We start from the raw sequence: 288,358 nt of genomic DNA, 5'->3' as shown, positions 1-288,358 counted from the left end.
AAATAAGTTTAAATTATTGTACACTATATTTTTTGCAGAAAAAAATGTTTTGATGTATTGGAGGCTCTGGGTAACTGATGTAGTTAGAAACTTGTTTTAAACTTCTTTGACCACAAAAACATTTTCACACATACACAACTATTAAAATTCCCAGGAATGAGTACTTCATTGATCCCATTTTGGGAAACACTGCTCTAAGAATATAAAAGCCAAATTGATGACCTTTCCAATGGGGAAAAAGGGAAAAACACACCTTATCAATGAATCAGTAAGGCTATTATTAAAAGGCTATGATTAAACTGATTATTCTGCTTTAGTTGGAGTCACATGAAGTTATTTAATAAGGTATTGCAATAAATTTTCAAGAATAATTAAGCTACTCTTAATCCACACTCACAGACCACTCTGTTTTGTTTTCCACTACCTGTTTTTTTTGTTTATTTATATGCTTGTTATGTCTATTTATTCCCACTACAATGTAAGCTCCATAAGAATTGGGATACTGTCTGTCTTACTCAATGCTGTATCTCCAGTACTTTGAAAAGCATTTGTACTAGTTTCTCAACAAATGTTGATAGAATACTTGAATAAATCTAGTACTTTTCTCTTTGTTACCTCAAGTCAAAAGAATACCTGTCACTTTTTCTCCTAAGACATGAGCAGTTAAAGGAATTTCTGTACTGATTTACTAGCTGTGTCACCTTGAGGAGGTTACTGCACTGCTCTATGCCTCCGTATCCCTGGCAATAACCAAATTGTTGAGGCAATGAGTTAGTATATACAAAGTACTTAGCACAGTATCTAGTGTATGGTAAGCACTTCGTGTTAGCTGTGATGATGATGATGATGATGATGATGATGATGGTGGTGGTGGTGGTGGTGGTGGTGGTGGTGGAAAAAAGTCTTAAATATAAATGAATTTGAGAAATGCCTGACTTATAAAATTAAACAGATATTTTACTGCATTTTTAAGAGCTTTTAATATGCCTCTGTGAATCTTCAAGTAAACACAGAACAATTCCAAAAACTGACCCTTAGACTGTCTTTCACAGAATGCACATTAATGTCTCCTAGAATACCAACATTTCCAGAAACACAGTTTGGAAAGAACTCAATTAGAAGGTTTTGCATAAAGCAAATAGGTACAGAAGACCTCACTCCACCCACCCCAGAAAACATAGAAATCCCCATGATTAATAAATTAGAAAGTGAGTGGATTCAAAAGGCACTTAGGTCTATGGTCCAGTTTATTATTAATTTCTCTTTTACCTTAAGCTCTGGAGGTCAAGCATGCTTTGGCTGTGAATGTTGTCTTTCCTTGAGGTTCCCTAATATTATTCCCCTATCACTTTAGCAGTTGGCTGGATGGTTTCACTGAAGCCTAATACTTGGGCTCCCATCTTCTGACTTCTGTACACTGGCACTAGCTTGGGACTGTTGCCATTCTTGTCTTCCAGCTACCTTATTTTGCAAAAGATCTAAGTTAACATTCTTTACCACAGTCTTTTCAGTCAATGAGACTTCAAAGGATAAAAAAGAATTTTACCATGATCAAAAGACTAAAGCTGTAGTAAAAGAAAGAAAATCTGAAGGTCTTTCACCTAACAAGCCACTACGTAAATGAAAAGGATTAACAGTTGAATTTTTAATGCCTCTTAAAGGAAAAGAATTTTTATTTAAACATAGATCAAGACAAAATTCGAATCCCAGGGGCCAATAATGGCACCTCCTGACAGGAAGGATGGGAGAGCAATGGTGATGAATCAAAGCATAGTAGTGTGGTGTAGTGAAAACATGGGCTCTGGAGCATAATAAACCTGAACTGGAATAACACCACCACCTTCTCCGAGCTGTGAGCCCTCTCTGAGTTTCCATATCACTGTCTACAGAATTATAAAACACTATATAGAAAACATTCATTGAACAATTACTTGGTACCAGGCACTATTTTAAGTCTTTTACATGGATTAACTCATTTATTCCTCATGTCAATGCCCTCTATCCCAGGACCACCAGGAACACACCTTTGGTCAAACAAGGTTGGGTTTATTGACTTGTTACAATAAGGGAGACCATATATTGGGGAGAACTGTAGGGCACCTTAGCAAGTGGGTGTTAGAAAGGACTAGGATTCCAGCTTGTGTCAGTAATTTAGGGAGAGTTCAAAGAACTAGAACATTGCTTTGTATTTGATATGGTCAGAAAGTGAAAGTAATTCTATAATTGGTGTCTTAATAATTCTTATCTAGAAGGCATGAAGAATAAAGCTAGATTTGTTATTGGTAAAGAAGTTATAGTCATTCATTTTAGCCAGGAAAGGGGGATACTTGGTTATTTTTATGGTTTGGGCAATGTGCTTGTTTTTGTCTGTATTCAGACATGATTATAGAGTAGTCTTGTTTTTCTCTTGGTTCATCACAATCACAGAGTGGCCTTGTCTGCCGTTGATGGTCTATGAACTTGTTTATGTTCAGCAAACGCCACAGCCTAGCTGCAGTATCAAGCCAGCTACTAGATCACCAAGCCCTAGCTGATAGAAATGGGCCAGCTCCTGGCTCTCAGGTGTTGCTCGCCTCTTTCTCACTTACAGCAACACTATGGGATAGGTACTACTTATCTAGATCGTAAAGATGAAGAAATGGAGGTCGCTCAGCCATTAAGCAAAAGTGTGCAACTCGAATCCAGACAGGTACCAGACACTATTCTATGTGACGGAGAACCAGTGCTCTTAACCTCTGTGCTATTCTATCTCTCAATGTTAGCTATCACCACCTTATAGGGTGGCTGTAAATACTGCAGTCGATCCATGTAAACACCTGGCTCATGACAGGACTTTGATGAAAAGTGGTACCTGTTATTACTAAACAGAGAAACTAAAACATTTTAAATTTAGGTTTATTTTCAGTTCCTCAGGAGGCCCTGCTTTGTGAATTGAGTATCTCAAGAGGAGGAGTAGGGACTTCCCTGGTGGCGCAGTGGTTAAGAATCCACCTGTCAATGCAGGGGACACGGGTTTGATTCTGCAACCTACAACGAACAGTAGCCCCGCTCGCCACAACTAGAGAAAGCCCGCACACAGCAACGAAGACCCAATGCAGCCTAAATAAATACATAAATAAATGTACTTTAAAAAAAGAGAGAGAAGCAGGAAACCTGACTCTAGGCCAGAGTTTTGTCACTAATGAACCATGCAAGTATGAGCCGCAAGATTCTATAAAACCCTGCAATGGTCTGTTCCCAAGGAGTTCTAAGTGTTTTGGTTTTTTTTTAATCGTTGCCATTGAAGAGTTCTAAATGTTTTTAGTCAAATTATTTAATTCTGTTTCTAAAGATGGCCTTGTCTAAATATTCTCTGAATGCAAATATAAAATACAAATATTATGAGTTTTTTCATGTATAAGACTGGAGTAGTTTTTAAATTGTTTATCTTTAAATATATGTATAATTTTCATTTTACTCTAGTGATGACTGCATATTAATAGCAAGGTCTAGCAGTGAGGGTCCCTATGCTAGATTAGTATCAAAAACAGGTTACAAAAATACGGCATTTTCAAATATGTTCTTAAAAGCTTGATTTTCCTCCAAACATGAATTCTCTGTATATTACTAATTTAAAATTATGAATAAGACAAAATTCATTTATTCTTTGATTTCAACTCTGGCTGTCATTGCCTGTCACTTGAGCATTCTAAGTTCCATTGTCCTTCATCTTACCACTCTTCCAAATTTCCAAATTTTCTCATCCCTATTCTCTGTTGGTTAACAAAATAGTTCATGTTAACTTGGTTATGCTGACAATAAATTATTGTCTTAACCCTCCAAGATGACATTTTTGCATATTTTGATTTAAAAAAAAAAGGTTGATATGGGACTTCTAGGCATCATGGTAGCGAATGGCAAGAGATAGCTTTGGCTATATATATGGAGGGAAAGAAAGAGCTAGAGATAGTTCCACTCAGTTCCATGAGTGGGAGGTATAGGTAACCTATACTTTGGTGTTTCAGGAGTACTCAAAATACTCTTCATTCTCACTTCTTGAAAACCATACGTGTGATACATGTTTATGCGCAGGAGTGGGAAGGCTGGTCTGCAATCAGCAAATACAAACACAAACACACACACGCAAGCGCAGTGTTACTATTTGCCTTCTATGGAGTCAGAATTTAAAGATTTTCTATTTTGCAAAGTTAGTATCTAATAAATTTTAAGTAATGAAATGACAGTCACATCAACAGGCTGCTAAAACAAAATAATCTCTCAACTCTTATTCTTAAAGGATTCCAAAAAGAAAACGACAGTAAAGGACAATATCTTGGAACTTATATTCCAGGAAATATCCAGAATTTAGTTCCTTAAATCTGCTACCTGAGATGCCCCCTAAACTTAGATTTGTTCAGTTTAAGTGTCATCTAAGAAAAAACAAAAAACAGAGAAAAAAATCACCAAACCCAAGTTTCTAGATTCACTTTTTTGTGAGAAGTATAAACTTTACTGCATCCATTACCATAAACTCCTAAAGAAGAGGGAACACCCAATATCGTAGATAGAGCACCGCAGTTGTATCAGCATAACTCTAAACAAATGATTGAGTTACTTCTCTGTAAACTGAGAGAGGCAGGGAAAAGAAATAGTTCCCCAGGGTCCACTAGAGTCCTGGAGCTATCTTCAAAATCTCAAAACTATAATAGAATTAGTGTATTTTCTCACAGTAAGTCTGCATTAAATACTAGAATTTTTATATGGTAGAAATTCATCATCTCAGGATGGTGTCATTGCTGAACTCATGCTGAAGAGATCAGCAGTTGTATGTGTTCAGATTAATTTAAAATGAAAAACCTAATTATCATTTAAGGAGTGCTTTTGGTGAGGAAAAATAGACAAAATATTTCAAAATGTTGAATCACTGGAGAAAAATTAATTAAAGGAGCCTTTGGCAGTAAAAAGGTCGAGAACCACTTGTACCAGACAAGCCTATGATATCTTCCTGCTTTAAAAATCAATATAACTATGCATCATTTTTAATAAGATTTTTGAATTCTTTGTATAAATTAGATGAAAAAGCAGATCAGATTTTATTTAAAGCAGATTTAAAGTTGTTTGAAATTTTTAAATGTCTATATTCTACATTCTTCCATGTCTACTCACAAGAGGTGGTTTTCAAAAAATGTTTGTAGTGTAATAACTATAAAACAGCTTCCTCAGACTTATCTACCTATTAAACTCTTTCATAAACTTATAAAGTTCAAGCAGCAATAACTTCCACTTTAAAATAAGGTCACAAATAAATTTAAAAGAAATTTGAAAATAAAAAATTATTTGTAATCCTACAGTGATAGTTAAGGAAATGAACATTTTGACAATGTGTTTATAATTATCTAGTACTTCAGAATTCAAAAATATAAGCTCTGATTAGAAAAGTCTAAAATATCCTGAAGATCCTTTAGTCATCCTAACTCTAACTCAAAGTGTCAACAACTAAAGAGTTTGAACTGCAAGAGTGAGTTTTTGTGCATTCTTTTAGTTTTTTTTGTTTTTCTGGGTTTTTTTTTAAAGATTTCCCAAAGGCACACACCAGTGTATTTAAAACAGGATCATCAAATTCTGGGAAACCTTGTTCCTTCTTCCTCTTACATGAGTACACAGTATGAAACATCAAGTAGTCTGGCTTCTGTTTTTTGCAGAAGTACAAATAAGAAATGGTGGGATTGTTAACACTCTCTGGCTAGCTACATGAAGACAGTTTGTAGAGACTAAGGAAAGATGGATGCTGGACTGCTATCTCACTCTACCTGCACAGTGTAACTGTGTGATAGTTTTGATGACTAATCACCAATCAATTCACTCCTAGAATTTCAGATATCTTAGGTATCTTAGAATTCATCCAGTCCAACCCCCCAATTTGTCCATGATAAACCAGAAGCCCAAGAAATCTAAATCACTTGTTCACAGTCATATAACTAGTTAGTGGATAGACTTTAAATCCAGCTCTCAGGACTCCTGCCCAATGTTCTTTCTACTACCATAAGTTAGAAACCGTTTTACTAAAATGTTACCTCTTTCTATAGCTTCCAAACCTCCCAAGGTTCTTATGCCTTAACATTTGCTCAGTTGCTGCCCTCTCAAGTGGGCTCTTCTATGGAGGGTCTGCTCAGATGATGTCATGTTGTCATAGCCCTCTGACATCACCAGTTCTGTACAGACATCTTGCTTTCCTGATACACTCACTTCAAATCTTACCACAGCTTTAACACTACCCTCTCCATCGAATGAATAACCTGGTAACCCATGGCTTTTGGCTTAAACTTGGTGATTCTTGTTAGTCTCCATTTGTTTGTTTCAATCCTCCAAAAGGTTTAAGGTAAGTGTCTGATAAGTACCTAACCCTTTTAACACTCTTGTTATTCCTTTATTTTGTTGCCTTCTCAAGTAACTGAAAAGACCTTATTGCAGACTCCTTGAACCCAATCTTCTGTCTCAACCCTGAACAGATGGTTCCCCAGAGGGAACCTGGGCCTCTTCAGCCTATTCATGCTATTGCTTTTCCTGCCAGTTCCTGGCTTCTGCTGCCCTCTAGTAGCCATTAGTAGCATGGCAGGATTTGAAACAAGAATGTCATACTTCTGTTGAATTTAATTACTCAGTAGGTTTCAGCATCATGTAAACACAACCTGAAAAAAAAATTGTGACATGTAATTGGTGCCACTATTCTGTGACTCCTCCACCTCCAGGCCTGAGTCAGAACATGATTTTAAAGTTAGGGCTATAATGGGGCTAATGATCATGTCTATACATGCAACGGATTCTTTTACACCTCAGTTCATTTGCCCAACTCTGACGCCCATCAATGGTTCCTTTCAAGAGTCCAATTCTTTAATCCCTTCACCTGCTCAACTGAAATCCCAGCATAGGAACAGATCAAAAGGAAAAAGTGACAAAAATGACCTCAATGTCCAACAATCAGGGTTTATTTGAATAAATTTTGGTAACATGTAATTACAATGGTATATTTTGTGATTATTAAAAATTATGTTTTAAAAAAACCCAAAAGTTTAGAAAAATAATATAATATTAAGGTGCAATAGCTGAACATTAAAAAAAGAAGAATTACAGTAAGATCCCAATAATACAGAAAGAAAAGAAATGGTCTGAAATGTTAGTTGGCTGTTAGTTTTTGTATTATCTATAAGCATGTGTAACATTTTATAATATATAAATTATAACAATTTATATTTTAATAATTTAATTATATAAAAGCTACATCTGTGGGTACTAAATAGTGGGTCACTGATGCCTGACCGTAAGACTAAGTAAGAGAGCAAGATCTCCAAACGGAACTACTGTGGCCTGTGCCGGTTATCATAGTGATAATGCCATTATCATAGCCAAGGACATGGATAGTATTAGTGTGGGCGGAATAAAATGTTACAGTGGCAAGATAAACCAGAGGGTTAGTCACATTCTTATGTTGTCTTTCTGCCTAGAGAATCCCTGGGAAAGACAATCCCTTTTGGCCAATTAAACCTACTAAATTTTTCAACAATTTATATGCAAGCAACTTCAAAAGTGAGTGACCAGATGTTCTACTGCATTGAGCATGCAGAGGTGTGAGAAATTTACGTGAATTATGTAAATTTTTTAAACTAAATGTGACATTTTGTGTAACCAGGCTGGTGAAGTAGGCCAATCCATGTACATAAACAACCCTAAGGGGGATACGGAGTGGGAATCGTGGTATCAACTATCACAAATATGTTTAAGATTTCCAATATATATACTGTCAATATCCTTCTAGAAACTTTGTACCAATTAACACTATGGGTGTGGGATAAATGAGATAGACTGCAGGCCATGTACATTTTCTAGCATACTTGCTGCAAATCTGCTTCTTTTAGTTCAAAAAAAGGGAGACCCTGTATTAATAAAAATAATCACATTTGCTCGTATTTAATTCTTTTAAGCAAAATCCTACTCAAATTTTGGTTCTTCCTCCTTGTAGGTAGTAAATTTCTTACCACTCACACGTATGCACAAGAATTCACATAAGCAGAGCAAGTGAGTACCGATACCCTAAAGTGAAGAACCACTGAACATATTCATAACCTTTCAGTATTCCTTGTTTTGGTAACAGTAAATATTTAAAAGTATATTTTTATTGGCCTTCTTGAGTCCTTTTCATTGTACTCACCTCACATTTTATCAGTTGACTAAATATAGGTTTCCTAATATTTTTCAGCGGTAATTTCTACACCTGCCATTAAAGGAAAAGATGTAAATTCCCCATAAAGTACAAAAACTCAGATTCCTCTCTACTTTTTTTTTTCCCTCTCTACTTTTTACTTTTTTCATTCAACTATTCAACAACTGCTTGTTAAATATTTGATACATGCCAGGTATTGTTCTAGGAATTGGGGATACAACAGTGAGCAAAACTGACCAAAAAAAAAAAAAAATCCCTGACTTCCTTAAGCTTACATTACAGTACTTAAGTATTTGTTATCTATATATCTTTCATACTAAGCTCTATATCTAACCCATCGCAAATCCCATCAGCTCTGCCTTCAAATCTGGCCACTTATCACCACCTCCACAGCTAATTTCTCTTCTGATCATTCTAGGAGTATTTTAGTTGTTCTCCTTGCTTTCAACTTCCCTCTCCCTCCACCCCTCATCACCACACACATACATACAGTCTATTCTCAACATAGGAACCGATGTCATCTTTTAACGCCAAAGTCAAATTACATCACTCCATTGCTCAAAATCCTCCTATGGCACTCCAGCTCACTTAGAGAAAAACCAAGGCTGTACAATGGTCTACAAGGCCCTACAGAGTCTGGCCCCCTGATACTTCTCTGACCTGATCTACTATTCTCTCCTTTGCTCACTGTGCTCCAGTGATGGTGGCCTCCTTGCCTTGAATTCACAGGGCACCTTTGTGCCTCGGGGCCTTTGCACGTGTTACTACTTCTGCCTGGAAAACTCTTGTCCAAAAACCCACAGGACCCACTCCCTCACCAACTTCATACCTTCCCTCAAATCTGATCTTCTTAGCAAGGTGTTTCCTGACCACTCTATTGAAAATGGCAACCTTGTATTCTTCCTGCCTTCCTAACAATTTACTCCAAAGCCCAGAAAGGTAAACATTCATGCAGAGTGGGGTTGAGGGGCAGCAAACCTGTGCACTGTGTACGAATCCATGAGGTGAGGAGGTCATCAGTGCAGGGGCCACTGGCAGAGGAAGCTTGAAGTCAGATGTCAAAGTCTTAAAAGGAAAAGATGGGTGGAGAGTGAAAAGTTCAGCCATGAGGAAGGAGGTTGGTAGCAGCATCCGGAGATTGGTTCTACTCAGAGAGGATTGATCTAACACATAAATATGTTAAAGGTAAGGCAGCCAAGTTTCTCCCAGGGGAAGAAGGGGGTTACAAATATGGAAAGGGATAAAACTAAAATGAACTGTGGTGTTGGATTGGAGCTGGAGGCAAATGTTAACTCATGCTTTCAGTATATACAGATATAGAAATAAATGTGTATGTAAATATGTGTGTATAAGTATTATGTATACATGTGTATAATCATACATATAACCCCAGCTCTGTCCACTAAAAAGATCTGGGAGCAGCAATACCTTACTAGCCATAAGCATACCTAGTACTCAGATCTTAGTTTCCAAATATCCAGTGTCATTATCCACTTATGGGGTCCAGGGATCTTTGAAAGTTGCTGATTACAGAGCTGGGCAGAGAAATTACAAGATAAGGGGTTTTGTCAATATGACACAGGTGCCAGCTTGAAAGGGTCCCCCACTGGCCAAATCTGGGAAAATCTGAGTAAGAATTTAATAATAATGCTAAAAATTATAATTTGCCGAATAAAACAAAATTCATGAATTCATCCTGATATAAAGTTTTAAAATAATAAATAAATGCAGAGAAGAAAAAGATTTTCTCTATAGTATCAATAGAATAACCAATAAATATAATGAAAGTCATGGACCATCATAGTAATAATCAACCAAGAAATATCAACAGATGCTAAATCTATTGGATGAAAATTGGTGCAAAATGGGATATTTACATACTCTCAAAATACCTCCCCATAAAATGCTTTTTTAATTACAAAAGGAAAAACAGTAACTTTACAGTGGAGATTGCCTCACAGATGTCTTCTTAATGAAGTGATCAAAGTTAACATTACCAATTATGAGACAAATTGAAATCACCTATCACTTGACAGGATGAAATAAGAACACAACTTTACTTATGTGGCATTCTTACATGTATAATTGGCATCTAACCATGAGGAACCATTAGATATACCCATACACAGGGACATTCTACAAACTGGCCAGTAATCTTCACAAGTGACAAGAATGAAAGTCAAAGAAACACTGAAAAACTAGGTTTTCCCCCCAGCTTTACTGAAGTATAATTGACAAATAAAATTCTAAGATATTTAACACGTGCAATGTGATGATTTGATATACATATATATTGTGAAAGAATACCCCCACTGATGAAAAACTGTTTTTGATTGAAGGACATTAAAAAGACATGACAGGGGCTTCCCTGGTGGCGCACTGGTTGAGAGTCCGCCTGCCGATGCAGGGGACACGGGTTCGTGACCCGGTCTGGGAGGACCCCACACGCCCCGCAGAGGCTGGGCCCGTCAGCCATCGCCACTGAGCCCGCGCGTCCGGAGCCTGTGCTCCGCAACTGGAGAGGCCACAACAGTGAGAGGCCCGCGTACTGCAAAAAAAAAAAAAAAAAAAAAAAAGACATGACAACTAAATGTAATATGTGATCCTGGATAGGGTCCTATTGTATAAAGAACATTACTGGGACAACTGATGAAACGGGGTGAGATGGCAGTAAAGGATCAGTGCTAATACCCTGATTCTGATGGCTGTATTATGGTTGTATAGCAGAACATCTTTGTTTGTAGTAAAGTAGTCAGGAGTGATAGCCACTTACTCTGAAATAGTTTGCAACAACAGTAGTTTGTTGTAGTATTTTTGTTTTTTTCTGTGAGTTTAAAGTAATTTCTAAATAAATATATAAACATTGTGAATCCGTTCAACACATTCCCCACTCCCTGCTCCACTTTATTTTTCTCCAGAGCACTTATCAACATCGGATATACAATACATTTTTACTTATTGTTGTTATCTGCCTTCTTCTACTAGAATATAGACTATATGGATTTTTGTATTACTTTTCCTTCTGTATTCTAGCATCTTCCACAGTGTCTGATCCATAGATGATGTTCTATAGGTATTTGTCCAATGAATTGACTTTTCCTGTCCGCAGGTGCAGATTGCCTGTGAGCTGGGGCTAAAGCAAGTACACAATCTCAGCAAGCCAGTTAGAGGGCACAGCTGTGCTTAATGACATACATAGAGAAAGAATCTCTTCCCGAAAGGAAACACTTTCTTCAGAAATGCAGACATGCCTACTCCTAGAAAAACATTGATTCCCTATAAGGATAGTTTAGCCCCTTAGAGCCAGAGATTCCCAAACTCCTCAAATTTCCTTGGTAGTTTTGTGTAACAAAATGGCCCACAGCAGTTTTTTTTCCAGAACAAAGCAACAGTATGCTTCTGACTCACAGATATAGAAATCAAACTAGTGGACATCAGTGGGAGAGGAAACGGGGCATGGACAAGATAAGGGTAGGGGATAAAGAGGTACAAACTAGTATGAATAAAAATAAGCTACAGGGATATATTGTACAGTGCAGGGAATATAGCAAATATTTTATAATAAATTTAAATGGAGTATAACCTACAAAAATATTGAATCACTATGTTGTACACCTGAAACTAATATAATATTGTAAATCAACTATACTTCCATAAAATAAAGAAATAATAAATTAATTTTAAAAAAGAAACAGTCTTAAGTTTGCTCCTAAATCAATTCAAGTTACCTCTCTTTCAAGCCAGATTTAAAAAAACAAATAAAAGCTTCTGGGCTTGAATGGACAGTTAATTGTTTTCTCTTCTTCTACTAATCTTATCAAACTTTTCAACATTCTTAGAGAAAATCTAAGTACAGACATCTTGTTCAATCATCTATTGAGATTTTTAAATGTACACTGGAAAAAGCCATATAAAATTTCCATTTGAAAAAGCAGTATTAATCTGAAATGTTTTTACTTTATTTGTATTTTCTTTATTAGTCATACAGCTCTCCAGAATTTAGTTAAATTAATATGAAAATATTATGGGAGGCAGCAGGAGTATTATAGCATAAGTCTTATAACGTAAGAATATGAGTCTTATAGTCAGAAAGACAAGGATTCATTCCAGCCTCACCATTTATTAGCAGTATAATCACGGGCAGGTTATTTAAACTTTCTGAGTGTCTGTTTCTTTATTATAAAACTGGTATGATAATGATAGTGTCTACCTTATGGGCTAATTGTAAAGATAAAAAAATACATAAAACACTTAGCACAAGGTCAGCACATGGTGAGGAACATATAAATATAAGCTTTTATTTTTTGTAAGTGTAATTTAAATGTAAAATCCGTATGTTAAATATAAATATGCAATAAACCTAATTGAAGGAAAATATATAACTTGTATTTCTTTCCTTCTAAGTTTCATTCTGGTAAATTTTATACATGGAGTCTCATTTTCTGTAACTCACATTAGCATATCCTTGAAAAATATCAAAGTGTGATATAAAGGTAAAGATGTAGCTTTGACTTTGCATTGTTAATATTTATGGGAAGCTCAAATTGTATGTAGAAATTATATTATTTCAGCTCGAAATTGATTTGTAAGATATGACATTTCATTTTCATTTGCACACATTTTGTCTCTAACTGATTAAATAACTTCCCAAATCAGCTTGAATTTGTCATATCTGTTTCTAGCTAAAGATAACAAACTAATTGTTTGGGGGCTAATTTACATAGTTAAGTATAGTGGAATTTTTTTTCTATATGAAGTATCAGATATAAACATTATTTTAATAAAATGCTAAAGAAGTTAACAATGTAACTTAATTATATGATATGTGTATATTTGTATTCAAATCTCGTTAAAATGTTAAAAACAAAAAGTGTTACATGGGCTGCTCTTTTCTCTTTTTCAGTTGACATGGTTAACAAGTCTCATATTAAATCTGGTTTTGTAAAACTAGAACCAGTTGCTCCTAACTCATTTAACTCTAAAGTTGGAGGAAGCAAACCATCTCCAATTCTCAGACCTAGTCTTGAGTTTCAAGTCTTCTGGCTTATGCCAAACTCAGCTAATGACAGGAAAGCTTACACTGATTGATGATGTGTTGATGGTAGGTAGATACCTCAGCAGCTACAGCCCACAGGTTCAATGCAATGTTATTTCAACTGTGCCTTAATTATCTACTACAGGTTAGCCCATTGTTGGAGGAGCAGTTAAGCTTGTGGTAAAGATTCGATCAACCTACTTTATATATTCAGATTTTCAAAAAAAGTTTCCATGAACTGCCAAACCAATGGCTTTTGTACAGTCAGGACAGGATAAGTTGTCCAGCAATAACAAAAATACTCTCATATAGTCTATTGCAGATCAGCTGGTGGGACAGGGGTGGGGGTAAGGGTGTCAGCTGGGGTTGTCATCACACAGGGGCACAGGCTTTTACAGCTTCTACCTAGAAGTGACTTGGATCACTTCTGTTCACATTTCATTATTCAGTGCAAGTCACCTCCAGGTACAGGAAAGTGCAATCCTAACTGTATCTGGAAACACTTAATGACTAGAACTAATCACTCTCTTACCTATTACAATTAATTCAATTTACATGGAAAAATTAATTCACTTTACATGGCTATATTGTTTGGACATCTCCCGCTTCATCAGTACCTCATCACCCAGGGCTAATTCTGTCTAACAGGAGGATTTTTCTCTATCATAGATATGTACTTCCTTTTTACAGCTGTCACTCTCTTGAAGAGGAAGATTTATAGGATAGAAGCAAACCCTTCCTTAGTCTATAATAGCTATGTTCTTCTACATGGATCTCAGCCCACTTTTACGATTCCAATATAATCTCCAAAACATATTAGCTACTTAGCCAAAACAATTCTGGAAAAGAAGAAAAAGTAGAAAGACTCACACTCTCCAATTTCCAAATGTAATACAAAGCAATGGAAATCAAGACAGTGTGGTACCAGGAAAAAATAGACTTATAAATCAATGGAATAGAATTGAGAATTAAACATATACATCTATGGGTCAACTGATTTTTGACAAGGGTGCCAACATCATTCAATGGGAAAGGAATAATCTTTTCAACAAACGGTGCTGGTTGGTAACAACTGGATGGTTACATACAAAAAACTGAAGTTGTTTTCTTTGTATTATAAGTCTAACATTTCCTGTGCTGCATTGACTTCTTTGAGCCTCACAGGGCCCCAAAGTCCTAAGCATGAGATTCCTTGCTCTTGTGAGGTATGCCCCCCACCCAGCAGGAAAGGCTTCCCATCTGACTAGTTCCTCTATCAGCTGCACCAGCTGCAACCCACTCAGTCCTCAGTCTAATGGGTTTTATCTCTCTGCCAGACCTTGAAATTGAAACAAGCCAATCACAAACAAGCCAATGACCTCCCATGGGAAACAGGGATCACCTCATCCTCTGGATGCTATGAAGTCGGACTTCCACAGCCTCTACTTATTCCTACTATTCTAAAGCGCAACCCCCATGTGACCCTGTATGATATGCTGTGTCCCTCCCTGGGGCTGCAAGTATGATTGATTAATAAACATCTATTTGATTTCATCTGTCTAGTGCTGGATATCATGTGTTCAGCCATCTCATACTATCTATGATAGGTGATACCTCCCTCACCAACTGGGTAAATAGGAAGTGATCAAAACATCCTTACCTAACGACAGATACCAAACTTAATTCAAAATGGATCAAAGACCTAAATGTAAAAGCTAAAACTATAAAACTCATAGAAAACATAGAATTTGGCAAAGAATTCTTAGATATGACACTAAATCATGAGCAACAAAAGAAAAAATAGATAAATTTGACTTCATTAAAATTAAAAACGTCTGTGCTTCAAAAGACACCGTCAAAAAAGTAAGAAGAACACACACAATGAGAGAAAATACTTGTAAATCATATATCGGATAAGGAACTTACATCTTGGTTATATAAAGAATTCTTACAACTCATTTTAAAAAAGACAAATAACCCAATTTTTTAAATGGGCAAAGAATTTTTTTAACATCTTTATTGGAGTATAATTGCTTTACAATGTTGTGTTAGTTTCTGCTGCATAACAAAGTGAATCAGCTATACGTATATCCCCATATCTCCTCCCTCTTGCGCCTCCCTCCCAACCTCCCTATCCATTCCCATCCCACCCCTCTAGGTGGTCACAAAGTACTGAGCTGATCTCCCTGTGCTATGCAGCAGCTTCCCACTAGCAATCTATTTGACATTTAGTAGTGTATATATGTCAATGCTACTCTACAAATAACTCAATTTCATTTCTTTTTATGGCCAAGTAATATTCCATTGTATATATGTGCCACATCTTCTTTATCCATTTATCTGTCCATGGACACTTAGGTTGCTTCCATGTCCTGGCTATTTTAAACAGTGCTGCAATGGACATTGTGGTACATGTCTCTCTCTTTTTTTTTTAACGTCTTTATTGGAGTATAATTGCTTTACAACGCTGTGTTAGTTTCTGCTGTACAACAAAGTGAATCAGCTATACGTAAACAAATATCCGCATATCCCCTCCCTCTTGCGTCTCCCTCCACCCTCTCTATCCCACCCCACTAGGTGGTAAAAAAGCACCTAGCTGATCTCCCTGTGCTATGCAGCTGCTTTTACATTTGGTAGTATATATATGCCTATGCCACTCTCTCACTTCATTCCAGCTTACCTTCCCCCTCCCCATGTCCTCAAGTCCATTCTCTACATCTGCGTCTTTATTCCCGTCCTGCCCCTAGGATCTTCAGAACGATTTTTTTTTTAGATTCCATATATATGTGTTAGCGTACAGTATTTTTCTCTTTCTGACTTATTTCTCTCTCTATGACAGATTCTAGGTCCATCCACATCCCTACAAATAATTCAGTTTCGTTTCTTTTTATGGCTGAGTAATATTCCATTGTATATATGTGCCACATCTTCTTTATCTATTCATCTGTCGATGGATAATTAGGTTGCTTCCATGTCCTGGCTATTGTAAATAGTGCTGCAATGAACATTGTGTAAATGACTTTTTGAATTATGGTTTTCTCAGGGTATATGCCCAGTAGTGGGATTGCTAGGTCATATGGTAGTTCTATTTTTAGTTTTTTAGGGAACCCCCATACTGTTCTCCATAGTGGCTGTATCAATTTACATTCCCACCAACAGTGCAAGAGGCTTCCCTTTTCTCCACACTCTCTCCAGCATTTATTGTTTGTAGATTTTTTGAATGATGGCCATTCTGACTGGTGTGAGGTGATACCTCATTGTAGTTTTGATTTGCATTTCTCTAATGATTAGTGACGTTGAGTATTCTTTCATGTGTTTGTTGGCAATCTGTATATCTTCTTTGGAGAAATGTCTGTTTAGGTCTTCTGCCCATTTTTGGATTGGGTTGTTTGTTTTTTTTGATATTGAGCTGCATGAGCTGCTTGTATATTTTGGAGATTAAACCTTTGTCAGTTGCTTCATTTGTAAATGTTTTCTCCCATTACGAAGGTTGTCTTTTCATCTTGTTTACGGTTTCCTTTGCTGTGCAAAAGCTTTTAAGTTTCATTAGGCCCCATTTGTTTGTTTTTATTTCCATTTCTCTAGGAGGTGGGTCAAAAAGGATCTTGCTGTGATTTATGTCATAGAGTGTTTTGCCTATGTTTTCCTCTAAGAGTTTTATAGTGTCTGGCCTTACATTTAGGTCTTTAGTCCATTTTGAGTTTATTTTTGTGTATGGTGTTAGGAAGTGTTCTAATTTCATTCTTTTACATGTAGCTGTCCAGTTTTCCCAGCTCCACTTATTGAAGAGGCTGTCTTTTCTCCACTGTATATTCTTGCCTCCTTTGTCAAAGATAAGGTGACCATATGTGCATGGGTTTATCTCTGGGCTTTCTATCCTGTTCCATTGATCTATATTTCTGTTTCTGTGTCAGTACCATATTGTTTTGATTACTGTAGCTTTGTAGTATAGTATTATAGTCTGAAGTCAAGGGAGCCTGATTCCTCCAGCTCCATTTTTCTTTCTCAAGATTGCTTTGGCTATTTGGGGTCTTTGTTTTTCCATACAAATTTTAAATTTTTTTGTTCTAATTCTGTGAAAAATGTCATTGATAGCTTCACAGGGATTGTACTGAATCTGTAGATTGCTTTGGGTAGTAGAGTCATTTTCACAATGTTGATTCTTCCAATCCAAGAACATGGTATATCTCTCCGTCTGTTTGTATAGTCTTTAATTTCTTTCATCAGTGTCTTCTAGTTTTCTGCATACAGGTCTTTTGTCCCCTTAGGAAGGTTTATTCCTAGGTATTTTATTCCTTTTATTGAAATGATAAATGGGATTGTTTCCTTAATTTCTCTTTCAGATTTTTCGTCGTTAGTGTATAAGAATGCAAGAGATTTCTGTGCATTAATTTTGTATCCTGCCACTTTACCAAATGCATTGAATAGCTCTAGTAGTTTTCTGGTAGCATCTTCAGGATTCTCTATGTATAGTATCATGTCATCTGCAAACAGTGACAGTTTTACTTCTTCTTTTCTGATTTGGATTCCTTTTATTTCTTTTTCTTCTCTGATTGCTGTCACTAAAACTTCCAAAACTATGTTGAATAATAGCAGTGAGAGTGGGCAACCTTGTCTTGCTCCTATCTTAGAGGAAATGGTTTCATTTTTTCACCATTGAGAATGATGTTGGCTGTGGGTTTTTCATACTTCCCTTTATTATGTTGAGGTAGGTTCCCTCTATGCCCACTTTCTGGAGAGTGGGCAAAGAATTTTTTAAATGGGGCTTTCTTTAAGGAAGATATACAAGTAGCCAGTAAGCACATGAAAAGACTCTAAATATCATTAGTCAACAGGGAGGAGCAAATCAAAACCACAATGAGATCCCACTTCACACCCATTACGATGGCTAGAATTAATGGGTCAGATAATAACAGGAGCTGATGATGATGTAATCAGAGCACTCATACACTTTTGATGAGAGTATAAAATGATGTAGCCACTTTGGAAAACATTCTGGTAGTCCCTCAAACAATTAAACATAGAGTTACCACATGACCCAGCAATTCCACTTCTAGATATACACTCAAGAGACATGAAAATACATACCCATGCAAAAACTTGTATAAGAATATTTATAGCAGCATTATTCATAATAGCCAAAATATGGGGGGGAAAAACCCAAATATCAATCAGTGGACAAATGGAGAAACAAAGTATGGTATATTCATACAATGAAATATTACTTGGCCATAAAAAGAAATGAAGTACTGATATATACTACAGTTTAAATGAATCTTAAAAATCATTATGTTAAGTGAAAGAAGTCAGTCACAAAAGTCTCCATATCAAATGATTCCATTCATACAAAAGACCAGAACAGGCAATCTATAGAGGCAGAAAGTAGATCAGTGGTTGCTTAGGGCTAGGAAAGTTATGTGGGAATAGGATGGTAATAGCTAAAGTTTACAGAGTTTCTTTTTGAGGTGAAGAAAATGTTCTAAAATTGAATGTGGTGATAGTTGCACATATCTGTGAGCCTATGAAAAATCATGAAATTGTACACTTTTACAGGGGTGAATTACATGGTATGTGAATCATATCTCAATAAAGCTGTTTAAAAATACTAGAAGAGTATTGTAGTATATTCAAAAAGATTGACACAAATTCACAGATGACTTATCTATAATAGGTTGTTAAGAAAAGTAAGCAAATTTGGTTTTATTCCTTGTTTGAATAGAATTATGTTTTCCTATAAAATATTTCTTGGTGCTAGTATTCGAAAAGGATAGAGTTGGATAATCCACTGCTCTAAATAAATATGGCATGTTGTGTTTTTATATGATAGACAAAATGGGGGGAAAAAAGAAAATGGATAGGGTTTTCAGAATTTAAGCTCTGTGTAAAAGATCCTGCTCTTTTTCCTTATTACAACTTCTCCTAGTTCCTTGAAACCATCATCCCTCTTCTGATTTGAGTCACCTCTTTACAAAACTTAAACAGAGTTCCCTGAAATGATGTCCTCTTTAACCTTGGGGAGGCACGGTGGGGCCTGGATCAACTACAGCACCACTTGGTAACCTCTGGCAGATAGCATCCTCCTCTGGGGCTCCTCAGGGAGCAACCCAAGTGCTGCCCACAAAAAATGATGAGTAACCCTTTGTGCCTCCCGTTTTGTCATACAGTGATGAGCGTGGACAAGGATGTGTTTTTTCTATCACTTGGACATCCTCAAAATCTGCTTCAGCACTCAGTCACTGGCCATTCCCCACAAGTGAACCAGGAAGCTGTTGAAGGAGTTTGTGTTCCAGGCAACCAAGTAATACAGTCCATGCTCCAGAATGTTGGGGTGAGGAGGTCAGGCAGAACACAGGGCAGGCACAGCTGCAGACTACATCTCCAAATCTGTCATCATAAACAAGTCATGGTTAATTTGTCCTTTCAGCAGCCACCAAGCTAGCTACATGATGATTCTTCTAACAATGCATATGCACTTAAATGCTTGGTCTGGAAAAGCTTAATTGGATTTGAAATCTCTTTCCACTATCTTAGAAAAAGTCCATTACATTTGTCAATGAAAAAAGACAGAAAAAAGCTTTTTTTAAGTGATTTTTGGAACTGATTTCAATTCCTATAAAATTTTGTCCTAAAATTTTGTTTTAATTTTTTATTATATACTTATTTGTTCCATCAATAATGATTATTAGGAATTTAAATGGATGATCACTTACAAGTCTTGATCAGTAATTGCTCATGGCTATTCTAGGGGGAAAATCCTGCTATTAAAAATTATATGCTCTGTAGACTTTTGAGTCTGGCATCTTTCACTTTGCGAAATAGTGAGATTTATCTATGTTGTTCCATGTATCAACAGTTTGTTCCTTTTTATTGCTGAGTGATGTTTCATTGTATAGATGTTCCACAATTGCTTTATTCACCAATTGATGGACATTTGGATTGCTTCCATCTTTGGTGATTATAAAGTTGTCATAAACATTGCACATAGTTTTTTATGTGGGCATAACTTTTCATGTCTCTTGCATGACACCTAGGAACAAAATTACTGGTCATATGCTAAGTGTGTGTTTAACTTTATGATAAACTGCCGTAACTGGTTAAAAAAAAAAAGGTGATAAGCTCAGAAAACAATATAAGATATGCTCAGAAAACAAACTGAAGTTTTCCATTAAAACATTTTAAAGGATTTTATTTAAAATTGCAGACAAATGCAACAGTAATATCTTCTGTAGTATTTGCTATTCATTATTCTCATTAAGTGTATGTTACTAAAAGGTAAAACTGATAGTACAAAATTTTTTCCAAGACCTATAAAGATGCCTCCAAATGCCACACAAATTGTCATTTCTATGTCATTTTCCTGCCATGACATGAAAAGAGTTAGGAAAGCATTAGTTTAAATCCAATGGCCCGCCATTTTGAGGATGCCATCATTAACAATATTTTCTCCTCCCCACATCTACCCCCACTCTCTCAGACATTCTTGTTTATGTCTACTAATGCAATTTCCAATCCTGTTTAACCTCTGGCATATATACGAATTTCCAATCCCAGGCTGCTATGTCTTGCTTTAGAATGGAATCAAACTGTAGTGTGGGTACACAATCTTTCCATTTTTATTACATAAAGTCAATAGGAAATGCATCCTCCTTTTCTGAGAAAAGCAAAACCATCTGTTATGAACTGAATAGTCTTCCCCTCAAATTCATATGTTGAAGCCCCAACTCCCAAAGTGACTGTATTTGAAGACAGGGCCTTTAGGTAATGAAGGTTAAATGAGGTCATAAGGGTGGGACCCTAATCGGATAGGACTGGTGTTCTTATAAGAAGGGGAAAAGACATCAGAAATCTCTGTGCGCGTGTGCACACATATACACACACACAAGAAAGGTCATGTGAGGACACATGGAAAAGGCAGTCTGCAAGCCAGGAAAAGAGGTGTCACCAGAAACTGAATTTGTCGGCACCTTGATCTTGGATTTCCAACCTCCAGAAGTGTGATAAAATATATTTCTGTTGTCTAAGCCATCCAGTCTGTTGTACCCTGTTATGGCAGCCCAAGCTCCACACTTGGTCCATTACTACATATCTTGCTGTGTCTGATTGCATCCTATCGTCTTTACTTGTTTCTTAGGAAAAGACAAAAACCGAAAACTGTCATCTCCAAAATGAATCCTTCCATCCATTCAGCCTTCCATCAAAACTCCTCTCTTTTTTTTCCCCTTCTCTCTGGTATCAGTTACTTTGGAACACAGAACTATTAGTGAGAAGGTTGTTTGGGAGGCAGAAATCAAAGTGAAGAGAGATAAACAGTCTTGGAGAAATTTTTGATCAGACAATAGTGAAATATGAAGAATTGCTTTTCACCTTGCTTTTCACCAAAGCCATCTCTATAGTGATGAAAGCAATTCTCTCCCGGTTCATCATCACTCTCCCTCTGAGCCTATTGGACTAACTGGTAGATTCCTGGACTTTGGCCTCCCTTTTCTAGGTTCTACACTCACTATCACCTTCTGTTAATTAATTTCCACCTAGAGATAAGTAATATAATTATGAACTGGTAAATGTTTTATTTACTGGAGTATATTAAGTTGCAATTTAATTATATTACAGCTGTTTATATTTGATATGATTAGTTTAGGCCTGGAGATTTTATCTGCACTCACTGTCTCCATTTCCTCATTTTATACTTATTCCTCAACCTGTTCCATAGAGATTGCTCTTGCAGTCTGCATGTTGCCAAATTTGATGGTTATTTTGGTTTTTTCTTATTGAACATTTCAGCAGCACTAGCACAATTCACCACCACCACTACTCCTTCTTAAAACAGCATCCTCCATCGGTGTCCACTATACTACACTATGTCTCACCGAGCTGCATCTTCTCAATCTCCTTTCCTGTTCCTCTGTCTCCACAGAATCTCTAAATGCTGGAGTACTTCCAGATTGGCAAAGGACTTCTTCTCTTCTGTATCTTCACATTCTCCCTATTTTTTCTTAACTACTACCTGACCTTATAATACCATCAATATGTTGATGTCTCATAAATGTGTATCTCTCCAGGTCTCCAGAAACACATATCCAAGTGCTTACTTGACACACCCACTTGGATGTCCAACAAGTAAATCAAATTATCTGTCCAAGCAGAATTCTTGATTTTTCCACAGATACTGTTTCTTTCCAAGTTTTTCATAGGTCACTAAAGGGTATATCCACACATTAGGTTGCTCAAGCCAAAAACTAAAGAGTCATCCTTGATCCTTCTCTTTCTTTCCCCCCTTACATCCATCATCAAGTCCCACTGCTGCTAGTTCCACATTATATCTAAAATTCATCCTCTTCTCTCCACCCCCATTGCCACCACCCTTATCAAAAGTCCACTACGTCTCACCAAGATTGTTAAAAGTGTCTTCTAACTAGTCTCCTTGCCTTTGCTCTTGCCCTCTTCCATCCATCATCCAAATGGTAATCAGATTATTCTTTGTAAAACAAAAAGCAGATCATATCACTTACTGAATAAAAATCTTTCTATTATCAGAATAAAGTCCAAACGCCTTACCCTGGCCTGGCTCTTGCCTCCTCTTCCACCTCTTTTTGTACCAATTTTCCCATGGCTACATTCTGGCCATGTGGGCTTTATTTGGTTCCTCTTTGAAGCCTCAGTGTCTTTGCACTTGCTAACACTTGCGGCTGTAAAGCTATTCCAGCTCTTCCCTTAGCAGCTCATTCCTACCCTTTAGGTTTCAGCTATATGACTTCCTCACAGAGAAACTCCATTATGATCTAATTCAAAATTCTTCCTACCTCTTCTTTGCCCTCTCTTTTTGTTCTCTATCTTGTCATCCTGTTTATTCCCCTCATTGTACTTATCACAATCTATAACTGACATATTTACCTGTTCATCTATCTCTTCCAATAAGAAGAGGGGCATTTATGTCTACCTCCTTAGTCTCTATCAAAGCTTTTGTCCCTCAGTAAATACTGAATAAATTGATAGATGAATAAATGATTGAATACTATTCTGAACTTATACTCTAGTAACTGATAGCTTTGGAAATCCTTAGTTCATTCTCACATTTGCAGAGCTCAGAAAGACCAATTTTCACAGGTGGCTGATTTGCATTCATTGCCTGTATATTCTCCAAAATTTCACTCTCAGAGAGTAACTGACCTTAAAATTATACGTGTATTATTTCCACCACCACATGCATATGTATATATACTAACTTGAACCAAGACGGTACTTGTTGCTAAATTTATAGTTCAGCAGCAGATCTGTTATCTTTTGGATCTGATTTATTTTCTGGGTTTCCTTCTAAACATCTCCTTTTATCATTTCTAAATTGATTTTATTTGTACAACTTTTCATGTTTTAATATCTTAAACCACCACAATCTCTTTTATATGCTATGACCTGACCAGATGCTTATCAATACATTTTGTCTTCTTCCTGGGCACAGAACTAGTGTCGTAGTTCTTTGTGCTGTTCACTGAATATTTCTGACTCTGCCTTACAGACACATGGTCAGTTGCTCTTCTTTGCCCACCTTGATTTTAGGCAATGTCATCCGACTGACTTAACACTAACCAGTGAGAGGAAGGAGAAGTTGCAGGTGTCATTATTAGGTGGATGGCTTAAGCATAACATTTCCTTCCCACTACTGTAATGATTGTGTTGAGCAACCAACCACCCCAATTTTCCCAGAACTGAGGGATTTCCTGGGACACAGGACTTCAAGATTCAAGATCACAACAATACCAGACAAACTGCTCTGGTTTGACTGGGTTCATGGGAAGCAGGGTTTTCAGTGCTAAGTCTGGGAAAGATCCAGACAAATGAGAATGGCTTGGTCACCCTATGATTTTGGAAGAAAGTTTTTACATGAAACCTCCACTAGCCTTGATTCCTTAGTGATTATTATGAACAAAACCTGTTACCCAACCCACACTAAGCATGTAGCATGAAAGAAAAATAAATTCAGTTTAGTAAGCCTGAGATTTGGGAGTTTTTGTTTATATATCATAATCTGGCCTACCCTGAAAAATGCAGAAATTAGTACCTACCAGTGAGATGCTGCCATAACAATAAAACCTAACAAATGTGGCACTGGGTTCAGGCAACAGGTAATGAGGAAACTCTTTTCAAAGGCTGAAAATATGGTTGTCCAGTACTATGCCATGGCAAAACATCTGACAGACCTGCCACCTGAAATAACTTAGATGGAAGATTATATAGCTGATGAACTTGTGATCCTAAAGGGAAAGTTAGAAAGAAGTTTAGCAACATGTTCTAGTTGGTGTTGCCTGCATTCAATGAGGTATCATAAGAAAATGAGAAGCTCATGAAAAGAACTGGTTGGTAATAAGCAGAAATATACGATTTAGAAAGAATGTACAAATTCGGTGATTTATAGGGTTGACAGAGGTAACTCTCCTCAAACCTAAATAGTAAAAGATAAAGCAGAGAATTAAAACTGATTAAAACTGAGTCTCTGGCAAAGATGAAAGCTAAGGTTTGTGAATAAATTGACTTGACACCCAGTATATGCTTTCAGTTGGTCAAAATGACCCAAGGGAAAAAATTAAGGGTATGCTTCTGCCACCAAAGTCTGGTAAGTCCAAGGTACTCCAATTAAGGTGAAACACCAAGAGATCATAATAAGATGAGAGTGAGAGTAACAGAGAAGAATCAGATGATAAGAAGGAAAAGATATACAGAAAATATAAGTATGTCTAGAAAAGAACTAGTGTGTGATAGGCAAATAAAAGTACCTGGAATCAGATTAAATGCCTATTAAGTTTACAAGAACATTATTCTGTCAAATAAATCACGAGCCTAGACTAGAAATATCTGAGACTTTCTGAGTTTTAGAACAACTCCTGGCCTCCAAGCTTCCTCAGACATAAAGCAGGGTAGAAAAAAAGCTACTCGGCCTGTAGGGAGGGCATATTCTCCAACGTTCATTTTAGGTGAGACCAAGAGGAATATTGGAAAGGAATACTCTTCAAAAGGGAAGACCTGAGAGACACAGAGAACAATGGACTGAGCAGCACCTTCCAGAAAGCAGAATTACCCAATTAAGGGACATTCCCTATCCCTAGGGTAGGGGACCCTTATAACATGGAGAGATTTCAGAATTTTAATGGACCACAGACTGCTATGTGTTCCCATTCATCTTCTTTCTGAATGGGCATGTTTATTGGGGTTATCCTATATCTTACACGATTATATATTATATATTGAGTATGCAGACAGTTCATCTTGTAATTCTTAAGACTCTAGATCAAGAGGAGCTATATTCAGAGCTAGCTTAGAAATAACTACACATCACTCCCTGATGTAGAAACTACTATGTATCACGCAGGGATCAATCGCAACTTTGTACATGACCCATATTGAAAACTTCCTGCCAAGGAACACAGGTTGGACTTCACTAAATTCTATTGTGTTAAGCCATGAACATTTGGGGTATTATGGACTGAATGTTTATGTTCCCCCAAAATGTATATGTTGAAGCTCTGAACTCCAGTGGCAATTTGTGTTCTGTGTAACCATAACTTACTTAACTTCACTACTCCAGTTTCTTCATCTGTTAACATCGGAATTAAAAATACCCAAAGGCAATGAAAAGAGCAAGCTACAGTTAAGGCAAATTTAAGCCATTCCCACCAGGTTGTGGACTTGTAATGCCAGATCATTTTGTCAGTGGCGTCAAGACTCAAAATTATTGGCACCCTCTGATAAGCATAGCTGAAAATAAAGAGAAGTCTTGCCACAGACGAGGCACGATGCAAAGAGAATGGACTTTAGAGCTATGTAGATCTAGATTCGAATGCCTGCTCTTATAAGGTAGTAGTGTGACTTTGAATCACTTATTCAACCAGCCTCCCTGAACTTTATTTTTTTCTATATGGAAATGAGTATAATAATGCCAGCCCAATTGGACTGATGTGAGAGTAAAAAGTGAGATAACCCATGTAAACAGCCTTGCACATTTAAGCAAGAGCTCCCTTCTCTCCCCTCCCTATCCATTACAGAAAGCAAGAGAAAAATTAATCCTCCTAATTCCTTAAGCTTTACTTTTTATCCCTAGCAATCTGATTATTCAATGTTTCTCCATGTTCTTTGCTTTCTAAGCATTTCTTTCCTAACACAGCATTATATTAGGTTTGTGCTTTTAAGAAGCAGTATATATTAGCTAAAATGTCTTTCTGTTTTCTTTCCAGCGAACTAATTCTCACTGCAATCTAAAATATAAATAGCACTGTATTTCTTGCAATTGTTTGTGATCTGTGATCATGTTTACAAATTGATATGCCAGCAAATACCAAACTCATTTTCTTCTCCTGGCAACATTTAGCTGAACTCAAAAATTATACTTATTTGAAAATCAAGTTCAAAACTAGAATTAAAATTATATTTTGTACCAATATTGACCAGTAATATGATCTATTTTGTTTCCTTGTTTATGCACCTAAAAATTAATAATAGGCATCTAGTGCTTATTTCTCCATGGAGTAATTTATTCTCACTATCCATTAGGTCCTTTGTTTCATTGGCCTGCTGTAAGGAAACTAAAAGAAATGGGCATTTCATGTTCATAGTCATTTTGCTTCAATATGGAAAACAAGTCTATAAATTTATTCATGATTGTTAGGCACTGTGGGATTCTAGTAAAATAGAGGGGGAGTATCACCATATTATAATGATAAACTAAAAATGCCTCTACACATTATTTTTCTAGAGTAATTCAAATTAGTAGCTTCCATCTAGAAACATCATATAAGGTGTCTACATGGTAAACTGTCAGTAATTAGGGCTTTTCAATAGCTATTTTATTGCTGTTTCATATATGAAAGCTTGCGTGTTTATAAAAAACATTTTACTGCATTTTATTTTCATTTTAATAACCTATAAACACTTGAGTTTTCACTTCTAAACATTCATTCAAAATTCAGCTATCATCTACAAATTAAGTTACACTATCACTCAGAAAATGTCTATAAATCAAAAGCCTCTGCAATCACATTATGTTCTATATATTCAATCAACAAATACTTGCAAGTCTATTAAGTGCAGACACTGTCAGGCCCTGGAGATACAATGATAAGCAAAACACAGACTCTGTTCTCATGGATACAAAGAAAACCTCAGTGCAGCACTCAAGATGTGTGGAATGCGGAAGCAGATTAACTCATCAAGTTTTTGTAGCCGTCATAAATATAAAGTCCATGGCCATGTGTTATGAGAGGTGCAAAGGGGAAAAGAATTGCAGATTGGCTGAAAGTCACTGTCTGGAATTTTTTAACCTTCCTTTCTTTTCTTCTCTTCATTTTAATTAAGATTTTATTTTTTTAAGAGCAGATTTAGGTTCAAAGAAAAACTGAGGGGAAGATGTAGAGATTTCCCATATAGCCCCTGCCCCCAAACATGCATAAACCCACACGCCTGTTATCAACATCCCCCACCAAAATGGTACATCTGTTACAGTTGATGAACCTAAACTGACACATCACAATCATCCAAATTCCATAGTTTACATTATGGCTCATGCTTGGTATTCATTCTGTGGGTGTGGACAAATGTGTAATGACATGTATCCATCGTTATGGTACCAAGCAGAGTATTTTCAGTACCTTAAAAATCCTCTGTATTCCACTTCCTTATCCCTTCCCCACCCCCTACCCTAATCCCTGGGAACTACTGAACTTTTTACTGTCTCCATAGCTTTGCCTTTTCCAGAGTGTCATATAGTTGGACTCATACAGTATGGAGTATTTTAGATTGGCTTCTTTCACTTAGTAATATGTATTTAAGATTCCTCCGTGTCTTTTCATGGCTTGATAGCTCATATCTTTTTAGTGCTGAATAATATTCAGTTGTTGGATGTACCACACTTTATTTATCCATTCACCTACTGAAGGGCATCTTGGTTTCTTCCAAGTTTTGACAATTAATAATACAGCTGCTATAAATATCCATGTACAGTTTTTCTGTGGGCACAAATTTACAATTCTTCTGGGTAAATATTAAGGAGAGAAGTTACTGGCTCCTATAGTAACAGTATGTTTAGGTATATAAGAACCTCATGAAGCTGTTTCCCAAAGTGGCTGTACCATTTTTTATGGATTCTCTATTCTATTTCATTAATCTATTTGTCTATTCTTTTCCAGTAACACACTTGATTACTGTGGTTTTCTATCAATAGTAAGCCTTGAGGCTGGGTACTGTCAGTTTTCCAACCTTGTTCTTCTCCTTCGACATTGCGCTGACTATTCTGACTCTTTTGCGTCTCCATGAAAACTTTAGAGTCAGTTTGTTCATATCCACAAAATAACCAAGATTTTGATTGTGACTGCATTGAATCCATAGCATATAATGAAATACATAACATTGTTATTATTATTTTGAACAAACTGTTATCTATTAGATAAATTATGAAGAAAAATTAAAATTTTTATTTTACCTTCACTTATTCCTTCTTCCACATTCTCCCTTTCCTTTAAGTAAATCTGAGTTTCTGACCTACATTATTTCCCTTATCTTAAAGAACTTCTTTTTAACATTTCTTGCAAGGCAGATCTACTGGCAACAAATTCCATCAATTTTTGTTTGAGAAAGTCATTATAACTCCTTTGCTTTTGAATGATAATTTTGCAGGGCACAGAATTCTAGGGTGGTACATTTTTTTTTCTCAAAACATTAAAAATATTTCACTCCACTCTCTTCTTGCTTGTGTGGTTTCCAAGGGGAAGACAAATGTAATTCTTACCTCTGTTCCTCTATAAGTAATTGTTTTTTCTCTGGCTTCTTTAAGGATTTTTTTATCTTTTAACTTTCTGTAGTTTGAAAATGATATGCCTAGAGGTAGTTTTTTGTTTGTTTGTTTTTGCGGTATGCAGGCCTCTCACCTCTGTGGCCTCTCCCGTTGCGGACGCGCAGGCTCAGCGGCCATAGCTCACGGGCCCAGCCGCTCCGCGGCACGTGGGATCTTCTCGGACCGGGGCACGAACCCGTGTCCCCTGCATCGGCAGGTGGACTCTCAACCACTGCGCCACCAGGGAAGCCCGCCTAGGGGTAGTTTTTTGGCATTTATCTGCTCAGTGTCCTCAAGCTTTTGAATCTGTGAACTAGTTTATGACATTAATTTTGGAATATTCTCAGTCACTACTATTCAAGTATTTCTTCTGCTCCTTTCTATCTTCTCCTATTTCCATCACATGTATGTGTGTAGCTGTCCCACAGTCCTTGGATATTCTGTTTTTTTCAGTCTTCGTTCTTTTTGCTTTCCAGTTTCCAATGATTCTACTGACATATCCTCTAGCTCAGAGATTTTTTTCCTCAGCTCTGTCCAGTCTACATAGAGCCCACCAAAGGCATTCTTCATTTCTGTTATGGTGTTTTTGATCTCTTGAATTTCTTTTTGGTTCTTTGGCTGGACAGTGACTAAGACCAAGTTCTACATGATTCAAACCCCATTCTCTTTTTTCTACATGATCCTGATTTTTGACTTAGTTTCTAGTGAACAATTTAAAAGAAACACTGTATAAAAGAGCAGCAGTTTTCATATTTGTGTAAAAACCTAAAACTATGTTGAGGACTTAATGTTGTTCAACTAAATGGGACATCATTTGTACTGTAGTCCCCCTCAGGAGTTGTTCAACATGATGACCTCATCTCATTTTCTTTCCCCTCCCTAGTTGCTTCCCACTTCCTACCTTCCAGCTGCCTTAGGTCCTAAGAGGAAAAAACAACAACAAAACACAAGAAAAGTAAATACTAGGGAATAGCTTAATGATAGTACAAGGTTTTCAATTAGTCATTTTTTGTTGCATTTATTATTCTACTATGAAATATAAGGAGAAAATGAACAAAACTTTTCTTATTTGAGTCTACTCAGTGATGTGCTGAAGTCAGTTCATATCAGCTCTCAAGAGCTAATTCTTTTCATCTTTTTCCAACCTTTGATCAATAAAAACAAGATGGTACCTTAAACTCTGCCGCAGTGGATGTATTAGTTTTCCCATTGCTGCTATAACAAATCACCGTGAATTTAGTGGTTTAAAACAACACAAATTTCTATCTTACAGTTATATAGAAGTCTGTCACAGGTCTCATTGGGCTGAATTCCTTTCTGGAACCTCTAATAGAATCCACATCTATAGATTTTCCAGCTTCTAGAGGCTTCCCACATTCCTTGGCTCATGGCCTCCTTTCTCCATCTTTAAAGCCAGTAACAGTGCATTTCTTTGGCCATTCTTTTATAGTCATACCTCCCTTTGACTTTCCTCTTCAGGCTCCCTCTTCCACTTTTAAGAATTCTTCTGATTACACTGGACCCTGAATAATCCAGGATAATGTCCCTATTTTAAGGTCAGTTGATTAGCAACATTAATTTCATGTGCAACCTTCTTTCTCCTTTGAATATATTCTCCTTTGAATATACAAAGCCTGGCTCCACTACTTCCTAGTTAAGTTTGACCTTGGGCATATTTTTATGCCTTGGTTTCCTCATTTGTCTAAAAAAGTGGCGGGGGGGTGGTGGTCCAGTAATAAGTGTGCCTTACAATGTTGTAATTAGTAGTAAATGAAGTAATACATATCATGCCTGGCTCAATAATGTTATCCATTATAGTTAGTTTCATCCTGATATGAGGTGCCTTCTTATAACCCTTTCTCTTGTCTTTTTTCTTTACCTTCTACCTAACCAAGAAAGGTGGAGATTTCCTCCAAAGATGAATTCTACCAACCACCTTAGAGGAAAGGAACAAACTGCTACAGTGGGAAATACCAAAGAGTAATAAATGTATATATAATTTCTATGTACACTTTTACTGGACTTGAAATTTAAATTTCAAATTTAGAGGTTCTGTTTTTCTATGCAGCAACTGCTCTTTGTTAAGATAACAAGGTTCCTGCATGCCATATTTAAGCATTTTTGAATAAGGGATTACAAAGTAGCATTCTAACATATCCTCTTATACCACTAAAAGTAAGCCTTGGATATATAAAAATGTTTCCTGTGAATTATTTTAATTACACTGAGCATGCACTGCTTTTACAATTGGAAACAAAAGAAAAAATGCGAAAAAAGAAAATGGATATTTTTTGGCAATGGTGACTCACGTGTTAATAAAAGGAGGACATATCTGGTTTTATTTGTGCTTGTACCTGATTTTTCCTTCATTCAGATTCATCCTGACTGAAATGTTGTGAAATAAGAGAACAGGCTTCAAATACCCGGATAGATGTTGTTTTAGTACCAACATAATGCTCTAGTTGGAAATTTAAAAGACCTATTGAAAAATTATCCACTGGGGGGGTGGTGAAGTAAAGCTCAGAGCCCTTTTGCTAAAGGCGTTCCATAATCTCCAATTCTGATTCTCTGCCTCCATCAAGCCACTCGTAACCACTTATGATTAGCCACTCTAGACACTCGAACTCGTCTTTTATAAGGATCTCTTGAACACCAACTATGTACCTGGTCCCATTCTAGGTGTTGAGGATACATCAAACAAAACAAAACGGCAAAAATTCTTGTCATCATAGAGCTTACATTTTAGTGGAGGGAGATATATAAAACAAAATAAGCTAATTATGTAACATATTAGACAGTAATAAGTACTGAGATGAAAACAAAGAAGGGAAAGGAGATAAAAAGTGATGAGGATGCAGTAGGTGTGAAATTTTGGACAGGGAAAGCCTCATTAAAAAGGCACTGGAGCAAAGACAAGAAAAAAGTGAGAGCAAGCCATGCCAATATTTGGGGAAGAGAATCCCAAGCCAGGAAAGAGCAAATGCAAAGCCCTGAGGCATGTAGAGGATCTAGGATATCCACTTGCTGGTGTGGGAGCAAAACGGAAAACAGTCAAAAGTCAGAACGTTTTCTTTTTTTAAAGTATCTAGCTTTTTATTTGAGTAAAATAGGGAAATGTTGGGGGGTTTGAACAAAGGAATAAAGATCACTTTGAGTTTTGTATTAAAGATCAGTTTGACTGCTGTGCTGAGAACAGACTGTAGACAGGGAGACCAGCTGAGAGGTTATTTTAATATTCCAAGTTAGATGACAATGGCTTAGGACCAAGGTGACAGTAGGGGAATTGTGTGTTGAAAATAGTGAGATTCTGGGCATTATTCTTAAAGTAGAGCAAACGTGATCAATATATGGATATGGGGTGTTAAAGAGTTAATGAAGACTCCGAGGATTTCGGCCTGAACTACAGGAAGGATGGTGTGCCTATAAACTGACATAATTGAAAACAGCAGGAATGAAGATTGTGGATATGGGAACTGAGAAGTTCACAAGTTCAAATTGGACACGTTAATCTGAAAAATTACTTTGGACAGCCAAAGCATAGTATTTGAAGACATGAGACTGGATAAAGAGTTCAAATAATGAAAAGGTCCAAAGTGTTTTTCCTTTGGGGCACTCCAACACTAAGTGAAGGTGTATCACCAAGAGACTGAGTAGAAAAGCCAACGATGTAAAAAAGAAAACACAGACAGCATGCTGTTCTAGAGAGTGAAGGAAGAAAATACATCAAGGAGCTGGGTCAACTGTTACTATTAGGTCAAAGTGAGCAATGATAATTACCTTTTGAATTTAGAAACATAGCGGTCATTGATGTCCTAAACAGAAGCATTTTTAGTTGAGTAGAAAGGGTAAAACCTGATCAGGGTGGGTTAATAAACTTGAAAGCAGCAAAAGTCAGTATAATTTTTGCTTGGCTCGTTTCACGTACCTACTGGGAAGCATTTGTCAATTCCCAAAAATGCAATTTTTCAAATATACATAAATGTTACCCAAGGCACGATCTGTATTTAAATGTAGCTCTGCCTAGTGACCTCATTAAGCTGAGGAACTGACAAAGCAGTCTGCTGTATATTTAAATAAGCAGCACAGTAAAAGCATAATTTTAAACAAATTCATTTAAGGAAAAAAAAAAAGAGCACGTTATCTTTCCTGGCAGCATTGATATTTGATGCAGTCCTAAGTGACAGTCAACTTCCACTGCCATTGCAGCTTCCTGAATAGCAGTAATTGGATGTAATAGTTTCTTCAAGACATATTGTATCTCATGCCAAATTTTACATTGTTTTATGTGGGAAAGTCCAGGAATACTGAACACAAAGAGTTTACTTAAAGTTTAAGAATCTTAAAAGATCCATACAATTGTCTTCAATAGTAGAAAATGCTATTACTAATTTCTTAATGCATTTATTCAAGACTGCTTAATCAAATGTTTGTCTTTCAATTACTTAGCTATTTGTAACTAATGTGTATTCTTTTTACACATTTTTAAACTTTGAGGTGATCTGTGCCAAAGCATCCAGTGGTTCCCAACATGGGTGGAAATGAGACAATTTTGCCCACTAGGAAACATCTGGCAATGTCTACATGCATTTTTGGTTTTCACAACCTGGAGAGGGGAAGAGTGCCACTGGCATATAATGGCAGAGGACAAGGATGCTGCTAACTATGCTAAAATAAAAATGCACAGGACAGGCCACTACAACAAATGGTCTGACTCAGAAAGTTAGCAGTGGCGAGGCTGAGAAACTCTGCTCTGGAGATTGAAATTACCCAAGACACAGGAGCTTAAAAGTATGGACAGTCAAGTAACTGAAATGCACTCTACATTCATTTCAAGACTACCTGGGTTCAAATACAGTTGGCCCTCCACATCCATGGGTTCTGCATTCATGGATACAGACGGCCGACTACACTATGCCATTTTATATAAGGAACTTGAGCCATCTGTGGATTTTGGTGTCTGCGGGGGTAGGAGGGGGGTGGGTGGCCTGGAACAAATCCCCCATATACCAAGGGACGACTATATCCACATCTGACTAAGAGAATGAACTTGAATAATTTAATCCCAAGTCTTGGTTTCCTTACTGTTTCTGAAAAAAATTTAAGTATCTGATATAATCCATATACCATTTAATTCAGTTCCTGACATGTAAAATGTGCTATTACTTTGTAAACACAAAGATTTATTATGCCTACATATTAAAATCCAAAATTGTCTCACTAAATTCCTCAAGTTTCTATGATGTCATGATTTACATATACCTATGTGGAAACTTGATATATGACATGGTTAATTCTTGATTAGCCACCACTGAACCATTGAAATGTTCTGCTCATCTGATCATTTGAGATCCAGCTAAAAGGTCAGAGCTATGTAACAGGTAACATCAATATACACCCAAACATTTTCTCTTACCAAATTCCAATTCCACAGCCCATTCTTAAAAAGTTAACTCTCACTCAAAATTGCTACTAACATACTTTCTAGCCTTTAAAAACCTGCCAAGGCTCAGCAGAAGTTCTCAAGAGCTCTTCCTGGCCACTAGTTCCATGGTTAGTAGTGATGGACTCAGATCCAACTACAATCCCCAGCCAGACCACGGCGACTAACAACCTTAAAAATCTTCAGCAAAGAGAATGCCATGGTAAAAACCAGCATTAACAACTGCACATACTTCGACATCAGCCAGTAACAGAAATCTAGAGGTTTTCATTTTGCCCATGCCAAAGAGGCTTGAGTAATCTTGCCAATCTACATTTGATTTCCAGTTCTAGTTCTTAAATATGCCCTAGTGTTACCAATGGCCTACACACAAAATAAAAGTGTTTTATTAGAGCAGCTTAAAGTCTTATTTTCAAATTACACGAATACACAGAAATTCAAGAAACTCCTTAAATTCTAATAGTTTATTTCCTATAACCTAAGTTATAAAATTCAGAGTAGAGTTTCAGCATTAAATAGTGACACACATCAAGTTTCAAACTATTTATTAATCAGTGTAAACCCCATCACAATACACCAACATGATTTTGTGCATTTAGAGGGGAAATATTTCCTGGTTAAGTGGAAAATTGTGCGGATGGCTTCTGGAAGACCTTCATTCTAAGCAGCTTTATAGTGAAACATTTCATTTAGAAGTCTGGACCTTCTTTCTTCAGTTTGCTGTAATCTACATTCACTGAGTAGAACTTGGAAAAGAAAAAAGATATTTTAGATAATCAATCAAATACACAAAGATGGTATAGAAGTTTAAGATTATTTTTATTCAGCTTTCTATAGTAACAATTACAGACATTAATTTTGTATTAGGAATATTTAACAATATAAAAGTCATTCAAACAAAGACATTAAAATTCCAGTTCTTTAATAATGGTTTTGGTAAGGTAAAAACATTCAATCTTCCTCAGAAAAGCAGTGGTAGTATAATCTGGTAGAACCTATAAAAAAATTCTTCTATTTCAAGGTGAATAACTATGAATTTCTTCTGATATATACTTCCAATTCTTATGTTTTTACTTCCATCTCCACTACGTACACAGGTCACTCTCCAACAGAATAGAGAAATACCAGTTATCATCCCTATTTGGTTAGGAAAGGGCTATAATTTAGATGGGAAAGATTTATAGCAATAAAGATTGGCTAGTAATATAAAGTAATACTTTGTTGTGTGTTTGTATCCATAATTTTTAGATACAAATTGGCCTGCTTTGATGGCTTTTCTGTCCATTTTCTCTCTCTCACTTAGACATTTCCTTAATTTCCTAACCCAGAATGCATCAAAATCAAATTCACACCTGACCACCTTTGGTACAAAAGCTTTTAAACAGTACAGTATTTCTGCTTTTAAATAATACTGTATTTTGCAAACTTTGTAATTTCCATAAATTTCCTTATATTCAACTTAAATTAATTTTAGAAATATATCTTACTATCATTACTTAAAAAAACTGCCTCTAACTCTCAGCAACTTTAAAAAAAATGATTTATACTTGATACTGCTCTAGAATTCCTACTGAGGAAACATTAGGATTTATACATAAGCTAGGATTTATGCATAAGCTATAATCTTGAGTTTACTCATTCTTGTGCCAAAGAAAACTGAAATGTGCTGTAATTACTTGGAGACTACATTATTTAACTCCAAAAGAACCAAAACTGCAGAATTATCATCATTTTCTTCAGTTTTTAAGGAAGAAGCTCATAAATCTGTGTCCATTATTTCTTCAAACCCTTTTCTTTATTTCTCCAAACACACCCTAACTTCTTTATCTCTAATTTTAAAAATCTTATTTTATTTGACTTTAAAAAAAAGAAAAATTCCCAGGTTGTGAAGCTTATCCTTGAGATACGTACACAGACTTTTATAAAGTTTATAAACATAAAAGTATGAATCAGTCATAAAGCAGTATTTTTTGTTCTGACAGTGTTCTCCTATGAAGCAACTGAACTAGACAATGAGACTTAAAAAGAAACTAACTGTATCATCTCTAACATATTAACAAAATATTAAAGGGAATATTTATAAAAGGAACTGCAGGTTATATTTTAAGAAATAAATATTTGTTGGGCTCTTCTAATAGATCCCAGGCACTGTAGGCAGAATGCTTTATGTTTATCTTAATTATCACAACCTTACTCATTCTTACTTTATAAAAGAAGACACTGAAGATCAAGTTATATGACTTGCCAGAAGCAGGATCAAGCCCCTACATCGAAGCAGAGTCGAAAGGTCACAGAACCTTTGCTAATTTTCTCAACACTAAGCAGGTTTCTGATGTATTTGCTTTTATTCGGTTCCATGTGCCAGTATCAAAATACTCCGTTGAAGTAATTTTCAAATCTGATTTATTTTTCAGCTTCCATGTCCACATTCCTTTTCTCAATTTAATGGTGGATACCTTTAAGTTTTTTGTAACAATAGCTGGGAAGGCACAACATATTCTGATCTTGGCTTTGGGGCATTTTATTCAGATGATAAGTGTTGCTAGGTCTTTAATGCTTAAATCCTATTTTAGTCACCTCTCTTGTTTGTATTAGTTAGCTTCTGCTAGATTGTGAAGTAGCAAAAAATAACCACCAAATCTTAGCGGCTTATAAGAAAGGTCTATTTTTCATTCACATTATATGCCATTTATAAGCTGACTGCCCTGTGTTCTTTTCATTCTAATCCTGGGCTGAATGAGTAGCCCTTAACTGTCAATGTGGTCTCATGACAGATGGAAAAGAACAATGGGGGAACTACACACTGGCTCAGAAGTGGCAGATAGCACTTCCCCTCACTTGATTTGCCAGAGCAAGTCACATGGCCAAATCTGATGTTAATGGGTCAGAAAAACAATTATCTTAGGTGAGGGGAAGTGAATGATAGAGAAAGAATAACCTACTCGACTAGTCTTCTAGTCTAGAAGCAGTAGTAGGCATCATCCACTCCAGGCTCACAAGCTTCTGGACTTGGTTTCCTTTTATTTCTGCTTGCAAATGTCCCAATTCTTCTAAACTCATCTCTTGGCAAGTAGAGCCAGCAACAGTCCACAAACATCCTGTTTTCCAAAAATCTTTTCTATAACAAACTCTTTAGGCACATGGTCTTCTTTCCAAGTAATAGCAGGTGACACCTTATCAAATATGTTGCCATTACGTGATTCATTTTTCCAGGCTCTAACACCAGTATCTTAGCTATTCACAGCCCAATCTATGCTGCACACATTAGTTTTTTGTTGCTGCAACGTTCCACTTCCAGCTCACATGGCCTCATACTGGCAGGTATTTTCATGTTCCAGAACATGATCAAAATTAGCTTCATTATCATAATCACCTGAGGAGCTTTCTAAACTACATACGCAGAGACTCCAATATGCTCTTTGGTGGAAGGACTAAAGGCCTGTTTTTTCTGTTTTCTTTTCTTTTTTAAAGTTTATTGGATGTGGAATCATTTTCTCCAGAATGGACTAAAATTTATAGGAGAGAAAAAACAAGATGCCTGTGTATCATTTTTTGAGTCAAAATATGACACAGATTAGATGGTTCACTTCAGCTTCACCAGTGCATTTTTGTTTGTTTCTTGTAGCAAGATCAGTTTAGAGACTTGGAAGCCAAATTATAATCAGAAGGTTGAGTGGAAAGCTTGGAATCTGTAAAAGGTGACAGTTGTCTTAAAAGTTGTTGTCATCAGTAATGACAGCATCCATCTCCATCAAGGAGGTATATCTGCTAAGGGGTCCTGAACACTCCTCAGTCAAGACACCTCTTCTTGAGAGTGCTCAAAGAAACTGCTATTTTTTGATGAAGCAGCCTGGTATAATGGAAAATTCATGGCAAGTTATATACTGTAAATGGGTAAATTGTATGGTATGAGAATCATACTCTAATAAAGCTGTCCCCCACCCTTTTTGACATTGCAAGGATTTTTTCTTTGTATGCAAAAATTTTACAGGTAAGTAAAGCTGTGTTTGGGGAATCAATGGTCTCAGATTTTCAACTACATGGATGGACCTTAAGGGCATTATGCTAAGTGAGATAAGTAAGACAGAGAAAGACAAATACTGTATCATAACGCTTATATGGAATCTAAAAAACCTGAACTTGTAAAAACAGAAAGTAGAATGGTAGCTACCAGGGGATGGGGGCGCGGTGGGGAAATTAGGGAGATGTTAAAGGTACAAACTTACCACTACTAGATCAACAAGTTCTGGAGATTTAATACACAATATAGTGATTATAGTCAACAATACTTTATTATAAACTTCAAAGTTGCTAAGGAACTATCTCTTAATTGTTCTCAACACAAAAAAGTGAATTATGTAACATGATAAAGGTGTTAGCTAACACTACTATAGTAATCATAGTGTAATGCATCAAACAACGAGTTGTACACCTCGAGCTTATACAACGTTGCAGGTCAATCATGTATCAATAAAACAAATTAAAAAAAGTAAATGGCCTCAGTCCATGAAGTCATTCTTTGGAAGAGTAGTTTCACAAACCAGTTTTCCAGAAAGATGTTAAAAAGTTTATCTAGAAGGTTTATGGTAAAATATAAGTTTCAACTGATTTTCATTTCTTCCTACTAATTCTCAGCTGAAATATGTCAACCATACCAAGAAGAAAGAACAGCCAACCAAACCAGCCACTAGATTAGTGCTACTCAAAGTGTGGTCCATGGACCAACAGCATCAACATCATCTGAAACCTTATTAGAAATGCAAATTCTCAGCCTCTGCAACAGATCAACTGAATCAGAATCTCTGGGGATGGAGCTGAAGAAGATGCCTATGTATACTGAGGTTTGAGAACCACTGCACTACACTACCCAAGAACAAAGAAAATATTAAACAAGAACTATACTCTTTTTTTTCTTAGTCGAATCAGTACAATTAAGACATTATCTTCATTTCACATACAGAGTCTAAAGCCTGTGAATAAAATCCTTAGAAAAAATATTAGAAAAATATGCCATTCTAATTTCACAGAACAATCTAGCAATTCTTCTAAGTTCATTGTAACAGAATCTTACTTGCAGATCCAATCTCAAAAAGAACCTACCCCATGACAAAGTTTATTAAAATACAATTTCCAGCAATTTTGAAGCAATTTTGTAGCTTACCTTGTACTGATCATTGGGACCCAGTTTGTTCCAGGGTTCTGGGTTATTCTTTTTGTCCCAACTAAAAGAAATAAAACATTATAACTGTTAGAGTAATAAAACACTATTTAAAACAGTCTTGTACTCAAGAAGCTAACATTTCAAATATATTAATCCCACTTCCTATCAGGTGAAGGACGGTGTTATTTTCATTATGGAGTTGAGAGATAGGATTCATAATAAGCAATCTCATGTAATCAATCAGAAAAAGGTATAACACAGAGCCTCTTGGGGCAGTTGTCCTTGTCCCTATCCCTGCCACAAAAAAACTTTACACTTGGCTTTTACTAGTGTTTTCTATTTCATCAATGAAGTGATATATAGAAAACTGCATAGAAAAATAATGAAACAACTTTTTCCATGCCTGTTCTTTTACAACTTCAGAAAGAAGCATTCCCTATTGTGGAACACAGGCAAAAAACACTTAAACATATCAGCAACCCTGACTGTTCTATAAAAAGTTATTATTATCTTGATCCTCACGTTACAAAATAGGTATAAGCAGTTCTACTCAACCAATGAGAAAATGAGACTCAGAGAAATTTAGATAATTTCATGAACCAGAAAAAGTAAATGACGACAGTAGAACCAGGATCTGAACTTACTGTATGACAACAAATTTCAGGTTCTTTCTACTACTGGATGCTGCCTCCCTAGAAAGGCTGCGGCTCCTGAATCAGTTTGATAAACCATCAAAGTTCTAAACATTTTCAAGCACTTACCTGACATCTGGATTGAACAACGCCAGGCGCAAAACATACAGTGCTGCTCCAGTACCTCCCGCTCCAATAAATATGAAGAGGGGGATCAACTGGAACCAAAAACAAAATAGAATCAAGAATCATCTTCAAATACCTACATACTGATAAAAATAAACAGAAAGACTACAGTAGTTTCTACACATTGATTTCCAAGTCTCAAGCCAGCTTTTAATTTTTTTAAAAACTTTAACAGCTTTATGGAGGTTTAATTTACATGCCATAAAATTCATTAATTTCAAGTATGAAACCACCAATGATTTGTAGTAAATTTATAAAGTTGTACAACCATCCCACGATATAATTTTAGAACATTCTCATCACCCCAAGAATCTCTCAGGGCCACTGCAGTCACTCCCCATCCCCCCACCCAGCCTCAGGCAACAACTAATCTGCATTTTATCTCTATAGTTTTACCTTCTCTTCAAACCTCTTTTTAATCTTCTCTTAAAATTTGAAAAAAGATAGACCTCATATTGAGATAAGATTTCTTATAACTACATTCAAAAGAAAGAAATGTAATTTCCAAACGATGTAAAGATAATTCTGGTTTAAATGTGAAAAAAGTTACATTCAAATTTTAAATTTTCCCAGAAAATATATCGCCTTCTTCACTTAATATTTATACATCCCATTAAATTTCCCAGTTTCTTTCAACTCAAGGCTTGCAAAACAAGCTCTTGGCAAATTACTTAAGCTTGCTTCGATACAGACGTTACGAAAAATAAAAATTCTGTTAAATAAAGAGTCTGAATGAGCAAACAGAAACACACCTATTATAAATACCAGTTTTACGCATAATCTCTGAAAACGTACTGCTACCAACGCTTAATGCGTCGTTAGGCAACTGGGTTTAAGATAAAAATTAAATACTGCGTAATTGATTTTTAGGGCCACAGCACGTTTATATGCAGGGGAAAATGTGAGATACAAAAGAACTCAACTGCGATTAAACTCCATACTACAAAAATCCTCCCAAATATCAAGACGTCCAGACAAACTGAGCATTCCAAGATCAGAGACCCTCATATTTGCCTCAAAGCCTCATGGTGCAATGCAGTGAATACGAGACTCTAAACAGCACAACAAATAGGGTGCCTGACCTTTCCTGGTCTTTAACCCACACAGCGCACAACTATCTCTCTTGGTCCGACCAACCCGCAAGAGGACGCGCCCACCCCACTGTTACAACATTTTATTTTCCTCGAGAGCGTCCCTCACCTTCCGTGCGCCAGGCCAAACCCCGCAATGCAAGGCCTGGAAGGTCAGAGCTCAAGGTCCTGGGGCAACCAGCAGAATAGGACAAAGTGAGACAGGGTTCAGCCCCGAGAAACGGTAAAAGGCTGCGAAGGAGAAAGCTCAGGGGAGGCAGCCGCAACCCGACACAAGATGCACAAGCGAAAACACTGGGAAAGGGTTTAAGAACTTACGCTAGGATGCTTCTTGGCCTGACCGATGATCTGGCGGATCATGGCTGCTACAGAAGGCTCGAGTCCAGACGGAGAGAAGGACAAACTTGCACAGCCTTCGGCTGAACAGCCTTCGCGCCGAGGAAGGGCGGACGTCCAAAGTCAACCAGCACCTCCTACCTGAAGGACCCCTGCCTCGGAGGACGGCTTGCGACAGGAGGGCCCGGATAAAGCTGTCCTAAACAGTGCCTGCTTTGATCCAGCAGCTCTCGCGCCCGCCTAACCTGTCCAAACCAACAGCGTTCAACTGCAAAGTGAAACATTGTCATTCCTATGCTACTCGTACTTCTGATGGGTAATTTTTTGCGTCAAAAGTAGAATCCTTCGATTGACTACACAGGCACTTGCTCGGTAGGCCCCGTGTTTAAAGAGGGGGCGGACAGGCGGACGCACGGGCCTCGTGCTCTGCGAGCCGGGTCCTTTTGCTAGCCTCCAGAGAGCCGGGTAGGCGCGCCGAGACGCTGGGGACGCGCGTGCTGGTCGGGCGCCGCCCGCTGTGACCGCCGCTGAGGGAGCTGCGAGGCGCCTTTGGCTGCTGAGCGCCGGGCGTCTGGAGGGCAGGTCGAGTCTCTAGCCGCCGAGGTCAGCGACTGCGGTTTAAAAATACTGCAGCTGCTTCCTGTCCTTGACTGTCGTTTACGGGCAGAAATTAGAAACTAGTAAGTGACTTAAAGATGGCAGTTGTCCTGTCACTGTGATCTGTAAACAGTTCCTGAGCCTCGCTTAAGTGTTCAACGCTGCAAAGACCTTTGCGACATTGCCACTATTCTCTCCCCGGGCCTGAAATTGAATTCTAAAAATATGTTTTTATTGGTCGTGTCGCTACACATAATCTTTTCCTGTACTCCAGTACAATTGTCATTTATCTGTTTGTTTTTGTTTTTTAACCCGAAAGTCTTCCCTGAGACGGGCTTTAGTGGACACTCTGAACCCCCTCCAACCCCATACGTAACTTAAAGCATCAATCAAATGATCACACAAGTAATTGGGCCTGGAAAGAATAGGAAAAGTCACCTCTGAAAAAGTAATGTTAGACCTGAAGGAGTAGACGTTAACCGAGTGAAAGGAAGGATGTAGATATACAGAAGAGAGGTAATAGGAGTGACGGTCTGAAACTAAAGAGACTTTTTGAGAAGCTGAAGGAGGTCTATACGTATGGTTGGAACTTGGAAAGTAAGGTGGGAATCAGATCTGCTGGACCAATGGTCATTTACACAGCATGGGTTTTATGCTGAGAGCATTAGGGAGTTAAGCAAAAGCAAGATGTTGTGGTTTTAAATGATTGCCTTGTCTATGAAGAATGAATTCGAGGAACATGAAAGGGGAGGGACTGGTTAAGGGACCATTACAATAGTCCCTGTGAGATAATGGTAGCTTGGACTAATATAGGGGATGTGATGATGACGAAAAGATTCCAGAGATATTTAGGAGGTAGCACCAAGACTTGGTGATTGGTCAGACATAGGGGAGTGGGAAGATGGGGGAGTCCAGGATAGTTTCAGAGGTTCAGTTCTGGCTGTGTGGATTTTGATGCCTATTATTGAGATAAGAAACAATAGAGAATGATGGGTATGTATTTATGTAAAACCCAAGTGGACTTCTGTAGGGCAGAAGAGACATATAAACTAGAAGAATACATTTAGGACTATTTATTTATTTATTTATTTAAGCCCACCACGCGTCTTGTGAAATCTTAGTTCCCCAACCAGGGATTGAACCCAGGCCCTCAGCAGTGAGAGTGTGGAGTCCTAACCACTGGACCACCAGGGAATTCCCTAGGACTCATTTTATTAATAGGAAATGAAGTCATGCGACTGAATGAGATTGTTTAGGGAGAGAAGGTTGAGTGACAAGAGAGACAAAGGACGTGGAGCTGGGGAATGCCAATATGCAATGCTTAGGAGAGGGAGATATGGCCAGCGAGGTAGGAAAAAAATAATAAGTGGTGATTATTAAGATGACATGTCATGAAGCTTATGAAGACTAGTGTCTTTTTCATTCATTCAGTAAATCTTTATTAAGTACCTACTCTGCATCTGGCACTGTTCTAACTAGGGAGATAGCAGTGAACGAAAAAATTGTTCCTCCCGAATGGAGTTTACATGCTGGTTAGGAAGACAAACCATAAACAAACAATTCAGATAATTTTAGAGAGTAACAAACCAATAAAATACAATAATGAGAGAGAAGGACATGGGGGAGTGGAGGAAAGAAGTTTACTTTAGTGAGAGTAGACATGGAAGTTTCCTCTGAGAAGGTAATATTTGAGCTGAAACCTAAATGAAAAGAAGGAGGTAAACTGCTGAAGATCTGAGGGAGGAATATTCCAACTGTCAAGAAAAATGGTTTTGAGATTTTAAAAAATAATAAATAAAATGCTCAAGGGAGGCCAGTGTGGCTGACCCGTAACAAAATGAGATCAGAGAGGTTATAAAGGTCTCTCTGACATTAACCTTATAAACTATGGTAAGGAGTATGGTTATGTTAAAAGAAAATATCAGCACAAAAATCATAAAAGATACTTAGAAGTGAACACAGAAGCCTGATAGCAGTAAGTGTAGGTAGGCCTTCATTAAAGAAATTAGAAGCAGAAGACCTCTCCTTGCAATATTTTATTTTTAATAATAACACTTGGTAATAAAATAAGCAGGCATACAAGAATGCCACTGTTAATAAGAAAGTAAAATCCAGTGGCTTACTCTTTTGTCATTGACCTAGTTTCTAGAAGTAACAATAATATAGGTAGTCAAGTGATGCCTTTGGAATTGTTAACAAAGCAGGGTTAGAGAATATAAATTTCGTTAAAATAACTTTTTTTTGGCCATGTGGCTTGGGGGATCTTAGTTCCCTGACCAGTGATTGAACCCAGCCCTCTGGCAGTGGAAGCATGGTGTCCTAACCACTGGACCGCCAGGGAATTCCCTAAGTTGCATTAAAGATTAACCAAAATGTCCAGTTGTAAAAGTTTAAATTTTGCACGTTAAAGTTAGGGGAGTCTGTGAGCAATATTTTAAGCAGATTGGAAGATTAGAAGTGACAGTCTGGAAAAAGAAGCCATAGTAGAATATACATATTGTAAAAACAAACTTTAGCTTTAGAAGTAGGATTGGTATGTGTGGTAGATTATATTGTGTACAAATACCTGCTGCCTCTCCCTGGAAGGGGATATCACTTACTTGCCTCATTAATGTCAGGCTTGATAAGATGACTTGCTTTATTTGCAAATGAGATGTGAAAAGTAGTCTGTGTCATGCACAGGCAGAAGCTTTAAGAGTCAACAAGTGCCATGTTCTGTCTTTTCTCTCTGCTACAAGATCAGCAATGTTGTAGATAGAGCCTCTGTGTCAGGCTGAAAACTACTTGGAGCAGATATGTTGCTGACCTATGGAGGACTACTGTACTGAGAATGAAAAACAAACCTTTATTGTTGCAAGTCACCAGATTTGAGAGTAGTTTGTTACTGCAGCATAGCCTAGCCTACTGTGACTAATACAGAATTTGGCACTGAAAGTGTGGTGGTGTATTATCATGAAAAAAATCCTAAAATATATGACATTGGATTCAGGACCCAACAACGTGTGATGAGGTAACTATTACCACAGGCTAGAAGGATGGCAATCTTTATTATGCAGTGCTGGAACATTTTGTGAAATAATTCTCAATTAATTAGAAGGCAGTTAACATCCCTGATGAACTCAGAGCTTTCAGTGAAATGGCAGGCAAAGGGTATGTTAGGAACATGTATCAGTTGCTATTCTCAACAGTTGACAAAGTAGTGCAATAAAAAGGACTCAGAAAATAATTGATCCATTTGCAAGTTATAATGATAGAGAATGGAGCATCTAGAAAGTTAGAGAAAAAAAAAAAAGAGGGAGATTTGCTTCCACATAGATGATATAGCCTGAACAAGGCAGAAAAAATAAAAGTTCATAGTGTAAGTGCATCATGTGTAGAAGGAATTGAGATGAGTTCAGTGTGAGGGAGCTTACGTTGCATAAGGAGGAGTTATAGAAAATGAAATGAAAAGGTTAACCCAGATTTTTGAGAAGTTTATTTGGAACTTTATCTTTTAGGCGGTGAAGAGTCATAAGTTTTATATCTAAATACAGGATAAAACAACTACAGGGCATACTGTCTTAATCAATGAATTGGAGCTGTTTTTTTACCATTCCATTCTGAAGACATGTGCCCTCTAGATTTCTTGTTCCTTTGTTTGATTTAATTTTGTGAACAATTTAAAAATCCAAAATATCAGTTGTTCAAATTAAACGCAAGTTGTTCAGTGAATAAATCTAAAAAATCTAGGCAGTATATCAATAGCACCCCCCAAAAATTATTTCTCTTGCATGGTTTCTCTGAAGATTCAAGCCCAGAAAATTCTGGAAGGTATAGTAATTATATGTTATTAATGTGTGACAGGAAAGAAATAGCTTTATTCTTAGAGAAGAAAAATTTGATAAGTGAGCCATGGAGTGTGACTATATTAATGCAAATTGAAAGCAGAATCTTATATTTTTTACTCTGTTTGCATTTAGGCATTTAATTATTTTTCTAGCAGATAAATTGACAACCAGAGTTGTTTTTCTGATAAAACAAATACAAATTATACCTTCACTTATTAATAAAGATTCTGTAGCTATACTTAATCTAAAAATAAAAATGTTCTTCCACTAGTATTGTGGTTGCTTAGTATAAACTGTAATTATAAAATTTCTATAGGAAAAATGAAAACATAGTTTGTTCTGTGAAAGTTTACTTCCGCTGTTATAAATCTCAAAGCCTCACATACTGTCATCAGTTTAAATTAAATACCTGAAGCATTTTATGTACAAAATTCAATGAATAGTAAAAAGTAAAGAAACTCTAGCAATTTAAAATTGTTGTACTTCTTTTCACTGAAAACTTCTGGTTAAATAATATTTTGGGAAAACTGTGTATTTACAGTTTTTGGAAAATTATGCCATACACGTAGATCTTTAAATTATAGCTTTTAGAAAATAACTATGTTCTATTCTTCTGTGTTGCCATTTATTATCTCTCTGCAATTTCTATCTTTTCTATGAATCCATTCAGTCATTTGTTCATTCATATATTCATTCATTAAACATATATTAAGTGCCTACTATGTATTGTTCATCATGCTAAGTGCTTAGGATAAAAATAACACAGTGTGGGGCTTCCCTGGTGGCGCAGTGGTTGAGAGTCCGCCTGCCGATGCAGGGGACGCGGGTTCGTGCCCCGGTCTGGGAGGATCCCGCATGCCGCGGAGCGGCTGGGCCCGTGAGCCGTGGCCGCTGAGCCTCCGCGTCCGGAGCCTGTGCTCCGCAATGGGAGAGGCCACAGCGGTGAGAGGCCCGCGTACTGCAAAAAAAAAAAAAAAACAAAAACACAGTGCTGTCTTTCTTCAACATCTTGTAGTCTAGCGGGGCTGGGAGTATAATTATTACAAAGCTTTAGGATAAGTGCTACGATAGGCACTGATACACAGCTTAGGTTACTTGGTGTATAGTGTCCTAACCAAGGTTAGGAACATGAATTCATTTTTGGCAATGTTGGGTCTAGGATATCTACGAAATATCCAATCAGAGATGCTCTGAAGGCTGGCAGAAATATCACTCTTGAGCTCAAGAGAAAAGTTTGGTCTAGAGGTACAATATAAAAGGAAAGGTCACATATGTGAGAGTTACGGGAATTGATGAGCTTGGCTACAAAGAATGTGTAAGAAGGAAGGTGTAAGGAAAGAAGAGGGTCAGTGATGAAAGTCTAGAGAATACTAACAAAATGAGGACCAGGCCAAGAAGGAGAAGTCAGAACAGAAAAGCTAGAACGAGTTAGAAATGTAGGCAGATATATCCATCAGGGTTCAACCAGAGAAACAGAACTTCTAGGACATGTGCATGTATAATGAGGGATTTATTATAAGGAATTGACATTATGTAATTGTGGGAGCATTGTTTCTTATTGCATCTTGAAGTTAGTGGGAAAGGTAGTCAAGAAAGGAGGAGGACATGAGGCACAGAAGCAAAGACACATTAGAACCTATGGGGATGGGTGGGACCCATGAGGGCAGAGAGACCACGTTGGTCTCTCATTGCCCCCAGGCTCTCAACGTCAATGATGTGGGTATCCTGCCAAAGACACTAGAGCCCTTTGTCACAGAACTAGACATAAACCTAGTTTAGGAGTATAGAAACTGAAGGAGGAATTTGGCAAGAACTGGAATACTAAGAGCTACCCCAGATCTCCTGCATTTCTGACATACCTACTCCTCCCTACCCTCATTAAGTTGTAGTATCCCAATTTCCCCTTGCTAATCAAAGTCAATTACTCAAGCTAATAGAGTAACCTCCCATATGGCTGTTGATTGACTGGAATGAAGAGCGCCAAGTGACCAGGAGGCAGTTTCAACTTCCAGTTTAATAGAATCATTGCCCTACTCCCTGACAGAAGCATTCTTTTCTTGAAACTAAGGCTTCTAGACCAGCTAAGCTACAGTTGCAGGGGTGGTCAGAATTTCACTAGTGGATTATTAGGGAAAATAGTAAGAGCCACTCCCATATTATCTTTCCTACTGTTCTTCAGGGCTAATCCAGAGTGGAACTAAAGTGCTACAGCTGTCTATTTGATATTGACAGCATTTCATACAGAAACATCTGTAAAACAGGCTCAAATATCTCTTTCTCAGTTAACTGGTCAAAGAGAGTGCTCTATGTAACCACAGGTGCAGGTTGAGAGGGGAGGGGGCATTATTGCAGCAGATAAACGCAGGCATCTATAACAGTTACTCATGCAATTTACTTATACCTTCAAGACCAGCTCAAACTCCTCTAGTTTCCATTTGGTGATGCAATGCTGCTCTGCATATTCAGTCTTACAGCTTTGTTGGTCAGACAAAACCCAGTTCATGATGGATAACTCAGGTAGCATGGTAATTTGCTTCAAGTACCAACAGATCTGCTAGGTTATTTTTATTATTGAAGTATAGTTGTTTTACAATGTTGTGTAGGTTTCTGGTGTACAGTTTACAGTGATTCAGTTATATATGTGTATGACCAAATATATATATGTATTCTTTTTCAGATTCTTTTCCATTATAGGTTATTAAAAGATATTGAATATAGTTCCCTGTGATATACAGTAAGACCTTGTTATTTATCTATTTTATATATAGTAGCATGTATCTGCTAATCCTAAACTCCTAATTTATCCCTCCCCCGCTTTCCACTTTGGTAACCATAAGTTTGTTTTCCATGTCTGTGAGTCTGTTTATGTTTTGTAAGTAAGTTAATTTGTACCATTTTTTTTAGATTCCACATATAAGTGATATCATATGATACTTATCTTTGTCTGACTTCACTTAGTATGATAATCTCTAGGTCCATCCATGTTCCTGCAAATGGCATTATTTCATTCTTTTTTATGGCTGAGTAATATTCTATTGTATATATATACCACTTCTTCTTTATCCATTCTTCTGTTGATGGACACCTAGGTTGCTTCCATGTCTTGGCTATTGTAAATAGTGCTGCTGTGAACATTGGGGTGCATGTATCTTTTCAGATTATTGTTGGTGCACATATTGTTTCTAATTAGAGTTTTCTCTGAATAAATGCCCAGGAGTGGGATTGCTGGATAATATAACTCTATTTTTAATTTTTTTAAGGAACTTCCATACTGTTTTCCATAGTGGCTGCACCAGTTCACATTCTCACCGACAGTGCAGGAGGGTTCTCTTTTCTCCAAACCTTGTACAGCATTTGTTATTTGTAGACTTTTTCATTATGGCCATTCTGACCAGTATGAGGTGATACCTCATGGTAGTTTTGATTTGCATTTCTCTAATAATTAGCAATGTTGAGCTTCTTTTCATGTGCTTGTTGCCCAATTGTATGTCTTCTTTGGAGAAATGTCTATTTAGGTCTTCTGCCCATTTTTTTAAAAATTTATTTATTTTTGGCTGCGTTGGGTGTTCGTTGCTGCATTCGGGCTTTCTCTAGTTGTGGCGAGTGGGGGCTGCTCTTCGTTGCGGTGCGCGGGCTTCTCATTACAGTGGCTTCTCTTGTTGCAGAGCACGGGCTCTAGGCACATGGGCTTCAGTAGTTGTGGCATGCGGGCTCAGTAGTTGTGGCTCACGGGCTTTAGAGTGCAGGCTCAGTAGTTGTGACACATGGGCTTAGTTGCTCTGCGGCACATGGGATCTTCCCAGACCAGGGCTCGAACCCATGTCCCCTGCATTGGCAGGTGGATTCTTAACCACTGAGCCACCAGGGAAGCCCATTCTTCTGCCCATTTTTTGATAGAGTTGTTTGCTTTTTTGATATTGAGTTGTATGAGCTGTTTGTGTATTTTGAACTTAAGCCCTTGTCGGTTGCATCATTTGCAAATATTTTCTCCCAGTCTGTAGGTTGTCTTTTCATTTTGTTTATGGTTTCCTTTGCTGTGCAAAAGCTTACAAGTTTGATTAGGGTCAATTTGTTTATTTTGCTTTTATTTCTTTTGCCTTGGGAGACTGACCTAAGAAAATATTGCTACGATTTATGTCAGAGAATGTTTTGCCTATGTTCTCTTCTAGGAGTTTTATGGTGTCATTTCTTATATTTAAGTTTTTAAGCCACTTTGAGTTTATTTTTGTGTATGGCGTGAGGGAGTGTTCTAACTTCATTGATTTACATGCAGCTATCCAGCTTTCCCAGCACTACTTGCTAAAGAGGCTGTCTTTTCTCCATTGTATATTCTTGCCTCATTTTTCAAAGATTAATTGACCATAGATGTGTGGGTTTATTTCTGGACTCTCTATTCTGTTCCACTCATCTATATGTCTGCTTTTGTGCCAATACTATGCTGTTTTGGTTGCTGTAGCTTTGCAGTATTTTCTAAAGTCTTGGAGGGTTATGCTTCCAGCTTTGTTCTTTTTCCTCAGGATTGCTTTGGTAATTCTGGGTCTTTTGTGGTTCCATATAAATTTTAGGATTATTTGTTCTAGTTATGTGAGAAATGTCATGGGTAATTTGATAGGGATTACATTAAATCTGTAGATTGCTTTGGGTAGTATGGCCATTTTAACTGTATTAATTCTTCCCATCCAAAAGCATGGGATATCTTTCCATTTCTTTGAATCATCTTCAGTTTCCTTTATTAATCTTTTATAGTCTGCATGTAAGTTTTTCACCTTCTTGGTCAGGTTTACTCCTAAGTATTTTTTTTAACATCTTTATTGGAGTATAATTGCTTTACAATAGTGTGTTAGTTTCTGCTTTATAACAAAGTGAATCAGTTATACATATACATATATCCCCATATCCCCTCCCTCTTGAGCCTCCCTCCCACTCTCCCTATCCCACCCCTCTAGGTGGTCACAAAGCACCGAGCTGATCTCCCTGTGCTATGTGGCTGCTTCCCACTAGCTATCTATTTTACATTTGGTAGTATACAGAAGTCCATGCCACCCTCTCACTTCATCCCAGCTTACCCTTCCCCTTTCCCATGTCCTCAAGTCCATTCTCTACATCTGTGTCTTTATTCCTGTCCTGCCCCTAGGTTCTTCATAACGTTTTTTTTTTTTTTTTTTAGATTCCATGTATATGTGTTAGCATATGATATCTGTTTTTCTCTTTCTGAGTTACTTCATTCTGTATGACAGACTCTTGGTCCATCCACCTCACTACAAATAACTCAAGTTCATTTCTTTTTATGGCTGAGTAATATTCCATTGTTATATGTGCCACATCTTCTTTATCCATTCATCTGCCGATGGATAATTAGGTTGCTTCCATGTCCTGGCTATTGTAAATAGTGCTGTAATGAACACTGTGTAAATGAATTTTTGAATTATGGTTTTCTCAGGGTATATGCCCAGGAGTGGGATTGCTGGGTTGTATCGTATTTCCATTTTTAGTTTTTGAAGGAACCTCCATACTGTTCTCCATAGTGGCTGTATCAATTTACATTGCCACCAACAGTGCAAGAGGCTTCCCTTTTCTTTTTTTTTTTTTGTGGTACGCAGGCCTCTCACTGTTGTGGCCTCTGCCGTTGCAGAGCACAGGCTCCGGACGCGCAGGCTCAGAGGCCATGGCTCACGAGCCCAGCTGCTTCGCGGCATGTGGGATCTTCCCGGACCAGGGCACGAACCCGTGTCCCCTGCATCGGGAGGCAGACTCTCAACCACTGGGCCACCAGGGAGAGGCATCCCTTTTCTCCACACCCTCTCCAGCATTTATTGTTTGTAGATTTTTGATGATGGCCATTCTGACTGGTGTGAGGTGATACCTCGTTGTAAGTTTTGATTTACATTTCACTAATGATTAGTGATGTTGAGCATTCTTTCATGTGTTTGTTGACAATCTGTATATCTTCTTTGGAGAAATGTCTATTTAGATCTTCTTTCCATTTTTGGATTGGGTTGTTTGTTTTTTTGATATTGAGCTGCATGAGCTGCTTATAAATTTTAGAGATTAATCCTTTGTCAGTTGCTTCATTTGAAAATATTTTCTTCCATTCTGAGGGTTGTCTTTTCATCCTGTTTATGATTTTCTTTGCTGTGCAAAAGCTTTTTAAGTTTCATTAGGTCCCATTTGTTTATTTTTGTTTTTATTTCCATTTCTCTAGGAGGTGGGTCAAAAAGGATCTTGCTGTGATTTACGTCAGAGTGTTCTGCCTATGTTTTCCTCTAAGAGTTTGGTAGTGTCTGGTGTTACATTTAGGTCTTTAATCCATTTTGAGTTTATTTTTCTGTATGGTGTTAGGGAGTGTTCTAATTTCATTCTTTTACACGTAGCTCTCCAGTTTTCCCAGCACCACTTATTGATACCATTTTAAAAGGGCTTTTTTTTTTTTACTTTCTCTTTTTGGTATTTCATTGTAAGTATAAAGAAATGCAACAGATTTCTGTATATTAATATTCTATCCTGCTACCTTGCTGAATTCATTTAGCAGTTCCAATAGTTTTTGTGTGGAGTCTTTATGGTTTTCTATACAGAGTATCATGACATCTGCATATAATGACTGTTTTACCTCTTCCTTCCCAATTTGGATACCTTTTATTTCTTTTTCTTGTCTGATTGCTGTGGCCAGGACTTCCAATACTACGTTTCATAGAAGTGATGAGAGTGGGCATCCTTGTCTTGGTCCAGATTTTAGCAGGAAGGCTTTCAGTTTTTCACCATTGAGTGTTACATTGGCTGTGGGTTTGTCATAAATAGCTATTATTACTTTGAGGTATGATCCCTCTATACCCACTTTGGTGAGAGTTTTTTATCATGAATCAATGTTGAATTTTATCAAATGCTTTTTCTGCATCTATTGAGATGCTCATGTGGTTTTTGTCTTTTCTTTTTGTTGATGTGGTGTATCACATTGATTGACGTGCGTATGCGTCCTTCTGACCCTGGGGTGAATCCAACTTGATCATGGTGTATTCCCCTTTTTATGTGTTGTTGGATTCGGTTTGCCAATATTTTGTGGAGGATTTTTGCATCTATATTCATCAAAAACATTGTCCTGTAATTTTCTTTTTTGGTAGTGTCTTTGTCTGGTTTTTGTATCTGGGTAATGGTGGCTTCATAGAATGACTTTGGGAATGTTCCCTCCTTTTTTGGAAGAGTTTGAGAAGGATCAGTATAAGTTCTTCTTTGTACATTTGGTAGAATTGCCCAGAGAAGCCATCGAGTCCTAGACTTTTGTTTGCAAGGAGTTTTTTTTTTCTTACAGATTCTATTTCACTTCTAGTGCAGATTGACTAGGTTATATCAGTACATCTCAGTTGAAGAGCAATTCGCATGGTAACTGAGACCTGTTGCAGAGCCCTGCCAAAAACTAGCAGCTCTTCAGGCTACTCAGTAAATGGGTCAGAATAACACCCAGATGAGGTAAATGTTGCCTCCAAAATCTAAAGAGACCCACATAGTATTATGCATTTTTGTGATATGAGGAAGCAAATGCAGTAACAGATCCCTCACTTTGAAAGGCTATCTTGACATGTCCCAGACCATTGGAACCCTCGAAATTTCACTGAGGTGGCGGAAATATGATTTTTTGATCATGTTTACTTCCTACAATCTAACCTACAATTATCAATATGTTAGAGTAGGTGTTATTTCATTTTTAGTAGATCAATTCAATATGATACCATCAGTGTAAATGGCCAGCATGATTTCTTGTGGGGAAAAAAAAAAGACACAAGGACACTGCAGGAGGGCTGCCAAGTTGATATATCCCTGAGGTAAGACAGTCAGAGTGTATTACTAATCAACAGGAAGCAAACTGCTTTTGATGGTCTCTAATAACAGCAGTAGATACAGAAGCATTCTCCAGTCCAAGATCAAGGTGCCAGCAGATTGTGTTTTTGGTGAGAACCATCTTTTAGGCTTGCAGATGGGGGACTTTTCACTGTGTCCTCACATAGTGAAAAGAGAGAGCTCTGGTCTCTCTTCTTATGCTTATAACAACAGTAATTCCATCACGCGGACTCCACCCTCATTACCTTTCTAAACCTAATTATGTCCGGAGGGCCCCATTTACAAATACTGGCATATTGGGAGTCAGAGCTTCAACATATGAATTTGCAGGAGACAAAAACATTCATATGCATAGCTGTTCAGAATAGCTATCAAACCTTCAAGGGATAGATAATTCCTATTAAATGTAACCATAACATTGAAAAAAAAAAGAATCTTCCATATTTATAAAGCATTAACCTCATAATAAAACTTGACAAGAATCATCCACCCATGCTTTCTTTAATCCCCACCAGACTAATTACAGCAATTTTATTAAAGAAATATCAAATTCCTCAAAACGTAGGTCCCTAGTAAAACATTATGGGTTAAAATTACTTGATCTTAAAACTGTTCACAGGGACTTCCCTGGTGGTCCAATGGTTAAAAATCCGCCTTCCAATGCAGGGGACACAGGTTCCATCCCTGGTGGGGGAACTAAGATCCCATATGCTGCGAGGCAACTAAGCCCATGCACCACAATGAGAGAGTCCACGTGCCATAACTAGAGAGAAGCCCGTGTGCCACAACTACAGAGCCCACGCACTCTGGAGCCCACGTGCTCTGGAGCCCATGCACCACAACTAGAGAGAAGCCTGTGCACCACAACTAAGACCTGACACAGCCAAAAATAAATTAAATAAATAAATAAATATATTTAAAACTGTTCACGACTCGAACTTCCGAGATTGGCAGATTAGGTTATTCAGACAATGCAGACTATATTTTTCTGTTCAAAAACTTTGAAGAGTATAGTGGGTTGAATAGTGTCCACTAAAAATTCGTGAACACCTGGAACCTCAGAATGTGAACTTACTTGGGAATTGGCTCTTTGCAGATGTAATTAGTTAAAGTAAGGTCATATTGGATTAGGGTGGGCACTAAGTTCAATGTTTGGTATCCTTATAAGTAGAGGAAGGGACACACAGACACAGAGGCACAGAAAGAAGTCCATGTGAAGATGGAGACAGGTTGGATTTATGCTACCAATAAGCACAGGAACACCAGGAGTCACTAGGAAATGGAAGAGGCAGGGAAATTTTCTCTCCTAGAGCCTCTGGAGGAAATATGGCCCTGTTAACACCTCGATTTCAGACCTCTGACCTCCAGAACTGTAAGAAATTAAATTCTTTTTATTGTAAGCCACCCAATTTACACTTGCAGTCCTTGAAAACTAATACAGATTTTGGTACCAGAAGTGAGGTGCTGTTGTAACAAATACCTAAAAGTGAGGAAATGTCTTTGGAATTGGGTAATGGGTAGAGGCTGGAAGAATTTTGAAGTACATGATAGAAAAAGCCTACAATGCGTTGAAGAGAAAGTTGGTAGAAATATGGATATCAAATGCCGTTCTGGTAAGGGTTCAGATGGAAGTGAGGAGCACAGTAGAGAAAGTTTCTATCATCTTGGAGAACACATGTATTGTCATGAACAGAACATTGGTAGAAATATGAACATTAAAGGTGCTTCTGGTGAGGTTGTAGAAAGAGAACATGTTATTGTACATTGGAGGAAAGGTGATCTTTGTTATTAGTGGCAGACAACTTGACTGAATTTTGTTCTATTGTTGGGTGTGAAGTAGACCTTGTAAATAGTGAACTTGGATATTTAGCTGAGGAGATTTCCAAGCAAAGTGATGAAGGTACAGCCTTGTTTTTCCTTGCTACTTATAGTAAAATGCAAGAGGAAAGAGATAAGGCTGAGAAAAATGAAGACAGTGCAAGATAGTGCCCAATATGTATGAAATTGAAGTCTTGGAAAAGACTAGGAGAATAGAGAAGAAAAAATATTTGGAGCTATGATAACAAAGGTTATTCCAAATCTGATGTAATATGTCAAACTAAAGATTCAAGACTCTCTTCAAGTACCATGTAGAAGAAAAAGAAAACCACACCTAAATACATTGCTGATAAGAGTATAAATTGGTACTATACTTCGAAAATCTGCTTGACTTTTTCACTAAAGTTTAATATTTGAATCTATATGACCCACTAATTTCACTTTGAGATATAAACCCAACGAAAATGTGTGCTTATGTGCACCGAAACATGAACAAGAATACGTATAGAATCATTATCTATAATAGCATAAACTGGAAAGAGCCAAAATGTTTATCAGGGTAAATGAAAAATAGATTGTGGTACATTCAAGCATGTGCTTCCACAATGCAAATGAACTACAAATACACACAACAACATAGATGATCCTCACAAAAAAATATTAGTCAAAGAAACCAGAAACAAAACAATATATACTGTATGAGTCCATGTACATAAAATTTGAAAAAATAGTGTTAGACTCAAAAAAATGACTATATTTATAGACTGCAGAGGGTATTAATTGAGGGGGCTCAAGAGAGGCTTTTTTGGTCTTGGCATGGATGGTGTTTATAAGGGTGTTTTGTTTCTTGATCCTTTCATCTGTATGTTTATTTTTCGCTTTCCTCCGATATTTTCCAGTAAAAGTTTTTTTAACTGAGTTGTGTAGATTTAGAACAGTGTTAGGGAGTTTGCTTATGTTCTGTCACTTAAAGACCTGATGGATTAAAAAGAACAGAAGGTATCATTTACATATTCTTGTTTCTTTGAAAGCTTCACCACCTTTTGAGTTGATGACATGAAACCTCCTGTCTCTAACTAACCTTATTTGTCTAACATACAATATTGTACACTTTATGATGTTGCGTCACTGATGCTGTCTTTGCCCATCTGCTTTGCTTTCTTGGGACTTGCCCCTTGTGAAACTCAGCCCCTAAGACTGCCATTCATATGCACCAAAGCATAATTAAATATCTCAGCTTGTCTAAGAGATCTAATACACAACTATTATAGCAAATATTGAAATACCTCTCAATTTCATCTTTTCCTCATGCAGAACAAATACTGATAACATTTCACAGTATCATTGTTAGTTTAAAAACAAGCTGTGTTACAGTGTGAACGAAACACTGAAAACACTATGAACAACATGAAAACACTATGCTAGGTAAAAGAAGCCAGACACATAAGATCATTTGTATGAAAAGTCTAGAATAGGCAAATCCCAAAGACAGAAAGTAGGTTAGTGATTGCCAGGGTCTAGAAATAAGGAAACAAGGAGTAATTGCTAATGGGTTTGGGGTGTCTTTCTGTGGTGATGTTATAAATGTTCTAGAATTAGGTAGTGGTGATGATTGTACAACTTTTGAATATGCTAAAAACCACGAATTTTACACCATGAAAGGGTGAATTTTATAGTATGTGAATTGTATCTCAATAAAGCTATTATAAAAACTCAGTCTGGAGCTAAGCACCTTTTTTTTTTAATAGATCTTTATTGGAGTATAATTGCTTTGCAATACTGTGTTAGTTTCTGTGGTACACCAAAGTGAATCAGCCATATGCATACATATGTCCCCATATCCCCTCCCTCTTGAGCCCTATCCCACCCCTCTAGGTAAGTACCTTTTTAAAAAAAGTTAATCTTGTTATGTCTAGAGAGATGACTAACTGGCTAGGGCACAAAGATTATTTTCATAATTTTTTGTGCATTAAATTTTTTTTACTGTGTGTACATATTATCTATGAAAAATTAATTAATTAAAAATTTTCATTATTATTCCTTTTTTATATATGTGGAAAGTTTTTATTCTGTAATGGTAGAGCAGATCCTTGCTGCCTTGGGGGAAATTCTGTAGTCAGTATATTTTATATTATTTGAAAAGAGTGATTATCAATGAACCCTTTATTAGGAAACATTGAAATAATTTTAGAAGTTCCCAGTCATCCAAAGTTGCAGTTGAGAATTCTGATTCAAATCTGACTTCTATTCCTTTGTAGATATTCTGTCTTTTCGCTGTGGAAGCACTTAGGATTCTCTTGAAGATCAGATATTTCAGCACTATCTTTTTGTACTTCATCAATATTGTTTTCTCCTGAATATCTCTGAAAACATTAATTATCACAAGATAAAATGATCCATGGACTCTCTACAGGGAATACCCTTAAGGCAGGGGTCCCCAACCCCCAGGCCTCAGACCAGTATTGGGTTGGGCCTGTTAGGAACCAGGCCGCACAGCAGGAGGTGAGCGGTGCGGAAAGCGAGCAAAGCTTCATCTGCCGCTCCCCATCGTTCCCCATAGTTCGCCTTACTGCCTGAACCATTCCCCCCATCGCTGGCATTGCTGCCTGAACCATACCCTCCCCCAAGCTGGGGAAAAACTGTCTTCCACGAAACAGGTCCCTAGTGCCAAAAAGGTTGGGGACCCCTGCCTTAAGGGATCACAAATGACAGCCATTTGTTTGTCTAGCTGCCTGCTCCAGCCCAAGTCAGTATTTCTTATTTTAATCCTAATAAAATAATAATTTTCCTTCTGTCATAGCAAGCACTTGTTACCAAAGGCTTGCCTTCAACAGCCACCTTATTCCAGGTGATCACATTTCATACTGTGAGTAACTGTTCTACCACTGCATCTGTATCTTATTTTCCACTGGTCATGAAGTTGTCACTGAGTTTTGACACACACCAAGTCAATTAATAAACCTTTAATTCCCATTGTTGAGAAGTTGGTTTATTTTCTGAACACCTTTCTGTAGCAAGCACTGTGTCAAACAAGATTTTAGTAGAAGAAATGGAAACCACTCTAAGTACTTTATTCTGAAAAGAAATTTGGTACATACAAACTCATTAGAAAGGCTGAAAGAGTGAAAGTCAGTGATCCAAAGAGGCTTTTAGTTTCAAGATCATACAACTGTAGCTGAAGAAGTCAGAAAACAAAGTGCAGCTGTTGCTGCTAACCTTTTCCAGATCTGGTTCTCCATCATGACCTTATTTATACCTTTGAAACTGGTGAGTAGATGCCAGAACGTAGATTCTATTTTCATAGATAACAGATCTTGTTTTGCTGCTGCTACAGCTAAAAGAAGGTGGTCTCTGTCTCCTTTTCACCTTCTAAATCTCATGATGTACATAAGAGACCTAATATAGATGAATTATATAATTGTCTTAAAGGTTTTTTAAAATTTAAAACCTCTCATGTTGGTAGTTTTACTTAAATGTTTATTGATTCTTGGTTGCCTATATGTTTGTATACAGAATGTGGTTTTGGTAGACAGAATTTATATATGTTGCCTAAATAAGAAGTCGTGTTCATCTGGCAGGTAATGAATGCAAGTTCTGTTTGTAAATGCCCTTGCTCTGATGGTTGTTGTGTGTGGGAAAAAGATCAGTGATGTAGGGAGGGAGCATGTGAGTAGGCTCTACTTTGTGGTTTATGAGTAGTTTTATATGCTGGATCTTCCTATTCCTTATGGCAGTTCATGACACTGGGTTCATTATCCTTCTTTCTCCTATAAACCTGGTGCCCACTCTGGTAATTTCTGTAATCAGACTTCTCACTTAATAAAACTGAACTTCAAATTATATACTGGGGAGAAACACTATTTTCAGCTCCTCTGAAAATGGATTGCTATGTGGCTTTTTTTCCTTCTCATGAATCACCCAGCCTATTATCCAAGTCTTAGCTCTTCTCACAGCCCTCATTATCTCTCATCTGAGTGTTATGCAGAGACTTTACGGGAAAAAAACTCATTTCAGTAACTCATCTATTTCACCTGGATGAGATTATTCACTTTTTAATCAGGTGGGTTTCGTTGGCAATCTGAGCCTACCTCCATAACTGTCAACATTATTTTCTAGCCCTCAAAAGTTTGCTTGTGACACTCTTCTAAGATTTATAGCAGTATTATGCTTTTATGGCTTTATTTCTGTTTTTGTATCTCTTCTGTGATTTCAGCAAAATTTGGGGAGGGTAGAAAGGTAACTGACATGTTCAGTTACCCTTTGTGAGCCAGACCTATTATCCTTAGGTTTATAACAAACTGATTTCTACTTTTCTGGCTGCTTAAAAAAACTAATCAGGATCTACAGCTTCTCACTCAAACCAGATAATACAATTCAATTTCTTTTTCATTTCTCTTGCTTTACTTCCCAAGCACCCCATCTCTTTATCTCCAAATATCCTGATTATAATCATTTTGAATTATGACTCTTCTATTTTACTTACTCTTGCTTATTAATTGTATTAAAACCCACACTTTTATTATCAATAATTATTCACATTTAATTGTAACTTTTATTTTCCTTTCCTTTTTACATCATGTTTTGCATTGCATGCCCTCCTATTTCTTGGATTTTTTCCTCCATTTTCCTGGAGTAATTATGGAGCTAAGTTACTTTGTCATTTACTTCTCAAAAATTTTATTTAATGAGAGAGGCTATTATTATTCTAAATGAAGAATCAGAGGCTCAAAGAATTCAAGTTGACTTTCTAAAGAAATTTCTAAACAGAAATTTCTTTCTAAACAGAAATTCAGTGGCAAAGCTCTGACTCAAATTCAGTTCTCCAGACTGTTTGTTGTTTCTTATGTATGTTTTTCCTATAGCAAGTGTCTACAACAACAGTTTGCTATTTATGTCACTACCTTTTGTAGGAGTAGCTTGAAGGGCCATTTCTAAATATAAATCTCCTTTTTATAATTATTGTTGATGATGCTTGTACAATCACATTAGGCTTGCTTCGTTGAACAGAATTGCGAATATTAAGAGTATTCTTTGGCAAAACTATTAAGGCTGTGGTTGCAGCTATTAGGAAGTAATTATTCTTATAATATGTGTAGTAATGCATGAATACCTCAAATTTTAATGCAGAACAAAAAAAACCATGATGGATTATATAATAAAAATATTTTAAGAAGATAGCCGATTATTACAAGATTCAGAATTTTCTAAGAATGCACAAATTTATCATGTGTGCTTTCAAGATGTACAAAAAATTTATAGGAGATGATATAATAGCAGTTAATAAACAATAAAAATTCTTTATCTGACATAAAAATAATATTAAGTAATGCAATATCTCTTATGAATATAGATGCAAAAATAGTCAACAAAATACTAGCAAAACTGAAACCAGTAACATATTCGCCATGAGTAAGAGGAACTTAAACAAGTAATGCAAGGTTGGTTCAACATATGAAAATCAGTCACTGTATTATTGTACCGTATTGAAAAACAAAGTGCAAAAACGCATGATCATCTCAATAGACACAGAAAGAGAGTTTAATAAAACTCAAAACTCTTTCATATAAAAACAACCAACAACCTAGAAACAGAAAAGAAGTTTCTCCACCTGATAGAGGGCACGTGTGAAAACCTACAGCTAAATATGATTAAACAGTGAAAGACTGAAAGCTTTCCAGAGAGAGAATTCAAGATGGCAGCCTAGGAAGATACCGAACTCACCTCCTCCCACGGACACAACAAATCTAGAACTACATATGGACTAATTTCCTCTTAAAGGGGCCTAAAAACTGGTTGAACAGAACCTACACAAGAAAGGGTAAAAGGACAGCATTAAGATGCGTAGGAGAGGCAAAAATACGATCTCACCAAGGGAAAAAAAGTTACACCTGAGCCGTGGTGATCCACAATCAGGAGGGATTATAAAGTTACAAAACTTTTCCCTGAGGAGCAAGGGATTTGAGCTCCACATCAGGCATCCCAACCTTTAGATCCTGCACAGGAGAGATGAGCCCTCAAACACCTAGCTTTGAAAACCAACGGGGGTGGGGTGGGGAGAACACATACAGGAAAACTATAAAACTTTATAGTTTTATGGCTTTATGGAGGGAATGGAAAACCTGCTCTTAGAGGGCCCATGTGTAGACTCAATTGACCCAAAAACTAGCACAAAAACACCAGATTAAAAAGTGCATGGACCATAGGTAAAGGGGATACATTTAGTAATATTGGAGTATCTACCAGAGAAGGAGGAACTAGTTGGGACATTCCCCAGGGACTGAGACACTGGCAGGAGCCATTTTTTGCAATCTCGCCAGCACTGGCAGGCACCATTTTGAAACTACTCTCCCTTTAACTGTCAGCACCAGGGGTCAAACCCCACTGAGAGCCCTGCCCAGCCCTGTTCCTTGGCTCGGCGGTAGCTTTGCCCACCAGCCCTCTGCGGCAGTCATAGTATCACCACAACAGGACGGCACAAGCAGCCCACATAGGAGATACCCCTAGAGCACCTGGCTCTGTTGGCCGGGAGGGATTGTGCTTCCGAGCTCAACAGGGTGTCTCTTACATAAGGGCACTCTCTTAAGACTGAAAAAGGTAGCTGATTTACCTAACACAAAGAAATGAACGCAGAGAATTAGACAAATGAGACAGAGGAATATGTTCCAACTGAAAGAACAAGACAAACCCTCAGAAAATGAACTCAACAAAATTGAGATAAGCAATCCACCTGATAAAGAGTTCAAAGTAATGGGCATATAAATGCTTACCAAGCTCATAAGAAGAATGGATGAACACAGCAAGAACTTCAACAAGGAGATGATGGAAAATATAAGAAAGTACCAAACGGAAGTTATAATTGAACTGAAAAATACACTAGAGGGGTTCAATGGCAGACTGAATGAGGTAGAGTGAATCAGTGAACTGGAGACAAAGTAATGGACTCACCCAGACAAAGCAGCAAAATGAGAAAAGAATTTTAAAAAGTGAAGACATCTTAAGAAGCCTTTGGGACAACATCAAGCAAAATAACATTCCCACTATAGGGGTCCCAGAAGTAAGAGAGAGAGAGAAAGGGTCAGTACGGCAATTCCTCAAAAAATTAAAAATAGAACTATCATATGACCCAGCTATTCCATTTCTGTGTATTTATTCAAAGAACATGAAAATACTGATTGACAAAAGATATATGTACCCCTATATTCATTGCAGCATTATTTACAATAGCCAAGATTGGAAGTAACCTAAGTGTCCATTGATTGATAAATGGATAAAGAAATTGTGGTATACAATTGTCCCTTGAACAACACGGGTTTGAACCGTACAGGTTTACTTGTACTCAGATTTTTTTCAATAAATATAGTACCTATATTTTCTTTTTAGAGATCTTTAAGTGTGGGGAAAAGTCAATTAGAGATCACAATATGTGGAATAAAAGGATCTAAAGTTTAGTCCTGATTCTATCTGAACTGTTTCTGCTTCCTGCCCTTGGGTGAGTCATTTATCCACTTCTTTGTTTTTGAGGTAGAGATAGCAGTACTCATATTTTGATTGCAAGGGCGGGGCGGTCAGTGCCCCTAACCTCTGAGTTGCTCAGGGGTCAACTATACACACACACACACACACACACACATATATGTATACACACATACACACACACAAAGGAATACTACTCAGCCATTAAAAAAATGAAATCCTGCCATTTGTGACAACACAGATGGACCTTGTGGGTATTATACTAAGTGAAATGAGCCAGAGAAAGACAAATACTATATAATTTCACTAATATGTGGAATCTAAAAAACAAAACAAAACAAATGAACAAGCAAAATAAAACAAAAACAAACTCATGTGTACAGAGAGCAGATTAGTTGTTACCAGAGGGGAAGAGGTTGGGGAGTGGGTGAAATGGGTGAAGGGGGTCAACTGTATGGTGATGGATGGTAACTAAGCTTGTGGTGGCGATTACTTTGAAGTGTATACTGATGTCAAATTATGATGCTGTACACCTATAACATATTCTTATATATGTAAGTTTTCTCAAAAACCTGTAAGCTTTCCTCCTAAGATCAGAACAAAACAAGGAAGTCAACTCTCCCTACTTTTGTTCAATAGCATACTGGATGTTCTAGCAAGGGGAGTTAGGCAAGAAAAAAAAAAAAGGGAACTAGAAAAGGGGGGAAAAATTTGATGCCATCTCCTGGAAGTTGCACGTACCTCTCCTGCTAACATTGCATTAGCCAGAACATAATTACATAACTGCACATAACTTCAAGTTATGAAATGAAGTCTTTATTCTTGGAAAGCTTGTGCCTATTTAAAATTTAGGGCTTTCATTTTTGAAGAAGAAAGAGATAAAAGGTACTGGGAGACAACTGTCAGTCTCTTCTGTATTTATTAAATGCACATCAAAAAAGCAATTAGCTATTTTAAAATCCTTTCTTTTTTTCTTTCTTTCCTCCCTTCCTTCTTTCCTTCCCTTTACTCTCCCCTTCCCCTCCCCTCTCCCCCTCCCTTCGTTCATTCCTTTTTTTTTTTTTTTAACACATGGATTGCAAAGTTTAAAAAGGTTGTCAATCTAAATGCAATATAGCCCCCTGAAATGGATCTTGGAACAGAAAAAGGACGTTAGTGGAAAAACTAGTGAAATTCAAGTTTTGCTTAATAATATTGTACTAATATTAATAAATAAAAACTAATAGTTTTGTAAATGTTCCAGGGTTATGCAAGATGTTGACATTAGTGGAAGCTGGGCAAAGAATATACAGGAACTCAGTATTGTCTTTGTGTACTTCAATAAATCTAAAATTACTTCAAAAGTTAAAAGAATGATTGCTAATAGTCAATGATGAGGAGTTTGGAAAATTGGAGAGAATTCTCATGAACTCTTGGTGGTAATATATGTTAATACAGCCTGTTTTTAGAGAACAATTAAGCAGTATTAATAACATTAAATGGTTTATGTATTTTCATTGAGAAAATCTACTTCTAAGATTTTCTCTTATAGAAACTTGAATGCCAGTTTTAGAAATCTCTTTTCCCTTTTAAAATAATTCAGAATAATTCCTCCCAATGAATGTAGGAGGTTGTCAGAGAGAGGAATGTTTGGTTTCATAATTTCAGGGATTAAATTATCCATAGTATGGTTAATGTTTGAAGTTAATGTTTGAAGTTCCTGGAGTGGAGTTGTTTAAATATTTAAGTCGCTAGGCTTTTGACTGGAGAAATAACAGATCTGAAAGGCAGTGGGGAACATTAAGGACCAGATGCCACATTTGGATGTTGAGAAAATGAGTGGCTTCCATCTGAGGGGGCTGCAGGGTGACTTTCCACTTTATACAAGGAGGTACAAGAACGATCATTGAAAGGGAAAAGGATTTACTAAGGTTTTAAAATTTTGGAATGGAAGTTTCCTCAGCACAATAGAAAGATTTGAGCGGGTACATAGCAGTGGTAGTTTGGGTCAGGGAACTAAAGTTTCAGAGATTGGAGGGTCAGAGAGACTGCATTTTTAGCAGTGATTAGGAACACAGAAATATGAGGTTGCAGTAACTACTATTGTGGTGGAATATCCTGAGGCATTAGAGGTAGTCCAGCTTTCAGGGAATCTGACTAGTCATACTCTCTTCGTCCTGGTCATTTGCACATGTCCTTTCTTTGGTTTGGAACCTCTGTCTCTTTTTCTCCCTTCTCCAGCTGGTTCAGACACTATGTCTGGATCTAAATATAACTTTCTCCAGGAAGACTTAGCATGTGTAATTTTTCTCTGGCAGTCCTTTTCACAATAGATAGCAATTGCTCACTGACTTCTTTGTATCCTCAACTGTACCTTAAGCTCTGGCAGGGAAAAGATAACAACCTTCTTGCTGAAGGTTCAGCCTGTATGTAATCATCCCATGACTTGTACTATATAGGTATTTACTAATTTTTCAGATTTAATGTTATAAAATTTAATTCCAGTTTACAAAAGAATTCAACACGTTTTCTTTAAAGAATAAGCGCCATTACTGCAATGTATGATTTGATTCCTATATATTTCATTTACAGTCCTTTGTGACACGGTATTTCCCCATGTTACAAACATTACCACTCAGTGTATATCTGGGGAATAAATGAATCAATTGAATCGGCTTCATTCAAATCTTCCTCTATCCTTGATATATAAACATTTAGAAAGTATTAATACTGCTCAGATTCTAACATTTTAATATTGTTTTTAAAAATAATTAACCTGTATGTGAATAAACGTGGCGTTTGAAACTGTTGAAGGCCTGACATCCGATTGTACATACTCTCCTTATATTTTTACGGATTTAAAAATTCTCCTTATAAAATAAATTATCTAAATGTATGCAAGGCACTATTCCACATTCATGGGGCCACACATCCTGCTCCGTCTTGTCAGACACAAAAATTGGCCTTCCACGGATTTGGACTGAGGGCCGGGCCTCAGGGACTTATTAGCCGAGAGTCTAAACTCTCTACTCCCCCTCGCACTGCTCCGCTCCTCTTGGCTCCCTCTCGGCTTCCGTTCGGTTCCTTCCGGCTCCGTTCGGCTCCTCCTCCCTGAGGGAGAGCGGAGGCGAGGCCGGCGCACGCGCCCTCGGCCCCTGCTGCTCTTAGGGCCGCTCTCTGTCTGGTGTTTTCACTTCCTTCTCTTCAGAGCTGTATCCGGGTCGTTGTTTTCCCTATTGTTTTAGGCAACCGGCCTCGGATTGTGTAAATTCTGAGTCTTTTGTTGCTTTTGTTGCAGGCTAATAAAGTTTTTCTTTCGTTAATTTTTTTTCTAAGAGTTTTAACAGGGGACGTTAACTCCCCAGGGCTGCCGGGTTAGCCGCGCTGCCTGGGCCGGAGGGCGCCTTTGGCCGGGGAAGCGCCAAAGGAAGGCGCGCTAGCGGCCGGGGTCGGTTCTGCGAGGACCAGGGGCCGGGGGGCGGGAGGGGAACCGCGGGGCTGCACCTGGGGCGCCCCGGTCTGGTCCGCGGCGCCGCCTATTTTTAATAGCATCTTTTGGACTCGTTTCCTTGGTCTCAGTCCTCGACCTCGGCGCTGCCTGGGCTCTCGCAGCCTCTGCCTAGGTCTACTCCAAACGACCACCTCGGATTCCTTAGTAAGTGTGTCGGAGGCGTCCGCGGGGCGAGAGGTCCATTTCAGCCCTTCTAGAAGTCAGGGCCGGCTGGAGCAGGGCGGGGGTGGGAGTGTCCTGCGGGAAGCTGGACCCTTCGTGGACGCTCCCCCTCCAAGGTCCGTGGGAATGAACATAGCTTCTCATATTCCCTGGGCTTTGCAATTTCTGTTGACTGTTACGATGTCTAAGTGAGGGATTACAAGCGAGTTTCAGAAGCAAGATGTTCAAGAGGGCCAGTTTCGATTTTGGTCGGCTTGGGTTCGTCTTTGCTGCATCTCGGGGCTGGAGCTGCCCGGCCCTCCCCAGCCAGTGTTCCCACCCCGTGTTCCCACCCCAACCTTCCCCCACACCTTTTGCTGAGAACTGAATTAAGACAGAGATTTGCACCACCTGCACGAGGTCATCTGCACCTTCCCTCAGTACCACAGCTCTCCCCCTTGCTTGGCGTGATTATGAATGACGGTGTAATGTTTTTCTCTTAACAGTGGATCGCAGCTCCAAGAGGCGGCAGGTGAAGCCTTTGGCAGCTTCTCTGCTAGAAGCTCTCGATTATGATAGTTCAGATGACAGTGATTTTAAAGTTGGAGATGCTTCAGGTAAATGTTTCCTTCTCGCTTCCCTTTTCCCAGCTTTCTGCAGTTGAGCTGATTTTCAGACTTTTCTTAAAAAGAATCCGTTTAATTAAAATGCCAGTATAAAGTTAAAGCACATAAACTTAATTTTGTCTGTTTATTTCCCACCTTTCCCTAAGATCGTATCACTAGATACTGTCACTGCTTCTGATTTTTTGATATTTACTTAATTATCAGCGAAGGCCTTATTCCAAAGATGCAGTAAATACTGTAAATCAACTATACTTTATTAAAAAACAAACAAAAAGATACAAAGATGCAGAAGTGTTTTCTCTGTTCTTTACTTTAAAATATATTCATGCTTATTTTATGGACAGAGGGGAAAAAAATCTAGAGATATCCTGAAGTAGAGTGACATCCTCAGAATAACATGAGCCATGAACAGCCCAGGAACAGAGTTCTCTTTTCACATCACTTGGCATCCTCTTGAGGGGAGTTTTGCTTTTTGTCTGTTAGCTCCTTTACCAGAATAGAATTGACCAAAAAAAGTTGTACTTTGGTAGGTGCTGGATCTTGTGGATTGGGCCTTTTAAAAATATGAGGTACAAAGTATGCGTGCTTGCTTGTTATATTTTGTGATTTTAAGAACAATAAACTTCTTTAAAGAGTCGTATATTCACATGGTACAAAATTGAAAAACACAAAAGTGTGGTTTTCCTTTTATCTTCTGTTCATTGTAACTCACACACACGGACACATATATACATATAAAGTTTTCATTGCAGGAATCTGAGAAATACAAATTATGTTTAAATATTTTATGTGAAAAATACAAATACATGAACAATAAAAATTACTTAATTCTGTCCCTTTTGACAGAAATTTAAATAAAGTGAGAAATTAGAGCCCTTTCAGTCTTATCTTTTTAACAGTTTTAAAATATGCTTCCAGAGAATTTTTGATGCTTAGTCATATCTCTCTCCTTTCCTCTGGTTTTTCTTTTTCTTTTCTTTCTTTTTTTTTTTTTTCTGTTCGGTATGGTAGGAAGGGATGAAATTTGGTTGTGTTTTGTTACTATTTTACTTTTAATGGCATCAGCAAGCAGAATTTGCATTGTGATTTACCAAGAACTTTTTGTTTCCACAATCTCATTTAATTTTTACAGTAACTCTGTGGAGGAGATATTATTTGACAGATAACAGGGGCACTGAGTTTAAGGAATTTGCATGAGGCCACTTAGGCCTAAATGGATCTAATCCAATTCTTTTGACTCCCAACATTTAGAATCTTTTTATTGCTTAGATCCTAAAAGTAGATAGGTATAATCTTAAATTGAAACTACTTACTTACTGTATCATGGTGACTAATTGAGGTTACTTCCAGCAATCAAAAGTTAAGTTTATCTTGATCAATTTTTTTAAACCTTTACTTCTCAGCTCTTTCATCTCCCATTTCGTTTACTGTTGTTTGGTACTTCCAAAGAAGAGAAAGAAAGGGAAGGTAAAGGAAGTAAAATTCAAACCTATTTTAGTGCTCTTGGTGAAAACCTTTGCAGAAAAGAATATTCTTGGCTAGAATGTAGCTTTGGTTTGTCATGATTGAGATTGTAAACTGACAAAAATAGTTAGGTCTCAGAAGTTATGACTTAATTTGAATACCATTAGGGAAAAACTCCAAAGCTTAATTTAAGTATTCCATAATTATTTTTATGAAAATAAATCCTGAGTTTGTATGTAATTTTTCTCTTTGTTTATTGACATGTATCACTTCCCTTTACAAGGGTTAAAACAATCTAATGATACAAATTACTTTCTCAAAATAATTTTTGGTATCAAGCAAATTAGAAACTCCTGACCTTGTTAAAGCTTAATCATGGTTGATGGGAATTATCTGTTACTTGTGACAGTGGTAGAATGAGTTTTGTTAGGTTGATAATTTTTTTTTGAATCTCCTAAAAGCACTCAAAAATGTATACTTTCTGTTACCTAGTCTGCTATACTTGTAATTTACTTCCTGGGCCCCAAAGGTCACAAATTTATTTGTGTAGTTCTTGATATGTTATCATAACTGAGATTTTAGAAGAGAATGATTTTGTTTGAAATAGGTATTAGTAGAAATTGAGTTGTATTTTACACTCTTGGTTAAGGTGCATTGTTGTCTCCCATAGCTGAGATGTTGGCTTACTCTAGATTACCAGTGTTTCCTGTTTGAATCCTTTCTCGTCTCTGTGTAAGACAGTTGGACTCTCACAGGAAATAAGACATTAGACTTATCACTGTTTTCCAAACATGCTGAAGTTGTGGGATCCCAACCCTATTTAGTAATAGGTGGTTAAACTGGAGGTGGAGAAATAATAGCTAAATAATCATCTTTAATGATAGCTAATAATAATCTTTCTGATCATAGCTTCTTTCAGAACAATCTGCAGACATGACTAACTCAATGAACTACTGACTTCCTTCAAACTTAATGTTAAAATGGTTAGATTAGTGGCCCTCAAGTTTTAACTGATTCTGTGCATCAGTTTATTCTGATTTTCATTTTGAATTCTGAAATTCTGACGACAAAACTTCATATTTCTGTTTGGCTTTAAGAATAAATATAGAGGGACTTCCCTGGTCGTCCAGTGGTTAAGACTCTGAGCTTCCGGTGCAGGGGGTGTGGGTTCCATCCCTGGTTGGGGAACTAAGATCCTACATGCCGCAGAGTGCAGTCAAAAAGTAAATAAATAAATAAGCAAGAATAAATATAGACATTTCTGAAAAGTTATCACCCTTGCTGATAGACATTATTTTTGTGCTTCTCAGATGATAACATAGAGAAAGATAAATATTATTCAAAAATGACCTGCCAATAAGATTGGCAGGTGATTATAGTTAATAATTATCAGGTTCTACCTTTAGAAAATTGTGAACTGAAAATAGATCATCTTTTATTTTATCTTTAATGTGAAAGTAGGGCTAAATTTCTCATTTTTGATTGAGGACAGTCAATAAATACATTTTCAAATTAGTCCTAAAACAGTGTGTATGTGTATTAGAGTTATGGTGGTAACCACCAGAAGAACTGTATGTAGAAAAGTGAGCTGGTACCATATGAAATTATCAGCTTTATAGGTCTAAGACAGTTGATTATTGGCAGTTTCATGGTTTGGCCTAGTTAAAGTGGTTATATTTGAGACTTGGACTTAAGATTGGGTATAGGATAGGAGACATTTAAGATAGGATTGATTACATTTAGTAATCTACATAATGAATGATTATGAAAGTAAGTGCATATATTACTTTTATTAAACAAGACAAAATAGCAGTGCTGTGTCTTCCCAACCCCCTAGCCAAAGTAAGATGGCTAATTTTAGATCTTGAGCCATAGTTTAGTTGGTCCAAATTGCGAGAAAACAATTTAACTGGAAGAGTCAGGTTGAGAATTGCCTTGGTAGTATTTTGTGCTTAACTTCCTTTGGCTAAGTGGACCAAGATATGTTCATTGACCAACTGTAGCTTTGTTTAAAAGCACTTTGCTGGATGTTATGGTGAATTCACAAAGAAATAATGATAATATTAGAATAATTAAATAAAATAGCAGATAGATGTTATAAGGCATGATCAATCACTTGTGTAGTTCAAGTCTTTCAAAGGAGATGGGACTACTTGAGACTGGATTTACAATGATTCTTTGAGGAGATGAGACTTGAACTAGGAACTGAAAGAGAAGCAACCTAGGTAGGGGAAACATTAGGTGTTAAAAATGTGGAGGATGGAAAATATCGTTTATACATGGAGATCAGGTTTTGAGTAAAAGCGTAGTAGAAGAGATGAGCCTGGGGAAGTAGAATGAGGTCAAATTGAGGTCTTACATGCTAGACCAGTGTTTCTCAATCTCAGCAATATTGGCATTTTGAGTTGGTTAAATCTTTGTTGTGAAGGCTTGTCTTTTGTATTGGAGGATGTTTAGCAGCATCCCTGTCTTCTACCTACTCAGTGCTATAGCACTTACTGTACCTAACCCCTACCCTAACCCTGCCCTTTTGTGGCAACCACTGTCTCTAGACATTGCCAGATGTTTTCTGTGGGAAAAATTGTACCCACTTGAGAACCACTGGTCTAGATCTCTAAGAAGATGTAAAATGACACAGCTGGAACTGGAGTCAGAAGTAGAAGATGAGTTGTGTTCACTGATTGGCTTTTTAGAAAGAGATATACTAGATGAGTTAAAAATGTTTCCAAGATGATAACTGAATAGTAGGCTGGTGATCTGTCTGTTACCTGTTATATATATTTATAATCCTAAATACTGTTGCACCAGATCAATAAACAGAATAGTTAAATAATTAAGGTTGATGAACAAAGATGATTTTTTATATTGCAAAGTTAACATAAAACTCTGAATTAAATCATATTGATTTTATTATTTAATATTTATCATGGGGGAAACTTAAGCATTGAATATTGTGAAGGGATTCTTGAAGGTTGGTTTCTAATCTTTGTAACTGTAAAACATTTAACTGTCTGTTAGCTGAAATAGCTATTGCTTAGAGAGGTTTTGATATATTGTGTTTTTTTGTTTTTGTTTTTTCTTTTGCGGTACGTGGGCCTCTCACTGTTGTGGCCTCGGCAGGCGGACTCTCAACCACTGCGCCACCAGGGAAGCCCTGATATATTGTGTTTGAGAAAGGTTACCTTTTATTTAATTGAATAGGAGGTAGGGATTTCCATTTTAAAGATTTTTCTTCTAATGTAAACATTTTTATTGTAGACTTAGAATTAACTCTGTTCTTATGCCTAAAATAGCTGTATTTGAAATATCTGGTTTATTTCTCTAGTCTGTTATTACTTTTTTCTTTTATTTAAGGTTGTAAGAGTGATGGATTTGAAACGTTGTTTGAATTGGTAGGAATGGGAAATTTTTCATTACAGCCTACAAAAATAGAATTATAGACAGCCAAGGACAGTGATTTTCTCATTGTCATTATTACTAAGTAGTGCCATAACTAAATATTGTTTATCTCCATCCCTCAAGTGTGTATGTACCAAAAAGAACTTATGACTAATCAGTTGAAGAAGTTATTTTTCAGAAATCAAAGAAAGATAAAATTTGATATATTCCTGATCCCAGCAGTTGGAGTATGGATAATGTGATATATTTGGAGAATGAAGGGTTGGGTAAGCTACTAGGATTTAATTCGTGGAAAAATCTCAGATTCTTCTAATAATGTTAACAAATATAAAGCATTTAAATCTTTTTAAAATTCTGCTTTCTATTTAGGCATGATAACAAACCCAAATCAGAATCAAAGAGTATCAATTTCCCTGTACTTTTAAAAATAATCGATTGGCATTGGCAACAATAACCAAAACAAAATTGCAGAAATTCTTGACATTCTGTAAAATTTACAAGTAATAGCAAAGTTGGATTGGTCTCAGTTTTGATCAGGCGCCCACGTTTGTGCCCCACTTGATCGTTCTTTTATATCTACTGTTACGTTTTTATTGGTGAAAATTATTAGGAGTACTTTTTAGTTACTTAAGAAAAAATTCTACAAGGTTAATCCAGAGGAAAAGTTCCTTTTCTCCATTTCCCAGGGCTGTTAATTATAGCATTGCTTGCTTTTAGTCAGTGTGCACAAGGATCTATCTTTGCCTTAGAAGCGTTTGGTCAATTCTGCTTATTATGATATCCTTATCTAAAAATATCTAGGAACTATTATTTTTTACCAGGGGTATTTTTCTTGGTAGGTTGGATTTAATTGTTGTGAGTGGTATAAAAAAATCACTTCTTTTCCCAATGATTTGTAGAGCTGTTGGACTGAAAATAAGTCCCCTATTTGTAAGTGACATTGGGTCCACGCTCTTTTGGAAATTTAAGAAGTTCACAAATCCAAAGATGTTTCCTAAGTTTGGCATGAATTTATTTGATGGTAAAACCTGACTGGAACTGATAGGAGTTTATTTGTAGCATTTACTTATCATACTTGTAAATATTCATACTTTTCACTGCAGATGTAACGTATTTGATTACAGTACAGTACCATAGACGTCACTGGAGGTGTTAGTGTAATATATTGTGCATACACAATGCTACCTTTCTAAAATCTGAAAAAAATCTAAATTCTGTAGGATGTGTGGCTCCAAAATTCAGATAAGGGATTGTTGGCCTACATGATATTGCTCTTGTGTCCTTTACAAGATTGTTCAGGATGAGAGTGTTTTGTCACAACAGTCCTGAATAAGATGTAGGCACCTGTATGATAATCTTGAGATTGACAGTGATTTTTATAGGTTCAATCAACATCCACTAAATGTTAGTCTTTATTTTTTATGTGATTTAACTTGCAGGATTTTTTTCATCAGCCATTTTTAAAGGATTTCTGAGATATTTTAGAAACCAGATACTAATTACAGACAACTTTATTTTACTTTGAACACCCAGGTAATTATAGAGGCTAACACTGGTTGAGTTAACAGAAATTAAAATGGTATGGAAACATGAATTTTTTTCACCATTTTATTATTACCCTTATCTTGGTTATAGGTACAAAATATTCATCACCCTACAGATTTTACTATTGATGTTGGCTACAACTTGACTGTGACTGGTTTGTTTCCCACTTCCTCCTGCTCCCCTTCCACCAATAACCCTCTCCACAAATATTTTAGATTTTTATTTATTTGATTATGTGTAAAGAGGATTAGAATGTTACTGAGTAGTGTTGGTCTAAGAGGGCCTGAGTTGCCCTAGACAGGAATGGAAGGCACTTGCTAGAAAGCTTATGGTCCTGCATGAGCTCTTTAAAGTCCTCAACCTATCTTTTTAGTGACTACTGTGCTTGCTCATTTCCGAGATGGATTAGGTTTTAAAAAAATGCATTAATCTCTTTCATTCTAGGGTCCGTAGTAGTTACTGCCTAGAATTTTTGGAAGTTTAGGTAACTCTTTTATTGATATGAACAGTATCCTAATAATCAGAAAAATTGATAACTTATCTTGCAACTTCCATTTTCTGTGCCATTGCTATTGTCTGTTTTTCACTTGTGTATTTGGTGATCCTAAAATTGATTGGTATATTAGGGATGTGGTACAAATTGACTGTCATAAATATCTATGTTCATTTTTGCTGGGTAAAGAGTGAGATAAATGGAACAAAGTTTTTGGGTCATATTTTTCTTGTTCTGAATGTGACTCAGTGCATGTAAGTCCATATAATTTATGAAAGAAAGATGTAAGAGAAGAACAATTTGGTATGTATTACATTATCATAAAGTTAAAATCAAGTGCTCAATTTAAAAAGAAGCACATTTACTTTTTGAAACAAATTGCCTCTAGGGTACCAATTATAGCGTGAGATGTATGACATAAAATAGTTGTCCTCGTTTTAAAGCATATTTTAATTTAGAGTTACATATATTCATCTTCATTAGTGCTATATTGAACTAGAACCATTATTCCAGCTTCATTGATTTATTATTTAATCAGGTTGGGAATGTCTACCATTCTTTGACTTAAATTTGTTTATATTGTTTTGCAAGTTATTCACAAATTTTGGTGGTTTCATTTGTGTCAGCGTTGTGTGTGTGTGTGTGTATGTATATACATATGTGTGGTTTTTTTTTTTCTCATATTTTCAACAGATTCTGAAGGGAGTGGTAATGGAAGTGAAGATCCTTCAAAGGACAGTGGAGAAGGTTCCTGTAGTGATTCTGAAGAAAATATTTTAGAGGAAGAACTGAATGAAGATATTAAAGTAAAAGAAGAACAACTTAAAAATTCTGCAGAGGAAGAAGTACTATCATCAGAAAAACAGTTAATTAAAGTGGAAAAGAAGGAGGAAGAAGAGAATGGAGAGAGACCTAGAAAGAAAAAGGAAAAAGAGAAGGAGAAAGAAAAAGATAAAGAGAAGGAGAGAGAGAAGGATAAAGAAAAAGCAACAACATCTGATAATGTGGCTGCTTCTGCTGCTTCCACCACACCAGCCACAAGTCCTCCTGCTGCTAATACATCTCCTTCAGTCCCCACGACAACAACTACAGAGGAGCAAGTCAGTGAGCCAAAAAAGTGGAACCTTCGTCGCAACCGACCACTTTTGGATTTTGTATCCATGGAAGAGCTGAATGACATGGATGACTATGATAGTGAAGATGACAATGATTGGCGACCCACTGTAGTAAAAAGAAAGGGAAGATCTGCATCTCAGAAGGAAGGAAGTGATGGAGACAATGAGGATGATGAAGATGAGGGAAGTGGGAGTGATGAGGATGAGAATGATGAAGGCAATGATGAAGATCATAGCAGCCCTGCCAGTGAAGGGGGTTGCAAGAAGAAGAAGAGTAAAGTTCTTAGCAGAAACAGTGCTGATGATGAGGAACTGACCAATGATAGCCTGACACTATCTCAGAGCAAGAGTAATGAGGTAGATCAACCCAATTTTTATGATATCTGTCTGTCTGGGGAAAAGGGAATTCTTCTCTAAACCATTCTACCCGTTATATTAAGTGGCTTCCTTGAAATCCTGTTATAGACAGCTGTGGTAGTGAGTGAGCACCCTAAATGTAACATTTATTCATTTGGTCAGCCCGCCTTTATTGAGTATCTGCTGTTTGTCACCGTCCTCAAGGAGCTCACAATCACCGTCCTCAAGGAGCTCAGTCTCTATTCTTAGAGAAATATTTCTATATCCATACCCTTGGGAAATAGTAGAGTTTTCCTTTCCCTTTTCTGTCCTCTCACTCCATTGTTCATAGGACTGCTGAATGGTGCTGAGTGGATTATGAAAACAAAGGTCACCTTTCTTTCAACTTAGTTACATCCATATCCGCATAAAAATTTAGACTTTTAGAATACTTTTGAGCAGGGCAACAAACAACTTAATGATTGTCTCAGGCTTTTAGAGATTCATTTTAAAGGTTAATTCCTTTTTCAGTTGTAGCACCCATCTGAATAGTCACCAGATCTTTGCTTTAGATGTATGGGAGTAAATACAAACTATATATTTACATATTTTTAGTGAATAAGTTCTCTCTACAAAGAAATGAAAACAAACAAACATTTCTTATCCTAAAACAAACATTACTATCATAAAACTACAGTAATGACTCAGTTCTTCCACTTGAAGTTCTACTACTGAAAGTTAGGTTTATCCATTGGGCCCAAGATGCAACATTCAAGACTCTTCAGTCAAACACATTTGTGTCTCTTTGTCTGTGTGTTTATGTATATGTTTTTCTTCAAAAGAAAGATTGAGTTGTCGTCTTACATGTAGATGGACCTGTTACATCACATGTAGAACTATAATAAGTCTGTCATGCCATTAATGTGTTTATAGTCTTAAATATTCACTTCTTTAACAAGCACTTATTTTTTTGTTTTTTCATATTATTGAAATAGGTTAAATTGGTAGAAAGGTTTTCCTTCTATGCTTTATTCTTTTACATTTCTTCTGTTTACAAATTTTACATAGCAGTGATTTTCTATTTTAAGTTTCATTAAAAAATTTGGTGTTTTACCAAAATAATATATAGCAGATTAAGAGGTGTTGTATGTCAGTAGAGAAGAAGCAGTTTATATTTTACATTATAAACATTGGTTAACTTCCAGGTTGCCCATTTTCTTAAGAAGAACATTGCCTGATTCCAGTGCTTACCTAATTCCTATCTTTAGGTAAAGGAAAATCGTCATTTGGAATATAGTATTCATAATGATGTAGCACAGACAGTTCCATATTTCCAATTTAAGGAAACAGAAGTATGGAAAATCTAATTGTTCATACTTGATTTAAACATGTATCCAGTTTATTTTATAGCACTTAATACTAACCTGTATCTACTAAGTTTACCTTCTACAGTATCACGTTCTTGATTTTTATTAGCCTGACATTCATAAAAGGAGGCTGGCTAGGATAGAGGCAGTATGGATTAGATTTATGCTAAGGTGTGGGGGAACACCTGCATATGTCTAGAAATTTGCCATGTAAAATGTATACAAATTATCCATTTGTTAATAATGTGTAATACATAACAAATTGCTTAAGAGATTGTAGACTCTTCTTTATGATGCATTTAAAGGCCACATGTGCTGTTTAGTTTTTTTCCTACTAAACAGAAGAGATTTTAGTAAATAATGGGACTTTATTTATTTAGGTTAATAGTCCGAAAGGAATGAGATTCCAGGGCATTTCTTGGATAAGTGCCTTGATACAGTTGTCAAGAAGATCCTTCTTATAGTAACTAAATTAATTCCTTTTGTGTTAATTTATGTTAATTTTCCTTTTGCTCTACCCTATGCAAAAATGTAGAAGAATTTATATAAGGTTAATTTTCCCTCAATGATATTCTACCTGAAAGCTTGATAACTGTTTTTTTCCAAGACTGTTATTCAAACTCTTCAATAATTTTTGATGATTATAGTCCTATATAAATGTCATTTAAATTAGATATTAAATTTTAAGAAAGAACTAATCGAAATTATTTTATATTTCTAAATTTCCTGTTCTTATAATCTTGATTTTGTAAAAAAGATGACTAAAGGTAATCCTTGTTGTCTTCTGGCCAATGTTTGTATTTTAATCTTCCTGGTTATTTTAGGTAGTGATACCTTGCCAAGTGTTCATTAGTTAATATGTATATATTTGATTATATTTGAAGTTTTATTTTTCTATGCTTTTACTTTGTTTTCAAATACTACTTTGTAATAGAGATAGCTGAAAATGTGGTTTTAGAATACATAATAGAATTGTATTTAGTCTATAAGCAGGAAATTTTTTCTTGGGTGCTATGTCAGGTGCTTTTGTAGGGATATGGTGTTGGGTATCATGTAAATGATGCCCAGGAACTTTCATAATTTTGAAATTTCTTAGGGGAATTTGACATTTTTTTTTTTGAGTGGTGGCCTTTTATAATTATTGGCTCTTAATGGTCTTACCATGCCTATGCTGTAGGCCTTGAAATGCTCTAGAGCAGTGGTTCTCAAACTATTTGGTTCAGGACACCTTTATAGTCTTAAAAATTGAGGACCCCGATTATTATTCATATAGGTTATATCTTTTGATATTTGCCATTTCCAGTTAAAACTCAGAAATTTAAAAAAATGAGATGTATAGAAACACAAAAGTTATTAGATTGATGACACCGTCCCGTGTCATGTAACTTCTGGAAATCTTCACCATACACCATGAGAGAGAGTGAAAAGGCAAATATCCTTAGTATTTACCTTTTGGATCCCCTGGAAGAGAGTTCCCCAGACCACACTTTGGGAACTACTGTTCTAGATTTGGGCATTTGATAGCCTGCATTTTCTTCACATGGGCATATACCTTTGTCAGTGGCATTACGGCATTTTAGTGCTATCTGAAACAATCCCGTTGGAATATGGTTACATGTCTTTTTCAGACTTTTATCTTGAAGTTTTTGAGATTCACCAAGGTTATCTTGCCTTTAGTTTTCTGAAATAAATTTTTTGGGGAGGGCTGTATAGTATTTTCAGATAATGGTTCCCATTTTCAGGACTTTGAAACTAGAGCTTTGAATGAGAATTAGTATATGATAGAAAATCATCTCAGTATACATTTTCAGGTGGAAGTTTTTTGGGTTTTTTTTTCATAATGTTAAATAGATTAGATGTCTTGCCATGTGAAGAAATAGCAATTGTCATCTGAATTTTGCTAATTAAAATGTAAACATTTTGCAAAAATTTTTAAATAGCCATTTCTTTTGGGGGCTTCTGACTTATTAATCATCTGCCTTTTTACACATTTCAAAATAAAACAAATTGCTCTAAAGCCTAAAAAAAAATCAATTTGTAACATTGTACAAAAATTACTTGAGATTCTTGAAAATTTAACCTTCTTTAAAAACTTCTAGGAAGAACTATTGGTCAAACTTGGTATAATAATATTTTCTCATTTTCAGAGCAATGGGATTCTTTTAATTCTGGTTTTATATGAAGGGTGCTGGAATTTCCTCCTATTAAACACACATATAGCTTAGTTAGAATTTACCCTGTTGTATATGTTATTTATAATAATCTTTGTGGAATACATATATAAATGAACACTAAACATATTTGAGAGCTGATAAAAAACATTGGGCAGAATCATTTTTGGTGTAAATTTTAAATCCCAAGGAGAAAAATGAAATAATTTACAATAAGGAGTCACTGATTTATTACTATAGTGCCCCATTTAATCTTAATAATTACCATTAGAGTCCATTAAATTATTCCATAATATTAAAGTTATATCCTAGATGTGCCATTCAAAACCCATTTTCCCAAATTCCATTTTTATGTAAAAATCGTATTTTCAAATGATGTATTTTGTGGTAAAAACTTTAGCTTAAATATTTTCTCCAGAAACTTGAAAAATGATATGTCTTCAGAAATATGCTATTAAAAATTGATACTAAATTGACTTTTGTATTCTGATCAGAAGTGCGCTTCAAGCCATGTTTGATCTATTGAAGACAACCTAGATAACTTTTTAAGAGGATGTATTGTTTAGATTTTCCCATTGAAACATTGTCAGCCATTTGGTTAGGATAATATTGTAGGACTCTAAGTTATCCCCATTTCTATCTGTTTGTATTTAATGTCTAGTAAGAGTCTCAAATGATGGAGATCCGAGGGTCAAAATTGCCAGTTAATTTTGTTTTCTCTGCCTCTAAATGATAATATGTGTAGAGAGAAAATGGACTAGAGATAATTTAGACATTTACTGTTTTTCTGAGCAAAATGGCCAAATAGGAATATAATAGAACTGTCTGTTGATGCCAGTTTTCTGATCCATAAACATTTACTTGTTTCCCACATGGGTAAACCTTTTTTTTCAAGGGCTGATTAGTTGTAGTTCCACCAGGGAAATATTGGCAGAGCCCATAAACATGAGTAGCCTCTCAGTCATCAAACTCTGGTTGTTTGCTAGATCTTTTTCTGGTCTGTGATTTTTTTTTAACCTAGATGTGGTACTTTAAGAAAAAAAATTTTTGGACTTACCATGGGAAAATATTTAAAGTACCAGTGTTCATTGAGGCTTATAACCTTTCTTTTGGGGTTCCAAGGAAGATTCCCCAGTGTAATAAATGGTCAGCTCATGTTTCTCTTTTTGGACCACCTACAAAGAAGTACAGAGGAAAGGAGAATGGGAATGAACATTTATTGAGTACCTAGTATGTCTCAGGAACATTCTTGCCATACATTATCTTGTTAAGTCTCACAACAACCTGATGAGGTAGGTATTATTTTTATCATCCCATTTTACAGATGAGAAAACTACAGCTTCGAGGTTCAATAGCTATTAAGTGAGAGCTGAGAATGAAACCCAAGAACGTTTGATTTTTAAGGCAAATGCTGTTACATTTGAAGCATTGCTAATGGGATGAAAATCTGGGCAGATTTTTGTTTTGCTCACTGTACTAAAGTACTTTAAAACATGAGTTTTCTTTTTAGGAAGTTTTAATCTTTATTTGCTAGCCACGTCCAAAGCCCCGAACTATCGATACTTTTGTTTTATAACAAAAAGGAGCAAAATACAAAATTTTAAAGTACTAGAATTCTCAAGAGAAATGATGCCTCCTTGTTAACTTTTGCATTCTTTTTTGATTTATTTTTTACATTAGCTGCAAGTTTAGATTTATTACACAGAAAATATATTGAAAGAATGTTATTTTGACAGTCATGTGTCTTTCAAATGTTATTTACAAATGGCTATTGAAATGACTCTAAAGGTTACTTTGGATATTGGTCAGTTTAAAAGAATATAGAAATATAAAAATGTTAATATGAAACAATATAGTTAATGTGTGAAATGGAACTAATTTATTTTGTTTCTGAATATGGTTAGGTTCTTAAATGAAAATATATAGACTCACATGCCATCTTTTATTATATGTAATGCTGAGCCCAGTGTGTTAAATATGACAAGAATCATCATCATGTTAATTTGTCATTTAAAGTTTAAATTCATAATGCCGAAGGTTTAAGTTAAATGGAGCACACTCTTTATTTTTTATATTCATTAATACATCTTCCTTTCTCCTTTTATATTACAATTAACTAGGTATCTTTGTTACCAGTTTTCACTAGATATTTCTTGACATAAACCTAATAGAGTACTCTGACTCTTCTAGCAATCAGTCAATCTGGATTCTTTTTTAGATGGTTTTCTGTACCTGTATACACAGATTTCCTATGCAGGCTTTCATGGATCTGTCATTCAGTGGTTTGATGACCCTGGAAATTCTGGATTCCCCAGCACTAAAGGAGTGTAGTCTGTAATATGCCATCACATACATATTTGCTTATACGTTATCTTGATTTTTTTTAACTGTTTAATATGTGTGTGTCTTGTCTCCCCAAGATAAGATTATAAGCTTCCTAAGTGTAGGAAACATGTCTTATAGTTTTAAAACCCATATATAGGGTTAGTAATTACTTACGGGTTAATTTTTCCTTTCTTGTAGTTTCAGGGGTCAGACTATATCCAGAATGGCAAAGCAGATGAAGGGTTGTTGGTTATAAGCTTGGTTTTATATTTCCTAGAGGAGAGAGAATATGGGACTTGCAGAGAAGTGAAAAATTAGAGAGAGGGTGCTTAGAGGGTCCTTTGACAAAGAGGTTCACTTCTCAAACATAGCATACTTTGAAATTACTAAAATAATGGAGTATGCAGCATAATTTTGGAAATGCGTAAAATGATTTAAGGTGCGAATTTTATTTATTAAAATCACCTTTTAAATATGTGATTTTCTGATATTTTAATATTAGGACTCGCTGATTCTTGAGAAGAGTCAAAACTGGAGTTCTCAAAAAATGGACCATATTCTGATTTGCTGTGTTTGTCTTGGAGATAATAGTGAGGATGCTGATGAAATAATTCAGTGTGACAATTGTGGCATTACAGTCCATGAAGGTAATTTTGCTTTGTTTTGTTTCCTTTTAGAAATGGCTAGTTGATACTGCATTTATATAAGTAATATCAGCTACTTTACATAAGTACTATACTAAGGTTTTCCTGTAGTATTTTATGATATTTGAACTAAGACATACTGAATTTTCAAAGTATAATGGGTGTTATTTTTCAGATTATGTTCACTTAAAATGTGTTTAAAAAAATTAAAATAGATTATTACTGTATGGAAATCAGTATTTCTTTGAAGGTCATTGTTATAATATTTTCCATCATGGCATTATTTCTAGTTTTTAACTGAAATTTAGATATAGGAAAACGTCTAGTATGTTAGTCTAGTAGAATGTATTATTTAAAAAGTTATTGTTGAAGTCTACTGGTATTATAGTTTCTTCTTTAATAGTTACACTTTAAAATTTTGAACTTGAAAGGGGAATTTGTAGAGTTCATCTTTTAAAATCTGAATATGTTGAACATATTTTTATATGTAATGTGTAATTACATATTACATATAATATGTTGAAACTATTTGTCCTGATTATGAATTTTGAACCTTTTTTTTTTTTTTGCGGTACGCGGGCCTCTCACTGTTGTGGCCTCTCCCGCCGTGGAGCACAGGCTCCGGACACACAGGCCCAGCGGCCATGGCTCACGGGCCCAGCCGCTCCGCGGCATGTGGGATCTTCCAGGACCGGGGCACAAACCCGTGTCCCCTGCATCGGCAGGCGGACTCTCAACCACTGCGCCACCAGGGAAGCCCTGAACCTTTTTTTATGTAACATTTTGTTGTACTTTATTTAAAATTTTTTATTTTGACATAATTTCTGACTTATAGAAAAGTTATAAGAGTAATAGAATTTCCATATACTTGTCACTCAGATTTCCAAGATGGTGACATTTTGCTATATTTGTTTTATCTTCTCATATAATAATTTTTTCCTCACCTCTCTGAGGGTAAATTGTAGACACAATGTTCAGCTCTACCCCTAATACCTCAATGTATATTTCTTAAGAACAAAGAACAAGGGCATTCTTTTACACAATCACATAATTATCAAAGTCAGGAAATCAGCATTGATAGAATACTGTAATCTACCGATTATATTCACATTTTGCCAATCATCCCAATAATGTTGATTCTAGCAAAATAAAATCCAGGATTATGAATTGCATTCAGTTGTCATGTCTGTGTAGTTTCCTTTAATCTTGAACATATTTTGAGTCTTTTTGTGTTTCATGCCATTGGCATTTTTGAAGAATACAGGCCAGTTCTTTTATAGGATGTCCTCAATATTGGGGTTTTCTTACGTTTTCTCATGATTAGGTTCAGGTTATGTGCTTTTGGCAGGGGTGCCATAGAAGTTATGTTGTGCTGTCAATGCATATATGTTTGTTTGTCCAGTTACTGGTGATGTTATTTTGATCACTTGGTTGAGAGGGTGTCTTCCAGGTTTCTCTGTGGTAAAGTTATTCTTTTTTCCTATCAGTTAATTTTTTCTTATCAAGGCCATGCCTACTGCAAAACAGTGTTTCTATGGCCTTTTCTTACTGGCCTTTCTGGTATTATAGTCCTTCTCCCAAATAGTTCTGGGTGTCTGCTGGGCTTGAGACCTGTGGGGCCTGTGCTTCTTTAACTAGTCCTCTTGCCTTCATGTGAAGCTCCCCTCCCTTGCTGCTAAGACTCACTGTGGGAATGTCTCCTATTACTGTTATTCATTCATTTATTTTTTTCAGTAATGTTTGTTTAGTACCTTCTGTGTGCTAGGCATTCTGTTGGTTTTAGGCATGTAAAATAAACAATATAGACATTGCTGACCTCATGGAGCTTAAAGTATAGTAAGAGAGACAGGAATGAAAACATAAAACAATAAGTATGTATCAGGTGGTGGTCTGGACTATGGAGAAAAATAAATAAGGAAAAGGAATATTGGGAGTGCTACGAATGGGGGTGGTTGAGTGGGTAGGTGGAAGTTCGTATTTATAAAAGCTTACACAGGAAATCCTCTCTGTTATGGTGATATTTGGGCAGTGACCTGAAGGATGTGAGTGAGCAAACCATGTGAATATTTGGGGAAAGAGCACTCCAGAATGAGGGAGTAGTGAGTAAAGATGTTGAAGTGGAAACGTGTTCGGGGTGTTTGTATAATGACATGAAGGTTAGTGTGGCTAGAACTGAGTGAGTGAGCTGATTAGTGGTAGAGGCAGAGCTGGGGGCAAGCCAGATGAGGCCTTGAAAGTCATAGGTTTCAGATTTTACTGTGATGGATCTGGGAAGACCGACATGAGTTTTGAGCAGAGGATTAATATGATTTGATTTATGTTTTGGAAGGATCACTCTGACTACTGGGTTGAGAGTAGACTGAAATGGGTCCAAAATGGGAATCAGGGAGACCATTTAGGAGACCATAGCAATGATCCAAGAGAGGAATAGGTTTTGAGGTGGAGAGTAAAAGTTTGGTTTCAAATTTTTAGGGTTTAGGTAACGTATAGGGGCTGGCGAGATAAATTTGGGACTCATCAGTCTGCAGATGTTATTTAAAACTGTGAGCCTGGATGTGCTATCTAGGGAGCAGTAAAGTGGTCCTAGCACGTCAGAGGAGGTGGGGAACACATTGCCAGTGAGATAGGAGAAGAGCCTTAAGTAGTGACCTGGAGGTTAAGTAAGGAAGATGTTTCAAAAGAGAAGGTAGCTCTCAAATACTGTTTTTAGAGTAAGATGGAAACCTGTCTTGTGGGAAATTACTCTAATGCAACTGTAGACGCCCAGTACACTAGCAGGCAAGCCATCCCAAAGGTCATGGGAAAAAAAGGGTTACGGACAAAATGTTTATATCACATGATTTATTAAATAAATGTAAAATACATAAAAGCAAGGGGAAAGATACAAAATTAGTTAACAGACTATGTACTATCATTTCTGCCATATTCTGTTGTTCACACAGAACAACGCTAGTCAAATGTAGGAGGGGACATTCCAAGAATGTTAATACTGTGGGCCATCTTAGAGGCTGCCTACCACAGTTGCAGATTACATGGCATGTTACTGTGCTGATGGAAGTGACCAGCGGAAAGAGAAAGCTGACAATTGATGATGTAAGGAGAGAAAGGGGAACAGTTGATGGAGCAAGGGCTTTGAGTACAAGGCTAGAGAGGATGGGATCCAGTACCAAGTGGAGAGATTTAATAGATAAAGGTAGCCATAGTAACTGGAGGGAAAAGAAAATATATGGATACAGATGTAGGTAGGATGTTAGATGTGGTGGTCAGAGCATGTGGAAATTATTTTTTGAATGCTTCTTATCTTTTCAGTGAAATAGGAAGCAGTCATTAGCAGAGTGTTGGAGATTTGAGGAGTGAGAGGTAGGTGTAAAATAGTTATTTGGGGGAATAACACAATACTTAATATTGTGTGTGTGTGTATACATACATACATGTATTCACATGTATATATTATGTGTATATATCATTACCAGATAGCAATAAGGAACCACTTTAGATTAGTAATGAATATAAATTGAGACCAGTCAACATGGTTGTATGTATGCATTTTTTTTTTCCCCTCCAGGAGTGGTTCAGATTTCTTGGAGGAGTTGCAGAATAGTTGAACATCAAAAGCAGCAGCTGTGCTGCCATTGTTGTATTGATCACCACTGATGGTCACAAGTATGTTACCATTGCTTGTATTCATGACTGTCATTGCTGATGTGTGATCAGGCATGACCAGTACTATTAGTGTTGTTGACTTTTCATCATGCTGAGGGCACTATCTCTACTTCATAGGTCATAGGTTTGACCATGGATGTGATTTTTAAGGCTAGCACAATGGTTTTAAGAAATTGAATTGATTGCTAACATTTAAAAACTGGGAGATTTTATTTTGCACATTCTGGAATTCGTTCTCTTGAAGTTCTGACAGCAGAAGGTTTTCACTCTCTTATGGCAACAATCCTCTGGAGCTGAATAGGGCTGCCTCCTGCTGGTGAAGCCTACAATCTTCAGTTTACCACTGTCTTCTCTCAAATCCCTTGCTCATTTTTGATAGTTGCCTGGTCCCTAGAAGTATTTGACTGTATAGTTCCTCATCTACTTTGAGGGTGATGTGTCTTGCTGCTGGTAGGCAGGCTCCTACGGCCATGCGGTCTCAATGTCCCACAGCTATGATAGTAAAGCAACTGTTTTATTGTACTATAGGTCCTTCATTTTGGACTCAGGCCTGAGTCTCCTGGGGACTAGTACCATGTACAAATCAGAATGAACCCTTGCCTCTGACCTCTTGTCTTATTTATTTATTTATTGAAGTATAGTGGATTTATAATATTATATTAATTTAAGATGTATGAAGTAGTGATTCAGTATTTTTATAGATTTTACTCCATTTAAAGTTATTACAAAATAATGGCTGTATTTCCATGTGCTGTACAATGTATCCTTGTTACTTATTTATTTCATACATAGTAGTTTGTATCTCTTAATCTCCTACCCTTATCTTGCCCCTCCTCCCTTCCCTCTCCCCACTGGTAACTGCTAGTTTGTTTTCTATATATTGAGTCTGTTTCTGTTTTGTTCCATGTTTGTTGTTTTATTTTTTTAGATTCCACATATAAGTGATAACATAGGTATTTGTCCTTTTCTGGCTGACTTACTCGCCTAAGCATAATATTTACTCTCTAGGTCCATCCACATTGTTGCAAATGGCAGAATTTCATTCTTTTTAATGGCTGAGTAATATTCAATTGTGTATACCAGATCTTCTTTATCCATTCATCTGTTGATGTACACTAAGGTTGCTTCCATATCTTGGCTGTTGTAAATAATGGTGCTGTGAACATTGGGGTGCATGTATCTTTTCAAATTAGTGTTTCTGTTTTCTTTGCATATATACCCAGCAGTGGAATTGCTGGTTCATATGGTAGTTCTCTTTTTAGTTTTTTTAAGGAACATCCATACTGTTTTCCATAGTGGCTGCACCAATTTACAATCCCACCAACAGTGTACGAGGGTTCCCTTTTCTCTGTATCCTCACCAACATTGTCTTCGTCTTTGATTTAGTCTTGTACCTCTTCGATTCTTGGTATGAGTTCTTTCCCAATAGATTCTTGTTTAAATGAATGTAGATTTCTGGAATGACACCCCATTAGTTCTCCTGATGTGTCTAGAGCTATTAAAAGTTCATAATGATACTTGTGTTTCAGATGAATAGTCTCAATAATGGCACATCTACTTTCTTTCTAAGGAAGCTTTGGTTTTTTAGAAACAGCCATAAAATCTTTCTGAGTCAAGGCAGACAAAGAAGATTATCAAACTGAGTGGTAATTTCATTTAGGTCAGAAGCAAGTTGTGTCTGTAAAGTCATGTAGCATTTTTTCTTGTGTTATTCATTTAAATGGCTCTGATGGCACTTGAGCATTTGCTAATGATTGCTCATTTTTCTCCCAAGACTAACTCATTAGAATAGGGGAACTATTTTTATTATGAGAGAAGGAAGAAGGGAAGACACGGAAAGGGAAATTAATACTCCTGAGTGTGATGCTTTGTAGGCTTTTTGGGAGCAAGCTAATATGTGGAAAAAATAAATAGGGAAAACAATAAATAGAGAAACTGAGTAGTTTCTCTATTCAGAAACTGAATATGTTGTAGTATAATTGCTTTGTTGGGAGTATTGTTAATTCTGTGAACTTCAGATACGTTCAAAGTTAAAGATGCAAATTGTAAATCAAAGTAAAAAATAAATCTTGAGTTTTTTAATTTTATTGTTACTACTTTCTTCCTTTAGTATAATTTTCCCTTTCTCTCATTAATTTTGGAGTTTCTTTTGTATGATTGTGATTATATAATTCTCTTTCTCACTTTCTTAGTAGCTTTTCTTTCTTTTCTTAGTAGTAGTATTAGAGCTAATATCTTGAAAGATTCCTAGTTTTGGCGATTTTAAATGATCTCTTTTGGTTTAAGGGAGAAGTGTTATTAAACATCAATGTATATTTTTATAAACCTAATGAATTAAAGTTATGATTAATATAGTGTTCTAATAAAATTGTTATTCCCTGTTTGTTAGTAAACATACCAAATATGGTATTTGGGATCCTTTTTAATGTAATTTCCTGTAGGTCATTTTTATCTACTAGTGCAAAAGATTCCTTGCCAAATATAACTATTCGTTTGAGAAGGGGTTGTTTTAATATGGATATACTCCCGACTTTTCCATTTAAGTTTTTTTAGTAGCACTTGGATAGCATCACTAAGAAATTGTGTTGATTAGTAGATCTGTGAAGACTTTTTCATCTTCCACTAGCTTTGTAGCAGTCTTGTCTACTAAATAGAAAAAGAAAAAAAAACCACATCAAACCCTGCTTAATAATCTTTGGTTACGTGGTTGAATTTCTCTTTTGAGGAAAAGTAACAATAATCCTCAGTACAGTAATGTGCAGCCTGATCAGCATATATATATCCTGGAGATGTTTTGGGTCAAGTCTTACTGACACTGTTATGCACTGTTGCCACCCCATATTAATTGGAACCTGGGTTGAAAAAATATGTAATGATGTGTGACCTGGTCCAAATAACGTAGATTTTTTTGTTTTTTATCTTTCTTCTAGGTGGACCATGGTCTTACTCCCTTTTAGCTTTTAATTTTGTGTATGGTGTTAGGGAGTGTTCAAATTTCATTCTTTTACATGTAGCTGTACAGTTTTCCCAGCAGCATTTATTGAAGAGGCTGTCTTTTCTCCATTGTATATTCTTGCCTCCTTTATCAAAAATAAGGTGACCATATGTGTGTGGGTTTGTCTCTGGGCTTTCTATCCTGTTCCATTGATCTAGATTTCTGTTTTTGTGCCAGTACCATACTGTCTTGATTACTGTAGCTTTGTAGTCTAGTCTGAAGTCGGGGAGCCTGATTCCTCCAGCTCTGTTTTTCTTTCTCAAGATTGCTTTGGCTATTCGGGGTCTTTTTTGTTTCTATACAAATTGTGAAATTTTTTGTTCTAATTCTGTGAAAAATGCCATTGGTAGTTTGATAGGGACTGCATTGAATCTGTAGATTGCTTTGGGTAGTATAGTCATTTTCACAATGTTGATTCTTCCAATCCAAGAACATGGTATATCTCTCCATCTGTTTGTATCATCTTTAATTTCTTTCATCAGTGTCTTCTAGTTTTCTGCATACAGGTCTTTTGTCTCCTTAGGTAGGTTTATTCCTAGATATTTTATTCTTTTTGTTGCAGTGGTAAATGGGAGTGTTTTCTTAATTTCACTTTCAGATTTTTCATCATTAGTGTATAGGAATGCAAGAGATTTCTGTGCATTAATTTTGTATCCTGCTACTTTACCAAATTCATTGATTAGCTCTAGTAGTTTTCTGGTAGCATCTTTAGGATTCTCTATGTGTAGTATCATGTCATCTGCAAACAGTGACAGCTTCACTTCTTCTTTTCCAATTTGTATTCCTTTTATTTCCTTTTCTTCTCTGATTGCTGTGGCTAAAACTTCCAAAACTATGTTGAATAATAGTGGTGAGAGTGCGCAACCTTGTCTTGTTCCTGATCTTAGTGGAAATGCTCTCAGTTTTTCACCATTGAGGATGATATTGGCTGTGGGTTTATCATATATGGCCTTTATTATGTGGAGGTAAGTTCCCTCTGTGCCTACTTTCAGGAGGGTTTTTATCATAAATGGGTGTTGAATTTTGTCTAAAACTTTTTCTGCATCTATTGAGATGATCTTAAGGTTTTTCTCCTTCAGTTTGTTAATATGGTGTATCTCATTGATTGATTTGCGTTTATTGAGGAATCCTTGCATTCCTGGAATAAGCCCCACTTGACCATGCTGTATGATCCTTTTAATGTGCTGTTGGTTTCAGTTTGCTAGTATTTTGTTGAGGATTTTTGCATCTATGTTCATCAGTGATACTGGCCTGTAGTTTTCTTTGTGACATCTTTGTCTGGTTTTGGTATCAGGGTGATGGTGGCCTCACAGAATGAGTTTAGGAGTGTTCCTCCCTCCGCTATATTTTGGAAGAGTTTGAGAAAGATAGGCGTTAGCTCTTCTCTAAATGTTTGATAGAATTCACCTGTGAAGCCATCTGGTTGTGCACTTTTGTTTGTTGGAAGATTTTTAATCACAGTTCAATTTCAGTGCTTGTGATTGGTCTGTTTATATTTTCTGTTTCTTCCTGGTTCAGTCTCAGTAGGGTGGGGATTTTCTAATTCTATCATTCCTTCTACATTTATCAGGCAGCATTTATTTTGTAGAGAACTTCTCCCCTTTTAGCCTTTTCAGTATTACTGTGGTCTCACACATTATCATCTACAACCTCATTACTCTTTGTGATGCTTAGATTGTCCATATTTGACCAGTGAAGAGCCCCTTTCATCAGGCTCTTACTTACATGCACGTGTGCACATATGCATATGCATATTTGCACAGTCCCTGCCCTGCAATAAGTAAATAAATAAGATAAATTCCATGGGATTTTCCTCCCGTATAACTCATTTTATTTCACTCATCTCTTTATTTCAATCACTCATCTCTTAATCTTGAGATTCTTTTCATATGAGTACATATGGATATTTTATTATTATTTTTTTAATGGTATGTATTTAGCTATAGAGTGGTTCAACCATAATGTATTTACTATTTTGTTTGTAGTTTTTTGCTTATATATAGTGCTAACGAATATGTCATATACATGTAATAATTTCTGTGGGGTAGATTCCTAGAATGAATCAAAAGGTAAGTACATTTAAATTTTTAACAAACTTTGCCAGATGCCCTTCAAAAAGACTGTATTTATTTGTGTTCTTACCAACAGTGTACAAACTACTTGATAACTCTGCAACACTGCATATTAATAAATTAAAAAAATATTTTGGAGACTATCTCTTAATTATGTGTTCACTTTATTTGTATTGAAGTTTGGTATCTGTGGCTATTTTCTTTTTTCTGTTACTTTCTATATATTTCTCTTGTCATTTCTTGTCTTTTTCTCATTGACTTCTTGGGATTTTTTTTTTAAATGTTAATCCTTTGTTAGCTATATGTGTTACAAATAGTTTTCATCCTTGCGAATACTTTTTCCACCCTGTTCCGTACCTTTTAACTTTGTAATATTTTTCACTGTTTAGAATGTTCATTTTTATACAAATATGTAGATATTCCTCTGATAGTTTTAAAGTTCCAAAATGAATTTTTATCTAAAATTAATGAATTCAGAAGAAGTGAAATTTTCTAAGGCATAATAGGAAACTAGTGTTGCTAGGTTTTATGTTTTTGGTTTTGGTTTTCAATCAGGTGCCTAAGTGACAGACTTCTGTATTGTAAATCGGCCATGCAACTTTTCCTTAAACATTTCATGGTTAAACATGAACGTATTAAATGTTTTATTTTAGAGAAAGCTAATTCTCCTTCATAATATATTGCATGAATAGTAAATAAAATGTGAGAACTATAGAACAGAGAAGATAAAACATTTCTAACAGTCCTAATATCCAGACTACCATAGTTAGTGCTTTTGTGTATTTGCTTTATCATTTCTTTTTCTTTTTTCCCTTTTTAAAAAAAATATACTTATGGCTTAAGTAATTATAATTTAGGTAAGTTTTTTAAAAAATTAATTAATTAATTAATTTATTTTAATTTTGGCTGTGTTGTGTCTTTCTTGCTGTGCGCGGGCTTTCTCTAGTTGCAGCGAGAGGAGGCTACTCTTCATTGCGGTGCACGGGCTTCTCACTGCAGTGGCTTCTCTTGTTGCAGAGCATGGGTTCTAGGCACACGGGCTTCAGTAGTTGCAGCACGCAGTCTCCATAGTTGTGGCTCATGGGCTCTAGAGCACAGGCTCAGTAGTTGCGGCGCAGTGACTTAGTTGCTCCACGGCATGTGGAATCTTCTTGCACCAGGGTTCGAACCCATGTCCCCTGCATTGGCAGGCGGATTCTTAACCACTGTGCCACCAGGGAAGTCCTAGGTAAGTTTTTAAGTTGAGATTTTGCTAAAAGATAGTTTTCCAAATGTGGTTATTAAATGTATAACTGTCTATTTTTCAGAGTACTTATTTCATCTAAGTGTAGATGAATTTCTTTTTTGTTTGGGTTGCAGCTTGTCACTTAGTATAAGCACCTTTGTGACAAGATCTTGTAACTGACTTGTAATAGTAGGGTACCCCTGACTGTGATGTCAGTTATCCTGATGTACTGATTGTACTGTCTGAAGAAAAATGTCACCTACATGTCATAGTACATGACAGAGCATTAGGTAGCACACTTGCCAGCAATGCATTAAATAAGGTCTACTAAGATGTTTTCCCCCCTTTGTTTATTTTTCAGTCTGCTGTTAGCCTAGCCCTAGACTATTTTTATTTCTTAGCATATGCAAAAATATATTCTTATGAGTGTTTATTGGGTAGTAAAGTATGTTCAAGTTATAACCATTTGGACTTTATATGTGAGCAGGCACTTTTGCTCTTTTATGCTTTAGGATATATTTGTGACAGGTATCATGCATGTTATAAGTTCTTTTCTCATAAACAACAATATTACTCAATTTAAAATCTTTTATTTTAGTGGGTTTTGTAATCAGAGTTCTAGTGATAGGATGTTAAGTACAGAAAAATGTTTTAAATTTCAAAATGGCAAATTTTTTGTTCCTGTTTTTTAATTTTCTATACTGAGAGGTAGTTAGAATAGATGTTAAATACTTACTGCAGATGAGGTAACTCAGCCTTAGAGATGTGGTTTGTGTACAGCTACATAGCTAGAAAGTAGAAGACTGTAGGTCTTTTGATCTCCCATGCCAGGCTGAATGGGAATATTTCTACTAATTTGGGTTATACGTATTCTTGTATAACTCAAAACAATTGTAAGCACATTTTATATTATTTTGCATTAAATATGATTTGTATAAGTTGCATGTACTACCCAGAGGTTGATTGTTAGACAGTCATAGAACCATGTTTTCTCTGTTTACCCATTTAAAAACATGAAAAACCTATATGAAATAGGTTTTATATATCTATAAATTTTTTATTTTATATGTTTACCCATATAAAAGACTTTTTTTCTGTAATCATATTGAAAGTGTACTTTTTGCATCTTTTACTCAAAATTAGGTAGAAGAGAATAAACCTTGTTTTATGGTAGTTTAAATTCTTTTGTCTATGGAAGAAAAAATATTTAAAAATGTATTTAGTCATTAATTAAAATGGATTAGAGTGGATATAAATGCTAGAACTTTGTTCTAGAGCTCAGTAAACCCAACAGGTATGGCAGAGAAATAGGGGAAAAGTGGCAAGTAAAGAACTCCGTAAAGGTAATAACACAGTGTGGATTATTTTTCAAGGGCAGTGAAGCTGAAGAAGAAATACTTATCCACTTGCTGCTTGTTCTTTGTGCTTATATAATACCAGTCTGCTAGGTTACAAAGTAGGAATTTCCTAGGTTGAAATCACTTCTCAGGTTGTTTGTAGGTGGTTTAATCATTATGCAGGTGTTTGTCAGGTGTGTGGTATATTCTTTAAAAATTAGAATTGAAACTGCTTTATTCTAAAAGAGTGAACTGCTGTGATTTACCTTGATATTGGTGAATGAGATGAATAAAATGGATAGTCACTTGGGGGTTTTATTGTCTTGGGACTTTGTGTGAATACAAATGAAAGAATTTGCCTCGAAGGAATATTATTTTGTAAAGAAAATAGACTTTTCTCTTTGTAGTATTGCATAACCTTTTGAGAAATCAAATTGACTGTTTTTATTGTTTTATGATTTTTTTGAATAAAATGTTTTGCTTACTGTTACCTTTACTGAAGAATATTCTTCTATTGGTGATGGTTAATAATAGCTACTCCCAGAAGAAAATTTTATTTCTTTTTCATTTTATAATTTATCATTTAAAAAATGTATATCTAAACAGAAGTGATGAAGTTGATATTTATTACCAAGCACAATTTAATTATATTAAAGAAATTAATAGTTTGATTCCTTTTCTTATCTTGTGCATGATAGTCTAGCTCCTTTAAAATCTTTTCTCTGGCATTCTTTCGTATGACTTTTCAGATTATGTTAAGTTTCACCATTATAAAGCCTTTGAATAACATAAACTTGACAATAATTAAGGGATTTGCGTGAGGCAGCTTATGTAAATCACAGTTGCAAACAACTTTTTAGTTTTCTGCCTACTACGATATTTTAATATAATCTATATGGAGTGGTACTACTGTGTGAATAAAATACTTATGCAGGACTGTTGACCTATTAACGACATCTAGTAAATTAATGTTGGTAGTTTAAAATTATTTATTAATGTGTATGGTTCTTTTTCTTTCTGGGTGACTTGTTCAACTCAGTATTTATTTACATACTTATTTATTTTTTTTAACTTGGATGTCTTTGGTGGTTATGTGAAGATGCTTTTCAACAGGCTCCTGTTGTCTGTGTAGTGTATAACCAGTTTCAGTAATCACATGATCTTACATTGGATGCATATAAACTTACCTACATGGTGAGTCCTTTTGAGAGATGCTTGTTACTTATATATGTTTCTCATAGTGGTTTTTTTAATGGCTTCAGTTTATTGAAGGGTACTTTGGGTACTTAGTGCCCTTTCGAGTTTGGCACTAAGACTACCCTCTTAGAATAAACCTGGTGAAAAGTATCCTGGGAAGGTTGATTATAGGCTGTATGTAGAAGTGACCTGTCTTGACAGGAAATAAATGTGTCTTAGGATATCAGAGAAATGCCCAAGCCTAAAGATGATGGGGCATACATTGGAACTAGAATAAGATTGTAATCTTTTAAATTACTACATATACATTAAATTATTTTTCTTAAGTATGTTTTGTCATTAGGGCAGTGTCTTCCTTTCTGGAAAAAAAGTTAGATAATATGAAGTTTGTGGTATATCCAGCACTATTTAGGTAAAAGAAAACAATTTAGGAGTCATGACTATTGTAGTCACCAGGGAGGTACTCTTTATTACAAGCCATCAATAATGGTTGATGTCCTACTCTAAAATGTAAAGAACTATGCTACATTATCTTCTTTGTTTGGTATGTTCATGAGGATATTTAAAATTTTTTAAATCACATTAGCTGCTTAAATAATTTAACCCTCAGAATATCGAGTTATCAGTGAATGAAAGGAGGAAAAAGCATTCTCTTTTCATTCATTTCAGTTATGGATACATTTTTACAGAAGATAGAAGAATTATAAATGTTTAAAAAGATCAAATACCTTGTATAGTTCTAGACTGGCTCAGCTGTGAATAGAACTCACTTGTCTAACTCTAGTCTGAACTATTCAAATTGTTCTATAGCCTTAATTTATGTGTGTGCGTGTTTCTGTATTATTTTCCTTTTACTAATACTAACTTCGCATTTGTGGTTGTATGAATTTGTGTTTTAATCTGCCACCTCCAAAATTAGATCAGAGGCATTTTGTTTGTATGTTTTGCATGATCATGGTCTTTTATATATGTGTTCAGTACAAAGGGAGCTCAAAAATATTTACTAATTAATAGTTCATAGACTAAATAGTTCTGATTTCTTTTTAATGAAAACGCATATTTTTATATATTTTTTTAATTAAAAAAATTTTTAAAGAACCTTAAAATTTCCTCCTTCTGTAATGCTTTCCAGTAGGTCTAAAATTATCTTAAAGAGTCATTTATTTCATTGCATATACTATGGTAGGTGAAAAAATATTTTTATAAAATGATTTCACTTCTGTGTTTTGACTTTAATATTCTTATAAACCATTAATTTTTCAGAATTTTTCTCTTACTTCCTTTCCCTTTTTCTTTTGTAACTTTATAAATGTGAGTTTAAAAACTAAACTCTATTTAATTATACTCTTTCTTTTTCTTTTAGGTTGTTATGGAGTTGATGGAGAGAGTGACTCTATTATGAGTTCAGCTTCTGAAAACTCCACTGAACCTTGGTTTTGTGATGCCTGTAAATGTGGTGTTTCCCCTAGCTGTGAACTATGTCCCAATCAGGATGGAATTTTCAAGGAGACAGATGCTGGAAGGTTGATGTCATAATTCTGTTGGGTTAATATGCCTGCTTTATAATGAGTATGCTTCTGACTATTTTTCTATTTATGATTTTCTGAGTTACACACTTTCATTTGATTGCTTCTTTGTGTCTTTTTGGCATAGAGTAAAAAGACAGGAGGCTACAGATCAGGGCAGGGAGGAGAAAAGATCATTTATCGAGGATCTGCATTTGCCTTTATAACCCATAATCCCATTTAATCTTAGTAATGACCATATGATAAGAGAGATGGTGAAGCTTCCTATTTTATAGGTAGTACCTAAGGCTCAGATCATTACATAGTTTTAATTTGAACAAGTCCATAGTTAAATTTGAACTCAGATCTGTTTGACTTCAAGCGTGTATCAGGAAACAGAACCCATACAGTGATTTTAAAAGGAGATGTTTAGTGTAAAGAATTACTAAGCTATGATAAACAGTAACCATAAGATATAAAAGAACTCTAAAGAATAATACCGTAGGGCTGAGGGAGAGTATCCAGGCAATGACAAACTTGGAATGAAGGCACCTTCCCCAAGGCTGGGGTTCAGGCCTTGTTAGAGAAACTGTAGTTCCAGCCTACTGGATGGCAGAGAAGTTGGATGGTTTGCCTGGGTCACTACCTAGTCTACAGTTCTTGGCAAGTGGGTGGCTGGGCAGTGGTTCAAAGCCTGGAGTGTATGGTGTCTGTGTTGAGAGGCCCACAGAAAAGTGATCTCCAGCCTGGGCCTGCAGGGTCACTGAGGGACGATGCATGTGGTGGGGCAGAGCACTGGCGGATGTCCTCTTCCCATCCTGCAGAGAAGCCCCTTCCTCCTACAGTGCCTTCTACCACTCCCTACTGAGACAGCTTAGTATGATATGATGCTTACTGTAAAGGAGAAATGCTGAAGGGATTCTGTTCATTGTTGCAGAGTAGATATTGAAGGGTGGATTTGGGCTGAGAGGCAATAAATTGATAACTGGCACAAAGACCTATGTTCTTTTCACTATATTCACACTCATCTTTGTTACCACATTTGAGCAGTTGTCATCATCATAGCGTTGGCATCTTTCATGTTTTTTTTCTAAGGAGACTACCAACTAGGATGGGTGACTGATGTATAAGAGTAGTTTCTAACCTTTTATATTTTATGGATCACTACTTACCCTCCTCCCCCATGTAAGAGGGGGTGCTCAATTTTTTTATTTTGCCACATATGTATATTTCAGTATTTTTATGAAACATTTAATATTTTAACAAGAATAACAAAATAACTTATACAAATTATCACCATTATTTTTCATATTAACATCTTGAAAAGGATAGGATACATTTTATCCCAAAATAAAGGACAGTCTTTTAAATTTAATAAATTTTTTTTTTTTTTTTTTAATAAATTTTTTTTAGTAAAGTAAAAAATATTTTTCTTATTTTTCTCATTTTTACCTCAATTGGTGGACAGGGCCTTGAGAAGTATTGCCATACAAGATTGCTGGGATTGCATAGGGTCTACCATGGAATCTTAAGAGAACCCTGTGTTGATGTTTAGGAAAAATGACTAAAAATCTTACCTCTTGTCTGACATAAGCTCATCCCCCAAATAAAATAAATATGTAACAAATTATTTGATGTATTGACTTGAGTCTCTGGTCTGTATCGTGGACATGAGCATTATTTTATGTTTGTAGTGACTTTGGCCTAGAATTAGGGAATTTAGTACAACATGAAAAGCATGTACTTTCAGGTTGGACCACCTATATTTGAATTCTAGTCTTTTCTTACTGTGATTTTAGATTTAACCATTTTATGCCTCAGTTTCCTAGCACTTTTGAGAGAATTAAATGAGATGATTTCTGTAAGCAGTGTAGTTTCTGGAGTCTAGTAAGTGTTTTAATAAATATCTCCTTAGTTCTGCTACTGCTACTACTAGTGATTTTTATTACCAATATTATTCTACTTACTTAAGGTAATCATAGAATACCAACTGCATAAATTCTTTCTTAGTAACTCTTTAGTCCTGAGATTTGAAATTTATGGTGATAAATTGTTGTGAATAAGTATGGCAGCTTTGGAAAACACAGAGCTTCGTTTTAGGGAAGAGCGTTTATTTTACCTTTTTTCTGGTCAGTAATTTGAAATTTCTATTGAAAAGCAACTATAAAGTAGCTCTCTTATCACACTAATATATAATATGTACTAATACATAGTCCACAAAATAACTTGGAAAGTTTTTCTGAAGAAAAGGGAGGCCTCTTTAACCGTTTAGTTTTACTGGGAGATACTTGTATTGACTTCTGTGGATCTTACATGTATGTAGACACCTTCCTTCATGGTGCAGCCTGGCAAGTTTTTTCTATACTGTTTGAACATTTTATTTGTGTTGATGTTCACGCTCACCTGTAGGCTAGTGTGGAAATTACAGGTCTTGATATAGTTTGAAGCATGTAATACTAGCTTGAATCAAGGCAAAAAAAGCCAAGAAATTTGACAAGCTATTTAGTATTGTAGCTAAAATGCAAAACAGATGAAAAGAAAGAACAATGCATGGAAAGAATGAAAAAGGTTTTGAAATTGACTTCTATTATGTAGTCTAATTAGACTTCCCCCCCCTCTGTTTCTGATGGGAGCTACAAATTCTACAATAGAAGATGATGTGATTTAATGTGAGAAGACCATCCGCACATTCTTATCATTAAATTTTTATTTTTTTCTTAGGGAGAGTGTTTTATCCTGTGTTAATGATATTAAAAACCTGATTATAGGAAGTATTAGACATACTTTAATATAATAGGGTACCACACCCTATGCTGCAAACATTTCACATAAGTCATTGTAACTTCCAAACGTCCTGCATGGTGCTTCATTCCTAGTAGACACTTAGTAATTAATTACTGAATGAATAAATGAAGGAATGAAAATAACATCCTGGAAGTGAATTTTTTAATATGTTATAAAGGCACTACAAATACAAGACATTTCAAAATCAAATTTGATTGATGAATATAGTTCCCATTCTGAAATGAGTTTTTTGAGAAGTAGCTTTCTACTTAGTTTGCTTTATTAAAATATGTAAATTTAAAAGAATCTATTAATAGCTTCTATGCTAGACTGACAATTCTGACTCTTTGTTTTTTCGTGGATTTATGGGATGCTTGTTTTCTGCTCCTTTCCCTAATCAACATCTGTCTTCATAGCTCCAAGCAGAATGGATGGTAAAGTAACAAGGAAAATTATTCCTTTTTGATTTCTCAGTTTGTCTTAATTAAAAGGTTCTAAAGTATGTGCAGCTAAACAAATGAACAAAAAACTATATACAATATATATTAAAAAGGACCAAAATTGTCTCAGCTGTTTGATATGTATTTTAATAAAGAGTCAAGTTGGCATCCTCACATGAGTGGTTGGGGGAAATGATACGCTTGTGTGCCAATCACACTGAAATGGCAGTTTAAATCTGTAGTACTGTGTGACTTGTACTAAAACATTTTAAGAAGGTCAGTAGGAAGCAAGCAGCCAGCTGTTGGGTTTATCAAAGATGAACTTGTACAGAGTACAGCAGCATTTAACACACCAGTGGAGCATGAGAAAACTGTGCAAATTAAATTGAGAAAGCAGCTGCTTGTTGAAGATGTGTATCTTTATATTGAACTCCGCAGGATGCATTTGGGAGGTTGGATTAAAACATTTTATCAAGAAAAATCACAAAACCTTGGAGTTTTTTCCCAATAAAAAAAGATAATTTTTGAAGATTTGTAACTATTTTCCCCAGTACATCTATAAAGTGATTCTTAGTCTTATTTCTTTAAAACTCATAATGCATCACAAAACAGAACCATGTAGCAATGATAGCCTCTCAAGCTGTGCTAAAGCAAAATTTGTTGTTAATATTTTCACAAGGTTAAGAGATATTTGCCATCTCATTTTTACCCTGTCTCTTGCAGAAGTGATATAGATCTGTTTACATTTCAAAATCTAGTGGTCCTGTGTTTTGTTTGATTGTAAGCAAACAGGGTGCCTAATATATTTTTAAAATGTTCAGAGCAGTTTTTAAAAAATAGAATTAGAATCAACTCCTATTTATTTTTTCTGTTTAGTATACTGAAACTGAGCATTCTTTGTTTAGTGTTGTAGCATCATTCAGACTTCAAAAAATATATGTGGGGCACATATGTTTTAGTACATAGGTTGTATGGTGAACAGATAAGTTGAATGAAATATGACTTTCTTATGTTATTACAACTGTTCTGTACCATCTTCTAGCAATCAGTTTCAACCTGAGAAGAAATAAAGTTAAGATGCACACCAAAAATTGTTTTAAAATATGTCCTTAAGGATTATCTAGTAGCTTTTAGGAAAAAGTACCAGGAAAGAGCAATTTTATGTGATTTATGCAGAGTAACTTCACAAGTCTCAAATTAGGATCCTTAATTCTCAGAGTGCTTAAAATAATGAATGTGAATACCTTTCCATGCCTATGAAAATGATGTTTCATTGGAATAGTGGTTTTGTGCAAATATTTAAGAATAACAGATAAGTGCAAAGTGTGATGAATTTTAAGTGAAAGGCAATTATAGATGTTAACTCTCACCTTTGGCTAAGCTGCTGGAAAAGTAACGTTTATTGCAGTCCCTTTTTCTATAAATGATATCATTGTATAGGTGTTCCATATTCTTTAGTTGTGTGTCTGAGATTTTGAAATCTGATCATAAAATTCTTGGAGTAGTTATTTGAGATGACACATAATTTTACATTTATTTTCCTGTGGGCATTTTTTCCGAAGGTCTGATAGCAAAATCATATCTTTTCTCCTTATAGATGGGTTCACATTGTCTGTGCCCTGTATGTTCCTGGTGTAGCCTTTGGAGATATTGACAAATTGCGACCAGTAACACTAACAGAAATGAACTATTCCAAATATGGTGCCAAGGTAAGACAAAGTGTTTTTGATTGTCTAAGAGAAAGTTTTTACTTGTTAGTTTACATGACTTTTTACTAATATCATGGTTGACTACAGAAATGCTTATTACTAATTGTGCTATTGGAGAGCAGTTAGCACTAAATCATTTAGTATTGATAGTAATTTTCCCAGAGAGCCAATAATGTATAAATTCTTCTATATATTTGTATAACTTGTGAGGTAAAATGGTAGTTAATGCCACTGCTGTTTTCCTCGTATTTAGCACACTGCTTAGTGCATAATGAATTCTCAGACTACATCCTTATTTTTAATCAGTTGGATCAAATACAAGCTTAATTTCTGACTTTACTTTTGAAGTGGAATTTATTAAAATTATGAAAAGAGTACAAGAAGCACCCATTATTTTACTTCCACTGCAGAAGGCCAACAGAATTTTTTTTTTTTACTAGCAAATGATCCTCATCCTCCATAGTTTATAAATAGGTTTTTAATTATGACTGAGTTTTAGGATTATAAGTGATAAGATTACTCACTTATGAATTTAAACTTAAGTATATAATTATTGCAAACATCTTCGGAATACTAGAACTAATTAGGCAATGATATATTCTCTTTCCATTACTATGTATTGGGCAGTTGGGAAGGAAAACTCTTAAAGAGCATTAGTAACATATTAAAGGTGGGGTGGGAAACGTACAGATTGTTGGAAAATTCTGATTTAAAATTTTTAAAATTTCACAGTTTCTGCTGTTAATATCCAGAATATCCTCTTCGGGCTTTAAACACCATCCCCATCTGTCACCTTCTACCCTCGAATAATCTTGTGCTTTAGTTTGGGAGGTTGCAGCTTCCCTCTCCAGAATTAGGTAAAGCTTCCAGGCCCTAGTATTGAACTTAACTTTCCTGGTGCTCAAGTAATTGTACACTATCTTGTTACCTCTCTTAAATGCCTTTAAGCTATAATTAACAAAATAATTTGTCCACATTTTCTAGTTGAGTAGGACTAATACAAATTACCTGGTCCACCAGTGTTGGAAATGGAAGTTACTACCTTTTGAGGGCAGTTTTATAATTCAAGAGCACAGAGTCTAGAAGGGAGTAGCTTCCAACTTTTTCATTAAGCACATGTTTTTACCATAAATATAAATCTAGAAGCAATTAAAGAACAGTAACCAGATATTACTTCATATAACTGAGACCAGCAGTGACCTCTGGATTGAAAAGGAGAGTCATTAAATGTATAATTATTAGCTGATTATTTTCATTATCACCTGCTTTTGTTTTGAAGTATTACTGGGACATGGAGTCAAAAAATTACGTACTCTCTAGCTCATCTGCAAAATCAAACCCAGTGCTGTGAATTATATCTGGGATAGCTCTCTAGATCACATTGTCTATCCATTTCCTCCTCCTGATTACTTTCTCCCCTGTGTTCTCAGTTGCTTAGTTCCCTAGCATTTTATTTATTTACTTATTTTTAAATTGATTTATTTATTTTTGGCTGCATTGGGTCTTCGTTGCTGTGCGTGGGCTTTCTCTAGTTGTGGCGAGCATGGGCTACTCATCGTTGGGTTCACAGGCTTCTCATTGCGGTGGCTTCTCTTTGTTGTGGAGCACAAGCTGTAGGCACGTGGGCTTCAGTAGTTGTGGCTCCCGAGCTCTAGAGCGCAGGCTCAGTAGTTGTGGCACATGTGCTTAATTGATCCGTGGCATGTGGGATCTTCCCAGACCTGGGCTTGAACCCGTGTCCCCTGCATTGGCAGGCTGATTCTCAACCACTGTGCCACCAGGGAAGCCCATTCCCTTGCATTTTAAATGATTCAAGCAATTGAGGAAGATTCTATTTTCTTTATTAGATTGTTGTACTGTCTTATGAGACTTCATTGTTGGAAATTTTTTGTGTTCACTTTGAAATCCCTTGCCCAATTTCATCATACTACGTTAAATTAGTCAAGGGACTATCCTAAACAATTTGATTCTGTTCATAGTATTGACATCCTTTAAATAGTTTAATTTCTCCATTTCTCCCTCTCTGACCCCCTCTCCTTCTATCTTTTTTCTTTCTCTCTCTTTCTCAGTTTTTTGGTTTCATGTTTAGATTACTATTTGCTGGAATTTTTACCATACATATACTACTGTTGGTGGAAAAAGACCCATAATTAGGCAGTAGAGTGTCAGGTGTTGGGAATGTTTTCACATCTGTACTCAGAGTCCTGTTCCTGTTATTTTTATTCATTGCTGATATATCAGTTTGGTGCTGTATACCAAGTAGGTACTCACTAACTGTTATAGTATTAATATGATGTTTTTAGTGTCTCTTGAAACTTTTTAATTTTTAAAAAAATGTTTCTCATTTAACTTACGTAGAATACATTTATTAAGCCGTTCTTCCTTAGTTGTCTACTGGCAATCTTTCACAATTTAGCAGGTTTTTAGCAGGCAAATACTTGCCTATAGTTATTGTTTGTATTGATATACTGTTGGTTCACTATTTGTATTTTGTAGATGCTTTGTATGAGAATGCAGTTTCTGTTCTGGAAATATTTTTGCTCTGAGACTTTTCCTGTTATTCCATTGTAGGAGTGTAGCTTCTGTGAAGACCCTCGTTTTGCTAGAACTGGAGTTTGCATTAGCTGTGATGCAGGGATGTGCAGAGCCTATTTTCACGTGACCTGCGCTCAGAAGGAAGGTCTGCTTTCAGAGGCAGCAGCAGAGGAGGTAGGTTGATTTAAATCCATAGTTGGTGAATATGTTCATGAGACTTCTCATGACTTCATTATATCCTACAACCAGGTATGCATCATAAAATAAATTTACGAGTTTATTCTTAAAATCTTTGTCTAGATCACAGATCTAAAGCTTTAAGAGTAAACAATATATGAGTTTCTTCAGTCTTAAACCTAACCAGACATTTAGAAAACATGTTAAAAATTTTATAGTGAAATCTGACAGATAAAATGAAACATAATTCAAGGTGTTTTAAAGCATTATAATGTCAGCATATTTTATATGAGAATCTGAAATTATATTTGAGTAATAACCTTGCTCTGTTACTCTTTAAATAAAATCATTACCCTGTCTTCAGTCTTCAATATTTGCATTTCTATTTCTTTACAATTATTTTTAATTCTAAAATTTTCCTACCAGAAATTTACATTAAGCAGTCAGTTGTTTTCATAGTATGTATTCGGGACTCTTTAATATTCTTTCAAGGTCTTTGAGGTCAAAACTGTCTTTATAACAGTATTAAAATAGTATATACTTTTTTTTGCTCCTAATATTCTCCTAATGTAATAGTGGAGATTTCTAGAGATTATTTAGCTATCTTCTTTAATGTCCACTATCGAGATATTAAAGAGGTTTGTAAAAATGTAAAACAGTACCACTCTTCTCACTAAATTTTTTTTGTGTGTAAATTATAGTATTTTTCATAAAAATGTTATTTTTGTTAACATGTAATGGCTTTATTGTTATTTTAAAAAATACTCAATTTTAACTTCTAATATGCTATCTATAAATATAACTCACATAAGCTCTTTGGGGTCTTCAAAACATTTTAATACTGTAAGGAGAGAGAGAGCAAGTTTTGTTGATTCTTTAAGCACTTTATATAGGCAGGTAATTGAGTATTCTGTAGTTCTTACTTTATATTTGGGATATATTGTTATGTATATATGTTATGTTCCATCTTTTATTGGGTAAATTTTCAGTGTCATGTAAAAATATGTTTTTTATGTTGGGCTTTCATCTTATTCCATTTATTTCATAGACAGGAAACAAGTAAAAAAGATAATCTGATGAAGAAAATTTGTTAAGCAAATTTCGAAGGATATATTTTATCAAAATAGGGATCCTATTGAAATTATATTTTGGGTACATAAATCTGTTTTTGTGTCAGTCTCTGATTCTGATGAGTTGTACTTTAATTGAAGGGTACTAAATGAACACTGAGCATTTTCACAGCTGTTTGGTAGACATAGAGGTACAATTATAAAATAGGGTTGTGTGGATTAGTCATGGCTGTAACTCAAGATGGTGAGCAAAAGTGCAGAGAGACAATACAAGTAAGACTCAAGATCAGATAAATCTCAGTGAACAGCTGGAGAAGCCTGGATTTCTTACTTCTTAATGGCTGTTTTATATAGGCAGTAAAAGAAAGGTTGAAAAAGAGAATAAGTACCTCAGTTTCATCCAATGACATCATACACCTTAGCATATTTTCATGTTTTTTTATAGCCTTCTGACAGTACTTTATCTTACTGGTGAGAATGCATTTGAAGTTTCTATTCTTTTTGATCCACTTTGTGAAAATTCTAGATTATTTAGAATATTTAACCATGTTATGTTACAGCATATTATTATTAAAACTGAACTATAGGGCTTCCCTGGTGGTGCAGTGGTTGAGAGTCTGCCTGCCGATGCAGGGGACACGGGTTCGTGCCCCAGTCCGGGAGGATCCCACATGCCGTGGAGCAGCTGGGCCTGTGAGCCATGGCCGCTGAGCCTGCGTGTCCGGAGCCTGTGCTCCGCAATGGGGAGAGGCCACAACAGTGAGAGGCCCGTGTAGCGCAAAAAAAAAAAAAAACCCAAAAAACAAAAAAAACTGAGCTATAGCACAGGCTCAGTTATGACTGAAACTTATATTATTATGGTTCACATCGTATAGTTGACTTAAGGTTACTTATATTTCATTTAAACCATATGGTAGTATGGTAGTATGATAAAGTATGATTTTGGTACTATGAACATTGTTATAATTTGTTACCATGTAAAAAATTCTCTTTGAAACATGTAAGATAATTTATCGATTTTTTCCCCACAGCCTTTGATAATGCATTGAAATCATTCATGGATTAAATTTCAAAGGCTCAAATTAGATCTTTAGCTGTTGAACTGATGCCTTAATATTACTAGAACCAGGATGGATAGGAATGGCTCGTGGTGGATCAAAAACTTTTTAAATGAATTCATCAAGAAGTTATGTTACTTAAAGTTAGACATTTTATATCAGATCTTCAGTGATACCTTTATGTGGCTGTTAGGCATTATTTTAAAAATTATTCTGGATGAACTCTATGAGAGTTACTCAGCTCACTTTCTCTCTCACTCCACATCTAATCCATTAGCATATCCTGTCTTCAAAGTATATCTAGTATATGTCCAAATTCTTCTTACCACATTCATTGCTGCTATCCTAGTCTGTCATCTTTTGTCACCTGGATTAATATAACAACCTCCTAACTCTTTCTACCCTTGCCTTGCTAGAGCAGAGGGTGGCAATTTTTTACTACAAAGAGCCAGATGTAAATATGTTAGGCTTTGTGGGCCTATGGCTTTTGTGTAACTATTTAACTTTGCCATTGATTATGAAAACAGCCATAGACAATACATAAACAAATGAACATGGCTGTGTTCAAATAAAACTGTATTTCCAAAAACAGGCAGCACCAGATTTGGCTTTCAGGTCATAGTTTGCCAATCCTTTTCCAGAGAATAGAGGACATTTTCAGTAGCAGCTAGTATTATCCCATTAAAATCTAAGTCAGATCTGGTCACTCCTTTGCTCAAAACCCTTCAGTGGCCTTCTGTCTGATTCAGACTAGAGGCCAGTTTCTCTGCTGATTTATAAGATTCTGTGTGATCTGGCTTCACATTACCTCTCTGACTTCATCATTTCCCCTCATTCAGCCTCATTGGCCTACTTGCTGCTCCTTTAATGAATGGCCAGGTGAGCTCCTACTCTAGGCCTCTGTACTTGTTTCTCTGCATGGGCTGCTCTTCCCTCACGTGGCTCATTCCCTCACTTTTTTCGGGTCCTCATTCCATGTCTACTACTCACTGGTCTAAAGTTACAACCCTCTACCTCCCATGACACTTTCTGTTCCCCTTTCCTGCTTTATTCTTCCCTTTTAAAAATACCTAACCACTATCTAATATAGCTCTAGTAGTTTTCTGGTAGTGTCTTTTGGATTTTCTATGTATAACATCATGTCATCTGCAAACAGTGACAGTTTTACTTCTTCTTTTCCAATTTGGATCCTGTTTATTTCTTTTTCTTCTGTGATTGCTGTGGCTAGGACTTCCAAAACCATGTTGAATAAAAGTGCTGAGAGTGGACATCTTATCTTGTTCCTGATCTCAGAGGAAATGCTTTCAGCTTTTCACCATTGAGTATGATGTTAGCTGTGGATTTGTCATATATGGCCTTTATTATGTTGAGGTACATTCCTTCTGTGCCCACTTTCTGAGGAGTTTTTATCATAAATAGACATTGAATTTTGTCAAAAGCCTTTTCTGCATCTATTTAGATGATCATATGGGTTTTTAAAAATAAATTAATTTTATTTGTTATTTATTTTTGGCTGCGTTGGGTCTTTGTTGCTGCGCCTGGGCTTTCTCTAGTTGGCAGTGAGCAGGGTCTGCTCTTCCTTGGTTGCGGTGCACAGGCTTCTCATTGTGGTGGCTTCTCTTGTTGCGGAGCACGGGCTCTAAGTGCGCGGGCTTCAGTAGTTGTAGCATGCAGGCTCAGCAGTTGTGGCTCACGGGCTCTAGAGCACAGGCTCAGTAGTTGTGGCGCACGGGCTTAGTTGCTTCGTGGCATGTGGGATCTTCCCAGACTGGGACTTGAACCTGTGTCCCCTGCATTGGCAGGCAGATTCTTAACCACTGTGCCACCAGGGAAGTCACAATCATATGGTTTTTGTTTTTCAATTTGTTAATGTGGTGTGTCACATTGATTGATTTGCAGATATTGAAAAATCCTTGCATCTTTGGAATGAGTCCCACTTGATCATGGTGTGTGATAATATATATGGTTCTTATTTATCTTGTTTATTGTCTGTCACTTTCATTAGGATATAGATTCATGAGCACAAGGATTTTTTTGTTCTTTTTTATTTTTCACTGTATCCTCAGTGCTTAAAATACAAGTTGAGGGGCAATATCTCTTTTGTCATTCAGCTTTTATTTGGTCAGCTGTTTAGCATTTAAGATCTTTTTTAAGATTTTATTTAAAAAAGAATTCCAGGGTAAAATTAGTTTTCAAACCATCATTTTAAGTATAGTACCTTGCATATTTGATTTCCCATTTTTCCTTGTTTTGATTTCCCATTTATCTACGGGCATGGACTGAGAATATTTCCTTGGCACATTTTCTTGTGGTATTGGAATAACTTTATTCATAAACGTGTCTCTTTATCTCTTTGGTTTGCTTAAGTTGATGTTCACTGCTACCCCAGCTCAGTTACCTGTTAAAGCGTGTGTTAGCAAATAGATCACTTTCACTTTGGTACTTCTCTAAGAATCTTATTTAACCTTTATTTGAAGTTTGACTGTAAGAAATATGATTTATTTGGAATATATACAGAATGTCCACTCCTCTAAACATTCTGTGTAAGCCATATTATTAGATGCTTACGTACCTGGACAAAATTATTTTGATTCATACTATTATTCCTTTTGCTGATGTGTGCTTTTTACATTTTTGTTGTTGTTGAAAGCCTTACTGATTTTTTTTCTTTTGTATTAACTGGGAATGTTGATGAGCCTATTTCTCAGCACAGAATTCTTTCTCTCAGTTCTCGACAGTAGGTATAGCAGTGTGTTTGCTTACTAATTGGTTTGTGATATTGTGAATTATGTAACTGATTGTATTAATAACTTCTTTAATTTTCTGGAAGTTTCACTGCCACATTTGGAGTCTACTGCCAATGTGCATGTGGCCTTTAAGATAAATGCTGTGGTGGTTCATCTTCTTGATGTTGTATCTTACCTAGGCTTTTGGCAGCAAGTAATAGAATACTTAACTGCAGTAGCGTAAGTAGTTATTAACTATCTCATACGATAGGAGGCATAAACATAAGTACTTCTGGGGCTGTTTCAGCTGCTAAACGATGAAGTCTTATTTTATCCTTCTCTCCCACCGGCATCAACATATTTTTCTTTTTAGTTCCTAACCTTGTTGTCTCATGGTCTCAATATTGCTGGAATAGCTCTTAGCACTGTGTTCTTTCATTATAGAATTCAAAGCCAAAGAGAAGGGAAAGGGTTCTCTTATTATTAGGAATGAAAAATTTTCTCATACGTTCACACCACTAGATTTTCCCATCATGTCATGTATTGAAACAGTCATTATGGCCGTCGTTAGCAATGAGATAAGTTGGGAAGGTGAAACCTGACATTTTTAGTTTGTGTCAAATAAAATGGATTTTACAAGAAAGGAATATGTTGGAAGGGGATGACTGGGGTGGGGGGGCGGTCAGCAACTAACAGTTTGCTACAACTAGCCTAAGAAGTTGGCAGTTTATTTCCATTCACTGTAGCTCATACCTAGACCAAATGAAGAAGTCTTTATATCAGCTATTAAAAGAAGGAAAAGAAGAATCAGGTGTTATGAATTAAAACAAAAAACAAGTAAAAATGTCACCTTTCCCGTTTTTCCCTTCTTTGCTTCAGAGTAGAATTCTAATATTCTGGGCCTTCTTTTCTCTGGGTCTGATCTGTTTTCTGGTCTTTGCCTTTTAATAGTGTCATACCCTCTCCTTCCAGCCTCCCTCATCACAGTGGAATTGGCTTCTCAGTAGTCCTTCCTTTCCAAGCCTTTTTTTTTCTCATGGGGCTTTTTACCCCAGTCAGAGGGGGGGTCAAGTTAATACTGGCTCAATTACTTTGTGTTTTTTAAGGGAATTCAGTTTAATAAATCAGAACATTGTTTAGTCAAGATTATTGTTATTTTTGATTTATGGTACATTTTATGTCAAAAGAGATCACCTGTCTAAACTCCAAACATTAGTATGGCTTTAGCATCTGTTAGTCAAGGAAAGAAAACAACATTCTACATTGAAAAAATAATTCCATAGACTGAATAGTACTGGCTTTATCTTTTATCATCACAGCCCCAAGTTAGTTCTATAATCTTACATAGAGCTTTGAGGGATACTCTGTATGTCTGGGCTTCATCTTATTTTTTCCTACCTCTTTGTCCCCTCATTCCATTATTCACTCTCACCTTCCACACACACACACATACACACACACTCCAGTCCTTGCTTAGTTTTTAAAATTAATAATTAAAACTTAATTAAAATTATCTTATACTTTGCATATTTTAATGAGCCACCTCAAATCCTTTTTGAATAATATAAATGATAAATAATATATAGGATAAAAACACACCAGTCTTGTTTTTAATAAAGAGTTTATATCATTATTTTTGAATTAACTTTATGAGTTTTGTATCAGTGTCTAAATTGAATATCTACCATAAGAGCATATTTTTATCTGTATTGTAAACCACAGTTGAAAATAGTGAATTTGGAATGGTCCAACTAAGTGTAAGGAAATATAAATTGTAATAATAAATGCAGATGGGTAATTCTTAAATATGTGCAGAGCAGAGAATTAGGACTTTCCTAGACTGATATTGGATAAGTTGAGCTTTAGCTGCAGAATAAATTAACATAGGTTTACTCCCTGTGTTTTAACACATATGGTTAAAAAATGAAGAGTAGAATTGGATACTTTAAAGCGTTATATATTCATTAAATTATATATATTTTCGTGCTAGAAAGAAATATGTCAGATTTTAATCAGCTTAACATAAATACCTTTTAATGCTTTTGTGGAATCTGATGCCAAAGGATAATTTTGCTTTCCTGTACAAAGCCTTATTTTTCTGTTAGCTAGATTAGTATTAATTTTTTATATAAAAGGTAAAGGTAAAGATAATATTTTAATGATGGATAAAGAAACTGCTATATATTTTTAAATATAATTTAAATACATAAAAAGACTTAATGTAAATTTAGTTCACCTTGGTTTTAGACAGCCATATTTTGCATACAATGTGTATGAGTGTTTTAAGAATTGATAAAATACTTAAGTCATAAAAGTGGAAAATGAAAACGTGATAAATGCCAAATGGGAAAAATATAGCTTCAAAAATGAGATCAAGTTGAATACAGATTCTTAGATAGAACCCAAATACAAGATATCAATAAAGCTAAGTTGGTTACTTTCAGTTTTTATAGGAAGAAATACTGAAGAGCTATAGACATAGTTTTGTTTATGGTTCAGAAATATATAAAGGACAAAATATGTACATTGTCAAATTAATTTTTCTCTTTTGGTATCTAGACACTAGGCATTTGGGCATTGAATTTGCATTTAAAATTTTCAGCTGTAAAAAGTCTTAGAAATTTCAAGCACTAGAATAAGAAATTAAGAAATCTTGCTCAGATTTATTGTTTTTATTCTTTGGTCTTCATCATCTGGGAGTTTCAGATTTGAGTACAAGACTCTTTAAAAAATAAATTACAGCTGTATGTTAAACAATTTAGTCATATAATGTCTGCAAAGGCACTGCAGCTGAGGGCTGACAGAATTATAGCTCAGCAAGTATTTGTGGAACATGACCATAAGGAGTAAGTCCTTATTGAATTCATGTTCTGAAACTCAGTTGTGTTAAGGGGGTGACCTAAACTTTGTTTAGCAAACAGTGAGATTTATATTCAAACAAAGCTTCATAGTACTCTGTAAAATCAGTCAATCATGGTTGAGGGCATGTGCATATGTGCAAGACACTAAACTCTAGGTATGGGGTGGAGGAGTTTGTCAGGGAGCATAAAAATAGCTTTAAGTTACAGTATCAACCTAGGTGGGGATAGATAGTAAACACAATAAAATGTTCAACAGTCTTTCAAGATGGCAGTAAAAGATGTCACAGGTGCCTAGTATGGACAAGAAGTGGTGTAAGTACAGAAAGAAGGTTCCCTGGAAGAATCAGAAACTTCAGCTGGACCTTCCTGACCTATCTGTCTCTTACCTTTGAACTATCTAAGGATTACAAATTAATGTTTTTACTGTCATTCATTCAGTATATTTATTCAACAGATATATTGACCTACTGTATATTAGGCATTGCTATGGACCAGGGGTCCCCAACCCCCAGGCTGTAGACCAGTACTAGTCCGTGGCCTGTTAGGACCCGGGCTGCACAGCAGGAGGTGAGCAGCGAGCGAGCAAAGCTTCATCTGCTGCTCCCCATCGCTTGTATTACCACCTGAGCCGTCACACCCCTCACCCCACTCCACCCCACCCCACACCCAGTCTGTGGAAAAATTGTCTTCCATGAAACCGGACCCTGGTGCCAAAAGGTTGGGGACTGCTGCTATAGACCCTGTAGAGATAACAGTGAACAAAACAAACTGTGCTCTTAAGGTAGCTTACATTTTAGTGGCAGGTGGGCTCTCCTCTGACAGAGAGTGAAAAAGTTAGCAAAAAAAATATTGTGGTAAGTATTGTGGAGAAATATAAAGCAGGATAAAGTATTTAGGGAGTAAGGGAGGTAGGGCAATGCTGCTTTATATGGGGAGATCAGAGAAGGACTCTCTAATAAGGTGACGTTTTATGGAAATATGTAAGGAAAATTGTAGGGAGCATATGTTTATTTGAGAGGAGAGCATTACAGGCAGGGGGAACAGAAATACAGAGGCTCTGAGGTAGGAACATGCTTGGTTTGAGGACCAAGAAGAAGACTGGTACGGCTGGTACAGAGTTAGGGGCTAGGGTTTGGTAAGAGGAGAGGAGGAGGTCATAGAGGTAGCAGGGAGCTACTTCATGTAGGGCCTGGAAAGATATGGGAATGACTTTGGATTTACACTCTGAGTGGGGTGGAAGGCCATAAGAGTTGCATAGAGTACATATGAACTAACTGATGTTTAAAAGGACTTCCCTGATAACTGTATTGAGTACAGGCAGTAGGGAGGCAAGGGTGAAAGCAGGGAGACCAGTTAGAACTTTTACTGTAACAGGTTTTAGGATGGAGGTAATGAGAAATGAGAAATTTTATAGGTATTTGCTGAAGGATTGTGGAATGTAACAGAAAGAGAGGGTAAAAAGGGTGACTTCTTTCTGGCCTGATCTTCTAGCAGAATGGAGTTGTGGTTTACTGAGGTGGAGAAGACTGAAGGAAGAGCAGATCTGTTGCAGGAGAAAAGGAAACTGAGGACAGTTTTGGACATGTTGAGTTCAAAATGCCTATTAGACACGTAAGTGGAGAGATCAGGTAGGTTGTTGGCTATCAGAGTCTGAAGTTTAGGGAAGCAGTCAAGGCTACAGATATAAATTTGGGAGCTGTCAGGGTATAGATAGTATTTATGGTGAGATGACTAGATGAAATTATCTAGGTTATAAGAGTAGAAGGAGATGGGAAGAGGTCTGATGACAGTCATAGGGCTACCTCAGCATTCAACAGCATTCAAATTTGGGAAAATAAGGAATCTACCAAGGAGACTGAGGAGGAGTGATCAGTGAGGTAAAGAAAAGAACTAAGAGAGATATTTCAAAGAAGTGTTTCAAAGAGGGAATGAGCAAATTGTGTCAAAGGAGTAAGATTAAGATTGAGAAATGACCATTGGAATTGGCAAAATGAGGGTCATTTTTCACTTGACAGGAGCTATTGGAGTGGTTGGGAGTAGTCAGTGAAAACTTAGGAATGGAATAGAATTGAAGATAGCTAATATGGACAGGTCTTTAGATTTTTCCTATTAAGAGGAGCTTAGAAGTGGAACAACATGTGGGAGCCCAAGGAAGGTCTTTTAAGTATTTTTAAAGGATATTACAGTATGTTTAGCATGCCAGTGGAGAGAAAAAAATGTGTAAGAGAGATAGAATTGCTGTAGGGAAGACGGGGTGGGATATTATCGCAACTGAAGGTTAACCTTAGAGAGGAACATTGGGCAGTTTATCCATAGTAACAGGAGATTAGTCAGAGGATATGTGTAGACATGCAGATAGGTTGAGGTATGTGGTGATTGGAGGTTGTGGAAGTTTTTGTTTTGTTGCTTTTCTCCTCTCTTTGAAACCCTCTCCAGTGAAATAAATAAGGTCATCATCTGCAAGTTAGGAATAGGGAGGAGATATTGAAGGTTTGACTGAGAGATAAAGCTATTCAATAATTATCTACAAAAATGGAATACAAATTAATTTGAGAATGTGTTCAGCTGCTCAGGTACAGGTACAAAATAGGGGAAGAGTTGGTGCCTTAGGTTTTGTCAAGCGAAGCTAGTTGAGGAAGAGAGGAACAAGCGAATCGATGCGCCATGCAACGAAGTAATTAATTGATGGACCATGAAATAATCAGGTAAAGAGGGCAATCATGTGCATGGGCTCTCGGACAGTCAGAAGAGAGAAAGTCCATACATTGGAGACCTGAAAGGTGTTAAAAACTTGTTTGAGTCTTAGAGTGATCAGGAAAGATAAAAGATGATGCTCAGAGGGCTTCCCTGGTGGCGCACTGGTTGAGAGTCCGCTTGCTCATGCAGGGGACGCGGGTTCGTGCCCCGGTCCGGGAGGATCCCACATGGCGCGGAGCGACTAGGCCTGTGAGCCATGGCCGCTGAGCCTGCGCGTCCAGAGCCTGCGCTCTGCAACGGGAGAGGCCACAACAGTGAGAGGCCCACGTACTGCAAAAAAAAAAAAAAAAAAAAAAAAGACAACCTTGAGTTGAGGGGCATTCCACTTTGTCACATTGCTCATAGTCCCCACCATTTACCCCGCATCCCCCCTCCCCCCCACCCCCATCATTACTTTTGTCTTATAATCTTCCAGCGTCTTTTAGGCCCCTTTGCACATTTACATTTACTGGTACTTTTTCTCAAGGCATTCACGTTTAAAACTCTTTGCCTTAGACCTACTGAATCACAATCTCCAGAGTTGGGCTTTTGTCATTTCTGTTTGGAAACATCCATAAGTAAATCTGATGACAGATAGTGGTTGAAAAAGATCTTAACTTTCTAGCAGTGGATCTTGGGTCAGCAACTTAACCTCTCTTGTTTTCAGTTTTCTATCCATATAATTGATATTAAAATAATAGAACTCACCTCATGTGGTAGTGTTATAGAGGATAAATGAGATAGTATGAAAAAAGGCACCTGTGCCTGGTACATGGTAGATATTCAGAAAAATGTTTTTCCCTTTCTATTTTCTATTGGGGAGTAGGATCTTGAAAGTTTCTCTAGGCAAGTTAAAGGGATATTCCAAGTCAACCAATGCCTTAATTAGGACACTATTTTGAATGGTTGAACAAAAGCAAATAGCCAGTGACTTAAAGAAGAAGTTGAATTCTTTCTACATTCCAGACTGATTTGATATTGGGGGAGTTTGGTTCCAGGGACCAGGTGCCTTCCTACTTGTTGCTTCATCTTCCCTTAGTCTGTCGCACTTTCTTACATGGTCAGAGATGGTTTATCACACCTTGACTGGGTTCCACCCCATTGGAAGGAAGGAAGAAAAGGTTAAGAGTAGGCAATTTCCTTTCAAAGGTATGGTTAGGAAATTTCACAAACCTCATTGGCTGGAACTTATCACATGCCCATATCCAGATGCTGAGAGTCTGGAGCAGAGATTTTCTAGCAAGGTCGTCAAATACCCAGTAGAAACTCAGAAGATTCTAGTACTAAGGAGAAGAAGGAGAGGATAGATATCAGAAGACAGTGGTTTCTGTCACAGTTAATATTTGCTTGGTATATCTATTCCACTGTCTAAACAAGGTTAATCCCTTAGTCATTTTAGCCTTAGACTTAGGGTTTATTGTCTCCCAATCCCAAATAATGAAAACAAAAAAAAAATTGGGCTACCTAGTCCCCTTCAGATACCTTTTTGACCAGAGATGACTGGTCTTTTTAGCGAGTCAGAGTCTAGGTCCTAATGCTTAACTCATGTATACAAGCATGAATCCTATCTCTGATAAGTCAATTTCAACCATACCTACTACTTTGAAACAGTAGAATAGTTCTCCAGATCATTTTGACTATGCTTCAATATGTTCTTTATTTCCATTAGCCTATTCTGTGACCAGGATGTAGAGTATGTTGTGAGAAAGCAACTGTGTGTGTGTGTGTGTATGTGTGTGTGCGCATGTTTTAATGCAATCTCCTGCCCATGTTTTTGTATTGTGTGCCTATATGAAGTGGTTATTATTAAATCTGTTTTACTAATGAGTTAACAGAGACCCAGAGATGTTTCACAACTTGTTTGAAGCCACAAAAATCAGTAAATGGTGGAGCCAGGATTTATCTCCAGGTTTTTATATTTCCAAATTCTGTGATCACAGTGTTCACAGTGCCATATTGTGACATCTTTGGATATCACACTACAGAACTGCATCATATACTTTTTTTTTTTTAATGTCAAGGACACTTTAGTTTTATTATTACGATGATTTCTCTTTTTGTACTTTCTCATTTGTTTCTTCTTTTCTTAGTGTCATCATTTCTCTTTGGGCTGTAAAACCCTACCTTACTAAGAGACCCTTTAACATAACTTAGATAAAAACCTACATGGATAGCTTATCTTTATTATTCTCTTTGGGACAGACCTAAAGAATGAACTGCCTGTTACTTTGCTGGCAATCACATTGCACATTACTTTTTTTGGCTACATATTTACAATTTATTTCTATTTTTGATAGTAGATTTCTTTTATTTTTGGTACCCTACTATTTATGAATAAAAAATGTACCCATTAAGGTAGTATAATGAAATATGACTGTGAGAGAGCTGTGTTTCCATCTGAGATTTTAGGGTTTCATGAAGAGTTAAAGGGACTATCTAAAGTGTTTTATTGACAAGGCCTGGCCTTCTTTTTTTTTTTTTTTTTTTTTGCGGTACGCTGGCCTCTCACTGTTGTGGCCTCTCCTGTTGCGGAGCACAGGCTCCAGACGCGCAGGCTTAGCGGCCATGGCTCACGGGCCCAGCTGCTCCGCGGCATGTGGGATCTTCCCGGACTGGGGCACAAACCCGTGTCCCCTGCATCGGCAGGTGGACTCTCAACCACTGTGCCACCAGGGAAGCCCCAGGCCTGGCCCTCTTAATCCATTTTTGTCCCAGGTGGAATCTGCCTGTGCATTTCTAGTCAATTAGAAATACCCTACTTATCTGTGTTGGCTAGTACTGTATTTTCTAGATATACTGTTGTTTTATAATATTAATCTATGTATGCATAACTTTAATATTTAATGATGAGTTCTACCTAAGATTATTGAAATCTTATTTGTTTTAAACCGTGATTATTTTTTTAGGTAACAAATATATCTAAATGGTAATACCTAAGATTTGATTTCAGTATTTTTAAATCCACAAGGCCCTTTAAAAAAAATTGCTAATTTGAACTTGATATATAGGATTAAGTTTCTAAAGCAGCAATTTTTATCATTATGTATAAAAATTACTTTTGTAATTTATTTTAGGAATAACCAACACTGTGGGCTATTCTTCTAAAAGGAAATATTATCTATTACTGTTTTTTTAATGACCCTTTGAAGTAAAAATGTTTACTTTTCCCCCCTGTTTTTTGATATAGGATATAGCAGATCCATTTTTTGCTTATTGTAAGCAACATGCAGATAGGTTAGACAGAAAGTGGAAGAGAAAAAACTACTTGGCTCTACAATCCTATTGTAAAATGTCTTTACAAGAGAGAGAGAAGCAACTATCACCAGAAGCACAGGTATGGATGGGATTTATGCCAAAACTCATGTTTTTTTCTTTCAAGGTTATAGATTTCAGGGAATTCCCTGGAGGTCCAGTGGTTAGGACTCTACACTCTCACTGCTGAGGGCCTGGGTTTGATCCCTGGTCAGGGAACTAAGATCCCACAAGCCACACAGCACGGCCAAAAAAAAAAAAAATCAAGGTTATAAATTTCAGATCTCATGTGTGTTTGCCAATGACATGTGAAGTATAATTGTGAAATTTGGTTAGTTACCTAGGAAGTGGATTGTCATTAAGATAAATGGTGAGTGTAGTTTGTGGTTGAATATATTACTCGTCACCTAGTCAACAAAGCAGTCATTTGTAAAGCATGCTTCCAGTACATTAAAGAATATGGCTTAGAGGAAATTATTCTATCAGTGCAATATGTTGACCACATCTTTTTTCAGTCTGTTCTAATGTTCTTTTATGCAAAGAATTTGATTAGTTTGCCCATCATATAAAATGTATTTTTGTGTAAATTAAGTACATTTATGGAGACTAGTGCAAGGCTGGTTGAGAAGAGAAACTTCAGCTTAATCATATTAGTTTTTGACAATTCTGATCATAGACTAGGACAGTTGTTACTAGGGGTAGACCTGGTTTATTATAGCCTAAGAATTATACAGTATACCTTAAGGACTGTGGATAGATATAATTTGCCTTGATATGTGAAATTCTGGTTATCTTTACTTTTTCTAAATGTGGAAGTAAAAATCATAAGGAGTATGTTCCATTTTAGTATCTTTTAAAATTTGTATACATTTCTTTTATAGGCAAGGATCAATGCTCGGCTTCAGCAATATCGTGCCAAAGCAGAACTAGCTCGATCCACCAGACCCCAGGCCTGGGTTCCAAGGGAAAAATTGCCGAGACCACTCACTAGCAGTGCTTCGGCCATTCGTAAACTTATGCGGAAAGCAGAACTGATGGGGATCAGTACAGATATCTTCCCAGTGGACAATTCAGATACTAGTTCTAGTGTGGATGGAAGGAGAAAACATAAGCAACCTGCTCTCACTGCTGATTTTGTGAATTATTATTTTGGTCAGTATAGACACTGATTCATGCACGTTTTCATTGATGACAATTTGCCGATGGAGATTTCGATATGCTGTCAATTTTTAGAAATTTACTAGCAATGTTACATATATCAAGTAAAAGCATGTTTATTTTCCTAATAAGTTGTGGGTTGCTGTAAAATGCTAAGCTAATTTGTGAATAGAGTTAAAAGTGTTTTGAATGATGTAGATTTATCCATGTGATCATCCCTATGGCTAGCTTCTTCCTTTGTGTAATTTGTGTATCAGCTTTTATTTTCTACTAAAGTAAAATTGGATATTTAATTTAAATAGAGAGAAATATGCGCATGATTCAAATTCAAGAAAATATGGCTGAACAAAAGAATATAAAGGATAAATTAGAGAATGAACAAGAAAAGCTTCATGTGGAATATAATAAGGTAAGTTGGCTATAAAACAAACAACATATTACATCTTATTGATGATTTCTTTTGTGATTTTATAATGTTTTTATTTATGTTTTATTTTGAAATTCCTCTGGAGTTCTTACAGCTTGCCTACAATTCCGACCCCTCATTATTTTCATTACCATCATTAACACTTACTGAGTACTTTCTATGTGCCAGGCACAATTTTGAGCACTTTTACTTATATTAACTCATTTAATTCTGATTTCAGCTTTATAATATGGCTTAGGATTACTGCTCCCATTTTCAGAGGAGTAAACTGAGTCCTAAACAGGGGAAGTAATTTGCCCAGGCTCACATAGGTAGTCAAGTCATAGAGTTGGGCTTTGAAGCCCAGCAGTCTGACTCCATTCCTTATTCCTAACCACTGTACTATGGAACTTCTCTTTCTGAGTTGTAGAAAACTTTAAAACTTATTTTGAAATTACTGTTTTTTTCTTGAATTGTTTTGTTACTTTTGATTTAAAAAAAAACCTCCTAATTTAAATTTCCCTTCTACCCCTTCATTCTAAAGATGAGGAAGGTCAAAAAGAAATATATAAAAGCAAGTTGTGACTAACTTTTAGGTAATAAGTAACATGAGCATATAAAACCAGGATTGACTTACCGATAAATAATATTTTAAGTGATAAAAATGTTTGTAGGAAGTAAATTTCCAATAATCAACCACACTGTATTGAAAAGAGTACTGGGATTCAATTCAAAAGACCTAAGGATTCTTGCTAGTCTTATGATTTTAGCTAAGTTACAAAAACCTTGTGATCCTTAGTTTTCTCATTGGGAAAATGGTAGGAGTGCGTCTTGATAGACTCATAGGATTAATTAGCAGAACGTTTCTGAAATTATATAGTAAGCTATAATAGAATATATAAATGTAGGCATCATTATTATCATTAGTAAAAATGGTAACATAAAACAAAATGTTTACATTTTGTTGGTGCTGCTTAGATAATTGGAGACCCTCACTTTTCAGTGTATTGTACTTGAATGTGTTAAAAATATATGGACTATAAATATAGATATTTTGGGACATTTATTAATAAATTATTTACATTTTCACATATTTTACTGTATATTTTAATAGTTTACTAATTTGAATTATTTACATTGTAGCTGTGTGAATCTTTAGAAGAGCTACAAAACCTGAATGGAAAACTTCGAAGTGAAGGACAAGGAATATGGGCCTTACTAGGCAGAATCACAGGGCAGGTTAGTTTCTTTCCAATTGCTATCTCTTTCTCTTCTTGCTCTCTATATGATTTCAAAGATCAGAACTATAATACAACTGTCTCTTCACTAACTAAAGAATTCCGTTTAATCAGGGTCAACTAATCCTCTGGGATAATGATTCCTGCCTGCAGTACATCTAGAGCTTTGGAAGCTGCCTCCTGAGAACTTGTAGCTTAATTTGGTTGTTTTAACAGCTATCTTGTTTGCAGATTTTTTTATTTGCTCTAACTGATTGACCTGTCGTTTGTGATGAAGCTAAGATTTGAAGCATGAGTTACTTCTACCATATTCTTCTCCCTCTAATGTAGCGGTTTTAGATTCCTTGCCACATTTCTTCTGTCCTGTTCTTGTGCTATAATTAGTTCTTTTAAAAAAATTTTTTTTTGGACTGGGGGTGTGTGTAAAATTTAAACAGAAAACTGGAGAGATTTATTTTCATGTTGATTTGATTTTGAACTGCATAAGAAATGGTTTTTGAAACTGTAATGTTAAAGTGTAGTTTTTCTCCTTCAGTAGCTATTATTGTAGTTACGAAAAAAATTAACTTTATCCTTGAACTTATTTAGCCTTTTATAGTTCTTGGTATTGAAAAGAAGAATCATTGCCAGTGGATTTCTTTGAATGCTTTTTTTTGATACTGTGTATATAATTCTTAAATTAAGAATTCATTTGAATAATTTCAGTTATTTTTTTAAGGATGATGAAGACTCATTGTGGTCCTTTCATTATGAAAATAGTTTTGTTTGTGAAGGAAGGTTTTCAAAGAACAGATACTTTTCATTGTACTTGTTTTAAAGGTTTACAAAGAGTCAAATTCATTAAACAATTTGTGTAGACATATTATTTTAGAAGGTAACGCATACTGATATGTATTGTGCCATGCTGGCTTTGAAGATGCTGCTTTTGTGAACAAGGTGTATATGGCTTATATTATAATGAATAACATAATATAAAAGGTGAGAATGAAGTTGCGTATGGAGAATTGACCTTTGTTTCTATTGATAGGTTGTTGATGAATTTTTGGAAGATTATGGTGTTTTGTATTTTATATTTAGATAAGTTAATATTGAATGCAAGCCTATTATTTATTTGGCAAGCTAGCATTATCTTTTGGCTTGGTTTGCAAGTTTGTCTCATAAGAATTTCCTGTTTAGTATAGAACATTATCTACTATAAAAGAGCATTTTCATTTATTAAATCACTTGTAACAGAAGCGCATACATTTCCTTGTGCAAATGTAAAATACACAGCAGAAGTAGAATTCATTTGTACCACTTGCAGGACACTTTTTTCCAGTTGGTTAAACAGATGCCAGCCCACCGGGCCACTGAGAAGTGACTTTGATAGATGGTTGCTGTCTGGGAAGCCAGCATACTACTGATTAGTAGAAACCCAAAGAGAATCTACTTCACTTTGTGGAGAGTTTGGTCCAATAAGATAATTTTTCTAATTAACCTTTGGAGCACCAGTGTAGCTGGGTTGTTGAGGAAAATAAACGGCCTCAATATTCTTTTTGTCAAGTGTACTTTTTTTTCTTTTAAGTTCTTAAATTCTTGTCCTTGTCTTTCATTTTTAAAGCTAAAGTAGAAGTTTAATTTTCATAATGTTTTAGTGGTCCACTGAAAATCGATGAAAGTGTGTTATTATAGGCTTCTAACGGCAGTGACTGAGACAAAAACTCATTTTAGTCCTTTTTGCCAATGTAAACGCTTGTAAAAGATTTCCCCCTCACAATTCTAGCATATTAGTTGACTTGAGCAGTGCATAGAGGAAAGTTGCTTTATATTTTTTCTTTAAAACAAAATAAACTGCATTTGTTCAAATCAATAGAAGTTGAACATACCGGCAATTTTGCGAGCACCCAAGGAGAGAAAACCAAGTAAAAAAGAAGGAGGCACACAAAAGACATCTACTCTTCCTGCAGTACTTTATAGGCAAGTAATGAAATTATGATAGATTAATATTGTGTATTTTTTTCATTTTTAAAAATATTATTTATTTTTGGCTGCATTGGGTCTCGGCTGCTGTGCTTGGGCCTCTCATTGCGGTGGCCTCTTTTGTTGAGGAGCACGGGCTCTAGGTGTGTGTGCTTCAGTAGTTGTGGCACACAGGCTCAGTAGTTGTGGCTTGCGGGCTCTAGAGCTCAGGCTCAGTAGTTGTGGTACACAAGCCTAGCTGCTCCGCGGCATGTGGGGTCCTCCCTGACTAGGGCCTGAACCCATGTCCCCTGCATTGGCAGGCGGGTTCTTAACCACTGTGCCACCAGGGAAGCCCTTGTGTATTTTTAAACTAATACTTTTTAGTAACAAGATGCTTCAGATATTTGTGAATGAATTACATTTATATTGGAATTTAAGTTAAATGCATTTGAAGTTCATTTTATTAAAACCATCAAAGATGTTTTCCAGATTGAATGATGATAGAAGAGATTTTGCTCCTCTTTTAATGACAAGCTAAATCACTTTTTGTATCCTTTAAGTAACTGGTGCTATGTGTGCATATGCTCCATGGAAATGAACTGTCCTCTTTGGGGAATTGGAAAGTGACTTTAAATAATGTAGATGATTATTTTCTTAAATAGTTAAAATGATATGTTAGATAAATGGGCATTTATATTTTATTTTACTAGAATGAGTTTTAGAGGTTTACATGTGTTTTTAGGTAGTGATGGGTACTATAATATAGCTTGAATTACTGCCTTTGCACAGTGGTGGATAATGAAGATAAGTTTTAGATTTGAATCTGTCTACATTTTTTTCTCTCTTGGCTCAGTTGTAATAATTTCATTCTCCCAAATATTTTTGTTCTTGGCTCAGTATTTTACAGTATTCACCATTATAGCAATTTTACATAGTTATTAAGACTTCTTTCCATACTTCAGTAGGTTTGGATCTCACTATTTTTTCCATGTAACTGATGATATTGAGAAAAGTCTTGAAGATGCTAGTATATGTTTGTGTGTGTGTATACATACACAAATCTATTCACATACACAAGTATATGCTTATGTAAATTTATAAATATTCTCCCCACAACTTCTTCCTTTCTCAGAAATAGCAGCAGTAGCAACAATATCAATCTCTATAATTACTTTCTCTTCTTGATTGGAGGCTCTCTTCATGGGTAATAGCAGATAACTTCCTTGAACTGTGGAAGCCCACTAGTGTTTTAGTGTACTTTATGAAGACTAGCACATTCTCAGTCTAGCTTTTCCAAATAAAATTGGTTCATTTGGAACCGTCAGGCATATCACTTATGCTCCTGACTTTTTATCACTACAGTTCATTTTTATTTCAGGATATACTTTAAGTAATTTTCCGTTTTTACTCTGAGCAACTTTGAGACCCAGTACTGGTCGTTGTTGTCATTGTTGTATATGTGTGTATGTGATCTTTTTTTCTAGGATTATTTAAATATTCAAACATCATTGCTGTTTCTGTATATATATGGCTCTTTTAGGTTCTCAACAACTTTTTCCTCAACCTTCACATTCTTAATATAAATATACCCTAGATTTTTAGGTCATAGTGTTTGTGCTCTCAGGAGTAGTTAACTTGTCCTTCTGCCCAAGAAAAGTTGGATTTCTTAAGAATAAACAAAAATGTAAAATAACAGTAACAGGGACTTTCCTGGTGGTCCAGTGGTTAAGACTTCGCCTTCCAACACAGGGGGTGCGGGTTCGATCCCTTGTCGGGGAGCTAAGATCCTACATATCTCGTGGCCAAAAAACCAAAACATAAAAAAAAAAAAAAAAAACCTGGAAGCAATATTGTAACAAATTCAATAAAGACTTTAAAAACGGTCCATATAGTAAACAAATAATGTAACATAACAGTAACAACAATAGTGAAACTTCCCATTGTTTATAATAAATAATCAATTGGTATATTTTTAAGACTCAAAGTCTGATTTTGTAAAGAGACTTATATATGTAGCTTATTTACATGTTGAAGGTTCTTTGAAAGATTTATAATTAATGGTAGAAAATAAACTGAATTTTGTTTGTAAAGTAACTGCTTTTGTAGTTTTAGAGACATAGAAAATTGAAAGCTTTTTTTGTTTAATAATTTGTTTCTAGAAAAAAATTGGTCTAATGTTAAATGGGTTTTAAAGTGATAATTAAAATTAAGATAAAGACAACGTTAACATAATTATCTAACATATGCTCTTCTCTGAAAAGTATGACACCAGCAATATTTAAATTTATACTAGATCCAGGCTATTTTTCTACATTCTCAAAAGTATATAGAACTAATAATTATTGACATTATAAAAAGACATGTTATGAAAAAATATTTGATTTCAATAAAAGAAAAAATACGGTGAAATTTTGAAATTTTAAAAATATGCTGTAAGTTAACTGTTCACTATGATGATAATTATTCTAATCCTTTATTTGCTGCCTTTATTCAAAGTTGTGGAATTTGTAAGAAGAACCATGATCAGCATCTTCTTTTATTGTGTGATACCTGTAAACTCCATTACCATCTTGGATGTCTGGACCCTCCTCTTACAAGGATGCCAAGAAAGACCAAAAACAGTTATTGGTAAGTAAAATGGAGAGGATTTAGATGTTAGAACTGCTTTGCTCTTAGTTTCAGCAGTGTAAATGTTATATCATATTGCTTCATATAAAGTTTTCAGTAAGTTTTTAATTGATATTTTTATAATTTTTTCCAATTTTATTGAGATATAATTGACAGTTAAAAATTGTGTAGTTTTAAAAATAAACAAATGGGACCTAGTGAAACTTAAAAGCTTTTGCACAGCAAAGGAAACCATAAACAAGATGAAAAGAGACAACCCTCAGAATGGGAGAAAACATTTGCAAATGAATCAACTGACAAAGGATTAATCTCCAAAATATACAAGCAGCTCATGCAGCAAAATATCAAAAAAACAAACAACCCAATCCAAAAATGGGCAGAAGACCTAAAAAGACATTTCTCCAAAGAAGATATACAGATTGCCAACAAACACATGAAAGAATGCTCAACATCATTAATCATTAGAGAAACGCAAATCAAAACTGCAATGTGATATCATCTTACACCGGTCAGAATGGCCATCATCAAAAAGTCTAGAAACAGTAAATGCTGGAGAGGGTGTGGAGAAAAGGGAAGCCTCTTGCCCTGTTGGTGGGAATGTAAATTGATACAGCCACTATGGAGAACAGTATGGAGGTTCCTTAAAAAACTAAAAATAGAGCTACCATATGATCCAGCAATCCCACTACTGGGCATATACCCTGAGAAAACCATAATTCAAAAAGTCATGTACCACAATGTTCATTGCAGCTCTATTTACAATAGACAGGACATGGAAGCAACCTAAGTGTCCATCGACAGATGAATGGATAAAGAAGATGTGGCACATATATACAATGGAATATTACTCAGCCATAAAAAGAAACGAAATTGAGTTATTTGTAGTGAGGTGGATGGACATAGAGTCTGTCATACAGAGTGAAGTAAGTCAGAAAGAGGAAAACAAATACCGTATGCTAACACATATATATGGAATCTAAAAAAAAAAAATGGTTATGAAGAACCTAGGGGCAGAACAGGAATAAAGACACAGACCTACTAGAGAATGGACTTGAGGATATGGGGAAGAGGAAGGGTAAGCTGTGACTAAGTGAGAGAGTGGCATGGACAGATATACACTACCAAACGTAAAACATAGCTAGTGGGAAGCAGCCGCATAGCACAGGGAGATCAGCTCGGTGCTCTGTGACCACCTAGAGGGGTGGGATAGGGAGGGTGGGAGGGAGGGAGACGAAGAGGGAAGAGATATGGGAACATATGTATAACTGATTCACTTTGTTATAAAGCAGAAACTAACACACCATTGTAAAGCAATTATACTCCAATAAAGATGTTAAAAAAAATTGTAGTTTTACGTTTTACAACCTAATGATTTGATATATATATGTATACATTATGAAGTAATCACCACAATCAAGCTAATTAGCATAGTCATCACCTCACATAGTTACCATTTTTTTGTGGTGAGAACATTTCAGACATAAATATTTATTATAGCATTATATGAATAAAGATGTAGCAGTTTTTTGATAAATGAATTTTAAGTTAATTGAGGCTATTTTGGTATCTTAGCAATGGTTTCTTAAAACATGAATTCTGTTTATAATTCTCTTGCTTTATTATACATTTTTTTAAATGCTTTAATTTTGTTTTGAAATTGAATGAATTTATCAAGAATTTGCCTCCATATTCATGCTTTTATTTGTAATTTAGTATTTTATTTCTAAATTAGTGTCACTGAAGGCTTTACTTCTGGTACTTGTCATTTATGCTAGTTGTATATTTAAGTTCAGCCATTCTTTGCAAATCTAGAAACATTTGACATATGTTTCTGAATTATTTTTTCATTAACTTAGGCGTGTTGAATCACTACAGATGTTTGATAAAAGTTTATGATATTTATAAGTTTTATGCTTAATTTTAGTCCAAGCAAGAGACAGATGTTCAAATTCTAATAGATTGATTCCATACAGGAAGAATATAGGCCACGGAAAGCTTAGGAATGAACATGACTATTCTTTTTATACAAACTTTATACAAATTCTAGTTTTGGAAAAGACTGGACCCCAGCTTTTTAAATGGTAATCTATACAAAAAGGTGTGTATTCTTCAAACACATTAAAGCAAGTTTTCTGACCTCATTGTTTTATTTCATAAACCTACCTCTATTCATTTTATTGAGAAGCTCACATTCTTTCACCATTTTCACATGATTGCTTTTTCATAGTGTTCTTTTATCAGTTTGTCTTGAGCCAGTCATACTGATCAACTGTTTTTCTAATATAGTGGAATGTATTACTTTTGATACGTGTGTGATTTTGAAACCAGAATTTAAGAGAAACTTGCTGTCACTTATTAGAATGCCTGCAGTGTTAATAAACATCCTATGTGGGTTTCTAAATTGAAAGCCAGTTTGGTAGTCTCCAGGGCCAGGAAGCTTTGTCATGATCTTGGAAGTGTAGATATGCATTTCTCTTCTTAAATGAGGTTATTAATTTGTCTAATCCCACTGTGCTTGCAGAGCTTTGTTTTCCAGTGTGTAAGAGTTTCTGGAAGAATATCAGATGAAAGTGCATAGCCTGGGATGTTTTAGTGAAAGCTCCCCCCAGAGAACCTAAATTACTTAGGGTTCTATGCATTAGTTGCAATGTTTTAAAGTAAAAGTAGAAGCTAATATTGCAGCAAAGTGAAGTCTTCACTATCTTGTAGCTTCTAGTGATCAAATTTCCTTTGGCCTCTAAAGTCAACTTAGCTTTGTTTAGCAATTAATTGGATATATTACTTTTGGAGTAATTTTTGGAGAATATTTTTTTCTTCAGTGCTCTCAAATGTGGGAGGCAGTTTTTACTTTTTGCTTTTTAACATTTCCAGTTTATTTTTGAAATTATATTAAAGATGATAAATACTAAAAAAAACTTCACCTCCTACATACTTTACCATTAACTATGCTTTTTAGTTTACTTAAATCTTATATATATATGTTAGAAAAACCGTATAATGGTGTACTACTACATCTTTTCCCCATTCTGTGCATGATAGCTTGAAATTGACCACAGGTAGGAGTATTCCTATCACAGAAATTGGCAAAAGCTACAAATTAGAACTTTTGCTCATATTTACCATCACACCGTTGCCTAATTTCTGCTTTAATCTCTACCTTAGTTTTCAGTCTTTTACTTAGGGAAAGAGGTCCTGTTACTGGGACCTTATTTCATGACTAAGCCCTAGTTTGGGGCTTAAATTTCTACAGAGCCCACTGGTATACATCTCTGATGTCACCAGTTTCTGCTTTTGCTATCTTTATGCTATGCAAGCCTGTGTTAACACGCTTACTGCTATATCCCCCTTATGTTTGCTGCCAGCTAGAATTACTATGCAGTATGTTGCTTTACTTCTCAAATACCATATTCTGCTTGATAGACTATTCTAAGCAACTAGTCCAGTCAATAGTCCAGTCTACTATTCTAAGCAAATAGTCCAGTCAAAGCTGGACTATTCTCTCCAGCTCTTTCTTCCAATAGCAGCACTGCTTTCCTGAAGATATTGGTTCTAGATCTGGATGCTTTCTGTTTGGTCCATTCCACAATAGTTCACAGCGCTATGCTGGACTGAGTTAAGACATGTGACAGGAAAGAAGAGATGGTTAAAGCTACAGAAGTGGTTATTGGTGGAGAATAGTGAGTGAGTTCATGTTAGATAGACTTTTCAGTGAAATAGAAGTAGTCTTGAGAGGGGAAAGGACCTGGGATGATGATAATGGGGGCTTGAGAAGAGAGGAAATAGTTTGCACCAGGTACTGTGGGAAAAAAATCAGAGATAACTGACTTGCTGAGGCTATATAGCAAGAATGTTCAGTGAATTTGTTTAGTAAGTGTGATTAATTGATTTTTCTCCAGTAATGCTGAGCTGACCAGGAGGAGGAGAGGGGAAAACCCAAGGACTTCTTAGGTTAGATTAGAGATGGGCAAATCAGATAAAGAAGAATATTAGGTGGATGAGGCATTTGGCAGGGGGTAGAGGGACTAGTAAAGGTGTAATCTAGGCTCTGTTTTATTTATACCTACTCCCAGTGTTTGAAATGTATTTTGTTTCACTTTTAGTTTATGTTATCTTGGTTTGTTTTTTAAAATATATAATTTTGAACACTACCTTACATTCTTTCTAAGACAAGCCTGGTAAGGTATAAATAAATAGGGTTTGATTCGTTAGAGTAGTTCAAATAGTAAATACTTATTTTAATTTTGGGGTACTAATCTTATGTTTCCACCACCCATCTGATCAGAATTTGTCTTGCATTTTCTAATTATTTAAAGAATATTATGAAGAATATTACTTGACAGAGAATTGAGTGATATTACTTAAAAAATATTACTCAGCATAATGTCCTCAAGGTCCATCCATGAAAAAAACTGTGGTGTGAAATCTCTGAAGACTGAAAGAGGTAATTTGTAAAGAAAAAAACAGTAAATCATAAAGTATTTATAATATTTGGGAAATAGAGCGTTACTAGATTTATTACGTTTAAAAATTCATAAAATCATTTTTTCTTTTATCCTTTTATTCTCTGGATATACTTTTATTCTTTTAAGACAAAAAGAAGATATGTAGCACAAACCCTTCTATGAAGAATTTTGCAAGTAGTTTTTTCCCATGTTTTTCTTCATAATTTGTCTTCCCTTTCTCCCATTAACTCTTTTTTTAATTGAGATATAATTGACATTTAACATTTTATTAGTTTTAGGTGTACAACATAATGATTTGATATAGATATATTGTGAAGTAATTACCACATTAAGTTTAGTTGACATCCATCACCAAACAATTTTTGTTTTCTTGTGATGAGAACTTTTAAGATCTACTTTTTTAGCAACTTTCAAACATACAGTGTAGTATTATTAACTGTAGTCACCATACTGTACGTTACATCTCAGGACTTGTTTATTTTGTAACTGGAAGTCTGTCCCTTTTGACCACCTTTACCCATTTTGCCCACTCCCTCCACTTGCCTCTGGCAACCACCTGTCCATTCTCTGTGAGTTTGTTTTTGTTTTTAATATTTCACATATAAGTGAGATTATACAGCATTTGCCTTGGACTTATTTCATTTAACATAATGTCCTCAAAGTCCATCCATGTTGTTGCAAATGCCAGGATTTTCTTCTTTTTTATGGCTGAATAATACTCTATTGTATATATAGACCACATTTTCTTTATCTGTTTATCTGTTGATGGACACAGGTTGTTTCCATGCCTTGGGTATTGTAAATAATGATGCAGTGAACATGGGAGTGCAGATATCTTTTCAAGATAGTGATTTCATTTGCTTTGGATAAATACCCAGAAGTGGAATTGCTCATATGATAGCTCCATTTTTAATTTTTTGAGGAATCTCCACACTGCTTTTCAGAGTGGCTGTACCAGTTTACATTCCCAACAGTACATGAGGTTTCCCTTTTTCCCATATTCTCAGCAGCACTTGTTATCCCTTGTCTTTTTTATGACAGTCATTCTAACAGGTCTGAGGTGATATCTCGTTGTAGTTTTGATTTGTATTTCCCTGATGTAGTTTTCTATAGGCACCTTTGAAGATTTCCCTCTAAAAGGTGGGGAAAGCACGGGAAAAGGCTTAGAAATAAGAAAAAAAAACTATGGTGTGAAATCTTTGAAGACCAAAAGAGGTAATTTATAAAGGAAAAAAAAGTAAATCATAAATTATTTATAATATTTGGGAAATAGAGTGTTACTAGATTTATTTAAAAATTCATAAAATCTTTTTTTCTTTGCCTTATGCAAATTATATTTTCTATAGATTAAATTAGTATTCTTCCTTGTTTTAGCATTATACAATAAAAAATATTTTACTTTAGTAATTAAGATTTTTAAAACCTCCTTAGGTAATTATTCTGAACATAAGTTATAGTGTAGGGTGCTGGGGATCAAGAAGGTACAGCAAATTGAGGAAAATCTCTTAGTATTTCAGTATGAAGGTACTGCTTTGGCATATATTCCTTACCTGAATTTTCATTATTTATACTTAAAAATCCATTTTTAATTAATGGAACTTTTTGATTACTTAAGGTTACCTTTAGTACTATGCATAGGAATTATAGATTTTATACATTCTCTTCCGTAATAGAATATATTAAGTAAAAATATACAGGATTAAGGTGAGTTTAGCTAAATTCATAGATAATAGCAGCTTAGTGGATTATTTTTTTTTCTATTTTTTAAATTAATTAATTTTTTAGTGGATTACTAAAAGAAGCCAGGTATGTGTTTTGATATTATGAAGGATAATTATGACTTTCCCCCCAATATATGCAATTCCATGGAATTGGACAGGCCATGGCTTTATCCTCAGTTATTATTTCTTAGGCTCTTGTGTACCGGTTAATGTAGCAGAGATGCTTTTTCATATCTTAAAGGCTATTTATAAGATGAGGACTATAGGGACTTCTCTGGCGGTCCAGTGGTTAAGACATCGCCTTCCAATGCAGGGGCAGGTTCGATCCCTGGTCATGGAGCTAAGATCCCACATGCCTTGTGGCCAAAAAACCAAAACATAAAACAAACAATATTGCAACAAATTCAATAAAGACTTTAGAAATGGTCCGTGTCAAACAAAAACAAAAACAAAAACAAAACAAACCAGAAACAATATTGTAAAAAATTCAATAAAGACTGTAGAAATGGTCCATGTCAAAACAAACAAACAAAAAGATGAGGACTATAGAGTTTAAAAGATTGCTGAGAGTTGCAGGTAGTGTTTTCATCTGTGTTGGCTTTTTGTACTGCAAGTATCATGTGGCAGTTGTCTTGAAATAGGAATAGATAAATTTCTGTTTGGCAGTTAACATTTTGTTTAGATTTTTCTGAGTTGTTCAGTGTTTTGTGGTTTTCAGAGCATAATATTACTATTATCTGAGTGCTCTAAAGCAAGTTTCTCAGTCACCTAAATGTATTACTTTTGGTGGGGGTGAGAATGAGCATGAGAAGTTGGAGAATGTACTGACAAAGGTTATAGTTACAAAATGAGAAACAGAGGGGAAACAATGGAAATAATGGAAATGAGATGTCCATTTTCCTGGAAATGAGGTTCTCCTCCATCCGCAGGGCTTGCTGTGTTTTGTTATTTATTTGCTTGTTTGTTTTTATTGTAGCGGGCTGTCTTTGTGCTGGGTAACAGCCTGAAGTGTAAACTTAATGGTTTTCTCATGTCTTTTCTGAGCCTTTCCCTGGGCAAGTGTGGTCATTTAAAATTTTTTCCCATATATGCATTTTCTTTTGAAGGTCCTAGTCTTTAATGTCCGGTTCCCAAAAGGGGAAAAAGAAAAATGAAGGTGGGGGGTAAAGGGTACCAGTCTGCTAAGTCCTGGAAGTCACTTTGGACCAACGGGTGGGGTTTGCAATAATAGGAGGGGTCACCCACCTCTTTGTGTGCCATCATGTGATGAGAAGCAGCAATCAGTGATCAGAGCACATATCCCCAATATTTGGAGGACAGGGCTCCTAAAAGCTGTGACATGCTGCTGCAGGAACATGTGCACAGCTACCTGCCGTGTGGCTTAGGATGGGGGATAGGTAGCTACTACTGTACTAAGAGCTGAAATTGACCAAAATTAACTGTAATTTACCTGTGCCAGCCTTTCCCTGGAAGTTGCAAGCCTTCAGTAGACTCCAGAGTTCCAAAATAGATAAGTCAGACAGATTCTGCTAATGTAATTATTGTCTAGGTTGAGACTCAGATTCCTATTGCTTTCTATTCTGCCATCTTCCCCCCTTGTTTTTAAATACGCTACTTTTTAAAGTTAATTAATTAACTTATTTGCTTATTTTTGGCTGTGTTGGGTCTTCGTTACTGTGCACGGGCTTTCTCTAGTCGCGGCGAGCAGGGGCTGCTCTTAGTTGTGGTGTGCGGGCTTCTCATTGTGGTGGCTTCTCTTGTTGTGGAGCACGGGCTTGAGGTGTGCGGGCTTTGGTAGTTGTGGCACACGGGCTCGGTAGCTGTGGCTTGCAGGCTCAGTAGTTGTAGCTCACAGGCCTAGCTGCTTTGTGGCATGTGGGATCTACCCGGACCAGGGCATGAACCCGTGTCCCCTGCATTGGCAGGCAGGTTCTTAACCACTGTGCCACCAGGGAAGCCCTAAAAATGCTACTTTAATACATTCTTTTCATAAATAAATTTATATATTTTCTTTTATACGTAGTAAAGGCCACCAACCAAAATGATCCATTTATTTTTATTCACTTCTGAGAGTCTGTTTTTACAGAACTTCCTTAGTTGGTATATTCAGTACAGCTTGCTATTAATTAAGATTCAAAGATATTATAGCTGTGACAAGATGTAGAGTCAGGGTCAATGAATACTTTGATTTTCTGGTGTCACAGTGTATGTCACTTGAGGAAAAATCATGATTTCCTAATGGAAACTATCTGGGCTTCTTATGTTGGTTCACTTAAACATGTAGCAGTATTACATGTGTTTTTATTATACTTATTAGGGATACATGGAATTGCTTGATACATTATACTTATTTTTGTTTCTCTTACAAGAATGTATGTGCTTTTCTGTATGTATAATCATTGTATACCCTATGGTCACATGTTCCTGTGTATATTTTCATATATTCTAAACATATACCTGAATTTTATATTTATAGAAAACATAGCTAATGCTGGAAGGTAAAAATAAATGTATGAACTTATATTTTTTTCTTTATGTAGGCAGTGTTCAGAATGTGACCAGGCAGGGAGCAGTGACATGGAAGCAGACATGGCCATGGAAACCTTACCAGACGGGACCAAACGATCAAGGAGGCAGATTAAGGAACCAGTGAAATTTGTTCCACAGGATATGCCTCCAGAACCCAAGAAGATTCCAATAAGAAACACGGTAATTTATTCCCTAGTTATCATAACCATTACAAAATTCTGAGGTCAAAATTTAAGGGGTGAGAAAGACAAAGGGTAAACATATATTCAGTAGCCAATGAAAGAAACATGTATATTGCTATTGGTTATTCTTAAAAGTTTATTTTGTATTATGAAATATACCAATCATACATGAGAATGTACAGTTTTTATGTTCAACATAAAGCATAATAATAATGAAGGCCCATTATGTTCACAAACCCACTTCAAAAACAGAATATTACCAAAGCCTTTGAAGTCACCTTTGAATCCCTCAGTACTCACTTCACCATCCATCTAGCCCAGAGGTCACCACGTTTCTCAACTTTGTATTTTTCATTCACTCCTTTTTTTATACGTATTGATATGTATGTATATATGTATTCATAAATAATACATAGTTTTTCAGGGTTTGAACTTCATATAAATGGAGTCAGACTTTTTTCCTGTTATTTGATACTTTGACCAACGTTATCTTGATTTGATTCACACATGCTGATCTGTGTAATTGTAGTTCATTTATTTTCACTAATATGTAGTTTTTTATTGAAACAATAGATCGTTATTAATTTATCTTTTGTTCTATAGTTTGGCAGTTTTGTTGTCTCCATCTTTTTACTTTTATAAACAACTCATTTTTAAATATCTTTCTAAATATCTCCTGCAGCATGGTAACAGGGAGTTAGGGTATATAGCAAGGCATGGATTTGCTTAGTTATAGGATATCTGCATCTTCAGTTTTGCTAGGTAATTCCAATATTTTCCAAACCAGTTTACACTTATACCAGTAATGAATAAGTGGTATAAGTTTTGCTCCCAAACATGTTTTGTCCAATGTTTTAATGCTTTCCAGTGTGATACATGTAAAATAGTACATGGACATTTTATTTTGCATTTCCCTCAATACTTAGATGACTTAGAGCATGTATTTGTATATTTTTGGTCAGTTGTATTTCCTCTTCTAGGATATGTATGTGCAAGTCTTATTCAGCTTTTCTATCAGGTTGTTAGCCTATTTCTCATTGAAAATTCTTTGAGGTCAGAGTTATTACCAGGTGCCTGGGAACTCTACCAACCTAAGACCATTTTAAATAAAAGTTTAGCATGTGTGTCTCTTCCATTACATGAGTAGTGTTAATTTCTACTCCAAACCCATGAGGGGTGGCTTGCAGTTATGAGTTCTAAGGGGAGACATTTTTCACCTTCTTACCTTGAGCCAAGGCAGGCACATGTAAAAAATCTGCCTTCCCCTGAGGGAGATGTAAATATGTATTTAGGGTTAGTTATCATCATTCATTTGTTTTATCTGTTTGGTTTTAGAGAGTCTTAATTTTTTTTTTCCTTAAACTAACAGTTTTCTCAAAAGTTTTTTTAAATCTGTAGTCTATATTACAGTATAATCACTTAAAAGATTTTGTTTAAGAGAAATCAGATTATTTCATTCAGTTTTGTGTTATGTACTCATTTGAAATCAAAGAGGCAAATCTGGGAATTTTTATCTTTTAGATAATTGAAGTAGTTAATTTTGAGTGCTCTAAATTGATCAACTTGAAATAGTTTTATCTATAATTTCTACTAGTTTAAAACATTTTTTAGACTTCACAAATATATTTGGTTTACAGATGAACTAGAGAGAATTTTCCTTCTTTAAATAAGCCTGTTTGTTTCTATTTCTAAAATATTTTCTATAACTTTGTTGCTACTATCTGAAGCTATTCTTAAAATCTTAGAGAAAAACTTCTTATGTCTACAAAATTATCCTCTTATGAAACATTTTTTCTAGTTTCTTTATTGTTTAAAGAAATCCTTAGGAACAGTATTATCATTTTTTAACTTTGGAATTATCATATAGAGGGGAATTTTGTACATATTATAGTGATATTTATGTGCCCATAGTTTAGTATTACTTAAGATAAATGAGGATTCTGTTTTTTTTTTTTTTTTCTAATTTACCTGTCTGCTTTTCCAGCCTAGAATTACAAGGAAGCTTTTAAAATTTCTAATTTAGTCCAATTCCTCTCATCTTATTCTTTGTCTCTAGTTTTCTTGTGTTAAAGTTTTAGTCTTCTTGTAGATGTTGGTAGGTAAAAGACGAGAAAGGATTCTGTGCCCAGTTATTTTAGGAAATATAGTATGGTTATTTTTTCTTTGGGGGGAATTCAAATGCATATTGAAGCTTTGAGAAATACTAATGTTTAGAAAAACGATTACTTTTCCTTATTTATCCTTTTTCCTAACTTATTTTATCAAAGAGCACTTTTTTCAAGACAATATTTTATTGTGGCATAGAGCACCATGAGGTACCATCTTTGGAAATGGTATTCTAGAGGCCACAGATTCCTTGCATCAGGATCACCTGGGGTGTTTGTTGAAATGTAGACTTTGGATTCATCCTAGAGCTAATGAATTAGAATTAGGGGGTTGGGCTAAGCAGATATCTTAGGTGTTAGTCTTATGCAGACTAAAGTCTGAAAGTAACTCTCTGGATAACATTTATGATTATTACTCTTACTCTTTTAATTCTTCTCTGCCTTTGCTCCATCAGTCTGTACAGCAGTTCAGAAAACTTGTGATAAGCATATTCAGTTGGTCAGGTAACAGACTGAGGAACTTAAGAATTGAGAGATGTAGAAGAGAATGATCAGTCTCTTGATCTTGATCTTGGCTGAGTTTCTATTCTTACCTTAATTTTTTTTTAATTAAATTTATTTATTTATTTTTTGTTTTGGCTGCATTGGGTCTTCGTTGCTGCCCGTGGGCTTTCTCTAGTTTCAGTGAGTGGGGTCTACTCTTCGTTGCAGTGCACAGGCTTCTCACTGCAGTGCCTTCTCTTGTTGCAGAGCACAGGCTCTAGGCACCGGGCTTCAGTAATTGTGGCTCGCAGGCCCAGTAGTTGTGGCTCGCAGACTCCAGAGCACAGGCTCAGTAGTTATGGCACACGGGCTTAGCTGTTCCGCGGCATGTGGGATCTTCCCAGACCAGGGCTCAAACCCATGTCCCCTGCATTGGCAGGTGGATTCTTAACCACTGCACCACTAAGGAAGTCCCTACCTTAATTTTTTATCGGTCATTTTTGTTTGAGTTGTATTAATATTTTAAAGTTTCTTTTCTTAGCACTCTGTTAATTATGGGAATTCAAGTATATTAATGCCTAATAATAATTTGTCTAGTCAAGTACCTTTCACAATAAATAACTGATTTATCTCTTCCTTTAATTTTTTAATTGTTGTTCCTAGTATCTTCCTACTTACACCTTTTATTTTAGTACATATGTTACATTTTGGGATATTCCATCCTTAAATTCTTTCTAATAATATTTTTGCTTTTGCTAGTTTTTTGTTTTTCCAGGTGTTATTCATCAAAATATAGTTCATTTCACAGTAGTCATAGTATTCTATCTGAATTTTCAAGAAAATTTTACCCTTGTGACATAGGGGATTCATGACAGAACTTAAACTTCAGTTTCTCATTTCAAAGTAATATCTCACTTAGTAAAACTGTTGAAATGATCATCTCTTCTAAAACTTTCCATTTCTGTTAAGTTTGTTATGTTCCCTTGGGTTATAGTGATAGCATTTAGAAAAGTAGTTTGGGGTTATTTCATGCTAGTAAAAATGATTTCATCTTGTTTCAGAAATCCATCTTGTGTGATATATGAATTGATATTCTGTTAGAATAATTTTATTTTTAAAAATTCAGACTTTGCAGTATAATTAAGTATATATAGCGCTTTAATCTGTTTTTTGAAGTCTGTCTCTGTGGGATTGTCCAAGAATGATCAAAAACAGAAAATGATCAGGGCTACTATAGATTGAAGTTCCATTTTTATTGAATATCTTTTCTTACCATCTGTTATTACTTTCTCTCCTTTTATACTTTATATCTTTATGTTTAAAAATAACATCATGGTGGTAGTAAGGGAGTGAAAGGGAGAAGGAAGGGATTCACGTGTTGGAATATTTGAGTAAATCCTGGTATATTACTACTATTAATATAACATCTTTTAAATCTATATTACTAATAAATCCAACCATTTTATTATTCTCTATTTCTTCCTATTATTTGACCTTTGTGTATTTTACTTCATTACATTTTTCAAAGGTAGGTAAGTCAGAAGTGGATGTGGGGAATTAGTTTACTTTTATATAAGATGGTTTAATAATAATAATACCTAACATTTGCTGAGGACTGATCATATACCAGATACTGTAGTAATCCTCCACCCTACTCCCTCTTTAAATAATAAGTTACTTTTAACTTTTCATAACTCCTGTATTACTCAAAATGAATCTGAGGCACAGAAACCTTAAGTAATTTACCTGTGATCTTACAGATAGTAAGTGGAATAGGAATTGAACCCAGACAGCCTGAATTAAGAACTAGTGTCTTTTCTGAGGTCTGTAAAAGAGCATTTAGTTGAGGTACAAATGGAGTAGTTATAAAAACATTTGATCATTAGATAGCATAGTTGGGAATGTGATATTCTAATCTTATACCAAAATGGTCATGTGTCGTTCCATACCGTAGTGTTATCTGTGGGAAGCCAGGCATATATCCACTTACTAACTCATGTAACTGAGTTCATTCACATTAAATATTACATTTAACACTCCTTTTCTTTGTACTTTGATTTAGGTGTGAACAATTTTCCTTTTCAAGCTTGTGCAAGCGCATTGGCATTAATCTTGTCAGTTACAGTGTAATAGTGTAGAAGTTAATAAAATGTTTGAAGGTTATTTTACCTCGGGGAAATTGGTATTTAAAAAAGATCAAACAAAAGGAAAACAATTAGAAGCAGCAAATCAATAAGTACACTGACAGCATGTGTATGTATGAACTGCCAGTATATGTTTGTTTTGCTGTTCTCTATTTTGGTTTGCTTTTTTTCCCACCAAACTGAGTACTATGAAACCTGCTGTGGGAAAAGAAGAGTGTATGCTCTGCGTTGAGAGTGAAGTTGGAGAAGTACATAGTGGTTTTCTTTACTATTTTTTTTCTTTCCTAACTAGTCTCTCCAAATCTACCTAAAACATTTGGCTTACCGCATCTCAGGTTTTTTTGATTAAGCAACAAATATCTTTTTGATTGTTTCACTTGGTTTGATCAGTGTTAAGAGAGATGAGCCCATAGACTCAGTCTCTGTGCTCCAGTGCCACTTTTATGCCAAACAAGGCTGCTGTTAGAAAAATGGCATCCACTTTTTCCTGCTGATAGGCAGTTGCCATTTATCATGGCCAGAGTGTACAACGGGAGTAGAACACTTCGTTAAACCTTACTGTATTTTTATTATTTGGATACTGAGGAAAGTCATTTTTTATTTCATTCTACTCTGATTTCCTTAATAAGGATTTATAGAAATCTGAAGGAATACAGCATATTTTGAGACAGTTGATTTAATACGATATAGATGCTTTTCAAAGTGAATAGTCTCGGTGTTACTTTTTTCTCCTAGATTATTTGTACCCAAAGATCATAAAAAGATTGGCCAGAAAAGTTGTTTGAAAAAAATTATAGCACTAAAGATTTAGTGTTTTTTTTTTAAATGGGGTAAAAGAGCTATTTATCTGTATAAGAATGAAAATAGTATACTTTCAGAAAATACCCTTCTTAAACAAACATGGAGATTCTCTGTTTCACATTTTAATGTTATCATATTTAATTGTTAGTTATCAATGTTTTTGAAATTTATCATTCTGAATGTTAGAATTATTTTTAAATTAAGTTTTAACTATAAAAGTAATATGTGAATACTTTTTGTTCTAATAAATTAAAAATAGAATTAAAGTCTTCTTTAACTTTTCTCCCAACATTCCCCTTCTCCAACCCAATTCACATGCCTTGAATCTATCTTTATTATGAGGGCACATATTTTGAACTTTGATTATCTGACATTTCTATAGGTATATCTGTCAAAAAAATAAGAAAAATATTGAAGAATGAGCCATATGGAAAAGCAGTATGGAGATAGTTCAAAAAACGTAGAAATATTCAAGTATTAATAAATAAAAGAGGAATGATCTGGTTTTAGAAAATTCTTCACATGTTGTTTCCTGCTCCAGAGATAAGACTTTGTAACATCTTCTTAGATTGGCTCACAAATATCCCATCTCCAGTATTTAAGCATCTCAGTAGCCATTATTCTCTTTTATTACTGGGTACAAATAGGAGGACTAAGTCTAAAGAAGAAAAAGGGTTGAAAAGCATATTTCTGTTTAACCTTTACCTGTTGTTTACTGTGTATTTTATATTTATTCGATTGTCGTAGCTACCCTGTGAAGCAGTAACTAATATCATTGCCATTTACAAATGAGAAACTGAGGCAGAGAGTTTAAGTAACCTATCTAATAAGGACATACAGCTTCAAAGTGGTAGGGACAGGAATCAAATTTAGCTAGCTCCTGAGCCCATACTTTAATTACTTTATTAGGCTGCCTTTCTAGACAAGATTACTAGTAGTTGCTCCTGGTATTTCTTGGGCTAGAGTCACAGTATCTTCATGCTTCCAGCAGCTTAGTGACTAAGGGTTTGGTCAGGAAAATGGAAGTCACTCTATGGAGAATTATGGCCTTATACTACTGTTGGCATAGCTGAGGGTGTGGATATCAAGAAAGCTGTCACCATAGGTCAGAGGAGCTCTACTGAACATCAGAGAAACTGTCAATGAAATATCTATCCTGAAGCACCAAGCAGGTGGTAGGAGCTGACATTAGGTCAGAGAACTTGACAGTGAAGACCTCAGCGTGAACATCACTGGTGAGTGGGTAGAAAAGTGAGAGTTTGTGGGGAAGTCTGCAAAGCCTGCCAGGACTGTGAAGTGGGAGCTGATGGAAAGGTCAGCAAGGCTACAGCATCTGAAAAAGCCAAGCATCTGACTCCCATGACCTCCTGAGAAAAAATGGCCTTCACTTTACTTATCTGCTTCAAATATGAGGTTACAGACATGGAACTCTCCAGGGAAGGGGGACTGTGGGGAATGTGGTTTCCACCCTTAGACAGACTAAGCAAGGGTGGTGGGGGTGGTGGTGTGTGCCAGACTGACCACAGACAATCTAGCATAGTAACCAGCTGCAGCTTAAAAAGTGCTTAATGTAGTGCTTACTTGGCACACGGTGGGTGCCCTAAAAAGCAACATTTTCAGACTCCTTTCCCCACCCCCACTCCTGCCCCCTTTCCTTTCCTCTTAGAGGACTTGTGATACCATCTTCATCCATATTCTCCCAGCTCTGAGCCCTCTGCAAGGCAAGCTTGAAGTTCTTAATAAAACGGTTATATGCATCACTGACAGCATAAATACAGACCTGAAGAGTTATAAAATACCAAGAGGATAACCTCAGTGTAGGCCAAAGAGGGTGAACGTGGGCTTTTTACAGGCTTAGCAGTATTTAAAAGAGAGAGAGAGAAGTTTAACTCCTTCCCTACCTTGCTGAATATCCATTGGAGCCCTCACAGTGTTTGCCGTTGATTTACAGGTGAGTCACAGGTTTTTTCTCACCCTTGTATTTCTTTTCATTTCTTTCTTTTTTTAGTTAATTAAAAGGAAGCATGAGAGAAGTAGAGAATCTTAAAAGATAAAGGTTCTTGTGATAGATGTCAGCGTTGTTAACTTAATGACTCTCTTCCTCTGTTCCTCTTATAAAAGCTACACAAATGAATATAGGGCTTTTCTCATTAGAGATTTTGACAAAGAGAGTCCCTTTTATTTTGATTACATTAAGCAATTCTTTCTTCCAGAATTCCTACAATTTATACCATCCATTGCCAATGTATATTTCAGAAGTCGGCTTTGATGTAATTTATTTATTTTTTAGTGGTTGAGCCTATGCTTTGGATCCATATATTCAGTATAAATGGTATAATACCACTTTATAAAATAATAGCTGTCATTTGTCTAATTATACATTCTGGAGAAAGCTAGCAGTTTTCTCTAATGGTTTTAACTTCTGCGTTAGCCAGTAATAATAATTGGGGATAATTTTTAAATATACTTTTCATTTACTGTAGTAATGAAAATGTTTTGTTTGGGGAACTGGGATCTCATTTATCATAATATAATTCAGCTTCTTTTGCTCTGGGAGAATTGCTCTACTTCTCCTGCATGAAAGCCTTTATATAGTTATTAGTTTTATATACCTAGCGTACCTTTAAATGTAAAATGACCATACTTCATACATACTGTTTTCCTTTGATTCCTATATTAGATAAAATATTTTTTCTCGAACTTCTTAAAATGTTACGTGGTTCTAATCTTTCAACTATGAATTTTTATTATAGTACTTTCTTTCTACTAGTTTAAAATAGTATCTTTTTCCTTCCACTTTTCCAGTTTGTTTCTATGGCATCAAGCCAGAACAACTTGCAATACCACTGACCTTGTAGGTTGCTGTTTTAGTGATATGTGATGCATTCACTGTCTAGTATCACACAGTCTGTTTTATGATGTTATAGTATTCTAGTTTTAAGACTTAATTGCTTTGTTTTTTACACCTTTACGGATCCCAGTAATTCTGTATTTATTTCATCTCCCCTGATTTTGCTAATTTTCAGCTTTATCTCACATCACTTAGAGGGTAGATAGTGACTTGTAATGCATACAACACAATTCTCAGCCTCAGTGGTTTGATCTTTATTTTGTCCTCTTGGGAAAACCTTCAGAGTCCAGTGAAGGGAAGACAGTACTTTAAGATGAACTTCTGTTTATAATGTATAGAAGCATGAATTGATGTTATATTTTCTTCACAATTGTCAAAATTGTAGGTAATTATCTTTTGTGTGAGTGCTTTATATTTATTCTTGAGTTTAATAGTTAAGCAGTAAAAATTGCCTGCATGGGAATCCACGTCTTTCCATACTCTCTGGTCTTTGTGACTCCTTGTCCTACTCTTGAACCATGGATCAGGTTAATTTTTTCAGTATATACCTATTGAGCAACTAACGAGGTAAGGCACCAGGCAGTAGATGCTGAATAGAACACTAAAGTGAAGACATGGTCTATGTCCTCAAAGAACTATGGTGATAGAAAGTTGACCCTCAAATAATGTAATATAAACTAGAAGGTGTAGATTGTCCATATGAGAGGTACATTAAATTACCCTAGAGGTAACATAACTGAAATGGAAGAGGAAAGACAGAAGATTGAGGTGAGCAACAAAACTAGAAGTTGACTATTAATACTAGTAGGAAAGTATTCTACTGGCTGAGAAAGTCTTTATTTTCCACTGCCCCAAACCTTTGTATTAAGAAGTTGAAATTTTTAAAGTAACAGCAAGCTGAACACCTGTAAAAACATTGGAGCCTTTAGCATAAAATTTAGTGTAAAAATTTTGAACCACATTTAGATATCATCTAACACCCGTATTTGTCTTTCTTACAGTATGTTTTTATGATAGTCATCTTGATGGCTGGCAACAGCTTCTTGCATTAGTAACTTGGCAAAATTTTAAAGAAGTTAATTGGATCAAATCTTAATAGCTTAGTGTTAGTACAGATTCACTTATCAATTAAGGTTATTGATGATTAATGACTTAGAGCACCTTCAGCAAAAAGTCACTTAATATTTCATTCATTCAGTTTTTTCAGATAAATAGGTGTGAACATTTTTTAGGATAGGTCATTTCTCTTTAAATTTTTCCTGTGTTAAGGAAATTTTGATCATTAGTATATTGATTGATTGAAGTGTTTTTTTAACTTAAATAACTGTCTCACATTTATTTAATTAGAAATATATATAGATATGACTTCTAATTATACTTAAGAAAATAATCAACCATTTAAAATGTAATGGCATTTTCCTCTCTAGGACAATTTTTTTGTAGCATTATTCCCTGTAAAAGATAAATGGTACAAAATCAAATTCTTAAGTGTTTTAGACAGCATCAAAACCTGTAAGATAGCCTAGTGTGTGGTGGAAAGTACCTGGACTAGCACATGATAAATTCGAATTCTAGTCCATACTCTGGCAATAACCCTGTATGTGGCCTTGGATAAGTAATTTAACTTACCCTGTTTGCGCTCAATATCCTCATTTATAAAATAAATTAGATGATCTGCAATCTTTTCTAGAACCAAAAGTCTCTTTCTAAATTTCACAATTGTATTCATTTTTTATCCCTAAGACTGTTTACGGGAGGGTTAAAATATACACATCGACATTCAAATAATCTGGAAACGGTAATACTTTGTAATTATACTATACTTCAGGGTTTAAATTTATTTGTGTATTTATTTTATCATTTTACTCATTTTAAATGTACAGTTCAGAGGCATTATGTACATTCACAGGGTTGTGCAACCATCACCACCATCCACTTCCAGAACTTTTTCATCATCCCAAACAGAAACTCCATACCCATTAAACGATAATTCCCTGTTCCTTCTTAGGCCCAGCCTCTTGCAACCACCATTCTATTTTCTATCTCTGTCAGTTTGCCTTTTCTGCATACCTCATGTAAGTGACTGGCTTATTTCACTTAGCATGATATCCTCAAGCTTCATCCACGTTGTAGCATGTGTCAGAATTTCATTCCTTTTTAAGTCTGAATTACATTTCTTTGTATGTCTGTACCACATTTTGTTTGTCCATTCATCTGTTGGTGAACACTTGGGTTGCTTCCACCTCTTGACTGTTGTCAGTAATGCTGCTATGAGCATGGGGTATGCAAACCTGTTTCAGTTCCTGCTCTCAGTTCTTTTGGCTATAAACATAAGAGTATAATTGCTGGATCATATGGTAATTCTGTGTTGTACTCTTTGAGTGACTACCAAACTGTTTTCCACAGCACTACACCATTTTACATTTTCACCAGCACTACACAAGGATTCTAATTTCTCCATATTCTTTTTTTTTTTTTTTTTTTTTTTTTTTTGCGGTACGCGGGCCGTTCACTGTTGTGGCCTCTCCCATTGCGGCACACAGGCTCCGAACGTGCAGGCTCAGCATCCATGGCTCACGGGCCTAGCCGCTCTGCGGCATGTGGCATCTTCCCGGACTGGGGCATGAACCCGCGTCCCCTGCATCGGCAGGCGGACTCTCAACCACTGCACCACCAGGGAAGCCCTCTCCATATTCTTGCCAACACTTTTTTTTTTTTTTAAATTTTAATTTGTTGATAATAGACATCCTAATGGGTATGATGTTGTATCTCTTAGTTTTGGTTTGCATTTCCCTAATGACTAATGTTGAGCATCTTTTCATGTGTTTATTGGCCATTTGTATATTTTCTTTGGAGAAAAGCTTATTCAAGTCCTTTCTCATTTTTTGATATATTAGTTTGTCTTGGCATTCTTGTGGAAAATCTGTTAGAAATGTGAGGTATAGGGGCTTCCCTGGCAGTCCAGTGGTTTAAGACTCCACGCTTCCACTGTAGGGGGTGTGGGTTCGGTCCCTGGTTGGGGAACTAAGATCCCGTATGCAGCGTGAAATGGTAATACTTTGTGATTTTATTTTACTTTACTTTAGGGTTTTTAGTTTTGTATTATTTTTAAAGATCACATTGGTTGATAACCTTTATTTTTTCCCCTTTTGGCACTTACCTTTATTATAATCATTGTCTTCTGAAAAAATCATATGAATGATTACAAGAAACATTTGTGATCAAGTGGGCCACCAGATGTATATACTGCAGGGCGACTTATTTTCAAGATTTTATTTTTTTGAAATTTTCCTTTTGCTTCATTTACAGGTGACATTTGATTGGCTTAGCCCATTTTCTTCATGATAGAAACTTCCCAAAGATAAAATATTGTTTAAGAATAATAGAGCCATGCTCTCTGAACACTTTATGAACTTTTAAACAATAGCACACTTTTTACCCTATTACTGGTCTAAGGCTGGGTAGGCAGGAGTGAGGCGGATTCTGAAGGAAAGAATACAGTCAGACTGTCTCACTAATTAAGTTTTGAGGATCCTCATTCATTCAGTTTATTTTTAAAGAAAGGAATGAATAGTTTTAAAAATAAACCATTTGCCCTTCATTGTATTTTCAATTTGTTTAGTTTCTTTGAATCTAAGACTGAGTCTTCTCATAGCCTTCAAGTACCTTGTAAAATATCTCTGATAGACAGTTTTCCATATGGTCAGCCATGTCAGGTAATTTCTTAGATATTTTCTCTGAGCCCTCTCTGCTCCAGCTCTAATGTGAATTGTTTTTTTTTTTTATGTTATCCTTGAACTTTATTTCATCATCATCCTGGTAATTCCTTTTAACCTTTGGTGGGTGGAATTTTCTGTTGCTTGCATTTCAGTTTCTTTTTTCATTTAGTCCCTGATCTTGATGGGGCAATGCTTTCAATGACTTATTGAGTAAAGATTAATGAGAGGTAAATTTTTTGAGATGTTACATGTCTAAAAATTTTTAAATTTCGTATACTTTATTAGTTATTTGGCTGTGTATAAAATACTGCATATTTTTAAAAGCATCACTCTACTGACTCCTGGCTTCCAGTATTGCTTTCTGCATTTCTAACTTTTTTTTCCCCTTCTCTTGAAACACTTAGGATTTTCTCTTTCTGAGTTAGGATGAGTATGTACTTTCTCTGTTTCTTTTAATAGTAGATGTTCTTATTTCATGATTGCAAAGACTTCTTTTATATCTTTATGAATATTAATTATATTTTCAAAATTTTTTTCTGTATCGTGCATTGTCTGTGTTTCCTGTGGTTTCATTATTTCTATTCATGTTCATCTCTTTCATATTGATGCTTTCAGATGCCTAAGGATCTTTGGATGTCTACTCCTATTTTATTCTAAAAAAGGTAATTAAGTTTGTATAGGGCTGATAAACCCATTGTTTTCCCTGTAGTGTGATTTTATGATCAGGGGGCTTTTTCTTTGAGAACCTTCTTAATGTCAGTATCTGTAGGTTTTTTCCACAATAATTCAGTAGAAGTATTCTCTCATCTCCTAACTGATAGGTATAATTTTGACTGTCAGACTGCTGGACAGGTGAGGAGAAAGGGGCTAAAGGTCTCATGGTTTAGAAAGCAGAATTGCATTTAAGCTTCCTGGTTTCTGTTTGCTACCTCACTGCTCCCTTCTCTGTGCCTGATAAACCCTTGTACAGAGTCTGTCTGGTTCTTTTTCTCCAGAGGATATGCCTACTGTGTCCTATGGGAGAAGGGTAATCTCTTGACTGCATAGAGAGGGAGTGAAATCCTTATACTTTTATGTTATTGAAGTTTAACCCAAAGTAGCATTTTATTTCTTACCTATGCACGTTTGTGTGATTGTAATATACTTAGGGATTTTGTTTTTCAAGTGTTACTACTGTTAAATGCCCCATTTCCATCTATAGGATGATAGTTTTAATAAATTCATTTAGTGTATAAATTTGATTTCCACAGTGTTGAGTATTGTAGGCAGAATAATGCCCCCCCACAAAGATATCCGTGTCCTAATCCCCAGAACCTGTTTATGTGTTACCTTACATGGCAGAAGGGGCTTTGCAGGTATGATTAAAGTTATGGACCTTGAGATGGGAAGATTCGGCAGTATTATGTGGGCTCAAACTAATTACGTGTGGACCTAAAAGGCGAGGACCTTCCCTGACTGTAAGTGAGAGGGAGATGTGACTACAGACTATGGGTCTGAGATATACAGCATGCCTGCCTTTAAAGATGGAAGAAGGGGGTCTTGGACCAAGGAATGTTGGCAATCTCTAGGAGATGGAATAACCAAGCAAACCGATTCTCTTCCTAGAGCCTCCAGAAAGGAATGCAGCCTGCCAACACCTTGATTTTAGCCCAGCGACACTTGTGTTGTATCGCTGTTTTTTTTTTTTTTTGCGGTACGCGGGCCTCTCACTGTTGTGGCCTCTCCCATTGTGGAGCACGAGCTCTGGACGCGCAGGCTCAGCGGCCATGGCTCATGGGCCCAGCCGCTCCGCGGCATGTGGGATCTTCGGGGACTGGGGCACGAACCCGTGTCCCCTGCATCGGCAAGCGGACTCTCAACCACTGAGCTACCAGAGAAGCCCGCACTGTGTTGTGTTTTGTTTTGTTTTGTTTTTTTTGCGGTACCTCGTGCCTTCACTTAGAGTTCCAGTATCTTTTCTCGATCCTATGTTCAGTTATTTTAGTAATGCTTTTGCTGCTGTCCTTGATTCTTTTATCCTTTTGCCAATCTGAACTCCTTCTTTTTCCATTCCTGCCTGAGGGTTGCCAGAGTCACACGTAAGTGTGTTCCTTTGAGATTTTTTTTTCCAATTTGTTAGGCATTTTCTCCATACGCATCTTTAAGGTGAATGTAGTTTTATATCATTATTAAGGGCATTAAAATTATGACTGATTCTTAAATTTAAGAACAGTTTTGATTATAGTGAGATTTTGAAAGATCTGAGCAGTATGTGACTGTTTTTATCCTTCACTTTAGTTGCACTTACCGTATTTATAAATCATTATCCATTTAATTATTTGTTTGGTATCTGTAGACTCATGGACCTGAACCCAGGTGGACAGGAGCTGTCCTGTTCACCACTATATGTTCATTACCTACCACAGAAGGTACTTAGTTTGTATTTCACAAATGAGTTCTTTTCTCTTCCACTGTGGCTATGCATCTGAAGACAGTGTACTTTGAAAGAGTCTTTTTTTCTGGCCCTTTATAGTTAGGAAGGGAATTAGTCCCTTTCTCCTTGTATATTAATCATATTTCATTGGTGAAACTATAGAATTACTCTAAAGGTAGCCTGGGATACTTCTTTTTAAGTACGTTGTTAGACATTTTCTCTGCATTTTTTTTTTTAAATGTGGAAACTTTTCACTTGCTTTTAGAGAAGGAAATTACTTTTTTTTGTTGTTTTGCGGTACGTGGGCCTCTCACTGCTGTGGCCTCTCCCGTTGCGGAGCACAGGCTCCGGACGCGCAGGCTCAGCGGCCATGGCTCACGGGCCCAGCCACTCCGCGGCACGTGGGATCCTTCTGGACCGGGGCACAAACCTGTGTCCCCTGCATCAGCAGGCGGACTCTCAACCACTGCGCCATCAGGGAAGCCCAGGAAATTACTTTTGAAGAAAATAAAAGTTAGCTTAATGTTCCTTTGAAGTTACTTTAAAATTGACCTTTGTACTTTTTGGCATATTTTCTAATAACTTTAATGTAACTTGAAAGCTTTCAGATTTTCTTTTCGTTTTCTTTTCACTCTATGTCATCTAGTGACTTTTCATCTTTTATACAAGTGCCAAAGGGACTTGTTGAGACTATCTTTCCATAGTCTTTTACACAGTGTATCATCTTCTACTCTCTTTGAAGTTGTCAGATCTTTCTTCCTGTCTCATATATTTTTATATTGTTTTGTATCCCTCCTTTTTTGGGAAGATAAATGCAGTAAAAAGTCAAAGTACTTTTTAGCAGCTTTGACTGAAACCATATTGTTTTTCAGGATGCATCTTATAGATCATTTTTTTGGAAATAGACTTAAACACATCGTTAATCTGTTTTCCATTTTATTTAACAGTATAAATCAATAGCCTGTTAAAAGTGCAGTCTTCATTTGAGAGATAATCAAATATCCTAGAGTCTGTTTTCGTTATGTTTGTTTTTAAAATATTTTTTAGATGCTAGTTCAGTAGAAATATAGAAACGTTTAGATTCAGCCCTATTGAAATGACTAAAGTGTACTAGGCATTCATGATGCCCATGTCTTAATTTACTTGTTATCTTTATACTAATTGTTTTGATTAAATTAGTGCAGTTCTGGGAAGAAAGGGTTGTACATGGGGGCTTTAGATATCAGAGTTATTACTGAATTTATTATCAGACCCAAGGTGACCGCTGAAGTACTAAACAGATTATATAACCTGTGTCTGTCACAGAACCTTAGAAGAAACCCTAGCAAAAATTTTTGTGGTGAACTAAACCATACTTAAGTCACTTTGGCTCACTTGGAAGAGATCCACTGTGAGTGTCCTTAGGGCAAGTAATCGTATTCAGAACCCAAAGGCTCCTGCTATGCTTTTTGCCTCCTGGAAATTCATCATTTTTATTTATTTCCAGGAGCATGGAATAAAGGGAACAGGGACGAGGCAGAGCTTCAGGATTTTACTTATTTTGAATATACCGTTATCTATGAGAAGAGTTTTATAGAAACATTTATTATGTAGGATGTATCTTTTATATTTTTAGGCTTGTGGTTATTTTAATTAATAGTGTTAAGCCAATTAGATCATGATGTTCTTTTTATTTTCCACCTATTTTCCTAACCCTGTTAATATAAATTAGATTAGATAAAAAGAAACTCTACAGCCAACTGACAAGAAGGGAAGACACTCATTTTGGGGGATCACCATTCCATCTGTTGTATGCCAATAGCCCAACGGAAACTGGTGGTGCTTTTGTTCACACTTTGTTTATATATGTAACATTTTTCTTTTGAATATTTTATTAGCTTTAATATATGATTGTTTTCAATACATTGTTTTATAATTGGAAAACAAATACTTTTTAAGGAAATACATATACTGTATATATTTCTTGAAGCATTTTGAACAGCTGCCAGACAGCCCCAACATTTATTCCTCAGCATAAATCTGAAGATATTTTAGCTTGACAGGTTTTCAAGGTTTGGCTGTTGTCCTAATTAACATTGAATTTGGAATTTTCTCATAAATGCTAGCATTTTCTCTTTTTATATATAAATTACGTAGGAGGGTATCTTTATGTTTCATCTAACCATGTATGGGTTATTTATTGTCATTTGTGTAAATATTGATTTGTCATCAAAAAAATAAGTGTTGAATTTAGAGAAATCAGTGTACAAATGAATATGTGAAATCCATCTTAGTGATCTCAAAGATGCTGAGACACTGTCTTTTAGTTTTAAATTTAGTTCATTTGTGAAATGAATCATTCTAACCTTGGAAAAATCATCATGCGTCTGACTTAATTATAAATTAAAACAACCCAGCTCTAAACAATTAATTAAAATTTGTTGCATGTTTTCTAGTCCAAATGAGTGAAGTTATTGAAACATTTAATTATTTGTTTTAGGTGAATAAGCTATTAAAATGATGCCTATAGTTAAAAATGTTTTATTCTCTCCTAACTTAGATACATTGTCTCTAATATCATGCCACTCTTTGTGGATGATTTTGTCACATCCTGTTTTCAAGTAAATGTACCAAAGACAGATAAAGAGCCAGATGATCTAAGCAGCTCAGATTGTCAGTGTTCCCTAAGAAAATAAAGTTCTTAAAAACTAACAAAGAAGAAAAAAATAGGAATGTGTCAAGATTTGGAATGATTTTCAAACTTTCTTTTACTTTTAACAGTTTAATAATTGCAAAAGGAAGCACAATTTGGAAATATACCGTCAATCATTTGGAATGTCTAGATAATTTATCTGTGTTAAGTTCTAAAGCACATATTTGTTAAATAATGTTTTTCCTTCTTTCACACCCTGTGTTCTCCCTTCTGCTTTATTTATCTTGTTTCTAAAATAGTGTCAGCCTCAATGTATACCATGAAATGACAACCTGGTTACAAATACTTCTGTACATATAAGGTGGGGCAAGCTCTTTGATTATTGAAATTATTATTTGATTATTGAAATTTGTTGTATGAGCCAAGCATGGTTTTTTTCTTTTTTCCATCGTTTCTCCCTCTTTTTAACTCCCCTTATATTTTCTGATTCATTCAGGGATACCATGTTTAAGATATCTTATCTGTTATGATTGTAGGCAGGTATGAGTTATAACAGTTACAGTTGCTGCCACTTCATTACAACTAGAAAAAACCCCCACAACTCTCAGCATTTTCTTGGTTGGGGAACTTGATATTGTGAAACATTGTGTTTGGATTAAATCCTCTTATTTTCAATTTTTGGAAATACTAGTTGTGTGATAAATGCTAAGGCTTGCTGCAAGTTATTTCGGTAATGGATCATGTTAGTCATTGCATGTATAAGGTACCAAATTGGATAGAATATAGTGTCAGTTTGAAGTATTGAGGTCTCCTCTCCATTGGGCAAATTGTCTCATTTACTTGTTTCAAAATATAAAAACTCTTCATTTACGCGTCACGGTATTACAGTTTATTTACATATTCAAGTGAGAATAAGAGATTTGCTTTCTCATGATAATTTGCTCATCTCTATTTGGGATTAAATTTAATCTTGGATTTGTCATGCAAGAAAAATCACTGAATTGAGAGTTGAGAGACCTGGGTTGAAGTTTACCTCTGTCAGTTTTCAGCTGTCTGATCATCAAGTCATTTCCCTGGCCTGCTATCTCAGAGCTCTAAGATGCTGTAATTTCGTATTGCTTGTAACAACTCTGGTTTTCTGGCTAGAATTTGTTTATGTTGCTTATGTTTATTTAAAATTACTGCAGGAATACATCAATGATTACCTTTTTGTAATATTGATACATGCATTTAAAATGACTGTTTTAGATAATTATATTTTTATTCATTTAAAAATATTTAATAAAATATAATAAAAAGGAATTTATAAATGCAGAGGTATGTAACTATGTCATTGTGTGATAGGATCATTCTGTGGCATTATGCTTTTTGATGCTAACTGCAGTATGGGTTTGAAGAACTTCCAATTGATGGAATCAAACCAGATGTTCAAAGATGTAAAGTATTAATCAGAAATGGTAAATAATTATATATCTTCAAAAGAATTGAAAACATAAACTTGGAGCATTCACACATATACTTCAAAAATTAATTCAGTGATTAGATGATTCAAAAACTAGATGACTCAACAAAAGATGGGTTGAATGAAGAAAATATGGAAATGTGTGAAGGCCTTTTGAGCATTCTTTAGATATTTATAGAATTAAGATAAGTAATTTGAATATTTTCCCTTTGATATTGGTTATTAATTTTGATCACCTTTTTGAAATGGATGGCTATATGCATAAATTATGCAAATTGAAAATAGATTACCAGAGAAGGGAACAATAATTTACCCTTTTTGTCAGTTGTTTTATCATTTGTATTATCTAGCGTGTTCATCTGTGAGTTTCAATCGAAACACTTATTATTTATTTTATTAAAACAAATTTATTGAACTTTTATGTAATATGTATTGTATTAAATTTAAGTCTAGAAAGATGAATATGACATGGTCCTTACCAGTTTTGGGATAAATTGCACTGGGGGACAGAAATTGAAGCATGAGGAAAGGAGTGTCACAGAGGGGAAAGATGACTATACAAAGGGCTAGCCATAAGGTTTTAATTAGGACTTGGAGAAGTGTTGTCAATATTAAGGGCTGTTTTCAAACTTTAATGTGTGTATGACTTACTTGGGGATCTTTTAAAATGGCAGGTTCTAATTCAGTATGTTGTTCCGGGCATGAGATTCTTCATTTCTAACTAACTCCCTGGGGATGCCAGTGCTTATGAACCATGATTGATATTTTGAGGAGCAAGGCTTAGTACTAATTCTTTGGAAGTAAGAACAGATGTAGGGCCTGCATTTAAAACCTTTTCCTAGGTATAGTCTTACTTTTTCTTCCTTATTTCTTCCATAATGTAATTAAAACATACTGATTGGCAATATAAATGTAAATGAATATGTAGTCTATAAATTTACTTACTTTGAACGGCTAATTTTAGTCAACTCTTGGTTATCTAGGGGCAGATTAAACAGAGTGCAGTTAGCCTGGGTACTGAATAACAAGTGACTCGGTATTGTAGAGAATTGAAATGACAGTAATTTAGAAAAACATTAATGTTTTTTATATTGGACAGCAATTCTCTTTAGAATTATTTGGTACCTACTCTAACGTGGGAATGATCTTTGATCTCAACAGTCAGGTAAAGTAATTTTGGGGAGTGGTGCCTCCTTTTTCTTCCAGTCTCTCTAAAGAGCAGTGATCTTCACATGGGGATTATAAACCTCCAGAGGCTGTGCTACATGGGTGGAGATTTTTAACATATTGGCTGCAAATCCTATTGTACTTATATTACTTTCAAACATATGGATGTCATCTTTCAAATGGGAAATGTGTTCCAAAATGCAGGATATAAATTTTAAGGAAATAAGCTTGAGTCACTTATACCATGTTTTTTTTAGTTAGTTTTATTTTAACTAGGATTGGGAGACATCTGAGACCTTTGCCTCCCACTTATTTACAGCTGTTAAAGATTGTTTCTTTATGTTATTCACACCTGTTTGTGCACGCATGCACACACACACAGAGGCATACAATAGATGTGAGTCCAGGTTTAGCATTTTAGCTCTAGAAGTCGTGTAAGTTATGAAAATTTAAATGTTCTACATAAATCATCATTGTGTGATGTGTATGAGGTATTCAGAAATATTCAAGCTAATTTTGTAGAACTTATTTTTCTTATCAGATACCTGTGTTATTTAACAGTAAAACACTGACACTGTTGAGTGTATTTAATTTGTCTTGTGTTTATTTCCTCTGGCATAAATTGTAATAAAGTGCAATAGAGCAGTACAGCATTAATTAGAAATGCTAATTTTCCAAGTGCTTAACCGAAGCAGTAACATTTAACAGAGAAAATTTATTTTTATTACTAATTAAACATTAGATATTTTTGTGGATTTTTCTTTTTTTTTTTTCTTTCTTTCTTTTTTTTTTTTTTAGAGAACCAGAGGACGAAAACGAAGCTTCATTCCTGAGGAAGAAAAACATGAGGTTGGAATAAGTTAAGCATATTTTACACAATCTAAATTTGAGAAACTTTCTTGCTTAAAATTATTTCTGTTTTCCTCATATCCTGATTTTATGTTTTGTTTCATCCTCCCTTGTATGGCAGGAGAGAGTTCCTAGAGAGAGGAGACAAAGGCAGTCTGTGTTACAAAAGAAGCCCAAGGCTGAGGATTTACGAACTGAATGTGCAACTTGCAAGGGAACTGGAGACAATGAAAACCTTGTCAGGTAAGCTGGATGCTGAGACCTTGGCTTTGGGGGATTAAGGCTCCATCTTCTTCATTTTCTCATCACAGATATAATGGGGAAAACAAATCACAGCATAGGACCTTTCTTAAAGTCTTATTTAGTGGAAACAGTACTTCAGAAACAGATTTCATCCACTTAGTAACCTGCCACACATGGTTATTCTCTGGATTTAGATGTAATTAAGAGTGATTATCTGGATTTTGAACAAAAGAGAATTAATTTTCCATTGACAAGAGAAGTTGACCGTGCTCTGCATATAGAGGCCACAAAAATATATAATTTGATCCAAACCCTTTGTGCTAAGATTATTATGTTTTATCTCATAAAACAATAAAATTACTAAGTTCTGTTAGCATATTATAAAAGTTGAAGTTTATTAGAGATAATGATGACAGATACTTTTTCTTGACAAAAACTTCGTTAGCACTTCCTTATCATTTTTCAAAACAATGTGTTAAATGCTTCTCTCTTATGAAATAAAGAAAGGTGAAAAGATGGCCTAGATAGACATTTTTTGTTTGGTTTTCTTCTTTGCTTCTTTGTTTTGTTCTGTTACTTTTTTTTTTTTTTTAAATCAGACATAATTCTAATCAGGAATCTCAGCTGATACGGCACAGTGGCTATTCCTGAGGGTCCAGAGACTGCTAATTTTAGCCATTTGCCTCTCTTGCTGAGATGAAGAAATTGCTCAAAGCCCTGGGTGAGATGAAGGAGTGGGGGGGTGATCAAAAGGGGACCTCATCTAAATAAAAGAGGTATCCTCTTTTCAAAGGACAGTGACACAAAGAATCTTTTAGTATGTTACAGGAACGCTTTCTGATTTCCTTCAAAAATTGTCTTTTGATAAAGCCTTATTGAACTAACTCATGGCACAGAAATTAAATGTTTCAAAAAGAGTAAGTTGATAAAATGCATATTCGTACTGTTATAGGATTTTAAATATTTGCTTCCAAAATGATGTCATTAAAAGTATAATTTGTTTTTCTTAATTCCTCAAGTAAAGGCACCTGGTTTTAAATTTCATGAGGTTTTTATAATGTCGCTGAGGAAGGTAATGAGAAACTAAAAATTCCAGTAAAGAAATACAAAGTGCTTCAACAAAGTTGAGAAAGTCTATCATATTAGGCCACTGTTTTTTCAAGTAGTTTGTGTAGAATATCATGAGAGCTCTCCTGGAGGTTAAACTCATTTAAGTTTAAGGTAAATTAGTTCTAATGTCAGAAGATACACATGAATAATTCTGACTGCAACATAATTTTCTGATTTATGTAAAAAAAAGGAAAGCATAAGCATAACAGAGTGGAGTACATAAAACAACAAAAATAAACAAAAGAAAAAATTATAAAAACAGTCTTACGTAATGAAGAAAAATTCAGTCTAGAAGAAAATTCCCATGGGGGTTGAGGGTGGCATTATAGGGCATGATCATTTTGAAACACTAGTTAAAAACTTAAGAGACCTGGTTATACTCTTTAATTACTTAAACCTATGTAAATATCTACCTCTAATTTATTTTTTTAAGATAGTAGCTTGATTCAGGCCTTGTTGCTGTAGGCCCTATATGTTTTTGCCAGGTTTTTATTTTATTTTTTTGGTCATGTATTTGAAAGAAAGAACCTAGGAAATAAGTACAATTTTATTTTAAAAGCCACCTAATACAAGAGCATCTCCAAGACATAGTATTATATAGTTGTTTTAAAAAAAATAGGTATCGGGCTTCCCTGGTGGTGCAGTGGTTGAGAATCCGCCTGCCGATGCAGGGGACACGGGTTCGTGCCCCGGTCTGGAAAGATCCCACATGCCGCGGAGCGGCTGGGCCCGTGAGCCATGGCTGCTGAGCCTGCGTGTCCGGAGCCTGTGCTCTGCAATGGGAGAGGCCACAACAGTGAGAGGCCCGCATACCACAAAAAAAAAAAAAAAAAAAAAGGTAGTCGGGCTTCCCTGGTGGCGCAGTGGTTGAGAGTCTGCCTGCCGATGCAGGGGACACGGGTTTGTACCCCGGTCCGGGAAGATCCCATATGCCACAGAGCACCTGGGCCCGTGAGCCATGGCCGCTGGGCCTGCGCGTCCGGAGCCTGTGCTCCGCAACGGGAGAGCCCACAACAGTGAGAGGCCCGCGTACCGCAAAAAAAAAAGAAAAAAAAAAAAAAAAATAGGTATCATCTTTCTTTGATTCTTGATAAGATTTTAAATTAATATTAGCCTTTCCTCTCATTTAATTAGTTCCTGTTATAAAATTTTCATCCTTAATTACATTATTATAACATTCCAGTGTCTGGGGTTTTTGTGAAAGTCTCGTGAAAGGTAAAGATATTTATGTTACTCTAGAAATGATGGATATACAAAGTCTTTTTCCTTGGTTTTGCCTTGTTAAGAAGATAACATCACAGATTTTATGGAAAGGTTTTAAAAAGGTTATGAAGAGGGAATTAAATGTTTTATAAATATTATATATTAATAATGTTTCTGAGGATAAAACAAGCTGGATACACATTCAGTTTAAGCACATTGCTCTTGGGATAAAGAATTTTACGTAGAATTTCATGTGTTTAAAAAGGTACTGATAAGCTAATATCTGCCATTTCCCTTAACATCTCTTTTATTTAGTAATTGGCACCATCATTTTTGCAAATCTGCCCCAAAAGCCCATAGTTTTATGATTAAGTTGCATCTTAAATATTATGTATACATGCTATTTTTAACTTTAAGACATTTTAAATTACACTTTATTTTCCCTAAAGATATATTTCAGTGCTTGATCATTATACTTACTATGTATGTCTATTAAGTTCTCTTATAAAATTAAACTTCTTGGATCATAATTTAATTAATTTACTTAATTTTTTATTGAATTTACTGTATTTTCTCAAGTTCCTCTGAACTAATATACATGACTCTTTAGAATCAGCAGTTTAGCAGTTTTGATTTTGAAACCACACTTCTCTATGTAATTCAGGCTGTATAAAAAATTTCTTTCTTATTTTTTTCCTTTCTAGTTCAGTTATTTGTACATATGTATACGTTAATTTACATGTATAATTTTTTAATATCACTAGGAAATTGCATTCAATTTATCAGTTAACTGTAATAATAGGTTCCAAATGTTATTTTCTGTTTTGTCTTTAAGTTTTTCTCAGACCTTTGGCAAGTAATTTAGTATTTCTGGGTCTTAGTTTTTCCCTCTGTTGTACATGATCAGAGTTGTACTATGCTCCATTACAGGCTTTGTGAGTAATTCTGTATGAAATAGTAGGGCAGTGGTATTACTTAGTAATTTAAAGAATACAGGGCTTCCCTGGTGGCACAGTGGTTGAGAGTCTGCCTGCCGATGCAGGGGACATGGGTTCGTGCCCCAGTTCGGGAAGATACCACATGCCGCAGAGCGGCTGGGCCCGTGAGCCATGGCCGCTGAGCCTGCGCGTCCGGAGCCTGTGCTCCGCAACAGGAGAGGCCACAACAGTGAGAGGCCCGCGTACCGCCAAAAAAAAAAAGAATACATATATGTGGGCTCTGAAATAAGGGTTCCTGTTGGTAAATATGATACAGTAATAATATAAATGCATATTTTTTACTTTTCAGAGAATGTGCATGTTTTTGTATTTAATTATTCCTGCAATATGGAGGACAAAAAATTTGAATTTGTTGAAACACGTTCTCTAAAACAATTGGACTAATAAACTATTTCCACTAAACATGGGAAATATGAAAATTACCACAAGGTGTTAAAGACAAAGATGGTTTACAGTATCATATGGATTTTTTTTTTTAAAATAGTGCTTCCTATTTTTGCCATCTACTTTTTAAACTTAATTTGTCTGCAAAATTTACAGTTGAAAATATATTCCTTTATGTTATTTAGTGAAATTAAATGCTGAAGGCCAAATTGAAACTGTCTTGGAATTGTGAGGTCTTTTGGGGTATTTATCTCCTTGCTGTACATGTTCATTGTTGGAGGTAGTTTTGAGCCTTTAGTGATATCTTACTTGGTTTTGCTTCCACAGTTCCTGGGACATTTAATGCTCAGTAAATGCTTGGTAAATGAATGACTATGCCACATAAGTAGTGACTGATTATTCTTTGCTGAATTAATAAAAAAAAAACCTTTTACTATTATAATTTATTCCTAGAACAAATTGATCACTCAGTGTAAGTATTTGATGAAGACGTTTAAAAGGCCTAATAAAGGAGGATTACTTTCATGTCACTAAAGAATAGTGGATGAGTTTTTTCTGTGTATTAGGTAAGGAACTAGGAATCACAGAGTTGAGATTAGTTGATACACTCATGTGACAGTAGAAATGATTCTTCTTTTTGAACATAGTTAATTTTCAAAGGATAGATTTTAGAGATAGGTAGGCTTTTCTTCTCTATAAGTCTTTATTAAACTATCAAATTAGGAATAAGACCAAACTTGTAGGCCTCAAATTTTATCTTAACTGTGTAAACTCATTGTGACACATTTTATTACTTAATGGGAGATAGGAAGGAGCAAAAAGGTCTCCTAAAACTAAGAACCCTTAAAATCCATTGGTCCTCTTAAATAGCATCTTTAATTTTTATCTTGTATTGTGGCCATTACTTAGAAACAGTGAAGGTAGGAAATGATCTATGAAGCTATTTTACTTTTATAGCTAAGTATACACCATTAAATGTTTGCTGTATTCTCTTCCTTATTTGAAGATATGGCAAGTTATATAGATATTGAACCATTTTGGTTACAAGGTTAGGATGTTTGTTTGGTCTGTTAACAATGTTGCTAGCACTTTTATTTATTTCACAATTTAAACATCTAGCTTCTGAGTGCCTTCCCCAAAACCAAATTTGATGGTATCATAAGTTATTAGGAGCACCAGCACAAATTCATATTTATCAGATTTTTATTTCAAATATTAGTCTCTTTGATAAATCAGATTAAAAAAAATTTAATTACGTGTCCTGTTCTCACTGGTATGGAGGCTTATAGACTGCCTGGGTCATAGTAAGGGGTATTTTCCCCCAGAGATTTGATTAGACCAACAGAGCAAGGTTTAGTTGTAACTTTAGTTACTGTGTTCACAGAACATAAGATCACTTTAAATAGATTGTTTTAGTGAATGAAATGAAACCTAGTTTCATTTCTTTTAAGAACAATTAAGATTGCATTTGATAGGTTGCTTAAAATAAATAGAATGAATTATTTTATTTTGATTATAGACTTACCAGTTTACTGTTTTTTATGCAGTTTATCACATAATAATCACTCTAAATGGTAAAATTTGCTTATTCATGTAGGAATATCAAATGATTGTAAAGTGATGGTGCAAATGTATATTATTTGGATACTTATAAACTAGAACTTAGAAACAAATAGAAATTTTAAAATGATTTGTCATCTAATAAATTTCAAATTATTAAAAACATTTCCTGCACAAAGACATTTCTGGCTAGTCTTCTGTTTCTTTTTCTTCTACCAACCATTTCAGGGATAGGTTTTAGGTTTTTGTTTTGTTTTGTCTTGTAACCCTGAGTCAGTGATTGGTATAGTACAAATTACTGTATTCTAAAGGATTGTTTCCAAAGTTTAGATTTCTAATATTTCTTTCAATTATGTGTGGTAAAATATATCCCCTCTTGTCACCCTGATGTCCTGTGTGATATGCCTCTTTCTTCAAGTTTCACTGCTGTTAGCTCTGGAATATGTTTCACTTGGCTTTTGTCACTTGAAAGTATGACCATCTTAAAGGCAAGGTCTCTGTTTTACTTATCTTTACAGCTCCCATGTTCTTACTCCAAGTCACTGAGCAAGGGGTGCCTCCGCATGGTGGTTAGTGACTTACACACTTCATAGGAGGTTGCATTAAGGAATCATTGGCCAGATATTAAATCTTCCTAATTTTTATTTTTAATATAAAATAGATTTTAAATAAAAAGCTGATCTAAAAATAGATTTAATATACAAGGCAAAGATAAAGTAGCATATCAAGATGTCTCAGAAAGCATATAGACTTCTTATAACCCATAGCCTGAGGAAATATGCTGCCGAATTCTTTTAACAGGGAAGATAGGGCTTCCCTGGTGGTGCAGTGGTTGAGAGTCCGCCTGCCGATGCAGGGGACACCGGTTCGTTCCCAGGTCCAGGAAGATCCCACATGCCGCAGAGCGGCGGGGCCCGTGAGCCATGGCCGCTGAGCCTGTGCATCCGGAGCCTGTGCTCTGCAACGGGAGAGGCCACAACAGTGAGAGGCCCACGTACTGCAAAAAAAAAAACAAACAAAAAACAGGGAAGATAAGTGTAGCATTCTAAATACAAGCTGATGAAGCATTAGGAATTATTTGAAAATTTAAACAAAGGAATATAATTATGACCTGAAACTTTGTTTTCTTAGATTTTTAACTGTTTAAAAAACTTTTACATTTACGTTATTTTTTAAATAAGCATTATAAGAAATAGTTTATAGAAACAGCTTTTCAAGGAAATTCTGATATGAATACCAAACAATAACATCATCTAATGCTTAAGTAAAATTGAAATTCAGTAAAATTCAGAACACCTATTTCTGTCACATTCTGGAGGGTTTAACATAATTATGTCCCTATTTTGAGACAATATTTCTAAATTTTCATTTTGTTTAAGTTTATTTTTAAGGTTTTTGATTTAAAAACAATAAATTATCCATTCTACTTTAGTTTTGAAAGTTTATTATAGTTTTTGAAAACCAGGTCATTTAATTGTATTAACTTAAAAAAAACACAACTAGTTAATTGAATTAGCTTAATACCAGAAGTAAAACTCTCTAAGAATGCCAATATTTAATATATGAGTAATGCTAGAATGTGTGAAGAAATCAGCCTGAGCATTAATAAACAAAAGATAGTTTTCTTTTTTTTTTTTTGTCAAAGATAAGTAGGAAAAAAAATGCAAATATTACAACTATTTAAAGTTTCATAATGTATCACCCTTCCTGATATGTTTTTTTAAATAGGTATTTTGACAAAATATGATCTTAGTAATTTCGGTATAGACCAAAAAATTAAAAATCAAGTAACAAAAATGGCTGTATCTACTTAGAAACGTAATTACATGTGCTTTGTTTCAGTGTTTTTAAATCCAGACTGTGTAAACTACTTAGAGAAACAATAATTCAACTTCCCAAAAGTTGTAAATTCTGAATTAATGATGAAACAAGCTTAAACAGTTTCATGGAAATATTTTTTTCAATTATTAAAATGTATTTGTAAATTGTCTTGTCCGATTTAGGTCTCAGGACAATATATTTTCCTATTTGCTCAAGCTTAGAATATATAGGAAGTAGTTTCAGAATTGCCAACCCAAATCACGGCAAAAAAGTAAATCTAACTTCAGTAGTTGTTTGGGTGTGTGTGTGGGGTAAAAGTTACATACAATGAAATGCCTAAATGTTAAGTGAATAAAGTACTGAATTTTAACAAAAGCATGCACTCATGTAACCCCCATTTCTATCAAAGTATAGAACATTTTCATCACTCCCCAAAAGCTGTGCCCTTTCCTGGTCAGTCCCTCTTCTCAAAGGCAACCACTTTTCTATTTTTTTCCCTTATAAGTTGCCTCCTGTAGAGTTTCATATAAATGGCCTGTTTAGTATTTATTTGATGTCTGCCATTTTAATGAGTGTGTGAGGGAATCCCACTGTGGTTTTAGTTTGCATTACCCTGATGTATAATGATGTTGAGCACATTTTCATGTGCTCACTGGCTATTTGTATGTCTTCCTTTGTGAACTAATTCTTTTGCTGATTAAAAAAAAATTGGGTTGTATGTTTAGTATTGAGTTATAGGAGCTTTTAATATGTTCTCGATTTAAGTTTTTTTACAAATACATGTTTTTCAAACATATGCTCCTTGTCTATGGCCTGCCTATTCATTTTCTTAATGGTGTTAAAGAGCAGGAGTTACTAATTTTACTAAGTCCAGTTTAGCAACTTTTATGATTATTGCTCTTGTTTCCTATCTAAGAAGTCTTGGCCTAGGTCCAGGTCACAAAAATTATCTCCTTTGTTTTCTTCTAGAAGCTTTATGATTTATCTTTTATATCGAGATATGTGATTCATCTGACATAAATTTTTATGGTCTCAGGTAGAGTTAAGGAAGTTTTGTTTATTATCCCATGTGGGTTTCCAGTTTTCCAGTGCCATTTGTTGAAAACGCTTGCCTTTCCACATTAAGTTGCTTTGGTTCCACTGTTAAATATCAATCGACTTTTTAAATGAGGGTCGATTTCTAGACTTTGTGTTGTGTTCCATCAAGCTATGTACTTATTTCTGTGCCAGTACCAGTCGTCTTGATTCTTGAGGCCTTATGATAAGCTCTTTTGTTTTTCTGGATCTTTTGCATTTTCATATGAGTGTTAGAAAGAGCTTTTTATTTTCATTAAAAAGAATAAAGTCTGTATATAATACCAAAAAAGCACAGGCAGCAACAGCAACAACAAAAATATAGAAGTTGGACTTCATTCAAAATTAAAAATGTTTGTGTATCAAAAGAATCTATCAACAGAGTGAAAAGGCAACCCACAAAATGGGAGAGATATTGGCAAATCATATATCTGATGAGGTATTGATATCAAGAATATAAAAAGCACAAGAAATCATTCACAGCAGTAAGGAAAAAACCTGATTAAAAATGAGCAAAGGACTTGAATAGACATTTCTCCAAAGAAGATATACAAATGAGTAATAAGCACATGAAAAGATGCTAAACATTAATCATTAGTGTAACTCAAATCAAAACCACAATGAGATACTGCTTCAGACCCATTAAAATGGCTATTATTAAACAAACAAACAAAAATAGAAAAATAAGTTTTGGGGAGGATGTGGAGAAGAAGGAATTTCATTTCTGAGTGTATACCCAAAAGAATTGAAAGCAGGGACTTAAAGAGATACTGTACATTCATATTCATGGCAGTATTATTGGCAGTAGCCGAATGGTGGAAGCAACCCAAGTGTCTATCAATGGATGGATGGATAAACAAAATGTGGTATATGCGTACAGTGGGATATTATTCAACCATAACAAGGAAGGAAATTCTGACGCATGCTATAACATGGATGAACATTGGAGACCTTATGCTGAGTGAAATAAGCTAGTCACAAAAGAACAAATGTTGTATGATTCTACTTAATATGGGATACTTAGTCAAGTTCATAGGGAAAGAAAATAGAGTGGTGGTTGCTAGGAGCAGGGTGACTGTGGAGTTAGTGTTTAATGGGTACAGAGTTTCAGTTGGGTAAAATGAAAAAGTTCTGGAGGTGGTGGTGATGGTTGCACAACAGTGTGAAAATACTTAATGCTTCAGAAATATACACTTAAAAATGGTTAAAATGGTAAGTTTTATGTATATTTAACCAAATTTTTTCAAAAGAAGCCTACTGGGATTTTGATTAGCTTTGTGTTGAATACATGGATGAATTTGGGGGAACATTAACATCTTAACAGTATTGTTTTCTGATCCATGAACTAGGTATATCTCTACATTTATTCAGATTTTCAAATATCCATTATTTTTTCTCATTGGATGTTTTTGTAGTTTTCATTGTAGAAGTCTTGTATGTCTATTATTAAATGTATTCCTAAGTATTTAATGTTTTTTGATGCTATTGTATAAGAATAAAATATGATTTCTTTTAACTGTTTATGCAAGTTTTGAGAGCTACCAGGAGTTGAGGTAGTCAATTAGGATCACAAGTCAAGCTGAAAGTTACAATTAAAATTATTAATTTGTTGCGGTAGTATAAGCAAGAGGCCAAACAGGAAAGGTTGCTGGTTCCCGGAATGTTCCATTTCCCCCCACTGATAAGGGTCTAGTGGATTGGTGCTGAAATGGGGAGGGGTTGGGGCATTAAGGTCACTACTGAGGCAGCCTGGACAGAAGGTCCTTGCTGTTTAATGGACCCAGGGGCTGGAGGGGAGGAAAAGGAGAAGCGGTAGGCAATAGAACGGTACTGAGTCAGTGGAGCAAAGTGTCTTTAAGACCCCTCAATGAGGAGATCTTGGCAGAGGTGCACAAGCAGTCTTTCAGTCTGGCTTTTCCATTCCCCACGGAAAGAGGCCTCAAAAGTTGGATCAGCCTTACAGTCCTGGGATAAAACCCTCCTGGTCGTGAGGTATTGCCTCTTTTATATGTGTATTTTTTATTTTTTGGATTTCATTTGCTAATATTTTGATACGGGTTTTGTGTCTCTATTCACGAAAGTATTATTCTTTTAATTTCTTTTTTTAAGTCTTTATCAGGTTTTGTTATCAGGTCATATTGGCCTTCTAAAAGGTGTTACAAAGTATTCTGTTTTTTTTTTTTTTTTTTGAAGCATTTTTGATTGATTTTATTTCTTCATTGAGTTTTCATTGAATTCCTCAATGAAACCATCTGGACCAGAGTTTCTTTGTTGGGACGTTTTTGGTAATTAATTCAATTTTTAAAATAAGTAATAGAGCTATTGAAATTTTTTCTTTTGTCTTATGCTAGTTTTGGTAAGCTGTGTTTTTTCAAGCAATTTATTCATTTCATTTCAGTTGGAAGTTGCTTCTTTTCTTTAGCCTTGCTTTTATTTTGAATGTGCACTACAACTATTTGCTTGAGACTTTCCAGCTTCCTATAATATTTTGGATCATATTCTCTTCTTCCTTCTAAGACTAGGTCAGTATTTACTTCTTTCATGTATCCTTCCAGACTTACATGATCCCATAATGATCTTTTTCTTACTTTGATTGCCCTTGGGACCCACATAAAATCCCACATCATGCTGTTATCCACTTGCTTGCAAATTGTCTATGAATTTTTACTTTTTTCACTAGATTAGGTCAGGCCTTCTATTTAGTCATGATGATTTCCTTAGTTTATACAATATGGCACAAGAAGTTAATTCAGAATAAATGCTTATTAAATTATTTACTGATGCATTGTTAAATCTTTATGCATTGCAGCTTTATACACTGAAATAGTATGTAATCTCTTTGAGGGCAGAGACATTTCTTTAAGTCCAAATTGATTGGTTTTTTTCATTTTTAATTATTAAAAACAAACTTTAAAATAGTATATATATGTTGCAAACAACAGCAAAAAAGAGTGGTAAAAAATGGTTTCTGATTGACTGCGGTTACTTCACTCAGAGTAGGAGATCTCAGTCCAAGCTTCTCACTTGCCAGTGCTGGCAAGTCACTTAATCTCTATGGATCTCAGTTTTCTTATTTTACTGGAGAAGATATCAGGCTATATCATCTCTGAGGTCTAACACACTAGCTCTGATATTCAAAGGTTATGTGATATTCCATGTTCCCAAATAAATACTGCCTATGTGTTTATATTCCGTCACAGCTCTCCTGTAAACACCTACTTTCCGAATCTCTTGCTAGAGTATTCTGTAACTGTGTAGAATATGATTAATGATCAAGTCTCTTAGAGTGGAAGCCATTCTTGTTGCCCTTTCTCTCATTTAGCTAGAGAGGAGTGGAAGTCATTTCCTTTGATAAAGAGCAAATATCTCTTTTCTTTTTTAAAATTATTGAGATTTCATTTTCATACCATACAAATTCAGCCATGTTAAGTGTAGACTGTAGTAATTTTTAATAAATTTATAGAAGTGTTGAGCTATCACTACAATCCTATTTTAGAGCAATTCCATCACCTCAAAGAGTGCTGTGCCTCTACACTGTAAATCCTAGCTTCCACCCCAGCCCCAGACCACCATGGCAAATGTTCTCTTGTCTCTGGTTCCTCATAGCCTATTCCTTTCCTGATCCTTTTTTTTTTTTTTAATCTTAATATTACGCTTATACGTGTTTCTGGTTTTTGGGGGTTTTTTTTTCAAAAAAATTTTAATGCACTAAAGGCAACAAAGATTCTTTTCTAGAGGAAACTTTAGTCAGGTTACTGAACTTTCTCCTCAGCTCATCTGTATATCTCCTTATAAAGTCCAGTGTTAGCAAGAACCCTGCTAAGTTACTTTAACCAGAACCCCCCACCCTTGATATCTGATCACCCTAGATATCTGATCAGGTTCCTCATCCTCTACCATTCTGATCACCTTGGCCTGTCTTAAGCAAAAATCCTTTTAGGTCAGTTTAGCCAGAACCCCCTTAGCCCTGATGTTTCCGCTTACTAATTTTCTATCCACTGATCCCCACCGTGTTCTTTGGCTATAAATTCCCACTTGCCCGTACTGTATTCAGAGTTGAGCCCAATCTTTCTCCCCCAATATAAAATCCCATTGCAGTTGTTCTTAAATCTATCATGATGGTCCTAAATAAAGCCTGCCATACCATCTTGAACAGCTGTCATTGAATATGTTTTTTTGTTTAACAAAGGAATTTCTAATTAAAGAGATATTTCTAATTAAAGTGAGTCTTGAAATGTGAACAAGTTACTCCATTTTATTCCTTCTTCAGCTTGATATTTTACATTGGATGTTTTTAAAACAAGCCTGCTAAATTTATGTGATGAGCCTAAATGTTATTAAATTTTAAAGTCTTTCTACATTTTGGGAGAGAGTTTTATGTAATTAATGATTAAGTGGGGATTTATAGACACTCTGCTGGGTATGAAATCTGTTTCTGTTATTTGTGAACTCTGTCTTTATGTTCCCTGTGGCTTAGTTTCTTTATCTGTAAAATAACCATAATCAGTAGTACCTAACCCATAGATTGTTGGAGGATTAATTGAGATAAATACAAGTAAGTGGCTTGGCACAAGTGTTAGAGAATTGTAAATGCCTTATATATGCAAATGACAACTGTAATAAACCATTTATATAATGCTTACTATGGGTCAGGTACCTCATGTATACATTTTGAATCATTTAATCCTTACAGCTTCCCTGTTAGGTGAGCAGTGTAGTATTATCTCCTTTGAATTGTCGGAGAAACTAAGGCATAGAGAGCTTAAATAACTTCCCAAAAGAAAGTAGAGAAACTGTTACTCAGATTCAGGTAGTCTGGCTCCAGAGCCTATGCTCTTAACCTATACAGTCTCAACATAAATTTACATTTCAGCTCCCTGGTAGAATAAAACTTGCCTTTGTTAAATGTATTTGTTTCAGGCTAAATGATGACATCTCTTTCAAGATCATATCTGATGTTCTGTTTATATTATGGTTTTCAAGACTATTTGATGTTCATTGAGATTGCAGTGCTATAATCTTTATTCTTCTAACTATGCTACTTGATTTTCTTTGATATTAAAAGGACTTATTTAAATAACTACTTTTCCTTTTTAACTTTAGATGTTATTAAATTATCCTTTATTCGTATTTATATTAAATGAGGATCATAGCACTCATAATAAATCCGACCTTTGTAGATGTTTATCTCTGGGACATTTGTGTTTTTTGTTTCTTTATTTTGTTTTCGGCTATGTTGGGTCTTAGTTGAGGCATGCAGGATCTTTCACTGCAGTGTGGGCTCTTCGTTGTGGCACGCAGGCTTCTTGCTAGTTGTGGTGCATGGATGGGCTTCTCTCTAGTTGTGGTGCATGGGCTACAGAGTGCGTGGGCTCTGTAGTTTGAGGCATGCCAGCTCAGTAGTTGTGGCACACGGGCTTAGTTGCCCTGTGGCATGTGGGATCTTAGTTCCCTGACCAGGGATTGAACCCAAGTACCCTGCATTGGAAGGCAGATTCTTTACCACCGGACTTCCAGGGAAGTCCCTGGGACATTTGCTTTTAACAAAATATACTCTGTCCTATATTCATTCATATACTCATGTATATGAATGAATGTAATATATTTACATTGTATTTATGTTATATATACACACATTAAAATGGCATATGTGTACATACTTAATTCACACATATGATACATACATAATACCATATATATTAACTGAAGTTGCTGTTTGTGAAGATCTGTTATGCCATCTATATTTTTACCTTTTTGGTCACAAGTCATTTTAATTGTGATCATCTATTTACTGAATGCTTTTGTAGTCCCTCTATCTTGAAGAACAACGCACATCGCTCTAATTATAGATGAAGAAATCTGAGTATACAGGCACAATGATGTGAAATTTTAGAGAGGTGAGTATTTGCATTAACCACCAGTTGTGCGGGGGTGGGGAAAGATGACAGCACAGTGTAATTACATTTGGTAGATCAAATTTGGAGAATAGATATACCTCACAGATAGCCTCTTGATTACCTATGATCTGAGGGTTTTGTTTTGTTTTGAGAAGAGAGGTCATTTAAATGAGTAGAGCAATACAAGATAATAGACAAAGAATTGCAGTCCTTTGAAATTTAGTGAGCTTAGCAAATAAGAACATTGTTATTTCAGAATCTTCATAAAATAAATGTCAGTTTGTTCCTTAGTTGAGAAGTTTTGCATCAACTTGATTCCTTCTTCAGCATACGTGAAACAGAGACTTAAATCTCAAGAAATACATAACCTCAGAATTATATAACCTTAGGGTGATCTTGTTCAGGTTTTAAAACGTGCGTGTGTGTGTGTGTGTGTGTGTCTGTATTATAACGTTGTATTTGAACAATGCTTTCATATTTCTATCTCTATTTCATGATTCAAGATAAAAATGAGAAGATTTCAAGCCTCATTTTTTCCCTCATTTCACTTATTCTTTATATGTGGTATGTGTCGTTAGTATAACTCTACTTTTCTACTTAATGTTGTTGACCTATATGGAGAGGTTGTTAATTAGGAAAACGAAGAATATAATTTTCTTGCTTATTAAGGACAGTTTCTCTCTCTCTCTTTTTTTTGTGGTAGTGCATTTAGTATTTATCTTAATAGGCTCAAAAAATGAACCTCACTTGACAACTTAATTAGGTAACCAGGAAAAATGGGGAAGGTATAGGGCTAAAATTGGGAGGTTGAAGACTGTGTCAACCATGAGGATGCAGATAACTTTTCTGGGAACCAGTTGTCTCATAAAATGAGCAGTGTGTTAGATTGATTTGAAAATCCTTTTTAATTTTCACATTTTATGATTTTATTATACCATAGGAATGAAGAAAAAGAGAAAGAAATTCTGGGATTCTGAATAATTTACAGCATAAACCTCCCACCAACAGTGCTATTTTTATTGTATTAACTCATAATATTTTTTCTAATTTTAATTCAGTTATATACTTTATAGGTCATAGCCTACCAGAAACATATGAGTTAATTATAAGGCAACCACTTTTCATTTTTTACTAATTGAGATATAGGTTTGTGAGGAATGGTTTATAGTAGAAAATGTTTTCTTTCAATCTGAAAAGTTTTTTGTTTTCTTAACTCTGTAAAACAAAATATTATAGATTGAGCTTTTAAATAGACTAAAACATTTGTAAATAATAATAACATGCTATTTGGATATTTATAGCATATCTCATATTTACTGTAGCTTTATAGCTCCTAATAGGTTTACATGTATGATGTATGGTTCCTTTTCATTTTAATTCTTAATTTTTCTTTTAATTCTTCATTTTAATCCTTTTTGTGAAACAGTTTCAAGAAGCAATTACATTTATCCTAAACTGGAAGGAATTAATATTATCAATTTCTGAATTAGCTCTTCCTATTACAATGCAGTTAATAGGATTTAAAGTTAAATATAGTATACCTGTATACAGCAGGCTCCCATTTAAAATGAGTTTTCTCCAATTCTGGCCTCACTTTCTAGACTGACCTCCTGTAAGAAAATACACAATCAAGAATTAGGTTGACATTGTGAAATGACTTGGTAGCTGACTTTTATCATTGCACATAAACAGCACAGTTATTCTAAGTCACAGTATCACTTTCAGTCAGATAACCACTAAAGTCACTGCACTGTGGTTTCCTGAAAATGCCATAATCCTTCAAATGCCACATTAAACTGAGAGAGAAAACCATCAGTAGTGCCTGCACGGTTATGTAGAAGGATGAGCTATGAACCAAGTGAAAAGATGTTCTGGCAGAACAGTAACCTTTCCCTTGATGTGTGCATTTCCCATTACATTTTTGACACAAAATGTTGCAGAATGATTTAATGGTGGCATTTTGTTTTGCTGACTTGTTTTTTCATTAAAAAGAAACCAAAGTTTAGGATAGGAATGTAGAGGAAGAGTGACCAAGCACTGAATTCTATTACAGGAATCTGTTTTCAAAATAAGTAAGTTAAATTTGTTTTAGGAACATGGCTTTTACCCCTTAACATTTTATGTTAACTGTGATAGACAAATCGTTTAGTTTTATTATATCTTTAAAACAATGTTGTTTGTTCTTTAAAGTTAATTTTTTTCTCTATTGTTCTCCCCTCTTCTTCTTTCCTTCCTAGTAACTCTTGATCAGAAATGACATGTCAATAAATAGGAAAGCTTTGTTCAGTAATTACATAGACTGCATATATTGCATATAACCCAGAAAGTGTCCTACTTTTTATTGTCACTTTAGATGTATATTACTAGAGCTGATTTTACAGAGAAACAAAGTACGAATATCACTGGTCTAAAACATCAATGCCTATTAACTTTGAGAGGACACATTTCTATTGGGAATGAAGTCATAAAGTTGTCCCACATAAAAGTAGTACAAAGCTTTTTTGCACCTATGAAAACACGCTGAGAAAGGGAAAGAAACTTGCCAAAATATATTTTGTAAGACTTGCAGCACTGGACTTTCAGTTTTAATGTTAATATGGAGTGCCTGCATATGGGCCCTGCCACACAGTTATTTAAAAAACAAAAACAAAAACTTGGGAATTTATTTTGCAAATACATATTTCTTAAAATCTCACTTTTGAAAAAAAGATACATCAGATAGTGTTTGACTAAACACTACTTTGGTCCCCCCCACCCCCCAGGATTATAAGAATATTCATAAAAGGTGCAATTTCAACTAAAGAAATGGAAATTTGACTTGGAATTTCTCACTCAGTATGCCCTTTTTCCCAGCTGACTATTTAAACAGGAGACTGTTGCTCTTTATGAACTCTATTAAGTGTCCATTATATTTAGTTTCCTGACGTGCTTTAATTCTGCTGCTCTTTCTTCCAAATGTCACAAAATGGAAGGGTTTACATTGAGTTCAACAATTCTTTATCTTCAAACTGTTACCTAGATCAGAAGAACTAATCAGAACAATATGCAGTGTGGATATGTTTTCAACTAAAAGTGACTTAGGGGCTTGTTAGTGATATAATTAAAGTATACCTTACTGAACAAATACCTTTATTTTTCTTTCCTTTCCTCTTTCTCTTTCTTCCTTTTTTCCTTTGTTCCCCTTCCTCTCACCCTCCTTCCCTCTTCCTTCTTCCTTTCTCCTCCTTCCTTTCCTCTCCTCCCGACCCCGTCCCACCACCCACCCGCTCTCTCCATCATCAGGACCAGAAAGCCACAGAAATTTGTTACGTAGAAATAATGTGTTTTCTGAAAATTCTCACATAATGGGAACTCAGTATAGGATTACCCGGAAAGATAATTGGGAAAAAAACAAACAAAAAAAAAACAGTGGTAAGCAATAAAACCAATGAAGTTGTAAAATAATGGGTAGGTTTAAGTAAGTAGGGAAGAATGGAGCAAGACATTCCAGAAGAGAAAAGAGACTTTGTAAGCATACTCAGGAAGATGGGAAGTCCTTTTATGGCAGTAGGTAGTTTCAAGCAGAGATCTGTGCAGAATTATTTGACCTAAAATAGCACAATTTATGGTTGTTTTTTGGGGTTGTAACATTACATAAGTAAGATATAAAAAGGTACTTTATAAGATGCTATTTCCATAGCTATTACTATTTGCTAAAAATGTAGTTAAAAATAATTACAAAACTTAAACGTTCAGGAAGAAAATATATACACACATACAGTACACATATATTCTGGAAAAAATAAAAACCATTAGTAAAACAAATGTTTTGCATATACAGATAACCTTTTATTTCGGAGATACTGTCATACTGGATTTAGAACGCATTTATTAATTTATCAGGTTGTTTTTTAAGTACCAAAGCAATATATGTTGTTTGTAATCACTTAAATAATAAGTGTATAGAGGAATGTTATTTTCACCCTACTTACTCAAAACCCTGTTCATTTGGGGTAACAGACATAGTTTAGTGTATAATCATCCATACTTCTTTCTTCTATGTGCAAACAAAAAATTCAGGGCCCATTGGCTGGCCTCCTCCCTCTCTCCCTTCTATAGCTTTTGTAGGCTTTACTATGAAATTTGTTTTTTGTTTTCTTTAACTTGAGAACACATAATGGACTTTTTCAGTAAATATAGAACTACGCCAGTCTTTTAAATAGCTACAAAATAATGTGGATGTGCCATAATTAATTGTAGTACTTCCCTATAAGTAGAAATTCATGGGTTTTTTTCTGTTTGATTTCTATCCCAAACTGAGTTTGCTAGACCAAAGTATATGCATATTTTACATTTTAATGGATACTGTTATTTCTTTTCCCAATAGACATGATTGTGTGAGGATGTTATTGCATAAGTGTTTGACAATCTGGTGGGTAGAAATTGACACTTTGATTTTATTTTGTGACTGCCTGTGAGGTTGAGTGTTTATTCATATATTGATTAGCCATCTGGATTTTCTCATCCATGTGTTATCTTTCTACATCCTGTGCCTCTTTATTTATGGAGATGTTTTCTCTCTTTTAAAAATGAGTTTATCACATATCTTTGTATAAGTTGCAGATCTTTTCTTTCAGGTATTTTGTGTGTGTGTTTGTGTACTTTGCTTGCTGATGGTACTTTTTGCAAAATTGAAATTTTAATTTTTGTATGTTGTGATATTTATGTCTAAAAAAACTAATATGATGTGTTATTATGACAACCAACTAATATCTCATACGTTATTTAAGCAGGCAGTGCATATTATTTGTCTTTGCCCTTTAGATGATCTTTGTGCAGTTTTGCTTGAAATATTTTTAAAGATCTGAGTTACTATGTCATTTTAATATAATTGATTTTACATTTTTGCTTTAGCATAATATAAAACTGTTATTTTGCTTTACTAGTATATGTCAAATTCTGTTGATTTAAAAACATTATTTGTTTTACAGAGACTGTATTTTGTTAATTTTATGTGTTGAGAATGCAAATTTTCAAGCATGTTGAAGCTACTTGTCGATGTTGTAACCTTTTGTATGGTGTTTCAGACCTTGAGGAAGTTGAATACATGTTTGGTGATTGGACCTTGAGGAAGTGGAATATATGTTTGGTGGTTGATTACAGAGGCAAAAATTATTGTTTTCATTGAAGAAGTCACTGGCAAACTCTGAATTGCTAAATTCAATGGCCTTTTAATTTACTATGTACTCTTCGTATTTGGTCTCATTTCAGCATTTAACATTGGTGACCAACGTTCCTTCTTAAAACTTTTGGTGTTCATAGTTTCAGTGTTTTACTCTAGTTCTTATCAGTGGCAAAACTGTGGTTCACATAGTTGTATTTGGGAACCAAATTATTCGGGTTCAAATCCTCAGCCAGTAGTTATTAGTTTTGACTTTGAGTTAGTTATATTCTTTCTGTGCCTTAGTTTCCTCATTTATAAACTGGGAATAGTAATCACTCCTATCTCATAGAATTGCTGTGAGGATTAAATGAATAGAAATAGAAGTTATATGCCTTCATTAACTCCCTCATAGTCTATTATACTAACCAGCACCTTTACTAGTTTGAATGTCACCAGTCTCCATCTAGTCGTATAAAGAATTTGTTCATGTTGTACTTAAATTTGTCCAGAAGCTTCTCATTTCTTACAAGGTAAATCCAGAGTTTAAAACATGGCTTCTAAGGCCCTCCAAACCTGACCTCAGTCTTTTTATCTTCATTTCAGTTATTCACAGCTCCAGATAACCTAGTTCTCCTTCCTAAAACTTTCCTGTTAGTTTCATGCCATCTTGCTTTAACTTTAACTTGCTCTTATCTAAAATGATTGTGTTTTTCTCTGGAATGAGGGCTTCTCAGTCATTTATATTTAGTCTATATTTCTTGTTCCACCCATGATTCTTAGTGTATAAGTACCATATCTTAATAATTAAGTTAATTTTAATATTCCCAGTCCCAGGCTCCATGCTTATGACATGGTATGCCCTTTACATAACTGTAGAGAATAGAGAATCTACAGATTTTAATTAAAGTCATTCATATTTAATATTTTAGAGTAACAGTCATCAGATATTAGTGATAACTTGGCTTAGTTACGTTATTTTTATGTACAAAATGTCAAAGCCTTATTTATTGGGTTGGCCAAAAAGTGCCCTCGGTTTTTTAAGTAAAAATAAAAGACACATTTTTCATTTTCGCCAGGAACTTTATTGACCAGCATATTCACCCTTTTGTTCCACTACCTTCTGCCGTTTTTCAGGCAACTTCATAATTCCATCTTCCCAAAACTTTTTATCTTTTTGAGCAAAGAACTGTTCCAGGTGCCTTTTACAGTCTTCCAGGGAATCAAAATTTTTTCCATTAAGATAATTTTGTACAGACCTAAATAAATTGAAATCTGAAGATGCAATGTCTGGTGAATACGGTGGATGAATCAGAACTTCCCAGCCAAGCTGTAGCAGTTTTTGCCTGGTCATCAAAGAAGCATGTGGTCTTGCGTTATCCTGCTGGAAGATTATGCGTTTTCTGTTGACTAAATCTGGACGCTTTTCGTCAAGTGCTACTTTCAGTTGGTCTAATTGGGAGTGGTACTTGTTGGAATTAATCCTTTGGTTTTCCAGAAGGAGCTCATAATAGAGGACTCCCTTCCACTCCCATCATATATACACAACATCACCTTCTTTGGATGAAGACCGGCCTTCGGTGTGGTTGGTGGTGGTTCATTTCGCTTGCGCCATGATCTCTTCCATTCCACATTATCGTACAGTATCCACTTTTCATTGCCCATCACAATTTGTTTTAAAAACGGAACATTTTCATTACATTTAAGTAGAGAATCACATGTGGAAATACGGTCAAGGTTTTTTTCGCTTAACTTATGTGCAGCCCAAACATCAAAGTGATGAACATAACCAAGCTGGTACAGATGATTTTCAGTGTTTGATTTGGAAATTTTGAGTATGTCGGCTATCTCCTGCATGGTATAACGTTGATTGTTCTCAGTTAATGTCTCAATTTGATCACTGTCAACTTCAACTGATCTACCCGACCATGGAGCATCGTCCAGCGAGAAATCTCCAGCACGAAACTTCACAAACTACTTTTGACACATTCAATCAGTCACAGCACCTTCTCCCTACAATGCACAAATCTTGTTTTGTGTTTCAGTTGCATTTTTACCTTTCTTGAAATAATAAAGCATAATATGCTGAAAATGTTGGGGTTTTTTTCTTCCATCTTCAACGTTAAAATGGCTACACAAAAATTCACCAATTTTGATGTCTTTTTTTAAAACGCACGCTGATATGACAGCGGTCACATACACTCTAACAAAATTGTTTCGAATGAAATTAAAAACAACTAAGTGCTACTAGAGCCATCTTATGGAAAAAAACAAATGAAACTTTTGGCCCACCCAATAGATCGGGATAGTAGTTTTTGTCATACTTTGTTTTATTATAGTTTGTGTAGTAATTCAGTTCATTTTTTTCTTCATGGCTGTATTGTTCTATGAGTTAAGATATATTTAAAGTCTTAAATGAGTTTTATTACCCTTAACATTCCTCTTGTGTTTCTAAGGATAGTACCTGCTTCATTGAAATCTGAATTATCTTTAATCTGAAAATATGTATGTTTACCATTAATTTTTGCTAATTTTAACTGCTTGGGCAATGCAGAGTCAGTTAAGTTAGATCTGACTAGGTCATAATCTAATTTTAGTCAGAGTAGAGGAAATAAGACGGTACTTTGTTTTATAATTTTAATGGTCTGGATCTCCTTTCCATTTTAATCTGAAAGAAAATTATTAACAGGTTGAGAATTTCTAGTTTGGCTTCTGGGGTAATTCCACAGCGATAAAAGACACTGTGGTTCTTTCTTTACCTTTTTTTTTTTTAATTGTTTGCTTTGTTTTTTGATGTGAAACTTGAACTTTCATTCCTGACAGCACCTATTTCCATTCTTCTCATGCTCCTTATTTCATCACCTTCTCTATTCCTTCTTCATATTTAACAAATGACCTCGTCTCCTGCTTCACATAGAAAACAGAAGCCATCAGACAGAAATGCCTAAACTTTCTGATATGGAACCTGTAACTTACATATAACCTTATTGATATCCATAGGCGTCTCTCTTCCACCACCCTTCCCTCTCCTCTTTTCATAACAGTACAGTAGAAGAGGTGTTCCCTGTCACTTTTATCCAACAAGTACTCTTAACTCCAATCTACCAAACTATGTGGATTTTCTGACATACTCTTTTTAAAAATTCCTCTGTACTTCCCTTCTGCATCAAATTTTACCCCACATATTCTCTCTCTGATAAATTCCTACTTACCTTTTAACACTTGCTTTAATCCTCTGTTAATCTTTTTTGTTTTGTTTTGTTAATCCTTTCCTTAACCTGCTCTCTCCTACTCATCAAGCAAGATAGTCTGTCTACCTGATATGCTTCATTGGCAGTTTATATAGGCCTCTATGCTAATAATACTTACCACTCTGTATTGAATCTCTCCTATTCAGAGTCTTACACTTTTGTTCACTTGACCCCTCCATCAGACTGTGAATTTAATGAAGAGTTATACTTATATCTCAAGTGCTGGGATAAAATTTGGCATACTATAATCTTTCCGTAATTCTCTGGATGGATAGTTTGTAAAAGATCACTTGGTTAGTGTGAATTAGGTTTAGGACCCAGACCTCTTGACTTCAGCATTCATTATCATACTGTTTCTACAGGTTCTGTGTTATTAAGTCCTTACAATAATCCTACTCTTTAAAGAGACTATTATAGTGCACAATTGTGTCCTTACATGCCCTATTAACAGTATTATTAGTTTTAATGAAATGTTTATACTTTTTAACACTTTTAGTCTAGTATCTGGACTGTTCATCATTTTAGTTGTCATTTTAGTTTTAGAGAATATAGCTCCTTCTGGATTAACTGCACAAGTCTTTTCATTGTTTAAATACTGGAAATAACTTTTGCAGTGTCATGTCACTGTATGTCATTGGGTTTCCACATTTCCCTTTTGTGACAGTAGCTACTTTTATTCTGTGACATTTAGTCTGGTCACTTGAGTGGAAATGGTACAAAAACCTTAATTCTTCATACATTGCTTGACCTTTAATCTTCACAGTCACATCTTTTTAAATTCTGCACCCATTATAGTAGTAGTAGTATATCCCATATATAAAATTGCTCACTTTATAAATTTCCTACTTCTTGTTCTGATGTTGTTTGGCTGTCTTAAATCCCTGAAAATAATTTTTGGTAACGATGTGTGGTTTATTGGTATCAGAGAGACATGTTATCTGTGGGCAAACTTTTCAGTCTCATTAAGCCTCTTTTTATACTGGTAAATAAGAATAACTCTTCTTTTATATATAAATATATATAAACACACATATATATACATAAAATATACATAACATTGCTCCCTTTATACTTCACTTCTTAACGTGTAGTACTCGAAGATACGAATTAGATTTGGGGGAATTTCCTGGCAGTCCAGTGGTTAGGACTCGGTGCTTTCATTGCCGTGGCCAGAGTTCAATCCATGGTTGGGGAACTAAGATCCCTCAAGCCATGCAGTGCGGCCAAAAAAAAAAAAAAAAGAAATTAGATTTGGAATTAGATTGTTTTCATCTTGTTTTTTTATCTTTATCAACTACAATTTTGATTTATACTGACTTTATTAGTTAATAGAACTAGAGTTAGAAACTAGAACACAGTAAGTGAAATAATTACCAGAATCTTCTGAAAATTGCCAGAATTTTCAAAAGATTCATTTACTGTTAAATAGGATTTTTTTTTCATCTTAAAACCCTGCATATTTAAAAGAAAGAGAAAAGGTTCTTGTGATCTTTGTTCCCTTGCCAAAACAATACCTTTTCTCATTTACCCAAATTGGTTATTATGATATTTAATTCTATGCTAGGCAAGGGTATGTTGTCATTTAACCAAAGTTTGTTTTATTACACCCTTACTTTAATTCTTTGGTGAATGAAAGTAAAGAAAGAAATTTGGAAGAAAATTAAGAAGTGAATAACCCACATTCTACAGCCTTTCTTTCATAGATACTCTATCAGTTACACAATTCTTTATAGTTTTCCTCTGAACCTTATCTGAATACTTCATAGTTTCTTTAAAAGTTGAAATTCAGAACTCTGGAAACATTTTTTAATGAGGTACTTAATGTATGTCTATATTCTTAAAATACTTAGGCAAGTTTGAGAAAAATTACCTCATGACTATACTATTAAACAACTGTATGATTTGACTTTAGTATAATATTGTTCATGTATTGTGTGTGTGTATATATCATTTTTTGGTACAAAGATAATACATGAAGGGCCCTAAGTGTGATTTAGCCAGTTCTGATACATTGAACTACATAAAAGTAACTCTTTAAGTATGTTCTCTCCAAATAATAGCAAGTGGAGGAGGACTTCTGCTTTGAGTGAAATTGTTAGGCACTCTCTGTAGCGCTCAGTAAATCAGATGGACACAGACAGCTGCACAAGGAAGATAGGCCTAGGAAAGACTAAATAAGTGGGGTTCAGTCACATCCAAGTGAAATTATATCAGTCAATGACTTTCTTTTTAAGTGATTGGAATCTTCCAGACCCATTTCTTTTGTCAGTTTACTCTTTGGTGTCAATTATTAAAGAATTGAAAAATTGCCTGATTATATCAAGAACCTTGTTGTGACATGACCTGTAAATGTAGATCTTTTTAAAAGGAAAGTTGAGTTGCATGTAGTGAGAGCCTTGAGCTCTCTGACCAAAAATTTATTTGACTGTGCTTTTGACGCTTTCATTTGTAAAGAAAGTATAGAATCTATTTTCTCCCTATTTTTAAAAAAATAATATTCCTATGTTTATTCTCATAAAATTTATTTTCTAAACTATTTAATATTTATTAAGGATATTAAAATGCATTTATTCATACATCAAACTGTTATATGGAAGGTATATAAGAGACATCAGAATTTAGGGGATGATGGGAATATTCCTAAAAGGATGAGGGAGAAATCTTATGTAAACCAAGGAGAAATTTGAGTTGCATCTTGAAGTATGTATGAGCAGGTTTCAGAAGATTGAGATGGGAGATACCAAATCCTTCAAGAGAATGAATATGAATAAAGAAATAGCGTGGGATCCTTGGAGTCATTTGTAATGTAGGTTAAAGGTAGATTGGGGCCTGGATTCAGTCTAAAGATTTTAAGAGTCCTAATGGGGATTTATTGAAGGTAAGAGATAATAGGGAGAATAGTCCTTTAGGAGATTGATATTGTGGTGGCCTGTGTGATGAAGGAATGGGCAGCTGGAGATAGACCAATTTGGGGGCCTAGAACTTAGACTGATGGAAAAATAAATGGAAAGGATTCAGTAGATTCAAGAGACGTAAGTTCACAGTAGACGTTACAGCAGATAATTAACGAAAATGAGGAGGCAAGGAAGAAAAGGGAGTGTTAAACCAAACTATCCGACTTTAAGATAACCAATTTGAAAGACTGGTGATACCAATAACAGAAAGATTAGTGGCTATATTTATTTTTTGGAGAGAAATACAATAGGTGAATGACACCATAGGGAATTGTGAGGTTTCTTTTTAGGAGTTGTTGAATTAGAAATTTTCAGAATGCACTTAAAGTTATGTGATTATAAATACAGAGAGGAATCCAAACCCTGGAAATAGATCTAGTAACTGTTACGGATCTGTTCTGTACAACTCAAGTATCCAATCCTAATTTTCCTACCTTTAAGTAAATGACTGTGTCTCTGTGTCTCTGAAGGTCTGGTAAGGAATCATTTTCCATAAGAACAGAGGAACTGAAAGAATTGGGTAGATGTCCTTGGTTTAGTTGGACCACAGGCTGAGTCCAGAGAAATTGAATTATCTCATAGGAGATCCTCAAGATGAGATTGTTTAATATTCTGTGGGGTTTTTTTTTTAAGCTTAGTTTTGGTGACCACAGTATTTATGTGTACAAATAATATTTGTCTCTGCTTAGTTGAACGTCAACTGGAATATTTGTAATTTGTCTCCTACCTCCCTTTATTTTTTTTAGCTTTTGCTTCTAATGCCTCTTCCTTTGTGATTTCTTCACACCAGCTGAATTTAGTCTACTTTAAGGCTCTTAATCTTTAGGGTACATTGAAATCACCAGAAAGGCTTATTAAACCACAGAATTTCTGCTTTGGACGCTCTGGGGTGGTGCCCAAGAATTTATATTTGTAATAAATTCTCAGCTGTTGCTCATTCTGATGATTCGGGAACCATACTCTGATAACCACTGCTTTGTCCCAGAAGCCCTTTAGCTGAAGCTTTAAGATAGTGGTTCTCAGCTTGGCTAGAGATGCAAGTTACCCATAGGAAGAATTACAAACAACAACAATCATAAAATTATTCTTGGAGATTCTGAATCAGTAGGTTCTAAATCTGTGGAGTAGAGTTTGGCAGAGGCAGAGTTAAGGCTAGCTTAATCCTCATCTGAAAGTCTCCCTTTCTTTCACATTCTCAAGTTCATTGTTTATCCTCATTGCATCTAACTCAGCAACTTTTTCAATATCATCACACTGAATAAGAATCAGTAAAGTGTGAACACTCCCAGATCTTGGCATATTTGTCTCTTCCTCTATTTCTGTCTTTCTGGCATTCTTTGCCTTCATTTTTCTCTACCCCTGATCTATCAAAGGCACCATGATGTGAAGACTTTAACATTTAAATTTAAAGGGAGATGTGGTGGGGGGAAGGGGGGGAGTGTATGTGCTCAATTTTTCTGTAAATCTAAAACTTCTAAAAGATAAAGTCTATTAATTAAAATTTAAAGACAGGTAAGTGAAATTTTCATGTATATTTAAAAAATTTTGTTCGTTATAAAAATATACTTACAAAAAATCAAAAATATAAAAAAAGTTTGAATTACTATGATCTTATAGCATCTTAGTATATTTACTTTTATTCATATAATTTTAATAATTTTGTTCAAAAAGTTTAAAAAATATAACTACTGTGCATTATTTGAAAACTAAAAATATCAGAGTAATTGGGGAACCATTTTCCATCGTAACATTTCTTGATCTCCATTTCTTTTTTTCCCATTTTTTCGGCTTACTTAAGACCTTTCTCAGTGCAGTGTCTACACTGTTCTCTGTGATGTTATTCTGTACACCTTAGCTGCTTCAGTGTTTCCTCTTGCCTTCTTTCTATGTTTCTCACTTCTGATTAGGCCTCCTTGGATCCCACTCTCTTTGCCTTGGCTGTCCACATTTTTTATTGCTAGGGTATAACTGCTTTCTGTAGCTCTAATGTATCTTAATTCCTCCAACCTTCTGGGTTCTTCTCTTGCCTGATTAAATGGCCTAAACCCAAACTCCAGTCATTGAAGAAATTCTACCAGAATCCTCCCTAACTTTCAGAGCAGGCCATGCATTCTCCTGCTTCTTCATTTTCTGTTGAGCCCAGCTGTTCTTTATTCTCCAAATACAATTATTCCAAGGCTGTCTTGAACATTTACTGAACCATTCAGGGTAAAAGAGTCTAAAATTTAAAATTAAATGCTTTATACCACTGTTCTTAGGAGTTACTTGGCCATCCCTAACACTAAGAGTGTTCCCGTTATGCCCTAGACCTGGCTTTATAAAAAGCAGTGATCAATGATTTTAGTTAATGTCTTTAGAACTAAATTGATGCTGTATTGTACATCATGAAGAGATTAGATTCTAAAGAGGAAATTAGAAAATAAACTGGGTCTTGTGAAGGAAACAACTTAGAAGTTACATTTTAAGAATGCTTTTCTATTAGTAAAAATTGGAAAAGAGATGTTTAATATTCAAAATATTTATATTTGGATAATGAAAGTAGACAAGCTGCCACTGAATCTTTCTTATTAAGGTGGTATTCTGATAAAATTTGGATTGAAAAGAAAATGTTTATTCAGTATATTTTTTGCCTTATAATTAAGTTGATTTGATGATTTGTTAGACATGTGGAATAGCTAACCTGCTTCACACATTTAATATTCAATGTATGACATTCTTTGATTTTCATATCTATATTAAAACACTAAACCTTTAAGTAACTTAGTGTGATTTATAAATATTTTTATGTTACATTATCAGTGTTTGAATTTTTAAATTTTCTTTTTCTCTTTAAAGTAAATGCGTTATAGACAAGTAAATTGTATTTAAAGAAAACAGAAGCCTGAACATGGTAACCATTAATTACATAGTGAAGTGTGGTATTTCTGGAGTATGCAGTTTTAGAGTAGTAAACATCATAATTTCTAGCATATATAGCAATGAAATATTTCTCGTTTCACTCATTTATTTTTCAGTAAAATTTATTTTTGTAATCTCAAACTCATTTTCTATTGCAATGTGGTAATATTGTTAACTTGTTAACTTACACAAAAGGGATTATCTATTGTTAAGAAAGACTGGGACTCCACCCATAGTTCTGCTACTGGCTAGATGAATGACCTTGAATTAAGTTACCATGATAGTCATTTTCTCATCTATAAAATGAAGGCATCAACCTCAATTTTTCCCCAGATTTTGTAACTTTTGTAACTCAAAGCAATTTCAAAACAAGTATTAATACTATACAGTTCTGAAAAGGATCTCACTATTCTTTGACACTTGAATCATCTGCTCAGTACCACTACTAAAGCCACAGGGGAAAAGCTACTGCCAGGGATAGAAGTGTATAAGTAACCCATTCCCTCTTGAGGCAGCTCTGACCACTGGCAATTTCTTTCTCCAAGTGAGCTAACATATCTCTTCTTAATAATTTCAATCCTTGGAATCATATAAAACAAGCATAATCCAGCTTCTAGTATTAGAAACCAACTATATTGTTTTCTGGTTTTTCTTTCTTTTTTATTTTGAAACATCCTGTTTCATCTGTTCCTCCTATAACAAGGTTTTGATCTGTGTTGGTTTTTTATAGTTTCAGACATATAAAATAGACATATTAATGGAATTAGAATTTGTAGATAAGATTGGATATAAATTTTGGAGTTGATGATGGATTTTGATATCTAGGTAATAATGTATAAGAATCTCATCTTTTTAACATTTTAATTGAACCCCATAGACATGTTAAAAGTCTGTATGAACTGGAAATTAAAATAATGCTAGTGTTAGATGCTTACTATATCCCAGGCTCTATTCTCTGCTTTCTAAGTGTATTATCTCATTCAGTTTTTAACAACAGTCCTCTGAGGTATGGCCATCTCCATTTTGGAGATTAGGTAACTGAGGTACAGAGGCACTAAGCATCATGAAATAGAAATTATTCCAATTATATATTGAAATTCTGTATATAAATTGTTATATATTAGAATACAGTTTTTTCCTTCCATTAAATACTACTAGTGTTTGATAAATTTACTGTTGTTCATATTAGTTGCTGAGATTTATAGAGTGCTTATTAAGGGCCAATGTGCTAATGCTTTGTATAGTTGATCTCATGTAATCCTCAAGGAAACTCCATTACACAGATATTGATTTTATCCCTATCTTATGGGTGAGGAAATTGAGAAGTATTACTTGTTTAAGACCATACAACTAGGAAGTGGTAGAGTTAGAGTTTTGAGTCTAAGCAGTCTTGACTGTGTTGCTTATGTTCTAATCATTAGGTGTACCGCTCACCAAACTATGCTCCTTTAGCACATTTGACTTCATTGGGCAAAAGTAGGTGCTTCTTCTTGGTAGGCATCCAACTATACAGGATAACAGACCATTGGTGCTTGCATCAGGGAAGCCCTTTGAAAATAGTTAATTCCCTTTTTTTCTACATTAATTTGTAAGTAAGCTTATTAGAAGCATATGGAATAAATACAAAGCCAAGACTTGAACTCTGATATAAAAGACCACACAGTAGTCTTTTGTCCTAAGAAGGTAGCAGCCAAGACAAGTCATGTTGCTTACTCTGAATATTAAGTGAAATTTTAGGATGGAAGAATACTAGTTAGAGCTTTTCAGTTTTTTTCAAAGTTAAATTTAGATTTAATTAGAATTTAAAGCAGATTTCTGTGACATCTAATGTATCTATTGGGTTGGCCAAAAAGTTCATTCAGTTAGTGAATCGTTCAATAAAATTCTTGGTGAAAATGAAAAATGTGTTTTATTTTTACTTAAAACCAAACGAATTTTTTGGCCAACCCAATATATATTTAAATTCCTATCAGTGTTAACTACAAATGAATCTTTGGGTTGTCTGCTACTCTCTATCGTTTGTGCATATAATTAAAACTTAAATGTACTTCTGTGGTAAATGATGTGGTTGCTTCCTCTTTCATTTTGCTTATCTAGTAGTGCTTAACCTGCAGGCAAAGCACTTCTCAGAATATCAGATTTAGAATGTGCTTACATTTCATCACTTGGAGCCTGAAGCACTGAGAAAAGTTAGCACATGTGACTATTTAGCAAGGGAATTCAGCTCTTCCTATCTATTTCCTTGTTACTCGAGGGAATTCTGTTCTTTCTGTTTACTTCTCATATGTTGATAAGTACATTTCTCTGAAAACTATGTTTCACGTTATATTCTTTTTTTCTTGTACAATTTTGTTTTTCCTTTCTTTGGAGTTTATTCAATTTGGCATGGTAGCTCGTCGATGGCATAGTAGTGCTTTATTTATCTGTGATTGTGCCACTTTTCACTTTCTTTTTCTCAGTAGAACTTAGAAGCATTAAACACATCTCTCTAATACTTAAATATTGAAATGAACTTTTTCTATGATGTGTGACTAGTTGGTAATTTAATCTTATCTGCACAGATGTAAATATCTGAAGGAAATGATAAAATTTTGTTTTCCACAATCAAAAAGAAAGTTACTTCTCATCACCAGGCATCTAAAATTTCTCCTCTGAAAATGCGTCGGTAGGGAAATAAATACAAGAAAAACTAAAGAAAGTTTTGAAAAATAAATGCAAGTGAATGACTTGAAAATTTGGCCAAAATTAGTGTTTTATAATCAATGACCAGGTCTTTACAGTGAGGTGTATTCTCTGTCACTTTTGTTGCACAAATCTACTAAAATAGCTAGCTAGGGATATACTTTTCATAATTGTAAGCAAACGTTTCCAATATAGTCTTTAAAAACAGGAAGGCAGTATAGGCCCAGGGAATAAGAATCATCTGAATATTTCTTCCCTGAGACTCTGTACTTGAGTAGAACCACTCCTGTAATGTACTGATTAGGTGTGCTTGTTTTCAGTATATTGCATGCTTTCTCAAGCATTGTTAACTTGCCATATTTGATGAAAAAATAGCAAACTGCTATTATTTAAAGCATCTATTAATCAAATTACATGTTTACTTATATAAATACAAACCCCTCATCATTTTTATATTTTCTTTTTTCTTTTACTAAGATAGATTTATTGTGACAACTAAAAGTAATAATAATACAAGAGGCAACTCAGTGTTTCAGATGATGAAATAGTTCCATTTCAACTAGTAAGAACCTTTACAAGATCATGGCATTTAGGTTTAGGGCATCTGTCTCTTTGGACCAGATCATATGTTATTTGAATCTACTATGGTATTGTTAGTGTGTTTCATAAGACATAGTGCAGAGCTGCTGTGATCTTTAAATGTTAATGTTCTTTTCTTATCACTTTACTGTGTAGATACCCTTCATGAGACCCAACTCTGCCACAGCTCATCCTCGGAGGCAATCCTGGAAACCTCTTTTATAAGTGTGATTTTAAAAATGTGGATAACACTCTCAATAGAGTATATAAAGTAAAGGAGAACAGCTATCTTGTCTTTCCCATAAGCTTATCACTGCAAAAAGTTGCCTTTGCTTGTCAGGTTTGGATAGAATGTAATTGATTGGTTTGTTACTTGGACTGACAAGGCAGTTAATTTGCCTGTGTGGATTTTTTTTCTTTTTTTTTTTTTTGCACTAATCAGAAACATTTGATATGTGCATTGTTGAAAAATACTAGATAATGTCTTGTCAGAATTGTCCTATTAAGTAATGTCTTCCCCTCTTGCTTCTTTGGCAAATGATATACAGTATTTGGACTTACTTAAGAGTTACTGAAGCCTGTGGGACTTACATGCAATGTGCTACTTGTTGTTGAACAATAGTAACAAACAAGAAACATAATGCATTCCATTAGTCTGCTATTCTGTTTCATCCAACTTAATACATATATTCATATATGAAATACTGCATTGGGAAACAACTGTAGACTATATTAAATGTTACTTCTATTTATAATATTCAGCAAAAGTGAAAGACTTGCGAAAGCGTATGCCATTCTAGTTTTGATTCATTAGTTCTAGTGTGAAAGCACTAATATTAGTAGCATGCAGTTTTTGCAACTTCAGATTTTAAGCTTGTAAATAAGAATATATCTGTGTTGATCTCTAGATATTTTTTAGTAATAACCAAATATATTCACTCTTTATTGATTCAATACAAACTTTCTCTGTTCAGTATAATTTTATTTTTCTCAACCTTAAGTATGAGGTTACAAAATAAGGAGAGAGATACAAAGCTTTTGACTATACAACCTGCCAACTGAAAGATCTTCATCAACATTTGTATCTTTCCAAAGGTTTACAGAATTAAAATTTGGTCTTCAAGCTTTAATGAACAAGTCTTAAATCAACGACAGAAATATGTTGAATATTTCATCACTTCATCTTGAACTGATTTAGAAGAGACTGTTTGCTGAAATTGAAATACATATATACATGTAAATTGTCAACATGTCTCTTGGAATTTCCTGATTTATAAATGTGGTTTGGGACATCTTTTCAGGTATAGTGGCATTGAAAATAGTTCAAACATTAGGAATAGAGTAGGAAATGTTATAGATAATTAAAAGCAAGTGTAAATATAAAGTTGCTGTATGCTAGTAATCTTTAGTTATACTAAGGAACCATATTATTGGATATTTAATAAAAGCAGTATGTATATAAAATATGTATAAACTGAGATTATTAACTTATTGAAAGACCTAACATTGGAGGAAAAATATTAATAACCTGTAGCAAAACCAGTAGGCTTTTTTTTTTTTTTAGAAAAAGAACTCATTATTTATCACTGCATAAGCTTAAGAAAAAGTTGGTAGTTATTACTATTACTGAACTCCAGCTGATTTTAAGAAAAATGTCAGATTGCCATTTCCTTAAAAAAGAATATGCTAGTGCATTTGGACCTGACTCTCCTTTGATATATGGTAAGATATTACTAGTGGTCATTTTATTTTAGATTTTTTTGAAAAATCATTAAACCTTGTGGTTTTGGTGACACTATTAATCAAAGTCCTTTCCACCTGGTTCTATTTAGAATACCATATTATCATCATTCTCCATCTTACTCTTCGGTGGTGGATATGTGGTTCCATATTTGGTGCTAGCCCTAAGAATCTTTGTCACACATCATGAATATAAACCACATAATACTCATAAGATCATTGGTCCTGCAAATGTGTATTTGGAGTAGAACTTTTGAAGAGAGTAGAATGAAACATTTTCTCCTAATAATCTTCTAGACACTCTCATATTTCCATGGTACAAAATTAACCCTTTTCTGTAATTCGTCCAGTTGTTATTCAAAGGAGATATTAATGTGTATATCAAGAGAATATACACTAAATAGTTCATATTTTACATACATGTATAAGAGAAAGCAGTCCGACAGGTAAATGATGATTATTTGTCGCATGATAGGGAAAGAAAAAAAACACTGAAATATCAAGAAGTAAAATAAATAACTCTGAACTACAAGAAGAATGACATGGCAGTATATAGTAGTGGTTCTCAAACTTTATAGTACATCAGAATCAAGGATTTGTTTAAAAGCAGGTCGCTCACCTACTCCCCTCCTCATTTTCCTCCTCATTTTACTCCCTCTTACTTCTCCCTGCAGTTTCTGATTAAGTGGGTCTCCTTTGAGAACCATTTGTGTATAATATTTTTAAAAGAATCATGGTATTGTGGTTGACATTGATTGATTGAATGTGGCTTTAATCTTGTTAAAAGGGCCCTTAAATTTTCAAAACTACTTGTTTCTAGGTAAAAGAGATTATAGTAGTTTATAGCACATAGAGTATAACTTCTTTATTATACATAAGTTTAGTTAAACAGGTGTTTATTTTATACCTATTTTGGACACAGCACCATTTTAGGTACAGAAATTAATCAAGGAACATAGCCTTTGTCCATAATTCACTAATTCCTTTGTTAGGAAAAGATTTGAAATTAGGATTATGTTTAACATGAAAACAAATTTAGCCTTAACCTTTATCCATTTTGTTTGTAAATGAAATTTATTTACCATTTATATATCATTGTTATTCGTGTTTCTTGAGTGTTTATCTGATTTTACAATTATAATGTTAAAAATAGATCACTGACCAATAAATAATAAGAATATTCACACTCATTATCCTATTTCCCTGTTTTTACATCCTATTACTTACTAGATCACTCTTTTTAAACTCTTAATGTTTTTTATTTGACAAAACTTACCACTGTTTTACTTGATTCTCAGTATGGGAATATTTTATTAATATTTCACCAAAATCTATTCAAGGAATTCAGAAGGACTCTCTAGCAGAATGGAATACTAACATTACTAATTTTTCTTTAAATTTTCTGAAATCATTTTGACAATTAAAACTTGTTTAAGAGACTCAGCTTTAGAGTTGCATGGCATATGAAGGCAGAAATTTTTTTCCTACCCAGTCAACACTTTATCAATTTACATAATACTAAGGATTGCGATTAAAAATATTTCTGAGATAGACATGCTTTGCAAATACTTTTTTTTTTTTTAAATAAACATATAGACCTCTTTCTCCCAGTACACAGTCTTAAGACTTTCTGCAGGCCTGCTGTAAGATTCACTGCTGTTCAGGTACATAAGATATAATGAAACTGGATGTTCATGCTGGGCTTTGTGAATAAAATGAGACTGACCCCAAGCCATTATCTCATTTATCTGATTTACATTGTAAAATCAAGATCTACACTATTGATTAGAGAATAATTAGTTAATTATGAGCAGGGAAATACAAAGTTATGTGGGGCTTGAGCACAGCAGGTTGTACTGCTGAAAAATTTCCAAGGGCATGAGCAGATGGAAATCAGTTTATTAAAGAACAAAGCAAATGTGTTTCAGGTATGAAAATGTCTAATCATTCTCTCATGCTGTGAAGAGGTACTTGACCTTATTGTGTATTTTTATATGAATTCTTTTATTTCATGTTTCAGTTTTGCCTTTCACTTTTAATCTTGTAACTTGACTACTGCAGATGTAGCTAACTGAATTGATCCCATTATTTAAGTGATCATTAAACATGAATTTGGATTTCAATAATTATCCAAATATTTTTTCCAGTTAATATACTTTACAGAAAATTTTTGTCTTTCCTACCACTCATTCATTCATTATTGCATGTGATGAGAATCTATAGTGACATTAATGAAAATATGTTCAAGACCTCCACATTTAGCCATTATTTGTGAAATATCATATAAAAGACATTTTCTAAGTATTTAGAAAATGCTCATATAGGTGATTTGCACTAAAAGTGTAAAAAGGAATAAAGTTTGCCTTTATTGATATTAAATGTTATTCTAATATTTGTAGAATGCAGAATTTTTGTGCAAGCTTGTATTATTTTAAAAGTGATTTAACTCATGGGCCACAAACCTGCATTTTCTCCATCTGTTAAAAGGAATAATTGAAATAATTGGCTACTGTTCAATGAAAGAGTCTGTCACTACTGGTTACTACATTTGTGTAGGTGTTTCAGTTGCTAGTAAGATGTTATGTAAGTAATATTAAGACCAATTCTTTTGGTCATTCGTCTATAGAATTTTTGCATAGAAATGGTGAAAAAGTAAGAAAATCTAACCCATCAATTCTCTTGATATTTAGTTGTGAGTTTTTTGTTTTTTTTATTAAATGGATGTAACAGTATATATTTTCAAGGTTGCTTCTTTATTTTACTCTATATAGACTTGGAAGGGACCTAAATCAAATGTTCATTGACATAAAAAATAGCTATGATTATGGATCAACCTGGTCATAAAACATGTACATTACATTACATGTACATGTACAATCCATGTTATGGATTTCTCTTCTTCCTGAAATTTAGCTGATCATCAGGCTATAAATTATATATATAGAAGGTACACCTTTTTTTTGGTTAGTTTTGAAAAGTAGTTATTTAGTGTACTCTTCTAGTGAAATTATCAATTGGAAATTAAGGGAATTTAAGAAACCCTTTGGAACACTGGCCTGTCTCGTAGGTGTAGACAGAAATAAATAAGTTGTTTCCTTTTACTTGTGTGTATATTCTCAGTAATCAGATAAACACATGACTGATTGCTCCCATGGATCATAGGACATATGAACATAAATCATTTTCTTCCTCTTTTATGTCTAGGGTGCTATACTTAACCATATATAAGTAAGTATTTTAAATACATATAGAACTATGTTTATTTGGTCACTGCATTTTGTTAAATGAATGTGTAAGAGACCATATACGTATAGCTGCTTTATTCTTGACATCTGTATCCATTATGAATCTGATGCCTAGGAAGTTGTATTTAGTAAAAATCTAATTAAACAATGAGGTTTCCTTTTCTTATAAATGGGATTTATCTTATCTCACTTACAATTGTAATTTTAGAATGTCCCATAATATGTTAATGTGTACAGTTCTATTAGATGTTTAGAGGATATTCTTTAAGCATAGAGTTTGCATTTTATTAAAAAACATAGTGTATCTTTATAGGTTAGTTTTATATTTTTTAATTTAAGACATTGTCTTCTTATTTAATATATGTGCTATTGGTATAATAGTCTGTTTTTATTACATAGACATTTGTGTTAGTTAATAAAGTATATTGTGTTATATCACAGCTTTTGTGGGTCAATGACTGCTTTTGCACAAGATTTATTGTTTTGATACATTAAATATGTACTATATTATGTGTTGTAATTACGTATTTCAAAGTATGTGTAAGAAGTAGATGTAGAGGTCATAAATAATAATTTGATCAATAACTACTTAAACTCTATTTCAGCTTTAAGGTAGCAGAATGATTGCAGATCCTTACGAGCTTCTGATTTTTGAGTTTTTAAAATGGTCTATATTTGTAACTTAACCATAATTTGTTGGCTGACAAAATTTGCTAAAGTTTACAAAATGGTGTGTGTGTGCATGAAATAAATAATTTACTATTTTTACCATCTAAATTGTTCTTTGATTTCTAGGGTTCTTAATGGCATTCCTTACATTTGTCTATGGTGAATTAATTCTTGCAAATTCTGCTGGAGTTCCCTTGTATCACTCAGGATATTTTTGTTACCAGCACATGAAGCTATAGATTTATTCAATTAAATATTTTAGTGTAGAAACAACTATATTTTTTCCATATGGAGATAATTTTAGTCATTTTTAGAAAAGGCTAATATTTATATGTTTGTTTATTAACAGAGTTATTGATTTCAAGATTGGGTTATTTCTTTTTCTTTTTTCCTCTCCTGGATTTTGGCAGTTCCTAAGTGTATTAACTACTCCTTTCTGCTACTTAGTCTTGGAATTACAGTTTTTATTTACCACTGAGTGAGCTATAACTTGAGAGAACTTCCATATCACCCCTGATTCTAACAAGCAGATTCTTCCTTTCCTCTGGAACCCATCACTAATACATGAGTTCCATGTGTAGACTAAGTCATTCTAAAAAGTATCACTAATGAAGGAATCAGTAAGGATTAGGTCACTTCCAAATGGCATATACTTCAACATTATCTTCTAACAAATCTAGCATATAAAGTCTTTCTTTTCCCTTTTGCATTTATTATTGAGCTGAAAGATAACTTGAGTTTACAATTAATTGAAATCAGCTACAAATTTGAACTATATCAATGTAGCAAACTTGTTCTTAATTTATTAGCTTGAAATATATATATGTACATATACATAATACACACACACACACACACACACACACACACACCAGCAAGAACCACCTTAGTACATGAAGGTAAAAGGTAATGAATTATGATTCACCTTTATGTTCATCATAGTGTTTGACTCTAGTTGTACACTAGAAACCATAATTTGCAAGTTATTATGGCACAGACTTATAAAGTAAATATGTAGTAATTAGGTTGTAATTTGATATGAACTAGGAAAGCATTAATACTATAACTCTTCACTTATCAAAAGCCCAGATTATTGGCAATCTGAACTTGCTTAAAAACCCTAAGTTAAGCAAAAAAGACTATAGTTAACCCAAATTGAGTCCATGTACTTAGTAGTCCTCATTTTCATGTTTTTATAAACTGTCAATTTGCATAGTCTTAAGTCCAGTGATCTGGTTTCTGAATCCACAGTGAATTATTGTCGGGGAAATGCTGCTTAGACAGATGACACTGACAATATCAGAAAGTAGTGACTGATATTTTTTAAGCAAGTGAGGAGGACCTATAAAAGTTGAATACAAGAATTCAAACAGAACAGCAGACTGATGATAATCATGTCCAAACACAAAAGGCTGTCACATTGTTAGACATGTAGCAGCATCTATTACTCATACTTGTGACCCTGGAATGATAAAGATAGAGTAAATTATATTTAATGGATTTTCTTGATGAAGCAAAGAATGTGATTCTCTTTAAATTTCCCATTAAAGATGACTGAAATACTGTTTTCCATGCTTGAAGGACTACGCCCTCAGCTAACTAGAAATCTCAACCTTCTCATAATTCATAAATGCTTATACGCTGAAGGGTCCTCTAACTATGTGTTTAATGTAATTGGAATTTTAACTATTGAAGGGTAAATAAGTTGAATTGAGAAGAACAAAATTTTGTGGGCTTGCCATTTAGTTTTATGTAATGTTTTATGTTAGCTATATATTATCTATTATTTTTTCTTAATACTAGAACAACAGGTATTTAAACACTTTAAGTGCTTTTAAATATATTTTTGGATGGTTTATTTATAATATTGGCACAGTAAATAAAGTACTGTTTGTTATTACTATTTGATTTGAATTTTTTGTATAGCTAGAATTATTATAGTAAACATTTTTATTCAAGTCCATCTCTTGAGTCTAAGTGAAGGTTTTTGGAAAAGTACATACGTTTATTTGGTTTATGAGAAGGAAGTTGTAGAGGAAGGAGTGCCTAAACTTAAGATATATAATTGTGTTTTAAACTTCTGTATACCTGAATAACTTAGCTAAGTTGCTAAACTTTCTGAAACTTTTGGTTTCTGAAATGGGTCTTTGGGAGATTGGGTTTTATAGAATGACATGAAATTTTTACTATAAATGTAGATTTATAATTCCCTTTATTGTGAAAATAAATTGCTTTTCTTTGCTTGTTTATCACAATAACTCCTTCTCCTTTTTTTCTAATAAAAGTTATTTAAGAGTAATTTTGTACTTTAAGTAATACATGTCCTATAAAATATCCTCCTTTCTTAGTTATGGATTCCTCAACTTTTTAGGTTTAAATCAGTAAGAGTATATATAAAGAGAATGTGACAGATTGGTTTGGAGAAAGTATTATTTTTTTAACTTACAAAAAAATAGCACAAAGAATAAGAGAAATATGACCCTTTCTATAAAATGTATACATCTTTGTTATTTGTTGTTAAATTTTGGTCTTGTTATTCCAACTGATGCAAAATTCTTTTTAAAAAACACTGAAATAATACAGATCTTTCTTCATTGTCAGCAGGATGAGATTGTCTGAAACGAAGAATAGGTATGATAGTTTTCTTAGATTTTGTACATCATAGGTGGCAAAGACACTATCAAAACATTTGTTAATAAGCTTTAAAATGTACTAAGAGGTACTTTGAAAAACCAATTGCACTGAAAGTGACAGGTAAATTATTGAGAAAATTTGTATTTTAGAAAATAAACTTCTTAGAATGGTTTTTATTTGCTGTAGATTATGTTAGCATGCTATACACATTAGAAATTTTATTTACAATCTACCTTAACTTGGAGAGAGTGATGAGGTATATCAATTGTATAGAATTAAGCTTAGTGTAGCCTAGTAGAATTCATTAGATTTAAAAGTTTTTTTAAATAATCACAATATATTAGATTGAATTCATAATCTTGAATTATATGTATCTTATATTAGTTTTAAAACCATCTAATGGGCAAGTGATTATTATTGAAGTTCAAAATTGAAAATGTTAATGTTTGTTAGTTTTGAACACATAGGGTTATACAAATAAATTTATTCCTATGCTGTTAACATTTCTACTATCAAAATGTTCTGAATGATATTTGTTTTGTTTATTTTATTGTTTTGGTATTTTGTTTTTCCTAAAGCATTTATTTCAGGTTTAGATTGTCTTTTTCATAAACATTAATTTAATAATCTTGTCAGCTAAGGATAGAATTAAGTGTTACAGTTGAAATATACAGTAGTTTGCTGTTTTTCTCTGAAAAAAAGTGTTTTTTAATATTATTTAAATATAGTATAAATCTGTTTACCCTGCAGGTGTGATGAATGTAGACTGTGCTACCACTTTGGTTGTTTGGATCCTCCTTTGAAAAAGTCTCCTAAACAAACAGGCTATGGATGGATATGTCAGGAGTGTGATTCTTCATCTTCTAAGGTAAGGGGAGAAACTTATAAGAAAAAGTGTTGTTTCCCTTTATTTTGATAGCTTTTCTGTATCTCACCAATGGCTTCCTAACTTTAAGGAGAATTGGAATATGAAGGACCAACAATTTACTCTATGCACTTTAAGAATATATTGCCTTGATGATTTTATTGCCCTTAAATTAAGGAGTAAAGAGCTCTACTGACTTATATATATTTTCTCTATGAAATATTTTAGCTGTTTCATGTATTCTGTATATTACTGTAGCATGTTAAATAGTTCTCTAGTAGCCAGTCAGCCTCTGCTAATTTACTACCCCTAGGGAATAACCAATAAAATCCAATTCAATTTTACAGATGACTCATCTTAAGATATAGTAGGTATATTGTGAATGTTCTATAAGGTTTGCTCTTTGAGAAAACTAGTTTTTATATCCTAAATATTTTTTCTGGTAATTATTTTAGATAAGTAGAATGGATGAAATATCTAATAAAGTTGTTTCGTAGTTTATCTCCAATAATAAACTATTGAAATCTTTTGAATATCAATCTTATAACCTTAAATTGTGACGATTGACATTTTAAGATTATTATATGCTTCTTTTAAGTGTGTGAGTAAATAGCTGGACACCTGATGCTTTGACTTATTTGACAGAAATATTAAATATATTTGAACTAAGACAATATGGTCACCTGTGGGTTAATCAAATTATTCTTCTTTTAATAGACAACAGAAGTTATTATAATGTGGACCTCAAGCCATCTCTCCTAAATGCCACTTAAGTGCATTTGTTTTTCCTAGAGTGAATTAAAATTGGTACTGAATTCCTGTCTGATCATGGAATCAAAAATATTCTTTTTATCAGTTAAAATGATTTATTCCAGCTTACCACAGAAGCCATCTGTAAAGTTTATTTATTAAAAACTGCAGAAAAGCATTTGGCTATAGGAAAAAAAAAGCTATTTAAAGGGTTTTTTAAATAACCAAATTTATTAAAAATTTTACACATCTGTATAATGATTATTAATATAGAATCTTATGCATTTTATTTAATAATCAAGCATTTTTGCTCAAGGTTTTAAACTATACAATATCAAGAATTATTTTACAGTTATTTTATTAAGACCCAGATTTAAGAGGGAGCATATTTAATATCAAAAACTTTTATTACATAATTAAAAAATGTTTTCCAGAAATTGTATTTAAATGAGAAAAAATGGTGTACTATAGATTTTAAATAGTTGTCTTATGGGACTCTTTATGGTATAATATAATTTTTCTAAGTGTGTTTTTTGTTTGGGGTTTTCTTCTACCCTCAGAAAGCAATTAGGAAAGCAATTTTTGAAAAAAAGATTTATTGCATTTATAAATAAGCCTTTTTGTGTACATTCTTTTGAAAAGGTTTTGTACTACTGTAAATATGTAGCATTATATTAACTGCAGAGTGCCTTTGTTAAGTTATATAGTAATTTTGTTAATGAACATTGAAAATGCAAGAGGACATTTCACATATGTTGGGAATATACAAAATGAGTATTTTGTAAGTGCAGTAGGTGCATGCCAGTAGCCATTGAGATGTTCTTGTATTTTGCTTTTCCCTGTCTACCAGAGAATAAGATCTTTGGACTCAGAATGGAAATCCATTAGGAAGGCACATTGTTAGAAAAGTTGCATTGTACTCTGTTTGACTTGTGATTGAATGAATCCCAGATATAAACAGCCAAGACTTTTAAAATATCCAAATATGGTATCTGACGAATGTCACAGCAGTTTATTGTAAGGATTACAGCAGTGAAATGGATTTGTATTTTTATCATATCAAGATGAATATTACATACTTCTTTTTTCTAATGAAAAATTAAGCTTAATATAATAGTTAAGCTGAAAGTTAAGGAAAATTAATTCATTCCCTTGAATACTTGTGTTACATCAACTCTGTTTTGCTCACTTTGAAAACTTTATTCCTGAAAAGTAAATTTCTGTTTACATTTTCTCTTGTAAGGTGTTTGCTAGTATTGGGTCCCAAGAAGAAAACATTGATAGATAATGTCATGCTTTATAATTCAGTAAATTGCTGCAGAAGCTTTTAAATTCAGAAAGCAGTATATTATTGATACCTGAGTCAAGAAAATTAGTATCATTTTGGGGCCTGAAAGAAATCCACAATAAAAGTTAATATATTTTGCTTGTCCTTCATTCTGCTGTATTTGCTTTGGTGGAATGGTATTTTTTAGGTAATACTAAGTATATTTGCCATGTTCATTTATTTTAATAGTATGAAAAGCTAAGGTAGAAGTAGTTATTTCCAGGAGAAAGGAATCAGTTGCCAATAAACTTAGTTGGGGAAAAGTGAATATAAAATTGTTATAGCCATAAAATATATATCCAACTTTCTTTCTTTATGGTAGTCAGGATTATTAAGTCCAAAAAGTCTTAACTTTTATTATAAAAATTTGACTCCCAAGTAATAAATTATTTATTTTGCTTAGAATTTTAGATTATATATGGTATGGGTGTGTAGTTGAAAATGTGCTTGAAAATGCATTGCACTTTAAATATTATTTAACTGTTGACATTGTCTCCAAATTTTGCATACCACGGGAAACTCTAAAATATTGCCACGTATACTCTGAGCAGCATAATGTATTGATATATGACTTTGTCTTTCAAGTAATGGTTTTTTTGCTGTGACCTTTATGAGAGCAAAAATCTTCTGTCGCTAATCCTGCCTATTGCTTTTAATTATAGAAAGTATAGAAATTTCACAAAAGTCTAACAAGATTCATCATATCTCAATCCATATTAAGCTTTAGCTCATGAAAGATAAAATATACTATATTAAATTAATAATATACAATTAATGATAATAAATTAATGATATTTATTTCATAACAATTTAACAGTAGAATGATATTTTAATTGAGATATAATTGACTTATTATGTTAGTTTCAGATATACAACATAATGATTCAATATTTGTATATAGAATGACTTTTATTCTACCCAGACCCACAAAGTATGGCACGATAAGACTTTCTCTGTGTTATCAATCCTTCATAAACCTAGGTAGTCACTTTAGGTTTCATGAAAAATGACCAGCTACATGGATTCAGATATATACATTACATGTAACACACACAGAGACACAAATCTACACACATACAAACACATGCACAAAATATACTTTCTCCCATAGGCTATGCTTCAAAGATACTTGACTAAGGCAGCAGCTATCCAAGACAGTGTGCTGTTTTTATTCAGTGGGGCTAGTTCATTGCTACTGATCACCATGCATTAGGTTTTTTTCTCTTGCTCTTTACTGTGTTGTGAAAATACTGTTACAAATGAATGCTATATGCCTGGAAAAGCAATGTATTTTACTCTTTCTCCTCCACCTCACCCATCTTTTATTTTTTCTTTCATCTTTACTTTCATCCATTCTCCCAAGCCAAATACCTGGAATCATCTTCAAGTCTTCTTCATCCTGTCCCAAATAGAAAATCACTTGCTGAGTCCTGTAAAAGTGTTCTTCCTTAAATATTTCTCCGGTTTACTCTTTGCTCCTTTTCTCCACTGTTACTGCCTTGATTCGGTGCCTCACCTTTTCCTCATTCTACCAGTTCCTCCTATTTTAGAGGCTATCTAAATAAGTCTACCAGACTCTTCACTAGGTTCCTTCAAAATGAAGTGTTTGTACCTCAGGAGATAGACAAATGACTAATTAAATTAATTCTATATAGCATCCCATTTTAATATCTGTGTCTGAGTGTGTTTTCTAATGTAACAGGTTACTGCTGTAGAATAGGTATATAACTTCACACATATATACTTATTAAGGTATGTATTTAAAATATTTTAGTATTGGGGTACATCAACAACAGTGTTTGGAGATCATAGTCCCACACTGCTACTAGAGTAATCTTCCTGAAAGTCTTTTTGACACACCACTGCTTTACATTTGTCAGTGTTTTCTCATCCTCCTACATATCCAGAATATAACTGACAAAATCAGGAAATTAACATTGATACACTGTTACCATCTAATCCTCAGACCTCATTCAAGGTTTGCTATTTGTCCCAGTAACGTCCTTAATAGCAAAATGATCCAATACAGAATCATTCATTGCATTTAATTTTTATGTTTCTTCAGTCTTTAATCTGGAAAGTCCCTTAGTCCTTTCCTTGACTGTCATTTCTTTGCCACTTTTGAAGATTACAGGGCACTTATTTTGTATAATGTCTTTTACTTTGCATTTTTATGATCTTTTCTTGTGGTTAGATTTATTTTATGCATCTCTGATAAAAATACCACAGATGTGATGCAGTATGCATTCTATCAGGTGACACATGATTTCAATATGAACCATAAATGGTGATGTTAACTTTAATGACTTGACTGAGGAGTTCTCTGCAAGTCTTCTCCATTCTCTTCCCCTTTCTAATTAATAAATAATTTGTAGGGAAGAACCTTGAGACTGTGTAAATATCCTATTCCTTATCAGACTTTCATTTTCTGTTTTCAGTGGTTTATATTTGTTATAATCATTATTTATTTTGATGTTTGAATTGTCTCAAATTTGGCTAATGAGAGCCACTTCAGGCTGGCTTCTGTGTTCTTTTCATATGGATCCCAGGAATCTTTGAGTGCTTCCTTACTAAAGGTGTTCTAGGCTCAACTTGTTCTTTCCCTTCCCCTACTCCTGGAACCAGTGATTTCTCCAAGGAGCTCTGCTTCCCTTTTAGTGGAAAATGGTATTTAGAAACTAAGATCATGGTACTAGATGTACTCATTGTTACTGGGGTGTTGCTTCTCTTAGGTCTTCTCAGTAGACATAGCCAAGGACTAGATGTATGTATGTACATTCATAGACATACACATTTACTTTTCTTTGTCTTCATGGATATTGGAAACCATTCTGTTTTTTTCCCTTTTCATATTTATAACTCCCTCACAGAAAACTGGCTCCCATTATCCTTGATATATATTAGAAGATTAATCCCCTGACGTAAAACTAATCTCCTATCACCCTCCATTCCCCTGCTGCATGGACACTTTCTTTGCTTGCCATAACCTGAAGGCTTTTAGATTGAATTGTTCAGGAAGGAGGGGAGAGAGAGGGATTGAAGACAGACATTTTTATTTTTTACAAGCTTCTAAAATTATTTTAATGAGTGGTCAGGAATAAGAACCATTGTTTTATGTATTTTTAAAATTGTTCAGTTATTAAAAAGTTTTTAAGCTAAAAATGAATGTTTTTGCAATTTTAAAGCAAATATGCACAAGATTTCAACAAACTGATACTTTAAAATTATGTTGTATACTTAAATATAAGATATAGACTTAATATTATATTTGTTTTAAATTTTTATTTTATTTTGGAGTAGAGTTGATAAACAATGTTGTGTTAGTTTCAGGTGTAGGGCAAAGTAATTCAGTTATTCATATACATGTATTTATTCTTTTAAAAATTCTTTGCCCATTTAGGTTACTAGAGTATTGAGCAGAGTTCCCTGTGCTATACAGTAGGTCCTTGTTGGTTGTCTATTTTAAATATAGCAGTGTGTACATATCAATCCCAAAGTCCCTAACTATCCCTTCCCCCAGCCCTTCCCCCCGGTAACCATAAGTCCGTTCTCTGAGTCTGTTTCTATTTTGTAAATAAGTTTGTTTGTATCCATTTTTTTTAGATTTTGCATATAAGTGATATCATATGATATTTGTCCTTCTCTGTCTGACTCACTTCACTTAATACGATAATCTTCAGGTCCATCCATGTTGCTGCAAATGGCATTATTTCATTCTTTTTAATGGCTTAGTAATATTCCATTGTATATATTCACCACATCTTCTTTATCCATTCCTCTGTCGATGGACATTTAGATTGCTTCCATTTCTTGGCTATCATAAATAGTGCAGCAATGAACATTGGGGTGCATATATCTTTTTGAATTATAGTTTTGTCTGGATATATGCCCAGGAGTGAGATTTCTGGATCATATGGTAATTCTATTTTTAGTTTTCTGAGGAACCTCCGTACTGTTTTCCATAGAGGTTGTACCAATTTACATTCCCACCAACAGTGTAGGAGGATTCCCTTTTCTCCACACCTACTCCAGCATTCGTTATTTGTAGACTTTTTAAAAATAAACGTATGTATTTATTTGTTTTTGGCTGCATTGGGTCTTCATTTCTGTATGTGGGCTTTCTCTAGTTGTGGCAGGTGGGGGCTACTCTTCATTGTGGTGAGCAGGCTTCTCATTGCAATGGCTTCTCTTGTTGCAGAGCATGGGCTGTAGGCATGCGGGCTTCAGTAGTTGTGGCTCATGGGCTCTAGAGTGCAGCCTCAGTAGTTGTGGCACATGGGCTTAGTTGTTCCGTAGCATGTGAGATCTTCCCAGACCAAGGCTTGAACCCGTGTCCCCTGCATTGACAGGTGATTCTTAACCGCTTCGCCACCAGGGAAGTCCCTGTTATTTGTAGAGTTTTTAATGATGGCCATACTGACTGGTGTGTGGTGGTACCTCATTGTACTTTTGATGTGAATTTCTCTAATAATTAGTGATGTTGAGCATCTTTTCATGTGCCTAGTGGCCATGTGTATGTTTTCTTGGAGAACTGTCTATTTACATATTCTGCCTGTTATTTCGATTGGGTTGTTGTTTTTTGATATTCAACTGCATGAACTATTTGTAAATTTTGGAGATTAATCCCTTGTCAATCTCATTGTTTGCAAATATTTTCTCCCATTCTGTGGGTTTTGTTATTTTGTTTATGGTTTCCTTTGATGTGCAAAAGATTTGAGTTTGATTAGGTTCTATTTGTTTATTTTCATTTTTATTTCCCTTACTCTAGGAGAGACGAATCAAAAAAGATATTGCTTTGATTTATGTCAAAGAGTGTCTGCCTATATTATCCTCTAAGAGTTTTGTAGCATCTGGTCTTACATTTAGGTCTTTAATGCATTTGGAGTTTATTTTTGTGTATGGTATTAAAGAATATTATAATTTCATTTGTTTACATGTATCTCTTCAGTTTTCCCAGCACCACTTACTGAAAAGGCTGTTTTTTCTCCATTGTATGGTCTTGCCTCCTTTGTCTTAGATTAAGTGACCATAGATGCTTGGGTTTACTTCTGGGCTTTCTATCCTGTTCCATTGATCTATATTTCTGTTTTTGTGCCAGTACCATACTGTTTTGATGACTGTAGCTTTGTAGTATAGTCTGCAGTCAGGTAGCCAGATTCCACTAGCTCCATTTTTCTTTCTGAAGATTGCCTTGTCTCTTTGGGGTCTTTTGTGTTTCCATACAAATTGTAAAAAAAAATTTGTTCTAGTTCTGTGAAAAATGGCATTGGTAATTTGATAGGGATTGCACTGAATCTGTAGATTGCCTTGGGTAGTATAGCCATTTTGGCAGTAATGATTCTTCCAATCCAAGAACACAGTATATCTTTCCATCTGTTTGTGTCATCTTTGATTTCTTTCATCAGCATCTTATAGTTTTCAGAGTACAGAACTTTTGCTTCCTTTTGTAGGCTTCTTCCTAGGTATTTTATTCTTTTTGATGTGACTATAAATGGGATTGTTTCTTTAATTTCTTTCTGATCTTTTGTTGTTAGTGTATGGAAATGCAACAGATTTCTGTGTGTTAATTTTGTATCCTGCAACTGTACCAAATTCATTGATGAGCTCTAGTAGTTTTCTGGTAGCATCTTTATGATTTTCTATGTATAGTGTCATGTCATCTGCAAACAGTGACAGTTTTACTTCTTCTTTTCCAATTTGGATTCCCTTTATTTCTTTTTCTTCTCTGATTGCCATAGCTAGGACATACAAAACTATGTTGAATAAAAGTGGCAAGAGTGGAAATCCTTGTCTTGTTCCTGATCTTAGAGAAAATGCTTTCAGCTTTTCACCGTTGAGTATGATGTTAGCTGTAGTTTGTCATATATGGCCTTTATTACGTTGAGGTATGTTTCCTCTATGCCCACTTCCTGGAGAGTTTTTATCCTAAATCGGTGTTGAATTTTGTCAGATTTTTCTGCATTTATTGAGATGGTCATGTGGTTTTTATTCTTAAATTTGTTGATGTGGTATATCACACTGATTGATTTACAGACATTGACAAATCCTTGCATCCCTGGGATAAATCCCACTTGATTATGGTGTATGATCCTTTTAATGTATTGTTGGATTTGGTTTGCTAGTATTTTGTTGAGGATTTTTGCATCTACATTCATCAGTGATATTGGCCTGTAATTTTCTTTGTGTGTGTGTGTGGTATCTTTTTCTGGTTTTGGTATCAGGGTGGTGGTGGCCTCATAGAATTAGTTTGGGAGTGTTCCTTCCTCTGAGACTTTTTGGAATAGTTTGAGAAGCATAGGCATTAACTCTTCTCTAAATGTTTGATAGAATTTGCCTGTAAAGCCATCTGGTCCTGGACTTTTGTTTGTTGGGAGGTTTTAATCCCGGTTTCAATTTCAGTACTTGTGATTGGTCTGTTCATATTTTCTATTTCTTCCTGGTTTAGTCTTGGGAGATTGTACCTTTCTAAGAATTTGTCCCTTTTATTAGCATAGAGTTGCTTGTAGTAGTCTTTTGTGATCCTTTATCTTTCTCTGTTGTCCGTTGTAACTTCTTGTTTCTAATTTTATTGATCTGAGCCCTCTCCCTATTTTTCTGTATTAATATAGGGCACAGTTCACTATTCTCTTTTTTCTAGGGTATACGTGATATAGACCTGAACATCTTCTGTGTACTGAAACACCCCAAATGAAGATAACTTCTTTTGGCATGGTTAAATGAACAGGTATTACTATAAATATTTCTTTTAAAAGGACATCATCCAAGTGATATATATTCACAGGTGCCACTGAGAATTTAAATACACATCATATACTTTACAGTGACTGTGCCAGTTATGATCCTAGCTTTTCGTCCCTGTTCATGTTCTGTTTTGTGAAAAGCCAGAAGGTGTACATGACAGGTCATTGTCTGAATACTACAAGATGAGCTATCTTAGCTTGGAGACCTCCATTTGGTTCACTCTTATTTGATCTTTCTAGTATAGTACTCTTTTTGAGTGGTAATAAGTTGACTTCATATGCATGAAGATCTCATCTAAATTCTTATGGAAGATTTTCTGGCACTACAAATGTATGACACACCAGCTCAGGCAAGTGTGGTACTTTTTGGTAATCATTTGTATTAGAAATCCCTGAGTAGGGAAGTCTGATATTTTAAATTTTTTTTTCTATTTTTCCAACTTTTTTTGCATTGAGCAACTAGAATTCTGTAACTGAAATGCTTGTGTCAAATGACATATATAAATACTTACTATCGAGCAAAATAGTCATTGAGAATTTTGCCTCTTTAAAAACTGAACAGAACAATCTCTCCAAGGAGTATGTTGCCACAATATTAAACAAGCACATTTAATTGAACCTGGTGATACTGGAAATTAAATGTCTGAGTTTTATATATTATGAAGATTTATAAAAAATATAAAATTAAAATGAATTATCCTTTAAAGTTCTTTTAAATTTGAATCATATAACTGACCCATAAAAAAGGACTTTTTAATAATTTGACCTCTGGGATTTTATCTGGCATTAGGTTAGATTTTAAGTTTCTAAATTTAGCACAGTTGACAGATAAGTCATTTCCAGGTAAAACTTATACCACTTAACTGTCTTAATTCAGTATTCTTCTAGGACTTGTGTGACATTAGAGGTTATAACAATATGTTTTATCAAGTTTTACTGAGTTTTTTGATTTGCCTTTTTACTGATACAGTTATATAAAGTCTGGAAGAAAGTTGTTTATACAGTATCCTAAATTAGAATCCCATAGGAAAATCTTTGGTAGTTTGTAGACTTACGAAAAGTCTGAGAATTAAAACTATGGTGTGGTTATCCTTGATGATGGCTATAGTTAAATATTTAAACTTTAGATTTCATCTTTGCTTTACACCACAGGTGTAAAGCCCAAACACTTCCAGGTGATCTTGTACCTTATCCTAGGCCAAGTCTGGCTGTTGCTGGTTACTCTAGTACTTTTCCTGGCAGGCAAAATTGTTTTTATAAATGTCTTTTAAGTCTTAATTTCTAATAGAGTGCTGTACTTTGAGACTAGTAACAGTGTTTTGTGAATTCAATAAAAAGTAATAGCCATTAACAATTCTACTAACTATAGATGCTACTGTGCTTTAAAAAAAAATAAAGTGTTATTTGTTTAAATTGAACGTTTATGTACTGAACTGAACTTTTTATTTGTCATTATTGCCTGCTCAAAAAAGTTGTTTACTTGATTGTCCTAGACATGTTTCTGAACCCTGTCTCTAGGTAATATTTTTGCCAAGTCGCAATTTTCAACAAAACATTGTTTATGGTTATTCTTTATAACAGAATTGGAATCTACACTGATCTGTTAGTTCTTTAACCTAGGGTAATTTTCATGGGGACTGTGCAATACACATTAAGCACACTGGTATACTGCAATAAGTCATGGTCAGGTATTCCTTAAGAATCTTTTCAAAAACAGGATTTCTTTCCTCCAGATAAAATTTGTTAGTGTTTATGATGTCCATTTTTATATATCTCAGAATATTTATAGAGAAAGAAAATGATTAGAACCTCTAAAATTATACAGATGTTTTCTGTATTAATATTTTGAAAAAAATGGAAAGACTACATCATCTTTTAAGTTACACTTTCTACAAACTGGGAAAACCAAGCCATTTTCTAATTCAGATGGCATGTGGGCTTGATGTGTTTACATAGCGTGCTGTAAGCCATGCTGTGGAATACCATATGATGAGAAACTGAATCATAACTGAGATAAATAATCAAAGTACCGTAGGGTGCCATATATAGGACTACCTTTTAGAGCTCACTAACTTCATACTATCCTTTGGTTTAAAAAATTTATCTTTTTATTTTTATTTTGGAGAAAAAGTTACCTACTAAAAATTTGATGGCTAAGCTGAAGGATATTTCATTACAGCTTTTAAAAAGTTAATAAGAATATTTTTACCTTATTAACCCAACATTTGACATACTAATTTGGGGTTATATAATATACCAAGAAGGAATGTAGAATATATTATTTATGTAAACATTATTTTTAGTATTCATATGTAATGTGAGTGTGAGAGACATTGTTCATTGCAGAGATGGTCTTAGTTGAATTAAGTGAGCCCATTCCCAGAGTTGTGAAAGTAACACCTGAATGATAGGAATGACTTAAATCCTAGCTTCAAAAAACAGAGTGAGAGTTCATGTATTCTAGATGTAGATACAGTTAGATAGTTACTTCTAATTTTAACATTGAGTTTTACTATTTCATCATTTTGTAGAATTACTTATCTCTTAAAAAATTGTCTTTCTGACCTATGTATTGTGGTTTAAGAAGTACCCTTTTGCTAAAACTTAGTCTTCTTTAAATCTAAGCTAAGAAAATTAGAAGTATGAACTCAGTTAATGAAATTGAGTTCGGAAATCAAATATATTTAAGCATTCTAGTCTTGATTTTCTGATAGAATCTTATCAAGGTTAATAAGAAACTACAGATTACGAGTTAGTGTGTTATGCTATGTTACATTTTAAGACACTCATTTTTTGACATCTCTCAAATTAGGATGTGTGTATCTATAAGTAATTTATTTCTTTGTGATAATATTTCTTTTTTCCATAAAATTTGCCATTAAATTTATGGAGTTATAATCTGAGGCATTGTTGAGTAAGAATATTGAGTAATTTAAAATGCACAGAAAGTCAAAGTATGCAGTGTGATGCAGAGGAAAGAGCTTTATGAGCTTTGAAAAAGAAGCATACTGAGTTCAGATATTAACCATTTACAATGTTTGTGACTTTCAGCAAGTTGCTTCACTTCAGTGAGTTTCAGGTTGCTCATTTGTGAAAGGTTTAATGGCAATATTTAGAATAATAGAGGCACTCAGTAAATGACACATCTTATTCTTAAAAATAAACAATCATTGGGCTTCCCTGGTGGCGCAGTGTTTAAGAATCTGCCTGCCAATGCAGGGGACACGGGTTCAAGCCCTGGCCTGGGAAGATCCCACATGCGGCGGCAGAGCAACTAAGCCAGCGAGCCACAACTACTGAAGCCCGCACGCCTAGAGCCCGTGCTCCGCAACAAGAGTTGCCATGACAATGAGAAGCCCACACAGTGCAACTAAGAGTAGCCCCCATTCACCGCAACTAGAGAAAACCCACGCGCAACAACGAAGACACAACACAGGCAAAAAAAATTAATAAATTAATTAAGTAAAAAAATAAATAAGCAATAATTTTAGCCACAGAGAGGAGAGTTCAAAATCAGTGATAATGTTCTGATTTTTCAAATCAGAAAAACGTTTTTTAAAAGGAATCTGAAGAACAGTTTTCTGTGTTTTATTTTTTATCTTCACACATACCAAGTAAAAATCTTTCTTGTCTCTTTCAGAGTTTCACACTAAATAGAGTAAGGTCATGTCTAACTTTTTCATTCACGAAAAGGTCCATTTGTTTTAATTTCTTGCTAGAGCTTAAGAGGCATTGAAAGCTATTTTTATATTTAATCTATTTTTAAACTAAGGCACTTATAGCTCTCCAAACTTTTAAAATTATATACTATTCTATAAGGTATTTCTTCTAAATTTATTGTATAACATTAGCAAATAGTTGGTATTTTTTATATTGATGGCAATGACTGTTTCGCATTAAATATAGAATTATGGTGCTCTGTGAATTGCACTCATCATATACTAATGTGTTTATTTTGTAAGTAGAAGGAATGATATTTAGAAAGTAAAGGTTTACTATTGCATTTAAACCACTGGCTCTACCAAGTATTGACTAATAGGAAAAGACATAACTGATACAGGCAAAATTTCCCTTGTAGGGAAGGAAACTCGTTTTTAACTGCAGACATTATTTTAATAGGTGAAGAAATATCAAAGAAACTTCCCATCGACAGGAGGGGTATTATTTCTGTGTCAAGGTCATGAAAACTGTAAACTTGAAACTGAAATGAAAATAAAAAGTTAATAAAATTTAAAAGTAGTGAACCACGAAAGACAGCTTTGAGATAACTTATGAATTCACTTTGTCAACGTATATACAGTTTTTGATAACAGAAGATTCATCAAGCCTGACAAATAGCTTTTAGAGAATAGGCATATACATATAAGCAATACATCCTTTTATTGTATAAACGTTTAAATACTTTTAAGGATGGAAATGTGGGAAGTTACAGGCTAGCACTTTTACATTCCTGTGGAATTTGGAAATTAAGGTAATTAGCTCTTAGGGCATACTGTGTAAATACATTTAGAATGCCATAAAATGATTAAGTGCCTTCAGTATGTCTTACAAGCATTTGTGCTAAGAGAAATCCTCATTCTTAAGTAGATAAGGAAATTTGTACTCATTCTCAGGTGCTACTAATGTCTTTCTTTTAAAAACGTAGAATCTCAATATGTGCTTTATATGTAAGAGTTAAAGGGCAGTGATTTATACATGTAAATTCTTTAGAACCCTATCTTTACACCCCATACCTCTCTCTCTGCCACCTGCTCCCTTGATTCCCAGTGGAAGAAACCATTAATAATGTACTTCCTTAATCATAGCATATATATTTCTCTGTTTGTTTATGTTACTTTAAAATTGGAATATCCCTTTCTGGGAATATCAAATATGCTGTTCTTAACATATTTTCTGCTGGTAAAATGCTAAGTAAGGCAGATTATAAGACTGTGGTTCACACTATTCTCCCACTGCCCCATAGCCCCAGCTTAGTCCAGTCCTGTTCTATGTTAAATTGTTAGCTTCAGTTCTTATTTTGACAGGACCGTATGAACTACCTGTAACTAACTTTAATAGGTTAGGTGAACACCACTTTATTTCTCCTTGTGCTTTATTTATCAAAAAAATGTTTTTGATCTTCTGATTTACATCATAGTTTGAGATTTTCATCACTTGTCAATCTACATAGCCCAAATTTCTGTGATTGCTCCTCAAAGTATAGTCTACAAACCACCTGCACTAGGATTGTCCAGAGTAGTTCTGTTAAGTAGGCAGCTTGGAAGGCCCATGAAGATCTGCTAAATCAGTATCTCTAGACTGGTACCCAGGAATCAGCATTATTATAAGCACCACAGGTGACAATTATGCTTATTAACATTAAAGAACCACTTCTGTGACCCTCATCTCTGTTAAATTCCTTACATACAGTTTTGTCTCTAACTGAAGTATTCACTTATTGTAACTGCAGAATATCATTCACTCTCAGACTTTACTCTTCTCTAATAGGACTTTCTTTCAACCCCACAGGCAGGTTCAAGGTAGGTTGATGACATCTGACTCAGGTTCAGTACCATAGCATTTCTGGATTGCTGATATCCTATATTCCCTTTCTTCTTTCCAAGTTCTGGAATTGTCCAGCAACAGCTCAAGGATCTTCTCTGAGCTATAGATTCAGTTTGTCCATCAATCTTCTTCAGTTACTCAGCTTCATCTTTTTTCTACTTCTGTGTGGCTGTTGGTACTGTTGGTAACATCTTCCTTCTTATAAACTCCTTCCTTGCCTTCATTGAACCTGTTCTCTTCCTGGTTTTCTCCCTTCTTAGCAGACCTTTTTTTTTTTTGGTCTTTTTGATAAGCTTCTTTGGCCTGTTTTCAGTCTCTTCTCACTCTACAGGTGACAGCATCCGTACGTGCTCACTACCCTACCAGTTTTGCTACAGGAAAACCTGGGACTTAAGATTAAATGATCCATCTACTTTCTCTGAGTTCATGTTCATCAAGAGAGAGACTTTCTGCCTTTTAAAATATTATCCTTTAGTCTAATAATTAAGACATAATGTAGTGATAAATTTACTAATAAGTTTTAGTTGGCCATTTCCACTATCTATTAGTCTCCTTTTATTATAAAGCTTAAATAATATTTGCTTAACTAGGAAAATACATTACAACATGGTCTCCAAGGGAGATATTAGTGTGGAGATATGATTAAATTGATATAACTGAGGTGTCAGACTCTATTTGAGTTTTGTTTAAAGCTAGAGAGTAATTCAGAATAGCAAATTTTTAGTGTAATAAAACTAATATCCTTTATATAAAATATTGCTTTAAAAAATGCTTCTTAACTCTTTTTTTCTCCTTTTTTCTTTTCTCTGACTCTACTTTTCTGGAGAAATTTGAAGTCAGAAAAAAATTACATACATGTGTGTTTTTTAATTTCTTAGAAATGGAATACATGGTTATTGTAGAATATTTGGAAAATTTTAAAAAGATAAAAATATTTAAGGGCTTCCCTGGTGGTGCAGTGGTTGGGGGTCCGCCTGCCGATGCAGGGGACGCGGGTTCGTGCCCCGGTCTGGGAGGATCCCACATGCTGCGGAGCGGCTGGGCCCGTGAGCCATGGCCGCTGGGCCTGTGTGTCCGGAGCCTGTGCTCTGCGGCGGGAGAGGCTGCAGCAGTGAGAGGCCTGCGTACTGCAAAAAAAAAAAAAATTTTAAATTACCTGCAATTATAGCACCTAAATGTATTTGTATTTCTGCTCGTATTTTAGTGGTATATTCTATCTCAACCTCCTCTCTAAAAATGGCAATTATATTATACATTCTGTTACATACTTTTTTTTCATATAATTGCATTATATGACAATTTTCCATAGTGTTAAATACTCTTTTCTAATGAGATTTTTAAAGTACTATACAATATTCTTTTGCTCAGATATACTCTCAGTGTAATTTCTGGGTCAAAAAAATGAACATTTTAAAAATAAGAAAGTACCCTACTGATCTCAGTTGGCCTTGGCCTGCAGCAGCGGCTTGAAGCAGGATTTTCGTTCCCAGACAGAGATTGAAGTCAAGCCACAGCAGTGAGAGCACTGAATCCTAGCCACTAGACCAGTGGCCAGGGACCAGGCCCTGGCGCATCAGCTGTGTAGAAATGAATTTCCACATAGAGTTGGAAAGTAGTGAAGCAAGTAAAGTGTTTATTAGGAGGATAAAGGGTACCTGTGGATAGACACATGGGTGGGCTCAGAGGGAGTGAGTTGCACCCTCATGGTAGTTTGAATCACTTTTATGGGGCATTTCTTCTGGGTTTCCTTTGGCCAATCATCTTGATTTGCCTGGTTCTGAGTCCGTATTTGGTATATGTCAGGAACCTCCCATGTGTGCATGCGCATCTCTTAGCCAAGATGGATTCCAGTGAAGAGGCCTATGGGTAACCTGACATCACTTACTATGAGGTGACGCCCCCTTTAGACCTTTGAGGAGCCTTTCTGTGCATGAATAGTTGGGAAGGTCTCCTTGACTTCAAGAATGAGGAATATGTGGTCTTTTATCTGTTATCTGGGCAGGGCTCAGCTCTTCTCTCGCTCCTGCTGTTTTGGAGTATCTGTCCACAGGGGAGAAACTCCAGCTATTCAGACTGGGGCCCATCTATCTCCTGCCTCACTACTAGTAATAATATTAGTAATTAACATTTATTGAGTACCTCTATGTGCCTAGCATTATCTAAGCACTTAAAATGTATACTCATTTAATCCTCACAATAGTCTTTATGGTAGTTACTGTTTTTCATCTCTTCTCTGTGGATTAAAAAAAAATGAGGTTCAAAGAAGTTCAACATTACACAGCTACTAAGTGGTACAGCAGTGATTCAAACCCATATCTGCCTGATTCAAGAGCCTGTATTTTAGAAACTTTTCATATATTGAAATAGGAATTCTCTATTCCTTGTTGCAAGAGCTTCTCAAATTAGATTTTGTCCTGAAGCCATTTTAGATTTTCATCATGTAGAAACTCAGATAATTTTTCTATTATAAATAAACACTACTAGTAATAGGAAAAGGAAAAATACTTTTATTGTTAAGTGCGATCTATTTTGGTCTTTTTAATGAATAGGAGACTAAATCCTGGAGGTAATTCTTAAATGAATCGATTAAGGATGGTACTACTGTAAGGTATTAAAGGATAGACTATAACTCCTCAAGGCCCTTTCTTTATAAAATTCAGTGAAGTATGTGTCTTTGCTGAGGGAGCTGCTGCTTGACAACATAGATGGTTTATGTGGACCCAGCAGAATCTAATCTGTTGCACTTGGAGGGAGGTGAGGGAAAGGGATCTAGAAGTGAATTTTTTTTTTAAACTAGGTATTAAGCATTGTATTTTAGCTGAGTCAAATATTACTGTCTAATGTTTGTCATGAGTTGTGAAGCTTTGAAAACATGTACTGTAAAAAGAAACTAAAACCAACCATATTCAATCTCTTTGCAAAGATAGTTTAAGAATATTCTGATTTGTGCAGTGTCAGCCACTTTATGTATAAACTGGAAGATTTTGTATATATTTTTTCAGTATTAGCATTATTTTGCAGTAAAAAATCCTCTTATTCAAAAATAATACCTTGTCTGTCAATGGATCAAATAGTAATTATCATGCAGTTTTAGATTCATTTGGGTTAGTTCTTTTCATACCAAAGAGTATGAAATTATTACCTCACCTATAAAAAAGTTAAAAAATGTTTCCCTCTTCTTTGACAGATAAAGATCCATATATGTAACTGTTTTTATTCCACCGTATTTCCACCTGTGACCTAGCTCAGCCATCTACGTTCTTTTGTGATTTCAGACTTCTACAAATTATTTTAGCTAGCTTTAATATATTGTTCTCTTTTTTCCTCTGGACCATATCCATATGCTAAATTTAAACTCTGGTCACCTAAGATGCAATCTATTTTAATGTTTTCTCTGAAGGTTTCTTAAAGGTTTATGTTGTAGTGTTATATCGTCATTGAAGTTAAGTTGGTCTTTTGTTAAATGTACCTTCAGTAATGGCTACAAATGATTATCTGCTTCGCTGGTGTGAAAACTCTTTAAAGTATGCTTATAGAGGTTAAATTTTTTAAGAATCACTTTGAAAAGTTCAAACTTCATCAAAACATTTTATCAGTTCACTTTTGTGTTCCTGAGGGACTGGACTATTTTCTCAGCTTCTAAAGACAGATGGTATTCTGTAAATTCTGTTTCTAAAATCAGTTTTTTAAATGTAGATTAGCAGATATTTGTGAACCAGATCCAAAGCATAGATATATAGTCTAAAGCAAGTCATGAACATGGGATGTTTCAGCATTACTTTCTTATTTTAATGCAGTGGTTTCAACATACACACACCAACAAAAAATCATTACTTAATAACTCAATTCAAACTTTATTCCAGCATCCAGTCATTAGTCTAGTTATCATTAATCAATTTTTCCCCACTTCATGTCATCTTAGGATTGTGAATGAAGTAGATATTTTTAGAAAACTTTCTTTTTTCCTTTAAAGAAAGCAAAGTGGTATATAATTTAGACATTTTCCTACCCTTTCCCTGTGACATTTAATGACAATGTGGAAGCTTTAACCTGTTTACAGCATAAATACTATATTAAGTACCATCTTATCCTCCATTTCTTTTTGAGTGCTTCCTTTTGAGTTCTGCTGCTCATGAATCTAATTTTTTCTGTGAGGTAAACTTTCTTCATGATTTAGCTGTTCCCAAATCCCCAGATTTTCTCCTTTCCTACTCTTTCTCCCCTCCTCATTTTTCCCAGACTTAATGAAAGCAGCATTTGGAAACATGACATTCTGTATATTTATCAAGTGTATTTGTGTTCCTTCATCAGTAAAAAGCTTCCCTAAGATAGGAACCTTCCTAATAGGGCCAAATACAATTAGTTGCCTTTTTTTTAAAACTCACCATGGCAATTTGAGGGGGGAAAAAAATCCTGTAGTCTGAAACTGACACGTTTAAACAAAATTAATTTAAATAAAAGGAGACAATAGAAGTGGTCTTATCTGGTCTCTATATTAAATGCTTTAAGGACTATCCAGATTACTGTTTTTTTTAATAAGCTTCATTTATTTATATATTTGACTGTGCAGGGTCTTAACTTGCACACGTACACAGATCCTTAGTTGTGGCACGCAAGATCCTTAGTCGCGGCACACGGGATCTTTTAGTTGTGGCATGCGGGCTCTAAATTGTGGAAGAGACCACATGCCAAATCTACTTCCCTGACCAGGGATCTAACCTGGGCCCCCTGCATTGGGAGCACGGAGTCTTAACCACTGGACCACCAGGGAAGTCCCAGACTACTATTTTAAAAAGACTAATTTTCCTTTTTTATTCCGATCTAAGTAAATTTTGTTCCTGAATTCAAGACAAGATGCACATAGAAAGCAACTTAATTCTTTCATTCCTGTGCCTTTAAACAAGCTCTGATGGATTTTCTTTTTTCGAGTGACTCATGGGTTTTCCAGTCTTCTCTTCTTTTTCAATATCAAAAATCTAGTCCAATTTAATATCAAGGTTTCAGTCTCTCAACCAGTTCAAAGCTTCTCCTCTCACCACCTCAGACCTGCTTCAAACTGGGAAATCTATAGTTTGGAAGGGGCACATACTGGAGTTTGACTCTTGTCCCTGCTTCCTTCTGTGGCTTTTTAGTGATTTCTCATTGCTAGGGCTTTCCTACCTGCTGTTCCCTTGAAGTGAGAGACATGTTCTATTGTGGGTTGCCTGTAACTCATTTTGTGAACGAAGTCCCTTTTGGCTCCTCTCTGATTGGCATCACCCCACTCCCACTAGGCTGTCCTCTTTGGCCCAGATCCCTTTCTAGACAACAGTCTTGCTGTCTTTCACGTGTCTTACTCATTGGTCTTAAGGTAAGCACATGCAACCCCTTGCCCTGTAAGCTTAGAAGAGCAGTCATTCCCCCTGCATCTTTGCTGCTCAACTATATAGATGCATCACCAGCTCAACTCTATGTCCCTCAAAACTCCTAGAGGACAAGTTCTCTGAGTACTCTTCAGAAGCCTCTCCAACCAGTCTCAGTGTCCCTGAAACTTCTAGGGGACAAAAACTTTGAATACTTTTCAGAAAGACTCTCCTATATAGGGACTTCCTCTATAGTACCTCTGTTAAAGAAATCCTCTCCAATCTCACCTTTCCTCATTCTTCAGGCTTCTTTCTCCTTTGATGAATTACCAGACCAATCTTTGTGTGTGTGAGGCTTTGAAGAAAATATTTTCTGAAGTATTTTATCAGTGTATATCTTTTAAAAATGAAATTTTAGACTGTTTATGAGAGGTAGAATGTCACCTACCCAATAGTCCTTTACTGTGAAAATGTCATATACCCAATCATTGTGACTCAGATCATCATCTTTTTTCTTAGTTCTTCCACTTTTTCAGATACTTTCCACCATTTCCTCAAGATGCCAGGACATCATCTTCTTTCTGATTTTACCTCCCTCCCTCTTTTTAAGCTATGATTTGGCATTTTAATGGATACTTTTCAAAAACATTAGAGCTCTCTATTATAATTCCTCAACTTTCTCTGGATCCACTGTGTTGTTTCATCTCAATTTTTTTTTTTCCTTCGGACTAGAAATAACTGGAGGAATTCATGGACTTAGGTTCACTACAAATTTTATGGCTCCTAAGTTAAACCAAGCCTCATTGCTGTCTTTTATGAGCTCTTGGATCAGATTTCTTAGAGCAGTTACTTCAGATATTTGCCACATACCTCAAGTCTCAGTTGTATTTACAGCACCCTAGTTTTTTCTAGATGACTGTCTTCACTGAGAAAAAAGGGGCCATACCCTTATCTTATCTCTTCCCAACCTTAGAAATAGTCCTTGTTACTTTTCCTACTTCAACCTTTGTTACTTTCAAAATACCTCCATCTCATTTCTTTTCTCAGAAGAAAAAAAAAATGTCACTTACTTTTGTTCTTTATCCCCAAAATCTTTCTCTTCAGAATCTAAGTTTCTATTCTCATTAAGCCCTCCTACAGAGTTTTCCAAATCAGTCTTTTTGAAAGGTCACTTTTCGCATGTCCTTCCAGGTTAGAAAACTCAAAGAAGGAGCTCTTCATTGTCCACTACTGTAAGACAGACATCACAGTTTTATCTCTGACTTTCAAGGCCATCTATAATCTGGACCCATGCTAGTATTCCAGACAGGTGTTCCTCTGTCTCTCTCTCTCCCTGCCTCCCTCCTTCCTTTCCTCTCCCTTTTACAGATATCATCAGGGTGTCATGCTTGTTTGTTTAATTGAATGTTCAGCTTAAAACCTAGTTTTCCCAGCAATCCGTAGGACTACACTAAAATTCTTTTGCATTTTGCTAGACTGTTCATTTGGTAGATGTTTCTTTGCATTGTTATTCATCTTTTTATGTCTAGGCTCTCTTTACCAACTGCAAACTCTTATGGCAGAGGAATATTTTTCATAATTCCTTGAAGACAAGGAACCTGAATGTTGCACGTAATTTTTTCCGAGATAGATTTAAAATTGCTCCTGGTAGTTCTTCACTGCTAGCCTGTTTCCTATTTGTTGTGATTGAAATTATTTTTTAAACTTTCATTTCGCTGAATGGCAGTAGAAGTGGTACAGCTTCTAGTTTTTGCCTTAGATGCCCAAGGCTGTTTGGTGAACAACAGATGGATGTCTGAAACATAAATTTCTGCCAGCCATGACACAAATATGCAGAAAAGACCTACACTAAGAGATGTAAGAGAATATCTATTCAGCAAGTTTAAAATAATATCCTTTCTTAGAATTGTTTCTGTCTAGATCAGTCAGAATTTCTGTTAACATTTAAAAGTACCTATTGATTATAGTGAATTTCCTTGGAATAGAGATATAGTTTTAAATTAAAAAGAAACTGTCTCCTCCAGAATGAAGAACACTGGGGTTGTCTAAGAGTTTAAAACTAATCTGAAAGAAAATGTCTATTTCATATTTTGTACACAACATTTGATAAGAAGCATAATATTTGATAAGAAACAGTAACTTTATACAGATATTTTCTTTGTCTTGATGGACCTACCAACATAATCTGCAATAGGAACCTCATTTTACTGAAAGAAATCTGTGTAGTATTCAAAAGGTATGCCACATACTCTGCTAGGTGCTTGAGATGTACTAAAATAATTAGACATAAATCTGACCCTTAAAAAATTATGTTCTATAGGATAGATAAGGCATGTATGGATATAATTATAGGACTTAAAGTGTTAATACAAGATTTAAAGTGTTAAATGCCATTAGAAGGTACAGATAAACTACTGGGAATTAGAAGGCTAGAAACATTGCTTTCAGATCCAAGAATCAAAAAGATTGTGGATAATGTGACATCTGAATGGAATTATGAAAATTAGGTTGGATTTGATAGGAATGTAAGTCAGGATAAGCTAGGTTAAGCGGCACACACAAAAAAATCCCAGATTTTCTGTGAACTAACACAAGTTGATTTCTCACGCAAGTAACATGTCAATACAGGTTGACAGAGCAACTCTGTACATCATAGTCACTTGAGGACCGAAGCTGATGGCAGTTTTATTTCAACATCTGTGGTCCAAGGCACTGTAGCAGGAAATACGGCAAATTATAAAATGGCTTTTACAATCATATCTGGAAATTGACACATTTAACTCCATACAAATTATATAGTTATACCTAATGTTGAGAGGCCAGGAAAGTATAATGCTACCATGTGCTACCATATTTCAAAGGCCTTTCCGCTGTTTGAAGCAGCACAGGGGGAATCCTTGGAGAGAAGGAGTGTGTGTACAATTTGTATTGGGGAAACGGCATAATAATTTGAAAAGCAGTAATTATACTAATAATAAATGCTAAAGATGTTTAATTTTTTTCTTTTTCTTTTTTTTTTATAGACTTTTTTGGAGCAGTTTTAGCTTTACAGAAAAATTGAGTGGAAAGTACAGAGTTCCCCATATGCCCCCCATTCCTGCGCCCACTCCTGTAATATATGAAGCTGTAGTAATAGTTTCCCCTGTTATTAACATCTTGCGTTAGTGTGGTACATTTGTTACAATTAATGAGACAATTAACACATTATTACTAACTAATGTCCACAGTTTACATTAGGATTCACTCTTTATGTTGTATATTCTGTGGGTTTTGAAAAATGTGTGACAGCATATATCTACCATTACAGTATCATAGAGGATAGTTTCACTGCCTAAAAATCCCTTGTGTTCCACCTATTTACCCCTCCTTCCCTCCCCCCTAGACTCCTGGCAGTCACAGATCTTTTTACTGTCTCCATACTTTTGCCTTTTCCAGAATGTCATATAGTTGGAATTACATAGTACATAACCTTTTCACATTGGCTTCTTTTACTTAGTAATACACATTTTTCTCCATGTTTTTTCATGGTTTGATAGCTCATTTCTTTCTTTCTTTCATTCTTTTTTTCCTTTACATTTTAGGTTCACAGCAAAATTGAGTGGACCATACAGAGAGTTTCCATGTATCACCTGTCCACAGATGCACAGCCAACCTCCCCCACTTGTGACATCCCACACCTCAGTGTTACATTTGTTACCATTGATGAACCTGCACTATATATGTGCCACATCTTCTTTATCCTTTCATCCATTGATAGACATTTAGGTTGCTTCTGTTTCAGAAGTTTTTAATTTTAATGAAGTTCAACTTAATTTTTTTTCTCTCATGGGTGGTTCTTTTGTTGTATCTAAAAAGTCATGGTCAAATCCATGGTCAGCTAGATCTTCTCTTGTTTCTTCTAGGAACTTTATAGTTTTGCATTTTACATTTAGGTTTCTGAACCATTTTGAGTTAATTTTTGTGAAAAGTATAAGATCAGTGTGTAGACTCTTTTTTTTTTCTTTTTTTCACATGGATGTCCAAGTGTACCAATGCCAATTTTTCTTTTTTTTCTTAACATCTTTATTGGAGTATAATTGCTTTACAATGGTGTGTTAGTTTCTGCTGTATAACAAAGTGAATCAGCTATACATATACATACAATTTTTAATATTCAGAAGTCAATTACTTTTTTATATCCAGCAATGAACAATTGGAATTGAAATTAAAAACACAATACCAATTTCCTTAGCACCAAAAATAAATCATATACTTATATATAAATCTAACAAAATATGTACAAGACCCATATGAGGAAAACTACAAAGAAATAAATCAATATCAAATGGGGAAAGAAATCAAAATCAAATGGAGAAATATTCCATGTACATAGATAGAAAGACTTTACTTGATACTCTCAAGATGACAGTTCTTCCCAACTTCAACGATACATTCAGTGCAAACCCAGTCAGATTCCTAGCAAGTTATTTTGTTGATATTGACAAACAGATCTAAAGTTTATATGGAAAGATGTAAGTCCTTGAATAGCTAAGACAGTATTGAAGGAGAAGAACAAAGTTGGAGGACTGCAACTATCTGATTTCAAGACTTACTATAAAGCTACAGTAACCAAGGCAGTGTGGTATAGGCAAAAGAATAGACATAGATCAGTGGAACAGAATAGACAGCCCAGAAACAGACCCATGTATATGTAATAACCCAATCTTTGGGAAAAGAGTAAAGGCAATTCAATGGAGAAAATGTAGTCTTTTCAGCTAATATGTTTTTAATGCAAAGCAAGTGGTTGGGAGGATAGATGGAGACCATATCATAAAGGGTTACAAATATTACACCATGAATTTGTAACCACCGAAGTTCTGTTTGCCCTTTAGAGGATGTTAGGGGTCAGGAGAGGAGACATTATTTAGACCCGTGATTCACAAGCTTTTTCAGTCAGAGATTTATTTTATATAGTTTGCTACATATAACCTAAAGATTTTACAGAATAAAAAGCATGCTGATAATTTTTGTTCTTTTCTTTTTACATTAAAAAATGCTGATCAGTCTCCACTAAATTGATTTTACTACCACTTGTAGCATTAAATAATTTGAAAAATATTATCTGGTCAAAGTGCTTTATTTTATAGTTAAGAGACGTAAGACTCAAAGAAGTAACCTCTTGTTAATCTCAGGTTTATACAGCTAGTTAATGGCAGAGCAATGACTAGGTTAGTGTCAGTTAGTGCTCTTTTTACAGTCATTTATTAATCTATCACTGAGCACTTCAGAAATTATTTTATATTGTCACTAAATCTGTTCAGTAATTAAAAACAAGTTTAGTGCTAAAATATAGATGTCTAAAATCATTTTGCAAATTATGAGTAAACTCAAACTATGGGAGGGTACACAGTGATTAGGTAGAGCAACACATAGTCCTCTGATTAAACTTTGTCAAAGACTGAACGCATTCTTGTGTTATATGCGTGTTATATGAGTACTTGCATATAAACATGCTGGTTTGTCTATTGTCACTGGAATCCACCTCTGTCTTCACTTGACATACTCTTCCAAGTCTCTGAACTTGATTTTGTTCCTTCTCTCATCAGTGTTCCTCATTACTACTTCTGGTACAAACAGTTTCCTGAAAAATTTGTCTCTTAGATGTACTTGGTGTCCCTGTACTCTTAGTCAAATAGTCTCCTTTAAGAATAGACTTGGAATCAAATTGTCTAGGTAACTGTAAATTTGGGCAGGTGACTTAATATCTCTGTACCTCATTTGCTCACTTTAAAATGGAGACAGCAATAAATAAACCTACTTGTTAGGGCTTTTTTTTTTTTTTTTTGGCTCTTTTAGAGTCTAGTAACAATGACAATGAACCTGACTAATACCTAATTCACTTTTCTATTTAGTTGCACAGGAAAAAGAAATGAAATAGTTTTCACTAAGATAAAGATGAAATATACATTTATGTCTAGTATTTCTGAAACACTGAGAATAGCACATCCATTGTGTTGGTTTTTTTTTTCTTTATCTGAGGACCACTTAAAATTATTGTAATAGAACGTTGGCTTTAACTATATTTCTTCAGTATTCTATAAAATTTAATTTTAATCAAGTGTTAATTTTTTGTATATTTTTCATAGTATAGAAACATCTTTTTTTCCTTTGAAACTCCAACTTTGTTAAGGAGCAACAATTTCCTGCATTGGTAATGTTAAGTGTAACTTTCGCTTTCAATTCATTGCTGCAGTTACGTTTCCAGAGCCTGCTGTAAGAGATAAACCCATTGCCAATGAAGACAGTATTCATTTCCTTCCACCTCAGGCCACACTGAATTGATTGAGGTAATAAAATGACAGCACCTTGTAATATACTGAAGGCTCTTTAATTCAAAAACCAGTTCTAGCCTGATTCAGAGCTTGTTTAAAGCTAATTTATAGCTTGCATAATTTTCAGCAGGCCAAGGTAAAGGATGATATATGAAAACTGATAAAGAATTAACTTATGACACATTCAGACCTGTCTTGTTAAAGTCAACGGGTATTAAAAAGACAGAGGTGGGGGGATGGTGGAAAAAATAATTGGTAATCTTCTGCTTCACATAAGTAACATTGTTGACAACAGTTTAAATTGCCCACCGTCTTATTTCAAACCTAGCTTCTTGTCCTTTCTTTGTAAAATCAGTTCTATTTGCATTTCTTATATTGTAAAGTCCTTCATTTTTCATGACACATTAAGGTCAGTGTGAGGCTGAGTACAGTTAGCAGCTGTTGTGACTTCCATAGCGTCAAATATATTGTATGCCGCAGTGGCAATGCTGCTGCTAAATAGTTCTCTGTCGGCATTTTAATTACAAATAATCTTTTTCAAGGTGCAAGCTGGAAGGAGTGAGGGCTCTTCATTTTTATTTGGGCTGAAAATTCAGCATTAGTCCTTTTGCCTTTGTGGGCTGTTTTTGCTCTCTTTATTCCAGCATATTTCTTCACTTTTGACCCACAAATAATACAGCTATGATAGTAAAGTATTCTGTACTATGTATGAAGCCAGATTCTCAGAAATTTCATGTCAGCATTCACAACTGAAACACGGATTACATTTTCCTTTTTAATGTTTAAATCTTTTGCATGGTTATTTTTTCCTTAAAAAACAAGACAACAGTGGAGGATGGGCAAAGCTTTTGCCATATTCCATTATTATAGGATCCTAGAAAGTGTTGAAAACTTTCAGAAGTGCGTTTACCACTAGTAACCATGTGAATCACACTGTATATTGCAAATGTTTTATATATCAAAGCTAAAAAAGTCAATGAATAGATATATAAATGTAAGGTTAGATATATGAGACTGAGAAATTTTTTGTTTCTTCAGTGTAACTTGTCTAGATATTTAGGTATTAAGATGAAAAGATTTTGTTTAGTCTAATTATGATGTCTATGGTAAGTGGTCATAATTTTAATTACTTTTTTGAAAGTTATAAGCATACATGCTTATTATAGAATAATATATAAAGATGAAAATAAAAATCACTCAGGGAAGAACCACTACTAATATTTTGTTATTTTTACAACTTGAAGATTTCTATTTTTTAGATACAAGCTCCATTTTCATTTGGTTCACTGTCACTAAAACGTTAACCCCTTGACTTGAGCCATAAAATATAAAAAATTTCTTTTCAAAGATTATACTCTTTTTTTTTTTTTTTTTTTTTGCGGTACGCGGGCCTTTCACTGTTGTGGCCTCTCCTGCCGCCGAGCACAGGCTCCGGGCGCGCAGGCTCAGCGGCCATGGCTCACGGGTCCAGCCGCTCCGCGGCATGTGGGATCTTCCCGGACCGGGGCACGAACCCGTGTCCCCTGCATCGGCAGGCGGACTCTCAACCACTGCGCCACCAGGGAAGCCCTATACTCCTTTTTAAGTGAATTTGGAGCCCATGTAACAAGTGATTTTGGAGCCCTAGTAATCCAAACAGAAACATACGGTTGTAGTATTTTTCCTGCTTTTATAGCTTGGGGAGAATGTTGTTTTTAGAACAAATATTTTATTTTTCCCACATATGAGTTTTAAAAATCTAATGAAGCCAAAGGCTTGAAGATATTCTTCTTACAAAAAATTCAGGGAGCAGGAATATTTGTGAGAAAGTATTATTGTTGCTTTTATATTCAAAATATTTATATATAAGAAAAATTTTGTTTTACAGCAGAAAGTTTTCTTAGATAGGTTCTTTTAGCCTCACTGGAATTAACAATAGAAAGCCATTAGTTTTGAGTTAATTTAAAGCAAATTTTGCCCTGGCAAAGAATTGATTTATTTCATTTATTTTTTATACATCTTTATTGGAGTATAATTGCTTCATAATGCCGTGTTAGTTTCTGTTGTACAACAAACTGAATCACCCATATGCATACATTATCCCCATATCCCCTACCTCTTGAGCCTCCCTCCCACCCTCCCTATCCCACCCCTCTAGGTCGTTGCAAAGCACCAAGCTGATCTCACTGTGCTATGTGGCTGCTTCCCACTAGCTATCTATTTTACGTTTGGTAGTGTATATATGTCGACGCTACTCTCACTTTGCCCCAGCTTCCCCTTCCCCATACCCCTGTGTCCTCAACTCCTTTCTCTATGTGTGAGTCTTTATTCCTACCCTGCCACTGCGTTCATCAGTACCATTTATTTTAGATTCCATATGTATCCTTTAGCATATGGTATTTGTTTTTCTGTTTCTATCTTACTTCACTCTGTATGACAGACTCTAGGTCCATCCACCTCACTACAAATAATTCAATTTCATATTTTTATGGCTGAGTAATATTCCATTGTATAAATGTGCCACATCTTCTTAATCCATTCATCTGTTGATGCACATTTAGGTTGCTTCCCTGTCCTGGCTATTGTACATAGTGCTGCAGTGAATATTGTGGTACATGTCTCTTTTTGAATTATGATTTTCTCAGGGTATATGACCAGTAGTGGGATTGCTAGGTCATATGGTAGTTCTATTTTTAGTTTTTTAAGGAATCTCCATACTGTTTTCCATAGTGGCTGTATCAATTTACATTCCCACCAACAGTGCAGGAGGATTGCCTTTTCACCACACCCTTTCCAGCATTTATTGTTTCTAGATTTTTTGATGATGGCCATTCTGACTGCTCTGAAGTGATACCTCATTGTACTTGATTTGCATTTCTCTGATAATTAATGATGTTGAGCATCTTTTCATGTGCCTCTTGGCCATCTGTGTGTCTTCCTTGGAGAAATGTCTGTTTAGGTCTTCCACCCATTTTTTTTTTTTTTTTTTTTTTTCCGTGGTTTCTAGACAAGCACCTTGTCATTTTTCTTTTTCTTTTTCTTTTTTTTTTTTTTTAACATCTTTATTGGGGTATAATTGCTTTACAATGGTGTGTTAGTTTCTGCTTTATAACAAAGTGAATCAGCTATACATATACATATGTTCCCATATGTCTTCCCTCTTGCGTCTCCCTCCCTCCCACTCTCCCCATCCCACCCTTCCAGGCTGTCACAAAGCACCGAGCTAATATCCCTGTGCCTTGCAGCTGCTTCCCCCCAGCTATCTACCTTACTACGTTTGTTAGTGTGTATATGTCCATGACTCTCTCTCGCCCTGTCAAAACTCACCCCTCCCCCTCCCCATACCCTCAAGTCCGTTCTCCAGTAGGTCTGCGTCTTTATTCCTATCTTACCCCTAGGTTCTTCATGACATTTTTTTCCCTTAAATTCCATATATATGTGTTAGCATACGGTATTTGTCTTTTTCTTTCTGACTTACTTCACTCTGTATGACAGACTCTAGGTCTATCCATCTCATTACAAATAGCTCAATTTCATTTCTTTTTAAGGCTGAGTAATATTCCATTGTGTATATGTGCCACATCTTCTTTATCCATTCATCCGATGATGGGCGCTTAGGTTGTTTCCATGTCCTGGCTATTGTAAATAGAGCTGCAATGAACATTTTGGTACATGACTCTCTTTGAATTTTGGTTTTCTCAGGGTATATGCCAAGTAGTGGGATTGCTGGGTCATATGGTAATTCTATTTGTAGTTTTTTAAGGAACCTCCATACTGTTCTCCACAGTGGCTGAACCAATTCACATTCCCACCAGCAGTGCAAGAGTGTCCCCTTTTCTCCACACCCTCTCCAGCATTTATTGTTTCTAGATTTTTTGATGATGGCCATTCTGACTGGTGTGAGATGATATCTCATTGTAGTTTTGATTTGCATTTCTCTAATGATTAATGATGTTGAGCATTCTTTCATGTGTTTGTTGGCATTCTGTATATCTTCTTTGGAGAAATGTCTATTTAGGTCTTCTGCCCATTTTTGGATGGGGTTGTTTGTTTTTTTGTTATTGAGCTGCATGAGCTGCTTGTAAATTTTGGAGATTAATCCTTTGTCAGTTGCTTCATTTGCAAATGTTTTCTCCCATTCTGAGGGTTGTCTTTTGGTCTTGGTTATGGTTTCCTTTGCTGTGCAAAAGCTTTGAAGTTTCATTAGGTCCCATTTGTTTATTTTTGTTTTTATTTCCATTACTGTAGGAGGTGGGTCAGAAAGGATCTTGCTGTGATTTATGTCATAGAGTGTTCTTCCTATGTTTTCTTCTAAGAGTTTGATAGTTTCTGGCCTTACATTTAGGTCTTTAATCCATTTTGAGCTTATTTTTGTGTATGGTGTTAGGGAGTGATCTAATCTCATACTTTTACATGTACCTGTCCAGTTTTCCCAGCACCATTTATTGAAGAGGCTGTCCTTTCTCCACTGTACATTCCTGCCACCTTTATCAAAGATAAGGTGTCCATATGTGCGTGGGTTTATCTCTGGGCTTTCTATCCTGTTCCACTGATCTATCTTTCTGTTTTTGTGCCAGTACCATACTGTCTTGATTACTGTTGCTTTGTAATATAGTCTGAAGTCAGGGAGCCTTATTCCTCCAGCTCCTTTTTTCGTTCTCAAGATTGCTTTGGCTATTCGGGGTCTTTTGTGTTTCCATACAAATTGCGAAATTTTTTGTTCTAGTTCTGTGAAAAATGCCAGTGGTAGTTTGATAGGGATTGCATTGAATCTGCAGATTGCTTTGGGTAGTAGAGTCATTTTCACAATGTTGATTCTTCCCATCCAAGAACATGGTATATCTCTCCATCTATTTGTATCATCTTTAATTTCTTTCATCAGTGTCTTATAATTTTCTGCATACAGGTCTTTCGTCTCCTTAGGTAGGTTTATTCCTAGATATTTTATTCTTTTTGTTGCAATGGTAAATGGGAGTGTTTTCTTGATTTCACTTTCAGATTTTTCATCATTAGTATATAGGAATGCCAGAGATTTCTGTTCCACCCATTTTTTAATTAGGTTGTTTGTTTTTTGATATTGAGCTCCATGAGCTGTTTGCATATTTTGGAGATTAATACTTTGTCAGTTGTTTCATTTGCAAATATTTACTCCCATTCTGAGGGTTGTCTTTTTGTCTTGTTTATGGTTTCCTTTGCTGTGCAAAAGATTTTAAGTTTCATTAGGTCCCATTTGTTTATTTTTGTTTTTATTTTCATTACTCTAGGAGGTGGATCAAAAAAGATCTTGCTGTGGTTTATGTCAAAGAGTGTTTTTCCTATGTTTTCCTCTAAAAGTTTTATAGTGTCTGGTCTTACATGTAGGTCTTTAATCCATTTGGAGTTTATTTTTGCGTATGGTGTCAGGTAGTGTTCTAATTGCATTCTTTATGTGTAATTGTCTAGCTTCCCAGCACCACTTATTGAAGAGGCTGTCTTTTCCACTGTATGTTCTTGCCTCCTTTGTCATAAATTATGTGACCATATGTGCATGGGTTTACCTATGGGCTTTCTATCCTGTTCCATTGCTCTATATTTCTGTTTTTGTGCCAGGACCATACTGTCTGGATTACTGTAGCTTTGTAGTATAGTTTGAAGTTGGGGAGCCTGATTCCTCTAGCTCCATTTTTCTTTCTCAAGATTGCTTTGGCTATTCAGGGCCTTTTGTGTTTCCATACAAATTGTAAACTTTTTTGTTCTAATTCTGTGAAGAATGCCATTGGTAATTTGATAGGGATTGCATGGAATCTGTAGATTGCTTTGGGTAGTATAGTCATTTTCACAATATTGATTCTTCCAGTCCAAGAACATGGTATACTCTCCATCTGTTTATGTCATCTTTGATTTCCTTCATCAGTGTTTTATAGTTTTCTGGGTACAGGTCTTTCACCTCCTTAGTTAGGTTTATTCCTAGGTATTTCATTCTCTTTGTTGCAGTGGTAAATGGGATTGTTTAATTTCTCTTTCTGATTTTTCGTTGTTAGTATATAGGAATGCCAGAGATTTCTGTGCATTAATTTTGTATCCTGCAAACTTACCAAATTCATTCATTAGTTCTATTAGTTTTCTGATGGCATCTTTAGGATTTTCTATGTATAGTATTATGTCATCTGCAGACAGTCACAGTTTTACTTCTTTTCCAATTTGTATTTCTTTTATTTCTGTTTTTCTCTGTTTGCCGTGGCTAGGACTTCCAAAACTATGTTGGATAAGAGTGGCGAGAGTGGACATCCTTGTCTTGTTCCTGATCTTAGTGGAAATGTTTTTCACCATTGAGTGTGATGTTTGCTGCAGGTTTGTCATATATGGCCTTTATTATGTTGAGGTAGGTTCCCTCTGTGCCCATTTTCTGGAGAGTTTTTATCATAAATGGGTGTTGAATTTTGTCAAAAACTTTTTCTGCATCTATTGAGATGATCATATTGTTTTTATTCTGTAATTTGTTAATATGGTGTATCACATTGATTGATTTGCATATATTGAAGAAGCCTTGCATTCCTGGGATAAATCCCACTTGATCATGGTGTATGATCCTTTTAATATGTTGTTGGATTTCGTTAGCTAGCATTTTATTCAGGATTTTTGCATCTATGTTCATCAGTGATATTGGTCTATAATTTTCTTTTTTTGTGATATATTTTTCTGGTTTTGGCATTAGGGTGATGGTGGCTTCATAGAACAAATTTGGAGTGTTCATCCCTCTGCATTTTTTGGAAGAGTTTGAGAAGGATCAGTGTTAGCTTTTCTCTAAATATTTGATAGAATTTACCTGTGAAGCCATCTGGTCCTGGACTTTTGTTTGTTGGAAGATTTTTAATTAGTTTCAATTTCGTTACTTGTGATAGGTCTGTTTATATTTTCTAATTCTCCCTGGTTCAGTCTTGGAAAATTGTACCTTTCCAAGAATTTGTCCATTTCTTCGTGCTTGTCCATTTTATTGGCATATAGTTGTTTGTAGTTGTCTCTTATAATCCTTTGTATTTCTGTGGTGTCAGTTGTGATTTCTACTTTTTCATTTCTAATTTTATTGATTTGCATCCTCTCCCTTTTTTTCTTGATGAGACTGGCTAAGGGTTTATCAATTTTGTTTATCTTCTCAAAGAACCAACTTTTAGTTTTATTGATCTTTGCTATTGTTTTATTCATTTCTGTTTCATTTATTTCTGCTCTGATATTTATGATTTCTTTCCTTGTACTGACTTGGGTTTTCTTTGTTTTTCTTTCTCTAGTTGCTTTAGGTATAAGGTTAGATTGTTTATTTGATATTTTTCTTGTTTCTTGCAATGAGTTTGAATTGCTATAAACTTCCCTCTTTGAACTGCTTTTGCTCTGTCCCATAGGTTTTGGGTCATCATATTTTCGTTGTCATTCATTTCTAAGTATTTTTTAGTTTTGAGTAATTTAAAGCAAAATTTGTCCCTAGCAAAGAATTCATTTGTTTTAAATTAACAGGTTTATTATTAATGAGTCATACTAAAAGAAAATGTTTAAGTAATTTGTGTTGTTACTGTTATTAAAAATTGAGCATTTACCCATATTTAACCTTTTAGTCACTGTATTTATTTCAATGTATACTCACTTATTTCTTCTGATATTGAGGTATTTAATAATGATTTAGTATTATTTTCATTGTATAGGAAGATTAATTTTTTAAGCTCAGCTCTCTATTTGAGTAACTTTACATATTGATCTGGGGAGAACATGATCAAGTTAGCCTAATGAAGTTAACTAATTGTCACCCTCTTATGAACTTCATATTGAGAGGAAATTAAAGACAAAGAGAAATCATCAGGCTTTGGTTTGAAATCAAATTTAAAGGATTTTACAAAGTTGTAGTAAATTTAAATGAAGAATATCTATTTTAAACTAACCCTAAATATAGGTAATTTAAAATGTTAAAACTCAAATGTCTGGAGCATGCCAGGCATTTAGCTTTGTTTCCAAAAGAAATGAAAAATAAATTACAAAAAATGAAATATATGACAAGTAATTTTTTGAACCTTTTAAGGTACAAAAGGTATAGTAAATCAAAACAGAATTGATGAGAGTTGAGTAATATTTTCCATAGGATATGACTTAATGTACTATTCCTAATAATGTACTAATGCATCATTGTGATCATCAAGTCCACACATTGACTTCTAGATTCCTGTCTTTGTGTGGGGATAACTTGGCTTATGAGGACCCTACACACATTCATATACATGATTATACACATACATCAACCTTCTCATACCCCTGTACACACCTCCACCTCCACATACATTCCTACACGTGTTCCTACGTACAGCTCTACACATAGCCCTTCATACACCCGCTACTCTTTACAAGACTCTATCATGCACACACCCTGTACATATATATACACACTCTACACTAAAACAAAACTTACTTTGTTATCCTTACTATGTGTGATGTACCTGATTTTATTCTTTTTAATTAAATTTCACTTTTAAAACAACTCACTAAACTCACTAGACTCACATTTCATCTAGACTAGAGCTGTTACAGTAGATCCTGACATATACAGCCCTGTGTTTTTGCTAGGTGTCTATGTATATGAATACAGATACAGAAGAAAATACAATCTAGGAGGAAGTAATATTTTGCTTACATTCTTAATTTTGTGTAGATATTTTTGAAGCTTTTATGTTGTGATGTTTCATTTTTCAGCAAGGATGAGCTATAGATTTGTATATTTCCTTTTTTTTTTTTTTTACCATGCAGTGGACAAACTACAAGAATATTCTACGTAGAAGTATTTAAAGAAACTAAGAGTTCAAGCAAAGAGGTTTAAATTATACGATTTGAAAGCGGTTCATATAATAGGATTAATGTTTCTGTACTTTATGATAAAATGAAAGGCTTCGTGCTGGCAAAGTGGCAGTACACTGCAGATTTTGGCATTATCTGAAATTGTTCCCAAGTACTTACTGACACTGAGAAATGTTCAATTCCTGGGAAACATCTCTTGTATACAGTCAGTCTTCTCATATAAATGTCAAGAAGCCAATATTGTTTTATGTTTATTATCTGTGAGTTAAACCTCTTTTTTTATATGTCAGTTTTTATAAAATTGAACTTAAGTAAAATATGCCTGTGGAACATCAGGTTTATAATCAGATAGACCTGGATTTGAATATCTGCTCCTCCACTTAGTAGCTTTGCCACTCTGGGGCAAATTCCTTAAGCCTTCTGAGTTTGTATTTCCTCATCAGTAAAGTAAAGGTAATATTGTGTAGGCAAGTTCGGAACATCAGAGAATAGCATACGTAGAATGCCTAGCATAATTACTGGCCCATTAAATCCTCTATAAATTGTAACACATACCATCGTGATTATTATTATTATAATTATTACTATCGTTATTAACCCTATTATTTTTATCCAGATTTGTGAGCAAAACCAAACTATTTTGTTGCATGTGTGTTTGATTTTTCATAACCCAAAGGATAAGAGATGCCTAAGAACTTAGAGAAGCTCTTTATGTAATAGTTGTCAAGATTGAGAAAAATAGGATCATGTATAAATTTGATTATAGACTTATAACCTATGGTTTCTAGATGAATATGGAATCATATATGGAAATAGTACTACTTCATGGTTTTTTCAACAGGATTATGTGAATACTTATTTTCTAGTATCTCAATTTTTAACTCAGGCTCTTAGTGTTGAATTTCATATGATATTAAATTATTGCTAATAAAAGATGTCAGTAGATACTGCAGGTGTGCTCAGGCTTACCTAAAAAAGTAATGTCTGCCTTAAAAATTCAGTTTGTTAGAATTATAAAGCATTTACCCAGGGAGAGAATTGGTGCCCCAAGGTTATTTGAGGAAAATACGAGTTTCACCTTAAGTCTTATTCATAATGGTTTACTTCTCATTCATTTAAAATAGTGGAATCTTAGAGTTTAAATCTAGAAGTGACTTTATAAAGTTACAGCTCAACTGGTCAAATTCCCTTAGACCTTTTTTCTCTCAAGGTTATCACTAGTTAAGAAATCTAGACAGATTTTAGGAAGATGGCTCAAGAGTAAGACGTGGAGATCACCTTCCTCCCCACAGATACATCAGAAATACATCTACACGTGGAACAACTCCTATAGAACACCTACTGAACGCTGGCAGAAGACCTCAGACCTCCCAAAAGGCAAGAAACTCCCCACATACCTGGGTAGGGCAAAAGAAAAAACAGAGACAAAAGAATAGAGACGGGACCTGCACCAGTGGGAGGGAGCTGTGAAGGAGGAAAGGTTTCCACATTCTAGGAAGCCCCCTTGCGGGCAGAGACTGCGGGTGGCGGAGGAAGGAAGCTTCAGAGCCACAGAGGAGAGCACAGCAACAGGGGTGCGGAGGGCAAAGCGGAGAGATTCCCGCACAGAGGATCGGTGCTGACCTGCACTCACCAGCCTGAGAGGCTTGCTGCTCACCTGCCGGGGCAGGCGGGGCTGGGAGCTGAGGCTCTGGCTTCAGTCGGATCCCAGGAAGAGAACTGGGGTTGGCTGCATGAATACAGCCTGAAGAGGTGAGTGCACCACGGCTAGCCGGGAGGGAGTCCGGGAAAAAGTCTGGACCTGCCAAAGAGGCAAGAGACTTTTTCTTGCCTCTTTGTTTCCTGGTGCACGAGGAGAGGGGATTAAGAGCGCTGCTTAAAAGAGCTCCAGAGACGGGCATGAGCCGCGTCTATCAGCATGGACCCCAGAGATGGGCATGAGACACTAAGGCTGCTGCTGCAGCCACCAAGAACCCTGTGTGCGAGCACAGGTCACTATCCCCACCTCTGCTCCCACGAGTCTGTGCAGCCCGACACTGCCAGGGTCCTCTGATCCAGGGACAACTTCCCCCGGAGAACACACGGCATGCCTCAGGCTGGTGCAACGTCACGCTGGCCTCTGCCGCCACAGGCTTGTCCCACATCCGTACCCCTCCCTCCCCCCGGCCTGAGTGAGCCAGAGCTCCAGAAGCAGCTGCTCCTTTAACCCCGTTCTGTCTGAGCGAAGAACAGACGCCCTCAGGTGACCTACATGCTGCAGAGGCGGGGCCAAATCCAAAGCTGAACACCAGGAGCTGTGCAAACAAAGAGGGGAAAGGGAAGCTTCTCCCAGCAGCCTCAGGAGCAGCAGATTCAATCTCCATAGTCAACTTGATGTACCCTGCATCTGTGGAATACCTGAATAGACAACGAATCATCCCAAATTGAGGAGGTGGACTTTGGGACCAATATAGACTATTTTTTCCCCTTTTCCTCTTTTGGTGAGTGTGTATGTGTATGCTTCTGTGTGTGATTTTGTCTGTATAGCTTTGCTTTCACCATTTTTCCTAGGGTTCTGTCTGGTTTTTTTGTTTTTTACTTAAAAATTTTTTTTCTTAATAATTATTTTTTATTTTAATAACTTTATTTTATTTTATCCTCTTTCTTCTCTCTCTCTCTTTCTTTCTTTCTTTCTTTCCTTTTTTTCATTCTTTCTTCATCCCTTCCTCCCTTCCTTTCTTTCTTTCATTTTTTCTCCCCTTTTAATCTGAGCCATGTGGAGGACAGGCTCTTGGTGCCCCAGCCAGGCATCAGGGCTGTGCCACTGAGGTGGGAGAGTGAACTCCAGGACACTGGTCCACAAGAGATTTCTCAGCTCCATGTAATATCAAACAGCGAAAGTCTCCCAGAGATCTCCATCTCAACACCAAGACCCAGCTTCACTCCATGACCAGCAAGCTTCAGGGCTGGACACCCTATGCCAAACAACTAGCAAGACAGGAACACAACCCCACCCATTAGCAGAGAGGCTGCCTAAAATCATAATAAGACCACAGACACCCCAAAACACACCACCAGACGTGGACCTGCCCACTAGAGAGACAAGATCCAGCCTCATCCACCACAACACAGACACTGGTCCCCTCCACAAGGAAGCCTACACAACCCAGTGAACCAACCTTAGCCACTGGAGACAGACATCAAAAACAAAGGGAACTACAAACCTGCAGCCTGCAAAAAGGAGACCCCAAACACAGTAAGATAAGCAAACTGAGAAGACAGAAAAACACACAGCAGATGAAGGAGCAAGGTAAAAACCCACGAGACCTAACAAATGAAGAGGAAATAGGCAGTCTACCTGAAAGAGAATTCAGAATAATGATAGTAAAAATGATCCAAAATCCTGGAAATAGAATAGAGAAAATGCAAGAAACATTTAACAAGGAACTAGAAGAACTACAGAGGAAATAAGCAACGATGAACAACACAATAAATGAAATTAAAAATACTCTAGAAGGGATCAATAGCAGAATAACTGAGGCAAAAGAACGCATAAGTGACCTGGAAGATAAAATAGTGGAAGTAACTACTGCAGAGCAGAATAAAGAAAAAAGAATGAAAAGAACTGAGGACAGTCTCAGAGACCTCTGGGACAACATTAAACGCACCAACATTCGAATTATAGAGGTCCCAGAAGAAGAAGAGAAAAAGAAAGGGACTGAGAAAACATTTGAAGAGATTATACTTGAAAACTTCCCTAATATGGGAAAGGAAATAATCAAGTCCAGGAAGCACAGAGAGTCCCATACAGGATAAATCCAAGGAGAAACACGCCAAGACACATATTAATCAAACTATCAAAAATTAAATACAAAGAAAACATATTAAAAGCAGCAAGGGAAAACCAACAAATAACACACAACGGAATCCCCATAAGGTTAACAGCTGATCTTTCAGCAGAAACTCTGCAAGCCAGAAGGGAGTGGAAGGACATATTTAAAGTGATGAAGGAGAAGAACCTACAACTAAGATTACTCTACCCAGCAAGGATCTCATTCAGATTTGATGGAGAAATTAAAACCTTTACAGACAAGCAAAAGCTGGGAGAGTTCAGCGCCATGAAACCAGCTTTACAACAGATGCTAAAGGAACTTCTCTAGGCAAGAAACACAAGAGAAGGATTAAACTTACAATAACAAAGCCAAAACAGTTAAGAAAATGGGAATAGGAACATACATATCAATAATTACCTTAAATGTAAATGGACTAAATGCTCCCACCAAAAGACACAGACTGGCTGAATGGATACAAAAACAAGACCCATATATATGCTGTCTACAAGAGACCCACTTCAGACCTAGGGACACATACAAACTGAAAGTGAGGGGATGGAAAAAGATTTTCCATGCAAATGGAAATCAAAAGAAGCTGGAGTAACAATTCTCATATCAGACAAAATAGACTTTAAAATAAAGACTATTACAAGAGACAAAGAAGAACAATACATAATGATCAAGGGTTGAATCCAAGAAGAAGATATAACAATTGTAAATATTTATGCACCCAACATAGCAGCACTTCAATACAGAAGACAAATACTAAAGCCCTAAAAGGGGAAATTGACAGTAACACAATCATAGTAGGGGACTTTAACACCCCACTTTCACCAATGGACATATCACCTAAAAGGAAAATAAATAAGGAAACACAAGGGTTAAATGATACATTAAATAAGATGGACGTAATTGATATTTATAGGACATTCCATCCAAAAACAACAGAAAACAGATTTTCCTCAAGTGCTCATGGAACATCCTCCAGGATAGATCATATCTTGGGTCACAAATCAAGCCTTCGTAAATTTAAGAAAATTGAAATTGTATCAAGTATCTTTTCCAACCACACCGCTATGAGACTAGATATCAATTACAGGAAAAGATCTGTAAAAAATACAAACACATGGAGGCTCAACAATACACTACTTAATAACGAAGTGATCGCTGAAGAAATCAAAGAGGAAATCAAAAAATACCTAGAAACAAATGACAATGGAGGCACGACGACCCAAAACCTATGGGATGCAGCAAAAGCAGTTCTAAGAGGGAAGTTTATAGCAATAAAATCCTTCCGGAGAAACAGGAAACATCTCAAATAAACAACCTAACCTGGCACCGAAAGTAAGTAGAGAAAGAAGAACAAAAAACCCTAAAGTTAGCAGAAGGAAAGAAATTATAAAGATCAGATCAGAAATCAATGAAAAAGAAAGGAAGGAAATGATAACAAAGATCAATAAAACTAAAAGCAAGTTCTTTGAGAAGATAAACAAAGTTGATAAACCATTAGCCAGACTCATCAAAAAAAAAGGGAGAAGACTCAAATCAATAGAATTAGAAATGAAAAAAGGAGAAGTAACAACTGACCATGCAGAAATACAAAGGATCATGACAGATTACTACAAGGAACTCTATGCCAATAAAATGGACAACCTGGAAGAAATGGACAAACTCTTAGAAATGCACAACCTTCCGAGATTGAACCAGGAAGAAAGAGAAAATATGAACAGACCAGTCACAAACAGTGAAATTGAATCTGTGATTTAAAATCTTCCAACAAACAGAAGCCCAGGACCAGACGTCTTCACAGGCGAATTCTATCAAACATTTAGAGAAGAGCTAACACCTATCGTTCTCAAACTCTTCCAAAATATAGCAGAGGGAGGAACAGTCCCAAATTCATTCTGTGAGGCCACCATCACCCTGATACCAAAACCAAAGAGGTCACAAAGAAAGAAAACTACAGGCCAATATCACTGATGAACATAGATGCAAAAATCCTCAACAAAATACTAGCAAACCAAATCCAACAGCACATTAAAAGGATCATAACACCATGATCAAGTGGGGTTTATTCCAGGGATGCACGGATTCTTCAATATACGCAAATCAATCAACGTGATACACTGTATTAACAAATTGAAGGAGAAAAACCATGTGATCATCTCAATAGATGCAGAGAAAGGTTTCGACAAAATTCAAAACCCATTTATGATAAAAACCCTGCAGAAAGTAGGCATAGAGGGCAATTTCCTCAACATACTAAAGGCCATATATGACAAACCCACAGCCAACATCATCCTTGATGGTGAAAAACTGAAACCATTTCCACTAAGATCAGGAACAAGACAAGGTTGCCCACTCTCACCACTATTATTCAACATAGTTTTGGAAGTTTTAGCCACAGCAATCAGAGAAGAAATAGGAATAAAAGGAATCCAAATCGGAAAAGAAGAAGTAAAGCTGTCACTGTTTGCAGATGACATGATACTCTACCTAGAGAATCCTAAAGATGCTACCAGAAAACTACTAGAGCTAATCAATGAATTTGGTAAAGTAGCAGGATACAAAATTAATGCACAGAAATCTCTGGCATTCCTGTACACTAATGATGAAAAATCTGAAAGTGAAATTAAGAAAACAGTCCCATTTACCACTGCAAGAAAAAGAATAAAATATCTAGGAATAAACCTACCTAAGGAGACAAAAGACCTGTATGCAGAAAATTATAAGACACTGATGAAAGAAATTAAAGATGATACAAATAGGGCTTCCCTGTTGGCGCAGTGGTTGAGAGTCCACCTCCCGATGCAGGGGACACGGGTTCGTGTCCCCGTCTGGGAAGATCCCACATGCCATGGAGTGGCTAGGCCCGTGAGCCATGGCTGCTGAGTCTGTGCATCTGGAGCCTGTGCTCCGCAATGGGAGAGGCCACAACGGTGAGAGGCCCACGTACCGCAAAAAAAAAAAAGGTGATACAAATAGATGGAGAGATTTACCATGTTCTTGGATTGGAAGAATCAACATTCTGAAAATGATTCTACTACCCAAAGCAATCTACAGATTGAATGCAATCCCTATCAAGCTACCACTGGCATTTTCCACAGAACTAGAACAAAAAATTTCAAAATTTGTATGGAAACACAAAAGACCCCGAATAGCCAAAGCAATCTTGAGAACAAAAAACTGTGCTGGAGGAATCAGGCTCCCTGACTTCAGACTATACTACAAAGCTACAGTAATCAAGACAGTATGGTACTGGCACAAAAACAGAAATATAGATCAATGGAACAGGATAGAAAGCCCAGAGGTAAGCCCATGCACATATGGTCTCCTAATCTTTGATAAAGGAGGCACGAATATACAGTGGAGCAAAGACAGCCTGTTCAATATGTGGTGCTGGGAAAACTGGACAGCTACATGTAAAAGTATGAAATTGGAACACTCCCTAACACCATACACAAAAATAAACTCAAAATGGATTAAAGACGTAAATGTAAGGCCAGACACTATCAGACTCTTAGAGGAAAACAGGCACAACCCTCCATGATATTAATCACAGCAAGATCCTTTTTGACCCACCTCCTAGAGAAACAGAAATAAAAACAAAAATAAGCAAATGGGACCTAATGAAACTTAAAAGCTTTTGCACAGCAAAGGAAACCATAAACAAACCCATAAGACAACCCTCGGAATGGCAGAAAATATTTGCAAATGAAGCAACTGACAAAGGATTAATCTCCAAGATTTAAAACTAGCTCATGCATCTCAATAACAAAAAAAGATCTCAATCTAAAAATTGGCAGAAGACCTAAATAGACATTTCTCCAAAGAAGATATACAGATTTCCAACAAACTCTTGAAAGAATGCTCAACATCATTAATCATTAGAGAAATGCAAATCAAAACTACAGTGAGATATCATCTCACACCAGTCAGAATGGCCATCATCAAAAATTCTAGAAACAATAAATGCTGGAGAAGGTGTGGAGAAAAGGGAACACTCTTGCACTGTTAGTGGGAATGTAAATTGACACAGCCACTATGGAGAACAGTATGGAGGTTCCTTAAAAAACTAAAAATAGAACTGCCATACGACCCAGCAATCCCACTACTGGGCATATACTCTGAGAAAATCATAATTCAAAAAGAGTCATGTACCAAAATGTTTAATGCAGCTCTATTTACAATAGCCAGGACATGGAAGCAACCTAAGTGTCCATCATTAGATGAATGGATAAAGAAGATGTGGCACATATATACAATGGAATATTACTCAGCCATAAAAAGAAACGAAATTCAGATATTTGTAGTGAGGTGGATGGACCTAGAGTCTGTCATACTGAGTGAAGTAAGAAAGAGAAAAATAAAAACCGTATGCTAACATATATATGGGATCTAAGGAAAAAAATAAAAAAGGTCATGAAGAACCTAGGTGTAAGACGGGAATAAAAATACAGACCTAATAGAGAATTGACTTGAGGATATGGGGAGGGGAAGGGTAAGCTGTGACAAAGTGAGAGAGTGGCATGGACGTACATACACTACCAAATGTAAAATAGCACATGGGAAGCAGCTGTATAGCACAGGGAGATCAGCTCAGTGCTTTGTGACCACCTAGTGGAGTGGGATAGGGACGGTGGGAGGGAGAGAGATGCAAGAGGGAAGAGATATGGGAACATATGTATATGTATAACTGATTCACTTTGTTATAAAGCAGAAACTAACACACCATTGTAAAGCAATTTTACTCCAATAAAGATGTTTAAAAAAAAAAAAAATCTAGAGTTCCAAGAGGTTTGTGAATGAATTGTCGAAGACCCATGATAAGTGGCAGGGCCACCAATGAGGACTTTGACTTTCTGTCCCCAAGTCCTTTGGTCTTTCTCCTATATAGTACTAATGTCCAGTGCTTTTTTATGTACATTTGTGGTTAAATATCTTACAGCGCCTATATAATTCTTAAGTATTATGTACCTTCCATGATTATCTAATTGAGCTTATAATGTTTGGCATATGTAGATAAAATAAAAATATTATCATTTTGATATAAGTTTTTTTTTAATTTTCTATGCATTGTGTTATATTATAGTCTGAATTTCATCAAGAGCGTAATTTGATACACAGTTTTTCCAGGAGGTTTAATCAAGGTACAGATTTCTTTCTTTGAAATTATCAGCTTCATTTTGCATCAGTGTAGCATGTGAATCTCTGATTTTAGGTATTTTTGTGTTACATTCTTTAAAACCTAGTTTAAAATTATTTCTAGCACCTGTACGTTTTTATGCTTAGGTGACTTTATTAATGATATTGCTGTTTCTACTTAATATTGCCTTCTCCTTTCCATGTAGTCTCTCCAAATGTGTAAAACTACTGCTTCATGGAAAAAAAAAATGCTAGCATATTTTCCTCAAATTATCAGAGTATGAGAATTTGCCTGCACATTTTTTTGGTGGTTACCTTTTGAATATCTAGATATCAGAAATGGCAAAGTAAAGGAATAATTTACTTAAATAGCTTCACTGTTTATTATTTTTACATTAGGATTTCTTAAACTTTTTTTTTGGTGTGGGTTGTGGTTCTTGTGATGCTACAGATGCTTCTCAATTAAAGCAAAGTTTTATTGAGTTTCCTCCAAAGTATGCTATAGAGAATAATGTTAAATTTATTATCAATGCAAAATCATGAACCACAAACACATTATCCCAAATACATAAAATTACAGATTTTTTATTTTCTCAGTAACTTTAGGTATCCTCAGATTTAAAGGTGGTAGAAATACTTGATGCCCTTTTCTCTTCGAATGGTGATACAAATAGCAGTTATTCACTGCTCCATAATGGATCATTTTTATCTACATCTTGCGTCTGTTCTGTTTATATAGAATAAATATTTATGTTTTCTCATTTTTCTCAACTAAGAGATACAGATAAAAGAGATGTGAAGTATCAGCTATAATTCATTTCTTGAAAAGAAAGGCCTTATACTGATACTGCATGGAAGAGAAAACTATCTAAATCATTTCAGCAGCAAGCTTATAACCAAGATAACATCAGCATTTTCCTTCTTGAAAATGTATCTTCCCTATATTAAAGTAAGGAAGCAGTATTTTATTAAAAATAGTATGAGAAGCTCAACCTATCATCACAAACCTAGCTTAAAGAAGATCCTGTTATGTTTGATAGGGAAAAAATAATGGTAAGGTTTTGTTTTAGTCACATGTTCACTATACAAGATCATCAAAAAATTCCTAAAATGCAAAAACAACAAAAAAAGTGAAATAGTTCTTATGTTAATAGTTTTCTACTTTTAAGTTGTCAAAACCAAATTATTATTCTACATAGATACACAGTGATAAGAAATTAATGACTTAATGACTAGTGAGCTAATGTCAAAAAAGTTATCAGTTTGAAAAATCTAGAATTTTCTTTTCTGCCCAGACACACGATGTAGCCCTGTAATTTAGTACTGCTAGCTGCTTATCTATTGCTGCTTACCTATTTTTTTGTAGTTAAATATTTGTTTAGAATAGGAACAAGCTATATAACACTTGATCTGCATTACTTAAAAATTAGACATTAAAAGGTGTTAGTTACGTCAGAAATATTTCACATGCTTTGTGACTTCAGATTACATTTCCTGACTTTGACTTGGTATTGCCTTTTCCTAATGAAGAACAAAATTTTATTGAACTAGGGTCTATATACTAAAATACATCCTTAGGTAATTTTTTGAAGATGGTGTGTTACAGTAATTTACAAATAAAATATATAAACTTCATTTAGCATAAATGTTTTCTATAAATAATTAGCATTAATATATTTTAATTACTTTTTTCATATTGCTTATCTGTTGTGTAAGGAATTAAGTAAAAAATTATTTTGAACTGTGTTTTTAAATGTATTAATTATTTTCGCATTATGCAACTAATACATGTTCATTATAGATAATTTGAAAAATGCAGAGAAATGGATAAAACAAAAGTCATAATCTACTTCCCAGGGATTACCACTGTTGGCATATTGATGCATTTCTTTTTAGCCTTTCTTCTTGCCTTCATTTTACAAATATTTACTGAGCCTCTTGTAAGTGTAGGGCCCAGTAATAGTTGTTGGGAGTACCATGGTATCCATGAAAGGACATAACCCCTTCCTCTTGATGCTTATAGTGTAAAAGAGAATGTAGACAAATGAGAAGAAAACTATGGAAGAACTCAAGATACTGTTAAAACCAGGAGCAGTGGAAATAACCTGGTTTGATGGGTCCCAGCAAATATTCTTGGTACTTTTAGAAAGTGGTAGGAATCTTCCCTCAGTTCCACTACTATTATAGGTGTATGTTCTTACTTACATCCCCTTCCTCTCTCTTTCCCTCCTTCCCTCTTTCCTTCCCTCCTTCCTTCCTTCCTTCCTTCCTTCCTTCCTTCCTTCCTTCCTTCCTTCCTTCCTTCCCTCTCTCTCTTTCTGTGTCTCATGTTTTTAAAATTCCATTGGCCATTTCAGTGAGGATCTAGAAGGAAAAACAATTCTTATGTGTATATACCTTCATATCTGAAAAATGCACATTATTTTAAAACCACTGTGCATCATTGTCATTTCTACAAACTTAAATAAACTGAAAATGAGCTAACTTCCAAAATGTCTACAAGGCAATTACTTCACTATGAGCAGAAAAGAATTTAGCATTTCCAAATTATTTTTATGATATAAATATATAAAATATACATAGTATATAATATATATTGTAAAATAGCATAGTATAATAAATATATTTTATAAATATTTATATAAATATATAAACTGTTATAATTTGTATTATATATGAAATATATAATACTACAAAAAGTTGCAGATTCACTTGTTATAATTTATGGAAGTATTTTATTTTATCCAGTTTTAACAGTGTCATTTGCCTAAAGCAGCAGTTTTGTAGCATTTTGTAAAGAAAATTTTGTATTAATATAATTAATTTAATCAAACAAAGAACTGTTTTTCTAATCTAATAATCATGTGCTTTGTTTTTATCATCATGAAATAGTCTAATGAAAGTGAAAACTAATGTGTTATAGATATATGTGGTAGTACCACTAGGGAAAATATAAAAGCATATTTCATAGGAAAAAAAATTTTAAAAACCAATGGCAAATAGGCTCTTGCATGTGTTGAGACTAAATTCTTTATTATGAATTATTATTAACTATATTAAGTCAATTCTAGTGTTATTTTAGAATGTTTCATTGGAAAATCTAGGCTTATGACAGTATGTGTATGACATAGTTCCTAGTACTTTACAATTAAAATATGAGAATTCCTATAATAGAATATTTATTTACATGTTACAGAATTATATTTTGAAAGCAAATAATTTTGGTATGATCTAAGACTTTATATTTGAAACTAGTACCAGAGGAATAGCAGATAGAAAATATCTTAGTTCCTTCAAGAAGAATTTCTTCATTTCCTTTGACATGTTTTAACATTTCCCAGTCTTGTAGAGAACTTCACCTCGTCCCTTCTCCAGTTATTGCCCATTTCTGTACTACAGCAAAACTTCTAAATAGTTGTCTATCCTCAGTACCTCCATTTTCTCTTTTTTGCTCTAAAATTGGCAACGTTTATAAAAAAATAAGTGAAAGAGTACAAAAATATTATATACCTCCTGATTGCAGTCATGTAGAGTTAATTTTCAGAGTACTCAATTGAAGTTGGAAAGATCATTCTGATTTGACTGTTTATGGTTGAAGGTATAAAGGAACACATGTGCACTTGTTTTTAAAAGCATTTATAGAACTCTGCTACATGTGAAAGTTTTCCTTTCATACCTACATTCAGCTCCATATGTTCATTTCCAGCATAACTAGGACATGCAAACCTAAAAGGAGATAATGAAAAGGTATTCTTTTTAAAGTAAATGCAGTAGACTCACTGTTAGTGCAAATCAGTGCTGCAGTTGTTTTTTGTTTTTTATTCAGACTGAAAGTCTTAGAGACCAGGAGAGAAAACATATCATATATTACTTTTAGGGAAGGGATATTTTTATGCTGCAGGAAAGGTTTGATTAATATAGAGATATAAAATATAACACATAACAGAAAGCCCAAAGAAATAGTATTTTCAGCAGCCCAGGCTATCAGGAGTAATTTTATCATGATTCTTTTGGTTTTTCCATCATAGTTCAAAGATGGCTGTTATAGCCCCAGTCATTACATCTTTGTTCTTGAAGTTAAAGAGGAAGAACAAAGTGCAAAATGGCATCTCCCTCTTTAACTATTTCAGCCAGCCTTTGATCCCTACTGCTCCATTAAAATAGCTCTTGTTAAGATCACTTGCTATCTCTTTCTCAGTAGTCATGCCTGTCCTGAATCTTATCTGACCTCTCAAAATCATTTGACAATGTCTACCATTCCCTCTTTCTTGAAACATTTTCTTATCTTGGTTTCTATGACCCTCAGAGTCCCCTAATATTCTTCCTACATAAATGGGAACTCCTTCTCAGTCTTCTTAGCTGAATTCTCCACCTGTACCCAGGTTTTATTATCATGGCGTAGTCCTTGGGACCCTTTTCTTCTCTGTATGCCATTCCCTAGATGAATGCATATAGTCTCATCTATAAGTTGGGAACTTCCAGATTTCTATTGGTAGCCCTGAACTCTTCCCTCAATATCTAAATTCATGTATCCTGATGTTTGCCTGACATTCCCATTGGATAGCTAAAGATTGTCTCAAGCTTAATGTTGCTGAAATAGAATTTTTTTTCCTGATCCTTCCTCACTCCCACTCCTATCACAACTTGCTTCTCTCTTAGTCTTTCCTAACTTGTTACTACCATTTTTGTGTGCCCCAAACAGGAATCATTCCTAATTACTCTTTTTTTTATCCCCCACTTTCTACCTTGCAGCCTGTCCTGACTCAGAACATGTCGTACATCTTTCCATTCCCACCACTACTGCAGTGCTCCACACCACCGTCATTTCTGATTTATACTGTTGCAGTTGTCTTCTGCCTTATTTCCCTATTTTCATTCTTACCTATAACCTCTACCCTTCCTTCTCTGTACAGCAACTAAAATAAGCTTAAAGCTCAAAATCATATTACTAGTATTAAACCCTTCATTGGCTTCTCACTGTAAATGGAATAACCAGTGTGGCTTACAAAGGCAACCTAACATTGCCTCCTGCCAGATATACTGGTGGTCATACATGCTGAGCTCATTTGTACTATAGGGCCCTTTGCCCTTGTTCCCTGTGCCTGGACATTCTCTTCTCACAGATTAGTACCTGACTGGCTCTTTCAAATCATTCACGTCTCAGCCTGAACGTCACCTCTTTAGCAGAGGAACTTCCCTCACTACCTTGTCTAAGGAAAACTGTGCTCCCACACATTGTATTCCTTTCCTTTTTTTTTTCTACTACATCAAAATATGAAATTATTTATCTGTTAACAGTTTATTTTCTCTTTCCTGTTGAAGTTTAAGATCTCTGAGGACAAAGACATGCTGTTGTTTACCACTTGTTTCTCTGTCTCCTAGAACAGAACCTTGCACATAGTAGATATTCACATATTTGTAGGTTAATAAACAGTTGAAAACATTTCTATAAGTTTAAGTAATTCTTTTTTTAACATCTTTATTGGAGTATAATTGCTTTACAATGGTGTGTTAGTTTCTGCTTTATAACAAAGTGAATCAGTTATACATATACATATGTTCCTATATCTCTTCCCTCTTGCGTCTCCCTATAAGTTTAAGTAATTCTTAACATTATAATTACCATTTATATTGAAATACTAAAACTGTAGTTAGAAAAGGAAGCAAAACTGATCATTTTTATCCTGGTAAAAAGAAAAAGCACTTTCTCCAACCATGTACATCTGAGCTCAACTTTCGACCCTGGTTTTTGGAAGTGTATTTTAAATTCTATAATATAATAGCTACCATTGTTTTGAGCACCTACTGTGTAACACATTTTACTAGTAAATGTAAACATTTTACTAGTATAATTTGTATGCATAATCGTACTTCTAATCCCCAAAGGCTGTTTTTTGAGGTTAGTTTTTAATTTTTTTACATTTTACAGGTAAGGAAACTGATACTGAGAGGTCATGTGACTTTCCCAAGGTCACACCAATAGTAAGTGCCAAAACAGGATTCAGATAGATTTGTCTGAGGCCTAATGTATATACACTCTCCACTGTGCTCATGTAGATACTTTGGGTAAGAATACACAATTATTTTACAATATAAGATCGGTTCAATTCTTAGAATACCTAAATGCATACCACCCCCACACACACAACGTCAGCAACGTTTTTTGTTTTTATGTATGCTCTATTTTTGCCAACATTTATTTTTATTTTATTTTATTTATTTATTTATTTTGGCTGCACCAGATCTTAGTTGTGGCACGTGGGATCTTTGTTGTGGCATGTGGGATCATTAGTTGTGCCATGCAGGCTTCTTAGTTGTGGCATGTGGACTTATTATTTGCATCTTGTGGCATGCAGACTCTTAGCTGTGGCTTGAGAACTCTTAGTTGTGGCATGCATGCATAATCTAGTTCTCCGACCAGGGATCAAACCCGGGCCCCCTGTGTTGGGAGGGCAGACTCTTACCCACTGGACCACCAGGGAAGTCCCCAGCATTAGATTTAAAATCATATTGATTCATTATGGTCACTACTGGCTCATCATGACAGACAGTTCCAGACAGCAACTTAGGAGACTTGAATTCTGATTCCAGCTCTACTATTAAGTAACTATGGGACCTTGGGGAGGTAAATTATGTATTTTAAGAATGGATTCTCTATCAGTAGAGTAAAAAGAGTGGATCAAATGAACCATCCTGTAAGTAAAATACCTTCTGTCTCTATAATTTTATGGCTCTTAATAGAGAAGAGTGGTCTGGAAAACCACTGAAATCTGTTGTAACTTATGTTAGCATCAGACTTATCTCTTAAATGTGAATTGCTTATTTAATATATTGATTTGCTCTTCTTAGAAATACACACAGTGAGTATTCTTGCTTTAATCAGTCTTGAAATTTAGAGAGGTAATTAGAAGAATATGGATACAGAATTTAATAGTTGTCTTGAATAATCTATATTATTTTATTTTTTGTTATCTACCTTTGATTTTCCTCATGTTACAAATAGAGGTGCTCACTGAATTCTCTTCTGCTTATTGCAGTGTTTCAGTTGATTCTCTTGACATTTCCAGGTGTAAACAAATCGGGATGGTTTTACTCCCTCTTTTACAATTTTATACTTCATGTCCTTCTCTTGTCTAATTGTGTTGGACAGTATCTCCAAAACAAGATTAAATAATAGTGGTATATTTGTCATCACCTTGACTTGGATTGTTTCTAGCATGTTTCTTGGATTGTTGCTAGCTTTTGAGCTGAAAACATGTATGTTATTTTTAAAAAGTATAACAAATAAACATATAAAATATAATAATGAAAATAAACTGGAAGTTGTAGAAGTATAATATGATGCCATTCATATAAAATGTTAAAATAAAAAAAATACCAGGGAGTGATTAATGTCCAATTCAGCATATTGGTTACATCTGGTAAAGAGGAAGGAAGAGTAATGGGATGGGGAAGGAATATCCAGAGGGCTTCAATAAGTGTTATAAGTTATGGTTATGATTATTGCTATGTTTGCAACATTTTATAACAAAATAATTGGACTTGCTGAAGAAACAAGGAGGTATCTGTTGAGGAATAGAGAAGATAGAAGGCATAAATTGAACTCACTTTTACAATTCAAGTGCATAAATTTCCTGAGTGCAGGGATCAGCTCTGTTTGTTCTCCTCTCTACCATGAACATATGCACAGCATATAGTAGGTATTCACTTAATAATTTTTGAATGAAAAAATAGAGGAAAGGATATTTTTCATTAGTTTTCCCTATTCCTTCTTTCTCCTTATTCTTTCATACACATCACTAATTTTTTTAAGTAAAGCTTAGTTTAAATAATTTAGGCATATAGATCTATTTTGTATATTAGAAGCCTACAGTTTTTCTAAATGTACAAAATGTTACCAAGTTTTCCATACAGCTTTCCAGAACTCAACATATTATTACATATTTATTGTGCTGCTTGTGATGTGTAAAACACATAACACAAATTAATTATCAGGTACACTACTTGTGTGCTGAGTCCTAAAAAGGATTCATGCTGCCTACGTTCAGAGGAGGCAAAATGGTATTGCAGTCTCAAATGCCTGCTGTTGCTCAGTTATATTCCTGCTTTATCATTCTTTTGAAATTGAATATGTCATATATCAACAAGACATTTCAGACTGTGGTGAAATACAGAGTATACAGCTTATTTTTTTTATTTTAAAAGAAAATTGGAATAAAATGGTCACATTCTGTTTATGTACTTTGTGATAAAATACAAAACAGTAATTTAAAAAGTTAAGAAAAGTAAAATCATTTTTTAATGCTTTCATAATTCAGTGGAGAATTAGAAATTTATGTTTCCTAGGTAATTGTTGAACACCTGTATTATGAAAATTAGCACTTTCCAAATGTTTAACGAATTTTGATTGAACAATATGGTTGCCACATAATGTGGCCATGAGATCATTAACTTTTATTTTCTCATTTTTATATATTTAAATTTATAATTTAATTTTCATTAACTGTTCCATTTTGTCAGTTTTATATTCAATTTAATATTATACCAGGATTTTCTTTTGAAACCCTTCAGTTTGAACTCTCAACCTTTCCAAGAGCTTCCAAGAGCCCTTCATGTACGTACCTCTGTAGAAGCTTGTGATTCTTCTTCTTAAAAATAGAGGCTATTTTTTCTTTCTCAGCAAGTAAGCTTTTGTGTTAATAACTGTCAAAGAATTGAGAAAGCCGAGGACCTCAATAATAAATCCTCTTTACATGAGCTTATTTGAAGACAAAAGAGCAGCCATCCCAAGGTAATGGTAGAATTTTATGTTTCTCAGAAACTGATCCTTGCAACATTTTCCCAGTACCTCTTTTTGTTCTCAACTATTCCTGTATCCTCATGAGATTTAGGAAATATAACACAACAAATCCTAATATTGTCAGAATGCTTGAAAAAATGAAAAGGCAGTTGGTATGTTTATCAGGATTTCTCATAAATAATCTTCAGGTAGCAGAATTCTAAACTGTTTTGGATTTAAAGATTGCTTTTCAGTGATTTCTGCAAGACAGACTTAGGGTCTTTTTGTATAACTGAGTAATTAATGTGGTCAGTATCTGTTGGGCAAAAATTGAATTATTTTGGAAAAATATGTGAGGTTTAAAATTTATTGATCATGAGCAGTTCTACTTGTCTGCGTGGTATATTGGAAAGAGAACTCTTTGGAGTCATACAGAGCTGAGTTTAAATCCCAGCTTCTCTTACATTTTTAGGTATGTGACCGAGGGCAGTTCTTTGATGTCTTCAATTCTCAATTTTCTATATGGGAAACGGGAATAAGACTTATCTTGCCTGGCATTTGTGAGGATTACATACAATGCATGTAAATACTCTGTATTTAATAAGTACTCAAAAAGTCAAAACTACTATTTGTTTCCCATGCATCTATATAGCAGGGAATTTATTCATATAGTCAAAAGAAATAATAATTGAGACACTGTGATATGATAGAAATGACACTAGCTTCTGAGGATACTATGGTTAGCAAGACAGAAAATCTGCTATCATGGAGCTTCCACTCTAGTGAAGGAAGACAGATGATATATAAAATAAGTAAATGATCATTTCATTGTGATAAATGTTATGAGGAATGATCTGGTTGGTGGAGGAAGGGCAGGTTCCGTGCATGAAGTCAGAGAACTCACTGATTAAGACCGTATAACAAAACCAAAAAACAACAACAGAAATTGGCATATAAAATTAAAGGCAGAGGAAAGAGCTAGTGCTGTTTGTCCAGGAATCACAAGGAAGGCCAGCATGTTTGGAGCTGCTTAAGCAAGTTGGAGAACTGTCCAAGATGAAGCCAGAAACGTGGAAGGGGCCAGATGATAATAGGACTTTGTAGGCCATGGCAGGAGTTTGGATTCTACTCTAAACACAGTGCTATTGGAGGGTTTCAAGCAAAGGTGGGATGTGATATTCTCTCTGTCTTACAAAAATTGCTGCCTACTATATGGACAATAGGTTGTACAACTATGAAATGGAAGCAAGAAGGCTGATTAGGAAGCTATTAAAGTAATCCAGGCAAGAAATATGATAGCATGGACTAAGATGGTAACAATGGAGATGGAAAGCACTAGACAGATTTTAGATACTCTGTGGTGATAGAGACAACAGGAGTTGGCTGTGGGGTGTGAGAGAAAAGAATCAAGGAATGACTCCTAGAGTTGGCATTTGAGCAGTTGGGTAAATTATAGACCAAGGGAGGTATAAGGCTGTTTGGGGAGGTTGGCAGTGGTTAGGAAGAGGAATCAAGTTTGGCTTTGTACATGGTATGTTTGAGGTGCCTATTTAAAGTTCAGTGAAGACATCAAGTAGCAGTGGACATACGAGTTTAAAGCATGGAATATACACCAGGCTGAAGATATAAATTGGAGAGTCATCATAAAATAGATAGCATTTGAAGCCCTTTAGAGCCATCTCCAGATAACAGTAACAGAGTTCTAAAGACACGGATGAAAAGAAGTTAAAAGAAATAAAAGATATGGGGAAAATTCAGAGAACTAGGAGAAGAAAATTAAGAAAGATGCCAATGTTGTATTGGTAAGAATGCTTTAACAGCAAGTAATAGAAACGCAACTACTTTTTAAATATTTCATAACTTGTAGATTCAGAATTGAGAATATTAGATGGTTATAAGGTGAAAAAAGACATTTTCTTTGTCTTCTGATGTTATCTGTGTGTTGACTTTAGGTTTGCCACTCCTTCTTATTCTTCAGGTCTCAATGTATCTGTCATTTTCCGGAGGGGGAGGAGCTTCTATGGAATTCTTAGGTCCTTCTAGTAAAACCCTCATAGCACTATACTTTCATTGAATATATCATAATTGCAGTTACATAGTTGCTCGAGTAACCCATTGTTTTGGATACAGATTACAAGCTCCATAATGCTGGGAGTCTGTCTCTTATATATCATTTTTTCTGTTTAGCACCTATCAGAATACCTGACACATAGTTGATAGTCAGGGAAGAATGTAAATGGCTTTTGTAGCTCTCTGAATGCTCTTTTCAAATAGGGTTTTAAAATGTCATTGTATGAAACATTTTTTCTAATGTTGTATAGCCTAGATCATGGACTATTGAGAAACACTTTATACTTATAGAATAACTCACTGGTCATAGAAAACATTAGTTAACTAAGTACATTTTCAGGCAGGCTTTATAAGTGATTTGGTACTTGCCAAATGGCCTACTTTTTGGAATCATTTAAGAACATAGTAGTTCATGGTTTTCATTATGGTAACAGTTTAAAACAAGGAGTTTAAAACATTTAATATTTTTCTTTAAAAAGCAAAATAGTGTTTATATGGTTATCTGTGAATTCAAGATGTGGAAATGTGACTGTTAGGTTTGACACTGATCATGAAATACAACTATTAGAGAAGTTTTCTTGTGTGGAATTTTCTAAAATACTATTTTTAATTTTTCTTGAAGCAAAATCTACTTTTTGTCACCCATGAAAAATTAATGTGCCATAAGAAATGTGTTACTTGGACGTCTAATGAGCTATTAATTTCCAATAAAACTGTGAAGATTAATGGATTCACTCTAGGGAAAATAGCATTCAACTTGAAATAGAGATATTTGAGGCAACTTAATCTGTTCACTTTGGAGTAAAGATTTTAAAATTCACTTTCTAAACATAAATTTACTTCTCAAAGATATAGTCCTTTGATGTTGTTAATCTTAATAAAAGAGCAGTCAGTGTAAGTTACATTGAGAGGTATTTGTTTTAAAGATTCACAATACCACTCTTTGAGAATGAAGGAGGGTATAGTATTTCGATGCCATACCCAAACTCTAAAATGTCAATCATTAAAAAAAAAAAACTCTCCTTATGTATTGTCATGGTTTAGTTTTTTTCTCTTAACATTTTATGCCTGATAGACTTTATAATATACTTTCTCCATTGCACTGTAATTCTGTGCCTCCCTGTCTTCCACATTGGAACACGGGCTCCTCTAGGCAGCAAGACATTTCATTCATCTTTGTTATTTCCATTACCTTTCCCAGTGTCCGACACACAATCATTGTTCAATAAATTTTTGCAGGAGGAAGAAAGGAAAGATTCTAGGAATAGAATTTACTTCAAGAGTTAAGATTATCTTAAAAAGATAAAATGTTTAATATGAGTCAAGGGATGAAATGTATTCCAGACTCTTCTAGAATGAGGAAATTATTTACCATAACAGTTGAATCTGGTTCTCATTGTTCTTAAACTTCATGAATCCACAAAACACGGCAATGAGTTTCATGTGTGAAACATCACTCCGTATTACTGAATGACTGTGATTTTACTAGTGAGCAGTAAATACTGATTTATATTGTGGAGTCTGTAATGAGCTGTCCATATCACAGAAATGCCAAAACTCTGCTATTCATAACTCTGATTACTTCTGCATACTACTTTGGTGGGAAACTTTATAGTATTTAAAACATAAGTATACTTATTTCTAAATCATCTTAACAAAGCTCATTGCTTGCTTGTCTGGTTTTACTTTTTGTGTTGAGATAACTTTGATTTTAAAAGCATTGCAAAAATTGTATGGAGAGTATGAAGCACCCAGCTTCTCCTTATGGTAACATCTTATGTAATAGGACAGTTATCAAACCTAAACATCAAGTTACATAAATAACATCATTTTCATTAAGGGAGTTTGTGTTACCTTTCACTTTTTGAATGTCTTCTACCTCTTCTCTAAAGTAGCACTAAGATTGTGATATTACCATTTATGTAAATTCTGTTTGTTTCTTTGACAGTGATTTGATACTATGAGCTATAACTGTCCTTTGTTTAGAACGTCAAAACTCAGCAAAGGAAGTGTAAAACTTCCGTATTTTCTCATATTTTTTTTATTATGGCATTTGTTTAGAATGTCAAAACTCAGCAAAGGAAGTGTAAAACTTCCGTATTTTCTCATATTTTTTTATTATGGCATTAATTAAAATGGCCAAAGATTATTATTTTTCTAATGGCAATATAGAAATTAGTTTGAGTAAAATTTAACTGTAGGGCTTGACTAAGCCAAAAAAAATTTTGTTTAATTGAAATATAGTTGATTTACAATATTGTGTTAGTTTCAGGTGTACAGTAAAGTGATTTGTTTATACAGACACACACACATACATACAATATATTATTTTTTTAATGCTTTTCCATTATAGGTTATTAAAAGATACTGAATATAGTTTCCTATGTTATACAGTAAATCCTTGTTGTTTATTTTACATATGACAGTATGTATCTGTTAATCCCATACTCCTAATTTATCCTCCCCATGCCCCCTTCCCTTTTGGTAGCCGTAAGTTTTCTCTGTCTACGAGTCTGCTTCTGTTTTGTAAATAAATTCATTTGTATTATTTTTTAGATTCCACATATGTTATTTGTCTTTCTCAGTCTGCCTTACCTCACTGAGTATGATAATCTCTAGATCCACCCACGTTGCTGCAAAGGGCATTATTCTTTTTTGTGGATGAGTAATATTCCATTGTGTGTGTATATATATATATATATATATACACTTCTTTATGCATTCATCTGTTGGACACTAAGGTTGCTTCCATGTCTTGGCTATTGTAAATACTGCTGCAGTGAACATTGGGGTGCATATATCTTTTCAAATTAGAGTTTTTATCTTTTCTGGATATGTGCACAGGAGTGGGATTGCTGGATCATACAGTAACTCTATTTTTAGGTTTTTAAGGGACACATACCATTTTCCTTAGTGGCTGCACCAATTTATATTCCCACCAATGGTGTAGGAGTGTTCCCTTTTCTCCAAACGCTGTACAGCATTTGTTATTTGTAGACTTTTTCATGATGGCCATTCTGAGCAGTGTGAGATGATACCTCATTGTAGTTTTGATTTGCATTTCTCTAATAATTAGCGATGTTGAGCATCATTTCATGTGCCTGTTGGTCATCTGTATGTCTTCTTTGGAGAAATGTCTCTTTAGGTCTTCTGCCCATTTTTTGATTGGGTTGTTTGTGGTTTGGTTTTTTTAGTGAGTTGTATGAGCTGTTTGTATATTTTGGAAATTAAGCCCTTGTCGGTCACATGTTTGCAAATATTTTCTCCCAGTCCATAGTTGTCTTTTCACTTTGTTTATGGTTTGCTTTGCTGTGCAAAAGCTTATAAGTTTGATTAGGGCCCATTTGTTTATCTTTGCTTTTATTTCTTTTGCCTTGGGAGACTGATTTAAGAAAATATTGCTACCGTTTATGTCAGAGAATATTTTGTCTGTGTTCTCTTCTAGGAGTTTTATGGTATCATGTCTTATATTTAAGTCTTTAAGCCACTTTAATTTTGTGCATGGTGTGAGGGAGTGTTCTAACTTCATTGATTAACATGTGGCTGTCTAGCTTTCCCAACACCACTTGCTGAAGAAACTGTCTTTTCTCCATTATATATTTTTGCCTACTTTGTTGAAGATTAATGGACCATTAATTTATTTCTGGGCTCTCTAATCTGCTCCATTGATCCATATGTCTGTTTTTGTGCCAGTACCATGCTGTTTTGATTACTGTAGCTTTATAGTATTATCTGAAGTCTGGAAGGGTTATACCTCCAGCTTTGTTCTTCTCTCTCAGAATTGCTTTGGCAATTCTGGGTCTTTAGTGATTGCATATAAATATTACAATTATTTGTTTAGTTCTGTGGAAAATGTCATGGGTAAATTGATAGAGATAACATTAAACCTGTAGATTGCTTTGGGTAATATGGCCGTTTTAACTATGTTAATTCTTCCAATCCAAGAGCATGGGATATCTTTCCATTTTCTTGAGCCATCTTTGATTTCTTTTATCAATGTTTTATAGTTCTCAGAGTATAAGTCTTTCACCTGCTTGGTCAGGTTTATCCCTAGGTTTTCTTCTCTTTGTTTTTTTTTTTTTTTTAAACATCTTTATTGGGGTATAATTGCTTTACAATGGTGTGTTAGTTTCTGCTTTATAACAAAGTGAATCAGTTATACATATACATATGTTCCCATATGTCTTCCCTCTTGCGTCTCCCTCCCTCCCACTCTCCCCATCCCACCCCTCCAGGCTGTCACAAAGCACCGAGCTAATATCCCTGTGCCTTGCGGCTGCTTCCCCCTAGCTATCTACCTTACTACGTTTGTTAGTGTGTATATGTCCATGACTCTTTCTCGCCCTGTCAAAGCTCACCCTTCCCCCTCCCCATATCCTCAAGTCCGTTCTCCAGTAGGTCTGCGTCTTTATTCCTGTCTTACCCCTAGGTTCTTCATGACATTTTTTCCCCTTAAATTCCATATGTATGTGTTAGCATACGGTATTTGTCTTTTTCTTTCTGACTTACTTCACTCTGTATGACAGACTCTAGGTCTATCCATCTCATTACAAATAGCTCAATTTCATTTCTTTTTAAGGCTGAGTAATATTCCATTGTGTATATGTGCCACATCTTCTTTATCCATTCATCCGATGATGGGCGCTTAGGTTGTTTCCATCTCCGGGCTATTGTAAATAGAGCTGCAATGAACATTTTGGTACATGACTCTTTTTGAATTTTGGTTTTCTCAGGGTATATGCCCAGTAGTGGGATTGCTGGGTCATATGGTAGTCCTATTTGTAGTTTTTTAAGGAACCTCCATACTGTTCTCCATAGTGGCTGAACCAATTCACATTCCCACCAGCAGTGCAAGAGTGTTCCCTTTTCTCCACACCCTCTCCAGCATTTATTGTTTCTAGATTTTTTGATGATGGCCATTCTGACTGGTGTGAGATGATATCTCATTGTAGTTTTGATTTGCATTTCTCTAATGATTAATGATGTTGAGCATTCTTTCATGTGTTTGTTGGCATTCTGTATATCTTCTTTGGAGAAATGTCTATTTAGGTCTTCTGCCCATTTTTGGATGGGGTTTTTTGTTTTTTTGTTATTGAGCTGCATGAGCTGCTTGTAAATTTTGGAGATTAATCCTTTGTCAGTTGCTTCATTTGCAAATGTTTTCTCCCATTCTGAGGGTTGTCTTTTGGTCTTGATTATGGTTTCCTTTGCTGTGCAAAAGCTTTTAAGTTTCATTAGGTCCCATTTCTTTATTTTTGTTTTTATTTCCATTACTCTAGGAGGTGCGTCGGAAAGGATCTTGCTGTGATTTATGTCATAGAGTGTGCTGCCTATTTTTTCCTCTAAGAGTTTGATAGTTTCTGGCCTTACATTTAGGTCTTTAATCCATCTTGAGCTTATTTTTGTGTATGGTGTTAGGGAGTGATCTAATCTCATACTTTTACATGTACCTGTCCAGTTTTCCCAGCACCACTTATTGAAGAGGTTATCCTTTCTCCACTGTACATTCCTGCCACCTTTATCAAAGATAAGGTGTCCATATGTGCGTGGGTTTATCTCTGGGCTTTCTATCCTGTTCCATTGATCTGTTTTTGTGCCAGTACCATACTGTCTTGATTACTGTAGCTTTGTAGTATAGTCTGAAGTCAGGGAGCCTGATTCCTCCAGCTCCTTTTTTCGTTCTCAAGATTGCTTTGGCTATTCGGGGTCTTTTGTGTTTCCATACAAATTGCGAAATTTTTTGTTCTACTTCTGTGAAAAATGCCAGTGGTAGTTTGATAGGGATTGCATTGAATCTGGAGATTGCTTTGGGTAGTAGAGTCATTTTCACAATGTTGATTCTTCCCATCCAAGAACATGGTATATCTCTCCATCTCTTTGTATCATCTTTAATTTCTTTCATCAGTGTCTTATAATTTTCTGCATACAGGTCTTTCGTCTCCTTAGGTAGGTTTATTCCTAGATATTTTATTCTTTTTGTTGCAATGGTAAATGGGAGTGTTTTCTTGATTTCACTTTCAGATTTTTCACCATTAGTATATAGGAACGCCAGAGATTTCTGTGCATTAATTTTGTATCCTGCTACTTTACCAAATTCATTGATTAGCTCTAGTAGTTTTCTGGTAGCATCTTTAGGATTCTCTATGTATAGGATCATGTCATCTGCAAACAGTGACAGCTTTACTTCTTCTTTTCCGATTTGGATTCCTTTTATTTCCTTTTCTTCTCTGATTGCTGTGGCTAAAACTTCCAAAACTATGTTGAATAAGAGTGGTGAGAGTGGGCAACCTTGTCTTGTTCCTGATCTTAGTGGAAATGCTTTCAGTTTTTCACCATTGAGGATGATGTTGGCTGTGGGTTTATCATATATGGCCTTTATTATGTTGAGGAAAGTTCCCTCTATGCCTACTTTCTGCAGGATTTTCATCATAAATAGGTGTTGAATTTTGTCGAAAGCTTTCTCTGCATCTATTGACATGATCATATGGTTTTTCTCCTTCAATTTGTTAATATGGTTTATCACATTGATAGATTTGCGTATATTGAAGAATCCTTGCATTCCTGGAATAAACCCCACTTGATCATGGTGTATGATCTTTTTAACGTGCTGTTGGATTCTGTTTGCTAGTATTTTGTTGAGGATTTTTGCATCTATATTCATCAGTGATATTGGCCTGTAGTTTTCTTTCTTTGTGACATCCTTGTCTGGTTTTGGTATCAAGGTGATGTTGGCCTCGTAGAAGGAATTTGGGAGTGTTCCTCCCTCTGCTATATTTTGGAAGAGTTCGAGAAGGATAGGTGTTAGCTCTTCTCTAAACGTTTGATAGAATTCACCTGTGAAGCCATCTGGTCCTGGGCATTTGTTTGTTAGAAGATTTTTAATCACAGTTTCCATTTCAGTGCTTGTGATTGGTCTGTTCATATTTTCTATTTCTTCCTGATTCAGTCTTGGCAGGTTGTGCATTTCTAAGAATTTGTCCATTTCTTCCAGATTGTCCATTTTATTGGCCTAGAGTTGCTTGTAGTAATCTCTCATGATTTTTTTTATTTCTGCAGTGTCAGTTGTTACTTCTCCTTTTTCATTTCTAATTCTATTGATTTGAGTCTTCTTCCTTTTTTTCTTGATGAGTCTGGCTAGTGGTTTATCTATTTTGTTTATCTTCTCAAAGAACCAGCTTTTAGTTTTATTGATGTTGGCTATCGTTTCATTTCTTTTTCATTTATTTCTGATCTGATTTTTATGATTTCTTTCCTTCTGCTAGCTTTAGGGATTTTTGTTCTTCTTTCTCTAATTGCTTGAGGTGCAAGGTTAGGTTGTTTATTCGAGATGTTTCCTGCTTCTTAAGGTGGCTTGTATTGCTATAAACTTCCCCCTTAGAACTGCTTTTGCTGCATCCCATAGGTTTTGGGTCGTTGTGTCTCCATTGTCATTTGTTTCTAGGTATTTTTTGATTTCCTCTTTGATTTCTTCAGTAATCACTTCATTATTAAGTACTGTATTGTTTAGCCTCCATGTGTTTGGATTTTTTACAGATCTCTTCCTGTAATTGATATCTAGTCTCATGGCGTTGTGGTCAGAAAGCATACTTGATACAATTTCAATTTTCTTAAATTTACCAAGGCTTGATTTGTGACCCAAGATATGATCTATCCTGGAGAATGTTCCATGAGCACTTGAGAAAAATGTGTATTCTGTTGTTTTTGGATGGAGTGTCCTATAAATATCAATTAAGTCCATCTTGTTTAAGGTATCATTTAAAGCTTGTGTTTCCTTATTTATTTTCATTTTGGATGATCTGTCCATGGGTGAAAGTGGGGTTTTAAAGTCCCCTACTATGAATGTGTTACTGTCGATCTCCCCTTTTATGGCTGTTAGTATTTCCCTTATGTATTGAGGTGCTCCTATGTTGGGTGCATTAATATTTACAATTGTTATATCTTCTTCTTGGATCGATCCCTTGATCATTATGCAGTGTCCTTCTTTGTCTCTTTCAATAGTCCTTATTTTAAAGTCTATTTTGTCTGATATGAGAATTGCTACTCCAGCTTTCTTTTGGTTTCCATTTGCATGGAATATCTTTTTCCGTCCCCTTACTTTCAGTTTGTATGTGTCTCTAGGTCTGAAGTGGGTCTCTTGTAGACAGCATATATAAGGGTCTTGTTTTTGTATCCATTCAGCCAATCTGTGTCTTTTGGTGGGAGCATTTAGTCCATTTACATTTAAGGTAATTATCGATATGTATGTTCCTATTCCCATTTTTTATATTGTTTTGGGTTCGTTTTTATAGGTCTTTTCCTTCTCTTGTGTTTCTTGTCTAGAGAAGTTCCTTTAGCATTTGTTGTAAAGCTGGTTTGGTGGTGCTGAACTCTCTCAGCTTTTGCTTGTCTGTAAAGGTTTTAATTTCTCCATCAAATCTGAATGAGATCCTTGCTGGGTAGAGTAGTCTTGGTTGCAGGTTTTTCTTCTTCATCACTTTCAGTATGTCCTGCCACTCCCTTCTGGCTTGTAGGGTTTCTGCTGAGAGATCAGCTGTTAACCTTATGGGGATTCCCTTGTGTGTTATTTGTTGTTTTTCTCTTGCTGCTTTTAATATGCTTTCTTTGTATTTTAATTTTTGACAGTTTGATTAATATGTGTCTTGGCGTATTTCTCCTTGTATTTATCCTGTATGGGACTCTCTGTGCTTCCTGGACTTGATTAACTATTTCCTTTCCCATATTAGGGAAGTTTTCAACTATAATCTCTTCAAATATTTTCTGAGTCCCTTTCTTTTTCTCTTCTTCTTCTGGAACCCCTATAATTTGAATGTTGGTGCATTTAATGTTGTCCCAGAGGTCTCTGAGACTGTCCTCAGTTCTTTTCATTCTTTTTTCTTTATTCTGCTCTGCAGTAGTTATTTCCACTATTTTATCTTCCAGGTCACTTATCCGTTCTTCTGCCTCAGTTATTCTGCTCTTGATCTCATCTAGAGTACTTTTAATTTCATTTATTGCATTGTTCATCGTTGCTTGTTTCATCTTTATTTTTTCTAGGTCGTTGTTAACTGTTTCTTCCATTTTGTCCATTCTACTTCCAAGATTTCGGATCATCCTTACTATCATTATTCTGAATTCTTTTTCAGGTAGACTGCCTATTTCCTCTTCATTTGTTAGGTCTGGTGCATTTTTTATCTTGCTCCTTCATCTGCTGTGTGTTTTTCTGTCTTCTCAGTTTGCTTATCTTACTGTGTTTGGGGTCTCCTTTTTGCAGGCTGCAGGTTTGTAGTTCCCGTTGTTTTTGATGTCTGTCTCCAGTGGCTAAGGTTGTTTCAGTGTAGGCTTCCTGGTGGAGGGGACTAGTGCCTGTGTTGTGCTGGATGAGGCTGGATCTTGTCTCTCTAGTGGGCAGGTTCACGTCTGGTGGTGTGTTTTGGGGTGTCTGTGGCCTTATTATGATTTTAGGCAGCCTCTCTGCTAATGGGTGGGGTTGTGTTCCTGTTTTGCTAGTTGTTTGGCATAGGTTGTCCAGCACTGTGGCTTGCTGGTCGTTGAGTGAAGCTGGGTGCTGGTGTTAAGATGGAGGTCTCTGGGAGATTTCCGCCGTTTAATATTATGTGGAGCTGGGAGGTCTCTTGTTGACCAGTGTCCTGAAGTTGGCTCTCCTACCTCAGAGGCAGAGCCCTGACTCCTGGCTGGAGCACCAAGAGCCTTTAATCCACACAGCTCAGAGTAAAAGGGAGAAAAAGTAGAGAGAATTAGTAGAAGTATGAGTAAAGAAAGAAGGAAAGGAGGAAAGGAAGGAAGGAAGAAAGAAGCAAAGAAGGAAAGAAAGGAGGGAGGGAGGGAGGGAGGGAGGAAGGAAGGAAGGAGGGAAAGAAGGAAAAAAGACAGAAAGATGATACAGTAAAAATAAAAGAAAGTATAATATAGTTATTGAATTAAAAAATATTTAGAAAAAAAAGAAAGAAAAGGGACGGATAGAACCTTAGGACAAATGTTGGAAGCAAAGCTATACAGAGAAAATCTTACACAGAAGCATACACATACACCTTCACAAAAAGAGGTAAAGGGGGAAAAATCATAAATCTTGCTCTCAGAGACCACCTCCTCAATTTGGGGTGATTCGTTGTCTAAAGGAGGGAAGGAAGGAAGGAAAGAAAGAAAGAAAGAACGAAGGTAAAGTATAATAAAGTTATTACAATTAAAATTAATTATTGAGAAAAAAATTTTTAAAAAAAAACCATGGACGGTTAGAGCCCTAGGACAAATGGTGGAAGCAAGAGTATACAGACAAGATCTCACACAGAAGCATACACATACACATTCACAAAAAGAGGAAAAGGGAAAAAAATCATAGATCTCGCTCCTAAATTCCACCTCTTCAATTTGGGATCATTCCTTGTCTATTCAGGTATTCCACAGATGCAGGGTATATCAAGTTGATTGTGGAGCTTTAATCCGCTGCTTCTGAGGCTGCTGGGAGAGATTTCCCTTTCTCTTCTTTGTTCTCACAGCTCACAGGAGCTCAGCTTTGGATCTGGCCCTGCCTCTGCGTGTAGGTCGCTGGAGGGCGTCTGTTTTTTTCTGAGACAGGACGGGGTTAAAGGAGCCGCTGATTCGGGGGCTCCGGCTCACTCAGGCCGGGGGTGGGGGGGGAAGGAGGGGCACTGCGTGCAGGGCGGGCCTGCGGCGTCAGAGGCGGCGTGACGTTGCACCAGCCTGAGGCCCACCATGCGTTCTCCTGGGGAAGTTGTCCCTGGATCCTGGGAACCTGGCAGTGGCGGGCTGCACAGGCTCCGCGGAAGAGGGGTTTGGAAAGTGACCTGTGCTCGCACACAGGCCCCTTGGTGGCGGCAGCAGCAGCCTTAGCGTCTCCCGCCCGTCTCTGGGGTCCGCGGTTTTAGCCGCGGCTCGCGCCCGTTTCTGGGGTTTGCGCTTTTAGCCGCGGCTCGCGCCCGTCTCTGGGGTTCGCGCTTTTAGCCGCGGCTCACGCCCGTCTCTGGAGTTCCTTTAAGCAGCGCGCTTAAACCCCTCTCCTCGCGCACCAGGAAACAAAGAGGGAAGAAAAAGTCTCTTGCCTCTTCGGCAGGTGCAGGCTTTTTCCCGAACTCCCTCCCGGCTAGTCGTGGTGCACTAACCCCTTCAGGCTATGTTTAAGCCGCCAACCCCAGTCCTCTCCCTGGGCTCCGACCGAAGCCCGAGCCTCAGCTCCCAGCCCCGCCCGCCCCGGCGGGTGAGCAGACAAGCCTCTCGGGCTGGTGAGTGCCGGTCGGCACCGATCCTCTGTGCGGAATCTCCCCGCTTTGCCCTCCACACCCGTCGCTGTGCACTACTCCGCGGTACCGAAGCTCCCCCCTCCGCCTCCCGCAGTCTCTGCCTGCGGAGGGGCTTCCTAGTGTGTGGAAACTTTTCCTCCTTCACAGCTCCCTCCCACTGGTGCAGGTGCCGTCCTTATTCTTTTGTCTCTGTTTTTTCTTTTGCCCTACTCAGGTACGTGGGGAGTTTCTTGCCTTTTCGGAGGTCTGAGGTCCTCTGCCAGCCTTCAGTAGGTGTTCTGTAGGAGTTGTTCCACGTGTAGATGTATTTCTGGTGTATCCGTGGGGAGGAAGGCGATCTCCGCGTCTTACTCTTCCGCCATCTTCAAGGTCCCCCGCCTGTTTGTTTTTAATGCAATTTTGAACAGGGCTTTTTTTTTTTACTTTCTGATATTTCATTGTTAATGCAAAGAAATGCAACAGATTTCTGTATATTAATCTTGTATCCTGCTACCTTGCTGAATTCATCTATCACTTCTAATAGTTTTTGTGTGGAGTCTTTAGGGTTTTCTACATAGAGTATCATGTCATCTGCATATAATGACAATTTTACCTCTTCCCTTTTGATTTAGATATTTTATTTCTTTTTCTTGTCTGATTGCTGTGGCTAGGACTTCCAATACAATGTTGAATAGAAGTGGTGAGAGTGGGTGTCCTTGTCTTGTCCCAGAATTTAGTGGGAAGGCATTCAGCTTTTCACCATTGAGTATTATGTTGGCTATGGGCTTGTCACAAATGGCTTTTATTGTGTTGAGATATGTTCCCTCTATACCCAGTTTGGGAAGAGTTTTTATCATGAATGGATGTTGAATTTTATCATATGCTTTTTCTGCCATCTATTGAGATGATCATGTGGTTTGTGTCTTTTGTTGATGTGGTCTATCACATTGATTGATTTGTGTATGTTGAACCATCTTTGTGACCCTAGAATGAATCCAACTCGATCATGGTGTATGATTCTTTTTATGAATTGTTGGATTCAGTTTGCTAATATTTTGTTGAGGATTTTTGCATCTATATTCATCAAAGATATTGGCCTGTAATTTTCTTTACTTAGTGTCTGTCTTTTTGGTATCAGGGTGATGGTGGCTTCACAGAATGACTTTGGGAGTGTTCCCTCCTCTTCAGTCTTTTGGAAGAGTTTAAGAAGTTTAAGAAGTATAAGTTCTTCTTTGTATGTTTGGTAGAATTCCCCAGTGAAGCCATCCAGTCCTGGACTTTTATTTGCAGGGACTTTTAAAAAAATTACAGATTGTATTTTACTTCTAGTGATTGGTCTGTTCAAATTATCTGTTTCTTCTTGATTCAGTTTTGTCAGACTGTATGTTTCTAGAAACTTGTCCATTCCTTCTGGGTTGTCCATTTTGTTGGCATGTAACTTTATAATATTTTCTTATGACTTTTGTATCAATATTTATGCATTATTCATTGTTATTTCTCCTCCTTCAGTTCTTAATTTATTTGGGTCCTCTCTCTTTTCTTCTTGGTGAGCCTAGCCAGAGGTTTGTTGATTTTATTTATCCTGTCAAAGAACCAGCTCTTGGTTTTATTGATTTTTTTCTATTTTTTTTAATCTCTTTTATTTCTCTCTGATCTTTATTATTTCCTTCCTTCTACTGACTGTAGATTTTGTTTGTTTTTCTAATTCTTTTAGGTAGTAGTTTAGGTTGTTTATTTGGGATTTTTCTTATTTTCTGAGAAAGGCCTGTATTTCTATGAACTTCCCTCTTAGAACTTCTTTTGCTGTGTCCCATTGATTTTGTATGGTTGTGTTTTTATTGTCATTTATCTTGAGGGTTTTTTTTTATTTCATCGTTGACCCACTGGTTTTTTAGCAGCGTGTTGTTTGGTCTCCATGTAATCATTTTTTGTTCTCATTTCTCTTTCTGTGATTGATTTCTATTTTCATTCCACTATGGTCAGAAAAGATGCTTGAAATAATTCTATCCTTTTAAATTTGTGGAGGTTTGTTTTGTGGCCTAGTATGTGGTGTATCCTAGAGAATGTTCCATATGCACTTGAAAAGAATGTGTATTCTGGGTTTTTTGGATGTAATGTCCTATAGATATCAACTAAGTCTAACTGTTTTATTGTGTCATTTAGTATATCTGTTGCCTTATTGATTTTCTGTCTGGAAGATCTGTCCATTGATGTCAGCGGAGTGTTAAAGTCTCCTACTATTATTGTATTCCCATCAATTTCTCCCTTTATGTCTGTTAGTATTTATTTTATGTATTTAGGTACTTCTCTGTTGGACGCATATATGTTAACAAGTATGATATCTTCTTGTATTGATCTTTTTATCATTATGTAGTGTCCTTCTTTGTCTTTCTTTATGGCCTTTGTTTTATTTATTTTTTAATTTATTTATTTTTGGCTGCGTTGGGTCTTTGTTGCTGTGCACAGGCTTTCTCTAGCTATATTGAGTGGGTTCTACTCTTTCTTGCGGTGCACAGGCTTCTCACTGTGGTGGCTTCTCTTGTTGGAGAGCATGGGGTCTAGGCACGCGGGCACAGTTGTTGTGGCATGCAGGCCCTAGAGCATGCGGCTTCAGTAGTTGTTGCGTGTGGGCTCAGTAGTTGTGGCGCATGGGCTCTGGGGTGTGCAGGCTTCAGTAGTTGTGGCGCATGGGCTCGGAAGTTGTGGATCACGGGCTCTAGAGCGCAGGCTCAGTGGTTGTGGCTCACAGACTTAGTTGCTCCATGGCATGTGGGATCTTCCTGGACCAGGGCTCAAACCTGTGTCCCCTGCATTGGCAGGCAGATTCTTAACCACTGCACCACCAGGGAAGTCCCTGGTATTCATTTTAAAGTCTATTTTGTCTGATATGACTGTTGCTACCTTAGCTTTCTTGTCATTTCCATTTGCATGAAATACCTTTTTCCATCCCCTCACTTTCAATCTATGTGTGTCTTTTTCCCTAAAGTATATCTCTTGTAGGCAGCATATTGTAGGTCCTTATTCTATTATCCAATCTGCCACTCTCTCTCTTGATTGGAGCATTTAGTCAGTTGACATTTAAAGTACTTATTGATGATTATGTATTTGTCATTTTAGACCTTGTTTTCCAGTTGATTTTGTATTTTTTCTTTGTCCCTGTCTTCCTTTTGATTTTCCTTTTATGGTTTGATGGTTTTCTTTTGTATTATGCTAGCGTACCTTTCTTTTTGGTTTTTGTGAAGCTGTTGTATGTTTTTCATTTGTTATCCTGGTTTTCAAGTATGCTAACCCATAACTATACCTACTTGCTTTAGACTGGTAGTCATATAAACAAACACATTCTAAAAGGTCTACCTTTTCTTACTTCCCTCCCTGACATTTTGTGATTTCGATGTCCTATTTTACGTCTTCATGTTTATCCTTTTGCTGTTCATTGTAGTTATAATCGCCTTCACTGAATTTTTTTCATTTTTATTCTATGTACTGGCTTATTTAAGGGATCTTCAGTCCTTTTATAAATTTGTCTTTCTTGTTGTGACTTTCCCTTTCCTGTAGATTCTTACTTCTTTTCTATTTAGAGAAGACCTTTCAATATTTCTTTTAGGATTGGTTTACCATTGCTATATGCTTTTAGTTTTTGCTTGTCTGAGAAATTCTTTCTCTCTCCTTCTGTTCTAAATGATAATCTTGCCTGGTATCCTAGGTTGCATGCCTTTCCCTTTCAGGACTTTGAATATATCTCGTCACTCCCTCCGGGCCTGCAAAGTTCTGTAGAGAAAACAGCTGATAGCCTTATGGGATTTCCACTGTAACTCACTGTTTTTCTCTTGCTGCCTTTATAATCCTCTCTTTAACTTTTGCCACTTTAATTACGATATGTCTTACAGTAGGGCTGTTCGGGTTCATCTTGTTTGGGACCTTCTGTGCTTCCTGGATATCTGTTTCCTTCTTTAGGTTTCGGAAGTTGTCAGCCATAATTTTTTCAAATATATTTTTGATCCCCTTTTCTCTTTCTTCTCCTTCTGGAATTCCTGTTATGTGTAGATTGGCATGCTTTGTATTATCCCATAGATCTCATATATTGCTTTTATTTTTTAAATTTGTCTGTCTGCTGTTCTGATTGGGTGATTTCTGTTATTCTGTCTTCCAGATCACTTATTCATTCTTTTACATTCTTTAGTTTGCTATTTTTTGCCTTTAGCTCAGTTTTCACCTCAGAAATTGAGTTGTCTAATTTTGATTGGCTCCTCTTTATGGTTTCTAGTTCCTTGTTACAGTGATCTACATTTCTATTGATAGTCTTTCTTAATTCCTTCAGCATTTTTATTACCTCCTTTTTGAAATCAGGGTCTGGTAGACTGGTGAGGTCTGTATCATTGTTCATTTAGGGGGATTCTATTGTTTTTTAAATTGGCAGTAGTTCCTCTACTTTTTCATTTTACTTATATTTCTCTGACTCTATGAATTTAGGAGAAACAGTTACCTACTGTAGTTTTTAAGGGCTGTTTTTATGTGTGAGTGACTCTGTGTAGACCATGTGAGTCCAGTATTGTTGGTGCCAGGGTTGTTTTTGGTATGGATGCTTGCCAAGTCTTTCCTCAGGGTGTGCTGGCCCTTGTCTCCTTGATAGATGGGTGTGTTTGGTGTTTTGGTGACCAGAGCCTGTGCTGGATGTTGGGCAGGGCCTCCTCTTTGCTGTGTGGTTCTCACAGCCCTATTGGGGTTAGAGTCTGCTCCCCAGTTGTTGGAGTAGAGGCCCTAGATCCAATTCTGAGCTGTGGTGTGAGATAGGTGGGACTGGAGTGCTCCCTCTGGGAAAGGAGCCACTGTGTGTTCTTCCCCAGGAGCTTTCTGCCAGGATGTGTGACTCTGTGATGCTGCCTGTCACCTGGTGTGTGTGCCCACAGAAATCACTGTTGCTGCTGCTGCACTCAGGGGCCACCTGCACTACAGGAGTGCTAGTAATCAGTTCAGATTTCAGCCCTGCCTCCACTTGAGCATGCACGAAATTCGCAAAACCCATGGTGGCAGAAGCTATGCCCTGCTGTGAGCACACTGATAATGAAGCTGCTATGGTAGATCCACACCTCTCCCTTACTGAGTTGACAGTGGGGCTCCTATGAAAGATCTTCCCTCCATCCTGTGCATGGCCCAGGCCCACTCCAGGACCTTCGGGCTGTCTCCCCACAGCCAAACTGGTTCCTCTCCCTAGGTCTGTCTGCTGAAGCCCAAGTTTCAGCACCTAGCCACTGCACATACCAGGAGGCGCATGTCTCCAGCTGTGCTGGTCTCTCTACCCTGGGGGGCTGCAGGCCAGCTCCCATACTGTCCTCTCCAGCCTCTGAAGCTCCCTGTGTGTTTCAGCACATTTCCCAGCTGGTGAAGGAGGTTCCCAGGGGTGCAGGTCCTGTCCCTATTCCTCCTCTTCTCCCTTTTCCCTTCGTCTTACTGGTTATGTAGGCATCTTTCCAGCAGCTTTGGTTGTATGAGATCTTCTACAAGCTTTGCAGTACGTATTCTATGAGAATTATTCCACATGTAGGTGTATTTTTGATGTATTTGTTAGAGGAGGTGAGCTCCATATCCCTCTACTCCGCCATCTTGATCTCCTTCACCCAAATTCTTTTAATATATATAAAATGCCTTTTAAATCTATGTTCCATTAAACTCCTCATTGTATTGTGAAGGATAAACAAAATGCTATCACATCCTATTGAAGAGAGCACTTCTTCCACAATGGCCAGTTCCAGTATCAATGGCTATTGCTTATATTAATAAATAAATTAAATATGCTACATATAAGTATTTTCCAGCTTGTATAATGAACTCAGTTATTGCTGAATAATTTCTAGTCATAAAACAGTGCATGTATGACTGGAAATTTTAATGAGCCAATCACTGATTTTTATACAACCTAGAAATTTCTTAGCTATGGAACTATAATTTGACTGGTGAGCTTGCATATCTTAAACATTTTTAGACTTTATTTTTGCCTCATTTTTGCTTGATGGAATTTTTTTAACTCCTGGGAATTTAAACCTGTATGTGTATGTTTAGAACAAAAAATAAAACAACATAAATTTAGAAATGTCTCTTCTCCTTGAGTACCTGTGGGAAAAGTAGAGGTTCATATGTATTGTCTTCAAATATTAGTACATTTAGGATTTTTGAAATGTTACATTTAGTGAATAGATGATTTATGCAAAAATATTTTCTAAAGAGCCTCTTTAAATGTTATTTCTTAATATACCATAATCTTTTAATTCATATACATTGGACTTGTGCTATTCTCATTTGAAAATATACTTACATTGCCCCCTTATAGAATTTGAGGGATCTTATTTGTTTTATTTTTCTCTAGAGTCAGTACTGACTACCCACCAACTTCAAAAGCAGGTAGCATTTTTTCTTCCAGTTTAATTGAGATATAATTGACATACAGCACTCTATATGTTTAAGGTATACAGCAAAATGATTTGATTTATATACATCGTGAAGTAATTATCACAAGTTTAAGTGAACATCTATCTCATATACACACAAAATTAAAGACAGAAAAAAAATTTTTTCTTGTGATGAGAACTCTTATGGTTTACTCTCTTAACAGCTTGCATATATAACATACAGTGTTAATTATAGTTATCATGTTGTACATTACATCCCTAGTGCTTATTTATCTTATAAGTAGAAGTTTGTACCTTTTGACTACCTTCATCCAGTTTCCTCCCCATTTTCTCCTCCCCCCACCCCCTAACCCAAATCTGATCTCTTTTTTCTATGAGTTTGTTTTTGAAATTTAATTGACGTCCAATACTGTTAGTTCCTGTTGCATAACATTCAGTATTTCTATGTATTTCAAGGTGATCACCATGATAAGCCTGGTTATGTATGTTAGCATACAAAGATATTACATAGTTATTGACTATATTCCCCACACTGTACATTTTGTCAAAAGCAGGTAATATCTTTTAAACCAAAGTGCTACATATGAAGGAAAGTTAGGGGCCTCTAATGTTCATTTCCAGCATACACTTCTATGCTTATTTCCTAGATATTAGATAGTCTGCCAGAGAAGGAAAATATTTTTATCTTTAAGATCATAAGTTCCACAGGGGTTATCAAACATAAGCCTTATACAGGAACTCATCTGTCAGAGAAGAAAAGAGTGTGATGGTATTCTTAGCCCCAGCAGGTTAGCACCATATTTTAAACGTATCTTAAATACCTAAAAATTCATATTATGAAAGTTACGCTTTTCTTCATGTTTATGAGAAGATATAAGCTTATAGAATTAGGTTTATGCTCATTAAGTGCCTAATCTAACTCACACTTATCATCCATCATTCATTTTCTTTTTTCTAATCCTATTTTGCCAGACTCTTACCTTCCACTCACTGTTCTTCCTTTCCTTTCCTATAAATATGCCCTCCCTAGATGACTGTACCAATCCTTAGGGCCTTCCTTCCCAGGTCATAGAGATTCTCTCTTGATCTGAAATCATACATGGGAAATCCAAAGTCTTATTTTTAACTGTCCCATTTCCATGCCACCAAAAGCCACCACAAAGAAGTAAAAAGTAACAGGAGGAACTAAAGACTTAGAAAAGCAAACCTACTTTACTAGATCTGCTCCAGAATCACAAATTGAGAGATAAGTGATTGCTCAACAAATGAAATAGAATTATTCATATATACTCATACGTGAAATTAGAAATTTATTACTGTCCTTTTATCTATCTACTTGCTATTAAAATAAAAGGCCATGATTCTGTAATATTAGGTAATGGGATATTTCTTTGATTAACTATCTTTTGAGTCACTAAGTAGAGAAAAAAGGTAGAAATTTACAAAATAGTTCCATTTTGTTTAACGACTTATGTGTTTGAGCTAGGTTTACTAAGAACATCCCAGGTTACTTTAATTTTACAGTAGCCCTAGACTTTTTTTTTTTAATGTATCTATGTTATTTATTTTTGGCTGTGTTGGGTCTTCATTGCTGCGCACGGGCTTTCTCTAGTTGCAGCGAGCAGGGACTACTATTCGTTGAGGTACTCAGGCTTCTCATTGCAGTGGCTTCTCTTGTTGTGGAGCACAGGCTCTAGGAGTGTGGGCTCAGTAGTTGTGGCACATGAGCTTAGTTGCTCTTGTGGGATCAACCCTTGAACCCTTGTCCCCTGCATTGGCAGGTGGATTCTTAACCACTGCGCCACCAGGGAAGTCCTAGACTTTCTAATTAAATATGCAACTTCTGTCATAAGAACCTCTTATGCTTTTTACTGTGAATTTAATTAAGCATTTCTTGTAAGTTCGTTTCAGCATCTCTCATGGCCCACTGAAGTTGAGATTCAGTTGTAAAATGGTAGATTAATTGCCTTTTGTATTAAGTGAAATAAGAATCTCAAATATGCAACATCAGGAAATTTAATTGTGGTCTTCAATTGCTTATTTAATGCATTGGAAAACTGAATACAGAAGTACAGAAAAAAGGGCCAAAGGTTGTTAAATGTAGCACATCACACACATTTTGCACTTCACTTAATGATCCAAGTGTTTATTACTATGAAGTAAATGCACCATTTAAAGAATTAGAGTGGAATTGTAAAATGTTAAAAACTCTAATTAATTTTAGTCTTAAGCATGCAACATGCTCATTTTTGCCTAAAACATTTTCATTATCGTATTTTTCCAGTTATTAAGAAAAATTTTTTCCTTATTGTGCAGCACTAGCATATTTTCTTTATTAAAAGCACAATCTTAAATGCCATTGAGAGTTATATCTGGTATACATTTTTTTTAAGTTTATTTTTGGCTGTGTTGGGTCTTTGTTGCTGTACATGGGCTTTCTCTAGTTGCGGCGAGCGGGAGCTACTCTTCATTGCCATATGCGTGCTTCTCATTGCGGTGGCTTCTCTTGTTGTGGAGCACAGGCTCTAGGCATGCAGGCTTCAGTAGTTGCAGCACGCAGGCTCAGTAGTTGTGGCTCGCCAGCTCTAGAGCACAGGCTCAGGAGTTGTGGCGCACGGGCTTAGTTGCTTTGCAGCATGTGGGATCTTTCTGGACCAGGGCTCGAACCCGTGTCCCCTGCGTTGGCAGGCGGATTCCTAACCGCTGTGTCACCAGGGAAGTCCCTCTATGTTTTAAATGAATAAAAGAGTGTAGTTTTTGACCTCAGATCAGAACAATATATTATATATTGCTTTTCTATACTTAGTCTACAACTAACAGAACAGGTTAAGTGTGTCTTCATGTTTTTCACCAAAAGCTGTGTATATACTACAGTTTTAAAAGGACCATTATCAAAGCATACAGATAATTTCAACTATTAATTTGAATCCAATTACAGTAACTTTTCTCTGATTAAAGGAATATTTAAGATCTAAAGAAAATATCATAATAGAAATATTTTAAGTTAGTACTTAGTTGTACCTTCTCACTTTATTTTACTGTTTGTACCATCATGTGTCTCTATCTGCTGTGAATAGCAAATTCTGTAAAGTAAAAACAACTGACATCATTCTCTTTGAAAACAGACTCCCATTATGCTTACTTATTTCTGGAAATAAAGCTTATGTTTTCTAATTGTGAAAGTAATCTGTGCTCAGAGTAGAAATGTAAGATAAATGCATGGAAGCACAGACAAGAAAATAAAAATTAATAGCATCACCATTATAAACATTTGAGGTACTTAAGGAATTTTAAATAGAAAAATGGAAAGCAAACAGTTTATTTTAGCTGTGTATTTTTAATGTAGAGGCAACAGTTACCTTGAATTTCCTTCCACATAAACTCTTTGTGCATACAATCACACTTACTTTGAATTTAGAAAACTTTCATTAAGTAGTCATTTCTATTTGGTTTTTTTAAATCTTTTTGAAATAATTTTAAACTTACAAAAAGTTGCAAAAACAGCACAGATAATTCCCATTTGCCCTTCATCCAGCTTCCTGTAGTCTTATTATCTTCTACTGTTCAGTTATTTTATGGAGTGTTTATCTTATGTTTTCTCCTTACTAGATTTAGGTTCATGCGTTATTGGGAAGGATACCACAGACCAGAATTAATGTGCCCTTTTTAGTGCATCTTACCAAAGAGTTAATGTTAATATGTATTACTGGTAATGTTAACCTTCATCATTTGGTTAAGGTAGTGTTTGACAGATTTCTCCACTCTAAAGGTACTCATAAAGTCATCTTTAAAGATACAATGAAATAATGGGGAAAGTGTGTCCCTTTGTATAATCCAACCTTTAAAAGAAATAATTTAAAACTTGACAGTCTGTAGGGTAAATACAGAGTCAGCTGTATTCATAGACTAATTTGAGTCCAAATATTACCTGAGCAGTGGAAATTCCAGCTGCTAAAATAATTGCTCTTTGTTTGGAGTCGGTTACCTCAAGAGAAGGGAAAAGCAGGAGTGGATAGGTTTTATTAATTGATATCAATTCTTTGAACTGTTATGAGTCAAATTTGTAAATAAGGAAAAATAGAGGGCCTTCTCTTCCAGATTGATGCTGCAAGCTGAGTAGGATTTAAACAGACTCTGTGGGTTTTACTTGGTGGTAAAAGGAATCTAGTTTAGATAAAAATGGCAGTATTTTTACTTACTTCTCTGTTATAAAACTCTTTTAGTCTCATGTTGCCACCTGGAGCATTAGCCCATAATTACATGGTCCATGTGTGCTTAGAAATTTTCGTTCTCCTCACTACAACAATGCTGTCAGTGTCCAAAGAGCAGGAAGGCCGAGGAACCACATTTAACTGTGTGGCATTATGAGCGTTATTGTTATGTGCGTATTCCTGAAATTCCACATGTAACTAGCAGATCTGCAAGGTTGCTATAATCAACATGTTTTCTGGAGTATAAATTAACAAGCTTAAACATTAAGGGGTTAACCTGTCTGTTTTCCAGCAGCCCCAAAGGGTACATTTTCTTGTTGGCTGCTTCAGAACACTTGATGAAACAAATGTCAAACTTGTCAGGGCTGTCACTAAGAAAATGATCCGTGTAGCAAGGGTCTTCTTTCACTGGGAAAAAAACAGATGTCTTATCTTAGCAAAGAGTGACAAGAACCTACCATCTATCAGAAAAAAAATTTGCCTGCCTTTAGTATCCAGTAGTGAAGAAATACTTCGGTAAAAAAACTTCCTTTCTTTGCAGTTTCATTCATTATGCATTCACTTGTGAATGATATTTGATTTGCTGCCTGAGCTATTTTAATGATTGTATTAATCTTGAACTGTTATAAAGTTCTTATAAAAATTGATGTCTATAGAGAATGGGCTTGAGGACATGGGGATGGGGAAGGGTAGGCTGGGACGAAGTGAGAGAGTGGCATGGACATATATACACTACCAAATGTTACATAGATAGCTAGTGGGAAGCGGCCGCATAGCACAGGGAGATCAGCTCGGTGCTTTGTGACCACCTAGAGGGGTGGGATAGGGAGGGTGGGAGGGAGACGCAAGAGGGAGTGGATATGGGGATATATGTGTAGCTGATTCACTTTGTTATAAAGCAGAAACTAACGCACCATTGTAAAGCAATTATACTCCAATAAAGATGTTAAAAAAAATTGATGTGTAAACTTAGAAACACAAATTAGCACTCCCAAAAAAAACAAAGCAACTTCTAAAATCCTTTCTGGAGCTTTATTATATCTAATTCCAGTGTTTTATTTACAATGATTAAAGTCTTTGGCTGTTATTATTTTGATGATATTATACCGCGGCAATTACGATGTGTTCGACTCTAGCAGCGGATTAAATGCCTTCTCTGCCCCTCCATAATCCTTTTCTGTATCCAGATCACAGCTGTTCTTATACAAAGGAAGAAAGAGATTTTATCTTGTTAACTTACACAAATAGTTTAAAGGCAAAGAAAGGCAAGATATTTTAAGACATTTTCTCTGCATAAAGAAACTTTTGTACCTGTCCTGAACAGGAGGCAGTATTAGGCATGCATTTATTAACTATACTTTATTACTAAGAAAAATTCAACAACAAAAAGACTGACATTATATGAAGAATGTTAGTTAATTATGAAAGTAAATATTATAGATACTTCCTAGTCCTCAGGATCATCAGGGTAACCAAGCTTGTTAAACCAGTAAGTCATATTGCTGTGGGAACTTAGCAGACTGTCCACGTGATAAAGCCTCCACTTTTTTTCAAAAATTTAAAGAATATGAATTTGATAACGGTGATTTTGGCTTATGATGTTTCGAATATTTTTGCTTATTTCTGTTTTCAATAATGTTTTAGTAAATTCAGAAGTGTAACTACTGGATAAGGAAGGATATTATGCTTTTCCAAATTACAGACCTCTCTTTTACTCATCTTTTATTCCACTGTTTCACATAGTTCAGGAAACATTTATTGGGCCCCCCCCATACACTAAATGTGCCCTGTTAGGTGGTAGGAATATAAGATAAAGAAGATAAAGCCCTGCCTTGAACAACATATAAACAAATTCAGTGCTACCTAACAAAAATTTCTTGCCACCTTTACCTGCTGTTTTAACACTTTCTGTCAGTGTTTCACTGACAGAAGACGACAGTGGAAAGTGTGGAATAGGATTTGCTTTTTATTGGGTTGTAATTAAAGTGTAATCTCTAGAGACTCTTATCTTAGACTCTTAAAGTGGAAACTACCTGTTCATTAATAGATTTTCAAGAGTCAATTGAACATAATATCTCTATTCAGTAGAGACAAATTGGAAAAAAAATTAAACAGCACACAGTGGCTATTATGCTTAGATAAATATATTAAAATTACATTGCCAAAATTGATAGTCAGAAACCCCATTCCTTGCAGCCAACATATCTGTAATGATTCAGGTTGATTGATAATATTGATAATTTCTCTGCTTTCCTGGTGTTGACCAAGGCTAAATCACAGGTGCTGTTGAAATTTAGAGACAATGTATATAAAGGAAGCTTTCTCCACCTTAATGTTTATGGGCAAGGGTGTGGTCTTTCGTGGAAAACAAATATATATATATATATATTTGTTATATATATATATGACACTTAACATATATGTTATGTATAAACAATATATATATAAATATATATGTTATATGTATAACATTAACATATATATAACAAATATATATTTGTTATATATATATATACCTTGATTTGCATTTACTTAATAGAGTCAGTTTACTTAATTATTTAATTGTTAGCAAAGCTTAATAATTATTTAATTGAATTTGGTTTTTATACAGAGATGCAGGGTGATGTGTAGTGATATTGATGTTATTACTGCTGTCCAGAGATACTTAAGAAATTAAGCTACTCATACTTTAATTAACTCAGTAAAGAGTTAGACAGTGTTTTTTACTTCCATTAATAAAAATGGCAGGCCTATCAGAAATATTAGGAAAGCAAGACTGCTTTGTACTTACGTGTTGTTGAAGGAACATATATGATGAGATGGGTTATAAAATGTAAGATGAAATATTTTTCCAGATTCTCATTATTTATACTTTGGAGGTCACCATTTAATATTGAACACAAGATACACTTCATTCCTATGGAAGCAGACATTATGATGTCACTTTATTTATTCACCATGTTCCACAGGAACCTGCTATGAATTATGAGGCCACCACTTAGAATCGAAACTGTAGAATGTAAGCATTCTGTCGCCTCACGTGCCCATTTTAGAGTTTCCTATTTTAGAACTGACTGATCTTCAGATAACATGGTGGCACAAGTAATTGGAAAATTGGCAGACCTGTCAAGAAAGTATGCTGGATGAGACCAAAATGCCATGCTGGGTACATAAAATGTCTCAGAAGTTAAATTTACTGTTTTTTATCAAATAGTGAAGTAAAAATATCTGATTGACCCCCTAAAAAGGACACTTTTTAGTAGCAGGTGCTTTCAAAGTAATTCTTAAGTCATTGATAAAATAAGTTGTTTTTAAAAACATACAGAAATTTTTAGTCAATGTGTAGTATAAAACAGCACCCACTGAGAATGTTAATGTTTAAATGTTGCATAATTGTGCCATTTTGTTTATAGCCTTTCCCCTACGATTGCTGGAGTCATGATAGTTAATTCTTCAGAGAAATGAAGTTAAAGTGTATTAAGTATAGGTGATAAAATGCCCTGAAGTTTATATTTTAATGTTTTCTAAAATTTATTTCACAGGAAGATGAAAATGAAGCTGAAAGAAAAAATACATCTCAGGAGCTCAACATGGAACAGAAAAATCCAAAGAAATAAAGGATTTTCTGTAGTGTTTTGAAAAGTTTGCAACTTATGTAGTAGCAGATGAAATTTCTAATTGTAAAATGTTAAATTGTAAAATCTAATTTGCAAAATGTTCTCAATAAAGTCATTGAAAATGAAATAGGAACGTGCGTTTGGAATTTGTATTTTTTAAGAGCGATTTAAACTTTTATATAAAAGTTAGACCGTTAAAATATTTTTTAAAATTCTTTACTGAAATTTGAGAATAAGAGACAGAATTTTATCTGTAACCCAAGTGTTAACACATGTGGATGACTTAAAAAAAAAAAAAACTGAAAGTCTTTTCCCCTTACAAGCCTCTGTTGTCTTCTTCAAGGACCTTAACAGAATTCCAATTAATATAAAGAAAGTCCAACATAGTTCAAAAATGAACAGGAAATGCTTGCATGTGAAAACACTGAAAACCAACTACTGCCACAAGATTAAATACCATTTTCTGATTTCTGCCAATGTTTTTGGCAGATGTCTTTGGTTATTTAAAGCAGAGTTTCTTAAAATGAGAAGCAGAGTTTCTTAAAATGAGAAGCAGAACTTTGGAAGGCTTATAAGAGAATGCCAGCATACACTTCTTCCCCGTGAGAATGAAATCTGTATACTTAGCCTGGAGCCATAGTTTTATCACAAGCATCTGAGGAGCTCAGTAAAGGTGTGACAGTGGGACAGGCTGGCAGCTATGATACAGTAGGCTGAAATGGGGAAAACTGCAAGTAGGCAAGATAGAAAATTCATTGATGTATAGCCTCAAATAATGTAACTGGATATCAGGAAAACAGCTATATCCCACAGATTAGACTCCCTGGATGAATTTTGAAGCAGAGTTTGAGCCAAAGAAAAGCCTGAGTAGGCATGTCAGAGTCTGAGGAGGGCCTGTGCAATAAGCAAATACAAAGATTAATTTGACTTTTTCCCATTTTTTCCTATTTTTTGGAATAGATATTACTCTATTTCAGAATACCCATATTCACTTAGATTGGAGTTACATTAACGGTGTCACATTTGAAAAGAAACAATAATACATGATTCATATTATCATTAAAATCTATTACATATACTATGTTGTAGGTACTGTGCTAAACAGTATGCTTTATACCACTAATCATCCCTATTAACATATAAGATAGTTATTACTTTTCTTCGCGTTACCAATGATCAATCTGAGACTTAGGGAAAATAAATTAACCAAGGTTATGGAGCGTGTAATTGGCAGAGCAAAACTTCAACCCCAAGCAGTCTCACTCCAGAATATCACATTTAATTATTGTGAACTACCTATGTCATACCTCTTTCAATTCACTATCTTCCCCAAAAACATAGTCTTTCTTGTTAGCACCTTGTTTACCACCTGCTACCTCCCCTTTAATTATTTTTCTTCCCTAAATTCTTAGCCATGCTTAATTTGAAAACTTTGGCTTAAGTGAAGTAATTAACTACTATTCCAGCTCCCCTAAAACATGAAAATCCTGCTTTATCTTTTCTACGTTGAGTTACGATGGAACAAGTGTAAAAGCATCTTACTGCTTCTCTACAATTTTTCAGTAACTTTTTGGCCATATTTTTCAGTAGACTGTTGATTTAGTTACTAGTGTGCTGTCATCTCTTAATACTTTCATTTCTAAAATAAGTTGCTGAGTATGAGAAGAGGGACACTCAGCCACCCAACAGGCATTTTAAATATTTATATTTGTGATACCTTTAATCATTTAAAACTCTAGTTTTCCTTTAGAAATATTTTAAAATATTTATGTATCCCTTGGCTTATGGACAATGAATAATAAAGTAAAATCACTGTAAATTTCCTTTAGGGAAAATCTGCCGTATGAATTTATCAAATTTTTAGGGTTTATACACTTATGTCTAAGTATATACACATAAATCTTGTTATAATGCTAAAAGATTGCCCACATTATATGACTAAGCTGGTACTTTTTTTGAATCAAATTTTGCATATTATGTAGTTTTTTTATAGAATATAACATATTGTATTAGCTCAGGTTGCCATAACAACATACCTCAGGCTGCTTGGCTTCAAAAGCAGAAATGTATTTTTTCACAGTTCTGGAGGCTGGAAGTCCCAGATCAGGATTCAGTAGGTTCTGGCTTCTGGTGAGGACTCCCTTCCTGGCTTGCAGATGGTGGCCTTGCTTCATCCTCACATGGTCTTTCCTAGGTGAGTACACATAGAAAGAGGGCAGGTGAGCTCTCTGGTCTCTTTTCATAAAGACACTAATCCTATCGGATCAGGACTCCCAACTTCATGACCTCATTTAACCTTAAGTACTTCCTTACTCCAAATACAGCCATACTGGGAACCAGAGCTTCAACATGTGAGAATTGGCAGAGGTGGGGATGGGGGGAGGGGCACATTCAGTCCATAACTTATTTAAATAAGTCCAAATGCCTGTTATAACAATTCCAGTTATGTTAAGGAACACTAGAGTGAAGTCCCAATGAAATGTTTATGGCAATGTGGATTATATATATTTAGGATCCTTAGAAACATTAACAATTAGAATATGATCTAACAATTGATTTCTAAAGAAGACAAACCACTACACAGTTATATATACGTGTTTTATCTCCACATCCCCATTACTTAGCTTGTTTCCTGACCCATACTGGGTAAGTTAGCTAAGTAACTAGCTTAGTTAGTTACAGCTAAGTCAGCCTGTAACAATACAGAATACCTGAAAGACAAAACTTCTTTATACTTCATGATGCCTGTATAATTTCCACCCACTCAACTGAATTGTATTTTCTTCATGTTAGTTATTGAGCTATACTTCTTCACATTTTCAAAGAATTTAAAAGTAAAACAACTTTTAATCAGTATTTGTCTCTATCATACTTACGTACATCATTTAAAAAAAAAAACTATACAGAATTCTACTCTCTCCTCAGGTCTGTGGAACACACAGCAGAAGTAGGAAGAGGTGTTAATGCTGTCCTTGAAAGGAAGTTGCTGTGCACTAAAATGCCCACGTTCTTAAATTCATCCAACAAAATTGTATTGGAACCTACTATATGCCATGCACTCTCTATCACCGGGGAATCATAACAAACTCCCTCTGCTGTCACTGTCTTAAAATCCTTAATACTTTTTGAATAAGGGATCCCACAGTTTTACTTTGCACTGGGCCTGGAAATTACATAGCAGGTACTAACATACGTTGCTTTTACTCTTTAAATCAGTTTTATTGGAGTATAATTTACATACAACAACATGCACCTATTTTGAAATAGGTGAAATGCTATAAAGCATTTCCATCACTCCAGAAAGTTCTCTTTTGCAGTTTTACAATCATTCACACACCTCTACTATAGCAGTGGATTTGCTTTATTTTTCTTGATTAGTTTGCCTGTTTTAAAATTTCATGCAAATGGAATCATTTCATATGTATTCTTTTGTGCCTGGCTTTCTTCACTCAACATAATATTTTGAGATTCATCCAGGTTATTTAATGAATCAATAGTTTATTCCTTTTTATTACTGAGTACTTTTTCATTGTATGAATATACCACAATTTGTGAATCACCATTGTGTGAATATACCACCTGTTGCTGGACATTTGAACAGACATTATACAAAAGAAGATTTACAAATGGCCAATAAGTGTGTGAAAACATGCTCGACATCATTTAGTTATCAGGAAAAAATACAAGTTAAAACCACAGTGAGTGACTACTGTATACCCATGGAAATGTCTGTGTTGTCCAATACAGCAGCAACTAGCCACATGTGGCTTTTAAGCACTTGAAATACAACTAGTCTGAACTGAGATGTGCTGTGAGAATAAAATACATAACCAATTTTGGTGACTTAGTATGAAAAAATGTAAAATATCTTAACTTTTGATTACAGACTTAAATGGTAATATTTGGATAGATTTGGTTAAATAAAATATATTACTAAAAGAAGCTTCAACTATTTTCACTCTTTTAATGTGGTTCCTAGGAAACTTGGATGTGTAAATTCCATTGTATTTCTACTGGACAGTCATAGGTGATCATTTAAACTCAGATGATGAAATGTTGGTGAGGTTATAACACAACTGGAATTCATACAAAGAACTCAGCTAAGCCGTATCAGGCTCACGGCCCATAGAAACTCAGAAATAATAATTGTTTTGTTATAAGCTGTATATTTTTGTGGTAATTTTTATGCACCAATAGAACTCTAATGGAGGTATTACACAAAAGGTTAGGGATAGGTTGCTACTGCTGGCAAGTTAGGCATTCAGCAATGGTAACCAAATCAAGAGTAAACACTTATATTATTTTCTATACACAGCCTTCATCCCTCCAGAATGTCCATTTTATTCATGAGCCTATTAAGAACGCAGTGATGGAAAGAAGCAGACTAACAACCAAGGGAATTGTCTTCTTGTCCACGTGATTGCTGGTCCAAGTGTAAAATGGTACACCACTTTGGAAAAAAGTTTGGAAGTTTCACATGAAGTTAAACATGCCCTTAATATATGACCCAGTTACTCTGCTATAGATTTTTACACACGAGCAATGAAAAGATATGCCCACAAAAAGATTTATATATAAATATTTTAAACAACTTTATTCATAATATTCTTAATAGCCAAAAACTAGAGGCAATTTTTTTTCTTTTAAGTAGAAGTTGTGCTTCATAATGGTCATTTTTTTGGTACAACTTTATTGGAGTATTACTGCTTTACAATGGTATGTTAGTTTCTGCTTTATAACAAAGTGAATCAGTTATACATATACACATGTTCCCATATCTCTTCCCTCTTGCGTCTCCCTCCCTCCCACCCTCCCTATCCCACCGCTGTAGGTGGTCACAAAGCACCGAGCTGATCTCCCTGTGCTACGCGGCTGCTTCCCACTAGCTATCTATTTTATGTTTGGTAGTGTATATATGTCCACGCCACTCTCTCACTTTGTCACAGCCTACCCTTCCCCCTCCCCATATCCTCAAGTCCATTCTCTAGTAGGTCTGTGTCTTTATTCCCGTCTTGCCCCTAGGTTCTTCATGACCATTCTTTTTTTCTTAAATTCCATATGTGTGTTAGCCTACGGTATTTGTCTTTCTCTTTCTGACTTATTTCACTCTGTATGACAGACTCTAGGTCCATCCATCTCACTACAAATAACTCAATTTCGTTTCTTTTTATGGCTGAGTAATATTTCATTGTATATATGTGCCACATCTTCTTTATCCATTCATCTAATGATAGACACTTAGGTTGCTTCCATGTCCTGGCTATTGTAAATAGAGCTGCAATGAACATTTTGGTACATGACTCTTTTTGAATTATGGTTTTCTCAGGGTATATGCCCAGTAGTGGGATTGCTGGGTCATATGGTAGTTCTATTTTTAGTTTTTTAAGGAACTTCCATACTGTTCTCCATAGTGGCTGTATCAATTTACATTCCCACCAACAGTGCAAGAGGGTTCCCTTTTCTCCACACCCTCTCCAGCATTTACTGATTCTAGATTTTTTGATGATGGCCATTCTGACTGGTGTGAGATGATATCTCATTGTAGTTTTGATTTGCATTTCTCTAATGATTAATGATGCTGAGCATTCTTTCATGTGTTTGTTGGCATTCTGTATATCTTCTTTGGAGAAATGTGTATTTAGGTCTTCTGCCCATTTTTGGATTGGGTTGTTTGTTTTTTTGATATTGAGCTGGATGAGCTGCTTGTAAATTTTGGAGATTGATCCTTTGTCAGTTGCTTCATTTGCAAATATTTTCTCCCATTCTGAGGGTTGTCTTTTTGTCTTATTTATGGTTTCCTGTGCTGTGCAAAAGCTTTTAAGTTTCATTAGGTCCCATTTCTTTATTTTTGTTTTTATTTCCATTTCTCTAGGAGGTGGGTGAAAAAGGATCTTGCTGTGATTTATGTCATAGAGTGTTCTGCCTATCTTTTCCTCTAAGAGTTTGATAGTGTCTGGCCTTACATCTAGGTCTTTAATCCATTTTGAGTTTAGTTTTGTGTATGGTGTTAGGGTGTTCTACAATAGTGTTTGTAACAACACTTTAAAAGTAATAACTATCTACAAATGATGCTAATGAAAGTTTAAAAAGAAATTAAACAACATACAAAAAAATTGTAAAAATTCAACATTCAGGGGCTTCCCTGGTGGCACAGTGGTTGAAAGTCTGCCTGCCGATGCAGGGGTCACGGGTTCATGCCCTGGTCTGGGAAGATCCCACATGCCGTGGAGCGGCTGGGCCCGTGAGCCATGGCCGCTGAGCCTCCGTGTCCGGAGCCTGTGCTCCGCAACAGGAGAGGCCACAACAGTGAGAGGCCCCTGTACTGCAAAAAAAAAAAAAAAAAAATTCAACATTCAAAAAATAGTGTGATGCCTTCTTGAAAACATTTAATGTAAAGATTTTTAATGATTTCATGTTCTGTTTTAATGATTTTTTGAATGACTTTGCACTTGAAAATACACTGAAACACAATTTAAAATGTTTAAACCTTAACTTTATCTTCTGGATAATTCTATCCATTTCCATTGGGATTAGAAAGCTTGACTGAGAGGGAAAGCAAGATGTATGCCCAGTTGCTCCAACTTTACATCACAGTTTTTTGTTTGTTTTTTTGCTGTACGCGGGCCTCTCACTGTTGTGGCCTCTCCTGTTGCAGAGCACAGGCTCCGGACGCGCAGGCTCAGCGGCCATGGCTCACGGGCCCAGCCGCTCCGCGGAATGTGGGATCTTCCCAGACCGGGGCACGAACCCGTGTCCCCTGCATCGGCAGGCGGACTCTCAACCACTGCGCCACCAGGGAAGCCCTCCAACTTTAAATGACTATAAACTGCTTTGAGTTTCAACTGTCTATGAACTTCTTTGAGTTTTATTTCCACACACATCAAATAAGACATGCTCTTTCCAAGGTATAATATTTCTCATTTGTAACTTTCTGATCATCCAGATGAAATGAAGTGAGTCTAGGTAGCTTTGCTTCTCTAATATTTTTTGGAAAGCAATAATTATATTCTTATTGTGTGTAGGTATATATTCTTTCGTACGTATATTCTTTCTGTAAAACAATCACTAAGACTCTCCTCTAAGATTAAACATTTGGAGGCATTTGAAATATCTGTACTCTCTTGTAATTTGTCTTGTTTTTCCCAGATGCAACCAATTGTTGCTCTTTAAGTTGGACGTGTACAAAACACGGAAAATATTTCCTATAAGTGCATCTCCCCCATGGCTATGTAAGATTTATTCCAAAATCCACTGAGAAAGAAGAAATAAGTTCAGTTAATTGCTTTGACATTTTCCAATGCCTTGGATCCCTGAGGCCTGCACACATTTCTATTGGTTGGGTGCTAGCACCGCATGAAACTGGAGCAACTTACTCCTCCTAAGAGTAGGCTAAATAATGCTTACTCTGAATAGTGAAGGTTGATTAGAAACCCTCTCTTTTCACATTACCTCAAGAAAACAGTTTTTATACAGCCATGAATGAGCAAATTTCATCCCCGTCCCAGACTATCCTGAACAATCACAGCAAGTAATAATTGTCTCCCCATGGTGAATTCAATGTGGAGTCTGGGGTTTTGTTATCTAGAGAGGAAGTTAAGTGCTAACAGCAACCGCATGAAAACACATGCAACTATGGCATAATTCTGATTTGTTTAAAAAAAACCATTCATTTCCTTTTTACAAAGCCAACTAAGTACAACCATTTAAAACTGTTGAACCATGAAAGCCATTTTCCTTAAGGGTTTTAAATTTAGGAACAGACTCATGAAATTTATGACTTTAATGAGATATTCTTTGCCTGCAGTCAAGATGAGAGTTAGATCATTGGTTTCTCAGCATGACACCTATATGTTCTGTACACTTGATATCATTAGGCTCATCATAACACAGCCAACATCACATTAACGTTTGAAAGGTTCGCTTTTGTCTCTTAGTTTATGTCTGTCATTTACACCTATGGCATGCTAAATATCTCACTCTAGAATAAAAGATATACTCTACTTTTATCAATACTGTCAATGGAGTAAAAAAATTGCTATTTTCATATCCATGTTTCAAGCCACAGTCAATAGATATGGTTTCCAGGAAACAATAGATAATTGAATCAGATGTTGTGTGTATAAGTCTGAATATGATACCCTTACTTTTGATACATAAGGAGCAGAAAATGTGGATTGCCCTGATGCATGCAGTTCCAACCATTATCATTTTTAACATTGAGTCTAATTCTAAATGTGATAAAAGATTATTGTTGCTTTTAAAGATAGATGAACTCTTGCAGGATATTCAGATTTCAGGGCAATGAGAAAGGCAACTTATTAAACAGTATCAGAAAGAGGTAATAACCACTGTAGAAATATGTCATTTTAGGTACCATCATGAAATAACACATATGAAAGAGCTCTGAAGAATCAATCCTACTATTTGCAAAATATCATTATTTTTTGACATTATACAATAAAATTCTATGATTAAGGAAACTAATCATTTAAGTTGTACTCTTAAATTTGTGCAAATGTTTGAAAGTATTTTATCTGTAAGCTTATGATCCCTGTATCATTTATTATCATCAACAATTTCATATATATGCAAGAGTGGAGAGCAGAGTACAATGAATCCCCATGTACTCATAACTGAGATTCAACAATTATTAAGATTTTGCCATGTCTGCTTTATCTATGTACTTTTTCCTCTCTCTCACCAAATTGTCTTAAAACAGATCCCAGACTGCAATACTTTTTAGCTTATGTTTCTCTCCTGTAAACAATTCATTGCTGATTGAGGTATATTTCATTTATACATGCTTTTCTATGACAGATGCACATTTTGTTCTGTTTTTTAATAATGTGAGACAATCAATAGGTTAATACGGTAATGGAAGATTGGACAACAGCGTATTTTGCCTCATGCATGTCAGTCCACGGTTTTAGTGAAATTCAAAAAAAATTTGTTTTGTGTTTTTGTACTTTTTATAATGGTGATGGTCTAAGAAGCAGAAATTATACAGCATCACAGTTCACATTTGTGTTTCTGCACCTTAGGCAGAAAAATAGATCTAGTCAGAGCTGCTGATCATAAAGGAGAACACGTTTCAACCTCCAGAGCACTGCTGGACCAAGACATCTTTCTGATTATACTAATAAGGGACAAAACTGGTGCATTCAGCAATGCCTTCAAAAATGTATTTTGTCAGTAAAAGTCAAATTAACAATTGAACATTGGTTCAGGGTTCTCTCTTTTTTTAAGGCTTTTTGGCAAGTACTGATTTGAGATTTGAAATTTTACACTTGATTGTATCTAATTCTCTAAGTCAGGAATAGTCTTATGAAAAAGGTTTTAGTAGGCTGTTTGTCTTCATTGCCCTTAGACACACCCAATCTGTGAGTTCCTTCTTCCTTCACCACAGCCTAGGTCTATCTTCCCCGAGGAACAACTGTGCTCAAGACCTTTCCTTCACACCTACATTTTTCCTAGACTCCTCTGAAATCAAGCTCTCCTTCTGCCTCCCCTCCAATCCATGATCTATTTTCCATGGGGTTCCACATACTCCATTTACTTATATCACAAGAGAACAGCTGACGAATATGGTGAATGAATTCTTCATGAGTCTATTAGGCTAGGCTAGGCTATGCTGTGGAACCAAACAATCCCTGAAACCTCAATGCCTTAAATCAACAAAAGTTTACTTCCCACTCACGTCACTATGTGATATGAGTTAGGTGGCTTTTCTTGGCAGTTCTTCTCTAATGTTGACATTGCAAAGTCTCCATTTCAGTGTTCACTGTGAGTGAGAGGGGAAGAGAGACAGAGACAGATTCTGGTTCTGGTTGGGGAGACAAAAAGGGACACAGAAAATTGTCATGATTAAGTGCTCCAATAGAGGCTGATAAAGGGTGATATAGATCACAGCTAAATAAGCCCAGAGGTGGAAAGAGCACTCCATAAAAATAATACTTGAGTCTGACTTTGAAGACCTGGGATTTTATCAGAAATAGTAGTGGGGAGAGTGTTTCAGAGAGGTGAAAGAGCAGTATGCAAAGGTGCAGAGTTTTCAAACGTTGAAGACAACTCAGAGTGTCTGGATCCAGGAGAATGCAGGGCAGGAAGTGAGAGGAGCTGAGTCTGGGAAGATAGGATGACGTTTTCCTGTGAAAGCCTTTGGGTCTTTGCTAAGGCACTTGGATTTAGCTCTATAGAATTGGACATACATTAATATCAAACGGTAATGAGGGACCAGTGGTAATGGCTGTACAGTATTGTGAATGTAACTAATGCCACTGAGTTACACACTTTAAAATGGCAAGTTTTATGTTATATACATATTTTTTTGCCTCAACTTAAAAAATAATAGAATATACCAAAAACCATTGAATTGTACAGTTTAAATGGATGAATTTTGTGGTAGGTGCATTATATCTCAATAATACTTTTTTTAAAAAGAGTTAAGCCTAAAAAATAATAAAATAGTATGAGGAGCTTTTAAGAAAACTGACATTTGAGCCCTATCCAATGATCAATTGAATCAGAATCTCTCAGGGTGGGCCGAGCATTCAGCAGCTTAAAAAGCGCTCCAGGTGATTCCAATGTACGGTACAGAATCACTGCTGTAGGCAATAAGAAACCAGTGAAGGGGCTTCCCTGGTGGCGCAGTGGTTGAGAGTCCGCCTGCCGATGCAGGGGACGCGGGTTCGTGCCCCGGTCCGGGGGGATCCCACATGCCGCGGAGCGGCTGGGCCCGAGAGCCGTGGCCGCTGAGCCTGCGCGTCCGGAGCCTGTGCTCCGCAACGGGAGAGGCCACGACAGTGAGAGGCCCGCGTACCGCAAAAAAAAAAAAAAAAAAAAGAAACCAGTGAAGAATTTTAATCAGGGAATAACATGATCAGATTTGCATTTGAGGAACACAGATCCCTAGCTCAGATCTTTCAGTAGCCACATACATGCGTATAGAGACTTTATTCATAAACACCCAAACGTGGAAACAACTCAGATGTCCCTCAACTGGCAAATGGATAAATAAACTCTGGTATATTCATATAACAGAATACCAGTTAGCAATTAAAAAGGAAAAAAAACCCCACCACCTTGACCATATTAACTGTATTTCTGATGCCTCAAACTCAATTGGCCAAGGCAGAATCTGCGCTCAGTTCCTTTTGGGCTTGTCTGCTGCCCAGCCAAGCTTTCCTGTTAACCTCAGCAACGTCACTCTCTGATTGTCACTCAAGCCAGAGACCTCTTTCATTTTGCCTTCATTTTTAAGAGTTATGATGTACGTATAGTAAAATTCACACTTTTAATGTACAGTCCTGAGTGTTTTGACAAACCATACACTTGTGTAGCCACCACTGCAATTAAGTCAGAGAACAGTTCCATCACAGCCCAAAATTCCCTTGTGCCCCTTGATAGCCAACTGTCAATGTCTCCTCCCCACACCCAGACTCTGGCAGGCACTCTTCTGCTTTCTGTTCCTTTAGTTTTGCCTTTTTCAGCATATCATATACATGAAATAATATGGTATGTAGCTTTCTGAGAGGAGATTCTTTCACTTCAAATAGTTCATCCGGGACTTCCCTGGTGGCTCAGTGGTTAAGAATCCACCTGCCAATACAGGGGACATGGGTTCGAGCCCTGGTCCGGGAAGATCCCACATGCCGCGGAGCAACTAAGCCCGTGCGCCACAACTACTGAACCTACGATCTAGAGCCCACGCTCTAGAGCCCGCAAGCCACAACTAACGAAGCCCGTGTGCCTAGAGCCCGTGCTCCTCAACAAGAGAAGACACCACAATGAGAAGCCCGCGCACCACAAGGAAGAGTAGCCCCCGCTTGTCACAACTAGGGAAAGCCCGCTCAGAGCAACAAAGACCCGACACAGCCAAAAATAAATAATAAAATAAATAAATAAAATGTTAAAAAAAAAAAAGTTCATCCATGGGGCTTCATGCATCATTTCATTCCTTTTTATTGCTGAGTAGTGTTCTTTGTATGGATGGACCACAGTTTGCTTATCTACTCCTTAGTTGGAGATATCTGAGTGGTTTCTTGGTTTTGACGATTATGAATAAAGTTGCTATAAACATTTTTATACAGATATTTGTGAGGATATGATTTTCAGTTTTCTTGGGTAAATGCCTAAGACTGGGATTGCTGGGTCATGTGGTAAGTGTATATTTAACTTTATAAGTGCTACCAGAGTGTCTGTCAAAGTAACTGTAACACTTTACAATCCCACCAGCGGTACGTGGTGGCTACAATTGCTCCACATCACATTCTCATCAGTACTTGGTATTTTTTGCTTTGTTTTGATTTGGCATTAGCCATTCAAGTGGGCATCTCATTGTGGTTTTAATTGGCAATTCCCTAATGACTGATGATGTTGAACATTTTTTCATGTGCCTATTTGCCATCTGTCTATAATCTGCTGAAGTGTCTGTTTAAATCTTTGGCCCATTTTTCTATTGGGTTGTCTGCAAAGTCATTTGTTAATGTCCCTGATTGCCTTTCTCTAGCTATGACTAAGGCAGTCAGTTCCTCCATTACAATAATCAGACTTTCTTTTTCTCTCATTCG

The 288,358-nt window shown here is 35.4% G+C and overlaps 2 protein-coding genes across 2 annotated transcripts; one reads left to right on the top strand and one right to left on the bottom strand.

Annotated features, from left to right (window-relative positions):
* Positions 1-34,993: 34,993 nt before the first annotated feature.
* On the bottom strand, positions 34,994-42,025 carry NDUFA4 (NDUFA4 mitochondrial complex associated). The gene is made up of 4 exons (XM_065883962.1): positions 41,854-42,025; positions 40,388-40,476; positions 39,627-39,687; positions 34,994-35,211 (listed from the first exon to the last, which is right to left on the bottom strand). The coding sequence occupies exons 1-4, from the start codon at positions 41,893-41,895 to the stop codon at positions 35,155-35,157; spliced, it is 249 nt and encodes an 82-aa protein (XP_065740034.1). The 5' UTR covers positions 41,896-42,025; the 3' UTR covers positions 34,994-35,154.
* Positions 42,026-67,288: 25,263 nt separating this feature from the next.
* Positions 67,289-275,789, top strand: PHF14 (PHD finger protein 14). The gene is made up of 18 exons (XM_065883552.1): positions 67,289-67,316; positions 67,554-67,664; positions 75,268-76,046; positions 82,391-82,535; positions 96,385-96,544; positions 101,348-101,459; positions 104,031-104,168; positions 117,810-117,956; positions 118,756-119,026; positions 119,335-119,441; positions 120,582-120,677; positions 122,529-122,632; positions 125,114-125,245; positions 133,970-134,138; positions 154,716-154,766; positions 154,888-155,009; positions 195,599-195,716; positions 275,715-275,789. Exons 1-18 carry the CDS (start codon positions 67,289-67,291, stop codon positions 275,787-275,789), a joined length of 2,865 nt encoding a protein of 954 aa, XP_065739624.1.
* The last annotated feature ends 12,569 nt before the right edge of the window (positions 275,790-288,358 follow it).

Source organism: Phocoena phocoena, chromosome 9, assembly GCF_963924675.1.
Source record: "Phocoena phocoena chromosome 9, mPhoPho1.1, whole genome shotgun sequence".
In the NCBI taxonomy this organism is placed as follows: Eukaryota; Metazoa; Chordata; class Mammalia; order Artiodactyla; family Phocoenidae; genus Phocoena; species Phocoena phocoena.
The sequence above is the reverse complement of the archived record's forward strand: the minus strand, read 5'-3'. Positions and strand labels throughout refer to the sequence as shown.

Coding starts and splice junctions, on each gene's coding strand:
- PHF14 (XM_065883552.1), top strand. CDS start 67,289: ATGTTCAAGAGGGCCAGTTTCGATTTTG. Junction 119,442..120,581: donor TTCATGTGGAATATAATAAG/GTAAGTTGGCTA, acceptor TTTACATTGTAG/CTGTGTGAATCTTTAGAAGA. Junction 125,246..133,969: donor AAGACCAAAAACAGTTATTG/GTAAGTAAAATG, acceptor TTCTTTATGTAG/GCAGTGTTCAGAATGTGACC.
- NDUFA4 (XM_065883962.1), bottom strand. CDS start 41,895: ATGATCCGCCAGATCATCGGTCAGGCCAAGAAGCATCCTAGC. Junction 40,477..41,853: donor AGGCCAAGAAGCATCCTAGC/GTAAGTTCTTAA, acceptor TTTTGGTTCCAG/TTGATCCCCCTCTTCATATT. Junction 39,688..40,387: donor TTGTTCAATCCAGATGTCAG/GTAAGTGCTTGA, acceptor TATTTCTTTTAG/TTGGGACAAAAAGAATAACC.